The sequence below is a fragment of the Rhinopithecus roxellana genome, chromosome 6 (assembly GCF_007565055.1).
Source record: "Rhinopithecus roxellana isolate Shanxi Qingling chromosome 6, ASM756505v1, whole genome shotgun sequence".
Classification (NCBI taxonomy): Eukaryota; Metazoa; Chordata; class Mammalia; order Primates; family Cercopithecidae; genus Rhinopithecus; species Rhinopithecus roxellana.
The window spans coordinates 55068100-55296951 of NC_044554.1; the positions used below are offsets into that span (position 1 = coordinate 55068100).

General features: G+C 42.5%; 1 protein-coding gene and 1 pseudogene across 1 annotated transcript; one reads left to right on the top strand and one right to left on the bottom strand.

Annotated features, from left to right (window-relative positions):
* Positions 1-42024: 42024 nt before the first annotated feature.
* On the bottom strand, positions 42025-44120 carry LOC104656637 (annotated as a pseudogene).
* Positions 44121-75949: 31829 nt separating this feature from the next.
* Positions 75950-203756, top strand: CREB3L2 (cAMP responsive element binding protein 3 like 2). Its single transcript, XM_010356317.2, has 12 exons — positions 75950-76445; positions 149688-149904; positions 162880-163055; positions 165802-165889; positions 170285-170469; positions 172849-172995; positions 174853-174911; positions 177550-177618; positions 193194-193293; positions 193575-193701; positions 196121-196337; positions 198204-203756. The coding sequence occupies exons 1-12, from the start codon at positions 76344-76346 to the stop codon at positions 198277-198279; spliced, it is 1563 nt and encodes a 520-aa protein (XP_010354619.1). The 5' UTR covers positions 75950-76343; the 3' UTR covers positions 198280-203756.
* Positions 203757-228852: the final 25096 nt, after the last annotated feature.

Consider the following 228852-nt stretch of genomic DNA (forward strand, 5'->3'; position numbering starts at 1 on the left):
AAGTAATGGCAGGCCGGGCGCAGTGGCTCAAGCCTGTAATCCCAGCACTTTGGGAGGCCAAGACGGGCAGATCACGAGGTCAGGAGATCGAAACCATCCTGGCTAACACGGTGAAACCCCGTCTCTACTAAAAATACAAAAAATTAGCCGGGCGTGCTAGCGGGCGCCTGTAGTCCCAGCTACTTGGAGGCTGAGGTGGGAGAATGGCATGAACCCGGGAGGCGGAGCTTGCAGTGAGCGAGATTGCGCCACTGCACTCCAGCCTGGGCGACACAGCAAGACTCCATCTCAAAAAAAAAAAAAAAAACAAGAAGTAATGGCAAATTAAAACTATGTTTAGTGACTAAATTTCTGTATCTTTTTCTTACTAATATACTTTTTGGGCATTCAATGATAACTTATTAATGAGCTAAATTTAACTTTTATCTAAGGTAGCAAAGCTAATTAAGGATCTGGAAATTACAATTTTAGCCAGCACATTAAGCCTTTATGATTTGTAGCAGTATAAACATTTCACTATATTAAACCCTTTAAAAAGACATCTGCTATTACCATTTCAATTTGTTGAATACAATTTTATATTTTTGTCATTTTTTAAATTTTATTTTATTATTATTATTATTATTATTATTATACTTTAAGTTCTAGGGTACATGTGCATAATGTGCAGGTTTGTTACATATGTATACTTGTGCCACACTGGTGTGCTGCACCCATCATCTCGTCAGCACCCATCAACTCGTCCTTTACATCAGGTATAACTCCCAATGCAATCCCTCCCCTCTCCTCCCTCCCCATAATAGGCCCCGGTGTGTGATGTTCCCCTTCCCGAGTCCAAGTGATCTCATTGTTCAGTTCCCACCTATGAGTGAGAACATGTGGTGTCTGGTTTTCTGTTCTTGCGATAGTTTGCTGAAAATGATGGTTTCCAGCTGCATCCATGTCCCCACAAAGGACACAAACTCATCCTTTTTTATGGCTGCATAGTATTCCATGGTGTATATGTGCCACATTTTCTTAATCCAGTCTGTCACTGATGGACATTTGGGTTGATTCCAAGTCTTTGCTATTGTGAATAGTGCCGCAATGAACATACGTGTGCATGTGTCTTTACAGTAGCATGATTTATAATCCTTTGGGTATATACCTAGTAATGGGATGGCTGGGTCATATGGTACTCCTAGTTCTAGATCCTTGAGGAATCGCCATACTGTTTTCCATAATGGTTGAACTAGTTTACAATCCCACCAACTGTGTAAAAGTGTTCCTATTTCTCCACATCCTCTCCAGCACCTGTTGTTTCTTGACTTTTGAATGATTGCCATTCTAACTGGTGTGAGATGGTATCTCATTGTGGTTTTGATTTGCATTTATCTGATGGCCAGTGATGACGAGCATTTTTTCATATGTCTGTTGGCTGTATGCATGTCTTCTTTTGATAAATGTCTGTTCATATCCCTTGCCCACTTTTTGATGGGGTTGTTTGTTTTTTTCTTGTAAATTTGTTTGAGTTCTTTGTAGGTTCTGGATATTAGCCCTTTGTCAGATGAGTAGATTGCAAAAATTTTCTCCCATTCTGTAGGTTGCCTGTTCACTCTGATGGTGGTTTCTTTTGCTGTGCAGAAGCTCTTTAGTTTAATGAGATCCCATTTGTCAATTTTGGCTTTTGTTGCCATTGCTTTTGGTGTTTTAGACATGAAGTCCTTGCCCATGCCTATGTCCTGAATGGTATTACATAGCTTTTCTTATAGGGTTTTTATGGTATTAGGTCTAACATTTAAGTCTCTAATCCATCTTGAATTAATTTGTGTATAAGGAGTAAGGAAAGGATCCAGTTTCAGCTTTCTACTTATGGCTAGCCAATTTTCCCAGCACCATTGATTAAATAGGGAATCCTTTCCCCATTTCTTGTTTCTCTCAGGTTTGTCAAAGATCAGATGGCTGTATATGTGTGGTATTATTTCTGAGGACTCTGTTCTGTTCCATTGGTCTATATCTCTGTTTTGGTACCAGTACCATGCTGTTTTGGTTACTGTAGCCTTGTAGTATAGTTTGAAGTCAGGTAGCGTGATGCCTCCAGTTTTGTTCTTTTGACTTAGGATTGTCTTGGCAATGCGGGTTCTTTTTTGGTTCCCTATGAACTTTAAAGCAGTTTTTTCCAATTCTGTGAAGAAACTCATTGGTAGCTTGATGGGGATGGCATTGAATCTATAAATAACCTTGGGCAGTATGGCCATTTTCACGATATTGATTCTTCCTATCCATGAGCATGGTATGTTCTTCCATTTGTTTGTGTCCTCTTTGATTTCACTGAGCAGTGGTTTGTAGTTCTCCTTGAAGAGGTCCTTGACATCCCTTGTGAGTTGGATTCCTAGGTATTTTATTCTCTTTGAAGCAATTGTGAATGGAAGTTCATTCATGATTTGGCTCTCTGTTTGTCTGTTACTGGTGTATAAGAATGCTTGTGATATTTGCACATTAATTTTGTATCCTGAGATTTTGCTGAAGTTGCTTATCAGCTTAAGGAGATTTTGGGCCGAAATGATGGGGTTTTCTAAATATACAATCATGTTATCTGCAGACAGGGACAATTTGACTTCTTCTTTTCCTAACTGAATACGCTTTATTTCTTTCTCTTGCCTGATTGCCCTAGCCAGAACTTCCAACACTGTGTCGAATAGGAGTGGTGAGAGAGGGCATCTCTGTCTTGTACCAGTTTTCAAAGGGAATTTTTCCAGTTTTTGCCCATTCAGTACGATATTGGCTGTGGGTTTGTCATAAATAGCTCTTATTATTTTGAGATACGTTCCATCAATACCGAATTTATTGAGAGTTTTTAGCATGAAGGGCTGTTGAATTTTGTCAAAGGCCTTTTCTGCATTTATTGAGATAATCATGTGGTTTTTGTCTTTGGTTCTGTTTATATGCTGGATTACGTTTATTGATTTGTGTATGTTGAACGAGCGTTGCATCCCAGGGATGAAGCCCACTTGATCATAGTGGATAAGCTTTTTGATGTACTGCTGGATTCGGTTTGCCAGTATTTTATTGAGGATTTTTGCATCGATGTTCATCAGGGATATTGGTCTAAAATTCTCTTTTTTTGTTGTGTCTCTGCCAGGCTTTGGTATCAGGATGATGTTGGCCTCATAAAATGAGTTAGGGAGGATTCCCTCTTTTTCTATTGATTGGAATAGTTTCAGAAGGAATGATACCAGCTCCTCCTTGTACCTCTGGTAGAATTCAGCTGTGAATCCATCTGGTCCTGGACATTTTTGGTTGGTAGGCTATTAATTGTTGCCTCAATTTCAGAGCCTGTTACTGGTCTATTACAGGGATTCAACTTCTTCCTGGTTTAGTCTTGGGAGAGTGTAAGTGTCCAGCAAATTATCCATTTCTTCTAGATTTTCTAGTTGATTCGCGTAGAGGTGTTTATAGTATTCTCTGATGGTAGTTTGTATTTCTGTGGGGTCGGTGGTGATATCCCCTTTATCATTTTTTATTGCATCTATTTGGTTCTTCTCTCTTTTCTTCTGTATTAGTCTTGCTAGCAGTCTATCAATTTTGTTGATCTTTTCAAAAAACCAACTCCTGGATTCATTGATTTTTTGGAGGGTTTTTTGTGTCTCTATCTCCTTCAGTTCTGCTCTGATCTTAGTTATTTCTTGCTTTCTGTTAGCTTTTGAATGTGTTTGCTCTTGCTTCTCTAGTTCTTTTAATTGTGATGTTAGGGTGTCAATTTTAGATCTTTCCAGCTTTCTCTTGTGGGCATTTAGTGCTATAAATTTCCCTCTACACACTGCTTTAAATGTGTCCCAGAGATTCTGGTGTGTTGTATCTTTGTTCTCATTGGTTTCAAAGAACATCTTTATTTCTGCCTTCATTTCATTATGTACCCAGTAGCCATTCAGGAGCAGGTTGTTCAGTTTCCATGTAGTTGAGCGGTTTTCATTGAGTTTCTTAGTCCTGAATTCTAGTTTGATTGCACTGTGGTCTGAGAGACAGTTTGTTATAATTTCTATTCTTTTACATTTGCTGAGGAGTGCTTTACTTCCAATTATGTGGTCAATTTTGGAATAAGTGTGATGTGGTGCTGAGAAGGATGTATATTCTGTTGATTTGGGGTGGAGAGTTCTGTAGATGTCTATTAGGTCCCCTTGGTGCAGAGATGAGTTCAATTCCTGGATATCCTTGTTAACTTTCTGTCTCATTGATCTGTCTAATGTTGACAGTGGGGTGTTGAAGTGTCCCATTCTTATTGTATGGGAGTCTAAGTCTCTTTGTAAGTCTCTAAGGACTTGCTTTATGAATCTGGGTGCTCCTGTATTGGGTGCATATATTTTTAGGATAGTTAGCTCTTCCTGTTGAATTGATCCCTTTACCATTATGTAATGGCCTTCTTTGTCTCTTTTGATCTTTGATGGTTTAAAGTCTGTTTTATCAGAGACTAGGATTGCAATCCCTGCTTTTTTTGTTCTCCATTTGCTTGGTAGTTCTTCCTCCATCCCTTCATTTTGAGCCTATGTATGTCTCTGCATGTGAGATGGGTCTCCTGAATACCGCAAACTGATGGGTCTTGACTCTTTATCCAGTTTGCCAGTCTGTGTCTTTTAATTGGAGCATTTAGTCCATTTACATTTAAGGTTAATATTGTTATGTGTGAACTTGATCCTGTCATTATGATATTAACTGGTTATTTTGCTCGTTAGTTGATGCAGTTTCTTCCTAGCGTCGATGGTCTTTACATTTTGGCATGTTTTTGCAATGGCTGGTACCAGTTGTTCTTTTCCATGTTTAGTGCTTCCTTCAGGGTCTCTTTGTAAGGCAGGCCTGGTGGTGACAAAATCTCTAAGCATTTGCCTATCTGTAAAGGATTTTATTTCTCCTTCACTTATGAAACTTAGTTTGGCTGGATATGAAATTCTGGGTTGAGAATTCTTTTCTTTAAGAATGTTGAATATTGGCCCCCATTCCCTTCTGGCTTGTAGAGTTTCTGCGGAGAGAGCTGCTGTTAGTCTAATGGGCTTCCCTTTGTGGGTAATCTGACCTTTCTTTCTGGCTTCCCTTACCAGTTTTTCCGTCATTTCAACTTTGGTGAATCTGACAATTAAGTGTCTTGGAGTTGCTCTTCTTGAGGAGTATCTTTGTGGCGTTCTCTGTATTTCCTGAATTTGAATGTTGGCCTGCCTTACTAGGTTGGGAAAGTTCTCCTGGATGATATCCTGAAGAGTGTTTTCCAACTTGGTTCCATTTTCCTCCTCACTTTCAGGCACCCCAATCAGATGTAGATTTGGTCTTTTCACATAATCCCATACTTCTTGAAGGCTTTGTTCATTTCTTTTTCCTCTTTTTTCTTTAGACTTCTCTTCTCATTTCATTTCATTTATTTGATCCTCAATCGCTGATACTCTTTCTTCCAGTTGATCGAGTCGGTTACTGAAGCTTGTGCATTTGTCATGTATTTCTCGTGTCATGGTTTTTATCTCTGTCAGTCCGTTTATGGCCTTCTCTGCATTGATTATTCTAGTTATCCATTCTTCCATTCTTTTTTCAAGATTTTTAGTTTCTTTGCACTGGGTACATAATTCCTCCTTTAGCTCTGAGATGTTTGATGGACTGAAGCCTTCTCTCAACTCCTCAAAGTCATTCTCCGTCCAGCTTTGATCCGTTGCTGGCAATGAGCTGCATTCCTTTGGAGGGGCAGATGCGCTCTTATTTTTTGAATTTCCAGCTTTTCTGCCCTGCTTTTCCCCCATTTTTGTGGTTTTATCTGCCTTTCGTCTTTGATGATGGTGACGTACTGATGGGGTTTTGGTGTGGGTGCCCTTCCTGTTTGTTAGTTTTCTTTCTAACAGGACCCTCAGTAGGTCTGTTGGAGATTGCTTGACGTCCACTCCAGACCCTGTTTGCCTGGGTATCAGCAGCAGAGGCTGCAGAAGATCAAATATTGCTCAACAGCGAGCGAGTGTACCTGTCTGATTCTTGCTTTGGAAGCTTCATCTCAGGGGTGTACCCCGCTGTGTGAGGTGTGGGGTGTCGGTCTACCTCTAGTGGGGGATGTCTCCCAGTTAGGCTACCCAGGGGTCAGGGACCCACTTGAGCAGGCAGTCTGTCCATTCTCAGATCTCATCCTCCGTGATGGGAAATCCACTGCTCTCTTCAGAGCTGTCAGACAGGGTCATTTGCGTCTGCAGAGGTTTCTGCTGCTTTTTTCTTTTGTTTAGCTGTGCCCTGTCCCCAGAGGTGGAGTCTACAGAGACAGGCAGACCTCCTTGAGCTGCTGTGGGCTCCACCCAGTTCGAGCTTCCCAGCGGCTTTGTTTACCTACTTAAGCCTCAGCAATGGTGGGCACCCCTCCCCCAGCCTCGCTGCTGCCTTGCCGTTAGATTGCAGACTGCTGTGCTAGCAATGAGGGAGGCTCCACGGGCATGGGACCCTCCCGGCCAGGTGTGGGGTATAATTTCCTGGTGTGCCGGTTGCTAAGACCCTTGGTAAAGTGCAGAATTGGGGTGGGAGTTACCCGATTTTCCAGGTGTTGTGTGTCTCAGTTCCCCTGGCTAGGAAAAGGGATTCCCTTCCCCCTTGTGCTTCTCAGGTAAGGCGATGCCTCGCCCTGCTTCAGTTCTCTCTGGTCGGGCTGCAGCAGCTGACCAGCACCAGTTGTCTGGCACTCCCTAGTGAGATGAACCCAGTACCTCAGTTGAAAATGCAGAAATCACCCATCTTCTGTGTTGCTGGTGCTGGGAGCTGGAGACTAGAGCTGTTCCTATTCAGCCATCTTGCTCCACCCCAACCTATTTTTGTCATCTTATATGTACTTGACCAATGAAAGGAATTTCGAAAATTTTAATCTTGAGAAACTTAATTTCAGTCTTGCATGAACTAAAATATTGTGCTAACAAACTTCTCATATGACAAAACCTGGGGAAAGACAGTGTTATCTCTCAATCAATATTATTTGTCTCTAAACCAATATTAACTCTAGTTTGTTGGAGTTAATAGTGACTCAATCTGAGATTTCCCTTTTTAATCAAGAATATTACATAAACCTTTAAAATATAATTTATAAACATCTGTATTAACAACTGAAGTTGAAAGACTCTAAAGTATGCCAAAAGTTCTGTATAGTCAACTTTTTAAATCTTGTAACCCTAACCAATGACATTAGCTTAACTCACAATTAAATCTCTCATTATTTCCTTTAAATGCCAAGCTTTTAGCAAGATGAAATTGTAAAAGACAACACATTTTACAAGTTTAATGTTTTTGCTTTTCCTTTTAGTTAGGATAGGACTGTTAATTTTCCTATAACCTCTTTGTTTAAAATGTTGACAGGTCTCTTTGTTGAAAAACATTATTAAATTTCCCTTAAAACTTCATTAATTTGTAAATCCTTCTCATGATTATGCTAATTATTTTTTTCACCAAGTTTTTGTATCTTCTGGTCTTATCAAAATATAATTGCTAGTGGTCACGACAGGTCTGAATTCTTCAATATACCTTTTCCTGTCCATCCTGGGGTTTGAGAAGTCTTTTATTAATATATGGCATAGGGATATGAATATGATCAAGGTTTGAAATGCACACACCAGTCAAAATCTGAAGAGAAAAAGGAAAGATACAAACAAGAATGAGGGGAATAAGGCTGGGCGCAATGGCTCAAGCCTGTATTCCCAGCACTTTGGGAGGCCGAGACGGGCAGATCACGAGGTCAGGAGATCGAGACCATCCTGGTGAACACAGTGAAACCCCATCTCTACTAAAAAGGACAAAAAAAAAAAAAAACTAGCTGGGCGAGGTGGCGGGCACCTGTAGTCCCAGCTACTCAGGAGGCTGAGGCAGGAGAATGGCGTAAACCCGGGAGGCAGAGCTTGCAGTGAGCTGAGATCCGGCCACTGCACTCCAGCCCGAGCAACAGAGCGAGACTCTGTCTCAAAACAAAAAAAAGAATGAGGGGAATAGGATTTAGATGGAAACATACATTAACCTGCTCTGATGGTGAAGTTTAGTACTTTCTCTCTGAGGTATACTGGGGAGAAGGTCTCCAATTCCGGTTTACAAGACCAGTGTATTGATTTATACTACAAGGGCAGGTTCATTTAAGTAGTTTATTTTCAATTAGAGAGGAGTGGTATTAGGGTTAGAATTGTGGTGAAGTATATTACTAAGTTCTCAAACTTTTCAATGGACTTAAAGAATTTTTTAGAGGCCAGGCGCGGTGGCTCAAGCCTGTAATCCCAGCACTTTGGGAGGCCGAGACAGGCGGATCATGAGGTCAGGAGATCGAGACCATCCTGGCTAACACAGTGAAACCCCGTCTCTACTATAAAAAATACAAAAAACTAGCCAGGCGAGGTAGCGGGCGCCTGTAGTCCCAGCTACTCGGGAGGCTGAGGCAGGAGAATGGCATAAACCCGGGAGGCGGAGCTTGCAGTGAGCTGAGATCTGGCCACTGCACTCCAGCCTGGGCGACAGAATGAGACTCCGTCTCAAAAAAAAAAAAAAGAATTGTTTAGAGAGGCAGTTTTAAAGGTCAAATTGCACTTGGAAGCCTCCTCATCTTAAGCAAAGAAAGCAGACCAGGTCGGGTCAGGAGCAAAAAAGAAAAAAGAAAAAAAGAAAGCAGACCATTGGACAGTTAAAATTGTGTTTTGTTTTCCTTAAGGAGCATCTCGAATGAATAATCTTATTTATACCAAAGATTTCTAAAAGTGGCCACTATAATCCTGGGTTGTCTCTGTAAATTGTGCCAGTTGGAAGGATAGGTGCATGAACATCATGCTGTATACTATAAATAATACCATGTTTATTTGTCACTTCAAATTGATAAATACAAATCCATTTTACCCGTGCCCTGAAGAAAAAGAAAGAAAAGAAAAAGAAGGAATGATAGTTGCATGAATTGACTCTGAAGCAAGACAGCATGAAGAAAGATAGGTATTTGGCCTGGAGGAGGCAGAATTTTAGAGTCAGGAGACTTCTGAGACTGAGTAGAATGCTGCTCATGAAACTACATGTCTCCCAAACCTGGTGATGACAAGTCATCACCAGTGAAACCTCTGAGGAAATGAAACAAAGATTTCAGAGATACAAAGACAAGATTGCAGAAACAATTCTTGAAGAGTTTTGAAAAAGGGATCTGAGGCAAAGCTTATGTAAAGGGCCCTAGTCTAATGAGACCCTTGGAACTCTTCAGCCCTGGGCCACTTGGAGGATAGACTCACTGGGCCTATGCTCATCCTCTCTCCATAGACTTTTCCTGTTATAGAAAAATGAGACTCAAGATACTAGATAATAACCCAGAATAACAGAAGCAAGCTTTAGAAGACTGGACATCTTTACATCAAAGAACAATAAACTTATGACCAGACAACCCAAAAAGTTCTGGAGATGTTATTTCTAGGAACACAAGATTACTTTGAATGGCTTCAATCAAATAATCCGAGTTCAGATTCAGATTCAACTCAACATGCACATTGCCGTGTCAGGCGGGTGGTTGGGGGGACTAGCAGATAAAGACGAAAAGGATCTCAGATAATGCATGTACATTCTTACTGGGTTAAAGATCTGTTTATAGCAGAGAGAGTCTCAGGTGTATCTTCCACATCTATTAACACTCACACACTATCAAAGACTACCACAAATACATCTTGTAGTTAAAGTTACATTTATTGAGCCTGGTGCAGCAAGGGAGACCTTACTCTGGGGAAATAGGGAGTGTCTTGGCAAGAGGGAGTGAAAAGATGCTCCTTGTAGAATTGAGCCTTTATGTTAAGATTATTTTTATTTTATATTTTTTAAAAATTTGAGACAGGGTCTCACTCTGTTGCCCAGGCTGGAGTGCTCACTGCAGCCTTGACTTCCCTGGGTTCGGGTGATCCTCCCACCTCAGCCTCCTGAGTAGCTGGTACTACAGGCACATGCCACCATGCCTGGCTAATATTTGAGGTATTTTTTATAGAGATGAGATCACACTATGTTGCCCGGGCTGGTCTCAAACTCCTCAGCTCAAGCGATCTTCCTGCCTCGGCCTCCCAAAGTGCTGGGATTACAGGCATGAGCCACCGACACCTAGCCTAAGGTTATTTTTGAGAGAGTTCAAGAATCCGAAGTTTGATCAGGATTGAGCACTGACAGAAAGTGGGGGTACAATTCAATGATTTAGCATCATAATTTTTATCGATGAAACAAGAGGAATGGAAAGAGGTTAAAACTGTCAGTGGAGATGCAGCAGCAACTCATTTATACCAGGCGTGGGTGTTTTGCTTGTGTGTATGTGTGTGTGTGTGTGTGTGTTTCCATAGTGCCTTAGTTTCTTGTTTTCTTTTTTCCAACTGAATTAGGCTCTTTTTATTCTCTTGGCAATCTCTTCCAGAGTTACTACTTCCGTTTTAGGCGATAAAATGGGTAAGACTCCACTTCCAATGCTGTCACTGCTATGAGCATGGTCTTTCTCTTTATTGCAACTCGGAATTAAAACTTTTGATTCTTGTTTTTTAGACCAGGTATGGTGGCTCATGCCTGTAATCCCAACACTTTGGGAAGCCAAAGCAGGAGAATCGCTTGAGTCCAAGAGCTCGAGACCAGCCTTGGCAACATAGGGAGACCCCTGTCTCTACAATAAATAAAAAAAATGATTCTTGTTTTTTATATTCTAGCCCCAGAAGTAGTTTCCACTGTAGAAGTTATCTGATGACAGTATTACGCTTTCTTGTAGTGGCCTACAGCCAGGTGTCTTCAGGAAGAAGCAGCTATAGGATGGATTTAGTTTAAATATTAGAATGTGTTAAACTAAGAGTTATTCTCTCAAATGAGTTTAAATGCATTATATTTTTAGACAACCTACATAACATGTCATTTCCTTAAAAACAATACCTCTACTTCAAATAAATCAAAATAAATGAAAAGTTCAAGATGACTTCAGTTCCATTTGTCTTAAATCCTGGTGTTGTGTGGATGACAAGCAGCAACAATTATGATGACAGGTGATAGATCCAAAGTAATTGCCAAATTAGTTAGCATTTTTCCATTTCTAAACCATCCCTAAAGAAAATCATATATGGGGGTCACACCACCCTCAGGGTAATTCAGTAGAGCAACCATATCATCCGGAATCATGTGTCACCAATAAAGAACTGGTAGTTTTTGAAATTAGCAAGGATATGTTTGATTTGTTCTGCAGACGCTGCCATAAAAGTTTTTCTGGTCCCTGTTCAAGTTTGCCTTTGATTAATTTCATGTACTTTTTTTTTTTTTTTTTTTTGTCTTGAGATGGAATCTCACTTTGTCACCCAGGCTGGAGTGCAGTGGCCCCACCTTGGCTCACTGTAACCTCTGCCTCCCAGGTTCAAGTGATTCTCCTGCCTCAGCCTCCTGAGTAGCTGGGACTTTAGGCACCCACCACCATGTCTGGCTAATTTTTGTATTTTTAGTAGAGACGGGGTTTCACCATATTGGCCAGTCTAGTCTCAAATTCCTGACCTTGTGATCTGCCCGCCTCAGCCTCCCAAATTGCTGGGGTTACAGGCGTGAGCCACCATGCCCAGCCTATAGTTTCATTTTGTTTTTTGTTTTTTTTAGAGATAGGGTCTTGCTCTGTCGGCCAGGCTAGAGTGTAGTGGTGCAATCATAGCTCACTACAGCGTTGGACTCCTGGGCTCAAGTGATCCTCCTCCCTCAGCCTGCTGAGTAGCTGGGACCACAGGTGCACACCACCATGCTGAATAAATTTTTAAAGGGTCTTGCTTTGTTGCTCAGGGTGGTCTTGAACTCCTGGGCTTGAGCAATCCTCCTGCCTCAGTCTCCCAAATTGCTAGGATTATAGGAGTGAGCGCTGTGTCTGGCCCAGGATTATTTAATTCTTTAGTACCCTTTACTAGTTGGTAAAAATCTTCTTTTTGAATTTACATGTTAATTGTAGATTTTGTCTGGTAGCAAAGATAACCCCCAAATTATATGTATTACCCTATGGGACAATAATCAGTTTTATATCCAACCCAGCAATTTTTATTTCTAAATTTTTGAAAGGCCATTCCTAATGGATTACTTAAACCCTTGCTACTAGAATCCTCTTGGAACTAGCTTTACCATCTCTTCTTATTATCTCCTTCTTTATCTCCTTATTAATAAGTTAAATAAACCTTTGGCATCTTTTCATTTTATATATATACTTTTGGAGACAGGGTCTTGCTCTGTTGCCCAGGTTGGAGTGCAGTGGCACAGTCATGACTCACTGCAGCCTTGACCCCCTGGGCTCAAGTGATTGTCCCACCTCAACCTTCTGAGTAGCTGAGACTATAGGTGTGCACCACTATATCTGGCTAATTTTTGTACTATTATTATTATTATTATTATTATTATTATTATTATTATTTTTGTAGAGATGGGGTTTTATCATGTTGTCCAGGTCTCAAATTCCTGGGCTGAAGAGATCCTCCTGCCTTGGCTTCCCAAAGTACTTGGATTGAAGGAATGAACCACTGGGCCTGGCCTCTTTGATCAGTCATATTTTCAGTGCTTTGAAAATTATAGCTTGACAGAGGAGGGGACCAACGTGTAAGTTCCCCTTGGTCCTCCGAAGGTTTGCTGAAAAAAAAATCACTGGCAATATGCACATTCATAGGAGAAAAGGCGCACAAATTTATTTAATGTACATACATGGGAAGAATCACAGAGTGATTACCCATCCCCCAATGGGGTGCGGAAGTTTATATACCATCTGGCGAAACAAGTTACGGTAGGGCAGAGAAGAGGAATTCTGTTGATAAAATTACTAGGGAACATGAATGGATCAGGGAGCAGAGATTAACTTGTACATTATCTTGTGAAAGTGTCTGTTCAAATGGGGTTACCCTATTGGTGTTATGCAGAGGGGAATAAAAAGTGGTGGGTCTGGATGTCAGACAGATAAAGGCTTTGGGAGAGATGGCGGGGGCCACAGTGGGTAGGGGGCAGGCCAGAGAGATCTTGAGCCTTCTCCAGTTCATCATGTCAAAGAACCATATTTTGGGTTACTGGTTTCTGAGCCCCAACAACAGATAATTGTGGAGAGTAGCCTTGTCCTTAAATAAGGTACCAAACTTTCAGGGTGAGGATAAATTCGTTGTCAGCAATGCAGTCCAGGTGATGACTAATTATGTAACTCCCGTCTCTGAACATTGGAAGGACCCCCCTTAGCCACTTTGCTTAAGATTTTATAAGAGATCGCTAGAAACAGCAAGATTATGATGGCAGAGGAGTTTCTGAATTTTCCCAAATGTCTTTATACAAGAGAGAGGGGAACTAAGAGGGCAGAAGAAAAAAGATGACAGACATCTTCAATACAACTGGGAACAAAGAATACTCCATGAAACCCTAAACAGCAACAGGTAGGGCTAAATGACCTAAAAAAAAAAAAAAAAAAAAAAAAGCAGGATCCTCTTAGATTTAAAGTCTATATAAATCTATGTAGAAGTAGTGGATGGAAGGGATAGAGGAATTCTGATCTCCAGAGAAACCTGGAACACAGAGAATTCCCCCAAACACTTTCTTTCTTTCCTTTATTTTATTTTTTATTTTTTTATTTTTTGGTGACAGAGTCTAGCTCTGTTGCCCAGGCTGGAGTGCAGTGGCACAATCTTCGCTCACTGCAGCCTCTACCTCCTGGGTTCAAGTGATTCTCCAGATTCAGCCTTCCTAGTAGCTGGGATTACAGGTGCATGCCATGATGCCCAGCTAATTTTTGTATGTGTGTGTTTTTTTTATTTTATTTAATAGAAATGGGGTTTCACCATGTTGGCCAGGCTGGTCTCCAACTCCTGGCCTCATGTGATTTTCCTGCCTCTGTGTGCTGGGATTACATGCGTGAGCCACTGTACCTTCCCCCACCCCCTACCCCAAACTCTTGAGTCATCAAAGAGAAGAAATATGTCCGAGTGGAATCCTCGGACAGCAGATGTGAATGAAAGTATCAGTGAGCAAAATCAATGTGCAAAAATCACAAGCATTCCTCTACACCAATAACAGACAGAGAACCAAATAATGAGTGAATTCCCATTCACAATTGCTTCAAAGAGAATAAAATACCTAGGAATCCAACTTACACGGGATGTGAAGGACCTCTTCAAGGAGAACTACAAACCACTGCTCAATGAAATAAAAGAGGACACAAACAAATGGAAGAACATTCCATGCTCATGGATAGGAAGAATCAATATTGTGAAAATGGCCATACTGCCCAAGGTAATTTATAGATTCAACGGCATCCCCATCAAGCTACCAATGACTTTCTTCACAGAATTTGTCAAAACTACTTTGAAGTTCATAGGGAACCGAAAAACAGCCCACATTGCAAAGATAATTCTAAGCCAAAAGAACAAAGCTGGAGGCATCACGCTACCTGACTTCAATCTATACTACTACAAGGCTGCGGTAACCAAAACAGCATGGTACGGGTACCAAAACAGAGATATATACCAATGGAACAGAACAGAGCCCTCAGAAATAATACCACACGTCTATAACCATCTGATCTTTGACAAACCTGAGAAAAACAAGATATGGGGGAAGGATTCCCTATTTAATCAATGGTGCTGGGAAAACTGGCTAGCCATATGTACAAACCTGAAACTGGATCCCTTCCTTACACCTTATACAAAAATTAATTCAAGGTAGATTAAAGACTTAGATGTTAGACCTAAAACCATTAAAAACCCTAGAAGAAAACCTAGGCAATACCATTCAGGACATAGGCATGGGCAAGGACTTCATGACTAAAACACCAAAAGCAATGGCAACATAAGCCAAAATAGACAAATAGGATCAATTAAACTAAAGAGCTTCTGCACAGCAAAAGAAACTGCCATCAGAGTGAACAGGCAACCTACAGAATGGGAGAAAATTTTTACAATCTACCCATCTGACAAAGGACTAATATCCAGAATCTACAAAGAACTTAAACAAATTTATAAGAAAAAAATCAAGCAACCCCATCAAAAAGTGGGCAAAGGATATGAACAGACATTTCTCAAAAGAAGACATTTATGCAGCCCACAGACACATGAAAAAATGCTCATCACCACTGGCCATCAGAGAAATGCAAATCAAAACCACGGTGAGCTACCATCTCACACCAGTTAGAATGGCGATCATTAAAAAGTCAGGAAACAACAGGTGCTGGAGAGGATGTGGAGAAAGAGGAACGCTTTTACAGTGTTGGTGGGACTGTAAACTAGTTCAATCATTGTGGAAGACAGTGTGGCCATTCCTCAAGGTCTAGAACTAGATATACCATTTGACCCAGCCATCCCATTACTGGGTATACACCCAAAGGATTATAAATCATGCTGCTATAAAGACACATGCACATGTATGTTTATTGTGGTATTATTCACAATAGCAAAGACTTGGAACCAACCAGATGTCCATCAGTGATAGACTGGATTAAGAAAATGTGGCACATATACACCATGGAATACTATGCAGCCATTAAAAAGGATGAGTTCATGTCTTTTGTAAGGACATGGATGAAGGTGGAAACCATCATTCTGAGCAAACTATTGCAAGGACAGAAAACTGAAGGCTGCATGTTCTCATTCATAGGTGGGAACTGAACAATGAGAACACTTGGACACAGGGTGGGGAACATCACACACTGGGGCCTGTCGGGGGGTAGGGAGAGGGTGGAGGGATGGCAGGATATATACCTAATGTAAATGACAAGTTAATGGGTGCAGCACACCAACATGGCACATGTATAGGTATGTAACAAACCTTTTAGAACTTAAAGTATAGTTTAAAAAAAAGTCAGCAAATAATAACAGGTAATTTATAGAAAGTAACTGCAAATGGCTTCTCAACCTATTTAAACATGACCAAGTTCACTCATAAGAGAAAAGCAAATTAAACAAAATGAGTTACTGTTTTTCTACCTCTCAGCTAACTAGAACACATTGTACCAGTGGAATTGTAAATTGGCAGAACTTTCTAGGGAATGCAGTTTGACAGTATGTAGCCAAAATTTAAAGTGCATATACCCTTTGATATAATGATTCTAATTTCAGAAAGTTACCCTATAGAAATATTCACGTTCGAAATGACACAATTGCATGGTTATTTATTGAGCCATCGCTTACAATCCCAAAATATGGAAAATAATTTAAATGTCCATCAATAGGTGAAATAAATTAATGTGCAGCCTGCAAGATACCATACATCTCTAGAAAGGAAAGAGGCAGCTTTTCATGTATAGATATGGAAGGATCTCCAACATATGTTAAGTATGAAAAAGTAGAATAAGCATAGAATACCTGCTCACTTTGTTGTCCCAGCTGCCTTGCTCCTTTAACAAGATCATTTGACTATATATTGTGGGTCTATTTTTGGGCTGTGCATTTTGTTTCATTGAACTATTGAACTACTTGTCTGTTATTTTCACCAATATCACACTGTCACTGTACTGATTACTCATGGACTTTTTTTTTTTTTTTTTAGACAGAGTCTCACTCTGTTGCCCAGGCTGCAGTGCAGTGGTGCAATCTCACCTCACTGCAACCTCCACTTCCCAGGTTCAAGTGATTCTCATGCCTCAGCCTCACAAGTAGCTGGGATTACGAGCATGTGCCACCACACCCACCTAATTTTTGTATTTTTTTAGTAGAGATGGGGTTTCACCATGTTGGCCAGGCTGGTCTCGAACTTCTGACCTTAAGCGATCCGCCCACCTCGTCTCCCAAAGTGCTGGGAGTACAGGCGTGAGCCACCAAGCCCAGCTTCCATGGACTTTTGATATGTAGCAATCTCTTCATTTTTGGCTTACAAAAGGATTGCTACAATCCTTACAAAAGAGGATTGAATTAACCCTCTGCCTTTGATTTTTCTAAGGTACAGTTAGTTTAGAGATCAGACAAAAATCATTAGATTTTATATCATATATCACATGAATTAGTGATTTTAGTAGGTATGTAGTGGTATCTTAATGTTTTAATTTGAATTTTTTTTTTTTTTTTTTAAGACAGAGTCTCACTCTGTCACCCAGGCTGGAGTGCAGTGTCGTGATATCGGCTCACTGCTAGCTCCACCTCCCAGGTTGATGCCATTCTCCTGCCTCAGCCTCCCGAGTAGCTGGGACCACAGGCACCCGCCACCACGCCCAGCTAATTTTTTGTATTTTTAGTAGAGATGGGGTTTCACCGTGTTAGCCAGGATGGTCTCGATCTCCTGACCTCGTGATCCGCCTGCCTCGGCCTCCCAAAGTGCTGGGATCACAGGCGTGAGCCACTGCGCCTGGCCTGAAATTCTTTAATGACGATGTTGAGCATCTTTTCGTATGCTTATTTACTATCTGTGTATCTTTTTTGGTGAGGTGTCTGTTCAGATCTTTTGTCCATTTTAAAATTGGGTTATTTTCTTATTGTTTAGTTTAAGAGTTCTTTATATATTTTAGATACCAGTCCTTTATCAGATATGTTTTGCAAATATTTTCTGCCAGTTTGTGTTTTTTCAGTCTCTTAACAGTGTCTTTCTTGAAGCAGAAGTTTTAAATTTTACTGAAGTTCTACTTATTAATTATTTCCTTTCATGGGCCATGCTTTTGGTGTTGTATCAAAAAATTCACTGCCAAACCCAAAGTCACCTAGATTTTTTCTTATTTTATAATCTACAAGTTTTGTAATTTTGTGTTTTACGTTTACAGTTCTATGATCCATTTTGAGTTAATTTTTATGAAAGCTGTAAAGTCCATGTTCAGATCCAGTTTTGTTTTGTTTGTTTTGTTTTAAGAGACAAGGTTTGACCCTGTTACCCAGGCTAGAGTTCGGTGGCATGAACATAGCTCACTGCAGCTTCCAACTCTTGGGCTCAAGTGATCTTTCCACCTCAGGCTCTTGAGTAACTAGGGCTATAGTACTTTTTGTTTGTTTGTTTTTGGATTTGTACTTTTGGTTTGTTTGTTTGTTTGTTTTTGGATGTCTGGTTGTTCCAGCACCAGTAGTTGAAAAGACTACCTTTTCCCCATTGAATTGCCTTTGCTCCCTTATCAAAGATCAGTTGACTGTATTTATATAGATCTGTTTCTGGTCCGTTGATTCTGTTCTACCGATCTATTTGTCTGTTTTTTCACCAATACCACACTGTCTTCATTACAATAGCTTTATAGTAAATCCTGAAGTTAGATAATGTCAGTTTGCTATTCTAGGTCTTCAGCTTTTTATATAAACTTTAGGATTAGTTTGTTGATTTTCACAAAATAAGTTGAGATTTTGATTGAGATTGTGTTGAATATATAAAGTTGGGAAGAACTTAACATCTTGACATTATTGAGTCTTCCTATTCATGTGCATGGAATATATCTCCATTTATTTAAGTCTCCTTCAATTTTTCTTAATCGAGTTTAGGAAATTTTGAAATTGAGCCAATTGTCCCAGAGACTGATGTTCATGCTTTCTTTTGAATAAACGTAGAAACTGATTCTCTGAATTTTGAAACTTGAGAAAGTTCCATTTGTCTTATCTGAGCTCCCTTCTCAGGAAATTAATCATCAGGCCTCCCATATAATATCAAGGAACTGAAACTCACCAGGTCACTGCATTTGGACAATGAATTGTCAGACCCCTTACCTATTATGATTGTCTAACCAACCACCGGCTTCCCATTGACTAACTTCTCTTCCTTACCCCTCCCTAATTCCTATTTTCCTGCATGTAGTTACATTTCTACTATATAAACCCCCTAATTTTCGTTGGTCAGAAAGCTAGATCTGAGACTGATTCCCTATCTCCTTGGCTGCAGCACCCAAATAAAGTCTTTACTTCTGGCAATACTTGTTGTTTCAGTGATTCACTTTCTGTGCAGCAAGCAGCAGGAGTAGCGAGCCTCTAGGTCATTTTGGTAACAGTTTTCCCTATTCCTAGTTTGCTAGAGTTGTTTTTGTTCTTACCATGAATGGGTGTCATAGTTTGTTTGACAAATGCTTTTTCTGCATCTATTGATATGACTGACCATATGCCTTTTCTTCTTTAGCCTGTTGATGTGATGTATTACATTAAATGATTTTCAAATATTAAATCAGCCTTGCATACCTGGAATAAATCTCACTTATTTGTGCTGTATTTTTAAATACATTGTTGGATTTGATTTGCTAATGTTTTGCTGAGGATATTTGCATTTAGGTTCATGAGACATATCAGTCTGTAGTTCTTACTTGTAGTGTCACTCCCTGGTATTAGGGTAATGTGACCTCATAGAATGAGTTAGGAAGTTTTCTCTCCGGTTCTATTTACTGCAAGAAATTGTAGATAACCAATACAATTTTCTTTTTAAATATTTGGTAGAATCCACCAGTGAAATCATCTTGGTCTGTATTTCCTGTTTTGGAAGGTTAATTATTGATTCAATTTTTTAAATAAATATAGGCCTTTTCAGATTATCTACTTCATGTATGTTATTTTGGGTTGTGTCCCTTTCCCCCTTCCTTCTTTCCTTCCTTTCTTCCTTCCTTCCTTCCTTCCTTCCTTCCTTCCTTCCTTCCTTCCTTCCTTCCTCTCTCTCTTTCTTTCTTTCCTTCTCTCTTTTCTTTCTTTCTTTCCGTGAGAGAAAAGTGGAATTCAGTTTTATTTTGTCCTCTCTGAAACTTACATTTATACCATGTCCTCATCTGTCAAAGAAGAGAAAGAAAAAGCCCTGCCTTATACCACAGAATCCAAGTACTCATATACTTGTTAGCGGTGGCAGGATGTTTGTTGCTCCAGTTTTTTGGCTTCAAGAGATTACACTTCAGTACCAGTGTAGTGAGAAACCACTGGCAAACTGCTAGAAACATCTTCTGAATTTGTCAGTGTACCATTTCATAAAGTGCTCCTGAGATTAAAATCCGCTAGGCTGTCAAGTGTCCACACTTTTGCAACAAAGGATAAAAGAATCCCAATGGGTATCACTGGGTCCTTCTCAGCTGGGTCTCATTATTGGCACTGCTGCTTTAACCTTTGAGGTGCTGGCCCTCACCGCAGTTGAAACCTTCTGGTCATTCTTCAGGTGTGGATTGTAATTTGGATCCTTATCTGGTGTATCAAAAATCACTTTCAAAATAGATTCTGTTTTCAGAATTCTTATTCCATCAGGCTGACCAGGAAATAGATCTTCCAAGAAAAAATATATGTATCCAATTGCAATGGCTGGTTAAAGTTCCTCTAACATGCTCATCCTGTTTGACCTCTAGGCTTGGAAAGTTGTCACAGAAAATGTGCTGTAAAATAAATGGCAGTGCCTTGAAGTGAAAATCTGGAGGTCTACTTTTATCTGTTCAGAATATCTAGTGAATCATGGGAGACAGATGAACAGCTTTAGGAAGAGACAGGGTGTTCTTTAACATTTTCCTGTATGTGTTCTATTTGTTGAAGGATACGGACATTAAGAATCCACCAGAAAGGAACATAAATACAAAGTCTACTGTCCAACCTTAGAAACAGCCTTCTAGCATTTGACAGTAATGATAGAAAAATTATGTTAAATAAAAAATGGAATCCAACTGCCCCTCAAAATAAGAACTTTGTTGTTAATCTCCGTATTTGAAAGTGTTTAAAGATTAAGGAATGAAGTATAACCGAAAAGGTGTGATCACTTCCAACTGTTGACCCCTCATGAGACAGCACTCCCTTCTTGGGTCACTGGATAAGTATTCTCAATGCCAACTTGAACCCTAGAGTAATTTATTTATTTATTTAGTTTTGAGACGGAGTTTCGCTCTTGTTGCTCAGACTAGAGTGCAATGGCATGATCTTGGCTCACTGCAACCTCCGCCTCTGGGGCTCAAGCAATTCTCCTGCCTCAGCCTCCCGAGTAGCTGGGATTACAGGTATGCACCACCTCGCCCGGCTAATTTTGTATTTTTAGTAGAGATGGGGTTTCTCCATGTTGGTCAAGCTGGTCTCGAACTCTCAACCTCAGGTGATCCACCCACCTTGGCCTCCCAAAGTTCTGGGTTTACAAGTGTGAGCCACTGCACCTAGCCACCCCAGAGTAATCTTTGTATGCTCCCACCAACCCTGTTACCAGCCCCTCTGGGCATCCCCAAGGCTCAATCCCCAGTTTCCTGAAGATTCAGTTATATCCAGCCAGGATAATGAGAAGGTGGCACTGCAGCCGCTTACCACAGCAGTGGTGGTGAGAACTCAGGCAGTTGTGTAGGCATGGCTGACTGGCAGGATCTAGGTTGTGCCATTCAAGAAACTGGTCTATTTTATATAGGTTTTCAAATTGGTGGACATAGATTATTCATTGCATTTTTTTTAATGTCCATGGAATTAGTAGTGATGGCCCCTCTTTAATTTCTGATATTGGTAACTGTGGTGAGAAAGCTGGTTGACCACCTCAATCTCACTTTTCCTAGTGTAGAAACTGTAGGTTGAGGAAAGATTTTTCACAAGTAGGTTGCTGGGCACAATGAGGAGATGCAGCATCAGGTATATGAAAGTCTGATTCTACTATCACGTTGGAATTTTTTAGTTTTTTTGTGGATCTGGTATCTCTCTCATCTTCATGTTTGAATTCTGAATTGTTGCTGGTAAAAATCTCAACGCTCTCTATAGATTTTTTGGTTTTCTGTAGGATGGCAGTGAAGCCAGCTTGCTTCTATGCTGCCATTTTAAAATTGGAAGTCTTCCTTCTTTTCTGGTGTACACATTCAATGCTATCAGTGCTATACATTCCTGTCAACGTATTGCTTTCACTGTATCCTATGCATTTTGATAAGTTGTATTTTCATTTTAATTTATTTCAAACTATTTTAAAATTTATCTAGAGACTTTTTAAACCTATGTTTATTTAAAATTGGATTGTTTAAACTGAAGTATTTTGGGGGTTTGGGGGTTTTCCAGCTATCTTTCTGATTTGATTTCTGGTTTAATTCCATTGTAATCTGAGAGGATACTTTGTATAATTTCTGATTGCTAAGGTGTGTTTTATGACCCAGAATGTGGTCTTATATCATAGTGAATGTTGTGTGTGAACTTGAGAAGAATATGGATTCCTCTGTTGCTAGATGACATATTCTATAGATATCAATTAGATCCCGTTGTTTGGTGGTGCTGCTCAGCTCAACTATGTCCTCACTGATATTCAGACTGCAGGATCCATTAATTACTCCAAAGGGGCATGGAAGTATTCACATACAATAGTGGATTCATCTGTTTCTCTTTGCGGTTTATCAGTTTTTGCCTTGTATATTTTGATGCTTTGTTGCTAGGTGCGTACACATTAGAAATTATGTCTTCTTGAAGAACCGATTTCTCTTTCATTATGTAATATCCTCCTTTATTCTGGGTCATTTTCCTTGTTCTAAAGTTGGCTTTGTCTGACATTAATAACTACTTGACACATCTCATTTAAAGATGAACAACAGAAAAGAATTACATCAAGCCCCATATAAAGATGCTGAAAGGAAAACAAGGCAAGATGAAAAGGAAGTGAATCACATACAACACATGCAAAGGTCACATTAGAAAAAAATTTAGAACATTAGCACAGGGCAAAATAAAGCAAATAAATAAATAAATATCTTAAAGTTATTAGGAATCAAGATTTAAAGTGTCAAAGAGCTATAAACATAAAATCATGCCATGTCATATCAAATTTGAGTTGGATAGATGAACATAAACTCAAGTTAAGAAGATATTCGTATATTCTTCACACTGAAGCCACCTAAAAGTAATGATAGCTTAGTAGTGAGCCCTCCTAGAGCTCAGATCTAAGCGTCTAAATACCTTTCTCTAATCCAGGAAATTAAGGCTCTTGAGAGGTATGACTGGATATGGACTGGGGCAGAGAAAGGACAGGGTGACCTTGCCTTTCTGGATGTGCCAAGGGAAGAAAGTGCTCAAAGGCATCAAAAGGACACAGAGATCAGTTTGCTGGAGCTCTCGCTAGTCCGATTTGGGACAATTTAATTATTTTAAAAATAGTGATTATAAAACTTTAAGGAAATAAAAATTCATGAGTCTAGAATCATTGTTTATATATTTACAGACAGGTTCTCTCTGTTGCCCAGGCTGGAGTGCAGTGGTGTGATCATAGCTCACTGTAGCTTCGAACTCCTAGGCTCAAGTGATCCTCCTGCCTTAGCCTCTTGAGTAACTAGGTCTGCAGATGCATACCCACCACGCCCAGCTAATACAATTATTTTTTAAAAATTAAGAACTGAAACAAAAAAGAAAAAAAAAACACTTCATAGACTACCACTGCAGGCAATTATTACATCTACTCTTATTCCAAAAACTGATAGTTAAATATGAATGATTACATTTTCATCCTGAATTTTGTAACACAGTTTATTTACACTTGGTGAGAAAAGACTCTTATTTTCTGAACAATGCAACTGATAAATGTAAGAATTATGATATCACCATTTTGCAGTTACCAATAGATAAATTAAGGTGAATATCATAGTCATTGTGAAAATGTCTATTTTCAAGTATATTGGGCAATAAGATTTGCAGTCTGCTAGAATATCACTGAAATGAGAAAAACACACCTGGAAATGAAAATATCTATGTAAACAAAAATTTAAATTCAGGTCAACAACAAGAAAACGATATAATTCTAGTATTTTTAAAAATCAGTTTTTATTCAAAGGAGAAATACAGGATTTCATGCTATTCTTTCTGGTATCACTGTCTTTCATTGTCTAATATTCAGTGTCTTTAAAAAATGTTTTTATATGTTTTGTCTGGTTTGTTAGATTGTTCTAGGGAGAAAGTTAACTAGAGTCCCTGTTATTCCGTCTTGGCCAGAAGCAGAAGTCCAAGCATTAGTTCAGTGGGACCAACCTATTTGTAAAGTAAGTTTTAGTCCTATTACGTTTGGCTTAGTTATTTGCACAAAGTGCAGCAAGAATAATCATTTGCCATAGAGGCTCTCAGTCTCTCTTTTCTAAATTTTTCTTTTTTTTTTTTTTTTTTTTGACCTTAAAGACTTTTATCCCTAATCCTTTTAAAACAATTTGCTTTGCTAGAACCTTTTTCATAAGGAATCTAAGATTAGACCTTTTTAAAAGCCTAGAGCCTAGCCAAGAATTTATCTGTGTCTGCAAAGTCCTGTATGAATTGGGACAATTCCTCTTTTTAAGGTCCTGAGAAAACTTAGGGTTCCTGGGTCTATCAGAAAGTGTCATTCTTTTTTTTCTTTAACATGCTTCAGAAAAGGAAGAAAGTGACGTTCTTTGCTTACCCACAGGTCAGGACCCTGTACAGGACAAAATATCAGGCCAATTTTTCCAAGGGTGTTTTATTGGCTCTATAGGTCAGCCTTATTTTCTCAAGGCAGTATGAAAATGTCATCCCACTCAAAGCCTTGGTAAAATAATCAGTGACTCCAATTACGCTCTGTTATGAAAGAAAACAGACTCTTATTAAAATTATGCAAATAACTATATTATCATATATTAAGAATACTCACTTAATAGTTCCAAAATTTGTAGAAATTCAGTGAGAGAAACGAATTATGTTTTAAATTTTGCTCATAAGAGTATGCTTTACTCAATTGTTAAGAGCTGTAAATACCTTAAAAGAAGAAAAAGTTCTCTTAACTGAAAAACAAAAGAATAAGCAAATGTTTTAAACAAAAAGTCATAAAACATTATTTCAGTCTTCTATTAGTTTGGCCCATGCAATTAACTCCTGTTCTTCCTGATACTGGATTAGCAAACCTCATGAATTCATCAGCTCTCCATGAAAGTCCTGTAAGTTTTTCTCTTTATTGTTCTCAATGGAACAATCTCTAAAGTTATCAGAAATCTATATTTAAGAGTACTCCTCAGAGTTCTATAGCTGATTATAAACTGCCTTATAAAATCAGCAGAGTAAAACAACAATTATGCATGACAAAAATCTTAGAACAGCTATGGTTAAAGACACAATTGACAAAGAAATTTGGTTACTTCTGTGGTGTACAACAATTTTTCATAATAAGCATAATTAGTACTAATAACATACACTAAGACATCAGAATCACATAGGAATATCACACAAAAGTACATGTTTTGTAACACATACTTTTTTTTAAATTATACTTTAAGTTCTAGGGTACATGTGCACAACGTGCAGGTTTGTTACATAGCTATACATGTGCCATGTTGGTTTGCTGCACCCATTAAGTCGTCATTTACATTAGGTATTTCTCCTAATGCTATTCCTCCCCCTGCCCCACCCCCTGACAGGCCCCAGTGTGTGATGTTCCCCACCCTGTGTCCAAGTGTTCTCATTGTTCAAATCCCACCTATGAGTGAGAACATGCGGCATTTGGTTTTCTGTCCTTGCGATAGTTTGCTCAGAATGATGGTTTCCACCTTCATCCATGTCCCTACAAAGGACATGAACTCATCCTTTTTAATGGCTGCATAGTATTCCATGGTGTATATGTGCCACATTTTCTTAATCCAGTCTATCATTGAAGGCCTTTTCTGCATCTGTTGAGATAATCATGTGGTTTTTGTCATTGGTTCTGTTTATGTGATGAATTACATTTATTGATTTGTGTATGTTGAATCAGCCTTGCATCCCAGGGATGAAGCCAACTTAATCTTGGTAGATAAACTTTTTGATGTGCTGCTGGATTCGGTTTGCCAGTATTTTACTGAGGATTTTTGCATTGATGTTCATCAGGGATATTGGTCTAAAATTCTCTTTTTTTATTGTGTCTCTGCCAGGCTTTGGTATCAAGATGATGCTGGCCTCATAAAATGAGTTAGGGAGGATTCCCTCTTTTTCTATTGATTGGAATAGTTTCAGATGCAATGGTACCAGCTCCTCTTTGTACCTCTGGTAGAATTCGGCTGTGAATCCATCTGGTCCTGGACTTTTTTGGTTGGTCAGCTATTATTTATTGCCTCAATTTCAGAGCCTGTTATTGGTCTATTCGGAGATTCAACTTCTTCCTGGTTTAGTCTTGGGAGGGTGTATGTGTCCAGGAATTTATCCATTTCTTCTAGATTTTCTAGTTGATTTGCGTAGAGGTGTTTACAGTATTCTCTGATGGTAGTTTGTATTTCTGTGGGGTCAGTGGTGATATCCCCTTTATCATTTTTTATTGATTCTATTTGATTCTTCTCTCTTTTCTTCTGTATTAGTCTTGCTAGCGGTCTATCAATTTCGTTGATCTTTTCAAAAAACCAGCTCCTGGATTCATTGAATTTTTTAAAGGGGTTTTTGTATCTCTATCTCCTTCAGTTCTGCTCTGATCTTAGTTATTTCTTGCCTTCTGCTAGCTTTTGAATTTGTTTGCTTTTGCTTCTCTAGTTAATTGTGATGTTAGGGTGTCAATTTTAGATCTTTCCTGCTTTCTCTTGTGGGCATTTGGTGCTGTAAATTTCCCTGTACACACTGCTTTAAATGTGCCCCAGAAATTCTGGTACATTGTGTCCTTGTTCTCATTGATTTCAAAGAACATCTTTATTTCTGCCCTTACTTCATTATTTACCCAGTAGTCATTCAGGAGCAGGTTGTTCAGTTTCCATGTAGTTGTATGATTTTGATTGAGTTTCTTAATCCTGAGTTCTAATTTGATTGCACTATGGTCTGAGAAACAGTTTGTTGTGATTTCTGTTTTTTTACATTTGCTGAGGAGTGCTTTACTTCCAACCATGTGGTCAATTTTGGAGTAAGTGCAATGTGGTGCTGAGAGGAATGTATATTCTGTTGATTTGGGGTGGAGAGTTCTGTAGATGTCTCTTAGGTCTGCTTGGTGCAGAGCTGAGTTCAAGTACTGGATATCCCTTTTAATCTTGTGTCTTGTTGATCTGGCTAATATTGACAGTGGGGGAAACACATACATTTAACACATTTATATAAATATAATTCAAAGAAGGTTAAATATCAATTCATATTTGACAATGCTTCCTGTATGATTTTATTATACCAAGTAAGCCAAATATGTCACTTTTGGACTTCGGGGGACTTAATATCAAACAAATTAAATGATGTCAAAAGGACTGAATTTAGAATATGATTTTGGAAACTTTGACAAATATCAAATGTTTGAAACTCTTGATATCGCTAAATAGGATCACAAGTCATTGTAAAATAAGTCATTCATTTGACCAAAGTGGTAACTCAAATATATTTTTAAAAGCAAAACCTTTATTCTTTCAGAGAGGAGACTTAATTTCCCAAACAGTGAGCAAGTCCTAATAAAGATAGCATGAGGCCAGTCAAGTGTGTCTCTCATATGTTATAAACAAATCTATTAAATTGTAATTATCTTGATCATAAGATATAAATTCCATAAGCCTTTTTTTTTTTTTTTTTTTGAGACCGAGTCTCACTCTATCACCGAGGCTGGAGTGCAGTGGCAGAATCTTGGCTCACTGCAAGCGCTGCCTCCCGGGTTCACACCATTCTCCTGCCTCAGCCTCCCAAGTAGCTGGGACTATAGGCAACTGCCACCACCCCCTGGCTAATTTTTTGTATTTTTAGTAGCGATGGGGTTTCACTGTGTTAGCCAGGATGGTCTCGATCTCCTGACCTCATGATCCACCTGCCTCAGCCTCCCAAAGTGCTGGGATTACAGGCGTAAGCCACCATGCCTGGCCTCCATAAACCTTTTCTACAACATTTTGTAACTTATTTAAATTAGAAAGTGGGTTAATGCTCCAAGAAAACCTTGTTAATTTGACAAGGTCTAGTAGCATCAATGTGCCTTTGATATTAATGTTTACAGAGAAAATCTGAATTAATTTTCTCTCTCAAAAAATGTCTCACCTTTACAATCTCATGCATCCACCTCTTCCATAATAGTCCCTGGGCTTAGAAGGGTTCAGTAGTTTTAATTTCTGGCCCTGGGTCTCATGAACACAGTTCATTTTGACTGTCATCTCTTCCCAAGTTTGAAGATGAAGCTTTAACTGCCATCAGTGTTTAAGATTTAGCAGGACTTGGTGTCTTTTTTAGATCCAAGAGTCACAGCCCTGTAACTTAATGGCATAAGGACTATAAAAGAAATACAGAAAGTTACATGGGTGTAATAACCTTAAATTTTAAAAGTTTAATTTCAGTTTTCCTAAGCAAATCAAAACTTAATAGCAATGTCATAGGAATTATTTTGAAGAAACAAAAATCTGTTTGAGGCCAGTTACCAAAAGGCAAAAAAAAAAAAAAAAAAAAAAGCATCTTCAATGTGATTGTTATTCCCTATGGGGAGTCCATTTCGATAACCTGGAAGTCAAAACTCACGAAAAGTATACTTGAATTAGTTAGACATAGGAAGAGTATGTCCTGGGTTGTAAGTGAACATTTTAATTTTCATAGAAGAATTTAAAGCCAAGAGCACAGAATGTTATCTTAGAAGACATTTCCTTTAAAGTAAAACCTTTTTAGCATCAGGCCACAACTACAGTTAGAACCTAGGAAAGAGGTCACAAGAGTTGATGAAAAAGTTGGAGGAGAGAGAGTTATTATCTACAGCCTTCTCAAAATGAAGAGAAAGCTAAAAACAGTGAGAAGCAGTAAAAGTTGAACTACTGGGTTGAAAAAATAAAAATCTCAGCTGGGTGTAGTGGCTCACACCTGTAATCCCAGTACTTTGGGAGGCCGAGGTGGGCAGATCACGGGGTCAGGAGTTCGAGACCAGGCTGGCCAATGTGATGAAACCCCATCTCTACCAGAAATACAGAAAATTAGCTGGGTGTGGTGGCATGCACCTGTAATCCCAGCTACTTGGGAGGCTGATGCAGAATTGCTTGAACTCGGGAGGTAGAGTTTGCAGTGAGTGGACCACTGCACTCCAGGCTGGGCAACAGAGCAAGACTCCATCTCAAAAAAATAAATAAAAATAATTTTTTAAAAATCTCTTGTAATTTTACTAGAAGAAAATTAATACTTTAAGAAAATGTTGTTATAACTCATTCTTTAATGTATTCATGGGTTTTGTTTCATATCAAAGCCCAATTTTTAGAAAGACTATCATAAATAATTTCCTTTTTTTTTTTTTTTTTGAGACGGAGTCTTGCTCTGTTGTCCAGGCTGGAGTGCAATGGCGCAATCTCGGCTCACTGCAAGCTCTGCCTCCTGGGTTCACGCCATTCTCCTTCCTCAGCCTCCCAAGTAGTTCCAAGTAGCTGGTACTACAGGCGCCTGCCACCACACTCAGCTAATTTTTTTGTATTTTTTTTAGTAGAGATGGGGTTTCACCATATTAGCCAGGATAATCTCAATCTCCTGACCTTGTGATCCGCCCGCCTTGGCCTCCCAAAGTGGTGGGATTAGAGGCATAAGCCACCGCGCCCAACCAATAATTTCCTTTTAATTCTAGCCAACTTGATTACATAAAGTTTTTTTCTCATAAATCCTCTTTTTACAAACCTTATTACCACTTACACAAAACATTTATGACATGCTTGGGCTTCCCGTTTTGCCTTAAACATCGCTCTTTCTTAAATAACTAGTAATTGTAGGACAGAAAATTTACCATACAAAATTCTTTCTCATATAAAATTATTTTCCTTTTAACCTTTCTTACCAAAAAATGTCTCTTTGTAACTATGACTGTGTTTATCTCTCTCCTATTTACTGGTTCCTTTTACCTTGTTTCATAAATAACCTTTGAATTAGACAAAAATTATTTTCCTTTAAATAAGAACACATTTGGTGTGTGTGTGTGTGTGTGTGAGTGAGTGAGTGTGTATGTATGACAGTCAGACCCTGTCTGTCCTCCACAGGCTTGAGTGCAGTGGTACCATCTCAGATCACTGCAACTGCCACCTCCCAGGCTGGACTGGTCCTCCCACCTAGGCCTCCTGAATAGCTGGTACTACAGGTGCATGCCACTATGCCTGGCTAATTTTTGTATTTTTCGTAGAGACAGGGTTTCACCAACGTGGCCAGACTGGTCTTGAACTCCTGAGCCTAAGAGATCATTCTATCATGGCTTCCCAAAATGCTGGGATTATAGGCATGAGCCACTAAACCCAGCCAAGAGCACAATTTTTTAGAAAAATGTTTTCCTACAATTTTCTAAAAAAAAATTGAAAATGACTCAGACATACAATGAATATTATTTAATCCAATGTAATTTTAGATTCTAAATTATATGACAAGTTTATTTATAAGAATTTACTCCATTTACCTAATTATTATTATTATTTTTTTTTGAGATGGAGTTTTGCTCTTGTTGCCTAGGCTGGAGTGCAGTAGTGTGATCTTGGCTCACTGCAACTTGCACCTCCCCTGTTCAAGTGATTCTCTTGTCTCGGCCTACTCCATTTTGGAGCTTTAGAATTTGACTGCCCCACTGGATTTTGGACCTGCATGGGCCCTATAACCCCTGTATTTTTGCCAATTTCTTCCACTTGGAATGGCTGTGTTTATGAAATACCATACCCCCATTGTATGTAGGAAGTAACTAGCTTGCTTTTGATCTTACAGACTCATAGGTAGGAGGGACTTGCCTTGTCTCAGATGAGACTTTGGACCGTGGACTTTTGGGTTAATGTTGAAATGAGTTAAGACATTGGGGGACTGTTGGGAAGGGGACTGATTGGTTTTGAAATGTGAGGACAAGAGATTTGGAGGGTCCAGGGGTGGAATGACATGGTTTGGTTCTGTGTCCCCACCCAAATCTCATCTTGAATTGTACTCCTATAATTCCTACGTTATGGAAGGCACCCAGTGGGAGATAATTTGAATCATGGGGGCAGTTTCCCCCATACTGATTTCGTGGTAGTAAATAAGCCTCACAAAAATTGATGGTTTTATCAGGGATTTCTGGTGTTGCATCTTCTTCATTTTGTCTTGCTGCCACCATGTAAGACGGGCCTTCTGCCTCCTGCCAGTGATTCTGAGGCCTCCCCAGCCATATGGAACTGTAAGTCCAATTAAACTTCTTTTTCTTTCCAGTCTCTGGTATGTCTTTATGAGCATCATGAAAATGGACTAACACACGCTTTCTTATGTTAAACACCCTTTCTTATGTAAAACAAGAGTATCCCTGTTGTAATAACTATTTTTTTTTTTTTTTGAGATGGAGTCTCACTCTGTCGCCCAGGCTGGAGTGCAGTGGCACGATCTCAGCTCACTGCAAATCAGGTAAGGCTGGGTACAGTGTCTCATGCTTGTAATCCCAGCACTTTGGGAGGCCAAGGCAGGAGGATCACATGAGGTCAGGAGTTCAAGAAAAATCTGGCCAACATGGTGAAACCCCATCTCTATTTAAAAAATAGAAAAATCAGCTTGGTGTGGCAGTGCATGCCAGCAATCCCTGCTACTCAGGAGGGTGAGGTGGGAGAATTGCTTGAACCCGGGAGGTGGAGGTTGCAGTGAGCCAAGATCTTGCCATGCACTCCAGCCTAAGCAACAGAGTGGGACTCTGTCTAAAAAAAAAAAAAAAAAAAAAAAAAAAAAAAAAAAAAAATCAGGTAACACAATACAAAAGCAAGCAGATTATGATATGAGAGGACTTTGTCTGTTTACACTCTTGGGGTCATAAGAAAAGCAGAGGTCTTGCCCCAAAAAGGAGTTTAGCACCTTCTGTTTTCTTCAAGGAAGCACAGGCTGTTAGAAATTATTTTAGTTTGGCTGGGCACGGTGGCTCATGCCTATAATTCCAACACTTTGGGAGGCCAAGGCAGTCAGGAGTTCGAGACCATCCTGGCTAAAGTGGTAAAACACTGTTTCTACTAAAAATACAAAAAAAAAAAATGGCCAGGTGTGTTGGCAGGCACCTATAATCACAGCTACTTGGGAGGCTGAGGCAGGAGAACTACTTGAACCCAGGAGGCAGAGGTTGCAGTGAGCTGAGATCGCACCATTGCACTCCAGCCTGGGCAACTACGACAAGACTCCATCTCAGAAAAGAAAAAAAAAGAAATTATTTTAGTTCCCTCATGCAGCAGAGGGTGGCAAGAGGAAGGAGAGACAGGTAGAAGTAAATGGAGAAAACATAATTTAGTCAACTGAGAAGAAAAAAACCTTTTTCTCAAAAAGCAAGACCCTGGAGAGAAAGAAAACATAAAGACCTTTTAAATATATATACACATTATATATATTATGTAAATATGAATTAAATATTATAGATAATATATAAATATGAATTACATATTATATAGGTAATATATAAATATGAAAACGTACACAGACACACATTTATATCTTGGATATTAGCTTTTAATTAAGGTGACTTTTAACCATTGAGCTCTTAAAAAATCCTTTTAAATCTCAATACCATTTTTTAGCCTGGACAAACTACTGATATTTCAAAAGTAACAGAAATATCAAGCCACAGAGGACCTGATTTAGGAACCAACCCAGGCTGTCATGGTGAAAAAAAGGGTAGAATCTTAGCTACTGAATTACAATGTGAAGTGATAGTCATTGCTCTATCAGTTTGGCTTGGCTAGCAAAAGGTGGTCTAGTTATGCAGATGCAGTCCCTCAAGTAGTAACAATCTTTCTTTTTTTTGCTGGTCTTTCCCTCCCCTCCCCCAGCTATGGGAATTTAGCCAATTCAGAGGTTTTGTTCCCCATAATTTGGAACTTTTTTCCAGACTTGATCAAGTTGGGTAGAGTTGGTCAAACCCAACGGAAAAAGACCAAAACAACGACAAAAATGGAAACAAACAAAAAACAGTTAGCAAAACAAGCAATTGCATAATTCATACAATAACTGAATGCTCTAGTGGTAAAGGAAAAGTTAAGATCAGTTGGTTGTGAATGTTAACTTTAGTCATTAAGGAGAATTTCCAAGACAAAACCCAAATTCAGCTACTTATCTAGGAATGGGGCCCAGACTGAAGACTGCTCTCTACCATCTTAGAAGCAGGAAAAATCTCAAACATGCCTTCCCTGTTGGAAGTGAGCTGAAACTCCAGGAAGGAATGGCCTGCTGTCCAACGTCATGGAAGCAAAAAAGCTGGCCTTCTTGTCGGAAGTGAGTAAAACTCCAGAAAAAGGAGCTTTACAGCAAAATAAACCTTAAATCTCAACCAAATTTGGGGACATCAAGGATCCTCTGGAGGGGAGTAGCTCCCAGACCTCAGCAAAATGTCCTATCGGTTTGAGCATTAAAGATATTCATTCAAGCTGGTGCCAAGCACCAACAGGAGATTTGTCAAAGGTAAGGGACACCTCCACTCAGAGCCCCTTACCTGGGTTGCCAATTTATGAACCAAAAAGTATCCAAGAGAGGTCTCAATAGATTAGAAGTTTATTTTGCCAAAGTGAAGGACATGTGCCTGGGAGATAGGCCTATTTCTTTCTCCAAAGATGATTTTGAGGGCTTCAGCACTTAAAGGGGAAAAGCAGGCTGGAGGAGAAAGAGGGAGGATTTGGTCACATTACTGAATCCATATGTTGTAAGAGAGAAAAGTAGGTAGGGGAATAGTCAATTATATATTCATCCTGTGCTCACTATACCATAAGGAGACCACAGAATAGCTACTTGTGGAGATACTTAACTTACCTGTAGCTTGCTGCTTAGTAACAAAATGAAAAACAGCTTCTTGCATGACTCAGTTTTCAGGTTAATTTTATTTCTTTTGGCAGAGTGAGTTGGGGTCCCAACTTTTTACTTTCCTTTCACAGATCATATATTTAAATGTGAAAAGTAAAAATATGAAGCTGTTTGGGGCTCAGAAACCAATACCTCCAAGTATGGCATTTTGACTTACTGAACTGAAAAGACCTACGGTCTCTTTAACCTTCCCCTATCCTCCACTGTCTCTCCCAAAGAAGCCGAAGCTCCTTTATCTGCCTAGGATCTGGACCCAGCCAGGAGGACAGTTGTTCTTTTTTCCCGCTCCCCTTTATCTCATTATCTATTGCAGAAAAGAAGACCGAGAGGTGACCATACCTGAGAAGACAGTATAATGACTGTCTCCAAGGATCATTTAAATTCCAAAGAAAACGATTTGCAAGTTGATCTCTGCTCCCCAGTCCAGTCATTCTCCCTATCAATTATTTATTGTCCCTCAATAGAATTCCTCTTCTACCTGCTCCCATAATCTATATTACCAGGGTACAAGCCCCCATTTTTTTTTCATAACTTTAAGATAATATAGAAATTTCTATAACTCAAAAAGTTTCTATTACTCACTGGGAAGTTGGGTCCTCATTCTGAAGGCTCCTATGTAGACACATTGAATTAATTTGTATGTCTTTTCTCCTCTTGATCAGTCTGCTTCATGCCAGTGATTTTTCAATGAACCTTTAGTGGGTGAATGGCCGTAGCCGCCACAGTATGGCAGTGTGAGCAGGATGGTCAAAGCCATGCTTCCCTTCTGCAAGCTGCACTGAAGAGAAAACAGGAACCTGGGTAGAACCTTTTTCAGCAAAGAGGTAAGAATTTCTTACCAGTCAGGGGGCCTCTCTCCCTCTGTGCACTCCAGCTGATGAGCTGGTAAAAGTCACTGGTTGTCTAATCTACATGGTTTTAATCAATGGGAAAAAAAGAATTTGTGTGACCAGTCTTGGGTTGTAGTGACTCTGGTGTACACTTGGTACTTGTGGTATGAATATTCATACTGTTTGACCCACTTCCCCATTTCCTCTCAGAAATAGCTTTTTCTGTTGCTCTTTTCCTTTGTCTTTTTCTTTCTGTGTTTTTCTGTCATTAAGAGGGGTACCGTAGGGGCGAACATGAGCCTTTAAACCCACTGTTCAAGGCCCTGCAGACTGATCAGTTTTCACAGTTCTATGTTGGCATCTGTAAAGACAAACATTGCTGTTGGTTTCAGAAATAAAAATCAGATGAGAGTCCCCTCTCATCTTGTTTTATGGCCTTGAGAGCTTTACCTTGTGACTAGATAGGAGTACCCTCTCTTCGTCTCTGCCATCTGGAATGCATGAATTTTTTTTTAATTTTAACTTTTATTTTTGCCACAAGATCTCATTCTGTCAACCAGGCTGGAGTGCAGTGGTGTGATCATGACTCACTACAGCTTTGACCTCATCGGTTCAAGTGAGCCTTCCACCTCAGCTCCCCCGAGTAGTTTCGACTACGGGCATGTCCACAATGCCTGGCTAATTTTTTTGATTTTTGGTAGAGATGGTATCTCATTATGTTGCCCAGGCTGGTCTTGAACTCCTGGGCTCAATGTTGGAGGTGGGGCCTCATGGGAGGTGATTGGATACTGCCTCAGCCTCCCAAAGTGCTGGCATTACAGGCATTACACTGTGCCCAGGAGGAGGGCATGAATTTTTGGGTTCATATCAGGGGACTAGTCTGAAAGGATTGGGAGTCCAAGACATGTAATATTTTAAGCAGCATACTCTTCACCTCAAGTGTCTCAAGCTCTTAGGGGAGTTTTGTCTTGAAAGGTTCCGTCTCTATGGGGCTTCTGTTGTGTAAAACAAAAAGTATCTGAGATAGGTCTCAATCAATTTAGAAGTTTATTTTGCCAAGGTTAAGGACATCCTTGGAAGAAATAAACATAAAATCACAGAAAGAGTCTGTGGTCTGTGCCTTTCTCTAACTGTAAGTTTGAGGGCTTCAGTTTTTAAAAGGGAAAAGTGGGCTGGAGGGGAAAAAGGGAGGGTATGGTAATCCACATATTGCAAGAGAAAAGGAGCAGGTAGGGGAATTTATGTATTCCATTTCTGTATACAATTATGTATTTATCTCACGATCAGTAAATCAGCACTTTACATAAGATAAGGTGAACAGAGAGTAGCTGCCTGTGGAGATGATTAACCTTTTATCTGCAGCTATCTGCTTAGGAACAAAAAAGGCAAGGCAACTTCTTACATGACTCAGCTTTCAGGATAATGTTTTTCTTTTGGCATAATAAATTAGGGCCCCAAGTATTTATTCTCCTTTCACATTGTCTTTTGTTATTTTAAGTCTATTTCTAAGAGTAAGTTTTTGATGATCATGGGGACTGCCTCCTCGAAGCCCTCTCCAGGAATACCTCTTGCTTATGTAGAAAAAAACCTGGAAAATTACTACCTGGGCTTTCAAGAGGCTTTTGCATTGAGTTACTATCGGAACTAAGTACACCATTGAAAATAAAAAACATTTTATACATTTCTTATTTTAAATAATTAATGGGAAAAACAGAAATTTTAAAAGGACATATACTAGTATCATGGCTAGCCTTAGAAATTCTCTTGATAAAATTAAAAGAGTGAAAAAAAAAGTTTTGACCTAAAAGTTAAAATCATTTGCAAGTCCAAAACTGCCTGCTCTAGATTCCTTCCGGGAAGATCAGTGGAGATCACTTGATATGGTTTGGATGTTTGTCCTCTGAAATCTCATGTTGAATGTGATTCTCAATGTTGGAGGTGGGATCTGGTGGGGGGTGATTGGATTATAGGAGCAGATCCCTCATGAATAGTTTAGCACCATTCCCTTGGTGGTAAGTGAGTTCTTAGTTCATGCAAGATCTGGTTGTTTGAAAGAGTCTAGGACCTCTTTCTCTTTCTCTCTCACTCTTGGCATGTGACATGGCCAAGAGAAGGCTCCCTATCACTTTTTAATCATCATTGTAAGTTTCCAGAAGTAGATGCCAGCACCGTGCTTCCTTTAAACCCCGCAGAGCCATGAGCCAATCAAACCTCTTTTCTTTATAAATTACCCAGGCTCAGGTATTTCTTTATAGCAACGCAAATACAGGATAACATACCACCCCATGCTATAGTACGGTAGCTAAGTTTCTCCCGTTTGACTAATGCTGCATGGGTTCAATACCCAGCCAGGGAATTCGTCTTTTCTGGTTTGATATTTCTGTGGCTTTTGCCATTTATTGATCTTTTTTCCTTCCATGGACAGTTTCTGATTTCTTGTCCTGCATTTTCCTTTCTCTGAGCTATCTCTAGGGTGATTCTGGATCGTGTAAAAATTGTTTGCCACCTCTTTGGAGATAACTCATGCACCCATGATTAAGTCATAATTTTGGTTGAGACGCTTAGAAAGATACCTTTGGTAAAGAAACTCAAAAGCCGAAAATATCAGCTGTTGTCCTGGCTAAAATCTGGTAACAGGAGACTTGAAAGAATTGTTTTTTTAAAGAGCTCTGTGGCTAAAAATCAGCTTAATTAAAAGCTGATATTCAAGTGTTCTCTCTCTGTCTCTGTCTCTCTCTATAAACATATACACATATATATACGTGTGTGTGTGTGTGTGTGTGTGTGTGTGTGTGTGTGTGTGTGTGTGTGTATTTAAAAGGCCTTATACTTTTCTTCCCTTTTTTTTATTCTATTTTTGGGATTTTTTTTTTTTTTTCAGATGACTGGAACCTTTTTAAAGAACCCATGTGTTTGGTTTCTATGCTCACTTCTTTTTTTAAGAATTGTTCTTCAAGTTAGTTTTATTTCACCCTATTCTTCATATATTGTAAATTCTAACAGTCCAAGAACCCTTAAGAAAAACATAAGGGCCGGGCGCGGTGGCTCAAGCCTGTAATCCCAGCACTTTGGGAGGCCGAGACGGGCGGATCACGAGGTCAGGAGATCGAGACCATCCTGGCTAACACAGTGAAACCCCGTCTCTGCTAAAAACTACACAAAAAACTAGCCGGGCGAGGTGGCGGTGCCTGTAGTCCGAGCTACCCGGGAGGCTGAGGCAGGAGAATGGCGTGAACCCAGGAGGCGGAGCTTGCAGTGAGCTGAGATCTGGCCACAGCACTCCAGCCTGGGTGACAGAGCAAGACTCCATCTCAAAAAAAAAAAAAAAAAGAAGAAGAAAAACATAAAAAGGTGCCATAGACTCCTTTTTGGGAGCAGCTGCTTTTTTTCCTCAGGGCATCCCAAGTTGTAAATGGACATAGTCCTCTCAGATCTAAAACTGTTATTTCTGGATTGTGTTATGCGGTCTTTTTGGCTTTTGGGGGTACCAGAAATTACTTTGCAGGGTGCAAAAATAACCTTGGTGTATGTAATAGTTAAGTAAGAGATACACTCTTAGAGATGGCTAGTGGTAGTTACTTACAGTGAATGGTTATTACTCCAAGGTGCTACTTATTTTGTGGCACATTTGGAGGGGAAAAAATGTACTTTTGGGTGTTTAAAAGCTATGTAAACACCCTCACTCTCCAGTAAGGGATAAGACTCCTGTGGGGGATGGGCTGATCAGAGCGGGCTGATTAGTGTTGAGTTGTCCACCAATGTTGGGAGTATGTCCCTGCAGTGAAGTGTATTGTAAGAGCATTGCACTCTCACATTCCACTGTACTCCCCTCTTTTTGGGGACCCAAGATTTACTGTAAAATGGGATCCTTGATTTTGGGGCATCTGTGTTCTGCCTTCCAGCTTTGCCTACTTGTTGCATATTTAAACATTAAAGCTGCATGTTTTCCTGGCCCTTTCCTTACTGAAAACCAGTTATCTACATAGGGAATAAGGTAAGTTAAAAAGCCAAAATAGAGGCAGAGCACAGTGGCCCACATCTGTAATCCCAGCACTTTGGGAGGTCAAGGTGGGAGAATCACATGAAGCCAGATGTTTGAGACCACCCTGGGCAACATAGTGAGACCCCACCTTTACCAAAAAAAATTAAAAATTAGCTGGGCATGGTGGCATGCCCTGTAGTCTTATAACCAAAATGGAGGCTCAGTTGCTTACTGCCAACAGAGTCCATTTAATAAGGGTGAGGTCTGGTATAAAGAAAGCGATATTTTATTACCAAACTAGCTTAGAGGAAGAAGTCATAAGACTTCTTGCCTAAGGGTACCACTTTTCTTTTGGATTAGAAAGCAGGCACTTTTAAAGGGGGCTTAGCATTAATGGCACAAGGGGTGGGGGGAAGTGAGCAGGTAAGGGGTTGGCATGTTAGCTTAGTGCCGTATCTACCAGGTGATCAAGCCAGTGACTGTTGGTGTCTCCATGGGCAGGCATACTTTGGGTTGTAAATTGACTGTTATCTCTCCAGGCAACCTCCTGGTGGGTGAGGTTTCCTTTCTGGAGCTCCTAAGCATATAGTTAGGTGAATTTGCCCTGTAGGGAATGTCTGGTGAAACAGGGTAAAAGGCTATTAAAATTTAGAAATTTGCATTTCTACAGGACTAAGTAAAAAGAGGGGACAAGGAGGAAAAAGAAGAGAGAAAAAATAATTAAACTATTTCTTAGGAAAATGGGAGTACTTGGTTACAATTCCCCACTACTAAGTTCCCTTCCATCTCTGTGAAATTGGGGTACTGTATTTATTCTGGCTACTTCCTGCTGAAAGACGGTGTAGTTATTGGGTGTTGGTATGGAATTGATCTGTTTGGATTTGGAAATATTCACGAATACCTGGACTTTACAAATGATATTTGTTGGACCATTATGGTGCAAGGTCTGGAAAGTCTCTGGGGAAAGCCCGTCTTGCATTCCCATATGGAGGGTGCAACAGCATTGAACTCCACAACAGAGGGACATGCTTATCCTTGAAATCAGGGCCAATGTTACAGCCAGCTTTTGCTACCAGGATGGTACTGATCTGAGTCAGGACAATAATCACTCGTCTAGTGACAATGTGGAGTCGGACATAGCTTTGATTTGTTGGTATGTAACTTGCAGGGCTATCTGAGACATTTCCCAAATTTACTGGGATGTGTACACAGCAGTTAGTCTTAACTATCATATAGTTTGCCCACTGCCCATCATAATTGGATATAATGACAGGTTGGCTAAATATGTATTTAACAGGTTCCAGGAAGAGCTATGAATACTCATGAACATAGTCATAAGCACTGTCTAGTTCTTGAGAATGGATCAGGTTAGTTAAATAGTTGCGTCCCATCCAGGAGGTGGCATTGCAGATGGGCTAGGCCTCTACATGTGATGAAGGCAAACAGATTATTAATAAGAGACATTTCTATGGAGACAGAAGAAAAACAAAGGTTAACACTGAGCGCAATTTATTCAGATGTTAGACTCAAAGCATCTTTAGTTACAGAGGAGGAAGGCTGTGGTAGTCTGACATGTCTTTCTCATCTATATTACAAGGAATAATGCAGTAGTAATTTCATTGATTCCAAGCCAGAAAAATCTGAAAGCAATAATTTGGGACTTGAAGGCTGGATGGAATTCAGGATTCAGTCCTCATTGCAGAAAATAAAAACTCACAAACAGGGAACACAACTAGACTCTAACAACAGGTGTACTATGGTTTTTTTCTAAAACATATTTTTTTCTCTCTAGTTATTTTTACCAAAGACAAGTCATTGTAGAACCAATTTATTTGCATAATAAATTTCAGTCTTATGTGTGGCCTATTTGCATAAAGTATAACAAGAATAATTACTTGCCACATAGACTCTTTCTAAAATTGGCTTCACTGGTAGTGTTTGATTCCTTTATTCCATAAGGAATCTCAGATTAGATTTTTAAAGCCTTGAGCCCAGTCATGGATTTATCTGTACCTGCAAATACCTGTATGAGTTGGGGGAATTCCTCTCCTTAAGACCTCAAGATAATTTGGGGCTCCTGGACTTGTCAGAAGGTGACATTCTTTACTTACCACAAGTGAGGAACTCTGTACAAGGACAGTGTAGACAAGGTATGAGGCCAGTTTTCCCAAGGGGCTTTTATTGGCTCTGTAAGTCAACTTTGATTCCTTAAAGCAGTTTGTTTATACCTGAAAGTATGCCACTCTAGTCAAAGCCTTGGTAAAATAACCAGGGTCTCCAATGGTATCTTGTTACAAAAGAAAAAAGATTCTTATTGAACTTGTGCAAACAACTATACTGCTATAAATTAAGTATACTTACAAATCGTTTTCAAATTCTAAGGAAACCAGGTAGAGAGAAAGAAATACACTCTAAATTTTGCTCACAAGAGTGTACTTTACCCAATTGTTAAAAGCTGCTGCCAGGTGCGGTGGCTCAAGCCTGTAATCCCAGCACTTTGGGAGGCCGAGACGGGTGGATCATGAGGTCAGGAGATCGAGACCATCCTGGCTAACACGGTGAAACCCCGTCTCTACTAAAAAATACAAAAAACTAGCCCGGCGACGAGGCGGGCGCCTGTAGTCCCAGCTACTTGGGAGGCTGAGGCAGGAGAATGGCGTAAACCCGGGAGGCGGAGCTTGCAGTGAGCTGAGATCCGGCCACTGCACTCCAGCCTGGGTGACAGAGCGAGACTCCATCTCAAAAAAAAAAAAAAAAAAAAGCTGCAAACATTACAAAAGACGAAAAGTTTTCTGAACGCTGTAAAACAAAAGAATTAGCATGTTTCAAACAAAAAGTCATAAAAAGACTATTTTGGTCTTCCATGTAATTAACTCCTGTTCTGCTTGACATTTATGAACACATTAACTCTCTATGGGAGTCTTGGAAGTTTTTCCCTCTATCTAATTTCACGATTTCCAAAGTTATCAGAAACCTAGATTCCAGGGCACCTTTCAGAGTCCTATAGCTGATTATAAAACTGCCTTTGAAAAGAATCAGAGTGAAATAACAATTGGCAACTGCATACAGAGGGGTTTGAGGCTCCCTTTCCTCTGGGGATTGCCAGCTCTCTCCCCGAGCCTAACAAATAACTTGGCTTACGGCCACTCAGGCCTGCAAAGTGAGTGCCAGGCCACCAGGTCCTGAAGAGTACTGGGGCAAGGGGGCTGCTCATGGCAGGGTCAGGGGAGGGGCTGCCCAGGCCAGGTGAGGGGCTAAAGTCTCAGAACAGCTATGGTTAAAGTCTGATCACCTTATGGCACAAAACAATTTAACATAACAATTATAATTGTTACTGATAATATATAGACATATCGGAATTATAGGACATATCAGAATTATGGCAATCTTATACAATTTTGGAACATAAGCTAATAATATATTTATATAAATATAACCCAAAGAAAGTTTAAACACCATTTTATATTTGGTAATGTTTTTGTATGGTTTTAATATGCCAAATAAGCCAAATATGTCCCTTTTGGACTTTAGGGTACCTAATATCTGAAAGGTTAGCCAGATCAAAGAAAAAGCTTAGAATTTGACTTTGGAAAGTTTGTCAAATATCAAAGGTTTAAACACTTGCTATTACAAAATAGAATCCCAGGTCACTAAAAGTCATTTATTTAGCCAAAATGATATCCCTCCTTCTCAGGATGAAGATATATTCCTATCTTATAAAAACATTCAAGTAACACCCTGGACGTTTTCATGTTACTCTCTTTTTTAGTACCTCATGACTGGCTTTGGTTAGATTTTCTATTTTAACCAATGCTTCTTCCTGTTCTCTCATTTTTAGCTTCTCTTTCAGTTTCTCTGCTTTGAACAGTTAGGTACAGTCATTAAATAGCTTTTGGTTCATCTCCATGAAGAACTTCAGGATGCTGGATATCAAGCCGTGTATTGTCTTGTTCCAATGGGTCTTTGAATTGCAGTACAAGGATGGAAACATGATGAGCAGAATCTTTGCTGCGTTGTTACTGACGTATTCATTATTCCAGTAATAGAGTGCTTGCTCTGCCACCTGCCACCTGGAAGTGTGAGCTGGAGACACATTTGGCTAGCTGCCAGAAGAGAGGCTCCATGATCTTCCAAATTCCAATGGTTCAATTACATCTAAAATTTCTTCTAATTTGTTTAAGAACATTACTTCTTTTGGACTGTAAGGCTTTGGCCCATATTTGAGAAGTGCCATCACCACTGATTCAGTGAGGGTGCTATCCTTTTCTAAAGACTGTACTACACAATATGCCAGCTGGGGATGGTAGACACTCAGAGATTTCACTTTGTGCAAAGGTATATAGCACCTTGAATAAGAAAATCTGTGCTCTTCTTTTAGTGGTAAAACAAATCCATTAATTATACTTCCCAATATATCTAGTAACTCTGCTATACCATCATGAAGCTCTGTTTCATAAATAAACCTATGAAATGTAATATTTATCTGTTTTCTTATGTAAGCTCTCAAGCCTAAGAATTTCCCATAGATTCTACAAAGACTTGTTTTAGGAAAAGCTCTCTCCCAGGTCAGGCATGTGGCTTACACCTGTAATCGCAGCACTTTGGGAGAGTGAGGTGGGTAGATTACTTGAGGCCAAGTGTTTAAGACCAGCCTGACCCACATGGTGAAACCCCGTCTCTATAAAAAATACAAAGATTAGCCAGGTGTGGTGGCACATGCCTGTAGTCCCAGCTACTCAGGAGGCTGAGGTGGGAGAATTGCTTGAACCCGGGAAGCAGAGGTTGCAGTCAGTGAACTGTAATAGTGCCACTGCCTGGGTGAGAGAGCAAAACTCTGTCTCAAAACAAACAAACAAAAAACTAAACAACAAAAAACTCTTTCCTGATGATCTTCAGTGTCAAAGCACTCTAAAAGCTGCAATGCAAACTTCTGACCGATATATTACTTTGCTGTATTACGTTGGAAAGCTGGAGACTCTAAAAATCTTTTTTTTTTTTTTTTTTGGAGACAGAGTCTCACTCTGGCCCAGGCTGGACTGCAGTGGTGTAATCTCGGCTCACTGCAGGCTCCTCCTCCGGGTTCATGCCATTCTCCTGCCTCAGCCTCCCGAGTAGCTGGGACTACAGGCTCCCGCCACCACGCCTGGCTAATTTTTTGTATTTTTAGTAGAGACGGGGTTTCACCATGTTAGCCAGGATGGTCTCAATCTCCTGACCTCGTGATCCACCCGTCTCGGACTCCCAAAGTGCTGGGATTACAGGCATGAGCCACCGTGCCCGGCCTCTAAAAATCTTAAGAAAAATTCATAAACAAACTGTAAATGAGGCCAGGTTGCTTCTGACATTGGTTTGTTTTTCTCTGGGCCAAATTCAGCTTCTGGACGATAGAAGGTGGTGATGTTTGAAACATGTCAACTTCAAACATATGGACTACCTCTGGGTAAACAGGTTCTGTGATCCAATTCCAATGAAGTGTGATAAATTCTTCCATTTCTCTTAAAGTAGCTCATTGTACTTCCTTCCACTTTAGGTCATTTTGTGGATCAAAAACAAAGTCAAAGAGGACACAACACTGATGTAACTTCCAAATGAAAAGTGTCTCTGGATCAGCAGGAGGAACATCGTTTAAGGATGGTAGTGTTTGAGTTCTTTATTATTGCTCATGCTAAACCTTGATGAATTTTGCTGTTTGTCTTTCTTCACTATGGGCTGACAGATTGGTACATTTATTTTAGCAGATACTGTAGATGGGACAGCAACAAGGCTATTTTTCCTGAAGGAAATTTGCTCTGATCTTACTGTGTCTTGTCCTTCTTTTAAACTTTTTCCACTTTTCCCTGCTTTTGATGAGTCTTTTTATTCATGTGCCGCCCCCAACACCCCGCCCTGGCCCCACCCCAAACACACCACCCCACCATTGCCTACTCCTCGAAGCTGCAGCGCCCCTACCTCATCATGCCTCCCTGGCCACAACCACCACCACTGCCATCGGGGGACTGAGTCATTCACTGTTCTCATTCCCCTTTTCTAGGGACCCAGAGGCTGCAGTAGCTGTGGTGGCAGCTCAGAAATTTTTTAAAAAGCAAAAATGTTACTTGTTGATTGAGAGTAAACTCAACTTTCCACACAAGACCCAATAAAGACAGCATGAGGCTAACCTGAATCTGACTTTTCTCTCCCTTCCCTCTTTTCTGTTTTTTTTTTTTTTTTTTTTTTTTGGTTGTTTATTTAAAAGGAAAAAAAAAATCTTTCATTATCTTTTAGTAAATACATGAAAATGTTGTTCAAAAGCAAAAGCGAAATTTCATCTTTGCATTAGTGTACTATTCTTAATAAAAGGCCAGGGGTGGTGGCTCCTGTAATCCCAGCACTTTGGGAGGCTGAGGTGTGAATTGCTTGAGCCCAGGAGTTCAAGACCAGCCTGGGCAACATGATGAAATACAAAAAATACCAAAAAAAAAAAAAAAAAAACTAGCCAAGCATGGTGGTGCATGCCTGTGGTCCCAGCTACTTGGGAGGCTGAGGTGGGAGGATCACCTAAGCCTGGGTGGTTGAAGTTGCAGTGAGCTGTGATTTCACCACTGCACTCAGCCTAGGCAAAAGAGGGAGACCCTGTCTCAAAGGAAAAAAAAAAGCAGACCCAGTGTGGTGGCTCATGTCTGTAATCACAGAACTTTGGGAGATTGAGGTGGGTGGATTTCTTGAGCTCAGCAGTTTGAGACCAGTCTGGGCAAACGTGGTGAAGTCCCATCTCCACCAAAAACTACAAAAATTAGGTGGGTGTGGTGCCTTGTGCCTTTAGTCCCAGCTATTCAGGAGGCTGAGGTGGGAGGATTGCTTGAGCTCAGGAGGTGGAGATTGCAGTGATCCAAGCTTGTGTCACTGCACTCCAGCCTGGGTGACAGGCTGTCCTACAGAATTGAAGGAAATGATATCGGAAAAGACAGTACAATGGTTTCACTGGTGCCTTTCACTCCAAGGGCATTCTCCAGAGGCCGATGGGCAAACCAAAGCCAATCAGCCCATTTTATAATCGACCCATCCCCCATTCCATGCCTTTTAGGTGCCAATAGAGCATGCTTTTCTTCCTATTTAAAGGCAAGAAAGAAGTACCAGCCTGTAGTAATGCCTACACACTGTAAGCAACTGCCATTAACCATCCCTAGAAATATATTTGTTACCTAGCTATTACACACCAAGGCTAAAAGTTCTACTGTAATGCAAAGTAATTTCTGATGCCCCTAAAAGTCAAAAAGTTCAGGTAACACAATGCAAAACAGAACAGAGCCTTAGATTTTGATAGGGATCTTTCTACTCACAATTCTTGGAGTTCCATGAGGGAAAGAGAGGTTTCTCCTGAAATAGTGTCCTCAGTGCCTTCTCTGTTTCTCCCAAGGAGTCCCAGGCTATCAGAAATTACCTTAGGCCCTCTCATGTGAGCATTAAGGGTAGCATGAAGACAGACAGAATTCAGTTGACTGGATATATGTATATATCAATAATATATAAATTATTATATCATATAAAATATATTAAAATCATATATGTTGTATTATATGATTATATATTATATATACTTATATAATATGTATACAATACATATCAGCATTTAGTTGGGCTGACTTTTAATGATAGAGCTTTTTTTTCTTTTAAAATCTCTTATTACCAGATTTTAGCTGGGAAAAACAGCTGACACCTCTGGCCTTTAAGTTTTGTTTTGTTTGTTTTGTTTTGTTTTGTTTTGTTTTGTTTTGTTTTCCCCCAAAAGTATTCTCCCGGCCGGGTGCGGTGGCTCAAGCCTGTAATCCCAGCACTTTGGGCCGAGACGGGCGGATCACGAGGTCAGGAGATCGTAGACCATCCTGGCCAACACGGTGAAACCCCGTCTCTACTAAATATACAAAAAAAAAAATTAGCCGGGCGATGTGGCGGGTGTCTGTAGTCCCAGCTACTCGGGAGGCTGAGGCAGGAGAATGGCGTAAACCCGGGAGGCGGAGCTTGCAGTGAGCCGAGATTGTGCCACTGCACTCCAGCCTGGGCGACAGAGCAAGACTCCGTCTCAATTAAAAAAAAAAAAAAAGTATTCTCCCAAGTGAAGCCAATAAGCTTTAATGAAGGTTATGACTTAACCATGGATGTATGAGGTATTGCTTCAAAAAGCAAGCAGTTTTCACAAGATCTAGAGTTCCCAGTAGGGTAGCTCAGAGAAAAGAAAATTCAAGAGAGGAAATCAGAAGCTGTCCATGGAGGGGAAAAAGAATCAACAAATGGTAAGTCCCATGACTACCATGGAAGTAACCAGAAAGGACTTACTTCCAAAGCCAGGAGTTGAACCCAGGCTGCCAATATGAAAGAGCAAAGCCTTAGCTACTGAGTGAGCACAAGTGGTTGCTATTGCTTTTTCCGGGAGTCTGGAGCAGTTACTATTGAGCTTGCAAAGGATTTTAACTATTCAAGAGAATTGAGGCCAGACATGACATTATCTTGTGTCTTTTTTAGATGTAAGGAGTCAAAGCCCTATGACTTAACGGCAGAAGTACTTTAAAGGCAATACAGAAAGTTACATGGATGTGATAACCTTTTCAAATCCATAATTTGAATTAACTTTTAGATAACTTTTGAATTAAATGAAAGTATTCTTTTTCTCAATAAGAACACATCTTCTTTGGCACATTTTATATAAACCTGGGAAGTAATAAATCCTAAACTGCCTGTCAGATACTAGCATTTTATAGATGCAATATTAGCATGTTATAGTTTACGATTTTGGAACATATTTCCCATATAATAAAACGTTCTTAATTGGAAATGATCCAAATATTCAATAAGCATCCAAAATAGGCTAGGTGCAGTGGCTCACACCTGTCATCCCAGCAGTTTGGGAGGCCAAGGCAGACAGATTGCTTGAGCTCAGGAGTTCAAGACCAGCCTGGGCAACATGGCAAGACCTTGTGTCTTCCAAAAATACAAAAAAAAAAAAAAAAAAAAAAAAAGCAGGGTATGGTGATACGCGCCTGTGGTTTCAGCTACTTGGGAGGCTGAGGCAGAAGAATCACTTGAGCTTGGGAAACAGATGATGCAGTGAACAGAGATCATTCCACTGCACCCCAGCCTGGGTGACAGAGCAAGGCTCTGTCTCAGAAAAGAAAAAAAAAAAAAGATTTAAGATTTTAAATTATACAAAAAGTTTATTTTTTCTAAGCATTTGTCTCATTTATTTTCTCATTTTTAACCATTTTCTCATTTTTAACCATTTATTTAGATTACTTCTGAAAACTAGGTTATGACACAAAGGTGGTCATTATTTAAAGTTATTTCTCTATCAACCACTTTTAAAGCTTGTGAACATCAGTTGTTTATTTAAGTAAGAACCTTACAGTCAAATACATGGACATTTTGTTGATAACTTAGAACAGGGGTCCCCAACCCTCAGGCTATGGACCAGTCCATAGCCTGTTGGGAGCCAGACTGCACAGCAGGAGGTAAGCAGCAGGCAAGCAAGTGAAACTTCATTTGTATTTACAACCGCTCCCCATTGCTTGCATTACTGCCTGAGCTCTGCCTCCTGTCAGAGCAGCAGTGGCATTAGAGTCTCATAGGAGTATGTACCCTATTGTGAACTGTGCATGAGAGGGATCAAGGGTGTGTGCTTCTTTTAAGACTCTAATGCCTAATGATCTCTCACTATCTTCCATCATCCCCAGATAGGACAGTCTAGTTACAGGAAGACAAGCTCAGGGCTCCCACTGATTCTACATTGTGGTGAGGTGTAGAATTATTTCATTATATATACAATGTAATAATAATAGAAATAAAGGGCACAATATATGTAATGTGCTTGAATCATCCCCAAACCATTACCTTCTTCACGGGGTCCATGGAAAAATTGTCTTCCACGAAACCAGTCCCTGGTGCCAAGAATGTTGAGGAGTGCTGACTTAGAAGATTTAGCTGTTCCTATTAAACAATATTAAATGTCCTATTTGTCAGGCCTCTGAGCCCAAGCTAAGCCATCATATCCCCAGCTACCTGCACGTATACATCCAGACGGCCTGAAGCAACTGAAGATCCACAGAAGTGAAAATAGCTTAACTGATGACATTCCACCATTGGGATTTGTTTCTGCCCCACCCTCACGGATCGATGTACTCTGTAATTTCCCCCATCCTTAAGAAGTTTCTTTGTAATTCTGCCCACTCTTGAGAATGTACTTGGTGAGCTTCACCCCCTGCCCCCAAAACATTGCTCTTAACTTCACCTCCTATCCCAAAACCTATAAGAACCAATGATAATCCCACCACTCTTTGCTGACTCCTTTTTTGGACTCAGTCCGCCTGCACCCAGGTGAAATAAACAGCCGTGTTGCTCACAAAAAGCCTGTTTGGTGATCTCTTCACACAGACACGTAAAATATTTGGTGCCAAAGACCCGGGTCAGCAGGACTCCTTCGGGAGACCAGTCCGCTGTCCTCATCCTCATTCCGTGAAGAGATCCACCTACGACCTTGGGTCCTCAGACAACCAGCCCAAGGAACATCTCACTGATTTTAAATCCGGTAGGCAACCTCTTTTTACTCTCTTCTTCTCCAACCTCAACTATCCCTCAACCTCTTTCTCCTTTCAATCTTGATGCCACCCTTCCATCTCTCCCTTCTCTTAATTTTAATTTATTTCATTTTCTGGTAGAGACAAAGGAGACACATTTTGTCCGTGGACCCAAAACGCCGGTCACGGACTCGGGAAGGCAGCCTTCCCTTGGTGTTTAATCATTGTGGGGACGCCTCTCTGATTATTCACCCACGTTCCATTGGTGTCTGATCTCCGCGGGGATGCCTGCCTTGGTCATTCACCCACGTTCCCTTGGTGGCAAGTCAATTGCAGGGACACCTGCTTTGGCTGCTCACCCATGTTGCAGTCCAGGGCTGCTCCCCACTCCCTTCTCCGTGTCTCTACCCTTCTCTTTAGACTTGCCTCCTTCACTGTGGGCAACCTTCCACCCTCCATTCCTCCTTCTTCTTCCTTACCCTGTGTTCTTAAGAACTTAAAACCTCTTCAACTCTTGCCTGACCTAAAATCTAAGCATCTTATTTTCTTCTGCAATACCACTTGACCCCAATACAAACTCGACAGTAGTTCCAAATAGCCAGAAAACGGCACTTTCAATTTTTCCATCTTACAAGATCTAAATAATTCTTGTCGTAAAATGGGCAAATGGTCCCAGGTGCCTGACGTCCAGGCATTCTTTTACACATTGGTCCCTCCCTAGTCTCTGTTCCCAATGCAACTCATCCCAAATCCTTCTTTCCCTCCCACCTGTCCCCTCAGTCCCAACCACAAGCATCACTGAGTCTTTCTAATCTTCCTTTTCTACAGACCCATCTGACCTCTCCCCTCCTCACCAGGCCAAGCTAGGTCCCAATTTTTCCTCAGCCTCCACTCCCCCACCCTATAATCCTTTTATCTCCCCTCCTTACACCCAGGCTGGCTTACAGTTTCGTTCCTTGACTAGCCCTCCCCCAGCTACCCAGCAATTTCCTCTTAAAAAAGTGGCTAGAGCTAAAGGCAGAGTCAAGGTTAATGCTCCTTCTTCTCTATCAGACCTTTCCCAAATCAGCCAGCGTTTAGGCTCTTTCTCAATCAGACCCCACTAAATATATACAGGAATTCCGTCCTACAATTTAACCTGGAGTGACTTAAATGTCATTCTAACTTCTACCCTCTCCCCAGATGAACGGGAAAGAGTTTTTCTCTAGCCCAGTCTCACACCAATAACCGCTGGCTTCATGAGCCAGACCTCCAGGAAGGCATTAGAGCAGTTCCCCAGGAAGATCCCTAATGGAACTATCAGGCAGATTCCCCAGGTATAGCTAGGTGAGATTACATGGTTTCCTGCCTAGTTGAAGGGCTTACAAAGGCAGCTTACAAAGCTGTTAATTACAACAAACTTAAAGAAACTACCCAAGGTAAAGACAAAAACCCAGCTCAGTTCATGGCACACTTAGCAGCAACCCTTAGACGCTTCACCGCCCTAGACCCAGAGGGGCCAGAAGGCCGCCTTATTCTTAATATGCATTTTTATCACCCAGCCAGCTCCCAACATTAGGAAAAGCTCCAAAAATTAGATTCCGGCCCTCAAACCCCACAACAGGACTTAATTAACCTCACCTTCAAGGTGTACAATAATAGAGATGAGTTGCAATTACTTGCCTCCACTGTGAGAGAAACCCCAGCCATATCTCCAGCACACAAAAACTTCAAAACGCCTAAGCCACAGCGGTCAGGTGTTCCTTCAGGACTTCCTCCCCAAGGATCTTGCTTCAAGTGCCAGAAATCTGGCCACTGGGCCAAGGAATGCCCGCAGCCTGGGATTCCTCCTAAGCTGTGTCCCATCTGTGCGGGACCCCACTGGAAACTGGACTGTTCCAACTGGCCCAAGGCTCTGACTGACTCCTTCCCAGATCTTCTCGGCTTAGCGACTGAAGACTGGCACTGCCCAATCGCCTCGGAAGCCTACAGGACCATCACAGATGCTTTCGGTAACTCTTACAGTGGAGGGTAAGTCCGTCCTCTTCTTAATTAATACGGAGGCTACCAACTCCACATTACCTTCTTTTCAAGGGTCTGTTTCCCTTGCCTCCATAACTGTTGCGTCAATATTTATACTGACTCTAAATATGCCTTCCATATCCTGCACCACCATGCTGTTTTATGGGCTGAAAGGTTTCCTCGCTAAGCAAGGGTCCTCCATCATTAATGCCTTTTTAATAAAAAACTCTTCTCCAGGCTGCTTTACTTCCAAAGGAAGCTGGAGTCAGACACTGCAAGGGCCATCAAAGGGCATCAGAACCCATCGCTCAGGGCAATGCTTATGCTGATAAGGCAGCTAAAAAAGCAGCTAGCATTCCAACTTCTATCCCTCATGGCAGCTTTTCTGCTTCTCATCTGGCCACTCCCACCTACTCCCCCGGTGAAACTTCCACCTACTCCCTGGCTGAAACGTCCACCTATCTCTTTCGACACAAGGCAAAGGGTTCTTGGACCAAGGAAAATACCTCCTTCCACTCTATTCTATCGTCATTTCATAACCTCTTCCATGTAGGTTACAAGCCACTAGCCCATCTCTTAGCACCTCTCATTTCCTTTCCATCATGGAAATCTGCCCTCAAGGAAATCACTTCTCAGTTGTTCCATCTATTATTCTACTACTCCTCAGGGAGTGTTCAGGCCCCCTCCCTTCCCTACACATCAAGCTCGGGGATTTGCCCCTGCCCGGGACTGGCAAATTGACTTTACTCACATGCCCCGAGTCAGAAAACTAAAATATCTCTTAGTCTGGGTAGACATTGTCACTGGATAGGTAGAGGCCTTTCCCACAAGGTCTGAGAAGGCCACCGCAGTCATTTCTTCCCTTCTGTCAGACATAATTCCTCGGTTTGGCCTTCCGACCTCTATACAGTCTGATAACGGACCAACTTTTAAGAGTCAAATCACCCAAGCAGTTTTTCAGGCTCCTGGTATTCAGTGACACCTTTATATCCTTTACCGTCCTCAATCTTCAGGAAAGGCAGAACGGACTAATGGTCTTTTCAAAACACACCTCACCAAGCTCAGTCACCAACTTAAAAAGGACTAGACAATACCTTTACCGCTTTCCCTTCTCAGAATTCAGGCCTGTCCTCGGAGTGCTACAGGGTTACAGCCCATTCGAGCTCCTGTGTGGACACTCCTTTTTATTAAGTCCCAGTCTCATTCTAGACACCAGACCAACTTGGACCACACCCCAAAAAACTTGTCATCCCTACTATCTTCTGTCTAGTCATACTCCTATTCACCATTCTCAACTACTCATAAATGCCCTGCTCATGTTTACACTGCCGGTTTACACTGTTTCTCCAAGCCATCACAGCTGATATCTCCTGGTGCTATCCCAAACCGCCACTCTAAATTCCCTCTTAAAGTAAATAAATAATCTTTGCTGGCAAGGCTATGCTGAACCTCCTTGGGCACTCTCTAATTAGATGTCCTAGGTCCTCCCAATTCTTAGTCCTTCAATACCTGTTTTTTTCTCCTTCTCTTACTCAGACCTTGTATCTTCTGTTTAGTTTTTCAATTCATACAAAACCGCATCCAGGCCATCACCAATCGTTCTATACGACAAATATTTCTTCTAGCAACCCCACAATATCACCCCTTACCACAAAATCTTCCTTCAGCTTAATCTCTCCCACTCTAGGTTCCCACACCGCCCCTAATCCCGCTTGAAGCAGTCCTGAGAAACATTCCCCATTATCTCTCCATATCACCCCCCAAAAATTTTCACTGCCCCAACACTATTTTGTTTTATTTTTCTTATTAATATAAGAAAGAAGGAATGTCAGGCCTCTGAGCCCAAGCCAAGCCATTGCATCCCCTGTGACCTGCATGTATATGCCCAGATGGCCTGAAGTAACTGAAGAATCACAAAATAAGAGAAAATGCCCTGCCCCTGACTTAACTGATGACATTCCACCACAAAAGAAGTGAAAATGGCCGGTCCTTGCCTTAAGTGATGACATTACCTTGTGAAATTCCCTTTCCTGGCTCAAAAAGCTCCCCCACTGAGCACCTTGTAACCCCCACTCCTGCCTGCCAGAGAACAACCCCCCTTTGACTGTAATTTTCCTTTACCTACCCAAATCCTATAAAACGGCCCCACCCTTATCTCGCTTTGCTGACTCTCTTTTTGGACTCAGTCCGCCTGCACCTAGGTGATTAAAAAGCTTTATTGCTCACACAAAGCCTGTTTGGTGGTCTCTTCACACAGACGCACATGACACTATTTATCAAAAATTACACAAACAAAGATCATTCTTTTTGGGTCTAGGTTTACAGTTTTATAACTTTTATGCCAAATTTTGATGCCTTATAATATCTGGCAGAGATAAATATGAAACCACTTGATCAATAAATCTGAACAAAAATGTGTATTGACAATTCATAAGACATTTCTAATATTATTTCACCAATAATTTTAAAGCCAGCTCATTTATTCAAGATTTTACTTAAGTCTCATGAGTACTCCTTAACTTTAAGTGAATTTGGTACCTTGTAGCAGCAACATATAACAAAATAGATGTGTGTACACATAAACACACATATACATACTCATATAAACAAAGATCCTATAGCTTTTGTTTTTGAACTCTAGCCAAGAGATATCAATGCAGACTCATCCATTTATTAAAAAACAGTTGAATTCAAATGGTCGTTTTTATCTTAACACCAGTAAAGTAACAGCAAATTTAAAGCAGGCAGAAAAGAAAATAGAGGAATATATAGTCTGGCCAGCCTCTGCATAGGAGCCAGGTTTTACAAGTGTTATGCCCAGACCATTTATTCCCCAAAGAAGACCACCAGAGTCCAGAGTCAAAGCCAAGCGGCAAGGATCTTTAATGCAAGTTCGAACTTGGTCCCTCCGTTCTACAACATACAAGAGGGCCTCGAATGATGCATGTGCCCGCTTTTTATAGCCCGATGCATACAGGATATGTAAGGTTACAGGGGTACAAAGGAATTCTTTTGGTTGCAGCATTACAACTGGTAATTGGTTAATACAATTAACAGTTTTCTATTTGTTCCCACGCATTTAGTAAAACTACAAACGGTTGTGACCTTATCAGGGGCTCTCTAGGTGGTGTTTCTGAGATGTGTGAAGGGGGGTTTGTGTTTGTGTTGGGCTCAGGAAGTTGGGACAAAATAGAGGATTGTGTTTGTACTGGGCCCAGAACTAAGATATGTGGCAGACACTGGTAATTAGAGCAGGACAGAGACTTTCACAATGTTTGTCCTTACAATGTCTGGAGTCTATAGATAACCTAATCGGTTAGGTCCGGGGTCGATCTTTAACTAGGCTCAGGGCGCCGCCCGGGCTGTCAGGGCGCCGCCCAGGCTGTTTGCCTGTGGACTTCATTTCTGCCTTTTAGTTTTTTTTTTTTTTTTTTTTTTTCATTTCATCTCTTTCATTCCTCCCTTTCTCAGGTACCTCTGGAGCCAATCTTGGGTCTTATAAGTCTGATTCTGTTTCAGCATTTACAGGTTGGTATTGGGCTCTGAGGACCATGAGCTGTATGGTGTCAAACCTTTCCCTGACAAACCGCAAAATTCTGTTAATCACACAAGGTCCTACGGTAAACAGAAATAGTAGACTTAGTAGGGGTCCAAGGAAGGGGGCTAACAGAAAACATATAGGAATTCCACCATTGATTTGCAGCTGAGGCAAACTGCTGTTTTCTCATTTCTGTGCTTAACTTGCGTAGCTGTTGGACCCAGTTCTCTACAAGCCCTGATTCATTTACGTAGAAGCAACAGTCTTCTTTCAGGAACATACATGTACCACCTTTTTCAGCAGTGAGTAGGTCTAGGGCCCTCCGGTTCTGCAAGGTCATCTGAGCTAGGGATGTGAACTGTCGCTGAAGGGAGGCAAGGGACTCAGCCGACTCCTCCATAGCCACGGCAAACTGTTGGTACAATTTGTTGCTTTCTATGAGGGTGTGGCCTAGGGCTCCCCCTGCCAGTCCGGCCGCAATGAGGGATGATGTGAGGGAGATCCCCGCAATGAGGGGGAGAAATATGGCTCGTGCAGGTCTCGGTCTAGGGGCTGGGTGAATAGCAGTACTAGTCCAGTTACCAGTGTACCCCAGGAACTCGCCAGCAGTTAGTAGAGTCAACCGGGGAACTAATGTGACAGGAAGACACAGTAGGTTGGTTACAGAAGGACCAGGTAGATTCTTAGATAATGTTCCATTACACCAAAAGAATATGCCCAGCGGGGCTCGTAGGGTGGTTCTAGGGGGCGTTACAGTGATGCTACAGAGGCTGGAGTTAGTGCCTGAAAAACAGTAGGGAAACTTTTCCTGACTGGGGTTCAGGTACAGTGGCACATTAAGAATGGGGGCGTCCGTGAGATTCTGAAAGTCCCTAGTTTGGGTGGAGGATTCCCAGGGCAGAGGGACAGCGGTTAGTGGTGGATGCCCTAGGGTGGCACACAGAAAGCAGCCAGACAAGCTGTGAAGTCCTGTAAGGTTGGCAAGTTCTAATCCTTCTTGTAATAATTCTAACCAGGAGAAAGGGCGTAATTCTTGTGTTAGTCTGTCTTCCTGTCGCTGGATATCCCCATGGACCAGGGGCCGTACTTGAATTAGGCCACGCCACAGATAGAGGTGACTACTAGGCCACGTGGAGGAAGAGGAATAGTATACAGCCGCATGTTGAGGCGTGGTCCAGCGGGAGTTCCAAGGGTCCTTAACTATCCAAGTATAGATACCGCCTCTACCCTGCTGGTAGAATTTCCACCCGGATTGCTCGTTCCACCCTCTGACTGAATGCATTTTACAGTAACTGTAGGGGCAGCCTGCGTTTTGGTGCCACCAATAGTGTTTACAATTGTACTTAGTCTGATCAAACTCAAAACATATCATTGGTACCACTGGTTTGGCTATCTGAAAACCAGTAAAATTCAGCAAAATTGGGGCACTGCACCCTGAGGAGGGACAATCAGCACTGGCCAATAATTTCCCGGGCTTATGAGGTTGCCCAGGGTGGGTTCGGTTTTCATAAAGCCAGAATCTCCAGACAAAGGGATTAGAAACTGGTTTTGTGTTTGCCCCTGCGGCCACTAGGGCGACTAACGTTAGGGTTAGACTACCTAGCTGCATGTTTGCAGTGAGCTATGCTGTCGGTGCAGGGTGAGTTTTAAGGGGTTGTTCTTAGCTTTGTCCACAGTCCACGTGGTCGGTGCTTCAGTCACTACCGTGACGGGTCCGAGAAGGTCGGAGGTTGGGTCCACCGGTTTGACGTGGGTGTAGTGGATCCACGACGCGATGCCTTCTACCTTCAGGGCAGTGGGTGTGGTTAGGAGTACTTGAAGTGGTCCCTTCCACCGGGGTTCTAAGGTCTCTTGCCGGTGTCGCTTGACCAGGACCCAGTCTCCCGGCTGGTACGGATGGGGTGTCGGTGGAGGTCTGGTCTCATACAATTCCTGCAGCTTAGGCCAGATTTCCTGATGAATTTTCTGCAAGGCTTGTAGGGAAAACAAGAGTTCAGAGACATTTTCTGTTTCAGATTTGAGCAGATCATCTCTTAGGCTGGGAACTAGGGGGGGGGTCTGCCATACATGATTTTATAAGGGGTAAGGCCCAGTCTGTAGGGGGTATTACGGGCCCGGAACAGAGCGTAGGGGAGAAGGACCACCCAATTAGTGCCAGTCTCCATAGTTAATTTAGTTAAGGTCTCCTTTAAGGTCCGATTCATCCTCTCTACCTGTCCTGAACTCTGGGGCCTGTAAGCGCAATGTAATTTCCAATTAGCCCCAAGAATGGAAGCCAAATCCTGACTCATGTTAGCAACGAAGGCCGGCCCATTATCTGACCCTATCTGGATGGGAAAGCCATACCTGGGGAGGATGTCTTCCAGAATTTTCTTTGCTACAACCTGAGCGGTTTCTCTTTTGGTTGGAAATGCTTCAGTCCACCCTGAAAAGGTATCTACAAAGAAAAGTAAGTACCGATACCCGTATTTTCCTGGCTTTACCTCAGTGAAATCTACTTCCCAGTAGATACCGGGCCTGGTTCCCCTGAGCCTTGTTCCTGCAGCAGCCTGGGATTGGGGATAGGCGTTGCTAAGCTGGCAGACTTTGCAACTCGTCACAATGCTGCTGGCCGTCTCCGCTATGCGTCTGATCTTGAGCTTGGAGCGTCTGATCAGGTCTATCATCCGCCGGGCACCCAGATGGGTGGATCGGTGGATGTGTTCTAACACTTGCTGTCCTAATTTTTCTGGTAGGATAATTTGGTCATTAGTATCAGTCCACCACCCATTCTGGATCTGTTTCAGGGGAAGTTTGTCGATCCACTGGAGATCTTGTTCTGAATAATCAGGGTGATACGGCAGGTCCCGGGGGCCCGGATCAGGGAGCTGGAGTGCAAGGAGTTGACTGGGAGCCTTTGCCACACTCCTTGCAGTTTGGTCTGCCAGAAAGTTGCCTTGAGCAGTTGGAGAGTGGTTGGCTTCTGGTGCCCTGGGCAATGTACAATAGCCAATTTTTCTGGTTTCCATGTTAGCAGGGCTAGGATCTCTTGCTTATTTTTTATCTCTTTTCCTTCAGCCGTTAGCAACCCTCGCTCCCTGTAAATGGCCCCATGTATGTGTGCCGTAGTGAAAGCGTATCGGCTGTCTGTGTATACTGTCAGTTTCCTCCCTGCCCCTAAGGTAAGAGCTTGGGTGAGCGCTATCAGTTCGGCCCTCTGGGCCGATGTCCCCGGGGGCAGGGTTTCCGCCCAGATTACCTCAGTCTCTGAAGTCACTGCTGCTCCAGCATACCTCTGGCCTTGGTGTATGAAGCTACTCCCATCGGTGAACCAAACGAGGTCGGCGTCAGGAAGTGGGCGGTCCTGCAGGTCCTCTCGAACTCTGTGCACCTGGGCTAATATCTCGGTGCAATTATGGAGCGGCGCGTCCAGGTCCGGGTTGGGCAGCAGCGAGGCAGAGTTTAAGGTTGTTGGGGTCAGGAAAGTTATTCTGAGGGGATTTAATAGTAGTCCTTGGTAGTGGGTGAGCCGGGTGTTGCTTATCCATCGGTTAGGCGGCTGTTTGAGTACACCTTCGATGGCATGTGAGGTAACGACCCGTAATTCTTGTCCCAAGACAAGTTTATCAGCATCTTGTACCATCAGGGCCGTGGCTGCAATCACTCGGAGGCAAGGGGGCCACCCGGCAGCCACTGGGTCTAACTTCTTTGACAGGTAGGCGACTGGCCTCCGCCAGGGGCCTAAGTTCTGAGTTAGCACCGCCTTGGCGACGCCCTTACTCTCGTCCACGTATAAGTGGAAGGGCTTAGTGACGTCAGGCAGTCCCAGTGCAGGTGCAGAGAGTAGGGTGGTTTTAATCTGTTGGAAAGCCGACTCGGCTTCTTCTGTCCAATTAAATGGCTGCTGTCCCCGCGTTGCCTGATATAAGGGCTTAGCCAGCTCTGCAAACCCAGGTATCCATAGTCTACAAAATCCTGCCGACCCCAGGAATTCCCTTACTTGTTGGGTGGATTGTGGCCTGGGGATCTGCAGAACAGTCTGCTTCCGGGCGTCTGTTAACCAGCGCTGCCCTCCTTTTAGCAGGTACCCCAGATATGTTACTTCTGGTTTACAGATTTGAGCTTTCTTTGCCGAGGCCCGGTAGCCTAGACTCCCTAGAGCTTGTAAGAGACTCTTGGTCCCTTGGAGGCAAGCTTCTCGGGTCTCGGCAGCAATCAGGAGGTCATCAACATACTATAGTAAGGTTATTTCAGGGTGTTTGCGTCGGTACTCACCCAGGTCTTCATGGAGGGCCTCATCGAACAGGGTAGGAGAGTTTTTGAATCGCTGCGGCAGTCTGGTCCATGTCAGTTGGCCGCTTATGCCCCTTTCAGGGTCACTCCACTCGAAGGCGAAAAGCTTTTGGCTCTGAGGGGCTAAAGGCAAACTGAAGAAGGCATCCTTCAAATCTAAAACAGTGTACCATTGGTGTTTAGGGTTTAGAGTACTCAGGAGGGTATACGGGTTAGGCACAGTTGGATGTATGTCCATAACCCTCTTATTGACTTCCCTTAAGTCCTGTACAGGTCTGTACTCCCCGCTATTAGGTTTCCGTACCGGCAACAAGGGAGTATTCCAGGGTGAGTGACAGGGCCGAAGGACCCCTTGGTCGAGGAGCTGACAGATGTGGGGCGTAATTCCTTCTTTGGCCTCTAGGGGCATTGGGTATTGACACACCCGAACGGGGTCTGCCCCAGGCTTGAGTTCGACAAACAAGGCAGGACGGTGCTTTGCTAGTCCTAAACCTCCCGTTTCTGCCCAGGCTCCTGGATATTGTTGAAGCCAGGTTGCTATGTCCTGGTCAGGGGCCGCCTGCTCCTGGTGGAGCCGGTACTCATCTTCTAAGGTTATGGTCAGGATGGGCACGGGCTGATTTTGGGAATCGGTCACGATGGGCCCCCTCAGGGAGGAAATGGATCTGTGCTCCCATTTTAGTTAGCAGGTCTCTCCCTAGTAGGGGACAGGGGCTCTCAGGGATAACCAGGAAGGAGTGGGTTACATTCTTGGCTCCGAGATTTACTGTTCTTTGTGTCGTCCAGAGGTACTTCTTAATTCCTGTGGCCCCTTGTACCCACGAGGACTTGGAGGATAATTTTCCATCAGTTTCAACTAGGACTGAGTGCTGTGCTCCCGTATCGACCAAGAACTGAACTGGGGACCCCTCCACTTGCAAGGTTACCCTGGGTTCGGGGAGGGGGACCGAACCCCGTCTTCCCTAGTCCTCGTTTTGAGTGACTAGTACGGGTGTAGACCTAGGGGGTCCCCGTCCTTGTTGTTTCTTTTTGGGGCAGTCTCTTGCCCAGTGGCCAGCTTTTTTACAGCAGGCACATTGGTCTTTGCTCAGGTTGTTATATCTGGGGGACTGCTTAGGTTGGATGTTCTCTGGCTGTAGATGCTCTTTTTGTACAACCGCTGCCAGGACCTTGGTCATTTTTTCCGCTGGAGTATCTCTATTATTGTAAACCCGCTGGGCTATCTGAAGAAGGTCCTGAAGCTGTTTTCCCTCTAAGTCTTCTAATTTCTGGAGTTTCTTTTTAATATCTGGGGCTGCCTGATTTACAAAAGACATCACAACAGCTGCTTGACTTCCTGGGGCCTCTGGGTCTATGGGGGTATACTGTCTGAAAGCCTCCATTAATCTTTCTAAGTAGCTAGCCGGGCTTTCTGTCTTTCCCTGCAGAACAGAGTATACTTTAGCCAAATTAGTGGGCTTGCGAGCAGCCGCCCGGAGACCTGCCATTAGAGTCTGGCGATAAAGGTGTAGCCGTCCCCTACCTTCTGCCGTGTTGTAGTCCCACGCCGGTCTGGACAGAGGAAAAGTCGCATTTATGAGGTCGGGGTTGGCAGTCGGTTGACCGTCGTCCCCTGGGACAAGCTTTCTAGCTTCTACCTGTATTCTCTCTCGCTCCTCCGTTGTGAACAAGATTCGGAGGAGCTGCTGACAATCATCCCAAGTGGGCTGGTGGGTGAACATAACACTATCCAGTAAAGCCATTAAATCTTTGGGGTTGTCTGAAAACCGAGCACTCTGAGTCTTCCAATTATATAGATCACTGGTGGAAAATGGCCAGTACTGGAGCCTAGGACTTCCCGTGTCATCTGGGGGCCCTATTTCCCGAAGGGGTAACGCCACTGTGGAGTCAGGCGGCTGGGGAGGGGGAACCCGCAAAGTACGCCCTTGCGTCCGCCCCGCCGGCCCTTCGGAGTTGCTTTCACTTTCAGCGGGTACAGGCGCGCTGGCTGCTTCCCGTTCACCTGCTCCCTCCTGCGGTTCCTCCCGGGGGGCTGGGACCTGGGGACCGGAGGGGTACGGAGGGGGTTCTGTGGACAGAAGGTCCTCGCTATCCGGTAGAACAGGATGGGGGGGGGCAGTCAGTTGCTTGAATTTTAGTGGCCGAGCAACCAGTGCCTTACAGGGTTCAGAGGCTAATTGGAAAGGGGACAGCCAAGGGGGCGGGTTCCCAGCTATATCCTGCCATATGAGGATATATGGGATATGATCCGGGTGATTAGCACACCCAGGCTGGAAAACCTTGGACTTTACTCTAGTGATGACAGGGAGACAGAATGTCCCTTTGGGTGGCCACCCTACGTTAAGGGCGGGCCACTCGGAGCGGCACAGAGTAATTAGCTTTCCCTTCCTGATGTCCATACCAAGATCATGGCCCCTTGCCCTAACATCCTTGAAATTACTTGTAAGGAGAGATAGGGGAGTGCTCTGGGTATTACCCATCTTGAACAGTAGCGCCCGGAGTGGCGTCTGGAACAGGTCCTGCAAGGGAAAAGTGAGTTGCTGGAACAGGTCCTGCAAGGGAAAAGTGAGTTGTGGAATATCAACAACAAGTTTATGTCAGTCGCAGGCGCGCTCCAGAAATCCGGGTCAGAACAAGTGCAGACAAGAATCAGATGAGAGCCGGGGGACGTCTCCCACCAGTCTCCGCTGGCTGTCCTATAGCGCGTCCGCCAGGACTTATGCCAGCTTTCAGCTTCAGACCTCGCGAGTCACAGATTCAGAGCGGACTCAGAGAGCCGCAAATTCAGACAGGCTAACAGCCTCAGAGCAGACTTAGAGAGCCGCAGGTTCAGACAGGCTAACAGCCTCAGATTCAGAGCGGACTTAGAGAGCCGCAGGTTCAGAACGGACACAGACAGACAAACAAAGATGAGCCGGCTCACCTATTAGCAGATCGATCCTAGTAGATCCGTTGACCGGGGGTCTGGTGGGCTTGGGGGAATCCCGGACGAGCCCCCAGATGTTATGCCCAGACCATTTATTCCCCAAAGAAGACCACCAGAGTCCAGAGTCAAAGCCAAGCGGCAAGGATCTTTAATGCAAGTTCGAACTTGGTCCCTCCGTTCTACAACATACAAGAGGGCCTCGAATGATGCATGTGCCCGCTTTTTATAGCCCGATGCATACAGGATATATAAGGTTACAGGGGTACAAAGGAATTCTTTTGGTTGCAGCATTACAACTGGTAATTGGTTAATACAATTAACAGTTTTCTATTTGTTCCCGCGCATTTAGTAAAACTACAAACGGTTGTGACCTTATCAGGGGCTCTCTAGGTGGTGTTTCTGAGATGTGTGAGGGGGGGGTTGTGTTTGTGTTGGGCTCAGGAAGTTGGGACAAAATAGAGGATTGTGTTTGTACTGGGCCCAGAACTAAGATATGTGGCAGACACCGGTAATTAGAGCAGGACAGAGACTTTCACAACGTTTGTCCTTACAATGTCTGGAGTCTATAGATAACCTAATCGGTTAGGTCCGGGGTCGATCTTTAACTAGGCTCAGGGCGCCACCCGGGCTGTCAGGGCGCCGCCCAGGCTGTTTGCCTGTGGACTTCATTTCTGCCTTTTAGTTTTTTTTTTTTTTTTTTTTTTTTTTTTTTCATTTCATCTCTTTCACAAGCAGGGCATGAGAGAGAGGAAAAGCAAATAAAAAGAAGAAACAGTAAAGTGATAGAAAGGGAGCTCAAGAGCTTCCAGTCACTTACACGGCACAGGGTTGATACTCCCATCACCCTTGTTTATCTCCCATTCAGGAGAGACTCAGCACCCAGGGTCCACATGATATGGGATGGGACCCTCCCACCTTCACAAGTCACTGTAGGTGGCTCTCTGAAGATAGTTAGAAGAGTGAGATTGGAGGTAGAGAGGAAAGAAAGAAATCAGGGCCCATTCACAAAGTACCTGCAAACAAACAGCATTCTTCCAAACGAGTCTCTAATCAAGGAGGCTGAGTGAGGTCCTGAATGCCCCTCCCCAGGTCCAAATGGCTCCATAGGCCCAGCAAAGCTCCCATGGTGCTGCACTTACAAGTAGAAACACCTAAAAGGCTCACATGCTGTCACTAGCAGCCAAGTCTTAGGTAGAACAGGGCCCCAGTGACACCCCAAAAGAAGCAGAGGGTGATCGGGTGCACTTCCAGCTAACTCAGCCACTTTCAAAGTTTGCCAGGTTTTACAGAGGTCACTTTCTTTGTACCAGCGGAGAGTTGAAGGCAGCAGGTGTGCCTTGAGGCAAAAGGGAGGCTCCCCCAAAACAAAATCATTTTTGGCAGCTGCTGAGAAGTTCCCGGATGTTCCTGTCATGAGATCTGCTAGCCATGAGCAGCTGGTGCTCACAGGTGACCCCACACCTTGCCCAGTAGCAAAACCTGGCTGTCAGGCACAGACTCACCCAGAGCACGCAGCACTTTCCCTATATGCGCCACCAAAATTGTAACTGAAATGCAGGTTCAGCTATTTGCTGCTTGCAGAGTCCAATTAAGGTCTGGTATAAAGAAAGTGATTTTTTTTTTTTTATTCCAAAGCTAGATGAGGGGAACAAGTACAGGCTTCCTGCCTAAGGGTATCACTTTGCTTTTGGAACAGAAAGGGGAACAAGTACAGGCTTCCTGCCTAAAATAGAACTTTGCTTTTGGAGCAGAAAGTGCGCACTTTTAAAGGGGGCTTAACATGAACGGCACATGGGGTGGGGGGAAGTAAGCAAGTGGGACTTCTACATGTTAGCTTGGTACCTTATCTACTAGGTGATCAAGGTGGTGACTGCCTGTGTCTTTGTGGGCGTGTGTACTTTGGGTTGTGAATTGACTGTTATCTCTCAAGGCAACCTCCTGGTGGGTGAGATTTCCTTTCTGGAGCTCCTAAGCAGATAGTTAAATGAACTTGCCCTGTAGGGAATGTCTGGTGAAGGGGAGGTAAAAGGCTATACTTACATTTCTAAAGGACTAACTAGAAAGTGGGAAAAGGAGGAAAGAGAAAAGAAGATAGAAAAAATAAATAAATTTTCTCTTACAAAAAATGGGAAAGTTGGTTACAGTTCCAGCTACTTGGGAAGCTGAAGCAGGAGGATTGCTTGAGCCTGGGAGGTCAAGGCTGCAGTCAACCATGATCACACCACTGCATTCCAGCCTGGGTGACAGAGTGAGACCCTCTCTCAAAAATGAAAAATGATATGGTTTTGCTCTATGTCCCCACCCAAATCTCATCTCGAATTGTAATTCCCATGTGCTGAGGAAGGGACCTGTAGTCCCCACATGTCGAGAAAGGGAGATAATTGGATCAGGGGGGCAATTTCCTCCATGCTGTTCTCGTGATAGTGAGTGAGTTCTCATGAGATCTGATAGTTTTATAAGTGTTTGGAAGTTCTTCCTTCTCTTTTTTCTGTCCCTCTCACCTCTGCCATGTGAGACATGCCTGCTTCCCCTTCCACCATAATTGTAAGTTTCCTGAGGCCTGCCAGCCATGCAGAACTGTGAGCTGATTAAACCTCTTTCCTTCATAAATTACCCAGTCTCAGGTATTTCTTTACAGCACTGTGAAAACAAACTAATACAAAAAGAAAGAGAGAGAGAGAGAGAGAAGCAGAGAGACAGAAAGAGCAAGCAAGCAAGCAAGCAAGCAAGCAAGCAAGCAAGCAAGCAAGCAAGCAAGCAAGCAAGCTTTTCCTGGCCATCTTAACTGAACTTTTACTTATACCATTTTGTCCTTGGTTTGAGCAAATGATGGTACAATACATAGGACTAATGTCTTAGCTCTGCGCTTTTGAAATATACATTTTCTATCTCATTTCACCTAAGAATGATCCCTTTATAAAGACAAATATAGGGTTACCTAGATAATAATTGTCTAGGGCAATAAAATAGGCAATTGGAAGAGTGTATGGAAAAAAAAACCTATTTAAAAACTGGCTAATGAGACTCGTGTAAACCTTTAAGATCTGCTTCTATCTGTGTATCTGTGTCATGTGTATGATGTTTCACAAAATATATAATAGAGTTCCAACTAATTGGCTTAAAGAAAAAAAGTAAGTGCTTAAATCAAATACTTTATCAGAAAAACAGAAACTTTAACTCAAATATCTTTTCATTCACATGACCTTAATAATCTTTAGTAAATAAAGATAATTTTATAATTACTGGTAAAATAAAATAGAATCATCTTCAGAATTTAATGTAGACATTTGATCTGAATTAGGTAGGTCAGATGCTATCTTTGCTAGATATTTTAAGGTTATAAACTGCTCCTGGAATATTTTTGATGCTTGTTTGACTTGCCTGTGTTAGCACCTTTAGATTCTAGGCTCTAAAAGGTGGCATGGTAGGGCCTGGGGACATGTGGAATTCTCTCTGGCCCAACTATGCCTCCTCACCGTGGTAGGAATGGTCATGTATTATCTGCAGCTCTCTCCTTTTGTCCTGGGCTACACATCTGATACATAACTTAAATTGCTTACGTCCTAGGTTTTTTGCTTAAAAATTATGAAGAGTTAACATTGTAACTAATATATGTAATTAAAACAACTAGATAGAAGAGAAAAATTCTATATGTAAAGTATATAAGGAAAGTAGGATGTGTTTTTGGTAAAAGGTCAGAGAAATGTAGTTTTTTTTTTTTTTTTTTTTTTTTTTTTTAAAGGGAAAGTGACTTTTCCTAGCTTAGAGGTTTTTAAGTTGTTTTAAATGGAAGGAAAAATGATAGATAAAACGAAATGGATATAGAAAATTGGAAAAGTAAATTTTTGTCCTAAGATAAAATGAAAGGATAAAACTGAAGCTTTAAGTAAGATTTGTGATGAATTGATCTTATGAAAGGAATTTTTTTGTGTGATCACGTTGGCTACAATTTAAAGGATATTATTTAGTTTTTCTGTAAATTAAACATTAATATCAAGAGCACACTGATGCAGGGCCGGAGTCAGAAACCCTGTGTTGGAATAAAAGGGTTTTCTTAGAGCACTGATCTGTTCTTTACTAGAAAATTCTAAAAGATTTATAGATATCTTACTCTATGGTCAAAGTGATTGAGATTAAATGGATTTGTTTACAAGATTTTATTAAAAATTAACTTCAGGCCGGGCGCGGTGGCTCAAGCCTGTAATCCCAGCACTTTGGGAGGCCGAGACGGGCGGATCACGAGGTCAGGAGATCAAGACCATCCTGGCTAACATGGTGAAACCCCGTCTCTACTAAAAATACAAAAAACTAGCCGGGCGACCTGGCGGGCGCCTGTAGTCCCAGCTACTAGGGAGGCTGAGGCAGGAGAATGGCGTGAACCCGGGAGGCGGAGCTTGCAGTGAGCTGAGATCCGGCCACTGCACTCCAGCCTGGGTGACAGAGCGAGACTCCGTCTCAAAAAAAAAAAAAAAAATTAACTTCAGTGTTAGTAATATACTATGCAAAGGCAAAATTTGGTTTTCTCTTTTAAACAAGATTTTCATGTAATGATTAAGAAACAGTAAAATATGTTTGCTTACTTTTTGAGTAAACTGCCAAAAAAAAAAAAAAAGAAAAAAAGAAAAAAGAGGAAAGTAAAGAGACAGATTCAGTTGGCTGCATGCTGTCTTTATCAGGTCTTATTGTTTGGGAAACCGAGTCTCTTCTCTATCAAAGAGTAAAGATTTTTTTTTCTTTTTGGAAATATTTGAGTTATCACTTTTGGCTAAATGAATAACCTGTGATCCTATTTTGTGATCTCAAGTGTTTTCAACTTTTGAAATTTGACAAACTTTCCAAAATCAAAATTTCAGGTTTGAAATTTAGTCTTTTTGACCTCATTAACTTTTTTAGATATTAGGATCCCTGAAGTCCAAAAGAGATTTTGGACTTACTTGCCTTATTTGGTGTGTTAAAATCATAAAGGAAGCATTGTCAAATATCAAATGTTTATTTAACTTTGTGTTAAATATTAGTTTGTGTTCCAAAATCATATGCGATTCCTATAATCCTGATATGTCTTAGTATATATTATATTATCAGTAGTAATTAGGATTCTGATGTAAATTGCATGTCACATAAATAAGCAAATTTTCTTGCCAATTGTATCTTCAACCATGACTGTCCTAAGACTTTTTTTTTTTTTTTTTTTTTAGATAGGAGTCTCACACTGTCACCCAGGCTGAAGTGCAGTGGCATGATCTCAGCTCGCTGAGCAACCTCTGCTTCCCAGGCTCAAGTGATCCACCCACCTCAGCACCCCTGTAGTTGGGACTACAGCCTCATGCCACCACGCCCAGCTAATTACTTTATTTTTTGTACAGATAGGATCTCCCTGTGTTGTCCAGGCTGATCTTGAGCTCCTGGACTCAAGTGATCCACCTGCTCAGCCTCCTAAAATGCTGCGATTACAGGTATGAGCCACTGCACCTGGCCTGTCCTAAGACTTCTATCATCCATGGACAGTTATTATTTTACTTTGATTCTTCTCAGAAAGTAGTTTATGATCAGCTACAGGTCAAAAGTTACTTCTTCTTTAGGGAAGTTCATGGAAAGGACTCTGATGGGTGCTCTTGAATGCAGGTTTCTAGTAAGTTTGGAGGCTGTGTCACTGGACTAGAGAGAAAATTGCCAGATCTTTCATTGAAGAGCTGATATGTTCATGAGGATTATTGTCCCAATCTTGGACAGAACAAAGGTGAATTACATGGGACTGAACTAATATATAACTGAAATAATTTTTTATGCCTTTTTTGTTTGGAACATTGCTGATACTATTTTGTTTTGTTTTTCAGTCAAGAAAACTTTTTTTCTTTTCCTTTTTTGAGGGGTGGGTTCTTGCTCTGTTGCCCAGGCTGCAGTGCAGTGGCATGATCTCAGCTCACAGAAACCTCGACTGCCCAGGTTCAAGCAATCCTCCCACCTCAGCCTTTTGAGTAACTGGGACTACAGGTGTACACCACCACACCGAGATAATTTTTTTGTATTATTATTTGTAGAGATGAGGTCTCACTGTTTCCCTGGCTAGTCTTGAACAACTAGGCTTAAGCTACTTTCCCACCCTAACCTCCCAAAGTACTGGGATTACAGGCATGAGCCACTGTGCCCAGCTGAAAACTTTTTTGAGTTATTTATAGCTTTTAACAATTGAGTATACTCTTGTGAGTAAAATTTCTCTCTACCTGATTTCTCCAGAATTTGGAAACCATTTGAGTATTCTTAATTTATGGCAGTACAGTTATTTGCATAGGTTCAATAAGAATCTGTTTTTGTTTTTGTTTAGTAACAGGTCACAAGTGGAGACACTGGGTATTTTACCAAGGCTTTGACTGGAATGGCATATTTTCATATATAAGAAGACTGCTTTGAGTAATTGAGATGGACTTTATAGAGCTCATAGCCCGTCGGAAAAACTGGCATGGTGGTGTGCCTGTAGTCCCACCTACTCAGGAGACTGAAGTGGGAGGATTGCTGGAGCCAGGGAGGTCGAGGCTGCAGTGAGTCATGATCCCGCCACTGCACTCCAGTCTCGGTGACACAGTGACAGCCTGTCTCAAAAACAACAACAACAATAACTCCACAGACCAAAGTACAGATACAGTTGATCTTTATTTACAGATTCTGTGTTTGAGAATTTGCCTACTTGCTAATATTTATTTGTCACCCTAAAATACTCATGGTATTCTTATGGTCCATATTTTGGACCTGCACAGAACAGTGAAAAATTTGAATCTCCTGGTGTGCCCCACTGCACCCCAAATTTGAGTTATCCCAGTGAGGTAAAACAAGACCAAGTTCTGCCTTCTTGTTCTGGCTGTCATACGGTAAAACAAGTGTCATTTTTGTAGTCAATTTAGTGCTAAGCATAGCATTAAATTCATTTGTGTGCTGCTTTGTTGCTGATTTCGCTGTTTAAAATGGCCCCAAGCATAGGGGTAAAGTGCTGTCTAATGTTCCTAAGTGCAAGAAGGCTGTGATGTGTTTTTTTGGGTAAAAGACACATAGATAGGTTTTGTTCAGTCATGAATTACAGTGCTGTTGGCCATGAGTTCAACGTTAACGAGTCACCAATACATATTTAACAAGGTGTCTTTAAACAGAAATACATATAAAACCAGGTTATTTGCTTTTATTTTGTTTCTGCATATTTATCAGTTGATACACGTTAAACATAGATTGATACATTTGTCTCTTTATATGTACTGATTGCCTGATGAAATTGTCATGAGCAGAGTCTCCCAGGAACCTAAACCCTTTTTCCCCTATGAGCAATGGTTCAGTATTTGTTGATTCAGCGTCTGTGGTGATTTTACAGAACAGAGCTACTGCAAATAACGGGAATAGGCTGTACATGCAACAGCATGGACCCATCTCACAGACACGTGAGTCAGACAAGGAGTATGTCTGACTCTATTCTATTTGCCTCATGCTCAAGACCAGGCAAATCTGATCTATGGAAGCCAGAAAGGCGATGACCTCAGGAGGACCACTGACTAGCAGGCAGCGTGAGGGCACTCTTTGGGTTGATGGAAATGTTATCTCTCTCCACCTAAGGGTTGCAAATTAATCTGGACTGTGAGATGTGGTTTTATTTAACCACTGCTGGGGCTGGGAGTGGCGGCTCACACCTGTAATCCCAGCACTTTGGGAGTCCGAGGCAGGAGGTTCTCTTGAACCCAGGAACTCGAAACCAGCCTGGGCAACATAATGAGATTCTGTCTCTACTGAAAATAAAAAAAAAATTAGCCACGCGTGGTGGTTTTACTTATGACTGCCCAGCTCTTACAATCTTTCCCTTTGGGTTTGCTAGTTGCATTGTTCCTCTACAGCCACTTGGTGGCAGTGTTGGAGAAGTGACCAAAACGGCTGAAATTGAAGTTCCGGTCCTTTCTAGTTCAACTAAAGGGCTGTTTGGCTTCTGGCTGTGTCCTCTGTCCTCCTTTAAGGGAACTCTTGCCTCCACCAACCTCTCTTGTGACACGGTGCCAACAATGTCCTAAGGGGAGCGCCCTACAGGGGTCGGAGGAAATATTGTGGTAAAGCAGTGTCAATCCTTGAGCCTCTCTATCCCTGTGGCCTAACCATCCCACAGGCCCTTCACACCATTTCATGCCTGATCCCTTTCTCTGTTCCTCTCCTGCCCTCCTAGCCCCACTCCTTGGGCACTGGGTGTGCCCTTAGGCTGTCAAATTCAACACCCTGAGGCCGTATGCCGTGGCTCACGCCTGTAATCCCAGCACTGTGGGAGGCCGAGGCGGGTGGATCACAAGGTCAGGAGTTCTAGACCAGCCTGACCAACATGGTGAAACCTCATCTCTACTAAAAATACAAAAATTAGCCGGGCCTGGTGGCATACGCCTGTAATCCCAGCTACCCAGGAGGCTGAGGCAGGATAATTGCTTGAATCCAGTAGATGGAGGTTGCAGGGAGCTGAGATGGTGCCACTAAACTCTAGCCTGGATGACAGCCAGACTCTGTCTCAAAAGAAAAAAAAAAAAAAGTTCAACACCCTAAGCCTGATCTTCCATCACTGGGAGAAGGTCACATACTGGGAAATTCAGTCGTGCAAAGTGTATGATCCCCATGTCACACAATTGATGTTTCTAGAAGTAAAACCTGTTTATCAACAGGGAATGAAAAATGCTTCATCCTTTTCCAGTCAGCTGCTAACAAGAATGAATTAAATCCACATTGGAGAACTGGGGGTATTTTCAAGATCTCTTATTAAGCCGTAAGAGCAAAATGTAGAGAAATGAGAATAAAACAATGACCGAACTTCTCTCTGTCTCTGTGTATTTGTATATGATTATATGAGCATAAAGGAAGTATGGAACGATACATACCAGGCTGTTACCACTGTGTTCTTGGGATGGGATGGCCATGAGCAGATAAACAATGGGGGGGAGAAAAAAAACCTTCACTGCAAAATGACTCATGCGAACAGCAACATGTATAACATTTTAATCTCTTTTATTTAATTACAAGTTAGATGTATTATCTCTATATAGCTATGTGTGTGCATACATAGACACACAGACACATATACTTATGTATAAATTAAAGCTGTTTTTTTCTATATATTTTCTACCTTTTACATTATGCCTAGACCTTGGTCACACCAAAATTAAAATTAGAAAAGCATTTTATCTCTGGTTTCTCTGGATAGCTTTGTTTTATTTTACACTAATATCCTTCGTCCATCTGAAGCTTTTTTTCATATAAGTTGTAAGGTAGGGGTTTAATATAATAAAGTTTTATTTTCAAATTTTCTACAATCTTTAAAGCTGTAGTGTATTAGCAGGCACCACACAGTGGCAAGTTAATACGAGTATAGATTCAGCATGTAATTGTGAAGCTGAGGGGGGGTGGCCCTGGGAGGGTGGAGTCCAAGATCTCCTGAGATCAGCAGAGGTGGAGAAGGACCAATGTATGTGACTCTGGCTACTCGTACCTGTAGCTCTTCCTGTTGTCCTGGGGACTTTGGCCATTTCTGAATTTGCCAGGATGGGAAAAGGTCTGTTTCCGAGGGTAGCCTGCTTTGTAGGTTTTCAGAGTGCCCCCACCCCTTTCAGAAACCAAGAGGCAAACAGACGTGTTTCCTTGACTTCAGGCAGAAAGGTTCCATCCAGGACCCCCATCAGGGGCTATTCTCTATCAATAAGCAATCTGCAGCCGATTGAAGCCAAGGCACCTGTGTCGCCCCTTTCCAGCTCATTTTCTACCCCAGGTGGACTTCTCAGTGGCGGGGAGCAGCTGTCCTTCTCCCCTCCTTCTGTCTGACTCTTTATCCCAGTACTCAGAGTCCTCATTACCAATTTACTTCACATTCCTGAGGCCCATCTTGATTTCCTGGACTTCCTAGGAAGGTAGTAGATTCTTGCAGATACCTTCTCTCCTGTTTGTCCTATATACACTAAAGAGGCCAGGTGCAATGGTTCACACCTGTAATCCCAGTACTTTGGGAAGCTGAGGTGGGAGGATAGCTTGGGCCCAGGAGTTCGAGACCAGCCTGGGCAACAAAGCAGAAAACCCGTCTCTATACAAAATAAAAGATTAGCTGGACACGGTGGCCTACACCCGTAGTCCCAGCTACTCAGGCAGCTGAGGTGGGAGGTTCAGTTGAGACTGGGAGGTTGAGGCTGCAATGAACCATGATCATACCACTGCACTGCAGCCTGGGTTATAGAGCGAGACCCTGTCTCCAAATAAATAAATAAATAAATAAGAAATAGAAATTGAAAGAAAATCCTCAAAGCTGGGAAATTTCTATTATACTGAACACTGTTAGAGCACGAAGAATTAAACAAAGGAAGGCCAGAGGGTGATAAAAGTTTGCTCCCATTCCAAATTGGAATAGAATGATAGAACACGTTAAAATAAAAAAGAAAAATCTCAACAGATGGTAGAAAGTCAAAAGTGCGGAGGAGCAAAATAAATACATCTTCAGAATTTATTAAAACAATGTCAGAGATGAAATGGCCAGGATTCCATGGTTTGTTATATTATTAAAAAAAAAAAAACTGCCCAAGAGGAATGAGATGATTTTAAAAACGCAGCTCTGATTGAGTAATCCCAAATGGTTTCAGTAAGGATGGCAAGGGGGCTGTACTTGGAGAACTCAGTGTGTTGGTTGGGAAAGGGCTGAGATGTGCTCTTGAATGGACAGGTACAAAGGAAAGAGAGGAGACAGAGAACATTAGAGGGCGACATACACCTTGGCGAGTCATTGCTGTTGTTTGGAGCCTCCCAGGCTGTCCTACTTTGTGATGGCAGCCTTGGGAAACCAAGAGAGTCCTCCCACCTCGGCCTCCCAAAGTGCTGGGATTACAGGAATGAGACACCATGCCTGGCCCCATTTCATTTTTTTAAGAGAGTTTTAAACCTGGAAAAATGTATACGCAATGGTGTCTGGAATTTAGCAGGTAGTTAACAGTTATCCCTGTGGATAAACTGAAAAAGTACCAGACATGAAAAAGGAAAATTCAATAGATTAAATTTTGTTGAGCAGTCAAAGAAAAAGCATGTTGATGAATGGGGCCATGAGAACTTGGAAGGTGGATTCTATTTTCATGATGTGGGGGATCTGCCAAGTGCCCAATTCTAGATACAATTTGTCTTAATAATTGAGATGAAGGTATAGAAAGCACATAGAACAAATTTGTAAATAGATTGACACGTGGAAAGATAGCAAATAATATCAGAAAAAAAAAAACAGAGAAATGTCTTGTTGGCTAATGTATCTGATTTTCATTTTGGGAAAGTATGACTTCCAGTCATGCAAGTGCCATCAATCTATTAATAACAGAGACAGGAGAACAAGGATGCCAGAGAAGCTGGAAGGAGAGTCAACTACATTGCTAAGTTCTAAGAAGGAAAAGAAAAGGGAAAGAATTTAGTTTTGAAAATGCAAAGCAGGAAGACAGATTGGTAAGAAGTTGTGTGTACATTTAACAGAGAAGTATATGTGAAACAAAGGAGGCTGGAGAAACTCACCATGAGGGATTGTGATGTTATTAATAGATTACAGGTAAGTTTAACCAAACTATTTAGGGTGCCAATGATCATAATACATATTTTACAAAGGAAAAACCTAGTGGCTTAAAATAACATACATTTATTACCTGACAGGTCAAGAAGTTGAGCGTGGCTTAGCTGAGTCCTCTGGCTTAGGGGCTCTCACAAGGCTGCAGTCAAAGTCTTGGCTGGATCTGTGGACATATGAAGGCTCGCCTGGGGAAGGACCCACTTCTGTGTTCACTTACATGGTTATTAGCAGAATTCAGTTGCTCATAGGTTGTTGGACTGAGGGCCTCAGATCCTTACTGGCTGTTGGCTGGACACATCCTTGCTACATTGACCTTTTCATGGCATGGCAGCTGGCTTCTCTAAGAGCAGGCAAGCAAGAAAGGAAGAGGAAAAAAGCAAGTCAGGAGCCATAATCTTTTTGACATCTTGCTTTTGACATATTCTTTCTGTTAGAAGAAAGTCCTCAGGTCTAGCCCAGACTCAAGAGGAGGAATTACACAAGAGTATGAGCACCAGGAAGTGGGATCACTAGATGCCATCTTGGAAACTGGCTACTATATGGGGCATAAGCAGGATTAGACTTTGTCAAAACCAGAAATGCTTCACAGATAAATGTTTGTATTTCTACATTAAGGAAGATGTACAGATGGTTCCTGACTTATGACTTATGGTTTTCTGACTTTATGATGGTGTGAAAGAGATATGCATTCAGTAGAAGCTGTCCTTTGAGTTTTGAATTTTGATCTTTTCCCAGGCTAGCAATATGCGATATCGTATTCTCTCTTGGTGCAAGGGAGCCATAGCTCCCAGTCAGCCACACAATCATGACAGTAAATAACTAGTACTGTGTTGCCAGATGATTTGGTCCAACTGTAGGCTCATATAAGTGTTCTGAGCACACGTAGGGTAGACTAGGCTAAGCTATAATGTTTGATAGGTTAGGTATATTAGATGCATTTTTGACTTATGATATTTTCGATTTATGATGGGTTTATGTGGATGTAATCCCATTGTACATTGAGTGCCAGATTAAAAAAACAAGAAAGGCCTCTAAAAATGGAAAGAGTGATCTATGGAAAGAATGTGGTGAAGGGGATACCTGGCTGGAAAAGAAAAACCAAAAACCTAAGAGAAAAATGAGAAAACTATTATATAAGGAAGGTGTGTGCCCATAAACTAGAGCTTCTATTTAAACATTAAAATAATCTCAAAAGCTGGGTGTGGTGGCTCATGCCTTAAATCTCAGCACTTTGGGAGACTCAGGAAAGAGGATTGCTTGAGCCCAGGAGTTTGAGGCCACCCAGGGCAACAAAGTGAGATCTTGTCTCCACAAAAAATTAAAAAATTAGCCGGGTGTGGTGGTGCACATCTGTGGTCCAAGCTACACGGGAGGCTGAGGTAGGAGAACTGCTTGAGCCCAGGAGGTGGAGGCTGCAGTGAACTGAGATCGTGCCACTGCACTCTAGCCTGGGTGATTGAGTGAGACTGTCTCAAAAAAAAAAAAAAAAAAAAACTCAAAAGACCCCAGAAGATAGGACCAACCAGACAAATGGAATAGTTTATATGATAAATTGCTGCTTTAAAGACAACATAGAGTTCAAAGACTTTTGTCCCCAGCCGCCAAAAAATACTTGCCAAGGAGACAACACAATAGCTAACACCTGAATGTGCCATTGTAAGAAACTTCTAGAGCTAACTGGGAAAGACCTACTTTTATATTTAACATAGGTAAATTATATTTTCAAGGACTTCTTTTTTTTTTTTTGGAATTAAAAAGGAGGAAGAATCACAGTGTTGGGGGAATTCCTTTAGAACAGGCCATCTCTTCCCTATTCTAGGAGGTGGGCCTGGTGCTCCGGCTCTGGCTCACCTTTCCGGCCTTTCCCACCCCTCCCTGCCAAGCACCTCTGCTGCAGCCATACTGGCCTCCCCAGCAGTCACGGGAACAGCAGCTTCTCCGGAAATCTCATTTCCTTTAGGAAGAACTTCCCTGATCAGCACGTAAAATAGCATCGATCTTGACACATCCTGTTTTCCTGCTTTTATTTTTCTTTATAGCAATTTCCACTTTCTGAATTTAAATGTTTATTTCTTTGTTTATTGCCTGACTCCTCTGAGATAAAAGCTCTATGAATTCAAGGACTGGGCTCACTTCTGTAGGTCCTGGAAAAGTATGCCATTGGCTCTTATCAAGCAGATGAAAGAAAAAAATACAGTAAGTGAAGTCCATAAAAAATAGAAGAACCCAACAGAAAATGGGCGAAAAAGGTGAAGAACAATGACAATTTGCTAGAGCTGCACTAATATAAATTTATGTGCATGAGGAATATTTGGAGTTTTGTATAATATGTAATCCATTAAAAAAATTCCGAGAGATCCAAATGAACTAAAGTACTTGAAAATGTTTAAGTCCCCCGCGAAGCAACTCTCGCGCCCCCTGTCGGCGCACTGGCTAATTTCCGAGGATTCTCAGCAAGACTAAGCTCACCCTCCCTCTTCTACAAAATGTATTCTTGTCGCTATTTCATTGGCTGTACCTTTCAGACGCCCCTTTCCCATTAGTCAAACCTCCAGTCCATCACTTCCGGACTCAAGCCCTCTATTGGTCCGCTGTAGGCGACAGCCGTCAGCGGGCTGCGCTCAGGCAGGAGGAGTTCCTCGGTGACGTCACAGACACTCCCTGGCTACTTTCCAAGGCGTGGGCGGAGGCTTCCCGCAGCCTCTGCCTTTGGGGGGCGGGACAAGACCGAGAGTGAGACTTCTGATTGGGTCTGTTGGGCAAGACGGATATCCGATTGGTCAAGCCTGGGAGGGAGGTGCGGCCGCAGCTGGGTCCTGGAGCAGAGCCTAGGAGCCCGGGGGTGTCTCAAAGTTTGTGTCTGGAGCGGTAGTGGCAAGTGGGCTTGCGGCGAAGGGATTTTCCTGGGATGAGAGTGGGTCTCCTGCCTTCATTTTGGCTGCACATCCCGCTTTAGCCCCGGCAGCCTTTGGTCCGGCCCGTGTCCCTGGGGATTCTCGATCTCCGAGAACACCGGACGGGAGCGCTTGGCCATCCTCTCTCCGGCCGAAGAGCAGACGTTTGCCTTCCAAGTGCAAAACTACACACACGCGCGCGCACACACGCACGCACACGCGGAGAGAGAGGAACTTCGCCGGTCCGAGGCAGCTCTGCGCGTCCCCTCTGCGCTTAGCATCCTCGGCCCAGCGCGGCCCGCACCGCCATGGAGGTGCTGGAAAGCGGGGAGCAGGGCGTGCTGCAGTGGGACCGCAAGCTGAGCGAGCTGTCAGAGCCCGGGGACGGCGAGGCCCTCATGTACCACACGGTGAGGACCCGGCGGGCGGGGCAGGAGGGCTTTCAAAGCGGGGAAGTGTTGTCACGCGAGGAGCAGCTGGAGTCCTGGGATCCGGGAAGGCAGGGTTTGGGGCAGGGCATGGCTAGAGTCAAGAGGTCCTGGGCGAGGTGTACTTTAATGTCTGGGTGGATGAAGGAGGGCAGCTGGCCTCCTTGCGCTTCCTCCTTGCGCTTCTTATGAGAGTAATGCCACTTTGTATTCCTTTAACAATTCATGCTTTTTTCCCTGAGGCTTTTTCCATCTGTAACATCATTTGCTGTTGCTAACAGTACTGTAATGCGGGAGGAGTGTGTGTTTTGAGAATAACATGCCTCCGCCTAGTTTGCTATTGATTTTTTTTTTTTTTTGAGGTTTTCAAAAACTGGACAAGATTAAGTAGCATTTCCTTTTCATCTGTCTCGTATTCTCTCTCCCTCCCTCTTCTTTCATATTTATGTTTTAAAAAGTACACGTGTGTGTGTTGAAAGGGCTGCCCTACGTTAAGGAGAAAGGCGGCTTTATTTGCCTTCTTAAACTGTACGACCAAGAAGTCTTCTTTCTCCCTCTTCAGAGGAAAAACCAGCAGAGGAGTATGGAAAATCTGAGACAGTTGCATATTTAAGAAAGGCTCTGGGGAAGGTGGGACAGCTCAGCAGTTGCTTGTTCACACTTATACTAATGCCTCAGAGATCTCTTTGGGGGTTAAGCTGTCCCAGAGCACGCACATTTCTTTTAAATTTTTTAATGTCAACTTTTTGGTATTAAGTTTGCAAAATGGTATTTTGTTTCCAATAGCCAGTACTGATCGTAGAACTTTATGCGAGATCTCCTTGTTTGATTCTTATCCATGCAGACGTTTGTAATGGTGGTGGGGCTGGGGTGAGGGGGAACACTAATGAGAAAACCACTAGAGGCTTGGCTGCTTCCCCTTCACGCTTTTTTAATGGGGTCAGTACCAGGATATTTGAAACTTCTGCAAAATGGCCTGCAGGCTCCACCTCTTTGGCCTTTGCCTCTGGCTGACGTTATTTTGGGACAAGGAATGAGGGCCTCCCTGCTGATTCCCACCAAAGTATTTGTGGTGGCTGAGAGTGGCTTGTTTAAAAAAAATCCGGAGTGCAGGGCTGAGAGGGAGTGGTAGTTCATGCTGGGGCAAAAGCCAGATGTTCAGTGTGATCTTCTGGGCTTTGCTTGCTGAGCCTGTCCTGGGCACACCATGCTGGCAGCATGGGGGTTGGGGTCCCAGATGTGCTTCCTGTCCTCAGTAAAGAACTTGGAGTATGTTGGTCCTCAAATATGTTTTGATGATTGGGTGCTCCAGGAGTTTCTACTGACAGGCTACATTTTATCCATATGCAGAGGGGCAGCCCTTCTCTTTTGTTCTTAAAGTACCAATCTTTTGCTGTGACAGTGTCTCATCCAACAGCTGCAGTGCTACAGCTAGGGGGTTGTCTTTCAGCTGGTGGGATGAATTAGGCACAGGCGTCTACCTTGCTGTTGTTTGACCCCGTAGCTTGCATTTGTGAGTTCACAGGGAAGGGTGCGAGATGCTACCTGTGACTGTGGCATTCACTCCAGGAAGAACTGCTTGGACTGGCTCTGACTAACATCTTTATGCACAGTTTCGGGGAGTAGAGACCTTACATTTGCTTTGATATTAACAGCCCAGTTTTTCTGTCATTGTGATAAAGCAGGAATGTGTGATTATTTTTCTTTTAATTCTATTTTTAAAAAATGCTTATTATGTCCTCCACTTAGGTACATGTCTGTTGTGAACAGCTCATTCCTATAAAATGCTACTTATCATTGCTGCAAGTCAGTGCAACAAACTGTGCATATGAATTACTGTTGAAAGAGGTATTGGTTTAGCAGTACAGATGATTGGGTTATATTTCTCTCAAACTAAGGGACGTTTGGAAGAGGTGGGGAGATAGATAACTTTCCCATCCGTTTCCTGAACTCTGTTAGATATCCAGGGGCAGAGCTGTTTGTTACTCCAGCTGAATCTTTATATGGTAAAAGGATGGCCTGATTATGCATTCAGTCAAAGAGATATTTATTCTTTCGATTAGTATTTGTGGAATACATAAAGCACTTGGGAACATGAGTGAACAGAAGCAGACAAAAATCCCTGACCTCTAGAAGCTCATATTCGCGCGAGCGCGAGCAGCGCGCGCGCGCGTGTGTGTGTGTGTGTAGGGGAACATAAACAATAAACATAATAAAGAAGTGATTATATTGGATGAAATAAATGCTATGGAAAACGTATAAGCAGAACAAGGTGAGGGGGATAGAGAATACAGGGTGGAAGAAGAGCAAAGTATGGGATTGAACTGAGGGATCAGAGCAAGCTTCCCATAGAAAATGGATCTGAACAAAGATTGGAAGGAGGTAAGAGTGTTAGCTCAGCAGGATGAAAAACTAGAGCAAAGGCCTAAGGTAGGTGTGCATTTTCATGAGCCTGTGTTAATATCATGTATTTTAGATTACTCATTTTGGTGAGTTACTTGTCTTATAAACTCCGGGTGCTTCTGAGACACCAGTGCCTGCTTTTGGAATGATTTAGTAAAACTTTCCAAGTGGAGGAGAGCCTGAGGGGAGGGTGAGGTGTGAGTGTGGTAAGAGAGGATGACAGCTGCCATCTATTGAGTGTTTATCATCTGAAAGGCAAGGCTGACCTCATGGCCTGCCACCCATGCAGTGCCACGGGGTCCACACTTGGTTTGATGCTCTGCTGTCACCATCTTGAAAATCCGAATTCTTTTTGAACAGGGGACCTTACATTTTCATTTTGCATTAGGTTTCACACATTACATAGCTGGTCCTGCTGAAAGACATTGTGTCTAGTGCTTTACAAAAATTATGCCATTTAACCCTTGTAATGACCCAATGAAATGAGCTGTTTTTATTACTTTTATTTTACATATGAGAAAAATGAGGCTTAGTGAGTTTAAGCCACTTGGCTCAGTTCCCACAGCTATTTAGTGATAGAACCGGGATTCAAACCCGTTGTCTGCCTGCCTCCAAGTACTTGCCCATCAGGCTGTCTGAATGAAGAATCCTGACTTAAAGAGAAAGAACTGAGTGAGAGATTGGAAGAGAATGATTGGAATATAGGAACTGCTGAGCCTGAAAGCAGCTAATGTTTAAATGAGGCTGACAGTGGCAGCCACCAAGCCTTCCTAGTGAGATCACTTTTGTTGCTCTTACTAGGGATTTAGTTACTACATGCATGATTGCTAATGCTCTGTTTTAGCAAACCTGTCACATACTTGATTTAAACAATTTAGAATGTTCAAGTTTGTTGCCCAAGGCTGAGATTATAATGTTTCTCAGGAGCCTTCTGTTAGCCATTAGGAGCAGTGTTTTGTTTTGTTTTGTTTTTTTCCATTTGGTTAGTTATGAAGACATCTTGGTCTACAAGGACAAAGGCAGAGAGGTTCAAAGTGTACAAAATAATGAAGCATATGGATAGGGCAAAGGTGGATTGATCATTAGATCCTGAATTGCTAAAACTCTGGGCTTCCTCCTGAAGCTTAAAAAATTGTTTCCATACAGATGATGAAATGTTATTTTAATTCAGTGAGTACTGATTTTAGGAAAACTGTGGCTTCAAGATGGAATACAGGCTAAAATTGGTTCAGAAAAGATGGCAGATCTAAAAGTCAGGAGAATATCTCTTGGGATTTGGTACCACCGTGAGAAGAAACCTTGCCTCTTTCCCCAAACCTGCCTGTATGTTGGACATTTCTGCCATTTGTATTGTATTCCTATAAGAGTCTCTGAAAATTACTTTCTGGGAATTATCTGTGCTTTTGTAGTTTATTTTTTACTTTTATTTTATTTTATTTTATATTTGAGATGGGTCTTTTTCTGTCACCCAGACTAGAGTGCAGTTGCTCAATCATGGCTCACTGCAAGCTTAACCTTCCAGGCTCAAGTGATCCTCCCACCTCAGCCTCCAGAGTAGCTGGAAGTATCAGTGTGTGCCACCATACCTGGCTAATTTTTTTTTCTTTTTTTTTTTTTTTGGTAGAAACGGGATCTCAGTATGTTGCCCAGGCTGGTCTCCAACTCCTGGGTTTAAGGGACCCTCTTGCCTTGGTCTCCCAAAGTGCTGGGATTACAGGTGTGAGCCACTGTGCTCGGCCTCCTTTTGCAATTTAAAGAGCAAAATAATCTATAAATTTTAAAATGTATTTTATATATGTATGAACTGTATCTGGAAGGATGCTCAAGAAATGGATAATTTTTGGGAAAGCGGCTTGGGGAAGTGGAAGTCAAGAGATGAAGGGAAGCATGTCTATGCACTACACCCATTGGTACTATTCAAATTTTTATCTCTTGACTATGTCTAGAAAATGGAAGAAGTACAACTTGTGGGCACCATGTAAAACTGAACTAGAGGTAATTTTCAACCAAGTGTTCTTGGGGGGAAAAGGGAGCTTCAGTATATAGAATATATACTTCAGTATATAGCTTGAGTGTATAGAAACTCAATGCCACTCAAGGTCGGTGGAGGCCTTGGATGAAGAACAGGAGAAGTGGGAAGGCCCTGTGGAAAGAGGCTTTAGGGGGAGAGGTCGGCAGGGGGTTTGCCTATGATAAATGTCAAGATCTTGATAATGTTCTCTTTTTCTTCTATCTCAGTTTAGCCATCTGGAAAATAAAACAATTTTTGCAATTTTTGCCGTGATTATATCCTTTTAAAAAAAGTGTATAATAAAAACTAAGTTTTTGTGAAAGTAACAACAGAAGTTCTGCTTGTTTAAAATGCAGAATTCCTATAAAGCCAAGTTATTTGTAAAATCATTTGCTGGTTATGCTACTACAGTTTTATATCTGGTTGGTTCTTCAGGTGAAAGTACTGGTCCCAGACAGTGGTAGGTAGGGAGTTGGGGGAATATCTGACCTGCCTGGTCCAGATGGAAAGGCCATCTGGCTTCCATGTCTTACTGAGTGCTGAAAAGGACTTGGCTGATCTCACAGACTGTGTGGTTTCCTGTTCCTCCTGCCTGGCCCGGAGAGTGTATGATTTCAATGCGATCTTGAAGCTTTTGGTTTGATGTTCCACTTTGGAGTCAACTCCTAGGCTTGGCCCCACGCCAGGTTCTGAAGGGGGACCCGGGTCCTTGTTGGCTGAGAATGTCATTACTTATGATCACATGACCTCCACAAGCTGAATAAATGTGATGAGTTCTAATGGGAGACAGAATTGGGAAGTAAGTATAATTTTTCCAGACCCTTGGGGTACCTTTCAACATGCTCACCCCTTTTGTGTTCCCCTCCTTTCTCAGACATCAAGTGTTCACTGTAATGTTCTCTTTCCAATTTCCTCTCTTCAAATTTTGCTGTCAGGAAAGATTTGATAAGCTTACACTAGAAATTTAAGTATTAGTAAGATTTAACATGTTACCCCGAAATGGGCATTTATATTTAACAATAATTACTTCAGGTCAAAAGGGTGAATCTCTACTTGGAGAACCTAGGGCGATAGCTAGGTAGTAGTGGGGGACTATTTGGGGAATGGGAGAGGAACCCTCACTGGCCCTCCATTATTTCATAATGTGGCTCTTATTCATAAGGCAGCCTTGTTTATATGTTGCTAATTTGTCTGTGATCTAAAGGATTTCCATTGGCTTAGCAAAAAATCTTTAACCGATGATTTTACTGTCTCTGAAATTGTTCTCATGGTAGTAACATTGGTTGGGAGGCGGTAGACATAGGCACAGTCCTGAAAGATGAGAGGGCAGTACAGAGTTTTATATTTGCCCTCCTTCTCGAAAGATCCCTGAGTTATAGTGTTCAGTGGAAATAGGGATCTATGATGTGACATTGCTTTTGAAGGAGTTATAAGGTAAAGAATCTAGATTAATAATTGAATTCATTACAATGCTTGTAGCTGGGAAGTAACTGAAAATGGATTCAGATTGGCTCATATAGTAAGTAAATTATCTCATGTTGCAAGAGGTTTTTAAATAGAGCCCCTGGCCGGGCGGGTGGCTGACACCTGTAATCCCAGAACTTTAGGAGGCTGAGGCGGGTGGATCGCAAGGTCAGGAGTTCAAGACCAGCCTGGCCAAGGTGGTGAAACCCTGTCTCTACTAAAAATACAAAAATTAGCCAGGCGCTGTGGCAGGCGCCTGTAATCCCAGCTACCCGGGAGGCTGAGGCAGGAGAATCGCTTGAACTTGGGGGAGAGGTTGCAGTGAGCCAAGATCATGCCACTACACTCCAGGCTAGGTGGCAGAGTGAGACTCTGTCTCAAACAAACAAACAAACAAACAAAAAACAAATAGAGCTCCTTGTTTGGCTGATTCAGCAGTTGCTCAGTGTCCCTATGGACCTTGGTTCCACCCATGTGCAGCTTTCATCCTCAGGTTGGATGTGTCATAGACACAGGAATTACAGGTGTTATGTTCAAAATGACAACCTCCAGAGGAAGAAGAGAAGTTGTCTCTTTCTTGTGTCCCTTTTTTAGAATGGAAGAAACTTTTCTTAGTAGCCCACTAGCTTCTTTTTCTTAAAGCTTTATTGGTAAGGATTGGGCCACATGACCATTCTTAAGCCAATGGCTGGAAAGGAGAATGGGATTTATGTAATCAGCTTGATTAATCATATGGGGATGGAAGAGATATTGGAAACTCAACCAGCATGACCATTGGGATCATTAGTGAAACAGTCTGAGTTAACAATTCTTTCCTTAGTCAAAAGGTATGTTTCTTTTCTCATGGGCTAACAACTAGAAAATTTAAAATTCACAGTAATTTGCCCTGGGCGCAAAACAGTAAACCCAAGTACTGGGTCATTTGCAAAGTTCTTTTGTTTTTTGTTTTTAAATAGAGACAGGGTCTCCTTATGTTGCCTAGGCTCAAGGGATCCTCTGCCTTGGCCTCCCAAAGTGCTAGGATTATAGGCATGAGCTATCATGTCTGACCCAGCAAAGTTCTAAAAATGTTATTTAGCTATGCTACCAGTGCCCAGTGAAGGAAGACTATAAATGTGGAAATAGCCTCTTGAAAGTGCAGGCAAAGGCTATTCAGGGAGGGGTGGCAGTCAGGAGGAGATTATGGCTATGTCTTAACTCACTAACTAGAAGATGTAGAATTAACTGTATTATCTGGACTCTTGGCAGCAGAGTAGAATACCAGGGCTGGAGGTAGCTAGCTGAGCCTGTAATCATGCTTACATGCAGGACAAGAATGATTTGTTCTGTTTGGGATCGACAGCAGGTAGAAAGCTAAATGCCATTTTTGAAATAAGCTATTTTTCCAGTTGCATATGGTTGTTCAAATATTGATGAGGCCACATGTGCCAGTCTGCAGCTTAAACTGCTGGCCTCAGCCTGACATGGCTCCACCCTGTCTGGTGCCTCTCTTGGGGCAAATAGCCTTAAGCCTTAGCTGGGCATTTGGTAGGGTTGAGGCCTATGGTTGCAGGGCATCTGAATTGTTCAAGTGAGTGATCTCATGAATGAGGGAGTGCTGCCCATGTTTTCTGCCCCTGTGGAATCAGGATGGAAAGGAAATGATGAGACCCACTGTCTCTGGATCAACCTTGAGCCTATTTCTCCTTTTCCCTGCTCAGTAGATGCTCTCTGGCCCTTCCCAATGAAGTGCTAAGGGATCTTGATTTTTCCCTGAATCGAATTGTATAGGTATTCATGAGGCATATGGGAGAAGACGGGCCATTTTATCTATGGGGAATGTGAGACATAGAGCAGTAGAGAGATTTGCTCAGCACAAGTTCCTTGAGGACAGGAGACATGACTGTCTCTTCTGTACCCTCATGGTCCTTAGTCAAGTGCAGGATGCCCGGAGAATCATAAGTGCATGATGCATAATTAAGTAGAGTGAGGCAGTCCTGGAAAATGGATAAGCTGGGTGGCTCTGGCCTCTTTTTATATATTTTAAAAACTCTGGGCAGGACGTGGTGGCCCATGCTTGTAATCCCAGCACTTTCAGAGGCTGAGGCAGGAGGATCGCTTGAGCCCAGGAGGTTGAGTTTACAGTGAGCTGTGATCACGCCACTACACTCCGGATTGGGCAACAGAGCAAGACCCTGTCTCAAAATAAATAAATAAATGAACAAACAAATAAATTCTGGATTCTTGTAAATGGTTTTGCAAATGTGAAAATTCAGTATAATAGTGACTTGGGTAATTCAGTGTCGATATCTTTTATTGTTTTGATTAGAGAACAAGATGGGCATGGGGTGATTGAGTGACAGTCCCTGTTTCCAATGGGAGTTGAGTTGATGGCATAGTGGAAAGAGTGGGCTCTCAAGGCAGATCATTTTGGTGTTGAGAGACATAGGCTCTCTGGTGACCTTGGGTACATTACTTCACCTATGGGGATTTCAGTTTCTTTGCATGTTACTGCCTGACCCATAATAGAAGTACTTTTCCAATCTATCCCCTAAATCACATGTCTTCTCTTTGGGAACGAAGTGTCCCAACCTTGGGAGTCTGACATCATTCAGAAAGTGGAGAGAGCCCGTCATTATTCTTTCATGCATCTTTATTTCCTCTCCTCTTCTGCTGTAAACACAGGCCTCTGCCTTGAACACATGTTTGCCAGATGCTCCCTCTTACTCATTTCTTTTCTCTTGTTTACTGCCAGGTTTTCTCAAGTGCGTGGTCACCAGCTATGGCCTCCATTTCCTTAGTCTCTACCCTGTATCCTCTGCCCCCTGGGTCCTACTGCTCAACCTCTCCCTAGCTGCTAAGTCCAATAGTCATTTCTCTGTCCTTACCTGCAGGGCCTCATGGGATTATTTGGCAATACTGACCACAGGATTGCCTCATAACTCGTTTTTGCTTTGGCTTCCATGACACTCTGGCAAGCTTAGTTCTTCCTCCTCTGGCTTCCATACCACCTGTTAAATGTGTGTTTGGTACTTGGCCTTCTCTTCTCTCTGTATGTTCCTCTGGCCTCCGCTACAAACTTTGGTGCAACTGGTTCTCAGTTTTGTATACTTCCTATTTGTCTTTTGATGAAAAGCAGATCTTTGCGGTCTGACTCAAACCTGCTAGGTCCACCTGAACAGCAGAACAGCTCTGGCTGGGTAACCCTTGAATTTTCATATGTTTCTTGATGTGTTTCAAAGAAGAGCTGGGACGTTGATCCTTCTTATCACTGCACCCATTTATCTCAGGGAATGTTTAGTGACTCAGCTCTCTTGCAGTGTAAACTCAAGAGGAGCTCATGGGTCATTCCTGGGATTCAGCTGCTTCTACAGTCAGTGTCACTGATTAGAGACAGGCTCTGTTTTGCTTGGGAAACCCTCTGTGGCATCCTGTGGGGGTAGGTCTAATCTTTTCGACTGTGTGGAAGGCCAATTCAAAAGTGAGACATAACTTTAGATCACGTACCATATTTTCCTCTTGTGTGTACAGCAGCTCTGGGGCTCAGCTACAGTTGCCTCATGTTGAATTGCCTGCTTTTGAGTTGCTCTGTTCTGGTGTAGGTATCTGATATTACTTTGGGGATTATTTCTTTAAAGAATTGAGATGGGTTACTCTGAACCATCCATATTTTAATGCCTGATTCTTGTTAGAATTATCAATGGTAGTTCTTGGAAGAGAGTTTTTCTTTGGAGGATAAAGCCTTTTTTTTTTTGAGACAAGAGTCTCGCTCTATTGCCCAGCTGGAGTGCAGTGGCATGATCTTGGCTCACTGCAACCTCCACGTCCCAGGTTCAAGCGATTCTTGTGCCTTAGCCTCCCGAATAGCTGGGATTACAGGTGCCTACCACCACGCCTGGCTAATTTTTTATATTTTTAGTAAAGGCAGAGTTTCGCCATGTTGGCCAAGCTGGTCTGAAACTCCTAGCTTCAAGTGATCCACCCGCCTTGGCCTCTCAAAATGCTGGGATTCCAGGCGTGAGCCACTGTGCTCGGCCTTGCCTTTTGATGTATGAACTCATCACAGTACAATTTACTTCATATCTTTGATGATCACTTTGTAAATTCTACATTTTTGTTACATGATCTCAAAATCCCAAAGGTATTACATGTGTTATGCCCCTACCACTGAAGATTCTTTAAAAAATAAGCTATTTAAGGACGGGCGTGGTGGCTCACGCCTGTAATCCCAGCACTTTGGGAGGCTGGGACTGGCGGATCACGAGGTCAGGAGATCGAGACCATCCTGGCTGACATGGTGAAACCCCGTGTCTACTGAAAATACAAAAAAAAAAAAAAAAATTAGCTGAGCGTGGTAGCGGGCGCCTGTAGTTCCAGCTACTCAAGAGGCTGAGGGAGGAGAATGGCGTGAACCCGGGAGGCGGAGCTTGCCATGAACCAAGATCGCGCCACTGCACTGGGAGACAGAGAGACTCCGTCTCAAAAAAACAAAACAAAAAAAAGCAAACAAACAAAAAACTATTTAAAACAACAACAGTGACGACGACAGCAGCACCAGCAGCATTCAGTGGATTGTGTATTTCATTTGGGCAATTCAACTGGCAGGTGTAGTTTTGCATTTTGTGGTCTCTGTTTTCTGACTTAAAACTTTAAGTGAAATCCAGACAAAATAAAGAATGGAAAAACAGAGAGACACGGGGTAGGAAACTTTTTTTTAACATTAGAAAAAAAAATCTCTTCAGACTCCTTGGCAAATAAAAGGAGTCTGGGGAAAAAAAAATTTGCAAACAGTTTCCTAGTTGTCTGAGTGGAAAATCCTGGTTTTTCACATTTCATATCTTGGAAATGTCTGAATAGTTTTTGTTTAAAGGGAAATTCCTTTTGGCTGAGAAAGAGCTTGCAGGATTCAAACTGATAGGGTGACGTTTTTAGAAAACTTGGAGGAAATAGGATTTGTGATGAAAATGCTTTCTCAGTGGCCAATTGTGTTAAAATGAAATTTAAATCCAAGGTTACCAATCACAGAGTTTTAAAGGTTCAGCCATTAACTCCTTCCTTCCCTTCGCATCCTGTCTGCGTGCATCCTGGGGAAACCTCTCACATAGCTGGTCCTTCCTCCAATTCGAGGAACTTAACGAGCTGCTTGTCTAAACATGTGCATGTTCTAGGCAGGGGATAAACATTCTTGACCTGTGGCTTTCCAAGTAGAGTAGGAAGGAAGATGTATAAACACGTCATTGAATTATAAGTCATTAAATGCCTGATACATGTTTTGCATGAGAGCTGTGTTCAAAGTATATCTGTAGCAAAGAGGATGGAATGACAAATCTGAAGCGGGTGAAGAGTTGGGGAGCACTTCATGGAGGAACAAGTGATATTTACAAAGGGTTCTGAAGTATGCGTAGGAGTTCACCAGGCAGTGGGAACAGCAGGTACAGAATAGGAACTTGTAAAAAGTCATGACTGATCCTGGGAATCTGAAGTCATTTTATGTAGTTTGAGAGTAGGGTGCTCTATGGGGAGTCTTGGGAGATATCACAAGATCATGAGAGGTTTGCGTGCTTGGCAAATGACTTGGACATTCTTTTGTAAGCAGGAAGATGGGAGGCTTTTAACAAGAGAGACCGGACAGGAGCAGAAATGTATTTTAGAAAGGATGGACTGGACGGCAGAATTGATAGTGGCAACTTGATGTTCTGGCTGGCTATTTCATCCATGAAGTAGAACAGGATGCCATGAGGGCCTGAACCCAACAGGGAGGAGTGGATGAATTCAAGAGAGGATAGGGGAGGCTAGACTGGAGATGTGATTATAGGGCATGAGGGCTATGGGAGACTTCTCGTTTTCTGGCTTGGCAGGCTGAGTTGATGGTGTTGCCATTGACCTCAAATGGGAATATTTGGAGGGAGGATGAGTTTGGCAGGGAAGATAATGAATTCACTTTCAGGCACAGTAATTCTGATGTACTTGCAGAACATTCACAGGAGCGACACCTGAAAGGCATTTGGAAACTTGGGTCTGGAGTTCTGGAGAAATGTCTGGACTGGAGATGTAGATTTGGGTGTTGGGATCCTGGTGAGGGATTAGTGAAGCCAATAATCCATATAAGATAGTCCAGAAAGGTTAGAGTGAGAGGAAGGAGTGTGAGAGAAGGGCTGAGTGTGGAACCCTGGGGGTACCAGAAGGATTGGCCAGGGAGAAGACCCTACAGATAGAACCCAGAAAGAATAATAATAATAAAAAAAAAAGTGGAGAAAAGCCAGGAAAATTCCATCATAGGCTCCAAAATAGGGGAGAGTTGCTAGAGTGGTCAGTACAAATAAGGGTTGAGTGTGCTATTCAGCTGACCGCTGAGTCCCCCAAGGACTTACTAGCATGTTAGCTCAGGGTGGTGTCTGTGTCTCTGCAGCCACAGGTCTTCTCTGTAGCAGACCTGTGTGCATGGGATGTGGCTTTCTGCTGGGAAGGAGAGGCCTGGTTTCCAGGTGACAGCACGAACTGCAGAAGGCCAGGAAGTCAGAGTAAATGGACAAAGTGTAGAACACAGCACTGCCTTTTTTGATTTTTTTAGAACAAGATTAATATCAGTCCTCAAAATTGGCATTGGAGACCATCACTGGTTCATTGGTGCCTGTGTAGTTTTATGAGGGTCCTTTCTTTCTCTCTTTCTTCTTTCTTTCTTTCTCCCTTCCCTTCCCTTCCTCCTTCCTTCCTTTTTTTCCTTCCTTCCTTCTCTCTCTGTTTCTCTTGCTTTCTTGCTGTGTTGCCCAGGCTGATCTCGAACTCCTGAGCTCAAGCCATCCTGCTCCCTCCACCTCTCAGGAAAAGTGTTGGGATTATGGGCATGAGCCACTGAGCCTGGCCTCTGAGGGTCCTTTCTTCATTCTTGTCTCCAGATAAGTCCACCTATCTCTGGATGTCCTTCCCGTCGGCTGGATGGAGTTTGTGCCTGTGTCTGTTTTGTGACTGTGTCATTTGCAGTTCTCAGTTTTGGGGCTTTGCAAAAGGATAGCCTTCGTACTCATTATAACTGTTCCAGAGTGTTGGGATTCACCACATGACTCCAAAGTGTGAGTCTTTTCCTCTCTTTATTCTTCTGACTCTTCCACCAAGGAAGTTTCAGGTGGATCCACTGAATGCCGAAGATGAGTTTGATCACAGAGGCATCAACAATATTCAAGTGGTAGAAACATAGAAACAAGCCCTAATTGGTTCCATTTTTGTATGACATAATAATAAGGACAGGTGAGGACAAATGGCTTTGTAATAAGAATATGAATCTGTAGAAGGAACATTAAGTAAACAATTGTAGCTTCAAAGAAAATGAACAGCTGCTAGCAATGCCCAGGTTTTAGGACCCGCAAAGGCGCTCTGGCTGGACACATCCCTGCTCCCTTCCTGTGCCTCCCATGTGCCGTGGCTGGATTCTGGATTCTGCCCTTGCATTCTGCTTCACTGAATCTCTGTTCCAGTCATGGCCCTCGGGCCTCCCAGGGACATGAGGAACAGGGGTGGGAGGAGGAAGCCCTTCAGCTGGGCCTGAGGTCCGGCACGTGAGTACTGAAGACAGAGGTGGGTGGAGAGGAGGGAGAATTCTGCCTCCGACCGCATAGGGAGGAAAGGGCCACCTTTCACAGCCCAGAGCAGAGCAGGCTTTTGGAAGGAGACGCAGAGTTTATGATTCACTCCACAGTTTAGCTCTGTGGTGAATTTAGTGGGTTTCTGAGGCCTGACTGGGAAACAGATGATTTTTTTAAATCACATTACGTCAATAAGAAAATGTCTTGTGAGTTTGAACCACCTGTGTTAAAAACTTTTAACAAAAGATGGAGAAAGGTATGGTGGCTTACACCTGTAGTCCCAGCTACTTGCAGGAGACTGGGGTGGGAGGATCGCCTGAGCCCAGGAGGTTGAGGCTGCACTTGAGCCATGATTGTGTCACTGTACACCACCCTGGACAACAGAGCCAGATCCTGTCTCTCCAAAAACAAAGAGCATTTTAGAGCAGTTTTATGTTCACAGCAAAATTGAGCAGAAATACAAAAAGTTCCCATTTGTCTCTTAGTCCCCCTCAACACACAAAACCTGTCCCACCATCCACGTCCTGCTATTACAGACTTTTGGCATGTGAATTCGTAAGCTGGGGTCACCTGGGGCAGCTTTTCATTTTAACTTAATTTTTTAAGATTAGTCACAGATAAGCCTCCCTTTGTAGTCTAGCAAGAAGCCAGATTGGCCACAAGAGCCTTGAACACCAAAGGTTGTATCGTGTTTTTTGTTTTTTGCTACTGAAAACTTATTCAGACGACTAGGCACATACCTATAGATTTCAGTACCATTAAAAAGTCAAACTGTGGTGCCACATTTCCCTCCCTCTCTCCATTTAGAGATGACTTAGGCAGTAGATGTTATTTTTTGAAAAGAGATGGGATCTAGTGAGGAAACAGTATATATTTTTTGTAACCAAAGAACCTGACTCCGATCCTCGTAGTTTTGACTTTTAACTTCCTATCCCTGAATGGTATTCATTTCTGAGGCACTGCCAGGAATTGTTTTTCTGGTTCTGCTCTGGGTTTGCAAGCTTGCTTTCCAGGCTCTCCTGCAGCCCATGACCCCTGTTGGAGCCGCTGGGAGAGCTAGGGCAGTGGGCTGAGGAGGCCAAGGCCCAAACCAGCTGCAGGCAAACAGCTGCAGCACAGCTATGATGATATCTGCATGGTGCAGTGTGGTTGCCCTTGGGCTTGGGGCATCATGTTCTAACTAAGGCACCCAGTGACCCTGGCAATCTTCACAGACACGTTTTCTTGTGTGGTAAGGGAGGGGCAGAAACGTAGCTGCCAAAAAACCATTTGGTTTCTCAGCTGTGTTTACAAGCTGAGGAACACGAGGCACGTCGAAACCTAGTGTTTCATTTTGACTGAAATACAGACTTCTAGGAAGACACTGAAATGAGGGTGGGATGGCTGGGTGGATGGAGCATGAGGAAGTTTCAGCTTCTTACTCCTACCCTCCCAGTTTCAGTGGTGGGGTTCTGAATGTCTTCTTGTCTGCAGATTGCTCAGCCTCTGGAAAAGTCAGCTGGTAGAAGGAGCAGGGATTTTGCAGTCAGCACAACTGCATAGCCCTTATCACCACTGGCAAATGATTTCTTTAGTGCTCCCGAGCCCTGCTGACATGGCACTCATGGAAAATGATGATATCTGCATGGTGCTGTGTGTCAGAGTAACGGATGAGGTAATCATCGTGGGTGGAATCCATCTCAGGGGTGCAGTCACTCCAGCCTCTGCTGCTCTCTTGCCCTCCTTCCCAAGCCCATGGAGTAGGGCACTCCCTGGTATACCTGTTGGGAAGCCCTGATAAGTGTGCCTGTCTGTTTTCTCCTCTAATAAAATGGAAACACCGTGAAAGCAGAGACTTTGTTTTATGCACTGTTGTTTATCCCCAGCTAACGGAACAATGCTGGGCGCATGGTAGGTGTCCAGTAAAATGTTTGGTGAATGAATGGATGAACAAGCGAATGAGTCTAGGCTTACAATCTGGTTCTGGCTCTCCCTACAGTGAGCACCTTTCCGAGACTTTTTCACAAGGCCATGGTGGAGGAAGATAAATGACATGACAGAAGTAAAGTGTCACTGTGTCTGGTATGTGGCCACTAGATGGGTGATATTAGGTTCCTTTCCTCCATTTTTGTTTTCCTCCAATAATTTCTGAGAGGCCTAGGAAGAAGAACATTTTTGCTGCATTCTGAACTCATGGAGAACATGAATAAATAGAATAAGACCTCTGAATTGTGGCCTAATTGTGAAAATGTATTTAGGGAAAAAGACCTGAAATATTTACTTCAATTCTTAGACCTGAGTCCTCTTAGGTTCAATGCCTGGTATTGATTTGCATGACTGAATTAACACTTCAAATTTTCAGGCACCTGCTTCTGAGGAACTGAAATTTTTTTGGGTCAGTTTTGAGGGGGTGGGTTGGCGGCAGGTGTTAGCACTCTTTGAGTTACAAGAGGGAAGACAAGAAGGGGATAGCTTGTTCCATGCCCCTGCCATTTCCTGAAGCACCATCTATCACTGGACATTGAGGTCACTTACATTATTTTTTCCGAATGAAAATAGTTTTTCTGAGACTGATTGTGACCTGTTTAGGGGTCTATTTACAGCAGGAAAGTGAGTAAGGGACAGCAGGATGGCACTGAGCAGCCCTGGTGGGGCTGCTGCCTGTAGCATCAGGGACCAGCTGAAGTGCTCTCCATCCACGAGGCCTGGGGCTTCCTGGCAGAGCACCTTTGGAGTGCTGTTGATAGGCTGCAGCAAAGGCATTTAAGCCACATGCTCCCTCCAACCCCTGGTCTGAACTGCATCTAGCCTTGGCTGTTCCCAAGCAGTTGATGTATATATTGTTGAGTGAGAGAACCTCTCTGAGTCCTGCTTTCTTGGGAATCAGGTTCTAAGTTGCTCTCCCGTGCCTTCCTTTTATCTGGACCCACCAGTATTTTATCAAACAGAGGTTATATGGAGATTCTGACATGTGAATGGGCCCCCTTCCTCCTTTTCATGTCTTATTATTACTTTGGCAATTTCGGTAGGTCTTTGAAGAGGGAGCTGACCAAAACCTTTGCCCAAATCTCAATCTCTCTTGGAAGTTAAGTTACACATTTGTATTTTAAGCAAAAGCAAAAGAAAAGAAACAAAACCCCCAACTCCCCACAGAACTCTTTGCTGATAATGGAGTTCAATGAGAAAGAAAGAAAATCTTAGCTATTGAGGCCAACAAGCTTTAAAGAGCTACCTGATGGTTCTTCTCTATTGGGCTATGTTACTATAAAAGAGTTTGCAATTTGGGAGACTTCAAGACCTTTGATCTTTCATGAGACGTAGACTCCTTTCATGGAGAAGTTTGTTCTTTGGTATTTGCCAACTGAAAGAAAAATATCCTGGTAGGTAGATGTTTTCTTCCCCCCATAGCTTTTTTTGAGGAACTATTACTTGAGCCAAGTTTGCTTTTAGAAAAACCAAACAAAAAGCTGCAGCAGCAACAAAATAACAAGAATAAAAGTATGAAGATGACAAGCTTATCTGTCCCTTGGCTTTAGCATTTGGTAATTTAAACATGTAAGGGCCTATTTATCTCGTGGACTGAACAGTCTTGAGCTAGGCCCTCCAGGGCTAGTGTAGTGCTTGATCAGGGCCAACGGGGCCCCTCCGTGAGGCTGTTTGTCACCTTTGTCCTCATGACTACAAGATGACTGCTTCACTTCCAGCCTGTCATCACCCTCACTGGTGGAAGAAAGTGGCAGGGCAAAGCAGAAAGGGTAGTACCTATATTAGGACAAGCTGGGGCTTTCTCTGAGGCCCCCAGCAGAATTTCCTTAGATTTCACTGGCCATCTCTAGCCGCAGGAGAGGCCAGGAAGGTGTGAGTGTGTTAGCTTAATACTTGCCACCCTGAATAAAATTGGTGTCTGATAGTAAGGAGGACGGGTAGGATGGATATTGAGTGGTCAAGCAGTAGTGTCCACCACATCCCAAAATAACGTTTTCCCAAATTTATAGAATGCAGGGTCTGGTCGGGACCTGTGAGATGGCTGAGAATGACGCCTGCATCTCATAGATAAAGGAACTACTTTATTTCCTTCTACTTCTACTCAGCGTGCCAAAAACCTCAGTGGCACTTTTTGGCACTTCTGGGTGTGGCTGCTCTTCCCCTGATCCCTAAACTGTGCCTGCGTTGTGAGTGGGCCGAGAAGTTCCTTCACTGGAGAGCAGAGTGGCTGGGAGCGGGCAGTGTGCATATGGGAATCAAAAGGCCTGATTGTGCTTTCTCAGGAAAAGCAGCCGGCCAACAATAATGACTGGGCCGCCCCTGAGTGCAGAACCTGGAATCCAGCCTTCTGGAATGAAAAAGCCATACAAGACTCAGTCCCTGCCCCTGAGGAGTGAAGGCCTAGCGGGTCGGACAGAACAACCACAGGGGAGAGATAATGCAGAGAGGTATGCGAACAATGAAGAAAGCCCATAGCAAATGGAGTGACCAGGCCGGGAAGGTGGCTTGGAGGAGCTGGCTTTGACTCGGAATTTGTAAAGGTCTATTATTTGGTGGCTCACAATGGTGTATTAAAATACTAATTGAGAGTCAGCAGCTTTGCTTGATTGGAGCAATTTAACAACACCTGCCTGAAGCCTGCTGTGTTTTCTTTAGAAGAACAGCCTGAGTCAACAGTGCTTATGGACTCCTTGATGGATGTAGAGGGAGTATTAAGTTAGCCAGATTTATTGGAACATGTCTAAAAGACTGCTAGCTCTGTACCAGCGTTTCCTCTGAACTTTCAGTCTCCATCCTCTCTTCGCTTCCCCACTGCCCGGTAGCTCTGATGTTGCATTTCTGCCCTTGCTTCTGCTGTTTAAGATTCCTTCTTCGAGGGCCCAGCCAGTCTCCTCTGTCCTGGGGCTGTGTGGTAGATAGTCCTCTGGAAGGCATTCGCCGCCTTGTCATAGGGCCATGTGGTTGGTGGAGGGGGCAGAAATGGGGGGATTAGTGTTTTAGAGGCTCTTATGGCACACATAGGAACAGGTAGACTGTATTTTGGCATTGAGAGTATCTGGGCATATTAGTCTGCTCAGGCTGCTAAAACAAAATACCACAGATGGGTGACTTAAACAACAGGCATTTATTTCTTATAGTTCTGGAGACTGGGAAGTCCAGGATCAAGGTGCTGTCTCATTCTGTTCCTGGTTAGGGCTCTCTTCCCGGCTTGCAGATGGCCACCTTCTCACTATGTCCTCATGTGGTAGAGAGAGCATCTTCTTTCTTCCTTTTTGCTATAACCTCTTCTGATGAAGTTGCTAATCCCTTCATCATGAGGGCACCATCCTTTCAGCCCATTTAACCCTCAGGCCCAGTCTCCAGATACTGTCACGTTGGTGGTTAGGGCTTCAGCATATGAATTTGCAGGTGTATTAGTCCGTTCTCATGCTGCTAATAAAGACATACCCAGGACTGGGTGATTTATAAAGGAAAGAGGTTTAATTGACTCACAGTTCCATATGGCTGGGGAGTCCTCACAGTCTTGGTGGAAGGCAAAAGGCACATCTTACATGGTGGCAGGCAAGAGACAGCTTGTGCAAGGGAACTCCTCTTTATACAACCATCAGATCTCATGAGACTTATTCACTACACGAGAACGATACAGGAAAGACCCATCGCTGTGATTCAATGACTTCCCACCGGGTCCCTCCCATGACACATGGGAACTGTGGGAGCCACAATTCAAGGTGAGATTTGGATGGGGACACAGCCAAATCACATTAGCAGGGGACACAATTCAACCCATAGCACTGGGGGTTAACTAGAGTTTCCTAAGGTTCCCAAGGACTCATGGTGGTGACCAGAGCAGTGTGTTTTCTACTGAAAGAAACCTGTGAGAGTTGAAAACCTACAGACTGAAGGTTCTTAAGCTGAGCTCATGGCCTCAAGAGGGTCTGGGAATTTCCAAAAATGCCCTTCAGGGTATCGTATGTGTAGTGCATATGTGCATCTTTCATCACGTTTTCAAAAGGTTTGCTGACCTGACAGTGGTAAAAGCTACTGTCCCAGAGACTGTACCTCTAAAGTAGAGGCTGAGAGGGAACAGGTCTGTGCACAGTGATGTCCACCACCAGCATCCCGTGTGCACCGGCCAGGACCCCCACCTCATTGTGCAGCCCCATTCCCCCGGAGCATTCCAGAGAAGCTCTGTTCCCTCTTGCTGCTAGACACTAATTAGACCTTGACTGCTGGCAGGTGAGCTTACTGCCCAAGAACTAAAGAGAGAGAGCTCTTCCCCCCAAAGCTACCCTGTGCCTCTGTACTCGAAACCTAACCCTTTGTTGACTTCTTTTACTCTTTATTTTTGGAGCAAACTCTATTTTTGGAGAATACATGAAACGAGTGGCTGTCTGACATCATAAACCAGAAAAACCACTGTGCTTATTAAAGACATTTCACAGTATTCTCAAGATTCAGACTCAAAGCAGACAACAGTAGAAGCTGGCTTTTCTGCCTCTCAATGGAGGGCTCTGGCCCCCACATTCATTCATCCCTGCTTGAGCTAAACCACTGCCTGCGCGGCTAACTGATCTCAAGAGCAGGGGTGGGACTTATGGGCATACATTTTTTGTCTGTGACTCTTTTCCTAGTTAATTTCTGTGGGATCTGGACTGTTTTCTAGCCCCATACTTATTTTTTTTCTCATTCTCTACTTCCTGGTTCTCCCACATGACTAATCCTTCTCTACACCCATGTTGAATTTTATTTGACCTCATTTGATATGTTTTCTCTAAGTCACTTCAGTCCTTTTCAAAACTTGGTAAACATGAATCCATTTTACAAGTACAGGCCCTCAGAGAATCTGGGTTTATCCTCAGGCTAGGTCACTGCTACCCCTGACCCCAAAGGACGCTGGAGGCCTTTGCCAATGCTCCGCCTTCCCATTCTCCACCCAGGCTCCCTTTTCCTCCTCTCCTTTTTCTCCTTCTCTTTCCCTTTTTGTCTCCTTTGCTCTCCTTTTTCTTTTGTTCATGCAGGTCTTCCCCTCTTCCTCTGGGCTTTAACTCTGCCAGTGTTCCTAGAGCTTTGCTCAGTCCTGATAGATGTGAGGACCTGAGTTCAACTCAGGGCTTGGGATCTTGTCTCAGGTGCTCCTACCTTATTGCAAGGACTTGGAGTCTTCAGCCGACCATGCCATTCTGGAGGGTGTCACATTATTGGTGTGCATCGTTAAGAGTCTTTGGAGGGGATTTCTGTCTGGCATTTGGAAATTGCAGAATTGACTTTGTAAATGTATGGAGTAGCTGGCGACAAAGGGGGGTCACATTGTGGAGGAACAGGGACCAGTGCATCAATAAAGAGCAGGAGACACGAAGAGAGGAGCTGGTCACTCTTAGAGATTAATGAGGAATTTTGTTGGTGGGCAGTGGAAAATTGTTTCCTAGTTTGCGCTTCCCACCTCCTCCCTCTCAGTTGAAATCCTGAGGACCATCAGCCTATAGCTCTAGTAGCTTTGGAGCCTATACAGAGAAATCCCATGTCATGTATTTTAGGAGCCTGGACCACTGGTTGGGGAAGCCTGAAAGCAGGCCTGCTTTTTACAGGTGTCTGCAATGCTTGGGGTAGGCCCTGGGCACCAACAAGTGCCTCCCCCTTTCTCTGGTTGTGTTTGTCCAGACCTGCGGTTGCCGCCCACCAGTTTGGATCCTTTTTAACTGAGCCTGTGGTCACCTGCGCAACTCAGCCTGGGTGACCACTCCCCTGAGCTGCCCCAGGCCAGGTGAACCCAATGGAACAATGAAGCTCCTGCTCTGCCCATCCCCACGGTCTAGAGCAAAGAGTCTCAGTCTTGGCTGCACATCACACTTACCTGGGAGCCTAAACAGTTTTCATGCCTGGCTCCCAACCCAAGAGATTCTGATTTAATTGGTTCTGGGATGAGGCCTGGGCATCAGGCATTTTAAAAGCTTTCCTGGTGCTTCCAAAGTGAAACCAAGGTTGAGAACCACTGGCTTGGAGCATGACTACTCAAAGCGTGGTCCATGGTCTGGTAACATTCATCTCCTGGGAGTTTGTCTCGAATTCAGAATCTCAGGCCCTACTCTAGACTTCCTGAATTATAATCTGAAGATCACCACATGATCCATGTGCATGTAAAATTTGAGAACTGCTGGCTAGAATATTCTGCTGCCCCTCCTGTGAGGCTGATTGGACTCACCCATCATCCGCAGGTACAGTACCACCAGGTACTGATGCCAGATCAAGCTAGATGGAGCCCAAGAAACTGACGTGGCCCCCCCAGGATCCCTTCTTGGGGGTCCATTCTATATCTGAGTTAGGCTCCCTGCTCTCTCCATTTCTGACCGATCCCTTTTATACCTGCCCACTCAGAAGTCCCAGCATGTCTCAAGGCCAGGGATTGAAAGAGCCAGGCAGTGTTCTTTGTCCTTTTGTTTGTTTGTTTGTTTGAGATGGAGTCTCACTTTGTCGCCCAGGTTGGAGTGCAGTGGCGCCATCTCGGCTCACTGCAGGCTCCGCCTCCCAGGTTCACGCCATTCTCCTGCCTCAGCCTCCTGAGTAGCTGGGACTACAGGCACCTGCCACCACACACAGCTAATTTTTTTGTATTTTTAGTAGAGACGGGATTTCACCATGTTAGCCAGGATGGTCTCGATCTCCTGACCTCGCAATCCGCCTGCCTCCGCCTCCCAAAGTGCTGGGATTGCAGGTGTGAGCCACCACGCCCGGCCGGCAGTGTTCTTATTTTAAAATAAGGACTGGTAGGACCAGTTGCAGCCTGTGCTTTTTGATGTCTTGGCCTCATGATCCATCCTTGCTGTGCTTTACTTAGTCAGCCTGGCAGAGCCTGCCATCCTGACCCTGGAGGGTAGGAACAGGAAAATCAGGCTAAAAGGAAATGTTTCATGAAAGAAAATGGGTACAATACACTAGAGCTGGGATCTATTAGAACAGAGATGACAGGCACAAAGCACTGGTGTTCTTCCCTCCCCGTGTGTCCTGAACATGCTTATTTTCAACACAGATCTTTCCCCTACTGAGCTCAGACTTGATGCTGGTTCCTCTGTCACACCAGGCAGACATGGTCAATTACTTAAGATGCAACTATTTTGAAATTTCTTTTTCCCAGAGTAGCATCATTTACCGCTCTCATTGTGAGTCTTGAGTTTTGTCCCACAGCTTCCTAGTTCTCAGATCACCTCTTTGAGATGCCATCAGACCTTCGCCTCATCCTACCATGCATGGGGCCACTCTAGGCCTCATCCTACCATGCATGGGGCCACTCTAGGCCCTCACAGGCAGTTGGTGAAATGAGTATGTGTTTCTCGATGAGGTTTTCATCCACGGCTGTCTTCCACAGATGTTTCCTGAGCAGCTCTGTGCCCAGTGCTGCAGTGGCCTATGTGTTGGAAGAACACAAACTTAGCGGAGACCCAGCTGCCTGCCTCAGCTGCGTCACTTACTGCCCGAGTCAGGACAGCCCCAATCGTCTCATTTCTCATCACCCAGGGGAAATGACAGCACACTGAGTCACTCAGCTTCTTGGCCCCTGTGTCACTGCCTGACCAGTGTCTTACGTTCTTTTCCCACTCACCATTATTTGAAAACAATATGACATGACTTCCTAACCTTTACATCATACCAGGCCTGCCATTGCTGCCTTCCAGAACCACCTCACATCACCATCTCGGTTGATTTGAGCTCAGGAGTCAGGCACATGAAGGAGTGAAGCTGGTCAGGGACATCATAGGGAGGAGGAGGGACGGAGGGAATAGGGAAGTTCAGGACCTGCTTAAAGGAAGCAGCTGCCACTCAGCTCCAATGGACCCTTACCATTTTTAATTTGGACCCAGTGTTTTCAGATGATCTGACTTCAAAAGATAAAAGATAAAATACAGATTTTATATGTGTGTAAAATCTCTTGCTTTATATATAGAAACAGATTATCTCTTGAGAGATATAGAGAGTTATCTCTGTATATAGAGATATGTATAGAAATAATCTCTCTCTATATAAATAAAGTATAAACTTGCATGCATTAATCTTGCAGTTTATTTTCTCATTGTGTATGTATATATCGCTTTCCTCTACAGCATAATTCCTCTTTGATAACGCCCTTTAGGGCACAACTAGTTATTGGTAACTGAGTGTATCTTAATCATTATGGCTGCTTCTGTTTTTTCATTAATTAAGGTTATTCAAATGTTATCATATAGTTTCTTTGCACCCACTATTTATTTCTGAATCATTTGTCACAAGAGAGAGTGTACTGATGAAATTCTAAGTGTGTGTATTTAAACATTTTTTTTTTGAGCGAGGGGAGAAAAAGCTGTACGCATTTCATTGCCGTCTACAAGTTTCTTTCAGGTTATGTTCATCAGTTTGTATATATACAATATGAAGAATGATCTGAAGTAATTGTGCTCTCTTTGTGCTGTATTTGTGTTTATCCACCAGTCTTTGATTAAATGTATATATTTAATATATATAAACATATATAGTATATTATATATTACATGTAAATATATATTTTATATATTTATATATAGAGAGAGAATAAGAGAGAGAGAAAGAGAGAGAGAGAGATTATTGCCCTGGCTAGTCTTGAACTCCTTGGCTCAAGTGATCCTCCTGCCTTGGCCTCCCAAAGTGCTGGGATTATAGGTATGAACCACCATGCCTGGCCAAATGTCTTGCTTTTAAAAAGTTGCCCACTATATTCTGCCAACAAATGCAGGGAAAAAAAAAAAAAAAAACTACAAAAAACATAAAGTAGGTGTCTTATGGGCCACTCAGAGATAAATTGTGGACTCTCCCAAAATTCAGAGAAGTTTAACAGATACTCACCTGTGTAAACTGCATTAAGATGATCTAGGTCTAGGCATGCACTATATTTTATCTGTGTTTCATAAACAGACAGCTATTTCTGCAACCCTCTAAAATGCCTGTGGAATTAGACCCAGGACATTCTGTTTTCTTTTTTCTGCTTTTCAAGCTCATCTTGTCTATCATAAAGTCTATTTTAAGAGTGATTATTCTATATGGCCTTGACTTCAAGTTTTCTTAAAATGCTTTGAGATTAGAAGAAGTTGTCCAGAAGTCAAGATACTTGCATTTTTGGGTTCCTTGTACTCCATGGTCTCTGATTTGTTTTTATTTATCTTGGTCTCTTCTGCTTCATTTGTAAGGTGAAATGATAATACCTATTAATTTCACAAAGCTGATATGATTACTAACTAAGATTGTGAGGAATCTCTTCAGAAAAGGCTAATTGTAAGGCATCAAGTTTGAACTATAAGGCACTGTTGGGAACTGCTTCTACATTTCTTTTTTTTTTTTTTCTTTTTTTTTTTTTTGAGACAGAGTCTCACTTTCTCACCCAGGCTGAAGCGCAGTGGCATGATCTTAGTTCACTACAACCTCCATCTCCCAGGTTCAAGCAATTCTATGCCTCAGCCTCCCAAGTAACTAAGACTACAGGTGTGCGCCACCATGCTCAGCCAATTTTTCTGTTTTTAGTAGAGTCAGGGTTTCCCCATGTTGACCAGGCTGGCCTCGAACTCCTGACCTCAAGTGATCCACCCGCCTCAGCCTCCCAAAGTGCTGGGATTACAGGTGTCAGCCACCGCACCCAGCCCTACATTTCTTTTTAAACAAAACAAAATTTGTTGTTACATATGGTTATCTGTCTGTCTATCTATCTATCTATCTATCTATCATCTATCTATCTATAATTTATTGCCTTCAAAATGAAATTAATTTTCCAGGTCTTTTGGAAATGGCTGCTAATGATGTAGTTAGATGCCCAGTGGGTTATACCAAGATTCTTTCCTGAGTCATTATTTGTCATTCCTTTTTCCAAGCCCCTGTAAGGATTAACTGTCCCCACAGTCTTCTTTTGTAATCGTTGTGTTGTTGCATAACCATTTCACTTGTGTGCTCTGGATCTCTTAGAGGACAGAAGTGGAGATGATGCTTACCAGTAGCTTCTGCCACCTTGGCACTTTGGTTTTGAACTGTCTGGACTAGAAAATCTAGGCAGGATTTATTGCTAATCCCACTTGCTTCCTTTTGCTGGATTTTGAGAAGCCTTTCAACACCATTTCCATGCAGGCTTCCACTGTAGTTGGGAGGCAGAATAATGGGGAAGGAACCTGGGAAGGATGGTTGGAGGTGCAGGTGCGGGGGCAGGGGCCATGTTTAAGCATGGAAGCTCAGGGGATGTCTGTCTTTAGACCTGAATTTCCCCTTCTGCAGCCTCATTTCTAAAGGAATAAAGGGAATTTTCTCTTTCCACCTCCCACCCCATTCCTTGGCCTTTGCTTCATTTGTCGATGGTTGGTGTTGTGTGTGGGTGCGTACGTGCAAGAAGATGGCAGGCTGCTGGCTGTGTACCCTGTATAGCTTATGGTGTTCCTCAGGCTCCACCCACTGGCCTCTCCCACTCTCTCTGGGTAGGGCTCATGGGAGGCAGAAGCATTCTCCCCTATTCCTTGGGTTGCACATTTGAATTACTTGGGGAGATTTTTAAAAAAATACTAATGCCTGAGCCCCACTCAAAACTGACTAAATTAAAATTTCTGGAAATGGGGCGTAAGATTTTTTAAAATAATCTCCAGATGGGATTTGTGTTTATACTGAGGTCTACCATTTACTCTGTAATGCATAAAAAATAAAGTGGGGTGATGGATGAATATATCAACGGGTAGGTTTGTGATAAGCAGGAACAATGAAATATTAATGGTGTTATTTAGGCGGTAGGCATATGGTATTCATTATAAAATTCTTTCAACTTTGCTCCGATTTGCATATTTTAAATTAGAATGCTGGAAAAAAACCAAACATAACCACTTCTCCAGATGATTGTAATATGCAGCCAGGTTTGAGGATCACTGGACGAAAGGATAAAATAGCGAGTGGCCACTGCATTGAGGTGTCAGGGCAGGAAATCTGGGGCTGATGCCACCCAAGGCTTGAGTGTGGAGATCAGTGGAGAGAGACTGCATTAGTTCTCTGGGTAAAGGGTGTCGAGTAAGCAGATTTTGGCGCATGCCTGGTGGCTGGGTGGCCGTATATTTAGGAAAGGGACCCAAGGATGCCCAACCGACAAAGTAGGTAAGAGCAGACTCCTGGCTGATGAAATATCCATGTTGAACCCAATACTTGGTTAATCAGAGTTCTGAGGGCCATTGGGCCACATTATTAGCAAAGAGAAAGAGTTGTTTTTGAAAGATGCTGATTCCCTAATTGGAGATGATGTCTGTGGAACATCTGGTTCTCACTTACGGGATCAGACTCTTGGAGCAGAGAAACATTGAGGGTCTTCTGGCTCAGCCTCCCACTCAATGTCTTTCCCGGTGGCCTGAGCTGAATTGTATTGGATTTATGCAGCTGGATGGAATGATTCTAAGGTCAACCTTTTAAGGGCAAAACTACTTTGAATTCCAGAGAATGACTGTAGTTTAAACCCGTTTTCCCAAAAGAAAAATAAAAGCTGTTTTATGCAAAGCTTGATTATCTCTCTCTTTCCTGCTGTTTAATTAATTTATTTACTTCTTTTCTTTTTTAATTTTTAAATTTAGTTTTGGGCTCTAACTGAATCTTTCCTGCTGTTTTAAAATTGGATGTTGAGGTGCTGGAAGACGCAGAGAGCGTCTAGAAGTGTGTCATGTGCTACTTGTGTGTTACTTCCCGTGGAGTCATGGGTCCTGGTCCTCCCCAAAGTGTGCAGAATGAAGTCTCTTTCTAATGTTTTTAAGAAGTACAGAAGCAAAGGCTCTTCTGTCCTGCCTGTGAGGCTGGGGAACAAAGGACAAAGGCCTTTTAAAAAAGAGAGAAGGGGCGAGAGTCCTGCAGATGTGAGGTTGCAGTGTGTGTCAGCCCGCCTGGGAGCTGCAGCCAACTGATTGCAGAGGCCCGAATATGGGACTCATTTGTGGGTTCTGCAAGAAGAAATAGCCTGCTGGTTATGAGTAACCCTAAGTCCCCTTCTGAGAGCCTCTTGGGCTTACAGCAAATTTAATCTGTTCTCCTGGACTTTTGGAGCTTTGATACGGATTAAACTCCTCATGAGTTCTATACAACTGATGGCCTTGTTGAGCTTGATCTATAGCTTTTAATGTCAGATAAATATTAATTTCCATGCCCTTTCATCTTTTAGAGTAACCAATATTTTTATAATGCTTTACAGTTTATAAAACATATTCATATACCTTATCTTCCTTGATTCATGCAACTTCCTAAAAGGTCTGAGTATTTCCAGGCTTGATGCTGAAATGTCATCTCTTCTCATTCTGTAACTTTTTCTTGGGCAACACTTCAGTTGGCAACTTTATCATGATGGGCCCATAATTTTTATCTTTAGCCTGCATCTCTCTCCAAGACTGGATTATCCAGTTGCCAGCTTGTCTCTCCACTGGGCTATCTTAAAGGTTCCTCAACTTTCCCAGGCTCTACCCCAAACCTGTTCCCTATCTCCAGCAAATGGTGCAGTCAAACATTCACTGGGGCAGGCCAGGCACCTAGGAGCCATCCTTGATGTCATTCTTTCTCTCCTAACTTGTATCCCATCTGTCACTCAGTCCTGTGGCTCTTCCCTCTTGAATAGCTTGACTCCGTTCACTTCTTTCCATCTCCTTGGTCACCTCATTAGGACTGAGCTATCCCTGTCTTTTGCCAGGACTATTGCAGTAGCCTATTAACAACTTCCCTCATATCTATTCTCCCTTCTCTCTCTTTCCTATCATCCCCAAGTTTAGGAGAACTCTTTTCAAAATGCAAATCTGACTATGTCACTGTCATTCCTTAAACCCATCAATGGCTTTATATTGTGGTTATGATAACAGCACAATTCCTAATAAGACCTTCACCTCCCTCTATGGTGTGACCCTTATAGCTCTTCCCTGACAATCTGTGTTCCATCCATGAGTCTCCTTCCCGTTTTTTTTTTTTTTTTTTTTTTTGAGACAGAGTCTCGCTCTGTCACCCTAGGCTGGAGTGCAGTGGCGCCATCTTGGCTCACTGCAACCTCCGCTTCCTGGGTTCACGCCATTCTCCTGCCTCAGCCTCCCAAGTAGCTGGGACTACAGGCGCCCGCCACCACGCCTGGCTAATTTTTTATGTTTTTAGTAGAGACGGGGTTTTACCATGTCAGCCAGGATGGTCTCGATCTCCTGACCTTGTGATCCACCTGTCTCGGCCTCCCAAAGTGCTGGGATTACAGGCGTGAGCCACGGTGCCCGGCGTCCTTCCCCTTTTTAAGATCTTTAAATACATTTCTTCCTGCCATGGGGCCTTCGTACTTCCAGTTGGTCCTCGCTGGAACACTATTTTCACCCTTTTCCCTGTGCCTGGTGCTTAGCCTTCAGATTGTGCTCAAGCCGTAAGGAAACTCTTCCTGCTTTTAGAGATCTGTATTCCTTTATTTCAGAGGGGTTATAATGTTTCATATCGTTAATTCATTATTTTGATTGTTTCGCCTCTTCTCTCCCATTATTGTAAGTTCCAGTAGAGCAAGAGTCTATTTGCTTTTCATCACCATCGTACCTCAGTACCCGGCTCTCAGGAATATTTGTTCAATGAATGAAACCAGTGGGGTAGGTAGGACAAGTATTTTTATTCATTTTCTTTTTACACACAGAGGTTGATTTTTTTTAAAGAGCAGATGCTTGACATTATTTTATTTCTAATTTTATAATAGGGATATTTCTGCCTCTGATAGGTTCTCTGTGCCATCATTTCTCGGTGTTGGCTCGTTCCAGATTCACTTCAGCAGAGACAATGATGAGCAGTGATTGGTTTGGAAATACTCCCCAGAACGTGCAATGCCAGCTCATAAAATGTTTTCAGGTTGTTGGAAACCTTGTGAAAACGTGCATACTTAACTACTGGAGAATTTAACTGTGAAGATGAATGGGGGAGCCATTCATCAGAAGCCCTGTCGGGATAATTGATTAAACAGTGCCAGGAGGTTTGTAAGAGGAGGATTTAAGACTGAGTTGTAAAGCTGTGGCTGACTAAGGTCCTTCTTGCCAGTCTGACTTTTTTGCCTTGTGGCATTAGGCATTAGTGTCTCAGATCCATCATATTAAGTCTCTGGGCTTACTCACTGATCTCGTGTTGGATGGGCCCTGGGCTGCTACTTTCTTGACTTTAGGACATCTCTTGTTACCTTTTTGCTGCTTACTCCCACTGAGGATCACAGTAGACTCCAACTCACTCTAGGTGAGCTTTCCTATAGCTCCCGAGGGTCATGTGCCTTTCCATTGTGTTCAAGGAGAATAGGCACTGGTGGGCTATTGTCTGGGAAACTCTGTGTTCCTTGGTGCAGTACTAAACCTATTTAGTTAAAGTTCACCAACTTGAGCACACCCTCACCATGAGTGTATAGATTCCCCTTAGGACCTAAGTCTTCCACACAAGGCAAATAAGTTGGAATAGGGATCTCTGTGATTAAGGTCATCATTAGTTGAAGAATTTCAAACCATTTTAGTTTTTCATGATGTGCTATTTCTTCCATTTTCTCATGTGGATTTGGGGTGTGTGTGTCTGTGTTCTCTCATGTGTAGATATTTTCATAGAGGCCCTGAAGCTTCTTTCCTATATCGGGATTTGGGGACATTCCCCGAAACAAGAGGACTTTGTTACCAGGGTGTCCATCTGGGGCCTTGCTGGTATGAAAATGCTCCCTGGGTTGATCCACAATGTATTTATTCATGCATGTTACAGACGCCTTAGAGTTTAGCTCCCTTAGGTGACTGTGGAATTTAAAATAAGAAATCAACCTTTATCCTAGGTTTATTATTTTTCTTTTCTATATATAAGATATATATATATATATATTTTAGAGACAGGGATCTCACTGCATTGCTCAGGCTGGTGTCAAACGCCTGGCCTCAAACTATCCTCCTATCTCGGCTTCCCAAATAGCTGGGATTACAGATGTGAGCCACCAAACCTGGCTTCCTTTTACTTATTAAGAAACAAATACTGTTCTTATCGTTCATTACAAAAAGAGTATTACCTCATTAAGGAAACTAAAAAACAAGCAAAAAAGACAGCGCTCTTTTTTTTTGTTTGAGATGGAGTCTTGCTCTGTCGCCCAGGCTGGAATGCAGTGGCATGATCTTGGCTTACTGCAATCTCTACCTCCTGGGTTCAAGCAATTCTCCTGCCTCAGCCTCCCAAGTAGCTGGGATTACAGGCGTGCACCCCACTCCCGGCTAAGTTTTGTATTTTCAGTAGAGCCGGGTTTCACCATGTTGGCCAGGCTGGTCTCAAACTCCTGACCTTGTGATCTGCCTATCTCAGCTTCCCAAAGTGCTGGGATTACAGGCCTCCCAAAGTGTTGGGATTACAGGCATGAGCCACTGTGCCCAGCCAAGACATCTGTCAAAAGCTCATTATGCACTCCCCAAACTGCTGTTAATGTCTCTTGTGTTAGAGTTCAGATTTTTGTTTATGAATACTTCTTTTACATAGCTATTAATATAACTTATATTCCTATAACTATTGTGACATGCTCCTTTGTATTTAATAATGGACATTTTCCTATTTTAATACTTAGCCATTACTTTTTTTTTTTAAGAAAGTAAATAAATGAACGAATGGCTACTCCATAGACAGAGCAGCCTGTCCATCACTTTTTAATGACTGTGTATTATTCATTGAGTGTATGTTTTGTAGGTTCTTAAGTGACATTCAGTTATTAGGATTTTAGGTTATTTCTCATTTTTCCCTCTTTTAAATAGGTTGCCTTAATGTTTAATTAATAGTTTTAGAAAAATGGAAAGAGCAAGAATATACATTAGAAACAGTCCATGGCTTTTTTGTTTTTGGACCATCCAGAGAAGTTAATGATTAAGGTAAGAACACATGATAAGATTCTTTACAATGGGGAAAGAGATCCAGGGGATTAGGGTTGCAGGGAGTAAGGACCGGTGTTTTGTGTGCACTGACACATCACAGCATAGCCACAAAAAGATCGAGTTCTGTGGTGTCTGCAGCATGCCTTAGTGTCCTTCATAACAACTTGTATGTCTCCTCGGATCCAATTTTTTTTTTTTTTTTTTTTTGAGACAGAGTCTCGCTCTGTCGCCCAGGCTGGAGTGCAGTGGTGCCATCTCTGCTCACTGCAAGCTCCGCCTCCTGGGTTCATGCCATTCTCCTGCCTCAGCCTCCCAAGTAGCTGGGACTACAGGCGCCCGCCACCACGCCTGGCTAATTTTTTGTATTTTTAGTAGAGACAGGGTTTCACCTGTGTTAGCCAGGATGGTCTCCATCTCCTGAACTCGTGATCTGCCCGTCTCGGACTCCCAGAGTGCTGGGATTACAGGCGTGAGCCACTGCACCCGGCCCCAATTTTTTTTTTTAAACATAATTCTGACTCTGGAAATAAGTAGGCACCTTTAAGCTCTGTGTAGACATAATTTTGTTTTTTCTTTAAGTTTGTGTGTATCTCTTAATATGTGTGCTAACTTTATTTAGGGACTAGGTTCATCCTGATGTTGGAAGCATGCCATTCTCCAGGCTTTTTAAAAATAGGGATATTCTTAAGTATCTCACACTGAGGCACCCAGCTATAAAGTAACTGTAGTGTGGGTAGGTGCACACTGCATAAACACTTCTTCTGTAAGCTGGGGAAGTAGCTGGAGGAGAAATCTGTTCTTCGAACAAGGCACATGCTGTTGGTTCCAGACATTCTTTTTGCTGGAGGATACAAAAGTGTGTTTAACGGTCGCTGGCTCCACGCCCGCTCTCCAGCCCTATGGAATGTGCTCTGTCTGGGCCACACTCCCAGTCATCAAGGCAGTTACTGTGGAAAGGAAGAAGCCAGCTCTTCAGTTCCTTGACCTGAGCTTTTCCTGCCAAAAGAAGGAATCTGTTTTGAAGATTGGGTTTCCCACCTGGACCCTGCCCACCCCACCCACCCCCTTCTGTGAACTGTCCGGCTTATTGAAGAAGATCCATTTCTTCTTCTTACAGTTGCTGTTTCTTCATTGCAAGTGATTCGCCCTGAAAGTAAAGTTAAGAAACAGAGTTTATAAGAAACTTTATTTGGTAGAGAAATGTCACCCCATTCTCTTGTTAAAAGATATGATATCTGGATTGATTCCAATATCTGTGGTTTTTGGCACACACCATCTTTCTGAAATTGCTTCTCTGTGTTTTATGTAAAAGGAAGAAAGAAAAAGAAAGTTCTAAAATGAAATGGTCAGCTTATTCTTTGGAATTCTATTTGGGCAGTTTTAGTGAGGATAGTACTATACATCCTGTCTTTTCTCGTATCAATAATAGTAATAACTTCTGTGACTTATTACATTTAACTCTCATAATCAACCCTTTGTATTCCATACCATTTTGGGCACCATTTTACAGATGAGGAGACTGAGGCTTGAAGAGGTTAAGAAACTTGCTCTTTATGTGGTATCCCAGTGTAGGCAGCCTGACTCCAGAGCTGGATGATCTTCTGACCCCCCACAGCAGTGCTTTCAAGTCAGTTGGAAGAACTTATTATGCAAATTAAAATACCCTGGGCCTCTGGGAAACATTTCCTTCTTAGATTGTGGCTACATTGTAATTTCTTTTCTTTTTTATTTTGAAAAAGTTCAAACCTGAGAAAAGTTGTAAAAATAATACAGTCAAGACATATATCCTTTGACTAAATTCATCAATTGCTAGTATTTTACCATATTAACTTATTTTTCTGTCTTTCTGCATATGTGTATGTTATGTATGTGTGTGTATGTATGTGTGTGTGTGTGTTTGATGACCCTTGAAAGTTAGTTGAGACATTATGGCATTTCATCTGTAAATACTTTAGCTGGTATCTTGGAAGAAAAAAGACATTCTGCTAAACAACCTCAATGAAAATCATAATGCTGAAAAAAATTTTACATTAATACAGTGCTATTATCTAAGGCATTCATGTTCAAATTGCCTTAGTTGTCCCCAAAATGTCCTTTATAGCCACTCTTTTTCTGATCCAATTTATTAAAAAGCAAACTTTGCTTTTATGATTTGTAATCTTGATATCATTACGCACATTCTCTTCTCAGACTAGGAACAGTTTTCTTTGGCTTAACTAGGAGACCAGGGATCTTGCTAGAGTTCCAGATTTGAGCTCTCTGCCCCTCCTGACTAAGCAGCCCCACAGTGTCCTTACTTGACATATGCTGTTTTATGGGGTGCCACACATTCGTTCCTTCTCTCTCCTCTGATCCGCTTTTTTCCTTGACCCTATTATTCTCCTTCCTTTCTCTTTTTTCTTCCTCATTTTCTTTTTGCCCCTTCTCACCTTTCTTCTTTTCTCCGACCCCCTAGGATACACACAAGACTTGTTCTTATGTGCTATAATTGGAAATTGGAAATCGATGGGGTTGTAGGTGGGACCTCCCAAATTTGATTCATTTATGGATTGGGACAGAGACTTGGTGGTGGGCCTGAGCTGGTGCTGTACTAGGGACTGATCCAACTGTACACCCCATTGGAGGAGGTTCAGCTGGCTTGAAACAGTGTGAGGCTGAGAGGATATAAGAGTGGCCAGCTCCACTATTCACAATAGCAAAGACTTGGAACCAACCCAAATGTCCATCAGTGATAGACTGGATTAAGAAAATGTGGCACATATACACCATGGAATACTATGCAGCTGTATAAAAGGATGAGTTCATGTCCTTTGCAGGGACATGCATGAAGCTGGAAACCATCATTCTCAATAAAATATCACAAGGACAGAAAACCAAACACCGCATGTTCTCACTCGTAAGTGGGAGTTGAACATTGAGAACACATAGACAAAGGGAGAGGAACATCACATACCGGGGCCTGGTGGGGAGTGGAGGGCTGGGGGAGGGATAGCGTTAGGAGAAATACCTAATGTATTCACTCTCCTTTTGCCTTGGTCTGCTCAGGCTGCCTTAACAAAGTACCATAGACTGGGTGGCTTAAACAGCAGACGTTTATTTCTTACAGCTCTGGAGACTGAAAGTCTGAGATCAGTGTGCCAGCATAGTTGAGCTCTGGTGAGCGGCCGCTTCCTGACTTGCAGACAGCTGCCTTCTTTCTGTGTCCTCACAGGGCAAAAGAGCGGGGAGGGAGAGGAAGGGAGAACGAGAGAAGACTGAGAGAGAGAGAAGAGAGGGAGAGAGAGAGAGCTCTCTGGGCTGTTCTTATAAGGGCACTAATCCCATCATGGGAACCCCACCTCATGACCTCATGTAAACCTCCCGGAGGCCCCATCTCCAAATACTATCACATTGGGGGTTAGGGATTCAATATATGAATTTTGCAGGGACACACTTTCAGTTCGTAACACCCTCCTTCCATGCCCTGATTCCCAGACACTTGAGAATCCATACGTAATGAGAGTGTTACCTTGAGGCGTATGCGGCTCCTGCGTATTATATGGAGGCAGAGACAGGATTCAGAAGCACAGTTCTACAGCTTGTCAGTAAGCCACTGCAGGGGAGCTTTGCTGAACTCTCATATGACATAGGTCCTTCCTTTCTACCTACAATTTTTCTTTTTATAATTTCCTTATTATAAAAAGGCATGAAAATGAGGCAAAATATGTTTTTTCTTGTTCTCTGTAAAATCTCCAAATTGAGCTGTCTGTAGTCAAAAGTGAGGTAGTCTTCTTCTTTTATCCAAAAGAGTAACTTATTCTGAGCTTTCCTTCTATCTGAGTTGCAGCTAGGATCACCATACACTTCTTAAATATTCCAATTCCGTATCAAGGACAGCGCTCCTCCTTCTCCCTGAACCACTGGAGGGAGTGCCAATGCATTAACAGTTTTCTTTGCTGACTGAATTTGCTTTTTTTAACCAGCTTTCTGAAAGTGCATCACATTACCATCCAAATTTAGTGGACATAATTTTTTAAAGTACATAAGCAAGTAACATATAATCTGTTTTACAAATTATGCAGTAAGACATAGTCGGATATAATTTAAGAAGATGCAACTCATCCTTATTTTTCCACTTTCTGGAAGAATTTCATGACTTTTCACATGTTTGCACCTCCTGTCTCTGATCTGTATCTTCTTTGGTTCCTCTGTCTTGATGCCCCTCCCAACTTCTGTTCCCCTAAGTCCTTGACGCCATCAGTGAACATCAGATTCCTTCCTTGGAGACCAGTGGTTCTCAGAGTGAGCTTTATGGACCAGCTGAGCATACGAGAGCTTGTTAGAAAGACATATTCTTGGGTCTGCAGACCTACTGAATTAGAAACTCTAGGGTGAGATGCACCCATCTGTGTTTTAATAAACTCTCCAGGTAATTGTGATACACCCTCAGGTTTAAACATTCCTGCCCTAGAGGAAGAGACTGAATTCAGTGGGTGTTTCTCTCAATTGCCCATTTTTGCATAAATAATAGCACTTTCTTTTGCTCCTCCTCAGGCATACAATCCCATAGTTTTAAGTGGAGTAGGATTTTGAGTGGGTATCACCCTGGTCAACTCACTTTACCATAGAAGAGAGAGCTTTGCAGATAGTTGCAGTGTTTGGCAGGAGAATCCAGGGCTTTCTGTCTCCTTGCTTATAACATGGGCTGTGTCACTTCCCTGAGACTTTAATCAGTACTTCCTGAGACCAGGGTTCTTTGTAAAATAACTTAAGGAAATACTCCAGAAGAACCAATAGCATTGGTCTAATCACCTGTGGGTTCTTTTAACATTTTAATATTAACAGTATTCTGATACTTCAGATGTAGATTGCAAAGCCTCACAATCAAGGGACTTTTGTCATTGGTTTGATTTAATTATCCTAAGGGAGAAAATGAAATGCTTAAACTAACAAAAGTTCACGTTTCTGTCTTTTTGGGCATGTTTTCCTCGACGAGTGTAAATATATTTGTGCACATGTGTGTTGATACTGCATGTTTGAAAGACAGAAGGAGACAGACTAAATTTCTGTTTATAGAAAAATTGTAAGTAATCTGAGGAAGGAGTGATTACTGGAGTTGGCAACAGTTTGAGCGCTATCCTGTCACTTGATGTAACTCTGGCTTTAGAGATAGCTGAATTTAGAACGTTACCTTATGGGCAGTTTCTTTATCTTTTGTTTCCCCTATCGAATAATCTCTGTAGTAGAACTAGAGTTTAGTCACTACAGTGTATTAGTCTGTTCTCATGCTGCTGATAAAGACATGCCCGAGTCTGGGTAATTTATAAAGAAAAAGAGGTTCCATGGACTCACAGTTCCATGTGGTTGGGGAGGCCTCACGATCGTGGCGGAAGGCAAAAGGCACATCTTACATGGTGGCAGACAAGAGAGAATTGAGAGCCAAGCAAAAGAGGTTTCCCCTTATAAAACCATCAGATCTCATGAGATGTATTCACGACCATGAGAACAGTATGGGAGAAAATGCCTCCATGATTCAATTATTTCCTTCCATGTTCCTCCCACAACTTGTGGGAATTATGGGAGCTGCAGTTCAAGGTGAGATTTGGGTGGAAACACAGCCAAACCATATCACTACTGGATTATGACTCTCTATAATTTGAAAAGAATGGTAGAATTTGAAGAATTTGAAAGCAGTCTGTTTGTCCAGATTGTTCAATATCCGATTACCTTGCATATCACACTTGTCCCCTCCCCATCTTTGTGGAAGTACAGGGGACACAAAGAAAGCCTTTAACTCAATGATCTGGTTTTTCTAGATGACTTAACGTTTTTGTATTTGATGGGTCAGTAGCCTTGGGTGCTTTAGTCTAGATGCCGAGTGCTCAAAAGGCTAAACACGTGAGGAAAACATTCCCCTGTTGAAACACATGATTGATTTGGTAGTGACAAGTGTTTTGGGAGCCAGAGACATGCTGGTGGGTTAAGCAAGGGTTTTTCTTTCTTTCTTTGTTTTGTTTTGTTTGTTTTGAGACGAAGTCTCGCTGTTGTCCCCCAGGCTGGAGTGCAATGGCATGATCTTGGCTCATTGCAACCTCCGTCTCCTGGGTTCAAGTGATTCTCCTGCCTCAGCCTCCTGAATAGCTGGGATTGCAGGCACCTGCCACTATGCCCGGCTAATTTTTGTATTTTTAATAGAGACAGGGTTTCACCATGTTGGCCAGGCTGGTCTACGAACTCCTGACCTCAGGTGATCTGCCCGCCTCAACCTCCCAAAATGCTGAGATTACAGGTGTGAGCCACTGTGCCCGGCTGCAAAGGTTTCTTTAACATGGCCATCTTAAAAGGGGTAAAGGATCTTCTAGGAATTTATGTCAGCTGAAAACAGATTGTGATACATTCTTTCTTTGGTGTTGTTCATTTCTTTCTTTCTTTTTTTTTTTTTTTTTGAGAAGGAGTCTCTCTCTGTCCCCCTGGCTGGAGGGCAGTGGCGCCATCTCGGCTTACTGCAAGCTCCGCCTCCCGGGTTCCCGCCATTCTCCTGCCTCAGCCTCCTGAGTAGCTGGGACTACAGGCGCCCGCAACCGCGCCCGGCTAATTTTTTTTTGTATTTTTAGTAGAGACAGGGTTTCACCGTGGTCTCGATCTCCTGACCTTGTGATCCGCCCGCCTCGGCCTCCCAAAGTGCTGGTATTACAGGCGTGAGCCACCGCGCCCGGCCCATCATTTGTTCATTTCTATTTTTTCTTTCTTTCCTCTACAGATAGGTCAAATACTATCCTAACATTGAACAAAATAAGTTGTTGTTGTTGTTGTTGTTTTAATAAACACCAAAATAAAAAGGGCAATAACTATTTTTAAGCTTATAAAAACAAATCAAGCAATGGCTAGACATAATTATCCCTGCTTTGGCAATTTAGGGAAGAGAATTTCAAGATTTCAGAAGATCCTGGGGGAAAATTAGGTAAGCTGCATGACCAGAGACTCTAATATAAATACAGTTCGTGAAGGAGGAAGTTAGAAAAGCATTTAAATTTAATCCATTAAAAATGAACAATAAAAACAAAGATGGGAGGGGCAAATCATGATACCAGAGAGTGACTAGAGACATTTCTGTTAAGCTCAGAATTTAAAATAATGTATTCAGAAGATAGAGAGATTGATGTTTACCTTAGGATAAATATAAAATGGCATGAATTAGAAATCAGTTTAAGCACTAACAAAGTCAAGTATGAGGTGCCTGAAAACTAGAAAGAAGTGAATACTGTACTGGTTTTTGAAAAGGGAAGAGCTTGACATTAATACCTGGAAAACTGGTAGATCTGGTTATTAAACAGATCCTTTGTGAACAGGAAGAAAGCAGGGCTAAGTGGGAACATGGATTTGCCTAAGAGGTCCTGAGAAGCAGGTAAATTCTGGCTTAGAGTCTCCGGAGAGGGGGATCTTTAAACGTGAGAGGGGGATCTTTAAACGTGCTCTGTTTGCTCAGCCTTCTTATCAGCATATCTGAGGATGACACAGACCATAACCCTTATCTAGACTTTCTGGGAGTTGCAGGCTTGGGATCCGGAAGGAACGTGAAGGAGGGGGGCTGGTGTGAATGAGATGAAGAGGGAGGGAGACATCTTTATGAAGATCCAAGGGCCCCAAAGCTGAGAGGAACTGCTGGGATGCCAGATGTCAGATCAGTATCCAAAATCTCCTTGCTGTTTAGGAAAGCTGGATATGCAGGCCAGTGAATGCAGAGAGAAAGCAAAGAGGTTTGTGTGTGCTGGGGGATGAGTGCGAGGATGGAAGGGAGTGAGAATTCGTTTATTGATATATACGTGCAGAGCACTCCACCCACGTTGTGCCAGGTACTGTGTTCTGGGTGCTATTGTAGCAGTGAATCAAGTAGACAAGCGTTCAGCCCCCATGGAGCTCATGTGTAGTGCAGGAGATCGGAAACAAACATACATGTAATTTCTTGGGGGGTGATTCATGTTATGGAGAACAATAAACCACCATGGGGTAAGAGAATGCTGTTGTGGGGCGGGAGGCTGTGACTGGCTTACACAGGGTTGTGGGGAGTCCTGCCTGATGTTGTGGTATTTGAGCCTGAGGGCAGTGAAGGTGCAATCAGCCCAGATGGCTGGGAAAAGTGGTTCTCCACAGTGTGTGCTACAGCTGGGAGAGGCAAGTGTGCCTGCAGCAGAGAGCCCTCAGGGAAGGGGAAGGAGGATGGTGCAGGAAGAAGCTCCAGGTGAGAGGGCAGAGAAAGGGGGCCTAGAAATCCACTCTTCATCCTGATGAGATTCAGGATTTGAGTAGAGGAGGGACAAGATCTGGGAATACACACTTAGGATCCTTCTTGATGACAGCCTTCCAATGCTTAAAGGGAACAGTTCCAAAGTCAGAGCCATGGCCATCTAGTGAAAGTTACCAAGAGACAGCTTTTAGTTCGGTGTATGGCAGCTTTAGAATTCAGGTTGCCCAAGCAATGGTCTATGCTGCTTCATGAGTTTAGCGTCCCTGGGTTTGAGCTTAAAAACCACCAGGGTCCGTTTCAATGTGAACATTCACTGAGTCTTCCGCCTTGGAGAACAGGTGTTTCCTGACATTGGTCCTGACTTTGGTGGGGTCGCAGATGGGGAAGAGCAGAGCAGGTGCGTGGAGGTGCAGGGGATGCTAGGAGGGGAAGTGGAGGCTGGGTTCATGGAGACACAGGGGAGACGTGTGAGTTCCTAGAAGAACTTCCTAGAATTTCCCATGGTTCAGAAAAGTGAGGGGGCCTGCCACAGAGAGACTGAGCAGTGGGCATGAAGAGGGCATGGGTCCTGAGATCGTGGAGGAGAGGTCTGGGGTAGGCTAGAGGTCTTTCAGGAAGCAGAAAAGGATGAATGGAAGAGTTGCCAGGGACAGAGCTTAGAGCTGAGTGACCAAGGTGATAATCAGAGGCTTGTGAGGTATACCCCTGGGTGGGAAAAGGAAAGCTTTTGTTTCCTAGGGATCACAGGTACCTGAGAGAAAGACAGAGGACTGTCTGGCATAGAAATGGGGAGGGGAGGGTAAGAGATGCCACAGGGGAGGGACCCCCAAGATGACAGGAAGAGTTGAGGCCTAGAGGTTGGATCCACAGAAGACGCATTCTGTCTGTATCCCTTGATGGCAAAGGTGAGATAAAGGGCCTCTGCCTGAGAGGGTGACGTAGGAGAAAGCCTGAGATTATTCCAGGTTTGGGTTGCCTGGGTGTGGGGAGCAAGAGCTGACCCAAGCAGAGAGAGCCTGATTCAGCCTGTGTTTTGGCTGTGCAGGGGGAGGGCCCTCCCCATGTTCCTTCCCCAATTTCAATTCAGAGACATACGCACTGTCCTCCAAACTGCCACTTAATTATATGCTGGCCTGGATTGCAAGGACACTGAGCGAATTCATTTAAATTGAGAAAATTGGGCACAAATGAAAAATTTTAATATTCTCCTCTCCCCCAACTCCCAACCCCCAGTTTATAATTTGGAGGAAGGAAGTAAATTTAATGCAGAATGTAAACATTTAGCAATTTAAGCTTCTTCCTAAAATAATAGATTGACTTTTTAAGCCCACATTTCTTTCTGAATAAAAGAAATAATTCTTGGAGGCCGAGGTCTTTGCCTGAGGTTGGGAGTTGGAGACCAGCCTGGCCAACATAGTGAAACCCCGTCTCTACTAACAAAAAATTAGCTGGGTGTGGTGGCATGCACCTCTAATCCCAGCTACTCGGGAGGCTGAGGTAGGAGAATCGCTTGAAACCGGGATGTGGAGGTTGCAGTGAGCTGAGATCGTGCCATTGCGCTCCAGCCTGGGCTACGAGAGCGAAACTCCATCTCAAAAAGAAAAAAAAAAAAAGGAAATTATTTAGTTTTAAGTTTAAAATAATTGATAAATAAGATTATGTTTATTTGTTAATTTAAATGAAATAAAACACATGCTTCTGTAGTGGTTATATTATGGGAAAACTGTTCACAATATGCACAATTAAGTATTTGAATTTCAGATGGTTCCCCTGTGGATGTCTTTACATGTGTATGCTTTAGAGCCAGAGGTAATTGATCCAATGTTGTCTTTTATTAGATATTTCCAGGCTAATATGCCACTGACCCTAACTGTTATATATTCCTGATTCTTTCTCTAAGCCTTGGAAAGGTTTTGGACAAAATCACTTATATTCTAACTCTTTTGGTGGAATTTCAGTTTTCACAATTACTTCTTTCTGTCTTTTATTTTCTCTCTCCCCCACCGACTTCATGTGTGTGTGCATGTGTATATGTATAAATACATACATATGTATTTATTTTGCATTTATTTATAGTCACTGTATTTTAAGCTTGCATTCTCATGGAAAGTCTATGTTATGAACTTAGCACTTATTCCTCAGAGGCAGTTTAGATAATGGAAAATTCATGAGCTATGTAACCAGACAGATGGTGGCTTAAATTCTAGCTCCAGCACATTCAAACCACATGTTCTTGGCAAGTTACTTCACCTCTCTGAGCCTCGGTTTACTGCCCTATAAAATGGGTCTAATTATTACTTATCTAATGGGATAGTTATGAGAATTCACTATATAATGAGAATTATATATTTTTTATTAGGTGTTAAAAGCACCTAGTAAAATCTCTCCATTAGTGGACGCTACTGCTGCTTCTGTTTTTGCTAGAGGACTACAATGGGGATATGAAGCAATGAGAATTCTAAAAACTAAGGAATGGGAACGTGGAAAGTAGACCTCTGAGAAATAAAGGGTAGAGAGTGAAAGTGAAAAGTTACTGAGGTAAATAAGTATTTTATCACTCAAATTTCTGTTGCACGGGTGAACCAGTAATTAAATTACCTTACATTTTCTAAATATTCCATGTACTTTTCTCACTGGATGGCAAGGGATGCATTTTACTTAGGATAATTTAATTTGGTTATTACACTTTGATTCTCATCATGCTTTCTTTCACCCTGGTTTGTAGAATATTTGAGAAATCATTGATCGGGCTCCCTGTCTTCACGAAGTTGCATGTTATTTCAACATATGGTCATGTCTTCTCTCCCAAAACGTTTTTGGGAATGGTGTTTGAGGTTTTGCTACATAACAAATCACCATACAACTTAGTGGCTTAAAACCACCATCATTTATTTAGCTTGCAATTCTGTGAACCAGCAATTTGGACTGGGCGCAGATGGACTCTTCTTCTGCTGGTCTCAGCTGGGTTCACCTATGAGTCTGTGGTCAGGTGCTGGTCAGCCAGCTCTGCTTCTAGGGGATGGGTGGCGATCAGCTGGGGTGCTAGAGAAAGGGAATGGTGGGGAATATGGACCTTGGGGTTCACTCATTACCCAGAGACTAGTCCTGTCTTGTTCAGATGGCAGCTCAAGTTTCCAGGAGGGAGATTGGAAGTGCCAAAGACTCCTGGGGCCCAGTTTCAGAACTTGGACAATTATACTTCCCCTTCATTGTGTTGGCTGAAGCAACTCGAAATGCCATTGCAGAATCAAAGAGCAGAGAAATAGACATCACCTCTTCCTGGGAGGGCCTGCCAAGCAGTGAGGCCATTTTCACAATCCTCCTTAGGTGGGGTCTCTACAGTCCTCATTAACAAGTCAATTCTGGTCTCTTGGAGTCAATAGGTTCCTTCTCAGATGTGAGACAGACGTACACACATACTGTAGTAACTTCTGCTTTAATGTTAGTCTCTTAAAAAATGACTTGGCATTTTGGAGACTGAAAAGAAGTACTTAAGTTTTTACATCCCTTATGTTGCAGACAGATTGCTAGTGTGTGAAGTGCTGGCACCAGAGGATTGACCCTGACCGCACTGGGCCTTCCTTGGATTTAATCCTGACCAGATCCACTCACCCGTGTCTAAGCAGTGGTCAGGCAGAATGGGGAAATGTCAGCTGGTGACCTCACTAGAGGCTCTTCAGGTGGCCCTGGATCAAGAGCTGCTTATTCATTGTCTTTGATGCAGAAAGTGAGACATAGGAGAAAGGGCCACCCCTTAACCTACTGGATTTCTTGAAACATTTAAACATTGCATTGTACCAATGCCAAGCAGATAAGTGAGTTCCTCAAATGCAGCTTTTAAAAACTCTTGTCACCCATCAGATGATCTCAAGCTGTTTGGCTTGTTTGAAGCAGCCAAGGATTTCTTTTTTCTTTCTTTCTTTTTTTTAAACAGGCAGAGTCTCACTCTGTTGCCCAGGCTGGTCTTGAACTCCTGAGCTCAATTGATCTCCTGCCTTGGCCTCCCAGAGTGTTGGGATACAGGTGTGACCCACTGTCCCTGGCCAAAGTTTTATTTTCTGATCATTTTGGGGAAAAATAAATTCCAAGATTTTTCCCAAGACAGTAGACGTAGGATCTTAGTGGTTTGTCTCCAAGTCACAAACTTAAGGAGTTCTTTTTTTACATGAATTTTACCTGAGTTCTGACTTGTGTTGGGCCATCAAGTTTGTTATGCATAGGCTTGGGCTTGTGTGCCTTGGGTAATGTGAACTGTTTGAATTGACTTCTGGCCGGTAAACTCTACTCTCTTCCCACTGAGGACTGACCCCAGGGAATTGCATGAGTCAGGGAGCTGCATGTTTCCCTTGGTGACCATGGAAATTAGGAACAGTGATGACCTGGATTTAGGGGAAAACTGGAAAGTGACTGATTCAGTTGAACAGCTCCTGGGACTTCAGTGGGCCAGGCCTGGGACAGAACACGCCAGACACAATGTACCTGCCTTCTGGGAGGAGGTCCTATATTGTAGCCATTGTTCCCTTGGGATCAAACAGTCTTCCACCCTGTGATACAGCAAAAATTAGTAAGAACGCATCTGAAGTGTTTTTGCTTATTGATGAATTAATACCTTGGCAGAGGAAAGAGATAAATGTCATTGCATTTACCACTCTTCTTATACACCCAGCTTTCTTACAGGTGCGTTCTTTGAAGGAAACTTGTGAAGCCTGTAAATTGAATGGAAGGAGTAGGGAATTATTTGGGTTATTAAAATATTCTTTGCTTTCTAAAAATGAAGAAAAATTATCCATCTTCTCAAGTTTAAGAGTTCTTTACTAGTTGAGGGGCTGGGCCTAGTTGCTGAGGTTGGAGTTACTGTATTTTTTTCTGATGCGAAGTAGTCTGGGCCCAATGTAGGTTCCAGGGTGAAGGAGGACTTGGGATTGTATAATTAGGCATCCCTGTGGACTGGTCAGGATGCTGTACAGATGGTGGGGAAAGCAATGAGGTTATCACATTAATGGGTTTCCCAAGTGTTTATTTGGCTTCTGTTATGCCTAGGCATTGTAGATTCCTGTAGTCACATCCTTGAAGAGAGAGAAATAAGTTAAAAAAAAAAAAAATGCAAAAAGTAGGTGGTAAATGTGTTAAGAGAAGGAAGTCTTTGGGTGCACTTTGGGTGCCTAGTGACATGATTTCCTGGGTGAGTGGAAGAAGGCTAATTTGTGGAAGTAGCAGGTTTCCAGGTGGAGAAGGGAGGGAAGTGGAATTCCAGGCTGTAGGAACCTGTGTTCAAGATGGGGAGGAGTGATGAGCACTGTATGTTCAGGGAACTCCACGTCATCGTTACATCTGACTAGACCAGAGTGGAAACCAAGTGGAGTGGAGAGGCAGAAGAAGAAAAGACAAAACATTTTATGAATTTTAATATTCACTGGGGGGTGGGGGGCATTGGATTAAATCCACACACACTGCTTTTTAAAAAGGACTCTGTTTGACAAAATGAAATGCTGTTCAGCTCTAAAAGTAGCTCTTCACTCCTGGGTTAATTGAATTTGGCTACTTTCCTGTAAGCGACAAATCCCTTTTTCTAGAAAAAGGTGAACAGATTCACCGAGCTCTGTGCGGAATGTTGTTTCACCTGTCTGAATGGTCTCTGTTAGGTGGGGCTTTATGCTGTATGCTAGCAATCGCAAATCTTTGCCCAACTCGAAGAATTCAGAACCTGGATTGTGAAATACAAGTAAAAGTAAAATAACCAACATTGTTATTTTGTGCTCTTTCAATATGGCTCATCTGGGCTGTGGCTTCTCAAGAAATATGTGGCACGAAAGGACAAATATTTACAGGACTCGAAAGAGGGAAGGTAGAGAGTGCAATGGCAGTTTGAAAGCAGCTCAGGTGGGCTTAGGAGCTTTTGTGAATAAGAGAGAGCTCAGGTTTGATTTAGAGGAAATTGATTTCAAAATTAATTCTATTACTGGAAACTTGCACTGGGGAGGAAACCTGGGTATTATTGTCCACTGCTAACACTGCGAAAGGATTTTCTTCTGGCGAGAGTGGTAGTTGGAATTTAAACCAGACACTGACCTGAGATGCTCTCTAAAGTAAATTGACTAAACACTTATTTGCAAATGCTCTATAATGAAAATGTTCAATTAGATTGAAATTGTGTTCTACTCCTTATAGCTTATTCATCTCACTTGGTGAGTGCCTTTTAATTTTATTTCCACTTATAAGTGGGAAACAACTGTTTATAAATAATTAGAAGGCCTTTGGGTCTTCTCTGATTCAAAGTCTTACATTCCTGGGGCAAACTGATGGTTCTGTCTTGCTACCGAATACCTGGTGCCTGGTAACACAAGCGGCAGCAAAATCAGAGACCTGAAATCAAGTGCCTTAGCTAGTGTTTTAAACATCAAAGTACAAGTGATTTCAATTGGATTGAAAAGTACCCAGTGAGAGAAATTTTACTTGCAGCAAGGAAGACTAGTATTTGAATGTGTCCAATGACTGTCCCCATATATCCTGGGGGAAGTTATTTAACCCATTTATGCCTTAGGTTGCAATTTTTTGAATTTTTGCATGAATGAAAAATCAGACCTTGGCGATGACCTTGAGTGGTAGGATATAAATAACACCCACATACTTAGCGTTCCAATAATGGAACACTAGGCATATTAATCTTTCCAAGCTTCAGTTTCTGCCTTTGTGAAAAGGAGATGACGGTGCTCAGATCTGCCTCTTTGAGGTGGGTTTTAATTTTATTGGTAATATTTCAGTTCTTTTTCAAAAATTTGAGGCCAAGATCGCAGATTTACATTTGAAAAGTGTAGGTGGTGGATTTCAGGGGTACCTGTTAAATTATTTTCTGAGTTATATTTGTTTCAGATTATTTTCCAATTAGACCAAACATTTAATCACAAATTAGAAGTGAAAATGCCAAGTGCCCTCACACATATTTCTAGACTCCATGAGTATTTTTGAACCGGACGCGTGTGTTTGGCTTGTGGGGATCAAGGGGAGAGCAGTGAGGTGGCAATGCTGAAGAACTAATCATAAGACTGCCATCTTCACCCTCCCCCATTCTGTGGTGCTTCCCAAACCAGGATGCGACCAGCTGCAGTCCACCCGGGCTTTGCTGCTTGCTCCAGAAACTGTGAACACGTGCTTTTTCTATACCTGTTGGATGGGTTCTTACTGTACTCATTGAAGATGGAAATAAATGGGCAAGGATTTCTGGAGGTTTCTGATGATGGAGTAGTAGTGCATCTGTAACCACTTACAAAAGGTCAGCCTGGTGAGAATTAGGGGTCAGGAGAGGGATTGGTTTATCATGATCATTCATTGTTTACTTCTAAATGTAGGTTAACGTGGTGGAAGAATGGTGTCTCTACCAGTGGCTCTGTCTGGGGAACTTTAGAGTTTTATGTTAAATAAGAACCCACACTCTGATAGTTATAGGGCCTGGTTTCTTGGATCTGGGTTTTCAATCACTGGGAGTCTTGAGTGACTAATTACACTAGTGCTTAGGCAACATTTGTAGTCTTCTTTCTATTCCTTTACAGGATGGGCAGTTGTTCCAGCTTCTCTGGGACTGAGAGGTATCCCAGGATGTGGAACTTTACAACCAGAAAAGTCTGAGGCAACTGGGGCAGCTGGTCTTCCTACTTTCTAGCCTCCATGCCTTCCTCTTCTCCTCTTGCCTGCCTCCTCTCTCATGGTCAGACAATTCCATGAGCATTCCAAACTCTTTAGGCTGCTGTTACAGATAAACTTTACATGTGGTGGACCTGGGGAGTTTGGCAACACAAAGTTATTCATTTTAAAAAATAGGAGTGCTCTTAGGGTAGTTTGGATGCAAGCATGACTTGCCTTTATAGAGCTTACATGTGAGCTGCCTGCAGTGCTCCTGATGATTTCTTTGTGGTTCTTTCCTTTTTGCTGAAAGTTTTCTGAAAATAGAGAGCCGTGGCCATTACTGGTTAGAACAGGGAGCAAACAGACACCTCTGAGATGATCCCTAGCCCCCTGCGCCCTGCCTGGGTCCACCCCTACTTCTAGGTAGCTATCTGCTGTCACCACGTGCAAGAGCAGGAGTGTTTGTAAGCTGTGGATTATGTCCCTAGGATTACTAGTTTTTCTTTTTCAGGAAAAATAATACACAATTCAAGCCAAATGTAAACAAGCACTAAGATCCTACACTTTTGTTCCCGGTAATCATTAAATACTGTGGGTCATTTCACAATTTCAGTTGTCATTTCAGTTATCCCTCATACGTAGACAGGACAGGTACAACCTGTATCTCAAGGTCAAAGGGCTGGACTCTACTTATGTTTGTGGAACTTCGGAACCCAGGAGAGAGATTGCCTCTCAAGATTTTGATCTTGTCTCCTCCGTGAAGAATGACACGAAGAATTTCTCTTTCCTTATGATTCATCAGGAGAGTGCCATTTATTCTTCCAGGTTTCCAGCTCACACACCCCTGCTACTTTTTCCTCCTGGAGAGGTTACAGGACCTTGTGATCTTACTGGGCTGTGTGAAAAACCCATGATGCTGCCTTTTCCTTCTGCAGGTCTTCGACCGTCTGTTGTAAGTGCTCTTTTTTCTCTTGGTTATCTAGCTGCCAGCTGTTTACAAACTAGTTTGCATCAAGTGGTTGCCTAGAAACCATTATGCAAACAGGATTAGGCAAAGCATTTTTTCTATATTACAGCTGCTTTCTGATGAAGGCTTGGCATTAGAAAGAGCTCAGTGTGTACCCCTTCCCAGCCTTAAAACACAATGCAAGTGAAACAAGGACTTTCCAACAGAGATGAAATGATTTCTCTATAGTGACATTTCGAGACAGTCATCACCCACCCAACTCTCCCCTCCTCTGCAAACCCACATACCCTTCCCTTTCAGGAGAGCCATGTGTTGGGGATGGTTGACCCTTTTTAAAGAACATTTAACATAAACCAACAGCAGGTCTCAGATACTGTTATTTACCCATCCATTCTTCGGGCCTCAGCTAGACTGGTGCACTCAGCTAGTGGGTGCGGAGAAGTTAGAAGGCTCTGGCAGTAATTTGGTCATAAAGAAGGAACGTGTTTTGTGGAGTAGCAGTTAATCAACTAAGTGGTAAGCAGGTTTTCAGTGAAACACCACCGGGAGCTAATCCCACTTAACATCAACTACAGTGACTTAGAGGGAACAAGCTCTCTAGCCCTGAGCTCTCGTTTCCCAGGAAATAAATCAGGATGAAGTCAAGAGACATCAAGGAGTTTACATTAAAAGGTCTTAGTCAGTGATTGAAATATTCTTAAACTGGCTGGGCGCAGCGGCTCATACCTGTAATCCCAGTACTTTGGAAGGCTGAGGCAGGCAGATCACTTGAGGTCAGGAGTTCGAGACCAGCCTGGCCAACATGGTGAAACCCTGTCTCTTCTAAAAATACGAAAATTAGCCAGCCATGGTGGCAGGCGTCTGTAATCCCAGCTGAGGCAGGCGAATCACTGGAACCCTGGAGGCGGAGGTTGTAGTAAGCCAAGATCACACCACTGCACTCTAGCCTGGTTGACAGAGAGAGTGAGACCCCGTCGGAAAAAAAAAAAAAACAGAAAGAAAGAAATATTCTTAAACTCCTCCTGGAATAGGATAGATAGGTAAATAAGTGATTATGTCTGGATTTGGGGTCAAAGGAGAAAGAGGAATCAGGAAAAACTTAGTAAGTCAGCAAATACTGAGCACTTGCAGATATGGTAGAGTGGGGTGGGGTAGTAGGGTGTCAGTCAAACACTGAGCAAGACAGACAGTCTCTGTATATTCTAGTGCAAAGGTGGGGAAGCAGGGGCCACATGAGAAAAACTGGAACAGATAAATCGGTAAGCTAATTTCAGATACTGGCAAATGCAGTGAAGATGACAAAATGGGACCTGTGACTCCTGTAGGGGCATGGACACTACTTTTCTAAGGTGACATTTGAGTTGAAAGACTGAGAGCCTGAGGGCTGGGCGGGGATATCCTCTCAGCCGTGGGGAGGATGGGAAGGAGGCTGAGTATATGGAAGAGATAGTTAATAGAAATCAAACACAACGAGAAACTTCAATGTTAGATGACAAATCAGCTCCATACTAGGAAGATCTTTTCCAAGTTTCCCAGAAAAGTAAATCAAACCTCACCAGGCCTCCAGATGGTTTTAATTACCTTTTCGTAGGGCTGCCGAACAGGGTATTAGTCATAGACTTGACAATAAGGACTTGTGGGTTTTTCTCAGAGATATTAATGGATGGGAGTAATTTTGCATTTGAAACTTTATTTTTAAACTACGAAAATAACATATTACTGAAGTTAGAGAAATAAGAAAAATCTCTTATGTTCCCACTGTCCTAACAGCCCTGTTACCTATTTTGTATATTTCTTTTCCTTTTTTTTTTTTTTTTTTTGAAGACTAAGTCTCACTCTGTCACCCAGGTTGTAGTGCAGTGACGTGATCCTGACTCACTAGAGCCTCCACCTCCTGGGCTTAAGCTGTCCTCCCACCTCAGCCTCATAAGTAGCTGGGACTGCAGCTGTGCGCCACCACACTCAGCTAATTAAAACATTTGTTTTTGATAGAGACAGAGGCTTCCTATGTTGCCTAGACTGGTCTCGAACTCCTGGGTTCAAGCAGTCCTTGGGCCTCACCTCCCAGAGTGCTGGGATTACAGGCATGAGCCACCATGTCTGGCCTGTGTTGTGTATTTCTTATAGTCTTTTTCATGTATATGATTTTAGATAGTTAATATATTACCCTTTGAATGCATAACAGGCATTTCCCCAGTACTTCCTTAAGCTTATATAACATACTTATACATTTTAATAAGTACAATCAGTTCTTGTTATTTGCAGTGGTTAGGGTCTGTGAAGTCACTGTGAACACTGAACTAGCAAATACTAAACCATTGCTGCTAGCTAAGGGAAATAGAGGATTAGGTTCCTGCGGTGTCTGATTACATTTTTATCACTAACCAGTATATAACCTTGTTTTATGTGTGCTTCTGTTTAAGGACACCATACTTAATGTATTAGTATATTGATGGTTTATTAACATTGAACTACGGCCAAGAGTGCTGTCACCCATACCTCAACAAAGCTTATCGAACATGTGGATTTTTTTCTGTAAGGCACATCACAGCCGTCTGGTACTTAGGACACTAGAGAGCACTTCAGCACTGTGTTTGGGAGGTGTGTTAGACAGCAACGTCACCAACAAAAAGCATAAAGGTGTGAAAAACAACATGGCACTAAATAGACCATGAAAAGGACCCTGCGTAACAGCCTGAGAGCTAGATCAAGAAGGCAGAGCGTGCCCTGCTTCAACCTTAGCTGGGCATGTGCATGTTAGTGACTCAAATTTTTTGCCACACTACGTGGATTCTCAAATGACCATGAAAGTGCCACACGTATTGATTTTTGAGGTTACAAATCAATTTTATCAGTTAGACACAATTCATAAATATGGAATCTGTGAATAATGAGGATCAGTGTATTATTCTTCAGACTGTACTATGGCTATACCATGAAACTAGTGATCCTGAAACTAGGGAGAGCCTCCCCAAGCCTTTGAATTACTAGAGTGGAGAAATAAAAAGGTTCCTTTCTCCTGATAATTTTGTAATTAAATGAGAATATGTGAGTCCTTTATAAACTGTGTTTGGAGATCTAGGTTACACCTTACAATGACACGGTTTCTGACATGTCCTTTTTGTTTGTTTGTTTGTTTTGCCGTGAAACTGAATCATAAATGGCTCACCTTCAGATGCGTACACAGACACACTGCTACTCTGGTGTTTGTGGAGCCTTCGTAATACCTCCTCACTCCCCACCCCAAACAAACCAAATTCCTGAAAAAAGCACTACTACGGAGTAGCTCAGAAGCACGGGGTAGGGGAGAAACAGCCGTCTGTGTCTCAGAAGGGAACGGTGGTGATAATACCACCTTACATTTATGAGGGGCTTTAGCATTTGTGAGCTTCTTTGATGTGGTTCAGTTTCCCCAGAAAAAGACATAAATGTGAACTGATGGTAATCATATCTGACCTCACCTGAAATGACTGTCAGACATTTTGCCCTCCGGAGAAATTCAGGGTGTGAGTCTTGATCCTTTCTTTAACCAGTGCCTGTTTGGTGAGAATAGCTATCCCACTGGAAAACACCATGGGACCCACAAATCCATGACAAAACCACTCACATTTTCACCATCGAAGGTCAAGAAGCATATGGTGTAGTGGAAAGAGTGTGGCTTTTGCAGTCAGAGGAACTGATTTTGATTTCCTAGTTCTACCCCTTCCTTAGCTGTGCAACTTTGGGCAAGTTGTAAAGCTTCTCTGAGCTTGCATTTTCTCATTGGGCTAATGGGATAATAATGACCCCACTCATGTGTCTGTTGTGAAGATTAAATAAAATAATATATTTAGCCACTTTCCTTATTATACTTCTGATAGTACCTCTCTTGACAAGGAGCTTATCAATAGATCCTTAGAGAAAATCAGTGAGTCATCTTGATGGTGACCTTTGTTTCCCAGCAACTCGACCTGAAGTTGATCACTCTCAATAACACCATTATCAAATAACCAGTGTGGACTGGGTTTTCCATCCATGAGTGTCAAAGCAAATGTCACTATTTAATTTTATTCTTCCAAAACACGTTATTTTTTCCCTGGTGTGAGAATAACAATTGTTCCAAAGTAAACATTCATGAAATATCCCTTAGATATTTTTTTTTCTAATCTTGATTGGGGTGTTGACAAGCTTTATGTCTGTGTTAGCTGTTGATGAATAAAGCCATAGAAGAGACTTGCTGAATATAACAGACCCAGGTCAAAGGGGTATGGGAAGAGGCTACTGCAACACTGGTGCCCATTTAATCCATGGGAAAAGCGAAATATAAGGAAGTAACTTGCACAGAAGGATCTTGAAACCAGGGAAAGCCTCCCCAAGCCTTTGAATTACTGGAGAAACAAAAAGATTCCCTCCCTCCTGATAATTTTGCAATTAAATGAGAATATGTGAGCTCTTTATAAAGTGTGTTTTGAGATCTAGCTTCCACCTTACAATGACATAGTTTCTGACATGTCCTTTTTTAAATATCTGTGGGAAGTTAGCAAGTGAATCCCAACTGCTGGATTGCCCATCACGGGTCAGTATCAGCCTCACTATGGCAGAGATGATAGGGTCAGTAGTCTGAATGCTGAACTCCAGGTCCAAGTGGCTATTTCCTTTTGCACTTTGATAGCTGGCATTTGCCTAAGAGAAAATGATATTTCTTTGGGCTGACTTGGCCTTTGAGATTGCCCTGAGACCAGTGATCTCTGTACCCTGATGTGCGGTATAGACTTATTTCTCAACTAGGAAGAGGTACACCTTCATGTAAACATGTTTGGAACTTTGTTCCATTCTTGTGTGAATGTCCTGTATATTTCTGATGGCTCCTGTGGTGTAAGTTGGTAACAGACAGCCATCCTTAAGCCTGGGATCGTCACAAAACTTGATGATCCTGCTGGTTTTCATCGTCATCACTAAAACTCATTTGAATGGCCAGTTCATTATGTTGTGCAGCTCACAGAACAAGGACAACAAAATGCATCTGATATACCTTCTTGGAGTTTGCAGTCTATAACAGATAACTGGATAGGAATGGTCAATTTGTTTTCATGAGGCTATTCTTTAGTTATGTACTAATACCCATGCTGTGGATTCAGTAGGAAAATTGAAACTAGAGAAGTCTTGTCGTGAGCCCAGCACACTTTTGAATAGCCAGGACGATCCTCTTAAATGTTAATATTTACCTTGGCCCAGGTAAATCAGTATCCTGTTTCCTTCTGTTAACTTGCAGTGGATATCTGTAAGTAAGTAAACAGTCTAATAGTGAGAAATTTAGTAGGGACACGGAACTGAGACACCAAAATTCCAATACATTTGTTTTATTCCAACTTTATAGAGTTGGAGAGTTGGAGGAGATAGAGAAGCTACAGGTAAGTTTTGGTCCCTACCATAATGTTCCCCTGGCTACTAGCAAGATGAAGCTTGGGCACTAGTTGAGAAAAACAGTTTAATCGTGAATTGAGTTTCAGCATGATGTAAAACCAGCTTCAATAATGAACTAGTGAGCATGTTTTAGGTAGTCCTAGTAGGCTTTGAGCTGCAAGACAGCATCTTTGCATCTCCAGAATTTAGCACAGTTGACTGACACATCATGAATTCTGAATATGTCACATCATGAATTCTGAATATGTCTTAGCTGAATTGAAGCCAAGGTGGTCAGAGAACAAGGGTAAGACACAAGAGCAAAGAGGCCTGGAGACAGGGAGTCATGGGAAAGCACTGTCTTGTGAGGTCCTCAATATTAGATCCAGGGCCCGAGGAATTGTTGAGGTCAGGTATGGAAGTACCTCGTTCATCCAGGGAGCCAGAAACAGAGCAGGAGGACTTGGTGGGGTAGCTGCAGAGTGGCAGGGCCCGAGGCTCCAGGCTAGTGAGGGAGCCAACTCAAATGAAGATTGGGCTGGAGGAGGCCTGGCACAGTTATAAACCTCCTGCAGAGACAGGGCAGGGGAAGGAAGTGAATGTGGAGGTGGATATTCCAGGCGTGACACCAGCCAAGCCAGGCTGTGACTGGTCTTCAGTTAAGAAATGTGTCTTATGTAAATGTGTCTACTTTGAGCATTTCAAAAATTCCTCTTCCTCCCTCCCCTCAGTTTTCCTGTAAAAGTTTCTTTAAAAAACTCAACTTGTTCTTGGCTAGACCATCAGGAAAAAAGAGATTTACCTAAACCTAGGCCAGGGCAGAACAACTGACCTGTGATCTGGGAGCCCACGTATGAAGTCACAGGTACCATCTTAGTCTGACTTCCTTCTCTAAAGGAGTGAGCTGAGGGGGGCAAATGGCGGGATCAAGACACAGGTGTGGAGAGGCTCAGGGGAGCCCAGGAGGGCACAGGCCAGGGCCACACCCCCAGTTTGAGGCTGCCTGAAAGTGTCACAGGTTCTCCAGCTCTCACATTTCTCTTCAGGATTCATTTTTCCTCCTCAGGAATGTCTTCAGATAGTAGACACAGAGAAGCGAGGGTGTAGGCGAGGGAGTGGACAGAGATGTAGCCAGTCAGTGGGTATATTAGTTTTCTCTTGCTGCAGGTATTGATGGGGTGTGGCTGCCATAACAAAATACCACAACTGGGAGGCTTAAACAACAGAAATGTATGTGTCATGATTCTGGAGGCTGGGAAGTCTGAGATCAGGGTGCCAGCATGGTTGGTTTCTGGTGAGGGCTCTCTTCCTGACTTGTAAATAGCCACCTTCTTGCTGTGTCCTTACTGGGTAGAGGGGAGAGAGAGAGGGAGCTAGGGCTTCATCATTTAGATTTTAGGGGCACACAGTTCAATCCAGAGCACTACACCTAACAAATTACCACAACCATTGTGGCTTAAAACAACCACATTTATTATCTCACATTTTCCACGGGTCAGGAGTCTGGGCATGGCTTAACTGGGTCCTGTCCTCAGTGGCTCACCAACCTGCAGTTAGGTGTCAGCTGGAGCTGCAGTCTCATTTGAGGCTCGAGGTCCTCGTTCAGGATCACATGGTTGGAGACAGAATTCAGGGTTTGTTTTTGTTTTTGTTTTTAATACATCTTCTAGTGGTTTGCCTCTTCCAGGCCAGCAGGAGGAAAATTTTTCTCATTTCTAGACCTTCTTTTAAAGGGATCGCCTTATTAGGTCAGACACACTCAGGATAATCTCTATTTTGATAAACTCAGAGTCAACTGAATTGGAACCTTAATGACACCTACCAAATTGCCTTCACCACTGTAACCCGGCACTCACAGGACGGCCATCTGTCATAATCATATGTTGCACAGGCCACACTCAGGGGAAGGGGGTTATACCAAGCATGTTACAGCAGGGAGCAGGAATCTTGGGGGTCATCTTAGAATTTCAGCCTACTACAGTGGGCAGGAGAGAGTGTGTGACCAGTGCCTGTTTATTCTTTCCATAAAAGCAGAGGGATTTAACAGACTGTAATTTGGGGGAGGGTGCATTTGGACAGCAGGATCAAAAATATTATTTTAAGTATTTGTGGCTGGTAGCTCAAGTCGTGAGAGAGAACAGAAGTGGCCACTAAGTGCAATTTAAAGATAAAAGCTTAATTGTAGCGGCTCAGGGTGGAAATTTGGATTTATGAAAGGAAAAGTGTTTTGATAGGACAATTTGTTGGGAGTCATTTCGGAACCTACCCTCGTGAGGAGGGGAGTGAATGAAGAGGAGCTCCTTTTTAGCATTTAAGGTTCTAATACAAAACCTGCGTGTTCACCTGTAGGTAGCCATGCTTGTCGGAGACAGGCCCAGTTATTCTTAGTCCAGATTGCTGTCAACATGGAGGGCAAAATTAGAGAGCAGATTTCTGTCTATGTAACATTGAAAGTGTCAGAGGAAAAAGTATGTGTGATTTGGGGTATTATTGTCCTGCAGAAAAGTCCGTCTTTTAGGCCTGTGCCTACCAATGGGTTTGTTTGTTTATTTTTTAACATGCGTAAAATATACAGTATCTATCTTTTGGGCAGAAAATGTTGTCTCTAGTCAGTTGTTTTCCCTGGTTTTTGTTCCCTGAGGACTATTTAAACCAGGTCTCACTTAATTCAGTTAAACAGAGTCTGTTTTGAAAAAACAAATGCTTTTTTCCTCCCATTGTAAACTAGAGGTCTTCGTTGTCAGAAATAGAGATAAGAATAAAAAGACCCTGTTAGCACTACACAGAAGTGCATCAACATTTTGCTATAAGGCTGTCCATACATTTTTATGTTCTAGCACTTATAATTTATACTTTCAATTAAAAGTTATAAATTCTAAAATTATAGATTTATGAAATAGATAAAAATACATTAATGTATAAAGTATGTAACAAAAATGTATACATAATGTAAAGATAATTATAAATTAGGGAATTCAGTTTTCACAATATATTTTTCATTTAGATATATGATGTGGACATTTCTGTATATTAACAGATAGTTTTCTACAATAGCAATTTGTTTTCAATAACCACTTAGACATACCTTAATTTATTTAAATACTCTTACATGGGCTATTTTAAATTTTACAGATCGATGGATCGCGATTCAGGGACATCTACCTTTGATCAGTAAGCTGTTCTTTCTGATTGTGATCTTGTTGCCTTCACTCAAATGGTCTAATGTTCATTGATTCAGTGCTTGCTGCTTGCAAAGGCAAAAGTTGTGCTTTAGGTTTACTTTTTCCGTGGTTGGTTCCCAAGGCTACATGCAGAGTTTTTAAATACCTCTTTTGTGAGCTAGAAGACCTAATAAACAAACCACTTTGTTGAGACTGGGAATATTAGCACTGGCACAATTTCTTAATTTTACTGTGCGTTTGCAGACATCATGAGGCAGAGAGGTGGTCCAGCTGCACCTTCATTCCACACACGGACTCTGTGTACAGCTTTGTGAATTGCTGTTTTTCTTTCCCTTCTAAATGGGCTGCTGGTGGCAAAAATCTATTTAAACAAAGGTAAGCAAAAGATCAGTTTAAAGCCCAAACTTCAAAAGTTGGAGGTTTAACCTATTAGACACCCAGACTTTGCAAATGTGAAGAGTATTCGGATTAATGGGGAAAGGGGCTCTTGGATATTGGTGGGTCTTTAGACAGTGAAGAGAATACAATTTCATGCCAGAGACAGTCATGAAGAGAAGTTTTTGACACAGTGCTGCATTTTGCATGAATGCTGAAAACAGACCCTTGGAAAGAACCTAAATCAACGTTATCAATCCCTCTTAGTTGGGTCTACATTTTGAAAGCTCCTTTTTTGACTTTTGGAAATAATATGGTGGCAGTTTTGATTGTTATCACAATGGGAAGGGGGATGTTACTAGCACTGTGTGCCCAGGGGCCCTGGAATGTGCAGGAAAATCCTGATCAATGAAGAATCATCCTATCGACAATATCAACATGGCCTGGTTGAACATCTCTAACCACTTCAGAAATTGTTAGTTTCTTCTGAGGAATGGGGCAGAAAACAGGAAACTATGGCCCTGAATTTTTTTCTAGGCTTCCCAGAAATTGTCTAGTGCCATTTCCCTCCCCCATTTCTCATGGAGGTTCTGCATAACTGAGGCTAGAAGATATTGGTAGATGGAAAGAGGTTTGGTTTAGGGGAAAGTAGTACTGTAGTTTTAAGTCTGATACTGCTCTCCATCTATGCGTGGTCTCCACAACTTGAATCATTTTTTCTGATAAAGCCTGTCTGGTTGTTTGTCTCAGAGACCAGCTGTTGAAAGGGCAGAAATCATCCAGTACTGCCCAGCTGTTAGCTCAGCCATCCTCAAGGGAACCCATTCTTTGCCAAAAGGAGTCTCAGAAAAGGCCAGAGAGGGGGAGTTGCAGGGAACATTGACTCAGGCTTAAGATTTATTTTCAGGCTGTTTTACTCCTTTAGGTGTGAGTGGAAGCAGAAGCTACCTACATCATAGATGGTCTCAGAATACCAGAGCTGCAGGGGGCCTGGGAGACCGCCTGGTCCCACCTCTTATTTTATTTCCTAAGAAATAAGAGACCCAGAGGGGTTCAGTGACTTGTCTGAGGTCACAGAACCAACTAGTGACAGAGCTAGGTCTAAAACCCAAGCGTTTTGATTCCAAACAAGGCATTCTTTCTGCTGTGCCAGCAACTACCCCTTTGACTTCTTACTTCTTAATGAAGCTGTGCTGACTTTCTTTCTAGAATATCTCCCCACTGCCCCCCACCCTGAGGCATTGCATCATTATTACATTCAAACCTTGTGTACTTTCTGATACCATTGGCTTTATGGGTAACAGAAAATAATCTTTTGTGACTACAAGGCAAATGTGTCCTGTTCGTGATCCAATAAGTAGCTATCCACCATTGTTCAATCATGAAAAAATATTCAGAAGCATTGCTCTACCTCATCTTTTGGGAGAAAAATACTCAAACTGTTTGGGAATAACTTTTAACATATGGTGGTTGCATGTGTTTTCCAGCAGGACTGCAGACTATCTCTATTTGCTTGTTCTCATAATAACCTGCTGAGATCACTAGATTCTATTTATGGTCTTTCTTAGAAAGAGAAAACCTTGTGGGTTTTTTTTCCCCCTTCTTAGAAATTCTTCAACTCTACCAAGTTGAAGAATTGAAGCTCCATTGTTTTCAATAAAGAAGCTGAAGTTAAGGTACACTAAACCACCACCACTACCCCAAAGAAGCAGAGTCTCATGCTTCCCTGTTCATTGAGAATGGTTCCTTTCTATTCCGAAAGGTATGACAGGACTGTGGCTCAGTGACGGGGGAGATCCACCCGAGGGCAGAAGGATTTAGAGGGACACTTTTAGGAGAACCCGGACCCCACTTCCAGAGAAAGATCTGAGAACCTGAAAATATTCGTCTGATTTTCAGCAGTGCCACCAAAGCAGGAACTTGATAGTGCAGTTCAGCTTTAAACAATCCCTTCATAAAAGTTTGAATGAGAGGTTTGCCTAACAATTATAATTGCTGGTTAAGATGAAAGGGCACTAAAGAAGCATATGGATGTGAGCACAGTGTGGCTGGTGATCTGTGGAGAAATTGCAGGGAATGAGAGAGATGCTTTGAGACTGGAGATATGGGCCTGGTTTTCAAAAAAGGGGAAAGGAAGATCGATCAGTTATGAATTGATGAACTGAAAATGAGCCCCCTGGTAAGCAAATGGGCAAACTAGAATCTACTGAGTTCACTAAAGAAAAATGGTGTTTATGACCCTCATCATTTTTTATGGTGTCAATAGACTGATAAGTCAGAGAAATGCTTAAGAATTTTGTTCCGGTTTTAGCGAGGCATGTAATACAAACAACAACAAAACAGCTAACATTTATTAAGCTCTTATGTGAAAGTAACTCTTCTAAATGAATAGAGAAACATCAGACTCTGCTTCTTTGGGGTAGTGGTTTAGTGTACCTTAACGTCAGGTTCTTCATTTAAAATAATGGAGCTTTCCTTTCTGATCTGTCTTGTTTCTAGAAATGTGATTGGAATGAATAATCTGGCTGGGGCTAGCAATGTGGGATAACAGAGAGCCAACCGGAGCCCTTTACTTCCCACTGCTCCAAGATAGTCTGTCCTGAGCAGGCCTTAAAGCTCTTGGATTCTGGTAGCACTTAGAGATAGAAGAGGGTTCATTGCCTCAGCTGGTTGAGGTTCATGAGAGGAAGGAACCTGCAGAAGCAGACAGCCAATGGCTGCTGTGCTCCCAATAACTGCTGTTGCTAACTGGCTGGCCACGATGGAGATAAATAACTCTGGATGTCTGGGAAGTCACTTTCGTGTTCGTAGCCTGCACATGGTTTTCTTGGCCAGTTTTCACTTACCGTAATATAGCACCATCTTGTATCTGGATTAGACTTGTATCGATGAATTCATTTTTATCTTCACTACAGTTTTGGAAGGCAGATTGGATTTCTCATTTTCTAGTGGTGTAGAGAGCGTGAGTGATTTGACCCAAGGTTCCTGCTAGGATCTACAGAGTTGATGTAGACTATATGCCTTCTGTCTCATGAGTCCAGTGCACAACACAAGGGCTCCAAAGGCTAAGATCCCCTGGTATGTTTCAACACGCGTCATTCCAGAGAGGTGGGGCATACATGTGAGGTCTCACAGAGCAGGAGCCAAAGTGGCTAGGAGCCAGAACCTTCCTGGTCTCCCATTTGCTGACCTGCGGGATTCCCTTAGCTCTTATCTTGGGGTAGAGGGGCACGTCCTGGCAGAGTCATGCCTGAGAATTTAAGCAACACAAATAGTACTTTGTACCTCTCAGGCACTTTCCCTTTACCCCAGTGTGGTCCTCTAGGGATGAGATTATCGCAGTAATGCTTATGACATATTTGGCTCATAAATAAAGCATAGGTTTCTAGGAAGTATGCATACCGTTCGTTTTTTCCCACAAACTTCATCGCCCCGTTAGTGCTTCATACCTGATGTTTTTGGCATTGGATCTTGACTTGGAGTTGAAATTGTTCCATTGCAACATGCATGTTCTGTTCAGAGAATTCGGTGGGGGTTGTCTGTGGAAGCCTTTTCAGTCACCCATTTGGGGATCTTTATGTCTGGTCACTGTTTCTCTTGTTAGAGAGTCTGTAGTGTAGATTTCAATTCTCAACTCTTTGATTTCATGTGCCATTTTGGACCTCAGTTTTCTCAAATTAGAGTGACCAGGTCAGGCCAGATGATATCCAATGTTTTCTCAAGCTTCAAAGTCTGTGATTTGGAGCCTGCTGTAAACTAAAGTTTTTCTGGAATGAATGGCAAAGTACCAGATTGTATTATTTTAGGGTAGGACGCAAGAGCGTAGAAATAGTAAATACCTTAGCTTGTGCCTTCATTGAAGGATATGAGGGGATGCCCTGGGTGTTCCCTGGTGAGGCAAAGACTGAAATGTTGCAGATGGAAAGTGTATACTGTGGGAGAGGGAATGGGGATGCCTTCTGTTTAAGAGAGTGGAAGATACCAGAGAGGAGAAGCTTATGACTACAGAGAGGGCAAGAGACCTCATTAAAACAGTCTGACCAAAAAACCCTCCAAATTTCCTTATATAATGAGCATGTAAAAGGGTTGAAAACTGCAAATTGAAGGATGAGGGACAGAAGGAGGGATATCAACAAGGAATAGAACATCAATTAGGAAGAGTATCTAGAGAATTTAACTGGGTAGTAAGAAATTTAAGTCTACTTAAACTCTCACTGTGGGGGAATTTGGACATAGATTGAGTTATGTGGGAGGCTCTTAAGTGTGGGAGGGTTAAAAGCAAATATTTTTTGGCCTTGGCATGTGGGATAGACCAGGTGAAAAGCCCTGCTGGGCCTCCAGCACTCCCGTCCAAGAGCGCGGGGTAGAGTCTAGACTCGGGGATAGAAGTGGGGAAAAGGGGGAGGGAAGAATTGGTGGTCCTGATGGCAGCTGCTCTCAGCATCCCAGTCTCTGTGGCTTCCCCGCCACAGATGATGAGAACAGAGTCACAGGTTCTGCACTGCCTCTGTGGCTTCCCCACCACAGATGATGAGAACAGAGTCACAGGTTCTGCACTGCCTCAGCCTTGAACAGCTGGCTTGATCGTGGGTTTGATGGTCTTTCACTTGTTGGTGAGATTCAGCTGTCTGTTGTGGCAGAAGGAAGGGGCAAGAGGACTCAGGGATGGTTTGAGTTTCTTGAAGCAAATCAGAGGACTTCTCCACCTGATACGGGTATTTCTGGAACAGCTCTGCCTGCTCTAAAAGGATCCTGAGGGTTTCCTCCATTAACATGAGGAGATTGCCCTTTTCTCGGGCCCAAGTTACAATTGAAAAAGCATTTTTGGGGAACAATTAGAAATCTGAGCTCCGAGTTCTCTGTGTTGGTGATTGGGAGACAGCAGGGACTATGCTGAACGTGCCTGGGAAGGGGAGAGCAAAAAGGAGTCCTGCCCTACTCCAGGCTGCCCAGCTGTCTCCACCCTCGGGATAATTCTCCATCTTGTGAGGATCACATACAGTCACAGTGTGCAAGTGTTTTGTTGTATGTAAATACTATGCATTGAACATAGAAGGTGCCATTATTATTATATTTTCTTCACATTATTTTTATTCCTGTTGGTACTTGTTGGATACTCTTGGGCCTTGGAAGGACAGGTCCTACTAGGCTAGAGGCTAGTTTGGGTTCAGAAAGAATGAAGAAGTGCATTTTGGGGGTATTTGCGGCTGTATGTGTAAATAAGCCAAGAAGGAGTCAGATTGAATTTTTGTGTGCTAGCTAATTCTGAATCTTGCAGCTCTCCTTGGTTATCAGGAGCCACCTATGGGATATTTCTGCCTTCATCTCATTAACTGATTTATTTGTATTGTGGGCAGATGCTCTTAAAATGAAACAGTGGATTTTTTTTTTTCCATATCAAATTCTAGTAACTGCTATAGGCCATTCAGGATTGGCATGCATTTGGGAAAGTGGATCATTACTTGTTTTAATGATGAACAACTATGTAGTTTAAATGGAATTAGTATGGTGCATGACCCTTGAAGCAAATATCATATGTAAAAATTCATTTTTACATAATATATACATCAGGAATGAGTTTTAAAAAATAAACCATTTCTGGCCGGGTGCGGTGGCTCACGCCTGTAATCCCAGCACTTTGGGAGGCCAAGGTGGGCGGATCACAAGGTCAGGAGTTCGAGACCAGCCTGACCAACATGGTGAAACCCTGTCTCTACTAAAAATACCAAAATTAGCTGGGTGTGATGGCGCACTCCTGTAATCCCAGCTACTCAGAAGGCTGAGGCAAGATAATTGCTTGAACCCGGGAGGCGGAGGTTGCAGTGAGCTGAGATCACGCCACTGCATCCCTCGCCTAGGCAACAGAGTGATCCTCTGTCCCCAAAAAAAAACAAACTCCCATTTCTGAGAGCAGTTTGAGGTTCAGAGCAAAATCGAGCAGAAGGTACAAAGATTTCCCATATGCCCTCTGCCCCACACATTCATAGCCTGCCCATTGTCAGCATCTACCATCATATTGATAGACATGATGGTAGATACACTGACACATTGTTATCACTCAAAGTCCATAGTTCACATTAGGGTTCACTCTCATGTACATTCTGTAGATTTGGACAAATGTATAAAAACGTGTCTCCACCATTATAATGTCCGTGTCAGAGTTTCACTGCCCTAAAAATCATCTGTGGTCCACTTATTTATTCCTTCTTCTCCCAGGATGATTCCTTTTACAAAATACCGAATATACCCTACCAATGGTATACCAATATACCCTACCAATGGATTTATAATAGGTTTCCTTTAAATATCATCTCTCAATGGCTTTATTGCTTAATCTGTTCCACATACTCCATTTATTCATCTGGATACTACCAAGCAAGGTGTTTATTTATTTATTTACTTATTGTAACAAGGCCCTTTAAATTTAACACAGCTTTTGTTACTGCTAGTGAAATTTCAGTAAAGGAAGTATCACTTCAGAACAAAACAACCCTCCCTAAAATAACCCCTGCCACAAACCTCCAAACCTCTGGTGTAATAAAGAGTTCCAACCTCAGCCCCTATTTTTTAAAATTTAAAGAAATAATGTAATATGCCTACATTTTTCTACTAGAAAAGAATTGGGTATCCTTGAAATTTTACTGTCACGGGGTTTGACTTGTGAGCCATTTTTTTTTTGGGGACTTTGACAAGGTCACCTTTTTACTCCTGGTTGGCATCTGGCCCTTTTCTGTGTGTTGTGTGCAGGGTACTTGTGTGAGAGCCACTCAGGTCTATGGTGCACTGGTTTTGAAGGCAGTTCCCTTCTCTCCCTGCAAGGGGAGGAGGGAGGGTGGCCTAGGGGATGCCAGGAGCCTCGGGCAGCTCCTCCCTGCCTGAGAAACACAGTCAAACTGTGTTTTGCTGCAAGGGGGCCTTGGTTTCTAATGTAAATTTGAGGTGTGTCCTCTGAATCATTTGTGGAGAAGGTCAGCTTGCTCCCGCCACACTCACTACTTCTATGGCTCCAGTCTTTGGGAGGCATTCTGTGCTCTAGGCAAGGCTCCTAGCCACGATTTTTAAGTACAAGGCTTCTTCTGCCTGCCTGAGAACTGTCTTTTCAGCCAGAGACTGGCTGCAAAGCATCCCTGCTTCCCAGGGGGCAGGGCTGGGAATTGCATGCTTGGGGAGCTCAGATGGAGCCCAGGCAGGCCTTGGGCCTCTTGCTGTCAGCCCAGCTTCTGCTTTCTGAATCCTATTACCTACCTGCTTCATGCCCCTGGGCAGGTGTTACAGGGGCAAATCTAAACAAACCCGTGAGGCAGAAAGAGGGTGTTCTCCGTCCTCCTTTTCCCAAGTTGAGAAACCTTTGTAGCTCCATTTTATGTTGCCTGCAACATTTTAGAAAATGATAGGGTAGTAGAGCTGAATAGGTTGTTAGCAATGACCTATAAATATCCCTCTGTTATTACTGCTTTCGCTGCTGGCAGGGTTTAACCCGGGATCCATGGAATCCCTCTGCTGTCTGCAGACAGACTTCAGGGGCGGGTCAACCTCCTGAAATGCTGGGCTGTGTTTGTGTGTATGTGACTGTGAGCATTTCTCAGGCAGGACTGTCATTAGATTCCCAAAAGGAGCATTAGATTCTCAGGCAGGAGCATTCATTAGATTCCCAAAAGGGTCCAAGAATTTTAAAAAAGGTGAGAAAAGGTGACAAACTACTGATCAGGTTTAAAACCCCAGTACACATACACTCACACACTCTCACACACACACACACACACACACAGAGGTTTACAGATAAGGAAACTGAATCTAGAAGAGGCAGAGTGACCACCAGGGAAGTGCAAGGCTGGGACTGGAACTCCTGTCCCTAACTGGTCCGGTGCAGCACTCTTCTGTTAGCCTGTGCACAAATGAGGCCTGTTGGGTTAACTATGGGATGGCAAAACTGCTTTAGAACACGCTCTACAAGTTCTCTGGACGATGGGCCACAGGACATACATTCTGGATAACTCATTTTGCAGCTTGGGACAATTCTGTCTTTATAAGACCTTTATTCATCTTTCTGCCCATGGTCCCACTGTATTTGTTGAGTGGGTGAACCTCAGTGGAGAGTGCTGTATGGAAGACAGGTTGGTAGCTTTATGTAGCCAGTTATTTGAACTAAAGAATCATGAATGCTTCCTTTTCCTCCCGCCTTGTTCCCCTTTCCTCACCCTTGTGACCTCAGATCTTAGGGCAGTTGTTAGCAGCAGGAGGTGACCCAGATCATAAACCACTCCATCCTTGCAAGCTACTTTGGCAGTTCGTTAGTGACCTGAAAACTCAAAGCGTAAATGCTTCAGAGCCAAGGTAATTTTTTATAAAATAAGTAATTCTTGTAAGGGTAAAAATTTCTCCTAATTTATCTGATTTTCAAATTTAGATATACATTTTAAATGTTTGAAGGCACTTATTTATAACTGTTGGGAGATCTAGCCCTAATTTGGATTTATCTTCTATTTCATTAAGATGTTATAGAATGATGGTAGATCCAGATGAGATAGTTGTTGAATGCAGCAACTATCTACGATCTGTGATCTCTGATCTGGGCTAGGTCCAGAGAGAGGGGTGGGTAAATGGTTTATATCTGGGCCATAGAGTTTGGAAGGCCTACTGATAAGATATTTAAGTAACTTGGCAATGAAAGGAACATCAAAGAAAAGGAACAAATGTGTCAAATTAAGAGATACTTAAAGGGTTTTACTTGTTTAGCGAAATGAAAGATCAATTCAAGGTGTATCTGTCTAGGGATGACTTTCTAAAAGAAATACATTTGTTCTGTCTTAGGTAGTTTACTGATTGGTAAAGATGAAAATGAAAGCATATTCTAGGAAGAACAATGCGAAAAGCTGGTGTACAGGTAGAAAATGCCAACATTTTATCGTTTTAATTATGCTAGTTTTTTAAAGGAGCTTTTTAAAAGATTGCTATGTAGTGGAGGGTTAGGTGTATTACATGCATTATTTAGTTTAATTCTCATGACACAAGGCCGGAACTATTGTCAACTTCACTTTACCAGGATTATTGTTAACTTCATAAACCAAGGTTTGGAGTATGGAAATATCTTGCTCAGGCTTGCACAGCCAGGATTCAAATTCAGGGCTGACTGACTCCAAAGCTATATTGCCACAATGCCGTACACTGACCATTAGGAATGGAATGAAGGTGTTGTGTTTATAAAAATAAAGGGAGACAAAACTTTATGGGATAGTTGGAGGATGTTTAATGCAGAATCTTTAGATAATGGGGAGATAAAACCTGACACAAATGGGGCAGATAAAACTTGACACAATTTTTAAGGGAAGTTGCCATGTGTATTCTCTGAGCTGGGTGAAGAACATTTATGTTGTGAGGCAGGCGTTCGATCCTTTTAGGAGATTTCTTCCAACTCTGAGATTCTGTGATGTTGCCTGAACCCTTTGGCAGAAACATGCATTAAGTCCGAATAACTATCTCCATCCTTATTGCTGATGTATCACAGCAAGTGATACCAGGAGCTTGTCCTAACAAACTCTTGGCATGTTTCTACAGGTTTAGTGCAGGAGACCGTGTGTTCATAGTGGATGACCGTCTGTGAGCCTATCTTTATCTAGCTTTAGAGGCTGATGCAAATGAGGCAGCATGCTGTAGTAGAAAGTGCCTGGGAGTTGGAACTGGCTGAACATGGGATGGAATGTCAGTTTCACCTTTAATCAGCTGTGCATCTCAGGGCAAAATAGCTAAGTATCCTGAGCCCAGTTTTCTCATCTGTAAATGGGGACATGTTTACCTTATATTAGGAAAACACTCAGCTCATTTTCTGAAAATCTAATATGTCAAGTACTTAGTCCATCAGACAAGTCTAGCACCTAATCCTGTCAACATCGTCATCCATGATCATCACCATCATGGTTTTACACTTATTACAACCTCTCCATACAGTTGGATTGTGAGGCTCAAATACCTCTTTCCTAGGAGAAACAAGAAGAAAATTCAGTGAATTTGAAATAAGAGTACCCTAGTTCAAGGTCTCTCAGTAGGGGACAGAGATCTTGGACAATGGACTAAAAGCCAATTTACAGGATTGTCATGAGTATTGAGTGAGGAAAGGCTATGAAATTACTTTGTAAACCCATAAAGTTTGATTCAAATATTAGACAGAATGGTAAAATGTTATTATGCCATTGCCTTTTGAAGGAATTAAACTAAAATCCCGTAACCCTTGGGTTCACATGAGTAGTACTTTGCTAAAGCGTTTGCAGGATCCAGAAAGGCTTCCTCTTTGAGGCTCACTTTGCTCCTTTCTCTGGTTTTTGGCCTTCAGGACCATAAGGCCCCTCTCCAACTGGCTGGCATTAAAGATGGGCCCACTCTGGCCCAGTCCTGGCACCAGCAATGGGATGTTGACCTGTCGAGTCTTGGAGCCCACCACTGCCAAGGATACCCAGCTGGAGCTAATTTGCTGGGCTGAGTCATAGCATGTGGTTGGAACCAGTTTCTTTTCCATCACAAGGATCTCCCTGAGCCTACTGAGAGCTCACCACTTTGCTAAATTCCTGGGTGTGGGTGGGTGTTTAGGCACCATTAGGCTTCTGAGGAGGATCCTTTTCCAGAGGGGAGGTTATAATACACTTGATAACAACTGTGAACTCTTCAAAACTGTCTATCATTAGGGCTAAGTGGTTTGTAATATGAGAATTACTGCGTAATCCAAAGTAGGGGGAGTTCAGGGAAAGTTAGCGGAGTTAGAGAACATTTATTATTGGTTATCCAGGGGATGTTCATGAAAACATTCATTAGGCTGCTCAGAAGAAAGAAAACAGAGTGTCAGCAGAGCGGGCCAACCTGGGCAACTTCCATGGGAAAGTCTGGCCAATCAAAGAGAGCCTTGCCTCGGGATAGAATGGGTTTCCAGAGCTTTAGTGGCCAGCACAGCAGATCGGGACTTGACCTTGTAGTTCAGGGAACAAAACTGTAGCTTGGAAATACAGGGACTGTGGGTTTACCTCTTGCGTTTGCATGTTGCATTTGGTTATTTATTTTTCTTTTTGTTAACTTAGTTTTGTCTTGAAAGGATCTCTGTCAAACAGTTGCAGAATAGTCACCATCAGGCAACCAGGAAATTTGTCCTTGGGGAGCTACTTAGGCAATCAGATGCTGACTTAGATTGTTGTATAATCAGGAAGTCTGGTTCTAATCTTAGCCTTGCCACTGCTCTGCGCCCTGCTGCCCAGAGTGTGGTCTGTGGAGTCACAGCTTTACCTGGGAGCTGATTAAAAATGCAGAATCTCAGGCCTGCTTAGACCTGTGAATCAGAAGCGATGGCTTAGGAGCCCCAGGTAATTTATCTGTACATAAAACTTTGAGCACTGACCTAAGTGGTAAACTCTGGTAGGGCATTTTCTAGTTTCTTATTTATTATTGTGTATCCCCAGTGTCTGTCTGAAGTTTAACACACAGTAGCTGCAAAATCCTTGAATCTTCCTCTTACCTTGGGCATATTTGAACTTCTAGGATCTTTGTAAGCTTCTAGGGACTTAACTGTAAAGTGGCGTAGGGAGAGGAGTGTTGAGTGGAAATGGAGCCAGTGATTGAGAAACTGAGGTGAGCATAGAAGGACTGGTGTTGTGAGTTTTTTTTGTTGTTGTTGTTATTTTTTGTAGAGATGGGGTCTTGCCCCATGTTGTCCAGGCTGACCTTGAACTCCTAGGCTCAAGCCATTTGCCTACCTCTACCTCCCAAAGTGTGGGAATTACAGGCATAAGCCACCGCACCTGGCCTAGGTGGTAGTTTTAATATAGATGTTTTTAACCTACTAAGTCAAAGTCTGTGAGGGTGGATCATCAAATTTGTATGTTTTTATTTATTTATGCCTTTAAACCACATTCTGAAAGCAAAACTTTTGTGTTTTTAAAAGTTCCTTCCATGTTAAGGAATATTTTTTACAATATTACATATAGTAAAGAAAATGTAAGAGTTCCTCAAGGGGAAATGGATAAATACAATGGAATAGAATTCAGATGTTTAAATCAATGAAGTAGGGCTACATGTATAGACATGAATAAATCTAAAAAATTTTTTTTGATAAAAGAAAATTGCAGAGGATATATGAGATATGGTACCATTTACTTAACGTTTTAAAGAAGCCTATGTGTAACGGATACATGCATATGTAGTAAAAGGATAAAGACCTGGATGGGAAAGGTAAACACTAAGTCTGGCTAATGGTTAACTTTGAGACGGATGAAGGGAATGGATGGGAGCTTTAATAGTCCTTCATGTTTTATTTTTTGAGAAAAAGAAAAAGCAAAAAAAGAAAGATTACAGCAGCAAACTTGTAAAAATGAGATTTTTAAATTTTGTATTTAAAATTTTAAAATTGTATTTATTTATTTTTAAGACAGAGTCTCACTCTGTTACCCAGGCTGGAGTGCAGTGGAGGTGATCTCGGCTCACTGCAACCTCTGCCTTCTAGGTTCAAGTGATTCTCCTGCCTCAGCCTCCTGAGTAGCTCGGACTATAGGTGTGCACCACCAGCTAATTTTTGTATTTTTAGTAGAGATGGAGTTTCACCATGTTGGCCAGGCCAGCCTCGAACTCCTGACCTCAAGTGATCTGCCTTCCTTGGCCTCCCAAAGTGCTGGGATTACAGGCAGGAGCCACCAAGCAAGCCTGGCCAAGTTTTTTTTTTTTTTTTTTTTTGAGACGGAGTCTTGCTCTGTCACCCAGGCTGGAGTGCAGTGGCGTGATCTTGGCTCACTGCAAGCTCCGCCTCCCGGGTTCACGCCATTCTCCTGCCTCAGCCTCCTGAGTATCTGGGACTACAGGCACCTGCCACCACACCCGGCTAATTTTTTGTATTTTTAGCAGAGATGGGGTTTCACCATGTTAGCCAGGGTGGTCTCAATCTCCTGACCTCGCAGTCCGCCCATCTCGGCCTCCCAATGTGCTGGGATTACAGGCATTAGCCACCATGCCTGGCCTTTTCTTTAAAGACAGGTTCTCACTCCATTGCCTGGGCTGGAGTGCAGTGGTACAATCATGGTTCACTACAGTCTTGACCTACTGGTCTCAAGGAATCTTCCTGCCTTACCCTCTCGAGTAGCTAGGACTACAGGCATGCACCACCATGCCTGGCTAATTTTTGTATTTTTTTGTAGAGAATGTGTCTCATTATGTTGCCCAGGCTGGTTTTGAATTCCTGGGCTCAAGTGATCCTTTTGCCTCAGCCTCCCAAAGTACTGAGATTATGAGCATGAGCCACCTCGCCCAGCCCAGTTTGTTGTTGTTGTTGTTGTTGTTGTTGTTTTAAAGGAATGACTACATAATTGTTCATGATATGTATAATCTTTCTGAATGCTTACAATATTTCATTATGAAATGACTAACCGAAATTTCCCTGGTAATTGTGATGCAGGCAGTTGGCATATGGCCTCGAATACTCCTAAGGACCTTCCAGTTTGAAATGTATTTGTACTCAGAGAACTCTCTCCCTGATCCTCTCTCTTGTTCTCATAGACAATCATGACTATTAGGACATACCCAAGTCCTGTAGCTTCCCTGCATTCTGTCCTGATGAAATGCCATGTCCCGTGTTTGTGATGTCAGTGAATTTCACTGTTCTGACTCTTTAGGGACCTAGCCTGCAGGGGCCTTCTCTCTGCTGTTCACTTTGCTTCTTTATTTTTTTATTTTTACTTTTTTTGAGACTGAGTCTCACTCTGTTGCCCAGGCTGGAGTGCAGTGGCGCGATCTCAGCTCACTGCAAGCTCCGCCTCCCGGGTTCTCACCATTCTCCTGCCTCAGCCTCCCGAGTAGCTAGGACTACAGGCGCCCACCACCACGCCTGGCTAATTTTTTGTATTTTTAGTAGAGATGGGGTCTCACTGTGTTGGCCAAGATGGTCTCGATCCCCTGACCTTGTGATCCGCCCACCTTGGCCTCCCAAAGTGCTGGGATTACAGGTATGAGCCACTGCGTCAGGCCCACTTTGCTTCTTTATTAAAGGAAGCATCCTGTTCTACAACTACCCTGATCTTAGAGCTCTAGCTCTAGGGACATCTCCCACCTTCCCTTCTCGTGTTCATTTTCATAACGCCTTCATTGACACTTCAGTTTGGTGGTGGGACTTAGGTGTCCGTGTGAATCCCAAGAATTGTATTGCCTACCCCAAGCCTCATTATTTGCAATCATTCTCTTATTGCTGTATCTGCTTTCTTAACTTCCTTTCTATACCAGAAGTGTCTCTAAAGTTTAATCAATAAAGTGACACCCATTGGTCTATGATTCAGAGAATGTTAAGAAGGCAGAAATATCTCTAGTAGCTGGGGCCAAAGTGGGCTTTAAAGTTTCATTTTATTGGCCGGGCACGGTGGCTCACGCCTGTAATCCCAGCACTTTGGGAGGTCAAGACGGGCAGATCATGAGGTCAGGTGATTGAGACCATCCTGGCTAACATGGTGAAACCCCGTCTCTACTAAAAATACAAACAAAATTAGCTGGGCATAGTGGCGGGTGCCTGTAGTCCCAGCTACTAGGGAGGCTGAGGCAAGAGAATGCCTTGAACCCAGGAGGCGGAGCTTGCAGTGAGCCGAGATTGCACCACTGCACTTCAGCCTGGGTGACAGAGCAAGACTTTGTCTCAAAAAAAAATTTTTTTTAATTAATTAATTAATTAATTTAGAGACCGAGCCTCGCACTGTTGCCTGGGCTGGAGTGCAGTGGCTCGATCTCAGCTCACTGTAAGCACTGCAAGCTCCGCCTCCCGGGTTCAAGCGATTCTCCTGCCTCAGCCTCCCTAGTAGCTGGGATTACAGGCACCTGCCACCACACCCAGCTATTTCTTTTTTTGTATATTTAGTAGAGACAGGGTTTCACTATGTTGGCCAGGCTGGACTCAAACTCCTGACCTTGTGATCTGCCCACCTCGGCCTCCCAAAGTGCTGGGATTACAGGCATGAGCCACCACACCTGGCCCTATTTTATATTGTTATTATTATTTCGAATATAGTCAATAGCAGTGATTCTAAACCAGAGGTGACTTTTTCATCTACAGACATTTGGGCAGTGTCTGGAAATATTTTTGGTTTCATAACTGGGGGAGTGCTACTGGCATCTAGTGAGTGGAGACTGAGAATGCTACTAAATATCCTGCAATGCACAAAACAATGCCCACCCTTGCCCTTCACAACGAATAATCCAGTCCAAAATGTTATTAGTGCCAAGGTTGAGAAACCCTGCTCAGAAGATCCTCATACCATGAATATAGACCCATCAAGGAGGGAGAGTGGATGGGGCTGCAGCTCCTTCGTGGGACAGTGTCACAACGGATATGGGAATCCCAGGGAATTTCTATGGGCTAGTTCTATATTATGTCCAAAGCGTGATGGGGACTGGAAAGTTCATGGTATTAGAGATGAAGGATGGGAGGATATTAAGGATAAACTAGAGAGGAACAAAGTCCAGGCCATGGGGAGACTAGAGAGAAGCCACCTCTAATATTTTTGGGCATGGCACCTTAGTGTAAACTGCACCTTCCTGCTATAGAAATAGAGGATCGCTTATTTAAACATATTAATATTATCAGTGCAAAATGTGGTAGGTCATGACAGCAAGGACCCCCAGTGAATCATGCCCCCGCACCGTCCACACTCATCTATCTGCATTGTGACTCTGCCATTCCTCTCATCAAGCAGTGGAATCTGTTTTCCTGCCCCACGGGCGTGAGCTGGCCTTGTCCCTTGCCTTGACCAAAAGAATGTGGAAGGTGTAATGGTACGTGATGTCTGGGGCCACTCAGCTTTGGTTTTTCTCCCTCATGGAAGATTTCTGCCGTCATGGGAGGAAGTCCAGCCTGATCTTCCCTTTTGAGAAAGAGGCCCAGGTGTCCAGGGGTCCCAGCCCAGCGCATTCGCAGCCAGCCTTCCCACTAATGTGCTGTGTCAGGGAACCCAGATGAAATCAGCTCACCCATCCAGCCCAACCCACTGAGGAGTGAGAAGTAATATATTAATATTATGGTTACCTTCAGCCACTAAACATTGGGGTGGTTTGCTACACAGCATGCGCTAACTGGACATTGTGTATGTAGAAGGGACTTCATATCGAGCAGTGGACGAGGTATTTGCCTTAGAATATGTGTGTAGGGTAACTATCGCATCATGATTAAGAGAAACTGAGTTCTTCCTCCTTTGTTTCTTGTAGCACTTCTCAGAACTTCTGGATGAGTTTTCCCAGAACGTCTTGGGTCAGCTCCTGAATGACCCTTTCCTCTCAGAGAAGAGTGTGTCAATGGAAGTGGAACCTTCCCCGACGTCCCCGGCGCCTCTCATCCAGGCTGAGCACAGCTACTCCCTTTGTGAGGAGCCTCGGGCCCAGTCGCCCGTCACCCACGTTACCACCAGTGACAGCTTCAATGACGGTAAACTCAGAGGAGGAGGAAGACCTGGACCTTAGCGCCTTTGGTTCTGAGCTCTTGAGGGTGCTGAGTGTGTATTACATTAAAGAGGGTGTCAGCACCCTTGTTAGTGAGATACCTACAGTATGTAAGGCCTTGTGCTTGGGCTGTGGGGAAAAGCAAAGAGGCACAGGACCCATTTCTCTACCCTGCCCAGGTCCGCTGGGGACTTGCCATAACTGAAGGATAGTCATTACTCTCTTGCCCTGTGGCTTCAGCAGCAGAGCAGCCTTTTGCAAATCAGGCCGGCCTGTCTGGCTGGTCATTCCTGCCAGTACAGTAAGTCCATTGTTTCAAGAGGTCATGCCTTTTATTTTATTTTTTTTTTCTGAGAAAGAACCATTCCTCTATAGAAGCTTCTTGGGCATCCTCCTAACCCACTTCCATCATGTTCTATTGACCCCATGTCCCTCACCCCAGATCTTAGTAGACATTCCTAGACTTTCTTGTTGGTTACCCTTTCATGCCCATCATCAATGCCGTGAGTGTGGTATTTGTTGAAGGTCTAGTTTTTCTGACCTTAGAGATGTTAGGATGTTTTCACCATTACTCTACAGCCCATAATTGGTAAAAACTGTATCTTGTTCCAAACTCTCCAAGGCATATATATCTTTTAAGTGTAATTTTCTTCTTTTCTTTTCTTTCTTCTTCTTTTTCTCTGTCTCTTCCTTCTTCCTCCCTCTTCCTCCCTCCCTGCCTCCCTTCCCTTCCTCCCTTCCTTCTTTTCTTTTCTCTCTTCTTCTTTTTCTCTCTCCGTTCCTCCTTCCCTCCCTCTCGCTCCCTCCCTGTCGCCCTTCCCCTCCCACCTTTCCTTCCTTCTTCCTTTCCTTTCCTTTCCTTTCCTTTCCTTTCCTTTCCTTTCCTTTCCTTTCCTTTCCTTTCCTCTCCTTTCCTCTCCTCTCCTCTCCTCTCCTCTCCTCTCCTCTCCTCTCCTCTCCTCTCCTCTCCTCTCCTTTCCTTTCCTTCCCTTCTTTCTTTCTTTATTTTCTCTCCTTCCTCACTTTCCTTCTTTCCTCTCTTCCTTCTTTCCTTCTTTCTTTTTTACACAGGGTCTTGCTCTGTCATCCAGGCTAGAGTGCAGTGATATGATCTCAGTTCACTGTAGCCTTGACCTCCCCGGCTCTCATGTAGTCATTCAGCCTCAGCCTCCCAAGTAGCTGGGGCTACAGGCATGTGCCACCACACATGGCTAATTTTTTTTTTTTTTTTGTAGAAATGGGGGTCTCACTATGTTGCCCAGGCTGGTTTCAAACTCCTGGGCTGAAGTGATCTTTCCTCCACAGCCTCCCCAAGTACTGGGATTACAGGCATGAGCCACCATGCCCAGCTTTAAATTTAATTTTCTATGTTTTGTTTTCCTAGAGGGATAGCCAGCTATTTTAGTACTGTAAATTTTTAAAACTACATTTCCTATTGCCAGTCCAGCATATGCCTTCTTCTTTACAGGAGGATGACATGGTGAGGAATACTCACTAACTTGACCTTCTTGATGTTAGTGTTGACCTCTTGTTCTTATACCACTGTACATATAGCAGCATCTTTTGAAGATGGCTGCACCTATCAACCCATCCTCTAGGGATTTGTGCTAATGCTTTCCCTCCCCTTGACCCCACCCCCGGACAGGCCTTGGTGTGTGATGTTCCCCTCCCTGTGTCCATGTGTTCTCATTGTTCAACTCTCACTTATGAGTGAGAACATGTGGTTCCTGTTCTGTTCCCATGTTAGTTTGCTGAGGATGATGGTTTTCAGCATCATTCATGCCCCTGCAAAGGACATGAACTCATTCTTTTTTATGACTGTGTAGTATTCTGTGGTGTATATGTGTTACATTTTCTTTATTCAGTCTAGCATTGATGGGCATTTGGGTTGGTTCCAAGTCTTTGCTATTGTAAATGGTGCTGCAATAAACATACATGTGCATATGTCTTTATAGTAGAATGATTTATAATCCTTTGGGTATATACCCAGTAATGGGATTGCAGGTCAAATGGTATTTCTGGTTTTAGATCCTTAAGGAATCGCCACATTATATTCCACAATGGTTGAACTAATTTACACTCCCACCAACAGTGTAAAAGTGTTCCTGTTTCTCCGCATCCTCACCAGCATCTGTTGTTTCCTGACTTTTTAATGATTGCCATTCTAAATGACATGAGATGCCCTTTTATTGTGAGGCCAAAGCATTCACCATTTAGTTCCCAAAGCTGGGGCTTTGTTTTCTTTATAGCCCTTAGGCTGTGACAGGCCATGCTGGTAATTTGCTGAGAACAGGTACGGTGGGTCAGATATATTTTACAAAGGGTTTCTGATCCACAGCTCATCTTTTTTGAAGTACCAATGTCTTCTCTGAGTAAAAGTCACTTTCCTAGGCCAGCAAAAGCACTTTTCTGAGACAGCAAACACGGGATACACTTTTGAGGGCCAAGACGGGTGGATCATGAGGTCAGGAGATTGAGACCATCCTGGCTAACATGGTGAAACCCTGTCTCTACTAAAAATACAAAAGAAATTAGCTGGGCGAGGTGGTGGGTGCCTGTAGTCCCAGCTACTCGGGAGGCTTTTTTTGGTCACCAACTCTTTTGTGAGGATACTAGTTTTTTGAGGATACTAGTCATTTAAGATGTGTGAAATCAGAGTGAAGCAGTGTGGATGAGTGGATGGGGAACTTGCCCAGCAAAGCTTTGTCTGGATCTATTTTTCTGAGTTGTGTGGATGGGCAGATGTTTGGGAACAGAATTATCTTATTCATGTGAACCCCAGTTTGCATCCCCGTTAAGGTGGCAATCCGTGGGGTGGGGAAATCAATCCATGAGTGTTTCTCCCAAATCCAAGTGCTCTGTTAGAGCAGATAACACCCTGATGGAAAAGGATGGTTATTTTTAGGCAATACATAAATATGTAGCATGTATAGACAGCTGTATACCTTAAATTTAATATTCTTTATCTGCTATATGGTGATAATAGCTTAAGCAAAACTAGGAGTCCTTGTGTTCAGTGATGGATGGGGAACTAATATTTCATTATACCTGAGAAAACCAATGATTCAGCTCTCCCTGTCCAGTTGTACTTAGATTACATACAGTTCTTCTACAATTGCTTCTAAGCCTGGAAAAAGAGTGATGACATACAGTTAAGTGGAAACTCCTTCCTAATTTATTAGAGTTTTTCTCCTTTTTTCTCCCTCTGCCTCCTGCTTCCCCTCTCTCCATCTCCTTCCCACTAGAACTCTTCTCTTTCCCTCTTCCTCCTTTTGCCCTTTTTCTCCTAACTTTCCCTTCCTCCCTCCATCCTCCACCTGAACCCCAGGGCAACTAAAAAAGGCACGCGCAGATGTTCTTATCCTATCATTCTATCACGGACTTCAGATGGACTGTGGACCCCTAAAACTGTATATAAAAATTTGGGCTATCTATATTTGTTAATTTTTTGAGAGTTATTGCATCTTTTCTTAGATTCTCAAAAGAGTTTGTGACCAAAAAAGTTAAAAATAACTGTTCGAGGATTCCACAGGAGTCATCTATCTCAGGGGGACTTTGAATGTGGACTTCTGAAACACTAGAGCTAAGGAACTTCACGTGGCCCAGCAACCACAGGAGCCAACCCTAGAAATGTAGGTGCAGGCTTCAAAACCACCGGAAAGACATCCCACATCCAACTCAGCCATTTGTCCCTGTGATTAAGGCTGTGACCCAGACACTAAGCAGGGTTTTCTGTTCTACAAAAAAGGCAACAACAACAACGAAACACCAAAAAAAAAAACAAGGAAGAAAGAAAAAGAAAAAAACATGTAATGAGGTTAAGGGAAAAAAGCGGAAGCATCCAAGCAAAATATTTGTGATACTTTCATGCTTTGAGAAACAAAAGCTTATATTTGAATGACCAAGTCTTGTACCTCACCACAAGGAGGTGGTCTTTGTGAGTTACTGTATTTCAATCATGTTCCTTTGTGTAATTCAGTTGGGATGCTAGGTATGCATTTGCATTGTCCTTTAATTTTGGTGTTCTTCCTAAAGAAGAAACTCTGTAGTGCTGGATGAGGGCTGTTCAGAGAGAACCAGACATGGCCCCTATCCTCTAAGATGATACAAGAACAGAGCTAAAGATTATATAGACTATCAACAGACCTTAGCATAAAATATGCTAATACAGAAGTGGTCTAATACTACCTTTGCATCACAAATGTAGTTAAGGGTGGAACAAAGGATCGTAACTATGGCTGTCCCAGGTCTACAGGGACATGGGTAAGAATCATCTTCCTCCTGATGAATTTAGTAGGGCTCTCAGTGGCAAGGGATGGCTGGATAGGCTGGTTCACTGTGGATACCTTAAATTTATGGAGCTGTGTTCTCACGTGGGAATGAACACAGTAGTCTGTGAGGTAAGGGTGAGCAGATATTGCTGGGGCAAAGTCACATGGGGTAAGTGAGACAGCCTGGAGGAGGGCAAGGACTAGGGTTTGATCTCTGCCTAATGGGAAGCAGGGACTGAGAAATATAGGATGACGTTTTCTGGAGCTTAGAAGAAACACAAAAGATCTCATGGCTGCCATGTGAGAACAGAGAAGGTGTGCACAGATATAGTTATCCAGGGAGAAGAGAAAAGGTATAAAACATGATGGCAAAGAAAAAATGGGTTTTGAAATGATTTGATGAAACCTGCAGCAGGAAAAGCACAGGATCGAATATGCTGAGGAAGGGGCAGAGGTGAGTCAGAGATGACTTAGGTTTTTGCTTTGCAGTGTTGAAGAGATCTTGATGTTGACATGGTCCATGGAAGCGAGACTTGAAAATCACAGAAATGAGGTGCATAGCGGTGTCTTCATCACATGTAGTGTGAGCTGATGACAAGAACATCAGTCTGAATCATCGTAGAGTAGCCAGACTCAGGGGTAGAAGAGGAAGGTGTATGTATCTACCAAGAGAGTCACTGGGTCCTCTGTCCTGCACGGCCAAAGAGAGAACCTAACAGTGATTGGGGAGGACAGGCAGAGGAACAGTTGACCTCTTCCATCTGAAGCTTGGGTTTGTAATACACGCTATTTTGCTATTCCTCCCTTTTTTTGGTGTTACCTTTTACTTTTTTCCAAACAGATAAAAACAATAATGATGTTTCCCCTTTTTATTTTTTGAAAAAAAGTAAAATAATGACTTCTCTGCCTAGCCATTGCAATGCTAGATTAGTATAAGAAAGCAACGTTCACATTAATCTGGCGATTGCAGTTACTATGGATATTCATGAATGAGAGTCATAACTTCTTCAATGAAGAAGAAAGGATGTAGTAAATATTTTCTATTTTTACTATTATCACCACCTCTTCATGCCATTCAATAGTGAAAGTTATTTCAGGGTTAAGATACTCAGGAGCGGGGCCAGGGGAAGATAGGCCTCTAACTTCCATTGGAGCATGTAGGCTGTAGTTTAATATGATTCTGACACATTTAACTGAATTCTTGCCCCTTTCCCCAGCTTCCAGAGCCCAACCATTATATTTTTCCTTTAAGAGAATTTTACATAAAAAATTGGTCAAGATGTGCCAACTCCTTTGAAAATTTTCAAAGGGCAAACAAATGAAATGCTAAAGGATTTGGATGAGGCATATTTATTTAATTTAAACAATTTTCTTTTCACTTTGGATATGTTACATAAATAGTAAATGGATGTACAGTCAGCCCTCACTGTTCTTGGGTTTTGCATCCTATGAATACTGTATTTTCAATCAATGTTTGTTTAAAAAAAATCTGCTTGTGAGTGGACCCACACGGTTCAAACCTGTGTTGTTCAAGGACCAACTGCGTATATGTTTTTCTCATGTAAGTGGTAGTACGTCATCTGATTTCTCTTTTTAAGAATAAATGCCCAGGCTGGGCGCGGTGGCTCAAGCCTGTAATCCCAGCACTTTGGGAGGCCGAGATGGGTGGATCATGAGGTCAGGAGATGGAGACCATCCTGGCTAACATGGTGAAACCCCGTCTCTACTAAAAAAAATACAAAAAATCAGCCGGGCGAGGTGGCGGGCACTTGTAGTCCCAGCAACTCGGGAGGCTGAGGCAGGAGAGTGGTGTAAACCCGGGAGGCGGAGCTTGCAGTGAGCTGAGATCCGGCCACAGCACTCCAGCCTGGGCGGCAGAGCGAGACTCCGTCTCAAAAAAAAAAAAAAAAAAAAGAATAAATGTCCATTCTCTCTCTGTTCACATGTATATAAGAGTGTGTGTGTGTGTGTGTGTGTGTGTGTGTGTGTGTGTGTATTGTAAACCAAAAAATATCTGATACAGGTCTCAATCAATTTAGGAGTTTACTTTGCCAAGGTTAAAGACATACCCAGAACAAATAAACACAGAATCACAGAAATAATCTGTGGTCTGTGCCTTTCTGCAAAGATGACTTTGAGGACTTCAGTATTTAAAGGAAAAGTGGCTGAACAGGAAAGAGGGAGAGTGTGGTAATCCACGTGTTGCAAGAGAGAAAAAGAGCAGGTGGGGAATAGTCCATTACGCATTCATCTCGTGCTCAGTAAATCAACACTTTTTGTTAAGATAAGATGAATGTTAAGCTGGGTGCTCATGACTGTGATCCCAGCACTTTGAGTGGCCGAAGCAGGAGGATTACTGGAGCCCAGGAGTTTGAGACCAGCCTGCACAACAACACAGTGAGACCTCTTCTCTACAAAAAATAAATTAAAAAAAAATTAGCTGGGCGTGGTGACGTATGCCTGTAGTCCCAGCTACTTGGGAGGCTAAGGCGACAGGATCCTTTGGGCCTGGGAGGTCAAGGCTGCAGTGACAGAGCAAGACTGTGTAAAAAAAAGAAAAAAAAAAGGTCAACATGGAGTGTCTACTTGTGGAGACCTTTAACCTTTTATCTATAATTGTGCTTAGGAACAAAAGGAAAGGTAGTTTCTTGCATGACTCAGCTTTCAGCTTGATTTTTCGCTTTGGCATAGTGGATTGGGGTCCTGAGTTTTAATTTTCCTTTCATTATATATCAAGATAATGCCAACTCCCAACTCCCAATTTAGGGTTTTTTGTTTGTTTGTCTGTTTTTTCCTTTCTTTCCTAGGAACCTGTATCCGTTTGTGCTTATCCGTGTGGCACATATGGAAAGGATGGAAAATCTGCATTTTGGTGTTGCTGTTACCTTGGCTTTGAGTTCATGTCTTTTTCAGTCTCTTTGTCCATCTTGATGATTTGATAACTTGGCATCTAGCCCCATTGATCATGGCTGCTCCATTTTGTCTTTGGATGTAAAGGACTTGCTTCTCACCACGATCAGTGGCTTGTTTTTATTTTCTTGGCGACAGCTAAGTGGTGAAGCTGAGGAAATGTGCCAGTCGAGTTTGACCTTTGACAGGAAGCTGTTTGGATCAGCTGATATGGGGGGGCGGGGGTTGTTCTTACTCTTCACACTGTGGACTGCTAAACTTTACCAGGGATGTTTTTCGTCTGAAATGACACTTAAAAGACGTATAAACACAATGCAGAAAGAGCATTTTTCTTTTTTCCACTTGGTATCTCAGTTTCTAGTTTTAGAAATTAGAGGGTGTAGAGTGTCCACTGACTCTTATGTTTGTAGTTTAGCCAATAACTAAGACATCCAAGGATAATTCCAGTTCTAAGCCAGGGTGGCCCTACTGCTCTTTTTGCCAATAAAGTAAAACTACAAAAATCAGGTCATGGAGAAACATTGTGATACATATTCTGCTCCTTCTCCTAGACTCTGTCCTTCCTTAACCCTCACTTCATAGATTACATTTGTCATTTTGTTTTCTATGATTTGGTATTTATTTCCATTGAGTAAGAAAGTACAAGCCAACCTCCAGTAGTTCAGAATAAAAGCTCTTTTCTTTCATTTCAGCTACCACTGGAATGCTGTTCTCACCAAACTACTTACTCACTGACTTTCTTCATATGAAGTCATTTCATATTTTATGAAGTAACTAGTAGGTCCGATCAGCCAGTCTACAAATATTTATTGATATGATCCATAGTTGATGGTTTAGAGGAATTATTTTGGAAATGAATGTAGTAATTTCATTGTAATAGATTCTAATGTAATGGGTTTCATTTATTTGTCATACATTCGGCTATATTGTATGGGCTAGCTCTGTTGCGGCATAACAAACCACCCCCAAACGCAGTCACTCAGTCATTTATTATGGTAATCCACGTGTCTGTTTCTGTGTGGGGGTCAGCAGAGTGATTCTGCGAGTTTCAGCTAGATTCACTGACATCTCGGAGGTCAGCTGACAGTTGGCTGGTCTTGGCTCAGCTCCTCTGGGGTGACTGTTCTCTGTGGCTGTCATCCTTCTTCTGAGATAACTAGATTATCCCAGCTCATTCTTCTCATGCTGATGGCAAAACTGCAGCAACCTTAGTTCCATCCTGCAAGCACATTCCAAAACTCTGCTTGTATTAAAAAGCTCACGTACTATTGGTACATCAAGCCACAGAACCAAGCTGTAGGTGGGGATCAGCCCCCGGTAGGAGGGCACTGCAAAATTCTAAGACAAAAGACCTGGAAGGAGGGAGGAGGAAGACCTGGAGCCAGGAATGCATTTATGTAATAAGGGACTCATTGACTCTTACTGAGTCAAGGGCTTCTAAATGGCCCCTTGGGCAATTGGAGCCTCTATCCAATAATTACCATCCTAACCCATGAAGTGGAGCAGGCCATGTCCCTGTGTGTTCATCCAAAGACAATAGTGTCCCAAAATTGGAAATCCAGAAGTACTGTAAAATGTAAAGAAAAAGTCATGCATGTTCTGAACGATTTTCCAGAGATGCTTACTATTTGGCATATTTCTTTTGATTCTTCTCTATCACTTTCTTCTTTAGTAGTATATAAATTTAAATAGAGAGTTTTTGTCTTAACATTTTATTATAAGTCTTTCCTTTGTAATTAAAAAGGCTGTATACATGTAACATTAATGTATGCATAAATATTCCATTGTATGGATGCACCATAATTGACTTAACCTTTCTCTTGCTTTTTAATGTTTTGGTTATTTTCAGTGTTTTGTCATTACACACAATGCCGTAGTGAGCATTATTTATGCATAATCTTTATCCACATAGAAAGTTTTCTGGTTAATGGGAAGATTACTGGCCAGAGTGCAGAGATCTGGGTTCTGCCACTAATTTGCCATGTGACCTAGGCCCAGGTGTCATTTTCCTCATCTAGAAATGATAGGCTGGACGTGGTGGTTCATACCTGTAATCCCAGCACTTTGGGAGGCTGAGGCGGGTGGGTCACCTGAGGTCAGGAGTTCGAGACCAGCCTAGCCAACATGGTGAAACCCCATCTCTACTAAAAATACAAAAAGTAGCCAGGTGTGGTGGCGCACACCTGTAATCTCAGCTACTTGGGAGGCTGAGGCAGGAGAATCGCTTGAACCCAGGAGGCAGAGATTGCAGTGAGCTGAGATCGCGCCACTGCACTGCAGCCTGTGTGACACAGCAAGACTCTGTCTTAAAAAAAAAAAAAAAAAAAAAAAAAAGGTATATTTGAGCTTGATGGCCTTAAATCTCTTTATAACTCAGGATCAAGGACTATTATGTATTGGAGTGGAAGCACGAAAGCAACACCAGTTGTTTGTCCTCAAACAAGCTCAGGGGAGGAGAGGCCACTTCATTGGGCTTCTCTCTTGGAAATGTAGTTGTCCTTGAGAGAGAAGGTTTCCTTTTACAGTTCAGGTACCATCGCTTGCCCTGCTGAGGCAGCACTGATGATATTTGCATATTTGTAAAGAAAGCTATAGGACACTAGGCATTAAGACTATAAATGGTCTTGACTTGTTTTAAGAATGTGCATGCTTTGAGAATGGCTTCGCTAGGTTGGAAGAACTGATTCTATCACCCATCTTCATTTTGTCTTATAATTTTTTGTATTCCCTTTTTTTTTTTTTTTTTTAACTTTTACCTCTTCTTTTGTTTGCCTTGTGAATTAAGTTTCATCACAGTCGCCTTCACTGCACAGTCAAGGGACCTGGGCTTATCTCACAATTTCCTGGTAATTGTGTGCGACCTTTTTCTCAGGGTTGCTTCCTTACCATCCATTTCAGCCTGTACTGAGACTGTATTTCATCTTACTGTCTTTCTTCCAGCCTCTGCCAGGGATAAATATTGCTCAGTGTGGGCAGGCTTTAAGTGTTGATTTCAAAAAGCAAAAGCATGGCTGTGCGGGGTGGCTCACACCTGTAATCCCAGCACTTTGGGAGGCCGATCACCTGAGGTCAGGAGTTCAAGACCAGCCTAACCAACATGGCAAAACCCCGTGTCTACTAAAGGTAAAAAAATTAGCTGCGCGTCGTGGTGCACACCTGTAATTCCAGCTACTCAGGAGGCTGAGGCAGGAGAATCTCCTGAATCCGGGAGGCGGAGTTTGCAGCGAGCCAAGATGGTGCCACTGCACTCCAGCCTGGGTGACAGAGCAAGAATGTCTCAAAACAAAACAAAAAAAGCAAAAGCATCACCATGTCTTTGCTGAATGGAAAAAATGAAACCTGTGATGTCTCTGTCTCCCCAACCCTTCCCTGACTGTCATAAGTGGGTGTTCTTTGCAGCAGACAGTGTCTTCTAGCTCCTAAACTCCTTTGGGGAGAGTCAACAGAATCTTTTGGCTCTTGGTCCAGTTGCTTCTTCTCTGGGCTGAGCTGGGGCATGTTCTGAGTCCGGTACAGAGTGGTCTCCCTCCTCTGGCCGCCATTTGTTCCCCCGCCCTCCCCTTCCACCAGGATGTGGCCCACACCCCATGAAGGATGGAAAACCCCGTCACACCATAGCACTCAGCAGCGCCACTCTAAAAGCAAAACATCTTCCTCCACCAGAAGGCCTACCCATCCCGTCTTTATTTCATCTCGGGAAATAAATTGCGGCTAGGATAATTCATCTATTATAAACTGGATTTAGGGGGGGAAATCATTTTCCTCAAATATGAACCTGTTTTTGTGCTTGAGGGAAGTTGCTTATGAAATACAATTTTTTTTTTTTTTTTTTTTTTTTTTGAGACGGAGTCTCGCTCTGTCGGGCTGGAGTGCAGTGGCCGGATCTCAGCTCACGGCAAGCTCTGCCTCCCGGGTTTACGCCATTCTCCTGCCTCAGCCTCCCTAGTAGCTGGGATTACAGGCGCCGCCACCTCGCCCGGCTAGTTTTTTGTATTTTTTAATAGAGATGGTGTTTCACCGTGTTAGCCAGGATGGTCTCGATCTCCTGACCTCGTGATCCGCCCGTCTCGGCCTCCCAAAGTGCTGGGATTACAAGCTTGAGCCACCGCGCCTGGGTGAAAAACAATTTTAATAATCATAGATTTTAGTTCTTAGTTTCTGTGTCTACCCTTCCCTTCCTACTAGTTGTTCTGAATGATTGTACCGTTTCATAAGAAAACTGGAGTCACATTCTTGAATGTAAAATGGGTTTATAATGTGAACGACTTGGCTCTCCTGACAGTCATGGGTCACTAAGCATGTGAAATGTGGTGTATGTGTTTAAGCATTTTGATAAAGGAGCATGTCTTTGCTTTATATTAGCCTCATTTTAGTAAAACTGGTATCAGCTAAGGAATGTGGCCTTGAGCTTGCTTTGTCTTGTTCTGTGGCTGTTTCCAACCCTCTTGTCTTTTCCTTTCCTTCCCTCCTCCCTGCTTTTCCAGGCAGTGCTGAGGTGCTAGCTCCAAAGTAATTTGTTCAGAAATACAGGGTACCTCTTAGACTCTGAGAAGAATGTGCATTAAGTGGCAGAGGCACTCTGTCTGTTCTGTCTTGTCTCTTGGTTGTTAGCTATCTCCAGGCCTGGTGATGATCAGGAAAGACAAGACAAGACCCAGACTCATCAAGATGCAGCTGTTTTCTCTGGAAGAGTATTTAGTCCATTTCAGTAAAGGGCAGTTGGTTATCGCAAACCCAAGTCTCCCAAAGGGCTGAGCAAAGTCTCTGGAAGTCTAAGTGAAGGTTTAAGGCCTAGGTGGGATCACAGTGAAAACAGAAGGGAACAAAATCAAACAAAAAAAAATGGAGTGAGAAGAAAAAATATGAAAAAACCAAATATCTTCCCTTTGGGCAGAAGGAGAGAGAGACCTACTCACCATGCTCTCCCATCTTCTCCCCTTGGTTGCCAACCATTTGCTTGCTTCTCTCTCTCACTCTCTCTCTCTCACTCCCTGGCTTGCTCCCACTCTCACCCTCGCTCTTTTTCCCTCCCCCTCTCTCTCTCCCTCCCCCTCCCTCTCCCATCCCTTTTTCTCTCTCTCTTTCTTGACAGGATCTCACTCTGTTGCCCAGGCTCTGGAGTACATTGACATGATCACGGCTCACTGAAGCCTGGACTTCCTGGCTTAAGCAGTCCTCCTGCCTCAGCCTCCCAAGTAGCTGGGACCACAGACGCTCACCCCTGCACCTAGCTAATTAAAAAAAAATTCTTTTTTGTAGAGACAGGGTCTTGCATTGTAGCTCAGGCTGGTGTTGAACTCATGGGCTCAAGCAGTTCTCTTGCCTTGGCTTCCCAAAGTGCTGGGATTATTTGTGTGAGCCACTGTGCCCAGCTGCTTCTTTCTTTAATGTTTTTAAATTTGCTTATTTATCTGTTTTTGATTAGATAACACATTTACATGATTTGACAATCAACAAGAGTAGCTCATTACATATTCAAAATCCTCCCTCCTATTCTATTCCCCATCAACCCAGGCTTCTTCCTGAGAAACGCAGTTTCTCTTTTTCTATGGATTCCTTCCAGAGTTTCTTTAGCCATACTCACATGCTAGTGAATACAAGTATAGATTCTTTACTGTTCATATCTATCGATCTTTTCTCTCATATACTTCATTTTCTTTTATTCCACTCTCAGTAATCCATCACTGAGCTTTTTTGGGGAGAAAGACCAGTGGTTGTTTGTTTTGCTTATGCCTGATGCCCTGAACAAGTTCACATGTGTGCTTGTCTTTATCCTGCAGATGAGGTGGAAAGTGAGAAATGGTACCTGTCTACAGACTTCCCTTCAGCAACCATCAAGACAGAGCCAATTACAGATGAACCACCCCCAGGACTCGTTCCGTCTGTCACTCTGACCATCACAGCTGTCTCCACCCCGTTTGAAAAGGGGGAACCTCCTCTGGAAATGAATACTGGGGTATGCTCAATTTTCTTCTGTATAAACAGGTTGGATTAAAAGATACAGATCATTCTCCAATAAGGTGTTTAATCTTTTCGGAGTTAGTGGCTGTGTACATTTAAGGACATGCAACTTTATATGTGTGTATATACATATGTATACATTTAATAAGGGTATGTTGATTTGGTGCCAGCTTCCTTTAAAGCCATTGTTCGGAAAAAGATAGTAGGTAAGTTGATTTCATTCTCTCTTTGATTACTGTTACAAAATAAAAAACACAGAAAATATCTATGGTAAAAAAAAATTCTGCATGGCACTGATTTTTAAGCAGTGGAAAGGGAGTGACTGAGGTGATGACGCAATCCGTGGCTTACAGTGCGTGGCTCCTGGGAATGTGAGCTCCTGTGTAGTATTGTACTTTCCTAGTGAGATGCTGAGTTGTCCTTACTCAAGTCCAGAACCTCCCACCTATTGATTCATATGATAATATGAATAATATTAACAATATTAATAACATTATCATAATATTAATAGTAATAATAACACCTATTATTATGTTACCCGTGGAAAGCATAAGAAATCAGGATTTTTTCCTTACTGGATTCCATGCCTACCGCAAGTAGAATTTAATTCTACTCTACCTTCTTTCTGGATATTTCCAGTGTCTGGCCATGGACCAGCATCATATTTGTACATCATCTTGCAAGTGTTGGAAGCCTGTCTTAGCTTCCCTTAAGTTCAAAGCCTCGGGTTATAAACAACAACTTCATTAACATTCCTTAAGTCAGATTTCTTATGAGCAAGATAGAGTGTCTACCTGCAGCTGGGCATGGTGACTCATGCCTATAATCCCAGCACTTTGGGAGGCAGAAGCTGCAGTGAGCCGAGATTGCGCCACTACACTCCAGCCTGGGCGACAGAGCAAGACTTGTCTCAAAAAAAAAAAAAAAAAAAGAAAAAAAGAAAAAAAGATACAGTGTCTACCTCTTCAGAATAAGATAACACTGAATCAGTAGACTCATAAATGTCACTGCATACTCACTTGTTAGTCCATCTGTGTACATGATGAAGGGTTATAGACAGAGGCCTCTGCAAGTGTGCTAGGATTCCTTTCTCAGTAGCTACCTGAGTCTCTTTATTAGGCTAGGCTCTCTGGGTCTATATTAGTCTCCTTGCTCCACAGGATTTTAGTTATTTTATTTATTACTTTTTTTTTTTTTTTTTGAGACAGAAGTCTCACTCTGTTGCCCAAGCTGGAGTGCAGTGGCACGATCTCAGCTCGCTGCAACCTCCGCCTCCCGGGTTCAGCGATTCTTGTGCCTCAGCCTCCCTAGTAGCTGGGATTACAGGCACCTGCCACCACCTCCGGCTAATTTTTGTATTTTTAGTAGAGATGGGGTTTTACCATCTTGGCCAGGTTGGTCTCGAACTCCTGACCTCAAGTGATCTGCCCACCTCGGCCTCCCAAAGTGTTGGGATTACAGGCGTGAGCCACATGCCTGGCCTAGTTGAATTATTGTAAAGCATGTAACTAGCAAAGGTCAGAGGCATGGCCTTGCTCCCGTGTATGGGCCAGGTAACTTTTCTCCTTTCCCTACCAGGCATTTCAGGATTAGATATCATCAGTCATTAAGAAGCCTTAATAATAACATTAATTATTAATATTAATTATATATTATAAACAATATTATTATATATAATATATAATACATATAATATATAATCAATATTAATAAAGTTATATAAGAGAAAGCATGTGGTTTGGTGCACAGTCCCTACCCCAGGGCAAGCTGGTGGACGCCTGTGACTTTTTAAAATTTAGTCCCGTTTTCCATGGTGATTGACTCGATTTAAGTGCATTGTGGCTGTATGTGATTTACAGGCTGCTTTGCATTGCAGGCAGGGAAAACTCCCAGGCTGGTGTGAGGCTGAACTGGGATAACAGACCCCCTGGCCCCTCCTCATTCTTCTAAGGTCACCACCTCTTAGAAGGTCTCTTATTTTCTTTCAGAGATCAAATGCACAGTTATGCTCTACAGCTAAATTCTGCAGTCTTGGGAATCCTGACCAGTATCAACTATTAGTCGCTTTTTAAAGCCCCCAAAGTGGAGTGAGGATAGGGGGAGTGGAAGCAGTGTTTGGTTCTTACTTAACCCAAACTGTGTATAAAGAATAAAGTTAGCAGAATGATGCCACAAAAAAAAAAGTACCAGAATATTTTGTAATAAAATGCCTTTACAGTACTACAAAAACTTAGAAAAGAATATTGATATAGTCTTGGGCTTGAGCATTTGACTTTCAACTTTAGAGTTCTGAGTGTTCTTTTCTTTTTCTTTTTTTTTTTTTTTTTGAGATAGGGTCTCATTCTGTTACCTAGGTATGATCACAGCTCACTGCAGCCTCAAATTCCCGGGCTCAAGTGATTCTCCTGCCTCAGCCTCCCAAGTAGCTGGAACTACAGGTGCACGCCTTCACGACTGGCTAATTTTTATATTTTTGGGGGAGACAGTGTCTCACTATTGTTACCCAGGGTGGTCTCAAGTAAGTTCGGAGGGTCCTGTCAGCTGTAATGCCAAGTTTGGTGATGAGAAAAAGGTTAAGAACTAAAATGACTCCCTGTCAGGGAAGCTGCGTACACTCAGCTGTTCTCCAGGATAGGCAGGGCTGTCCTGAGAGGAAGACACAGGTGATAAATAGCTCTCCTGCGTGTGTCTTCAAGGCTGTGACTGGTTTTTAAAAATTGTGTTTGAAATTCTTCCTCCAGGTTGATTCTTCGTGCCAGACCATTATTCCTAAAATTAAGCTGGAGCCTCATGAAGTGGATCAGTTTCTAAACTTCTCTCCTAAAGAAGGTCTGTCTGCCCTCCCTGTGTCCCTTTGGGTGTGGAGATGGTCTCTGAGTCTACAGAGAGGGAATATGGCGAGAGAGCTGGGATGAGTTTGTATCACAGAGGTAGCTGGCTTTATGAAATAGCTCTGTTCTTAAAAAATAAAAATTTTGCTTCCAAATAATAAATCTTGCAAGCTAAATATTATTTTCCCATATATGCACTTAATTAAGTTTCAGCTAAGTGTTGCCATATTTTACTTCTAGCCGGGGTGATATTTTTCAGAACCTTTATGGACCGCTACTACAAACACTATCAAACAAGAGAACTGCAGCTCTTAATCATCCAGGTGTGAACCCTGTAGAACCCCACAAATCAACAACCATCTACAAAGGCACCTTGCTTATTTTAAACAACTCTAGTTTCAACTCTTTGTGAAGTAAATTCATAATTAATTATGCGGCCAATTCATTGTTTGTAAACATTGACTTTGGATGACAGCTATTGCAAGGAGCCTCCTCTCTATTTGGTCATGTTCATAGTTTATAGTTGTGCATCTTTTTGGGCTTCTTGACATCCATCCATTTAGAATTAACACGTCCTTGAGAGGTGCTCATACTTTTTTTTTTTTTGAGGCAGAGTCTCACTCTGTTACCCAGGCTGGAGTGCAGTGGCACCATCTTGGCTCACTGCAACCTCTGCCTCCCAGGTTCAAGCGATTCCTGTGCCTCAGCCTCCTGAGAAGCTGGGATTACAGGCGTGCGCCACCACACCCAGCTAATTTTGCTATTTTTAGTAGAGACGAGGTTTCGCCACGTTGGTCAGGCTGGTCTTGAACTTCCAGCCTTAGGCAGTCTGCTCGCCTCGGCCTCCCAAAGTCCTGGTATTATAGGCATAAGCCACCACACCTGGCCAAGGTTGTTATATGTCTATATTTCTCTTTCTCTATGTCAGTTTTTTTCTGAGTTTCTCCCTCTTTGTTCTCCTGTGAAGCCCATAGCTAGGAATCCCGGATGCAGACCCCTGAGCCTCATAAAGTCTAATGAAACTCTCTCTGCTGCCTTGTATATGCAGATTCTCCTGTATAGGTCCTGCTCTTCTCACTTCTGTGCCTTCAGTCATGCCATCACTTCCCTTTTCATTCCTACTTTTTGTTTATTTATTTTTTTCTGTGAAACAGGGTCTCTTCTGTTGTCCAGGCTGGAGTGCAGTAGTGCAGTCCTGGCTCGCGGCAACCTCAACCTCATGGGCTCAAGCGATTCTCCCACCTCGGCCTCCCAAGTAGCTGGGACTACAGGCATGCACCACCATGCCCAGCTGAATTTTGTATTTTCTTTAGAAATAGGGTTGCACTGTGTTGCCCAGGCTCGTCTGAAACTCCTGAGCTCAAGTGACCCTCCCACCTTGGCCCACCAAAGTGACAGGATTATAGGCATGTGCCACCTCATCTGGTCCCATTCATACTTTCAGTACAAATTTTGAAGTACAGTTCATTACTTTGGTCAACAGATAAGAAATTGGCTTATACAGTTGTCACCAAAAAGGTATATGTGCCACAGTATATAAATGTGAGGATATTTACATATGAGCACTTCTCATGAAAATATCAGCTATCTTCATTCCATTAGAAACTAACTGAGGATTTGATTTGTAACAATGTAGTCAGGGTTGGCCCTTTATTTGCCTTTATTATCAATAAATAAATGATTAAATTTTAAAAGTTAATAATACTGAGTAGAATCCATATGGAGACACTATTTCTTTGCACTGAGTGACAGACAATAGTGCCTTGCAGCTTTATATACCGCTTCAAAGTAATTGCTTTCATTTGCATAACACCAGTTATGACTATCAAATGCATCTTACTCTTTTAATTTATGCTGTGATGTGGTTCAGAAGTGTCATCACCATAACAATGAAACCCATAGTGGCTTCTGAATCCAGGGTTATTGGAGGAGAAATGTTTCAAGAATAAAGTAAAGGACAGCCCTTCCTTATTATCCTGGATAAACAGAGATAAGGAAATTCTATATCCTTGACTGCAGCAATTTCTAGGCAAAGTAGCTTCTTGTCCCCAGACCTTGCAGTAACCCAAAAGCGGCATTTCAAATGATATTTAGAAATCTGATCCTGAGGTGCCTCTGGTCAGCTCTGTAGCTCTTTCATAGGTAGGAAAGACAAGATTTAAGTTGCTTCACTTGCTTTTCTCATCATTCTCTTTCTGTCTTTTGTGAGGGGCCCTCTGCTTAGACGGGAGAACAGTATTAGAATAATTTGGCCCCCACCAAGTGAAAGGGACAGGGTGGCTTTAGGTACTTTAGGTACATTCTTGGGAATGTAACAGCACAGAGCCCCTATTAGGTTCGTCTGCTTCCTGTTTTTTTTTTTTTTTTTTTTTTTTTTTTTTTTTAAACCATGAAATGCCGTAATATTCATGGCATTCAAGAAACCTTGATTAACATGCTTAGGACTCCTGTTTCTTAGCCAAGCACCTGCATATTTAAGGCATGTCGTTCCCTTCCTGGGCTGCCTGCACCTGTGGCAGGAGTAGTGGGAATAGTGCGACAAGGATTATTTTAGCATATTCTTTAGCTTTAAGAGTGCCCACAGAGACTAAAAACCCCAGGGACCTCTTTGGCAAGACTGGCAGAGAAAAAGGGAAAGAGGCAAAATGTAGAGAAAAGCTGTATGTGGCAGAAAGAGAAAGAAAGGGTGGGAGAGAGACAGGGAATGGCAATGAAAGAGAGAGAGAAGAAAAAATAGCATGCCAGGGCCGGGGGGACCGGGCATCGCCTGTTGTGGCCTCGGCTATTCAGGTATTCCTGTAGGAGAGAGCTGCTGATTGCTGCTCTTCCTCTCTGAGAGCAGTATATTAGTCCGTTTTCATGCTGCTGATAAAGTACCCGAGACTGGGCAATTTATAAAGAAAAAGAGGTGTAATGGACTCACAGTTCCACATGGATAGGGAGGCCTCACAATCATGGCGGAAAGCAAAAGGCACATTTTACAAGGCGCAGGTGAGAGAGAAAATGAGAACCAAGCAAAAGGGGTTTCCCCTTATAAAACCATCAGCTCTCATGAGGTTTATTCACTACCACAAGAACAGCGTGGGGGAAACTGCCCCCATGATTCAGTGATCTCCCGCTGGGTCCCTCCCACCACAGGTGGGAATTGTGGGAGCTACATTTCAAGATGAGATTTGGGTGGGGACACAGCCATACTGTATCAGACAGCTATGAATGAGGTCATCTTTCTTGGGTCAGTTGTTTTGTCTCAGGAGGGCCCTTCCCATCCATAGTATGTTGGGTGGTCTCCATCGGAAGAAGGGACAAGGAGGTGGTGCCCTGAGGCTTCTCATGGCCTTCAGCAGTTAGTTCCCTGGCCGAGCAGACTCAGCTGTGTGGGCCTTGCCCACCGTGGGGCTGCTGTACAGAGGGCTCATTGTCCTGGGGGCTCCAGGAATGAAGTGTTTACCTGCAGTTATCTTCCTTGGCTCAGTAGCAGTGGCTGGTACAACAGAAATACGCACTGTTCAGAAAGAACAGTGAGAACCAAGAGTGCTTTCATTTCAAGGAATCCTGGTTGGATTCCTCCTTCAGAAGCCCATCTCTGCTGCCCTGGAGATGCTTGATGGACACTGACCAAGGCTCCATAGGCCCTGGCAGAGAGGGTGTTGTGCCTCCCTGAGGAAGGGCGGAGACTTTACAGGAGAAAGTCTCCCCACTGAACTCTCACTTACTTTTCCTGTGCCCACTCCCCTATCTGAAGATGGATTTCATGTTTTCTGACTGAAGAATGCCTGGCGTCTTGCCTGCGGGCATGACCACTCACATTGCTCCAGAAACAAACCGGCTTTTTTCAGAGCAGCCACTCTGGCTTTTTGAGACGGAGTCTCGCTCTGTCTCCCAGGCTGGAGTGCAGTGGTGTGATCTTGGCTCACTGCAGCCTCCGCCTCCTGGGTTCAAGCAATTCTCCTGCCTCAGCCTCCCAAGTAGCTGGGACTACAGGCGTGTGCCACCACACTCAGCTAATTTTTGTATTTTTAGTGGAGACGGAGTTTCGCCATGTTGGTCAGGCTGGTCACAAACTCCTGACTTCATTTGATCTGCCCACCCGAGCCTCGCAAAGTGTTGGGATTATAGCCATGAGCCATTTCGCCTGGCCCCTGGTTGCACGTTTATTGGTTTCTTGTATACACTTCCAGTGTTTCTTTTTGCCAGTACAAGCAAATGTGGGTCCATATCCTCTTTCTCTCCTTTTTCATGCAAAAGGAGGATTCCTGTATCCAGCCTCTGCACTTTGGAGATCTGTCCGTGTCAGCTCATGGAGGCCCCTTGTGCTTTAGTTCGCGGTCCCAGAGATCAGTTGTATTCTGATTTGTGGCTCTGGGATGGATGAGATGTGCTTCGTTTTTTGCAGCCCCAGTGGACCACCTGCATTTGCCACCCACGCCCCCGAGCAGTCACGGCAGTGACTCAGAAGGCAGCCTGAGTCCCAACCCACGCCTGCACCCCTTCAGCCTGCCTCAGACCCACAGCCCCTCCAGAGCTGCACCCCGGGCCCCCTCCGCCCTCTCCAGCTCCCCTCTCCTCACGGCTCCTCATGTAAGTATGCAGCAGGGCGTTCCTGGACCAAAAGGGACCCTCTCCATTCCTTCCCATGGGGCTGTATCCAGAGCGGGACCACTCAAGGCTGTTTGTTTTTCTCTTTTGTCAAGAAGTTTCTGTTTAATGGCGAAAGCGGAGTGATGTCAACCCTAAAGAACACCTTCTAAGAACTGCCCGCACATCTCACCTTTTACTACCACAATTCTCTTCCTTTTCACATGCACACTTCCAGTTTTTATTAGTATGTTTATTTTACAGAGCTATAGGCATGAGGAATAAAAATTTGGGGTTTTTCTCCTCAAAGTTCTATCATAAATATTTGTGTTAATTTAATGGTCCTCGTGACCTATGTCATAGGAAATACCTTTTATATTTTAAATAAGCAATTTTCGGTGAACTTAAAAATTACTGTGAGATTAATGTCTTCGATGCCTAAAGGTCAAAAACAGTTTAAGCCTTTTCTGTATGTCGTATGGCTCTTAACCCAGGAACTCTGATCAGACATCAAGACCCGTCGTTCATCATGAGGACACCGTAATAAAGAAGAATGGATCATTAACTTCTTATTGTTCTAGGAGTGAATTGGTTTCTATGAAATTATAAAAATTATAATCAGCTATTTTGAATTTACAATATCACAACTAGAAAATTTAAATGAAATGAGATGTTTAAAAATTCTGTAAGAACCATGCATCCATTAATTAACATAACTCTGAAAGTTTGTATTGATTCCGTCCCTGAAAGTTCTAGATCTGTAACCACATTCTTATATTTCACTATTACTGAGGACAAGGGAATTCACCTTTCCACTCTTTCTTCACCTTTTCAACTGGAACCTGACTTCACTCCTTGGATTACTAGAATAACTTGTATCCTATATACCTGTGTGTACTACTATGATCTGTCCATTCTACATGTTGATGGAGGAACTCTTCTCCATGTCAGATGCTTGCCCAACAACTGTGTTGTGTTTCCCCATCATCTATTGGCAGCAAGCAGTGACACCTTTACTCATTATCAGGTGTCCAACCCTCCGCTGCTTCAAGAACTCCTTACCCACACTAGGCAGAGTAGCTTCTTCAGTGACTTTTCAAAATACTGCCTTTTGCTTAGAATGCACTCCTCTCTCTTATGTAAATCATCCCCTTTCTTTCAGGAGGCCCAATTCAAATCTCATCTCCTGCCCTAAACCTTTCCTGATCACACAGCTCATAGCAGTATTCTCTTACTTCAAATTTTTAGTGCACCTTTAGCTAATGTATTAGTTCATGTTCATGCTGCTGATAAAGACATACCCAAGACTGGGCAATTTACAAAAGAAAGAGGTTTAATTGGACTTACAGTTCCACATGGCTAGGGAAGCCTCACAATCATGGTGGAAGGCGAGGAGGAGCAAGTCATGTCTTACTTGGATGGCAGCAGGGAAAGAGAGAGCTTATGCAGTGCAACTCCGGTTTTTTAAAACCATCAGATCTTGTGAGATTCATTCACTCTCACAAGAACAGCACGGGAAAGACTCACCCCATAATTCAGTCATCTCCCACTGGGTCCCTCCCACAACACGTGGGAATTATGGGAGCTATAAAATGAGATTTGGGTGGGGACACAGAGCCAAACCATATCAGCTAAGAGTACAGTTTAGCATTTAATTACTCTTATCCTTTCATGGATATCAATTCAGTCTCACAGTCTTGATCGCAAACTACTTGAGAGATAGTCCTCTATGGCATTTAGTATGGAGCTAAAATGCAATAGGGACTCTGATTAATTATAAACATGCCATTCTACTGTGGGGTCCATGAGATGGGCTACTGTTCTTGTCTTCATTGCTGATGGACAGTCTGAGACTGCTGAAGCCAGAGGCTTCTTTGGAAAGAGTCTGCAGGTGTGTCCCTGGGTGCTCTGCACCCTTAGCTAAAAGTGGAGGAGAGAAGTGACTCCTGGTGTGTAGAGAGCACCTTATAAAATTGCATTTTCAGAAGGAGAACAACAAAATTCTTGTACAAAGCAGGGCTGCAAATGAATCCTTCATCACTTCAAGGCCAGGAAATCTCTAGGGATGTGGGAAATGACTTCTCTACTTTTTCTTTTCATGTTTTAGCGAGCGGGGTGCTTCCTGGGAAATAATGGGTGGGGGTTTCTTTATTATTTTCCTTGAATTATAACCCCTAGGTTATAACACTCACATGGGAGTGTCTTCCCCATCTTCCCATGCCTTTCAAAATACCCATCTATCACCCAAAGCAGGTGGGGCATCCTTGTCTCAGAGCCTTCTGTAAGACATTGTAACAGATTCTCATCACCCCATCGGGAGGCTATTCTTCAGTGGTCCCAGTTCTTTTTCTTTGACCCTTATCTGCTCCTTGGTCTGCACAGAAACTGCAGGGGTCGGGCCCTCTGGTCCTGACAGAGGAGGAAAAGAGGACCCTGATCGCTGAGGGCTATCCCATCCCCACCAAATTGCCCCTGTCAAAATCAGAGGAAAAGGCCCTGAAGAAAATTCGGAGGAAGATCAAGAATAAGGTGAGCCTTTCAAATCTAGGCACTTCTAGAGCAGAGACACGAGCAGAATCGAGTCAGCATCCCCTTCCCTGCCTTCCCAATGGCCAGCACTACCCCATCCCATGGCAGAGACCAAGGCCAAGCCCTTCCCTTCCCTAGGCCCTGGGAGGAGCATCCTCACCGCGTGCCCCTCTCTTCCTCCAGCCCATCCCATCCCTCTTGAGGCCAGCAGACTCCCAAATCAGTGTCTACCTCCTTGGTGCCCACGATGATGCATTCAGGGGTGGGAGGAAGCTATTAGAATTTCCATCTAGTTTTTCTTTAAAATCTCAGCCTTTTAAATTTTGGGTTTATGATATATACAATAGTTTCCTCTAGTAGACATATATATGTATTATATATATTATATATGTATTATATATTATGTATGTATTATATATTATATATGTGTTATATATGTATTGTATATATTATATATGTATTATATGTGTATTGTATATATTATGCATGTATTATATATATGTATTGTATATTATACATGTATTATATATTATATATGTATTATATATTATACATATATATGTATTATATATATAAAAAATACAGCATATATATGTATTATATATATAATACAAATACATTGAGAGTGCTTGGTTAATTTTTTCTTTCTTGTAGGGTTTAGTGATTACAAAACTTCGGCAGTTTGCTGGTCTGTATTTGGACTCAGTAGTGTCCTACCCCTAGGCCCCTCAGTGCTGAGCAGGGCTAATGAAAACCAAGGGGATGGCTGAGGCACAGGCCTACCGGGAGGGTGGGGGCAAAGAGGGCAGGAAGACAAGAGCTTAGTGTCACTCTATCCATGCGCGGAACCAGCAGCAAGTTGATGTGTGACCAAGCCCCGGCTGTCTTGCTTTATAGATGTAGTTCAGCCAGCAGAGGTCCGGGAGTTAAACTCACTTATCTGAGACCACACTGATGGTTTGTGAGCCACATGTTTGGGCCTGGCTCCTTACTCAGTGTCCATTTTTTTCTCTTCTCTTGTTTTCTGTTTTTTTTTTTTTTTTGGATACAGAGTCTCACTCTGTCACCCAGGCTGGAGTGTAGTGACGTGATCTCAGCTCACTGCAACCTCTGCTTCCCAGGTTCAAGTGATTCTTCTACCTCAGTTTCCCAAGCAGCTGGAACCACAGATGTGCGCCACCATGCCTGGCTAATTTGTTTGTTTTTTTGTTTTTTGTTTTGAGACGGAGTCTCACTCTGTCACCTAGGCTGGAGTGCAATGGCGCAATCTCGGCTCTCTGCAACCTCTGCCTCCCAGGCTCAAGCGATTCTCTTGCCTCAGCCTCCCAAGTTATTACAAGCACGCACCACCGCGCCCAGCTAAATTTTGTATTTTTAGTAGAGATGAGTTTTACCATGTTGCCCAGAGAGGTCTTAAACCCCTGACCTCAGGTGATCTACCCGCCTTGGCCTCCCAAAGTGCTGGGATTACAGGCATGAGCCACTGCGCCCAGCCATTTTTTTTGTATTTTTAATGGAGATGGGGTTTCACCATATTGGCCAGGCTGGTCTTGAACTCCTGACCTCAAGTGATCCACCCACCTCAGCCTCCCAAAGTGTTGGGATTACAGGCGTGAGCCACCGCGCCTGGCCACTCAGTGTCCATTTTACTGGGGGCCTACTTTGTAGGAAAGTAGGTGTGAGTTCGGCAGCTGGAAACCCAGGAGGACAGAATAGGTGACTAGTAGCTTAAACAAATGGCAAGCAGCTTGCAGAAGTGAGCAGGGCTTTAGTGACTTCTATGCTAACCACCTCCTATCTTAACTGGTTTACTCAGAGCTGGAAATTAATCATTCTCCTCCCACCCCTCTCTCTCAGATTTCTGCCCAAGAAAGTAGGAGAAAGAAGAAAGAATACATGGACAGCCTGGAGAAAAAGTAAGCCTGCTGGCAAACTGTTGTGTTCATCGGGCAGTACGGGCAATATGCACAGAGAAATGTGGGTGTGTGGAGAATCAGGGAGAAGCAGTTCAATTCCTCTTTCTGGCCACCTTGGAAACCCGGTGGTTTATCAGCTGTATTTTGCCTGCCACCTAGTGGTTATTTGGAGGAGATGTCTATAATAAAGCAAGAAAGAAGTAAAAGCACGTTAGTAGGTGTTTGAATCACACCACTGCCAGCCAGGACCCCGGAGTCCTCAGAGACTTCCTTTCTAACACATACAAATATTAACATTCCTGCACATTCCTGGAACTCCTAGCAGGAGAAACCCTGTTTTAGCGGAAAGGAGCAGTGCTACTTAATCAGCCCCCATTGGCCAAATTCCCTCACACTTAGAGGGCACACAGGGAAAGAAAGATGTCAGGTTGGCGGCCTTTATTTTCCAGCCACTACAATTCATGTTTTTTTGCAAAAACACTTGAAGGCAATCTTTGTTCTCTTAAAAAGTCTGTAATATCAGGCAGGCTGTTAGAAAAAGAGGAATTAAATACAGTTTTGTCTTAGCCCTAGAAGTTAGTTCTTCAGCTAACAAACTTAAGATCTTTTTAAGATGAGCATGAGGCCCCAGACCCAGGAATGAACTTCATGTGGATTTGGGGAAAGGAGTGGCTGGTGGTTCCTGGCTGTTTCTCGAAGTTACTATTTAAAGTCTAGTGCTTCTATCACCTGACTTAAGTACTGGTAATGTAGCATTAAGCATAGTCAGCTCTCTGTATCTGGGGGTTCAGCGTCCTCAGATTCAACCAACCATGGGTCTAAAATATTCAGAAAAAAACCTCAATAGGCTGGGTGTGATGACTTACTCTTGTAATCCCAGTGCTTTGGGAGGCCAAGGTGAGAGGATTGCTTGAGTTCAGGAGTTCAAGACCAGCCTGGGCAATGTAGCCAGACCCCCTAAAAAATAAAAAACAATTAGCCAGGCATGGTGGTGCACATCTGTGGTCCCAGCTACTCAGGAGGCTGAGAGGGGAGAATCACTTGAGCCCAGGAAATTGAGCTGCAGTGAGCTGTGATTGTGCCACTGCACTCTAGCCTTGACAATAGAGTGAGACTCTGTCTCAAAAAACCAAAACCAAAACCAAACAACTCAATAAAAAAAATTAAAAAAAAAACTACAACAAAAATTAATACAACTATAAATGCAAGATAACACATATTTACATAGTATTTATATTGTGTTTGGTATTGTAAATAACCTAGAGATGATTAACATATACTGGAGGATATGTAAAGGTTATATACAAATACTACACCACTGTGTATCAGGGACTTGGGCATTGGAGATTTTGATATCTATGGGGAGTTCTGGAACTAATCCCCCCTGAATACAATGGGATGACTGTAGTTCCATGCTGTCCCCCATTTTCTATGGGCATCCAGGGTTAAGATGTTTTTATCAAAATCTCTTTACTGTCTCTTTTGGCAGCACCGGGATTCCTTGTCCTGGGCTATTGTCCTCCCTCTTGTCCTGCCCTTTGCTTAAGTCTCTTCACTTCTTATCAGTCCTGGTAAGAGTGTAGCCGGGAGTATCCAGATTATTGTAGTATAGAGGGAGAAGTATGATGGGCATTGAGAACACTAGGGAGGAGGTAAGAGGAAAGAGGGTTGTAACACCCTAAAAGAGGGTCGTATTTTATACTGTCCCTATTCATCTTTCATTATTCAGGCACTTGTCACTCAGCTCCCTCTTTTTTTTTTTTTTTTTTTTTTTTTTTGAGATGGAGTCTCACTCTGTGGCCCAGGCTGGAGTGCAGTGGCATGATCTTGGCTCACTGCAACCTGCCTCCCAGGTTCAAGTGATTCTTCTGCCTCAGCCTTCCAAGTAGCTGGGATTACAGGCACATACCACTATGCCCAGCTAATTTTTGCATTTTTAGTAGAGATGGGGTTTTACCATGTTGGCCAGGCTGGTCTTGAGCTCCTGACCTCAAGTCATCTACCTGCCTCAACCTCCCATAGTGCTGGGATTACAGGCATGAGCCACTATGCCTGGCCCCAGCTCCTTTCTTTTCTTTTCTTCTTTCTTTCTTTATCTCTGTCTCTCTCTCTCTCTCTCTCCTTCCTTTCCCTCCTTCCCTCCCTCCATCCCTCCCTCCCTCCCTTCCTCCCTCCCTTCCTTCCTCTTTCTTTCCTTTCTTTCTTGTCTCTCTCTGCCACCAGGCTGGAGTGCAGTGGCTATCTTGCCTCACTGCAACCTCCAACTCCCAGGTTCAAGTGATTCTCCTGCCTCAGCCTCCTGAGTAGCTGGGCACGCCACCATTCCCAGCTAATTTTTGTATTTTTAGTTGAGACGGGGTTTCACCATGTTGGCCGGGATGGTCTCGATCTCCTGACCTTGTGATCCGCCTGCCTCAGCCTCCCAAAGTGCTGGGATTATAGGCGTGAGCCACTGCGCCTGGCCTATTATTTTTTTTTTTTTCTTACGTCTCTTCATCCTTCTTTCCATACTTTCCCGCACTTCCATGGAGTAGCAGATCCCCCCCAACCCTCATTTTCCTCATCCCCACCTACCCTAGCTCCTGGCTTAGTGTTTGCTCTATGGATAATAATTTTCTTCTTTCTCTCTCCTTTGTAGAGTGGAGTCTTGTTCAACTGAGAACTTGGAGCTTCGGAAGAAGGTGGAGGTTCTAGAGAACACTAACAGGTAAGTGTCACTGGACTGAGAGCTGATTGTGCTGCCAAATGGAAGGTGGGGAAGGAAGAGGATAGAATCCAGAACCAGGGATGGAAGAAAAGTGGAGGAGTTCACAGTGGAAGTGCAGATGTGCTGAGATGCTCAGCATGGCCAAACTCTACCCACCCACTCCTGCTACACACACACATATGCACACATGCTTGTACACGTGCTACTCTCGCACACACACAAACATATGCACACATGCTGTCATATTCACATCCTCAATACACATGGACAGACTCTCATATGCACACACATGTACACATACATGCATATTCTTTACTTTTCCTAAATGATGTAGCATTGAAGAAGAAGGTGATCATGACAAGGACTATTACTAGGGGGTTGAAAAAGAGGCTTGGGGGAGAATAAGATCAACAAGCCTGATTCTCCTGAAAATGACATCAAAATTTAGAGGTGAACAAGGAGGCACTGGCCACTTCATTATAATCCAATTTTAGTAGCAAATGATACTTACTAGTTTAAAAAAAGAGAAAATCATTGGTATTTTTTTTCTTTTTTTTGAGATGGAGTCTCGCTCTGTCACCCAGGCCAGAGTGCAGTGGCATCATCTCGGCTCACTGCAAGCTCTGCCTCCCAGATTCAAGCGATTCTCCTGCCTCAGCCTCCCAAGCAGCTGGGACTACAGGCATGTGCTACCACGCCTGGCTAATTTTTGTATTTTTTTTAGTAGAGATGGGGTTTCACCATGTTGGCCAGGATGGTCTCAATCTCCTGACCTCATGATCTGCCCCCCTTGGGCTCCCAAAATGCTGGGATTACAGGTCAGAGCCACTGTGCCCAGCTGAAAATTGTTTTTTAAATTTGTTTTTAAAAATTAACTAGTTTGTTAATTAATTGCATTTCAAACCCATTTTACAAAAATTATAATGGTACCAAGTTGATAAATTCCTCTAGCACTTACTGTGCCAAGTCTGTTTTAAGCACTTTACAGCTATGAACTCATTTAGCCCTATGAGGTGCCATTATTATCATCCTCACTATATAGAGGAGGTAACTGAAACTCAGAAAGTTTAGGTGATTTGTCCAAGGTCACACAGTAAATGCTAAAGCTGCATTTGAACCCAGGTGGTCTGGCTCTGGAGTCTCAGTATAGGAGGAGTATATGGAGGTTTATGTCTGGGTCATATGCAGGAGGAAGGGGTGAAAGTGCAGGGTTAAGAAACTGGCTTTTGGGGAGTTTCATCCAGAATGTATGTGTTCATGTTCACACGTGATACAGTACCTGTGCTGTGACAGTTATTTCTTAGTCAGAGACTCCTGTCACCCTGAGTGTTAGAGATCCAACAAATTAAGCAGAGAAAAATGAACTTAATGGGTAAACAAAAATTTAATCAGATTAAGGGTCAGCATTAATGCCCAGTAACAGTTGTGCAAATATTAAGGGATCAGTTTAAATCTCTTTGCAAGTTATTTGATAATAACAAATGAATTTAATTCCCATTTCCTGATTCTTTATGGTTTGTTGCTCAAAAAGCTGGCTAATATAGACATAAGCTAAAACTACCATCAGTGGGATCCCCGTGAAATTTTCTCTGCATTTCTGGGAACGTGTGCTCAGAGAGCAGTCAGGGACAGTTCACGTAAGTGATCTGTAAGACAGACTGCCCAAAGGGAGTAAGCGCCACCAACTTAGCGTGGCATTACCTTGATCTCAGGAGGCCAGGGAGCTGGTTTCACTGCTTGCCTTTGGCCCTTAGTCTCCTGGGGCTTCCTCTCTTTTTATCTCCACTCCCTCTCCCCTGGGGGGATTGCCTGAGGCGGCTCTGGTTCTCTGGATCCTGACCAGTCAGTGTCTGTATCCAAGTTTTTAGCATTCTGAGCAGATATCCCAGCACCCATCCTGGCACTTGCTCCCGCAGCAGCCCCATGTTCCTGAGTGGGTGGGACAAATCCTGGCCAGGAATTCGTGAAAAGGGAAGAGCAATCTGTCAAAGACCTCCTTGGAGTTTGTGTTCAGGTTTCGTCCTCTACAGGCTCAGTGTCAGGCCTTCCCTCGGCCACATGGGGGCAGCAGAGGTACAGCGGGGATGTGCTGGGGGCAAAGTCGGGCTGTGTGAGGGAGAAGGACCGATCCACCACCTTGCCTGGCAAGTCTCTCCTCTCCCCTGCAGGTGGACTGTGCTGCTCGTTCGTTCGTTCGTTCGTTCGTTGGTTCCTTCCTTCCTTCCTTCCTTCCTTCCTTCCTTCCTTCCTTCCTTCCTTCCTTCCTTCCTTCCTTCCTTCCTTTTCTTTTCTTTTTCTTTTCTTTCTCTTCCCTTTCTCTTTTTTCTTTTTCTTTCTTTTTTTCTTCTTTTTCTTAGTTTCTTCCTTCCCTTCCTTCCTTCCTTTTTTCCTTCCTTTCCTTTCCTTTCTCTTTCCTTCCTCCCTTCTTTCCCCCCTCCCTTCTTTCCTCCCTCCTTGCACATTTTCATTTTTGTTTGCTTGTTTGAGTCAGATATCCAAATAAGGTCCATGTGTTCAAACTGTTTGATATGTCCATTATGTCTTTTTGTCTGTAAGTTCTCTTGAATGTCTTTGCTGTTATCTAGTAAAGGCCGAGTCAGTTGTCCTATAGAGCCTTCCGTGGTCTTAGTTTACTTGTAATATCCTTGTGGGGTCTGTTAGCACAGTCCTACGCCCACTACAGACTCTACTTTGTTTGGTTTCAGTTTTTGGTAAGAATTCGTCATAGGTTCCACTACATGCCTCCAGCAGAAGGAACATAAAATTTGCTTATTTGGTTCTCAACAATGTACACTTATTGACTAGAGAGATCAATACATTAGGGGTTTGAAAGTAGCCTTATAGAATTCTATCATTTCTCCTCCAGTTACTAGCAGAATCTTTTTGTAAAGCATTAATGAACATGGGTGCACAGGTAACTCTATAAGATGCTGATTTCATTGTCTTTGGGTATATACCAGCAGAGGGATTGCTGGCTTGTATACGAGTTCTATTTTCAATATTTTGAGGAACCTCTACACTGTTTTTCATAATGGTTTTACTGATTTACATTACCACCAACAGTGTGGAAGGGTCCCTTTTCTCCACACCCTTTCCGACACTTGTCACGCCTTGTCTTTTTTATAATGATTGTACTGACAGATGTGAAGTGATATCATGTAGGGTTTTGATTGGTGTTTCTCTGATGACTAGTGTCAGTGAGCACCTTTTCATATGCCAGTTGACCATTTTTATGTTTTCTTTAGAGACGTGTCTATTCAGGTTCTTTGCCAATTTTTTAAAATTGGGCTTTGTTTTTGTTTTTCTTTTTGCTGTTGAGTTGTATGAATTCCTTATATATTTTTAATATTAACCCCTCATGGTTGATATGGTTTGCAAACATTTTCTCCCAATCCGTGGGGTGCCTTTTCATTTTGTTAATTGTTTTTTGTTGTTGTTGTGCAGAAGTTTCTTAGTTTGATATAGTTTTGCTTGTTTATCATATGTTTCAGACTTAAGGAAGATGCATACATAATATGTGCTCCTTGTTAAAATAATGTAGAAAAAAATAGAATCCTTTCACTTAGAACTATCTTTACATTTTGGAATATTTTATGTGTACATATTTATATTGTGCATACTTCTTTATTAAGAACTATTTCCACATAACAAAACACTGGACATATTCTCATACATTTCTACAGGATCTTTGACTCACCATTAAAAATAATCTACCTTGGTCAGGTGCAGTGGCTCACCACTGTAATCCCAGCAGTTTGGGAGGCCGGGGCAGATGGATCACCTGTTGGTCAGAGATCACCTGACCAACATGGTGAAACCCCATCTTTACTAAAAATACAAAAATTATCCAGGCATGGTGGCAGATGCCTATAATCCCAGCTACTCGGGAGACCGAGGCAGGAGAATCGCTTGAACCTGGGAGGCAGAGGTTGCAGTGAGCCGAGATTGTGCCATTGCACTCCAGTCTGGGTGACAGAGCAAGACTCCACCTCAAATAATAATAATAATAATAATAATAATAATAATAATAATAATAATAATAATCTGCTTCATGCTTTTGGGATCTTTAGCCTTCCCTGACAGGCTGCTGTTACTAAATGTGACCAGAGCTAGTTTAGCCACCTGTTAAAGCAGGGAAAGTTTTTTGTTTATGTGTTGTCAGCATTATTAAGGTATAACTGCATATTTTTACAGTATACAATGTAACGATTTGATGTATGTGTATATTGTGAAATGATTATCACAGTCAGGCTAATTAACACATCCATCACTTCACATAGTTACCTTTTTTTTTTCCTTTTTGGTGCAAATGCTTAAGAGCTACTCTCTTAGCACATTTCAAGTATATGATATGGCATTTTTAATTCTAGTCACCATGCTGTACAGTAGATCCTCAGAATGTATTTACCTTATAACTGAACGTTTGTACTCTTTGACCAGTTCTCCCACTCCTAGCCCCTGGTGACCACCTTTCTATTCTCTTGTTTCTGTGAGTTTGACTTAATTTTTTTTTTTTTAGGTGTAAGTGATACCATACAGTATTTGTCTTTGTCTGGCTTATTTTACTTACAAAGCAGGACAAGTGTGTTGATGTTCCTCTTCCCCTTGGCCTCCTTCCCTGTACTCTGTGCCTTCCCTTGACTCTAGGAGCGCAGTGGCTCCGTTTGGCTTCTTCTCCCATGTCTTCTACCTCTTCAAGACTCACGTCTCCTTGTGGACAAAACTTTTATGGTAGTAATGGCTGGCAATGGATTCATCTGTGATCTTCCCACAGATAATTGTAGCAGGGACCTCCTAAGGTCATAATATATAAGACCAGTAGCTTTTAAGGCTGGGCGTGGTGGCTCACACCTGTAATCCCAGCATTTTGGGAGGCTGTGGCTGGTGGATCACCTGAGGTTGGGAGTTCGAGACCAGCCTGATCAACATGGAGAAACCCTGTATCTACTAAAGATACAAAATTAGCTGGGCATAGTGGCATGTGCCTGTAATCCCAGCTACTCAGGAGGCTGAGGCAGGAGAATCACTTGAACCTGGGAGGCGGAGGTTGCGGTGAGCCGAGATTGTGCCATTGCACTCTAGCCTGGGCAACAAGAGCAAAACTCCATCTCAAAACAAACAGACAAACAAAATCAGTAGCTTTTAATGTATTTTGGCTTGAGAGGGAAGTAAATAAAAGCAGGGCTGCCTCACTCAAACAGGGAGAATGGACCTAGAGTTCCTCTGACTGCTCTTCCCCCTTTCTCTTTGTTTTCTGCCAAGGGCCTCTGTGGTACTCAGAAAACACCACGCTAACCAAAATGACTGATGTAAGCATTGGCAATGCCTTGCCGTAGAGCCAGCCATGGGGAACTGGTGATTGGGGCGCTGGGCAAGGGAAGACGTCGGGACCCCTTTACTCACATCGCCCCATGCAGGTGACCGGTGTTTGAGCTGTGTGCAGGGCTGGGCTGGGGAATGCATACCTGTGTGTGTGTTCCTGTTGGTGCTTCTCATATTATCATCCTTCAGAGGCACCTGGACGGAAGTAGAACAACTTTGATAAGTGAACAGGATCCTGGGTCACCAGAAATGGGGGGTGGAGAGGCCTTGGGGGCCATTGTTTCATGTGGCATGGCATGGCATGGCGGGGAAGGGGAGTGGCTGTTTCATCACTGACCAAATGGAAGAAAATGATACCTCTTTACTTTTTTTCCACTCCTATACAATACCCCACAGGGGACTTTCCCATCTACCCAGATGAAAATTTGTGCTCGGATTATGAGTCAATCCTGAGTTAGTTTTTCTTTTTCTTTTTTTTTGTATTGGACTCAGCAGCAGCCACCTAGCCTATTACTTATTTCTAGGTGAAAAGACCTTTTATCTGAGCCATGGAAACTGGAAGAGGACAGGGCTGGGAGAGATGAGGAAGTCTTCTTCATCTTTCTTCAGTTTTTCTCTGGGAGCCTCTCGGAACAGAGCTGAAGCGGTGTGAAAGCACCTTCACACTTCCTTTGCTGAGGTGATCGGCTAATTGCATGCTATCAGGAAATGTGTAAGATGGGAGTGAGATGGTTTCCCAGGGGGCCCTCCTTCCTGTGCTCCATCAAGAAATACATTTTCACTTGCCAGTGTCTGGGCAGTGCCCGTGTGTGGCTGCTAGAGAATCCTTCTGGCTTTTCTAAGTGAATGCACCTCTCTAAGCTGCAAGCTCTCTGGATGGCCCCACCCTGGTCTCATCCCTGAGAAATCTTGTCATTTTTTCCTACTGGTGCAGTTTTCTTCTGCACGAGTGATGCACATACACTGGCCAGCCCATCAGTTGTAGGCGTTTGTGGCTCAGTTTGCTCCATTTCTTACTTATTTTGTTCTCAGGCTTCTTCAGGGCTGTGAGCTGCAGCCTCTCTCCTTGAGCATGGATTTGTAGAATCGTAGGAGCTTAGACTTGAGATACACCTTAGACATCATTGTATTGAACTGCTAATCACTGTATTTTACAGAAGGAGAAACTGAGGCCTGGTGGGGTTAAAGTAATCTAAACATTTAGAGCTAGAAGGGGGTGAGAACTTGGTCACTTAACTTTTGAACTGACCCTTACTTTGGTTTCTCTTGCTGCTGTGCCTCTTGCTCCTTCAAGGATCTTGCCCCAGCAAGAGCCAACTTTAGACCTGGACACAAGGGCCCTTGACTTGGACTCAGTGTTCCAGAGGGCCCTGTGCTGGCTGTCCTTTAGCCATGTCCCCCTCCAGGGGATGCGTAGTTGGCAGGACCAAAGGGATGCGTCCATCTGGAGCTCTCACCCTAGCCCTCTAGAACTTGCCCTACTACCTAGGATCTTGGAATTCCCTGTCCAAAGGTCTTAGCTCATTTCCAGGGCGTATGTGGACTTCTGCCCCAAATCTGTTCTCTGAAGGGCAAACCTGGTGACCAGCGGGCACCAATGAAGCCAATGGGGTAGACAGAGACAGCTCTTTGTGAGGGCTGCATATGGAGTTTGAACCAGGACTGGTGTGTGCATGACATCCTTCACAATATGTCAGCTCTGGGATTCAATTTAGCCTTATTTGTAGAAGACATGAGATTCCTGGGTCAGAGACAAAGGACTCTATTGCTCAGCAGGCAGTGTGAGCATAAGCATATATGTATCAGTTCTCCTTGCCCCCAGGTGCCAGGACAGATCTGGGTGGATGCTGTGCTCTCAGTGGGGACTGTGTCACAGCTAAGGAAGCCTGAGCTTGGAGAATCCACTGCTTTTATAGCAAGCAAGCAATAAGCCTGCTTCTTGCCCAGAGAGAGACATTACCTCATCTGTCCAGGTTACCAGCTTCATAACAACCTTGAGAGGTGGCCCATCATAAAAGAGCAGTGAGAGCCTTTCCATCTTGGCATCCCCAGCAGAATGTATAGGAACACAAGAAGACTCAAGAGACTGTCTCTCTCCAATGGAGTGGAGCAGGCTGAGGCCTGGGGTAATTCTGCTTATACTACCACATTTTGGCAAGCAGCCCTGGGAAGTCCAAGAATTCTAGTTCAAACCTGGCCATAGAGGGAGCCGGAAGGAGCAGGCGTTGGGTTGTTTGGCTTGGAGTAAGGCAAAGAGAAACCTTAAGATGTGTGGCATGGGGACTTCATTTGTACACTTTCCTCGGACCTCACAGAAGTAACAGACATGCTTGCCTGACATTTATCTCTATTGTTATCAGAAGTAAGAATTCTTTAATCTTTCTCTTTGATCTTCCTCTTAGCTATAGTCTTTCTCTCTAACTCTACTTTTCTTGTTCTTGAAAATCTCTATATGGTTCCTGTTAAAGATCTTTCCAGCCAAGTTTACTGGGCTTTGACTGGTTTCTGGCTCTCCTGGTCTGTTTGTTTAGCCCACACAGCTGTGTCTGTTTGCACTAATTTTGTGTATTTGTTCCCTACACACTATTATGGTTTTCTGTGCGTGAGTTCATCTCTTCTCTCTTAGACTGACAATAACTGGCTGAACCCACCCCCAGCTGCACACAGAGAAGCTATTTGAGGACTGATAAATGACCCAAGTTATTCTACTGTACACTTTTACCTTGGTTTTAATTCACTTTTCGTTTCTCCATTATCTCTAACTTCTGATTGTGTGAAGAGTATGAACTTTCTTTTCACGTGGAAATATTTCAAACTTCAAAGGATTATTAGGCACTAAACGATGTTCCCCGGAGAGATGAGAAAGGCGTTTTAGTGTAATTTAGTGTAAAGTTCGAAATTCCACAGCCTCAGGTTTTGTTCCTTGGCCAGTGTTTGTTCCTGGGTCGGTAGGTAATTTAGCATTTCAGAAATGCCCTCTGCTTCCTGCAAAATCAAGAAGCCTCTTGTAATGTAGCAATTAACACAGGAAGAAAAAGGAGAAAATTTATATCCCCTTTTTTTTCTTTTAGGCCAGAGCCCCATGAACAACCTTCAAAACTTAAGTAAAAGGCCGTAAACATAGGTGTTTACTCAAGGTTTAGGAGTTTGAGCTGATATGGTTGTCTTTTGTGTATGACACACTTTAGTATTTAAAAGTCTTTGAGATTGTTCATGATTTTCCTTAAATATCCTTATGAAATGTGTGGAACTTGTAATCATTAACATTGTATCCAGCCACCTCCCTGCCGTCCATCCCAGGACTTTGAGGTAGAGGTTTCAGCTGTTGGACACCCCCTCCTCACCTCAGAACCTCCCAGGCACTAACTCTACATGTGACTCAGGCGGGGTGGGAAGGGATTCAGGGGGGATTTTGCCTCAGAAGGACATGGATGCTCACCTCTTCCATCATTAGGCCACCTGATCGTCACTTGAGTTTTGTTTTTTTTTGAGGTGGAGTCTCCCTCTGTCACTCAGGCTGGAGTGCAGTGGCGTCATCTCAGCTCACTGCAACCTCCGCCTTCCGGGTTCAAGCGATTCTTGTTCCTCAGAACCACCCCGCCTGGCTAATTTTTGTATTTTAGTAGAGACGGGATTTTGCCATGTTGGCCAGGCTGGTCTCGAACTCCTGACCTCAAGTGATCCGTTCATCTCAGCCTCCCAAAGTGCTGGGATTGCAGGCATGAGCCACCGCGCCTGGCCAAGTTCTGTGTTTGTGTGTTTGTTCGTTTGTTATTGTGTGCTCTAGATAAGTGACACTCAAGCTTTTTGGATGGTACAATTATTTTAGTTTATGCAGTGTCAAAGGCACACCAGACATACCACATGAACATGTGTGTATGCATCATACACCTCACTCATATGAATGTTGCACAAATCGATAGTTCTTTACGGCATACAGTGCCCTCTGATATTGTGTATTCTATTTGATTCCATTTCATTAAAAACATATACCAGTCACAACCCAATTGATTTCACAAACCCATGAATGGTTCATGATTTGGAATTGGGAAGTTACTGCTCTAGGTGCTTCCATAAGGCTGTGAAAAAGTTCCTGCATCTTAGAAGGCAGGTGATTTACCCAGGGAATAGTTTACACACACATATGTGCACCTGCACACACCACTTCTCAGAGAGTTCCATTTCTAAGATGTGTTAGAAGATTTGATGAAAGTATGTCTACAGAGAGGGCCTGAGTTGAAGCTCCCAACACAGCAAATAATTGGGAACCACCACTTTTTGTTTTTTTTTTTTCCTGGTCCTGGTTTCTGACTCCAGTGGGAAATTAAGTTCCTGAATGTTCAAAGTCCAACATTCAGTACCTGTATGACTGTTCTCATTCTTTCTTTTGTAAATAAGGAAACACACACAAAAAGCAAAATTAAACCAAAAACAAAGAAAACATGAGACTGTTGATGCATTTCCCAGTTATTGTAAGATTGTGTCTTCCACTCTTGGATGCTTCTGAATGTTTTGCCCAATTTCCTTTGATGCCTCCCAAGATATAGGGTGATGGTTTATTTTGGGCAAGGCTGGCAGCTGCTTTCGACTGCTCTTTTGCAAGGAACTGCATGAGGATAGCCACTGAGTTTATTTTTACATCTCACCACAGGACAAAATCCACATTTTCAATCAAGTGTTGGACACTCCAATTTAACAAGTTGTGAAAAATCTGTTGGCCCAGATAAACATATGCTAAGAGTATTCCTTTCTCTAAATTAAGATTTTGTTCCCGGAAGCCCAAGAATTCATTAAGGCCATAATTAGGCATGATCACTGATGATTTAAAATACAATAATAAAGAGGAAGTTTATACTGAGCTTTGTAGGCACCATTGGATCTGTCCTGCGGTTGACTTTTTATAGCTGTAGTTTAAAAATAACTTTTCCATTTCATCTGCTGGCTGCGTTTTCTCCACCCAGTCCTTCACGTAAGTAGGGTGGGGGTTGTCATCCAAGTTCCCATTGCCACAGGCAATGACATCTATTTCAGTGACATCAGAGAAAGTGCCACATCATCTCAAACCAGCATATTAGTTATGAGGTCACAGGCTTTCCCATAAAAAGGGCTGGCCTCATCTGTCATCAGTGAAAAGAGACAGCAAGCACCCTTCAAAGATGTATTTGCTTCAGCAAACCCGGAGTTACCCTGGGAGGGGGCATACTCTCATGATTCCATTAGCTGATGTGGTCAAGGGAATTCATCTGAGTAGCTGCCTAAGCTTAGAACTTAACTTGATTAAAGGCACATAGCAGTCGTCCTCTGATTGAAACTCAGGTGTCTTTGCTTTAGAGCCAATCCTCCTGTTTTGATATATATGCATCAGCTTAGCAATTCTAAAGCCATGTCATCAGCTTTTTTGGTGTTTGACAGAGGGACGGGTTTTATATTTTCCATTTTTCTAAATAAAGCCCAGGCTTGTCTTCCTGACACTTTAACTAGGCAAGGAGTACCCTTGATTCTTTTATCTATTATCTGCATTTTATCTTTGGTGTACCCAGAGAAAATACCACACAATAGTCATTTGCCTTGATGGGTTTTGTGTCATTGTTACTGAAATTTTGTTAGTATGCATCTTCTTGCCATTGGAATGGGTTTTATTGTGGCTCTTCCATCTAAGGCTTAGTCTCTTTTAATAGTAATATTTTCATATTTAATGGTGGACATATCTCCCAGTTGGGCTGGTGTCAATATAATGTCACTGGAGTTAAGAAAAATCTACTTAACTAAGATATGTTTTATTATTAATTTGAGTAGGTTATTGATTAGGGTACCATGCTGTACCACGTTGGAATGTACACAAGTTATGGGGTCAGATAGGTTTTGGTTTACATCTTAGGTCCTCTACTTATTAGTTACATGACTTTGAGATGATTGCTTAATATTTTAGTGTATGTAGTTCCTGGAACTCAAGTAGTAGGCACTCAGTACTCTGTCATTGTTCTTTTTTTTTTTTTTTTATGATGAAAAGGAGTGTTTCTGTTGTATGGATGTGTATGAATTTCCCGAACTTGATTGGATCATCGAAGTCTTTTGATTTTGGGGATGACTGCAGGAAATGCCTCAGTGTTGCTGATTGACGGGGCCTTGCGCGTGTTGTCATTTCCACCATCAGTTCCGTTTACTTTCTCCAGCACCAGTAGGAGAAGCAATGGCAAACAGTACATTATTAGTCACTGTCGCGCTTTCCACCAACATTTTGAACTAAAAATGTGTATTTTAAACTACATGTTTGCTCATCTTAAAGAGTTAGATTATAAACTGTTAGAAATCAGGGACTATTAAACAACCATTTTCATTTGCAGTGGATTCAGAATATAATCATCTGGAGTTGGGAAAGGATGTGTCTGCGAATGCCCATGAATGCCAACCAAAGTGCTGTGCAGTCAGGAAACACCAGCCCTCCCTGCTGTCTCCAGCCCTTCTTAAAGGGTCCTTCTTCCCAACTTGTAGCACTTTACACCTGTAACTGGGAAAAGGGGGATTCCAATTTGAGCCTAAGATATTCTTTCGGGGGCTTTGGATATATCTGGCCTGCCGCAAGTCTGTTTTCAGGAGGCACTGGGGAGCCTTCTGGGAGACTATTCTTCCTAGGGGAAGGGGTACCAGGCCCAGAGATCTCAACCAGAAATTGGAAGGCAGGACTGATTCCAAGTATCGTGTGGATTTTTTTTAAAGCTATTCATGCTCTAAGGACCAGGCAAAGGGTAGGGGATGGGTAGGGAGGAAGTATGGGCTGGCTGCAGGTCAACAGGGATTGCTGGTGAAAAATGGAGTGGTCATTCCCCTTTCAGAACAGCTTAAGACTTTAGAGCAAAAGTAACATGCTTTGGTACCATCTGGAAATGTACTGACTGAAGCCTGGATGGAGAAACGTTACCCATTCATGCCCAGAGCATAACTAAACTTCAGCACCTTGAGGCCACCAGCTTACAGGCAGCAGGAGTGCCCAGTGGAAAACAGGTGCCAGGAAAAGTGGCAGCCATCACTTAAAGAAGGAGCTCTTGAGCAGGCCAGGGGAACAGAAGACCGCTTTTCATAGCTTAGCAGGAAGGAGAGACCCACTCCTACGATGGAGAGTGGTCAGCAATAAGGGGAAAGGGTTTGTGCCGTGTGGTCTTATCTGTGGGCTTACCTGTAAATTTGCCCAAGGACTTGAAGAAATATCAGCAGGGAGCACCCAGCAAGGGCTTTGGGGCTGGCATTACAGGTAGTAGACAGTCAAATATATGCTCTGACCAGTGAAATCTCACTATGAGAATGAATGCACACTCAGGAAGTGGCTGTGCAGAAGGAAAAGGCAGCTGTGCTATTGGGTAGAAAGGGAATTTTCTGGGGAAGTCCTGGGAGAACAGAGAAAACGCTTCATGAAGAAAGAAAGGCACTGCATCATAGAACCATTTCGTTGCAAACTTTCTTTAAGTAGAATTTAAAGTAATTATGCTGTTGAGTATTTCTCAGCATTAAGTAAACATACAAAATGCTTTTAAAGAAAATGGTGCTGGACACAAGTGGCTCATGCCTGTAATTCCAGCACTTTGGGAGGCAGAGGTGAGAGGATCTTTTGAGCTAAGAAGTTCCAGACGAGCTGGGCAACAAAGTGAGAGACCTGTCTCTACAAAAAATAAAAAATAAAAAAACTTAGCTGGGCATGATGACTCATGCCTGTATTCCCTCGCAGCGACTCAGGAGGCTGAGGCAGGAGGATTGCTAGAGCCCAGGAGGTTGAGGCTGCAGTGAGCTGTGATCGCACCACTGCACTCCAGCCTGTGTGACAGAGCAAGACTTTATCTCCAAAACAAAAAAGAGAGACAAAAATTGTGCCTGAATACATTTAAATATAAACCAGGTCTAAACTACATTCAATCATACTTCTATATAACCAGAAACGAACAAATATGTACGATTAAGTACAAAAAAAGATCTTCACATTAAATAGAACTTAATTTAGTGATATTAACTCATAGAATGAATGATCTTTTTGTTGCTTAAATTAAAATCACTATACCTGGGAAAAATGTCATGTAGATGGAACCGCATAGGAGTTTTGTTTTTGTTTTTTGTTTTTTGTTTTTTTTTTTTGGAGATGGAGTCTCGCACTGTTGCCTGGGCTGGAGTGCCATGGTGCAATCCCAGCTCACTACAGCCTCTGCCTGCTGAGTTCAAGTGATTCTCCTGCCTCAGCCTTCTGAGTAACTGGGATTACAGACGCCCGCCACCATGCCCAGCTAATTTTTTGTATTTTTAGTAGAGATGGGGGTTTCACTATGTTGGCCAAGCTGGTCTCGAACTCCTGACCTCATGGTCTGGCCACTTCGGCCTCCCAAAGTGCTGGGATTACAGGCGTGAGCCACAGCATCTGGCCCGCAAAGGTGTTTTGAGTCCAGAAAGCTTCTACTCCGTGTGCTGAGGGTTGCTCCAATTCACCCACCACTCCTAGCCATTTGAACTGCTGAAAGCAAAACCATTCTTGTGGCCAACCTGTCTTTAATTTGCTTAAATTGGGAGAACTTGTTTCATTGGTACTAGCTGGGGGTGAAGATGCAAGCCCAGGAAAAATCTGCTTGTCCTTCTAGCATCTGAATGCTATTCGGGGGTAGACTGTGATGAGAAGCAAGTTATCTGCGAAAGCCCACAGTGTTCTGTGAATAAATGATTTGATGATGTTTTCCAATGAACTTATGTGGCTGTCTAACATTGTTACATCACAGCACGCATTTTCTGAAAATCCTTGAGACCCAAGAGAGAGCATCTGCTCATCAAATCTTTCCACTTTGCCATATGCAGTGGGTTTGGGGGTGGGGGATGAGGGTAAGGAGGAGCTTCAACTCTTGACACCACTCACACGGAACTCATCCCGGGTGCTGTAACTCAAGAGGGTGTGTTGTCAGATCCTTTTCTACGCCTTGCAGTGTTCAGAATTTGCAAAGAATTTTACCATCTGCTCCTTCTGTGTGCTGATGTCACACAGAGCAGAGTATATAAGACTGTTCTTATCCCTCAAACTTTGCCTTTTAAGGAGAGGCACAGTTGTCCAATTTTAGGGATAAAATGTCTCCTCCCCCCGCCCCACCCCGGCTCTTGTTCTCTTGTCTTTTTCCTGGAGAAAGGCTAGAGTCTGTTTCGAAGGATGGTTTTAAGGACCCCTGGCTCTGGGCATGAGGGTCCAGTTGAGCAGGCATCTCTGTTCTTTCACATGTTGGCTTCGTTTCTGACTCTGAAGGGACTGCGAGCCTTTAAGAACCATAGGCTTGAGCTGCAGGTGGCTGTTTGCCTCTTTGCCCTAAACAGAGCTGTTCTTGTTTTTCCTCTCCTTTCTCTCTCTCTTCCAACCTGCCTCTGAATGCCTCTTACTCTTGAGTTGGCATTTTCAATTACAGCCCCCCCACCCCTGGCCACTCCTTCTGTTCTTCGCTGCTGGTCATTTTTTATTTTTCCTTCTCTTTGCCTTTGTCCCCTCTTTATGTTTTTGTCAATGCTTCTCATCTCTTGGTTAAATGAGTTCTTCTTTTAGTCAACATTTTCTTAGTCTGTTCAGGTTGCTATAACAAAATATCATAAACGAGGTCACTTATAAACAACAGAAATTGATCTCTTACAGTTCTGGAGGCTGGGAAGTCCAAGATAAAAGTGTTGGGAGATTCAGTGTTGGGCGAGGGCCTGCTTTCTGGTTCACAGGAGGCAGCTTCTTGCTGTGTCCTCTCATAGTGGAAGGGAAGCACTCTAGTCTTTTCAGCTCCTTATAAGGGCACAAATCCCATCAATGAGGCCTCCATTTATAACTTAATCATCTCCCAAAGGTGCTGTGTCCTAATACCATCACATAGGGGACTGGGTTTCAGCATAGGGATTTAGGAGAGACACAACCATTCAGACTTCAGCCACCATCCAAAGTGTTCCTTTTCCTTTGTTCTCAATCACTGAGAAACAAGCCACAACCTGTCAGGGGTAATGTGGAGGTGGTTACCTCTAACTCAGGGCAGTGCAAGGACAGGACCTTCAAGTGTGAAGGCTGATTCTGAGCCCCAGTGAGCTCTGTGACAACAGTGCTAGAAGGCACTGGTGTTCGTGTCTTCTTCCAGAGGAAACTGTCCCTTGGGGCTCTGTTGAAATGCAGGCATGAAGGCACGGCGACCTTCCTGGGTCACACGGGGAGATCAAAAAGCATCTCTTCTCTGTCAGACTCCCCTCACGGCTGTTGTTATCATTGGCAGGACTCTCCTTCAGCAACTCCAGAAGCTTCAGACTTTGGTGATGGGCAAGGTTTCTCGAACCTGCAAGTTAGCCGGCACGCAGACTGGCACCTGCCTCATGGTGAGCTTCCCAGCAGGGTAGTGCAGTGACTGCCCCTGGCCTGGCCCCTGTCTCCCCTCTCCCTCTGCTTACCAAGGCCAAGTGCTGTGCAGTAGGAGAAACCACACAGAGGAACTCCACTCCGAGGCTGTTCCTCGGCGAGGCATTCCGGTGATGTTACCCGTGGGTGCCGTCCACCGGCCTAAAGGGGAGAGTCTGTGTCCCTGGCTCTCCCAGGGTGTAAAGCTATGCTGTCCAGAGCCTGGAGTCCGCAGCCCCTCATGTTCTCTCTCTCCCCACAGGTTGTGGTGCTGTGCTTTGCTGTTGCATTCGGCAGCTTCTTTCAAGGCTACGGGCCCTATCCTTCTGCCACCAAGATGGCTCTGCCCAGCCAGCATTCCCTGCAGGAGCCCTACACTGCCTCCGTGGGTAAGACAGCACGTGGCAACTTGGGCAGGGTCTTGTTTTATTTCCCTAGAGCTGGGTTTCTCAGCCTTCCAAAAGGAATCTTCTGTGAAAGTTCAATGTTTAAAAAGTGGTAAAAGTGGAGCTTCTCCCTTAGAAGAAGCAAGTGGGGGTTCCCCTGGGGCCCCTCATCCGCTGGACTGAGGCATCACTGGGAATTTTCTAGGGCTGGACAGAGCATAGTTTGCAAACTACGGTTCTAGACTGTGCTCCCTGATCCATTCTGACATCTAATTTTTGAGTTCTGATAAGGGAGAGGGAAGTAGATGAGGGACAGAGTCTGTCGCTTTCTGTGACGTTTTAAGAGAACTGCTGTGTTTCTGCCTCCACTGAGTGGGATTGTATGAGTAATGTAATGGAATGTATATAGTAAGGGCTTGTAAAGTGAAGTTAAAGAATCAGCAAGGTCAGGGCCAGGCGCGGTGGCTCACGCCTGTAATCCCAGCACTTTGGGAGGCTGAGGTGGGAAGATCATGAGGTCAGGAGATCAAGACCATCCTAACTAACATGGTGAAACCCTGTCTCTACTAAAAAATACAAAAAATTAGCCGGGCATGGTGGCGGGTGCCTGTAGTCCCAGCTACTGAGGAGGCTGAGGCAGGAGAATGGTGTGAACCTGGGAGGTAGAGCTTGCAGTGAGCCAAGATCGCACCACTGCACTCCAGCCTGGATGACAGAGCGAGATTCCATCTAAAAAAAAAAAAAAGAGAGAATCAGCAAGGTCAGGAGTTCAGGACCAGCCTGGCCAATATGCTGAAACCCTGTCTCTACTAAAAATACAAAAATTAACTGGGCTTGGTGGCACACGCACCTATAGTCCCAGCTGCTTGGGAGGTTGAGACAGGAGAATCACTTGAACGCGAGAGACGGAGGTTGCAGTGAGCCGAGATCGCACCACTGCACTCCAGCCTGGGCGACAGAGCAAGACTCCATCTCAAACAAACAAAAATAATCAGCCTGCCTTACAAAAGCTTATGCCCAAGATCTAGAGAATTTGGGGACTCAGGTGTCAGATAAGAAGCATATGGTGTTCTCATATAGAAATAAAGGGATGGTGAGTAAGGAATACACACACAAATTCACACATACACCTATAGGAAGAAGCATGGGGTTAGGTGGTATAGTAGGAGGTTTTGCATTCTAAGGTTTCAGTTACCTGTAGCCAATGAACATACCTGCGGTTCCCTTAAAATAGCTGAATACACTATAATAAGAAACGCTACCTGCAGCCAATAAAAATACCTGTGGTTCCCTTAAAATAGCTGAATACACTACAATAAGAAACATTACCTGCAGTCAATGAAAATACCTGCAGTTATGTGAAAATAGCTGACTACACCATAATAAGAAATTTTGAGAGAGAGAGGCCACATTCATGTAACTTTTACTGGAAGATATGGTTAGAATTGTTCTATTTTGTTATTATAATTGTTAATTGCTTACTGGGCCTAATTTCTAAATCAAACTTTATCATAGGTACATACGTATAGGAAAAGGCATATAAACCCTATATGCTATATGCCCATATATGAACCCGATATGGCTTTTCCTGTAATATATACCTTATACCATATACATAGGGTTCAGTTCTATCTTCGGTTTCAACCATCCACTGGGGGTTCTTGAAACGTATACCCCATGGATAAGGGAGGACTACTGTATTACATTTGGGATAGGGAAAATTTTGCCATTTTGAAACGTCTGTGGCCTTCACCAGGCAGGTGTATCTCTGACAGGTATGACAGAAGTGCTAGCATTCCAATGAAATAATTTCAGTGACCTGTTGGGAATTTTTCCCCCTAAGGAACTATCTCTCTAAATTTAATTGGAAGCATACTTTCTATGTCGTGGAAAATTGCTACAGAGCCATCTAGCTGTGTGACTGTCCTATAAAACAAAGGGGATTGTCTGTCCTTTGATGTATGGCTTTGGCTTTGTGTCTCCTCTTCACTTTCTAAATGAAATGCCCTGTACCTCATCCCCCTGCCAGACCTACTCACTGGGGATGCTGCTGCTTTTAGCTGGGTCTGGACATCTGCAAGTATTCCATTCCCATTCTCCACAAATCATGTTCCCTAGATGGTTGTGGCTGGTAAGGAGGGGAGTTTTATATTTTCAAAGCAGTGGGGGTGGTAGTTTGCCTTGTGTTTATTTGCTTTTCTATTGTTCTTCCAGTACTGTATAATTGGTATAATTTTTCAATGCACAAACTCTGAAGCTCTAAAGTCTTTAGAGAAAGCCAAATCCTGTTGGCACCCATAGTTCTGAGCAACAAGAACACACATGTTGTCATCTGCCTCCAGCCCTGAGTACCTGGTGTGAGGAGATGTGTTGGACCCCTGTGGTCTTTTGCTAACACCTTGTTATTCTGCTGTGTCCTCAGTGAGATCCAGGAACCTGCTGATCTATGAGGAACATTCTCCCCCAGAAGAGCCGTCCAGCCCAGGCTCGGCTGGGGAGCTGGGGGGCTGGGATAGAGGTTCCTCCCTGCTCAGGGTGTCAACGCTGGAGTCCAGGCCGGATGTGGATCTTCCCCATTTCATTATCTCGAATGAGACCAGCCTGGAGAAGTCAGTGCTCTTGGAGCTGCAGCAGCACCTGTGAGTCACAGAGACACAGAGCCAACTCCTCTAGTACACTGATGGTGGGTTATGAGTCACCAACCTGGAATGTGAGATCGAGACTCTCCATAGGCCTGGTTCAGTCCCTCAGCTCTCTCAGGACCTATTTCCCGGACCTGGGACTGCAGAGAGTCTGTTGCTGGCCAACAGCTGCCCTGAGTAGAGATGGGGAAAAAACCCAGCATGAGCTCCCCTATGTCTGCTGCATCAGTGGGTAGCTGGCGTGATGGCATCAAGAAGTGGGGGAAGGGCTTGAATCCCTTCCCCCACTGTCTCCATCCTCCCTGCCAAGCCACACGAGTGAATGCACAGCCCAGGTAACCACAATGTGTTTAGTGTGCAAATCCAACTTTAAGACATGTTCCGTGGCTTCAACTAGGGAGTAGATATATATTGAGCTATATGTCAATATATGTTTATGATTTATATGTAAATATACATGTGTTAAAGCTATAGCTATTATAGTTTTATACTTATAAATGTATGTTGAGGTACCATTTCAGAGGCGCTGGGCATGCATTTCCATATTGAAAACAACCTCTATTTGACTCCAATTCTACATGAGTTGTTTCTCTTAGGTAGTTTCTGGGAAAAATCCCTTTGTAAACATAAAGGCTTATGCGACGACAAGGTATTGTTACTGTGGTAGGGGAGGTCCCTGGGCTTGCACGCACGCTCCTGGTTACGTGTGGCATGGTTGGTGATTTAGCTGAACTCTGCTCCTGTGCTTCTCAGAAATGAGGCCATTCCAATGTAAATGTGAAAGATTTTGTTTCAGATTCTTCAGCTTTCATTCCCTAATTCTGCAGGGGATGGTTTATAATTAAGTACTTTTATGTGTGTACATTATACATACATATTTAACATTTACTAGCACTTACTATTTTAAGCACTTTACAGATGTGAGGCAGGTTGAGTATCCCTTATCTGAAATGCCTGGGACCAGAAGTGTTGTAGATTTCAGATTTTGGAATATTTGCATTATACTTAACAGTTAAGCATCCCTAATCCAAAAATCCAAAATGCTTCAGTGAGCATTTCCTTTGAGCATCATGTCAATGCTCAAAAATGTCTAGATTTTGGAGAATTTTAGATTTTAGATTTTTAGATGAGGGCTAACAGTATCATACAAATCCTTTTAGCTATCCCAGGTGGTAAGGCATCATTATTATTCCCATCATAGAGAAACTTCCCAATGTAGCCACCGCTGGGATCTCTAGAAGACCCAATTGCCTTCTTACTTGGCTCTGGACACAGTTTCTCTCCTCTTAGCTAAGCTGTTGAAGGCCCCCTTCAAATCCCATTTGTTCTGTGATGTCTCCTAGATAACAGAGCCTCCTCGCCCTCCTCTGAATGCCTACAGATTTTCCATGTTGTTATACAGTTTAATAATGTATTGATTTTCTGTTATGGATTTATTATTATTTCAAATTAGCTCGTTGTTAAAAATCTTTATCTGGATTATTAACTCTTCTAGGCCAAGGATCAGCTCTTATTTTATTTTCTCCTTCCCTGAGTTTAGCATAGGGCTAAACATCCTAAGTAAATAGAATAATTTAATGCATCTCATAACAGGTGATTATCAAGCCACCGTATTTATCCTTAGTAGGGCTGGGATGCCTTGGGTGGGGATAAAGGTAAGAATGTGGACCAGTGGAGAGGCTGGTAGCAGGGGACTTTGGAAACAGAGAATTGCTACTAGGAGAGAAGAGGACAAGAAACATGCCCAGGCCGTCTCACCAAGTTACAACCCCTGAATGATTGCATCACACTACAAAGCATGAGAATTGTAGCTAACAGCTGGTAGGTGACTAATACTTCTTTTTCCTTTTAATGTCTTCACAGGGTCAGCGCCAAACTGGAGGGGAATGAAACACTAAAAGTTGTAGAACTCGACAGAAGAGTGAACACCACTTTCTAAAGAGGCTGCCTGCACCCCGTCCTTTCCCTTAACTCTACTTTTACATCCCCAAACCACCTTTGTCATCAGCTTTTCCTCTTTGCCACCGGATCTTCATGAAGACATGGGCAAGCATTAGTGGCTTCAGATGGGAGGCCAGCCTGGGACTTCCCCTGCAGTGAGAGAGCATCTCCCCCTGGTCCATGCCCCTCCTGTGCAGAAGGAAGCCTGCATCCCTCCCTTCCTTTCTCTTACTGCCATAGGAAATTATTTTAGGGGCTGGAGGTGGGACAAGCAGGCTTGTTTTCACCAATAGTGCCAAAAAGATACTGCCTAATGTGCACCTGTGAGGTGTGATCCGCCCCCGCTTTGGAGACGAGTTGGCTCTTGTTCAGTCAAGACCCCAGACTCGGGCCACAAAAATGCCATGATGCCTGTTGGTATTTGGCAAAGCACTGACCCCTGTCCTCCTTTGCTCGCACTGGGGTCTCCCATGTGAACGCATCCGATGGCAGCCCTCCACCCACTCTGCCCTCTGGGGGCCCTCGCTGGATCGTCTCCTGCACCAGCACTGGCAGACGAGGGCTCCCGTTCATATTCTCAGGCCGCAAGTGCAATGCCTGAGGGGATCAGGCTTTTCTACTCCAAGCAAACCTGCCCCGTCTTGTCGCTTTTAGGACCTCCCACAACCTGGTTCCCCACACATCCATAGCTCTGCCTCCCCGGCTTCTCCTCCCCACTTGTAAATAGTATTTATTAGCTTGCCGAGGCTTCCTGCTAGCAACCACACTGAAGAGATCAGTGCCTCCTTTCAAGCTAGCCAAGTTTTCTGCTAGCCTTCAGAGTGAGGAGGGAACCTGAGGCTCTGGGATCCCCTGTCTTTCCAGATGTTTTGTTTCCTTTCCTTTTTTTTTTTTTTTCTTTTAACTGGAATAATAACCATTGAAAAAGAAGTTCCCTTAAGCATGTGTATATCTGCCTCTAGGATGAGCTCAGAGCAAGAGATGGCACAATGCCTCGCTCAGGCCCGGGGCTCCCTGGCCACAAGCTTTTTCTATCCTGTATTCGTGGCAGAGAAGGGAAGCCCCGTTCCTGTCAACAGACTTTTCAGACAGCCTTGCTGGCTTGTCTTTCCACACCTGCCTGGCCCCCTCCTCCCTCCACACTTCCACTTTGTCCTCCTCGTCCCCTGCCTCAACAAAGCACGGTGGGGTAGGTGACATTTGTGTATCCACATTCTTACCTTTGATAGGTTTGGCTACTTTGCAGCTCGCCCAAAGAGATACAACGTAACCCCCAACCTACTTTTAGTTGTTTTTTTTTTTATGATTAAAAGTAACTTTTGTAGTTTAAAAAAATCTTTCCTCTTTCATACAAATAAGAAATGGAAATTGCCTTTTTATTGTATAATGTAGAAGACCCTCAAGTGTTTTTTTCCCAGCTTAGGAAAGATTTTGTGTAAGAAATATGCATAGAGTTTGTATTTTATTTTTAGGAGCAGCTGAAATGCCTTTGGTTTTGGCTTCTCTCTGTCTCTCTCTCTCTCGCTCGCTCTCTCTCTCCCCTTCTCTCTCTCTCCCCGCTCCACCACACACACGTCATCTGCATTGTTATTGGAGCCTGTCCTTAGAGGGATTAAGCCCACACCCTGGCTTCCATTCCATATCAGGTACAGGATTTGATGTTATTAACATTTGTCATCATACCTCATAAACGGGTCCCTGCCTCGTCTGTCTAGGCCCATTTGGGGCTCCCTGTGAGTGATTCTCCTCTCTCTGCTATGCTGGAGAGGGTTCCAGCCTGGAACGCGGCCAAGTTCATCTTCTCACTGTGAGTGGAAGCTGGATTGGGCCCCTGTAGTCCTGGCAGCCCTGTTGTCTGGAGGGTTCTTGTTGTCCCTCACATTAGCCAGGGTGGAGACTGTCTGGGCTGTGCAGGAGGAGGGTTGCTAGCAGGTTCTGCTTCTGCTTCTCTCTGCTCCACTGTCTGCAGCCCAGATCCTGTTGGGCCTGGCTGGTGTCTGGTAGCCATGGGCCTCCACTGACCCATCCCTCTCTTTTAAACTGTCAGGTCATTATCAGGCATAGGCAGCCTATAGGGCCCAAAGAAGGCAAAAAGATAAGATTTACTTAAGTAGCATTTGAGCAATGAGGAAGGAAAGGTTTCAAATTTAAGAGCAGAAGTGAGAGAATGAGCCAGCTCATGTACCTGCTGCAACTGAACCAGAGTGGGTTTTCAAGGCTCCCAGGTGTAGAGTAGAAAACATGCTCTTCTGAATGAGGAGGGAGAAGGTAAAGGAAACTTCTAGCCCCTGTCCTTAGTGCTTTGAGGATTTTATTTTCTCCCTTATCTACCCTTGCTTGACATCACTCTCTCTAGACCTCCAAACAGCAGGACTCTTTCTCTGGGAAACTGTCCTTCCAAAACGGAATCTATGTAGAAACATGAGACATTAGCCAGAGAGCTCAGATGGCCCTTTTAAGGGGGCTCCAAGAACCAACATCACTGCTCTTTTAGATAAACCTCTGCCCTCCACTCCTTGCTTGAGTGAGTTAAAGGAACTAACAATTGTCCCTTTAGGAGGACAAAATGGGGTCAAGAGGGCACAGAAGAGTTGTATAGCACCAGATTGGTTCCAAATAATTAATGGATGTGTGCACATTTTCTATTCAGGAATTAAGACCAGAATATCAGTGGATTTGTTTTCCCCATCAAGTGGCCTCTTAGACTAGTCATTAACTTATGATTAGCTCTAAAGATTTCAAATAGTGGCAGACATTGGCTCCTGAATGTAAGTTTTGAGAAATACGAGTCTGTCAGAGCGACCATAAGCCATAAAGAGTAAATCGCTTAATTATATTTTTCATCATGTAAACAGGTTTCCTATTTCCCTTTCTTAGATTGCACCAGTGAAATCTAATCTTTGCAAAGATTCAGAGAACTAATTTTTCACTGGATAAGACCTACGTAACCCAGACCCCCCAGTGTGGTTCTTTTCACAGCTCTCGACTTTGCACTTAAAAAGGGATATTGTAAATGAAAGGCTGCAGTGCCAGTTTTAAGAAAGAATTTCTGTGAAGTGTGAGGACTCTGGAGTCTAGCTCACATAAAGAGAGTGTTATATAAAAATCCGACAGCTGAACTAGGTTGCTCTTTTTTGGCAGGGAGTGGGGATGAGATTTGACACCAATATGGGCAAAATTAGATAACCTTTTGGTTAATATAAATGATTTTGATTTGGAGATCTGATTTGTAGATTGTGAAAGCAGCTTTTAGTTCAACTTATTCACAAACCCCCTATAATTACCATGGTTTTTTTTTTTCTTTCTAAATCTCTCGGTTCAGCTTGTGAATCTTACGTGCCCATAAAGTTGGGATGTTGAATTGGCTCTTCTTTATTCTGGCAGTGAGTCAATGTCCAGCATTTTTTCATAGGTGTTTTATTAAAATTGTTTTCCAGCATTTTATGACTCCTCCCTCCCATGTCCTCAGACCCAGCAAAAGCATAGAGGCAGAATCAGAGGCCTTTCCAGGCCAGCTCCTCTGCACACATGTCATACAAGGTGTGAATCTGAGCACAGTCCAGAAATGGAGACATCCCACCCCCAGTTGAATCATGGCCCATTCATGCTGACCTTGCCAACACAGAGAGGGCAGAGATGTGCGAGAAGACCTTCATCCTCCCCTTCATCTGCCCCAAGTCACTACAGTTGGTTCTGTTAAAGCCAGTCTTTAAGAAACCTGGGTTAAAGACACCAGCACTTCTGCTTGCTGGTCTGACGGGACCTATGAAGCCGTGGGCAGGTAGTGCCCTCTTGAGAGTCATTTTGTTTGGCCACCTTCAACTGAGGCTGTCCGTAGACACATGCTAGGATAGGCCCCACTGGGAGGGCAGTTACAGGAGGGAGTAAGTGGTGGTGACGTGGGGGCTGTGAAGGATCCGGAGACAAGTCTTAGATGTTTCATTCATTCATTCATTCATTCAGTTACTCCTAAGACTTTTCAGTTTCATAAGGAAGAGTATTGCCTGAGGCCCTGGGGAATATCGGGGAATAGAAGGGACTGAGGAAACATTAATAGTAGTTATTCAAAAGACCCAAATGCCTATGCTTCTCTCTCCCTCCTTCTCTCTCTGACACACATACACACGCACACGCACATTCCTCCCTTACATGCTCATTTGTGCCTTAAATGTGCCTTATATGTAAATCCAAGATGACTGAGGAATCCCTCATTGCTGGGAGATTTTGTATATATTCTTTCATTACTAGATTGAGGTGGGTGTGGGGGAAAGAATTTTTTCCAAAGGCTGAAAAGTGGTTTCCTAAAAGTGAGCCACTATCAGATTTGCACATCAGGAGAAAAGAAATAGGGTTACATCCATTAGGAAAATCCCAGTTTGCAGGAGTGCAATCACATCAGAAAAACAACCAGCCAGGATTAAAGGTATTATAAATCCTCACAGCGGAACATTTCTCAGGGCAAAGGAACCTGGCCCATTTGAAGATTAATGTTCCATGCCTTTGTGGTCAAAGGGTCGGTACTTAGCACAGGAAAAAACTCGGTGTTGTTTTGTTTTGTTACTTTGGACAACATAAAATTCAGGAATGTTTTATTTAGTCTTGGTTTCTAGAAGGAAGGGAAATAATATTTCTTGAGCATTTCTAAGGTGTTGGGAGCTGTGCTAAGTAAGTTTTAAGTCTTTCAGTTTTATAGATACAGAAAACAAGGGTGACTCTCTACCACAGGATGAATAAAGAACTAAGTAATATGGGAAATGCAACAATTTCTGGACTAGCTGAGCCAATTCCTTCCTGTTATCACACTGTAAGCTTTCAAGTTCTCTGGGCAGGAATTATAGCACCTGTCCCCTGCAATGGCCCTGCTGTGCAATGCTCATTGCTTCCCTTCATGCTGGAGCGGTCCCCCAGGTGTCCATCTCCTACCTTTTTGTTCCAATCTTCTGTGAGTTCTAGCTAGCAGGCTTTACATCTGGGGAAAGGAAAACCAGGGGTTTTAGCTCTGTTCTCTGTTCCCATCCTTTGCTCACCAGCTGAGTGAGAACATGAACTTTTTGCACCATGTACCCATGGCTTACACTACTTAGAAAATCACCTTTTCAGATAAAACACTTTCTGAGTTCATGGAGAACACCGGCACTCTGACAAAACTGTGAGTGACCCTTTTTAAACAATGCTGAGCAGACCCTGGGCTGTAATCAACGGTGAGCTTTAATGTCTGTGCTGACAGTTAGATTTTGCTCTCTTTTGTAACAGGTTACGTAGACCAGCAGTGTTTAAATCTAAATACGTTGTGAGTCTGTTATCTGTCCTATTGCGTTTTTTAAATGACTTTTTATTCTTTATTATAGCTAAGTAAATACCAAAAAAAAAGCTTTGTAGGACACTTGTACTTAGTTTGGGGAAGAAAATAAATTGAAATTGTTATGCTTTTGTATTTCCATTTCTTGCAAATAAATATTTTTTCTTAAATAGTAAGATGTTGCCCAGTCTTTACAATCTTGGTACTATTTTGAAAAGCATTGTTTTTTAATGAGCATGGGTTTGTGTATGTGTGCCGAACGAACCATTCTTTCCTGGATATCTACTTGGCCTGAAGGAAGAGCCTCAAACCAGCAATCGGTATGTTATATAGAACTGAATCCAAGCCTTAGTTGGAGGAGCACTGCGAATGTAATTGTTTGTTTCAGGCAGCCACGGGAAGAAAAACAGCATCCTCTAGAGACTTCTGCAGCCTGACTGTTATTTTTGTTGTCTCCTCTAACTATTCCCTAACTAGGTTTCAACTGTCTGTGGATTTGATTTTGCTTTCCCCATCTCTGGTTGCTTGAGAAAGATCCTCTGGACTTGAGCCAGAAAGGAATGATCCTTCTTCCTACGAACAGTTGCAGAGGATGTCTAACAGATTCATGCTCCAGAAATTCTGATGAAATGGTTGATAAAGGTCAATGCACTCAAGCGGAGTAATTTTCATTCCATTACAATGTCTGGATCCAAATGTAGCTTTCTTCACTCAGAGAGTGGGGGCTTTGTTTCGCCTCAGACTGACTTGGGATGTTAGAAACTAAGGCCAGGGACTGTGCTTACTTGGAAAAACAAAACAAAATGTGCGATTTTTTTGTTTCTTTTGTGTTTTTTTTTCCTTAGCAGCATGCCCTACCCTGCCCTGGCCTCGAGGGTACATTAATCTGCTCTATCTTGTCCTCCCCAGAGCACCTTGACTTTCTGTTGTCACACAAGGGGGCCTTTCCCTTCAGAGGCTTTGATTATCATGCCCTACTCTTTCCTTTATGGGGAGCCTGTTTCTGAAGCCCCCCACCCCCCAGTATGCTGATACCTTTTCAGTGGTGTGTGGAGAGGGCAAATGCTCACTGATCTGAGAATGTTCTGTATTAATCATGCCTTTGCATTTTCTGAATTTCTAATGCTTTGACATCTAGGGCCTTGCTGACCCTGGAGGGACCGCCCCTGCCAGGGCTAGCCCATTCCTAGCTTAGGAGCATGCCTTTCATATACAAACCGACCTGGAGCCCATAGCCCAGCCACCTCCTCTGTGGCCTCTCATACTCTGGGCCACTCTCCTCGTGCCCTAGGTACCCTAGGGCCAGGTACCAGACAACTAGAGACAGTCTCTAACCCCGCAGCCTACTGAAATTACTCTAACCAATCCAAAACCTGTGTACCCTGTCTGGCCTGTTTTTTTCGTGCGTAAACCACAATAAAAGCCCTTGCTTGCATTTTCCCTTCATTCCTCCTGCTTCTTGACCCACCCTGGTGCTTCCCCATGTGGCCTTGCGTGACATCCCCTCTCCTCTTGGGAACTATGAGTAACAAGCTGTCTTTTCAATGGCCTCACCATCCCCAAATAATCGTATCATAAAAACCTGCTGGCCTCACCATACCCGAATAATCATACCATAAAACCTGCATTTTAAAATGAGTATCAAATGAGAGGCTGATCCCAGACTCATGGGCATCTGGGGCTTCACAGATGGGCCTGCTGTGATTTAGCTTTAGGGAATACAGATCTATTATCTCTGCACACTGGTTGTCACTTTTGTTCTGGAGAGGAAAAGTGAGATCTCTAGGGAGTAGTGTGGCTTGTTCATGGGAAGAGAAAGCAGTGTCTAAAACCCTAGTCCTGTGCTCAGGTTCCAAGTTAAGTCATACTTGATATCTCTGACAATGAGTGCCATAGAGGCAAGGGAACACCTGGATACAGTGAGGGGAAGAGACAAGTGGGACTCAGAAGATAGAGGTGTATGGGTTATTGCACTAGTTATACCATTAACTTGCTGGCCTGGAAAAGGAGACACTTACTGAGTGCCTACCATGTACCAGGAAGTTCTCATGAATTATCTTGAACTCCTGGGTTCAAGTGATCTTCCCACCTCAGCCTGCTGAAGTGTTGGGATTATAGGCTTGAGCCACTGCACCAGGCCAGTTTTCATGAACTATCTATGATCTTATTTAATTCCTCCAAAATCACCCCCTTCGTGGGGATACATATACCGCCTTTTACAGTTAAGGAAACCGGAGTTCCAAAAGAGTAGGAAACTTACTCAAGACCATCCGATAAAGCAGCTGCAGTTGAGAGGTTGAGTCCTGGGCTGACACCAAGTCCACAGTCTTCGAACTACGTTCCATACGGTTGTAGGGCATTTAAAAATTATAGGTTAACTTTTCAACATTCAAAGGATTTTCATAAAACTCCAGATTTCCATCTTCTCTTGAAAGACTGGGAGACACAACAACTTCAAGAGCTGAAAGGTATCGGCCCCCAGGATGGCATTGTCATTTCTGGTGGCCACATTTCCCCACAGCCAAGCTGCTTCACTCATTCATGGTACTTACCTGGTCTTTCTGTCATCTGAATTCACCGCCTCTGGTTTAGATGGTGGCTAAATTCTGGGGAGTGGCGAGAGGGAATAAAAGGAAAGATCCTGTGTTGGTGATGGAACTAAGAGGTGGGGAGGGCGGCTAGTTTCACCCACAGAGGCCTGAGCAGGAAGGCAGCTCGGCTGTGAGCTGTGGGGTAATCTGCACATTGGAGACCTCTCTTCTCACTACCTGAAAGAAAAACTGAAGTTTGTGGTCTGGTCTGGTCTTCCTATTCTCAACGATGAATCTTCTTTAATCTCAAAAATTATATCAAATAGATAAACTACATGCATATGTATAAAACAATTCCCTGACCCATAGATAACTCACATGGATACATTGGTGTGTATTTCCAGACTCCCAATAAAAACATGAATATGAATATAAATGAGTATTTACATATTTAGTTTTTGTATAAAAACAAAATCATTTTGGACCTATTGGTTTTAAGTCTTATTTTTCTCCACCAAACAGTATATCATAAAATCATTCTATGAGAATCAGTATTAATCTACAGCAACATTTGTATTGTCTGAATACTATATTATTTTATATAAATTATTATAATTTATTAAATAACATTGGGAATTCGGGGTTGCTGTTTCTTTTTCTTTATTATAAACAAGCTGAAAAGAGAAACACAGTATACTAAAAAATCTTAATGATGTCACATGCCTAGGACCTTGTGCCTTACAGCAAGTCTGTCTACATGTTCTCTGCTGGACTGGCTGATCTTCCATAGGGAGGGTGGAGTAATCACTGTTGTCCCTGTTGCTCAGTTGAGAAATAGAGGCCGTAGAGATGTGACTGTAGGTCACACAGTGAACGAGTGCAGAGCAGATCAGGAATCGGCTGTCCTGACTTCCATCCTTGTGCCATTTCCATCAGCCATGCCTCATTTGGGCAGGGAACACTCGCTGTCCAAGTCGTCCATGACCTTCCATGGAGTTTCATTTATCCATGAAGTGAAACTGCTTTGCAAGGTGCCAGTGCCATGCTGTTTTTCTTAGCATCCTCAGGATTGAGTTGTGACCCCGGATTTGAGATACACCCGAAGGAGTCTGTCTCTACAGAGAGGGAAGAAGAAGGAAAGTGGTTCATCTCAGTCATTTCCTGCAAACTAGTCCACGTCACCGTCTGAGAGTCTTGATTCCACGTGATCCCTCAAGTTGATGTTGTCTTCCAATGGTCACAGCTGTTGCTAGATAGTTTGGCAATTTTAAAGACAAGTTCTGGCCCCATGAGGAGCCCATGTGTTCTCCTCCTCCCTCTATGCTGTTGTTTTTAGATGGAGGGACAAAAATATCCATTGAGGAATACCATAAAAGCTGCCAGAGAGGCTGTTGTACTGTTCTCTGAGAAGTCTGTTTCAAAATGTTTAATGTTTCTCAAGTGAAAAGAATTTGGGAATTGAGGCTGCCAGTTCATAACTAATGTCCTCCCCAGTATCACTGCAAAACAGATGGCAAGTTCAGCTTCCTAATGGGTACATGACAGCTTCTATATGCCTGGGCTAGTTCAAAGACAGTATCTCCTTGAAAAGGAAAATTCTAAATGTAAAGTAACCTACATAGTATTTAGAGATCCCCGGGACAGCAAAGGGATCCTCAGTCCCCACAGTGTTTCCTTTCTTGGGTTATTTATTGTTTAAATTAAACTTTCAGTGGTTGATACAGCTTTTTATCATGGGTTGAGATAGTTTATATTGTAACTGAACACAGAAAATACAGTTTAGATGGTATTTTTGCTATTGCACAAATAATTTCATGCAACTGCACTCCAGGGGCAATACTTGACTGGGGGATGTGTGTTGAATTAGGACAGATGCTGTAGAGATAGTCAGCATTAGAGAGTGCCATTTACGGAATAATCGGAAAATACTGAGGTAGAAACAATGCCATTGGGACCAATGACAAAAATTTCCTGTAATACAACTAAATGAAAAACATTATTGTGATATTGTCCATAGCTTAAAATATTAGAGAATTAAAAAGCTCTTATTGAAAAACAGAGGTACATTGTTTTATCTCTTTTCCATCCAAAGTGCTGCTGCTTGGAAGTAACCAATTTCAATTTCTTTTCACACTGATCTCTATATTTCTAAGGAACATGTTTATGTTGCTAACAGTTGATATATCAATTTAAGACATTTACCATTAGCTTCTTATCATGGTACATAAAAATTTGACCACACACACACACACACACACACATTTCTGTGTCCTATTTTCCCAATAGTGTGTTTGCATTAATATAATGACATAAATGTTGTTCTCTGCTGAGTGATGTATTATTTTATTAGAATTAGATTGCCTCCCTTGTATACATTTGCATCTTTCCTGGGATTAATAGTTACCTCATTTTTCCATTTGGTTAGTGTGTATATGGCTCATATTTAATATATAGAAATGATTATTTTTAAAACTCATTTATCTTATATATTTATTATATTATATAAATAATATAGTACATATATACCAGCTAAGTCAAGAGTTTTAGTGCTTATTATTATATGTTCTTGACAGTTAAATGAGTTAGATAATCTATCAACATTCTTTTTTTTTTCTTTTTGAGAAACTGCTCCAAGAGGTCTCTAGTCACCTGGTTTAAACCATTTGCTTTGTAGTCGGATTTTACAGCTGTTATTCTGGATTCCCCTTCACAATGGTAGTGGGAAAACCCTTTCCCATTTGCTCTGTTGGAGTCCCTGTGTCCTGGATCACGTGTCTTGTCTTTTCTTGGTTGCTTCCCTTGTTTAGTCGGAGTACGTTCTGTATTAGCTGTCTACAAAAAGCTTCATTGGTGGTAAATTACTTGATTCTTGCAAGGCTCATAATATCTTATTCATTCTCACATAGTTGATAGTTTGGCTGGGTCTAGCATATTTGGCTGAAAAAATCTTCCTTCAGAATTTTGAAGGAATTGCCCTATAATTTTCTATCTTGCAATGCTCTCATAGAGAAGTCCAATGCTATTTTGATTCTTGTTTCTTATGATTTTTTTTTTCTCTATTTTTGTTGTCACAAAATGATGATCTGCCTTATGGAGGGTCTTTTTCGTTTGCTGTATTGGATCTCTCATTCTGAAGACTCGTGTCTTCTGGGAACATTTTCGAATAACTTCTTTGATAAATTTCCTTTCCTTATTTTTAGAATTACTGAATTGAGCCCTTATATTTCTTATATTTTTCTCCTGAAAATATAATTTTTCTATCTATTCTTTCTATTCTTTTTCTTTTTTAGATTATAATTTCTTCTACTTTAACTTCCAGTTTTTTAATTAAAATTTTGTTCTTCATTTGTTTTTAATTTCAAAGCTTTTTTTCTTTCTACAGTTTTTACTGTTTCTAGCCCTCTGTCCTGAATTTTAGAAGCAATGTTTTTTATTAATTATAATGTATTAATTATAATGTATTAATTATAATACATTAATTATAATGTATTAATTATAATGTATTAAAATTTTTCTGATTCCTGCTTTTGTTGTTGTTGTTGTTGTTATTTTTGGGTTTTCTTTGTTTGTTTGTTTTTGAGACAGGGTCTCACTCTGTCACCCAGGCTGGAGTGCAGTGGCGTGATCTCGACTCACTGCAAGCTCTGTCTCCCAGGTTAATGCCATTCTCCTGTGTCAGCCTCCCGAGTAGCTGGGACTACAGGCGCCCGCCACCATGTCTGGCTAATTTTTTTGTATTTTTCATAGAGATGGGATTTCACCGTATTAGCCAGCATGGTCTCAATCTCCTGACCTCATGATCTGCCCGCCTCAGCCTCCCAAAGTGCTGGTACTACAGGTGTGAGCCACCATGCCTGGCCGATTCCTGCTTTGTTCTAATTTTATTTCCCTATTTGTTTGTTTTGGTCTCTTTATTTTGTATTATCAGTCTTCCTCAAATATCTGAATAGATGGATATTGCTGTCCATTCACAGGCATCAAATAACATTAATGATGCACAATGACTAATTATCTTAAATTTGTGTCAGGGTAAGTGGATTTTTTAATTATTTTAGCCTAGTGTTTTTCAAATTGAGGGTCAAAAGGTTAAGAAATCAATTTAGTATGTTTTGAACAACAATTTGGAAAAGAGAAACAAAATGAAATGAGATGGAATGGGATGGGATGGCCTGGAATTACACAGAATAAATAGAAATACCAGAGTGCATCTAAAAGAGGTTAATGTTTCATGTAACTTTCATTTCAGTCCTGTATGTGTATGTGTAAATGTTGTTCTGGTTCACAATGTAAAATTTATGTCTTTCTGATGGTCACAATAAAAAGGCTCGAAGTTCTCAAAAAAAAAAAAAAAAAAAGAGTATTAACGAACTGATTGAATTCTCTGTAAGGGGATAGGATAATAAGTTAACTTTTGTTAGGGTTCTCAAATGGTAGTATATGAGTACCTGGGGCCGTTTAGTTTTTCAAGAGGAGAATGTTTCATGTCCTAACTGGGGAAGGTGCATGTATTCTGGGATCACAGTGAGCAATAGAGCCAGGGGGAGTGAGTCTAATCATTCACTATACAATTTATTTAATCCTATCTTTGTCCCATCCTTCACTTTTGCTCTCTTTTGTTTCTGGTGGCCTAAACTCTGTTCATTTTGATTGCCTCCATTAGAGAACCTCCAAGAATTTTCAAGATGATTCAACACTTGCTTTTACCGTTGCCTAGTTGATGTAATCAATGAGGAACACCAAGGACAAGCAGTGATTGAGTATCCCCTGCTCAAACTCCATCTCCCTTGGACATTACTGAGGCAGCAGTTGTCTTGGATGCTGTTTTCATTGCTCTAGAGATGCCTGAGTTTTTGCATAAACGAGAGTAAAGTAGCTCTGCATGTCTAAAAGAGCAAATGTTACTAACAATTAAGAGCTAAAATTTTTGTTAAAGTTTTAAAATACAATTTTCAAGCTAGGGTCAAAAGTGAATGAGAAGCTGAACATATCCTGGGTTAAAAGGGAGAGATGATAAGATGGCAAAAAGAACCCTCCCAGCAGGACTCCCTGGCACATCTCACATTCCCTTATCCTTTCCTGGATGCCTGATTACAGCAGCTATGCAGCCAAACCTGGGGGTAAAGTGGGTGGTAGCAGATAGACTCAGAGTGTGGGGAATCTCTATATTTAGGTCCAAAACCTTACCTTCCCAATAATAGACTGAGGAAACTCTGGCTTGGCAATGTATCGGGAAGTTTGTGTTGACATGTTGGAATGTGACTGTCCTCTCAAGTGATCGCAAAGTTAGAATCTGTCTCAAGTCATTGGAAGCAAGAATGTGACCCTACCTTGAATTAATCGATTCCCATAAGTGGTATTTCATCCCGTTCTGGGTACCACATTTTAAAATGCATATGATGAAATTTCTTAGGTACTGACAAACTCTTATCAAAATGGTTGTATCAATTTACACTTCCACCAGCAATATATGTTCCTATTTCCTAAAACACACACCAACGTTTGTTGCTGGATTTTAATTCTTGCCAGTTTGATGGGCATAAAATGACATCTGGTGGTTGTCATTTTTATTTAAAGTAAAACCCACTCTTTTTATTCTTTGGAAACACATGATTTTTATCATTTTAATGCACATTCTACTTAAACATCTAAAGTTAATCAGTACATCTCCTCCCCTGAATAGCTTAAGGGTCTTAGAATGCTTTAATACTGAGCAACTCTCCCAGTTTCATGCAATTTCTGTGCAATATTTTAGTTGTACAGTTGACCCTCATTATTCACAGATACCTTATTTGTGATCTCATGTAGTCATGAAAACTTACTTATAACCCTAAAATCAATACTGGCAGTGCTATCATTGAAACTCATGGGCATGAACAGAGTGGCAAAAAAATTGAGTTGCCTGACACACATGTTCCCAGCTGAGGTTGAACAAGGTGATGCCTTGGCTTCTTGTTTTGGCTCTTATAACTGTAAGCAAGTATCCTTTTCATAGTTTATTTAGTTGCCACATCTTCCCCAGTTTTGTGCCTTTTGTTGGTGATTTTGTTATTTCGAATGGTTCCCAGGCATAGTGCTGAAGTGTTGTCTAGTTTCTAAGTGCAAAATGGCTACAATGTACCTTATGGAGAAAATCTGTGTGTTAGAGAAGTTTCCCTCAGGCATGAGTTAGAGTGCTGCTGGCCATGAGTTCAATGCTAATGAATCAGGAGTATGATACATCCAGACAAAGGTATAGGAAATGCCAATCTGTTCGTGAGGCCACTCTGGAAAGTGTTAAAATAACATCTATAGTGAGTGATGAAGCAACAGAAAAATTTTAAAAGTGACTGTATTTGTGGATTCATGAGATGAAGATTGATTTTTAAAAAGATCTTAATGGACGATATTGTTGCGATACTGAAGGCCAAAACAAAATGTACAGTTGCATCACCCAGGGTCAGGAAAATGTCAAAGTCTTCTCAGCTGGCTGACTGCCTCACAGATTTCAAAAGTGATAAGGCAGGAAAAAATGTTAAACTTGCAGGCAAATAAGCTACTTATAGATCAGGAGGCAGCAGAAGAATTTTTAAAATACCTGCCAAGTGTTATACAGGAAAAGGGCTAAGTGAGGGTCTTGTTCTAAGCCTTAATTTGTCTATAATTGTCTTTTATTCTTCCCAGTTCTTTTTTTTTTTTTTTTTTTTTGAGACGGAGCCTCGCTCTGCCGCCCAGGCTGGAGTGCAGTGGCCGGATCTCAGCTCACTGCAAGCTCCGCCTCCTGGGTTTACGCCATTCTCCTGCCTCAGCCTCCCGAGTAGCTGGGACTACAGGCGCCCGCCACCTTGCCCGGCTAGTTTTTTGTATTTTTTTTTAGTAGAGACGGGGTTTCACCATGTTAGCCAGGATGGTCTCGATCTCCTGACCTCGTGATCCACCTGTCTCGGCCTCCCAAAGTGCTGGGATTACAGGCTTGAGCCACCGCGCCCGGCCTCTTCCCAGTTCTTAAAAGATAGTTTTGCTGGGTATACAACTGTAAGTTGACAGGTATTCTCACTCAATGCTTTGATTGCACTGTCTTCAGGGTTTCAATTTTGCTGTTGAAAAGGCAGTTTTTCTAGTTCTTAATTATCCGAAGTTAATCTGGCATTTTCTCTGGCTTCCTTATAATCTTTTCTTTGTCTAATAATGGACTCAATGATGTGTTCATTAACCTCTAAAACTTGAGATTCATTGCATTTCCTTAATCTGGGGATTGGTATATTTCATCAATTTTGGAAGTCCTCTGCCATTATCTTTTCCAATATGACTCTTTCCTTTTCCTTCTGTTACACTTATGTAACTCTGATTGCTCTTATTACAGACCTCATTCTATCAGTAACATCCCTTAACTTTTATATTTGTTTCCCTGTGGGCTATTGCTTTAAGTCTATTGAACTGCAAGGAGTATGGTCAACTGACAGGCTGTCAGTTCCTTCAGGATCTTCTTTAGAAGACACAAGTTGCCTTCCTCAAGGTCACTGGAAAAGTTAATATCCTGTTTCTGAGCAATGAGAGGATATAAAGACCCTGACTGTTTCTTCCCTGTGCGGGACAATTCTGCTAGGAAATATTCACTTCAGCTGTCTCTTCTGGATTGGCCAAAGTTTGTTAGGACTCTATTTCAGTCTGACTGTCTGCCAAATCTTGCTTCTTTCTCTTTCCTTCCATAGATTTGAATCCTCAATAAACTGTATACACCAGGCTCAAATTCAGCATCTTGTTCCAGAGAATGCAACCTGTGTCACAGCAGACTAGACACAATCATAAGGAGACCTAGTAAATTGGAAACACTCCTATAAATGCAGAGGCAATGCTGGTTGATTTATGAAGCCCTTTCTAGCCCTAACATTCTAAAATCCTAGATATATAAGGGTCCTTCATTATAAAAAACAGATTTGTCTTCAAAAGCAAGAGTAGAAGTCATAGATAGAGATGGAAAAGAGAAAATGTTCAGATCAGTGTAAGGAATCATAGATGAATGAAGTGGTTCCACAGTGGAATTCTGACCTAGAGACATACTACTATTCTAGAGTTTTTAAGGCACAGATCCTGGAGTCAGACGCCTAAAGTTCAAAATTCTGACTTTGCAATGTACTACCTTTATGATCTTAGGAAAGTCTTATCACTTCTTTGCTTCAGTTCCTTCATGTGTAAAATGGTAATACAAATGATACCTACTTTACAGGGTTATGGTGAGTTTAGAGTGAGTGAATATAAGTAATATATTAATAATTGGCACATAGTATTCATGACGTGTTAGTTATAATAATTATTATTGTTTGTGTAAAATTTCTAGATAGAAATCCTCATGGAGTAGAAATATACCTATAATTTAAAACTTTCTATGAATCCCACTAATACCACAAAACTTTTACAAATGACCCAACCCCCTGCACAGAAATCTCTCCCCTCTGGAAACTACTTTAACACCCATTATTTATATTGCAAGGGCCTTGGGGAACCATGCTACTTTAATATTTGTTCTATTGTTCTATTTTTTATTTATTTTTATTTTTTTGAGACGGAGTCTCACTCTATCACCCAGGCTAGAGTGCAGTGACATGATCACGGCTCACTGTAACCTCCGCCTCCTGGGTTCAAGTGATTCTCCCATCTCAGTCTCCCTAGTAGCTAGGATTACAGGCACACACCACCATGCTCAACTAATTTTTGGATTTTTTGTAGAGGTGAGGTTTCAACATGTTGGCCAGGCTGATCTCAAACTCCTGACCTCAAGTGATCCACCTGCCTTGGCCTCCCAAAGTGCTGGGGTTACAGGCATGAGCCACCGAGCCAGGCCCAGTGCTATTTTATCAGGTTCCTAACACTTCATGACTGGTGCCCAGAGTGTTGGGGCCAGAAGAAACCAACAAGCTTTCATGTCAAAGGTTTTCAGACCTGGCTATACGTTAGAATTATCTGGAATGTTTTTATCAAAACGTTGATGCCTGGGCCCCACTCCAAGAGATTCTAAATAATTTGTTCTGGGGTAAAGTTCAGGCATCAGTATTTATGACATGCTTCTGTTGAGACATTCACTCACATTTTGACTCATGTAAGCATTCCCATCCAGCTTAATGGATATGCATGTACAAAAAAAAAAAAAAAAAAAAAAAGGCAGGTAGGAAGGAGGAAATGAATTTGTAGATTTTTTTGACATGTAAAAATGGTTAGTTGAATAGACAGGTAGACAGGTATGCAGCAGAAGACAAGTACCAGGAAATAAAAATAGGTCAGTAAAATTGTGGGTGGAACGGAGAATGAGAGAGAAACCAGTGAATTCACTAGGTTCCAAGAATTCCTCAAAACCAATTATGATTTTTTTCTGCTGTTAGTTTCAAGTAATGCCTTGAATGATTTGGGGACCTCATAAGTTGAGCACAGATTTTAGGCCCCCCAATTTTTCTACTTTTTGCATGAGCCAGTGGACCACTGAAATAACTGTGGCCAAACCTTGGAACTTGGTGGACAGTTAATATAAGATGATACGCAGACTAGGAACTTGGTGAACAGTCCAGATAGCCACACCAGAAACGATGATCCTAGTACCGAAAGCTGCAAAGGAGGCACGCCTTTTAGTCAAGGCCCTGAGACAAACGCCGCCATCTGCGTGGGTGCCTTGAGCAATCAGCTAGCTGAGCTAATGGACCTTTTCAGAGCAGGGGCTGAAGAGCTTTGCCAACTGGAAGAGAGGCTGCTTGTCTGTGCTTAATCTGGCAGGAACTCTTAGCAGCAGAGGGATATTTGGAGGTCTCCCCTCCTGACCAGACTTTTTGCTGCAGACCCACTGAAGAGAGGAATGACACCTTCCTTACCTTCACTTCTTGACTATCCACATCTGCCAGGGAAGCCCAACAGTCTGACTGCACTGGTGCTTAGGAAATCACAGGCTGCTTGGCCCATGTAGGCAAAGAAACATCACAAGCTATATTAGGAGGCAAGAGATATTAGAAAAGGGGAGCTCAGGTGAAACAATCAGATTAGGTGCTTCTGTGGAAGCAGAACTAATGGAAGAACTGAACACAATGTTAATAAAAATGTAACTGGGGATCAAGGAAGATGTTTGCTTGAAGAACAAATTAGAGTTTCTGGAATCAAAAGAAATTCTGAATTAAAAAATTTATTGGAGGATACAGAAAGTTTATTTTCTTTTGCTTTGTCCCATAACAAATCTACTGACATTCCCATAAAATGGTAATTAAGTCAGCCATTAGCTTTTTCCTTTTCAAACTCAAAAAACATCTCTCATTCCTTTCCTTTTCCCCATTTTTATTTTTTTCAGTAATCTTCATTACTTGTCTCTTAACGCTCTTAAATCTCTCCATATCCTTTTTAAAAAAGCAATAATGATTTGAGAAGCACGGGGAAGCCACTGTGTTCCATGTGATTACATGTTCCCACAAGAGGTCACAGGCTTCCACATCAGCAAATGTCAGAGTAGCATTCAAAACTCAGTCAGCATTCACAGATACAAAGCAAAATGCAAAGTCATTTTGGCAGCTCCAGTGCTGTGAGGAACAAACACATCTCCTTTATGTGAGTTACAACTTTCTGCATAATGTCTTCCCTCCTCTTCCTTCCTACTTTCTTCCCTCTCAACGAATTGAGACAGAGTGATTTTAATAGTATCTTTTCTGTTATTGTTATTTAATGTTTATTCAGTAATGGAGCAGGAAATACATCAATGAGCTCTTGACTATCAGACCACAGTCATCCATTAGCTTTGATGAAGCGATCATTTGGAAGGAGTTCAATGTTCAGATTGGCAAGCACACTCGTGAATTTACTTTCTGTGATGGAAAAGCATCAGAAGGATCCATATCTATTCCTCAGAGCAAGGGAACACAATGGTATCTTTAAGAAGTCCTGCCGTTACTTCCTGTGAAAGTGCTCCTGATACCATTGCTTTTCTTCCTTTATGGTAGTCACAACCTGGAGAGAAAAGGGAGGAATAAGAGAAGGAGGGATAACACAGAGAAAGAGAGAGAGACTTTTATTTGTTTCTCAGGAGAAAAAAATGGAGCAGTTTGGTTGTAAGGGCCTCCTTCAGGATGTTGAGGGCAGCAAAATACATGATAAGGTAGAGTCGGCCTCAAGTCTCCAGTTCCCGCCTCATTCATATTTATTAGATTCTCAGAGCAAGGATGAACCTTGGAGAACCTCTCTTTCAACTTTCATTTTAAAAATAAAAGAACTAAATATTAGAAAAGTTAGATGACCTGCTTGAAGCCACACAACTTCTTGGTGATAAAGATAGAGCAGCCAGGACTCCAAATTCTCATCAGCATCCTTTCCATGACCAAGTCCTTCTGAGACAGATTGTTGACTACGACATGTTTGGTTTAGGTTTTCCTGTACTTGCTTTGTTTTATTTTAATTTTTAAAATTTAATTTATTTATTTTGAGACGGATCTCACTCTGTCTCCCAGGCTGAAGTGCAATGACGCCATCTCTGCTCACTGCAACCTCTGCCTCCCAGGTTCAAGTGATTCTCATGCCTCAGCCTCCCCAGAAGCTGGGATTATAGACGTGCACCACCACACCCGACCAGTCTCCATTCTCTAGCTCAGGGAGGTATGAGTGCTCAGGGGTTATGATCTGAATACAGGTGGCAGCAAATGGAGCACTACTTGTGGTGAGCTGACAGAACCTCCCTTCATGTCTCAAAATGGCCCATTATTTGGCCAGAACCCATTTTCTGTAATCTGCAATAATAATATCTTCTCTAAACCAATGAACTGACTGGTACAGACTCTGAAGTATTAACACTCAGGAAGCCTTAATCAATCATTCAATTCAGCAACCTCTGAAGCAAGCAATCAATTGATTACTCATAATTTACTATCCTGGGCAGAGCGTTATTGGGTACTGTTGGGGAAGCAATAGAACCATAAGGCTTCTTGCTCTCAAGGAGCTGACACTCTAACTGGCAGAGACAAATAGAAAGCAATGAAATGTTGTATTTCAGTATTAAATAGATAGTAAAGGCAGCGTGGTATAGAGTAGTGTTCCTCAACCAGTCCCAAGAACCTCTGCTATGTCTCCTTAAAATTAAAATTTTTGTTTTAATTTATATGGTCATTTTAAAATTAATAGAGTAGAGATGTATTCTGTATCACTTAGACTATTCCTTCGATAAAAATTGCTCTGTGATTTCAGGGGCCACATTTGCACTGATCACCAAACGGCACTGTTTTGTGACTGCGGGCTAATGAGTAAAGGATAGGAATGGAATTATTATGTAAATGTTGCCTTTGTGCTAAGAAAGGCCAAATGACATCATGACAGCCTGTGTGAGCAGTGGCTCCACTGTAATTGCCGCATAGAAATATGACAGGACAACTGAGTGTTCTCACAGCACCTATCTAAAAAGAACCTGCTCTGGGTCAAACAGGTGAAGGTGGTGATACAATTCAAGGTAAAACAACACCTATCTATCATACAACATTAATATTAGGATTTCAAGTGTTTGGGTTATATGCTCACATTGTATTTGAATGTTATTTGGTTTTTATTATTGTATAATTAGTATTGTGACTTTTAGGCTTATTTTTGTAAAACATACTTGATTAAAATTATCATTAAAAGAATTGAAATGAATCTATGAGAGTCTGTAAGAATTTCTTTTTCCTTTTAGAGAGTTCGGTGTATGCCTGAAGATTGAGAACCAGAGGTATAAAGTATGAATCAAATAAAAGTTCAAATAAATGCAACGAGAGCTGCTTTTGAGTCCTTTGGGCAGCTAAAGCAGTGTTGTAATAGGAAGGTTCAATTACCACAATCCAGTTAAAGACCTGACTCGCTTGAAACAAAGTGGGAAATGTAAATGTTTCCATGTGGGGCTTCTTAATGGTGAGTTGGCCTGGATGAGTATTGCTGATTGCACTGGGCTCACCAGAGCCTCTGAGAATAACAATAATGAAAGCACACCTCTAAGCATTCTGTTTTTGCTACAAGCAAACTCTGGTCCTAAGAGCATGAGCATTTGTCCTCAGAAAACTTTTCTCACTCCTATCAGCATCATCTCAGGGACAGAAAATGGAAAACTCTGGCAAGTAATTCCATCCTGTAATTCTGCATTACCTTTGATTAATGAAGAGGGGAGGGCAAGCTCCAACGAAATGTGGTGCAGGGATTGGCATCACAGTGTAGATGACTCCATCAAGAAATTATTTCTTTCCTTGGTTTGCAATTGCTTCTACCTGGCTCTCAGTCAGTTGGGCCCATCTTCTTAGGATAATTTATTTTCCTTGCTCATGGTCTGAGACTTAAAGTTAGAGATGAATTTCAATAATTTGTGGCCTCAGCATACATTTATTTTCATTATTTCCCATAACATAGTTTTTCACCCTTCTTTCAGAGGTTTTCCACCACTAGTATTCCTTTTTCAAAAATTCTGTTGTAGTTAAGAATACATGTAAAATTTACCATCTTAACAATTTCTAATGGTATAACTCAGGAGTAAGAAGTATATGCACATTGCTGCACAACCAATCTCCAGAACTTTTTCATTTGCAAAACAGAAACTCTGTACCCATTAAATAACAACTATTTGTTTCACCTTCCTCTGGTGCCTGGCAACCACCATTCTACTTTCCATTTCTAAGAATTTGACAATTCTAAATATCTCTCATACGTGGAATCATACAGTATTTGTCTTTTTGTGACTGGCTTATTTCACTTAGCATAATGTTTTCAAAAATCATACAACTTGTAGAATGTGTCAGAGTTTTCTTCCTTTTGAAGGCTAATTAATATTGCATTGTATGAACAGATCGCATTTTGCTTATCTGTTCATCCATTAATGGACACTTGGGTTAGTTTTACCTCTTGGCTATTGTGAATAGTGCTGCTATGAATATGAGTATGTAACTATCTCTTTGAAATCTTGCCTTCAATTCTTTTGCATATATATGCAACAGTGGAATTGTTGGATCATATAGAAACTGCCACACTGTTTTCCTAGTGTCTGCACCATTTTACATTCCCAAGAGCGCACTAAAGTTCCAATTTCTCCTTATCTTATTAAAGGGGAGGACTCGTCATTGTCTGGAAGATGGCTTAGGAGTATTCCTTCCTTCTTGCGAAGCTTTCTGTAAAGCATTCTTCGTACTTCGTCCGTCCTTAAACTGCCTTAGGACTTCCTTCCTTCGTCTTCCTTCTTCCTTCCTCCTTCCTCTTCTCGTCCTCTCTCCTTCTCCTTCTCCTTCTCTCTCTCTCTCCTTCCTTCCTTCCTTCCTTCCTTCCTTCTTTCTTTTTTCTTCATTCTAATGGGTGTGAGTGATATCTCATTGTTGGTTTTGATTTGCATTTCCCTAATGATTAACAAAGTTGAATATCTTTTCATATGCTTCTTGGCCATTTATATCCGTTTATATATCACTTTTGAGAAATGTCTGTTCAGATTATTTTTCCATTTTTTTTTTGTTTTTTTGTTTTTTTTTTTTTTTTTTTTTTTTTGAGGCGGAGTCTCGCTCTGTCGCCCAGGCTGGAGTGCAGTGGCGCGATCTCGGCTCACTGCAAGCTCCGCCTCCCGGGTTCACGCCATTCTCCTGCCTCAGCCTCCTGAGTAGCTGGGACTACAGGCGCCCGCCACCGCGCCCGGCTAATTTTTTTGGTATTTTTAGTAGAGACGGGGTTTCACCATGGTCTCGATCTCCTGACCTTGTGATCCGCCCGCCTCGGCCTCCCAAAGTGCTGGGATTACAGGCGTGAGCCACCGCGCCCGGCCAATTTTTCCATTTTTAAATCAGGCTATTTATTGTTTTGTTGTTGAGTTGTAGGAGTTCTTAATATATTTGGGATATTAATTCCTTATCAGATGTATTTACAAATATTCTCTTTAATTCCATAGTTTGCCTTTTTACTCTGTTGCTTGTGTCCTCTGATGCACAGAAGTTTTTAAATTTTGATATATTTCAGTTTGTCTACTTTTACTTTTGTTGCCTGTGTTTTTGGTGTCATGTCCAAGAAATCTTTCCCAAATTCAACGTCATAAAACTTTTCCTGGCTGGGCTCGGTGGCTCAAGCCTGTAATCCCAGCACTTTGGGAGGCCGAGACGGGCAGATCACGAGGTCAGGAGATCGAGACCATCCTGGCTAACACGGTGAAACCTCGTCTCTACTAAAAAATACAAAAAACTAGCCGGGCGAGGTGGCGGGTGCCTGTAATCCCAGCTACTCCGGAGGCTGAGGCAGGAGAATGGCGTAAACCCGGGAGGCGGAGCTTGCAGTGAGCTGAGATCCGGCCACTGCACTCCAGCCCAGGTGACAGAGCAAGACTCCGTCTCAAAAAAAAAAAAAAAAAAAAAAAAAAACTTTTCCTCTATATTTTCTGGTAAGCATTATTTTATAGTTTTAGGTCTTCAGTTTAGATCTTTAATCCATTTTGACTTGATTTTTTTTAATGTGGTGTAAGATAGAGGTCCAAATTCATTCTTTTGCATATGGATGTCCAATTTTCCCAGCATCATTTGTTGAGGAGACACTGTTTCCCCATTGAACAGGTTTGACACTCTTTCCAAAAATCATTTGACCCTGTGTATGAGAGCTAATTTCTGGGCTCTCTTATTCTATTCCATTGGTCTATATGCATGTCTTTATGCCCGCAGCACATAGTTTTGATTAATACTGCATTTTAATAAGTTTTGAAATCAGGAAATGTAAAACCTCCATCTTTTTTCTTTTTTTGAAGATTGTTTTGGCTATTCAGGGTCCCCTGCGATTTCATATGAATCTGAAGATGAATGTTTCTGTTTCTGCAAAAAATGCCACTGATATTTTGATAGGAATTGTGTAAATGTGTAGATTGCTTGGGTAGTATTGACATGTTAACAATATTAAGTCTTTTAACTAATAAACAAAAATGTATTTACATTTATTTGTGTCTTCTCTTATTTCCCTAAACATTGTTTTGTAGATTTCAGTATACAATTTTTTGACTACCTTGGTTAAGTTACTCCTAACTATTTTATTCTTTTTGATGCTGTTGTAAATGGGATTGGCTTCTTCTTATTATTTTTTTGGATTGTTCATTGTTAGTGTATAGAAACACACCTGATTTTTTTGTGTTGAGTTTGTATCCTGCAACTTTGCTGAATTTGTTAGTTTGAGTAATTAAAAAATTTGTTATTTGAGTAATAATAATTGGTGAAATCTTTAAAGTGTTCTACACTTAAGATTATGTCTGCAGACAGAGATAATTTTACCTCTTTCCTTCAGTGTGTAGCCTTTTACTGATTTTTCTTGCCTAATAGTGCTGGCTTGAGCTTCCAGGACTGTGTTGAATAGAAATGGCAAAAGTGGGCATCATTGTCTTGTTTCTGATATTAGAGGTGGAGCTTTCAGTCTTTCACCATTGAGTATGAAGTGAGCTGTGAATTTTTCATATATGGCTTTTATTATGTTAGGGTAGTTTCCATCTATCCTTAGTTTATTGAGTTATTTTATTGTATTATTCAAGGTTGTTGAATTTTGTCAGGTTCTTTTTTTATATCAATTGAGATGACCAAGTTTTTTTCCCTTCATTTTGTTAATGTGATATACTTACTACATTGATTGATTTGTTAATGTGATATATTACATTGATTGATTTTCATGTGTTGAATCATCCTTGCATTCCAGAAATAAATCTCACACAGTCCTTGTGTAGAATCTTTTTCATGTGCTGTTGAATTCTGTTTGGTAGCATTTTGTTGAGGATTCTCTGTCAATATCCATCAGATATTAGTCTATAGCTTTCTTGAAGTGTTTTTGTCTGGGTTTGGTATAAAGTTAATGCTGGCCTTATAGAATGAGTTTGGAACTCTTTAATTTTCTGGAAGAGTCTGAGGATAATCAGTATTAATTCTTCTTTAAATGTTTAGCAGAATTCACCAGTGAAACCCTTTTGGTCCTGGGCTTTCTTTGTTTGACAGTTGATTAATAATTCAATCTCATTACTAGTTATGGATCTGATTCACATTTCTATGTCTTTCTGATTCAGTCTTGGTAAGTATGATATATATTCTTAATTCAAGATCACCCTTGCAAAACTTGTATTTGATTACCAAGAGATTTGATGTGCTAGTTATGGAAGTTTTGAGCATCACTTTACGACATACAGATAGGAACAAATTAAATTCTATTAGAGATTTTGTGTTATTTAAATTTGCCTAGAATTTCTAGAGCTACTTATGATTAAACTACTTCAGGATGGTTGGATTTAAATCTTATCCCACCATTTCCCTATTTACAACCAATTTGTTAAAATTTAAAAAATTACACCTCAGCAATATCTTTCAAGTATTTATTCCCTTTCCTAGCCCACTGTCACTTCCTTATATCAGGTCCTTAGTATATCTTGCACAGACTACCTCAATAGCCTCATAACTTGTCTTCCTGCTTCTTCCTGTCCAGCTTTGTCCTCCACACCTTGATACATTTCTGAAATTTATATATGATTATATCATTTTTCATGCCTAGGAATAATCCATGTATTTTATCTTCCTATTCCACAAAGTTCAAAATCCTCAGAATAGAAGACTCTCTCCAAGTGTCTGTAACTTGCCCCACTCTAGCCTCATCTACCTCCACTTCTTCCTTGCCACCTACCCCCATTCCAAATTTGTTCCATCTCAATGTATTCCACGTTCTATAGAACACCCGAGTTTTTCATTTTTCTGTGCTTTTGCAATGTGCTGTTTCTGGGTGATAAAGTTTCACTCAAACCTTTAGAGATAAGGCAAAAGTCATTTCTTTACTGAGACTTCTCAGATGCCAAATGTTATGTCCTTCAAAGTCATGCCACAAGGCACTTGTAACTTAGTAGAATGCAAGTACTTATGTCAATATGTCTTATAATTATTATCCTAATGTTCACCCCACAAAACTCTGACCCTTTAAGGGTAGGATATGTCCCCAAATTATCGTTGTATAGAGTGCCAAACACAGTGTCCAGTATATCCACAGTGTCCAAGCACAGCTAACACAGAGTAGCTAGTAGCTAGCTACTTAATGAATGCTTTTTTTTTTTTTTTTTTTTTTTTTTTTTAAATACAGAGTCTCACTCTGTTGCCCGGGCTGGAGTACAGTGGCACAATCTCGGCTCACCGCAAACTCTGCCTCCTGGGTTCATGCCATTCTCCTGCCTCGGCCTCCCGAGTAGCTGGGGCTACAGGTGCTCGCCACTGCACCCGGCTAATTTTTGTATTTTTAGTACAGACAGGGTTTCACCATAGTCTCGATCTCCTGACCTCGTGATCCACCTCCCTCAGCCTCCCAAAGTGCTGGATTACAGGCGTGAGCCACCACGCCCAGCCATGAATGCTTATTTAATGAGTGTTTATTCTGGGGGATGAATAACATTGAAAAAGACCTGAACGTTATTGCTCCTTCTCCACTGACTACTTATGTGACCTTGGGTGAGTCATTTGTCTTCTCAAGGTCTGTTTCTTCATTTGTGAGTGAAAGATGGTGACAGATAATCTCCAACATCCCTTACAGCTCTGACATCTTATTATTGCCATTTGTATTTATGCAAAAGACAACCTTAATTATTAAAATAACTTCATTGTCCATGACACTCAAGGAAAACAAAAACCAAGACCAAATATCTTTACCTTATTTGACTTTACATTTCACGTTCATTCTTGAGTGGAAGCATTCTAATCTCCAGGAGCATGCCCAATTTTACATCTGTATAATGAATTAAAACGTTATATGTCATTTGTTTAAATCCATAGCTCTGTTTATATTTTTCCAGTGTTCCAAACCATAGGTTTATAATACCTCTGTCCCTGGTGGAGGCACAAGAGAAGATATATTTTTAAATAATACAGTATTTAATAAAATAATATTTTTCATTTAAAATGTCTTACAAGTATAATATAATAACACTATAAATAATTTAAAAATTAAGAGTTATCTTTAAAGTCAACTAATTTCCTGTTTTGTGCTCCTTTTCTTTGTTGATTCAGATTTTATGTAGTTTCAAGGATGGTATCACTTAATTTTATATCCTAGTGTCTTCATTTAGCACATCATCAGCAATTTGTACTATTTCTACTTAGACCCATAACTGTTATTTTGGAAGTCTGCATAAGGTTCCTTCCCTGGACATTGAAAAATTTACTGCATTATTTTCCTATTGTTGACCAGTTAAGTCACTTTCTTTTATTTAACATTATAAATGATTCTATAACAAATATCTTTCTATACTCAGAATCTTCTTTACTTGGGATTTTTTTCTTAAGATGCATTTCTAGAAATGAGATTATTTGATTAAAGAGTAATATTGCTAATTTTATAGTTAAATTTGGAAATTATCTACACAAGTATAATTTTAGGGGCAATATAGTCCAAATATCTTATTTTATATAGATTATGAATATTTCAATCAATACATTAATTATTTTTCTGAATTTATTGTGTCATGTAATAAGAATGCATTTGGCTGCAAGTAAAGAAAAAAATAAATCCACTCAACAGTGGCTTATGCAGATCAGAGTTTAATTTCCTTACATGATAAAAAGTCTAGCAGTAGGTGGACTGTATTGGGCTGGCAACTGCTCAAAGCAGTCGGGCGCGGTGGCTCAAGCCTGTAATCCCAGCACTTTGGGAGGCCGAGACGGGCAGATCACGAGGTCAGGAGATTGAGACCATCCTGGCTAACATGGTGAAACCCCGTATCTACTAAAAATACAAAAAACTAGCCGGGCCATGTGGCGGGCGCCTGTAGTCCCAGCTACTCGGGAGGCTGAGGCAGGAGAATGGCGTGAACCCGGGAGGCGGAGCTTGCAGTGAGCTGAGATCCGGCCACTGCACTCCAGCCTGGGCGGCAGAGTGAGACTCCGCCTCAAAAAAAAAGAAAAAAAAAGAAGTCATCAAGGACTAAGGCCTGTTACATTTTCTGACTCTTCCATGCTTAGTGAATGGTTTTCATCTTCATGGTTGCAAGATGGTTATTATACTTGTGGGCATTGAGCTCCTCTCTAAGCACAAAGAAGGAAAAGGGCAAAGGACTGAGAGAGCATATTATCTTTCTGTAGTAATAAAACACATCTCCAGAAGAAGCTCCATTTGATTATTTAGGCTTTGATCTCCTTGTTCAGAACCAGGTCACATAGTCACACTTCACTTAAGGGCAGTGGAAAAGAAAGCATTTCATCTTGTACATCTCTATATTCTAGGAAGATGAAGAAAGGGAATGTGAATGACTTTTAAGTTAAAAGGTCATGGCGTTTGCCACTTGACTTTCATTACTCTACGTAAAAAGAAGTGAAGAAGAAAGGAAATGGTTTTCATTTATTACAATTAAATGGTAATCTCTTTCAGGGAAGTTATCTAATTGTATCCATCTTTGAATCCTTAGCATTAGCAGAATGTTCATATAGAAGAGGCACAAAAAGTTTTGTAATGTGTTGAAACAGTAAATACATGTTCCCTGCAAATCTAAATGGATTAATTAAAAAGTCATATTAGATTAGCATCATTTTCCTTGATAGCATTTCTTGTCTGATACCTTAGGGAAATGCAACAAAAAGAATATTAGGCATAGTTTGCCAACTAAACTTTGTACACAAATACAGGAATGCGGATTCAATGAGAGTCTAGTTGAATGTTTTAATATGGATTTTAATAACTATACACAAAAGTTATTAATTAGTGGAACATTAGAATGTTTAGCACCAAAAGAGTAGGGTCTTTAGTTTTTTCTCACTGAATTACTGGTACTTAGAACAGTATATTACAATTACAAGTAGACATTTACTAACTGCCTGTAAAACAAATGACTGTCAGAATGAATTAGGTTTCTAGGAGTGCATTCCACATTCTGATGCCAACCTTATCCTTTTTGGGAGGAAATTTATTGGTGACTTCATTGAGTTTGTTGCAGATCAGGTCTGCTCTTGATAAGTAACCAAGAAAAATAGTGAATGCAATGGATGACAGACTCTGGATCCCAAATACTTTTGCATGAGAGAGTGAGAGTCAGAATACAGCAAGAGAAAATTTAGTGGGAATGCAAGCTAATTCCTCAATTTGTCCCCCACAAACTAGTTGCTCAAGTACAGAATCATTGTAAATTATATATATATGTTTTTTGGTACACCAGCAGTTCGAATGAGAAATAATGATAAAAAAATGGAAAGCACTTTACGACAGAAACTGTTGAAAATGACTAGGTTGTCTTAGAAAGTAGTGACTCTTCTGTAACTTCAATTGTTTAAGTCTTAAAAAAAATCACATGAAGAGATGCTGTGGGAGCATCATGCATGAGAGAGGGCTGGACTGGGTAGTGTAAAGATCTCTTCCCTCCTAGCAATATAATAGTTCTATTTTTTAGTTAAATCTAGCTTAGACACTGCCTGTTGAAATCAATTCCTATCAATAGAACCTAAAATATTTTTCTCCATGCTAATTCAGCAAGCTCCCACTGTAGCTTCATATTTTTTATGGCCATGATATAAGTCTGACAATCTTCAACTCTAGGTTTAACACAGGCACGGTTTAACACAGACACAGTTATATGTCAGCTAATGACTGAGAAGGGCAGTTTAGGGAGCAAGAGGCTTCTCTGACATGTTAACATGAGAAGTAAGACCTGAATGATAAGAAGAATCAGAGTGTATAAGACACGACTTATGTCCCCAGAATGGCTGGCCTCCATCTGTTCTCTCACACCCTTGTGTCTTTGCTTGCTCAATGGCCAGCCCAAGCCACCATTGCCATTGCCATTGCCCTGTATCCCGTCTGTGCCAGTGACCTCAGCCTCCCCCAGTGACTGGATTCCACTGAGATTGCATTAGAAGGAGACTCACAAGTTTGGTGCTCAGGTGCAATCAGTCTGTATCCTTAGAGGTTCCTCCAACCACTAGGGGATCAGGGTTCCCTAGCAGCTACCATAAAGAGCCAGTAACACAACCTGGAGGTGAGGGTGAATTAATTAGTTCTCTAAGGGACAAACTTCAACCAGTTTCAACAGGAGACAGGAAGACACTGGCAGAGAATCTCCACTCTCTTTTGTGGACAGAATGTTTCTAGTTATGACGACGTAGGTCCTGTCTGGAAGAAGTGCTAGTGACCAAGAAAGCAGGTATGTTGTTTTGTGATGCTGTAGTCATTCATAACTCACCACCTTGAATTTACTTTCCCCTTCTTTTAAGCCTTGATTCTCTTTTTCCTTCATTCTTGAGTCCTGGAATTACAACTTCACATAAAGCCTTGGCTTGTAAGTTTTGCCTCAGGATCTGTTTTCTAGGAAGCTCAGGCAAAAACAAACACAATGCAAAAATATGAACCATAGTTCAGGAACTGTGCTCAGGTTCACGGAGGTGCTCAGGTTTCTGCAGTACATTCCCAGGGGCACCACAGGATATATTAAGATTTTGAAGGAAACTCAGAGATACTTATTTGTTAGACACCATGCATACTACTGGCCCAATGTAGTTGATAGTTTCAACACTAGATTACACTACATTCTTTCAGTGACATCATTACATTTGCAAAGCTGGGTTTTGGTGGTTGCAATTTAATGTGGTATTAAAGAGCAATACCACATGAAAATTAGTGTGGAACAGGAAATGAAGGTGGTGGTGTCTAATATAATCCTAAGATTTGAGAGGTTGTGTCATGCCCATTACTATCCCATTGGTGATTGTGCCTGCTTATAAATGAAATGCAAACCTTTTTTCTTTCAATTTATGTTTTTTTCAAATAGTTACTAATGTTGTCAAGAAGTAAA

Excerpts from the sequence above, each read along its gene's own strand:
- CREB3L2 (XM_010356317.2), top strand. The coding sequence starts at position 76,344 with ATGGAGGTGCTGGAAAGCGGGGAGCAGGGCGTGCTGCAGTGGGACCGC. Across the intron at positions 163,056-165,801 it reads CTCTGGAAATGAATACTGGG|GTTGATTCTTCGTGCCAGAC; the intron begins GTATGCTCAATT and ends TTCTTCCTCCAG. Across the intron at positions 193,702-196,120 it reads GCCCTACACTGCCTCCGTGG|TGAGATCCAGGAACCTGCTG; the intron begins GTAAGACAGCAC and ends CTGTGTCCTCAG.